This window comes from Indicator indicator, chromosome Z (genome assembly GCF_027791375.1).
Source record: "Indicator indicator isolate 239-I01 chromosome Z, UM_Iind_1.1, whole genome shotgun sequence".
Lineage (NCBI taxonomy): Eukaryota > Metazoa > Chordata > Aves > Piciformes > Indicatoridae > Indicator > Indicator indicator.
In genome coordinates this window covers 59440464-59652455 of record NC_072053.1, presented here as the reverse complement: position 1 = coordinate 59652455, position 211992 = coordinate 59440464, and the positions used below count along the sequence as shown (strand labels likewise).

Genomic DNA, 211992 nt, shown 5'->3' with positions numbered 1-211992 from the left:
TTGGATACATTTATCAGAATGTTTATAAAATAGTAACTAGTACTTTAAATGTTTATTTTCAGTAGGGTCATCTCTCTGTTGCCAAGAAAAAAGAAAAAAAAAAGTCATGATATCTTGAATTTATTTTAATTTAGCTGAATAGTTTTGTTGTATATGGAAATAAAGCTCTTTTTAATATTATTATATTTTTGGCATTCAGAGTCAGAATGATCTTGTGTATTTTGCAACAGATGTTGAGGTGAGTAAGCTAACAATATTGAACAGGTTATTACAGAATGTATTGTGAAATCAGTTAATTTGATTTAGAAACAAACTGAAGGGGATAATCTACTGTAACTTATAAACAAGAAAATTAAGATAGCTAAGTAGGGATTTTGATCATTCTTACGGACACATACTTGAATGCAAATACTAAATTAATGAAACACTGTAGAGATTTACACTGAATCACTGTTGCACTGTTTGAAGTAGTGTAGAGAAATGCAGTCGTAGAAGTTGTACCATCCTATGAGTCCACCTCTGTACTGTTTTAACATGTCACATGATTTTAAATGTTTTGAAAACAGAAGACTCATGACGCTCTATACCTTTGTGTGTCCTTCTGCAGATTTATGAATGGAAGAGTCCTTCCTCCTGCCACTTCTATAAATGAATCTTTACACATTTTCAGTTCCGTCTTGATGACTTAGAAAATAGCATTGTAATATTACTTTAGTTTTATCTTTGTTGTATGAAAAAGTCTTTATAAAAATGAAATGTTTTACAGTGTTGTGAAACATTATGAACAACTAAAATTTTCCTTATGAGAAAATATTGTACATGATTCACATGATTTTTACATTTTCAATAAAAGTAAAGCTTCTTTTGTTATTTGCATTATTTTCTCTTTTGGGCATCTCTGTGTGGTAGCCAAATCCATCGAGCCCTACATCACAGCAGGTACAGCTACAGCTACAGTCATCCTTAAAATAAATGCCTCCTGCCTGTTGTCTTAGGCATGTTTCTGCAGCTGCAGGCAGACATGGCACTCTGTGAGCCTTGATATATGGAGAGTTGGGTATAATCAAGTAATATTCAGTACAGGAGAAGCTAGTGGTGTCTGGTGACTTTTATAACTGCTGAATCTAGCAAGAGGAGAGGGATACATCCTCTTCCTCCATTTTGTGATGCATTTAGGAATGCTCTACAAATGTATAGGAGAGCAAACCATGAAGGCAAGACAGGCAGATAAATTAGTCTGAAAGGCTCCATGTTTTCTACTGAAAGCAAAAAGGTAATGCACCTTTACTTGAGTGATTTGTTACTTTTAAGTCTCTGTGAAGAGTCTACTGTATGGATGTGATGTAGGTGTCCACAAAATTTAATACGCTGAGGCCCTCAATCAGTACTGTAATTCTGTCCAGGAGGAATACTTACCCAGTCTCAACTCCCATTGAATTCATGTGCTTTCAAATAGCTGTACTGTCAAAGTCTTTGGTCTGGCATGTTACTGCTATGTGTTCAAACCTACAAATTCTAATGATATGCTGATGTATGATTTTAAATAAAGCATCTTACAGTTTTTAGGAAGGAAAGACAGAAAAGGAAAAAGAAAGAAACTGAAAGACAAGAAAAGAATGAAAGAAAAAAAAAAAAGGAAAAGAAAGATAAAAAGAAAAAAGATAACTGACAGCATGGAATGAGATACTTTGTATAACTGAAAGGTTTTGAGGCATGGAAAATTCAATTGCTCTTGGGCATAGCTTTTCGATGTTACAGACCACATTTGAAAGTCTAATGGAATTATTGCAGTTGGCAGGCAAAAGAAGCAAATCATTCTTTTAAATTTTCTTCACGTTTGCTTAGTACCTAGTCCTGTGAATACTTCTGTATATTCTTGAGTCACAAAAACTAAACATCAGGCAAAAATAAAGATGTCTCCAGACTAAGGGCCAGAAGACAGTTTTATCATACAGTGATGTCATCCACACAATTTTGAACATTTATGCTCTGCTGTTTCTGAATATTCCACTACAAGCTTTATCTTACAACAGAAAGTAAATTTTAACTCTGCCCATATCTGTTAAAAATGGGTGAGTGACTTCTGCTGAAATCATCTTCCCATCATCATTATACAACTTCAAAAAATGAAGACTTTTGTATGGGAACCAAGGAAATATGTACATTTAAATAGGATGAGTGAAAGTGGAATGTTGTGATAATTCTGGCTCTGGTTCCTTCATCATCGTGTAGTACAAAGCTATTAATTAGATGTGAGTACTTTAGAAGCAATTTTGTGTCTACAAAGCAAAAATGCCTCTTCCCTCTCTGCATGAATTTGAAAGGTAGTTAATTTTATTGCCTTGATACTCTTTTACCATCTTTCAGACCAAAATAATTCCTTTGTCAGAAAATGCTATAAACATTTTGAGAGTGTGCCCAGCCTGTGGCCCATGTCCCAGTACACTTGTATGGATACGTGTGTCTGTGCCTGCCCTGCAGAGCTCTGCCACAGCTCTGGGTGACAGCAGGCAGCCTTTTCCAGCCAGGGAAGCAGTAGCTTTCTGCGCTCATAGCCATTCACATATGAGTTTACTTGCTTTTTGGATTTGATCTTTCTTTTTCAGCATCAATCCCTCAGTGTTAATACACTTTCCTTCCACTGATAAATATGTAAAATTCCATGAGTGTAAAATTGGTCAACTTCATATGACAAATAAAGGTGAAATTCACTCTAGCTCACAAGGGCTAGAGTAATTAAATCCTAGTTAGACTCTCTTTTGTGGAAGATTTAAGTGATGCACAGGGTTTGTGCTAGGCTGTTGTGTAGTGAGCTCCTTTCCAAATACATGCTGGCTAGCTATAGCAGTGAACCAAAAGTTAGAAAAGTTACCATTTCACATATCTTTCTTAAAGAAAGGAATACCTGAATTTTAGTTGCATTGTTGTTTATTCTGGGTGGAATTCACTGCTTTGGTCTGGAGGATGTGGTTTAGGTTTTGAGTTGTTTGGAGGTGGGGTTTTTATTCAGTTTTCATTGCCACCTTCAGTGACAGAGAAAGAGCCATTTGGTTACTCAAAAAATATAGCAAAAATTGAAAGCTTGCCTGCATGAGGAGACCACTGGAGGTCCTAAAGCCTAGTAGGTCAATTGTAAACAGAAAACTAAGAGCAGCTAGAAAAATGTTAAAAGCTCTGTAGAAAAGGTGCTCAAACTAAAATTAAAAGAGACTTGAAATGCATCAAAATCTAATACAGCTAAGGAGTCAATGAGAGCATCTGGTAACAAGTATGAAGGGTGCTCAGGGATAACAAATCTAGGAAAAGGAAGTTCAGTGAATTGTTTTGGCCTTCCCAACTGAAATGTTGCAGAGGTTCTCATACCTTAGAAGTTCCTTATAGCAGGTAGGTGTCAGATGAGAATCCTGGAAGAACATAATTGGGATATTGCAGATCTGCTTGCCATGGTACAGAAGATGTTTCAAACAGACAGTCTGCCAGAGGACTTGCAGATTACAGTGTAAACCCTGCCTGTAGAAAAGGGGAGTTTTAGGGAATCATTTTAAACTACTGACTAGGGAGTCTGAGGTCTTTTTCAGGTGCCTTAATGTTCAATTAAACGAAAACAATAAAAACAACAAACACACACAAAAAACCAAACCCACCAAACCAAAACCCAAACAAACGGAAACAAAACAAAAAAACCCCAACCAACCAACCAAAAAGAGTAAGATACCTGAGCACCTGGGCATGAGCATGAGTCAGGAGAGAGTCAGCCTGGCTTTACTTGTGTCCTGGGCAAAGGAGATCTAACGGACAAAGAAGTCTTTGACAAGATTCCATACTACAGGATATTCAAGAAACTACATTTACATAGGAATACAGGAGCAATGTATATGCCTTGAAAGCTGTTTAAAGGAATGGAAGCAAAATGGTTCTGGATGATCGGGTAGTGAGGTGGATTGTGAACTGGCTGAAGGAAAGAAGTCAGAGAGTTGTGTTCAATGGGAGTCCAGTTGGAGGCCTGTGTCTAGTAGGGTCCTTCAGGGGTTGGTACTGTGAGCAGTGCTGTTCAATATATTCATCAACTACCTGGATGAGGGAAGAGAGTGCACTGTCAGCAAGTTTGCTGATGACACAAAAGTGGGTGGAGTGGCTGACACACCTGAAGGTGGTGCTGCCATTCAGCAAGACTTAGACAGTTTGGGCAGGGAGAAATTTAATGAAACACAACAAGGGCAAGTGCAGCCATTAGGACATCTGGGAAAGAACAACCCCATGTACCAGTATAGGTTGGGGACTGACCTGTTGGAGAGCAGTGTAGGGGAAAGGGACCTAAGGGATCCTGGGGAATAGAAGGATGACCATGAGCCAGCAATGTGCTCTAGTGGCCAAGAAGGCACATGGTGTCCTGGCATGTATTAGCAGGGATGTGGTTAGCAGGTCAAGAGAGGTTCTCCTCCCCTTCTACTCTGCCCTGGTGAGGCTGCATCTGGAATACTGTGTCCATTTCTGGGCCCCTCAGTTCAAGAAAGAGAGGGAACTGCCTGAAAAAGTCCAGTGCAGAGCCACAAAGATGATTAATGAACCTCCCTTATGAGGAAAGGCTGAGGGAGCTGAGTCTCTTTAACTTGGAAGAAACTGAGAGGTGACCTCATTAATGTTTATAAATATGCAAAGGGTGAGTGTCAGGAGTATGGAGTCAGGCTCTTCTCAGTGATGTCCAATGATAGGACAAGGAGAAATGGGTGCAAGCTGGAGCACAGAAGGTTCCATGTGAACATAAGGAAAACCTTTTTCACTGTGAGGGTCATAAAACACTGCAACAGGCTGCCCACAGAGGTTGTGGAGTCTCCTTTTCTGGAGACATTCAAAACCTGCCTCGATGTGTTCCTGTGTGACCTGCTCTAGGTGATTGTGCCCTAGCAGGGTGGTTGGACTGAATGATCTTTTGAGGTCCCTTCCAACCCCTAATGTTCTGTGATTTTGTGTAAATGGAGGAGTCAGCAGTATGGTTCCCCAAGGAATGATGCTGCTTCTTTTTTTTTTTTTTCCTCATCAATGGCATGAGGAAGAGAGCAAAAACTGAGATCTCCAGCTCTGCAGGTGATGTTATGCTTCTCTGGTTAACCAACTGCTGCTTCACTTGGCAAGGAACTCGCAAGACTGAGTGACTGTGCAAGATATTAGCCAATAAACTTTGGTGTGGTTAAATCTAAAGTAGCATAGCTATGGAAAATAGCCTAAACTATTCCTGTAAGACAGAATGTTCAACTGGCAGTCAGAGATGGACAAGAATCTAAGTATCATTGGTTAAGTGTAGTCTGACGTTACTAGCTCCACAAAAACAGTGGGAAATAAGGCAGAAGCATTTTAGGCAGATGATCTTGAAGGTGCAAAGCTTCTTTCTAGAGGAGGAATATCAGAAGATCTGAAAAGCAATTGGAGAAATTCATAGGCCACAAGTCCATAAGTAAAAGGCCTGGGAAGAGACGCTAGCACAAAAGATAGTGTGGCCTGATCTTGAATATTTCCAGGGACAGGGCCTCAACCACATTCCTGGGCAGCCTGTTCCAGTATTTTAACACAATCACTGTAAAGAACTTCTTCCTTATATCCAGTCTATCTCAACTCTGCTCTAGTTAAAAACTGTTGCCCCTCATCCTCTCACTGCAAGCCCTTCTAAACAGTCCGTCCCCAACATTCCTGTAAGTCTCCCTGGAGCCTTCTCTTCTCCAAACTGAACAGCCTACATTCTTTCAGCCTGTCTTTATAGGAGAGGTGGTTCTGGAGGAATAAAATGAGAATGAACTCAGAAAGTAGCCAAGTGTACACAGTCTTATGTAACAGTATCTCTGCTTGACTTTTTCAAACACAGGGATAGATCCTGGGCACTGGGGGTGTGACCTAAAGAGATGTTCTTATGTCCTGCCTAACTAAATGGTGTCGGTAAGTAAATTCACACAGATTCATACCACATTGTATGCTACAGTAGCACAGAAGAATCCCATGTTCAAAGGAGTCAGAGATGTTTAAGAAAGAAGGCATAGTTGTATATACCCAGATATTTTTGCACTATTGTCTTAGTTCTGCATAGGGAAAAAGGGGTCTACATGTCATGGTAAGTCTTAAGACAGCAGCTTCATGGTAGTCCCTTAGGGCTAAACTGCAGAGGTCTTTTGGTGCTTCAGAGCTTCATCGCATTGGAGAGAAGCAGTTCTAAATGTAGCATCTGCTTGCCCAGAAGCATGTATATCTACTCAGAAATACAGTCAATACCATCTCATTTGTGGCTGGGCACAAATACTCTGAGTATCTACTTAAAAGGCAACAAATTAATAATTTTTAACAGAAATGCTGTAAAATAATTGTCAGTAAATGCACACAAGGACAAATCGTGAGCTTTCTAATTACATAAGGGGTTTAACTTCTATGTATACCAAAGAATTTATTACACTAGGATATCACGTAAGTTCACATTTTAAAAAATAGCCTGCTAGTTTTATTTTCTTTGTTTAAATTTCAGCAATCTTCAGTAAGGAAAATACACTGATCTGATTCTATGGTCTCCATACAATGTTAAAATTCTTGTGATGCCCTAATTCTGAGCACTAATTAGATTCAAAATAGGTTTTCCTGGATTTTCAACAATGAACTTTCAAAAAACCTATCCTCTATGATAGTGCCATGAAAAAATTAAACATATTTAAGAAAAACTGAAAGACTGGGGCAGAAAAGGTTAAAATAAACATGAGGAGACTAGCTTTGGTGGTTGTAACTCAAGGCCATGATAAGAAGGAAAATTCTATTAGCAGAAAGTCAAAAGAACTTAGACTTACAAAATTATGATGAAAATACCAAATCTCAAAATAAAATAATAAAATTGAAGGGGCTGAGACTATACCATTCAAGTTAGTAAACTGAGAGTTTTTTTCCATTCACTTGAATGGGAGGAGAATAATTTCTCTGAAAACTTCTGCTATCAATTACTTGAAACAAACTAATATTTCCCAGAGTCAAGAAGAATTTACTGTGAAAGAAACCCCTGAATCTAAAGAAGTGAATGTCATAACTGATATGGAAAATGGTAATGACCCACAGAGCACAATGGAGCCTCTTAATACTGCCACAGAAAAGGATAATTTGCTTTGGAGGGGAGCTGCTTCTAATTTTCTGGGGGAAAAAAGCTTACTTTGAAGTATTGTTAAGCTTGACTTTTTTGGCAGGTCACTTGAGGAAGTGCTGGTATGCATTTAAGTGTCTCATGCACCTACTCACTGGTACTCTGTTAGCTTTAATGAACACATTATGCATCTATCAAAATAGACCTTGACTTGAAAACTTAAGCTAGGCACTTACAGAAACATGTCCTGTCTCCTCTGCCACTTCTAAACAATCTTTTATCATTGCTGGATGATATAAGTGAGCCTGACACCAAACAGGGGTCAGATACAGTTTCAGGAAACTGTCGTATCCTTCTTCACATCATTAATAATAGAAGGAGCATGCACAGCCAGGGATCAGAAGCTGCGGCTGTTTTCCTTATTACTCCACAGGACAGAAAACATGGACTTCTCTGCTTTGCCAAACAACAACCATCCCGATAAATTCCTGCAACTGGAGGTGAAGTCTTTAGTGAAAAACTCTGCATTTCTACAAGCCAGGCTGGCAAAATTCCCAGAAGGAGCTTTACCTGGAGTGCAGCGGTGGCACAACAGAATCTATTTACAGGTAAGCTCTAAAAGTGGCTGATATTTTTCCTCATTTTTCTACCTCATTTTTGGAATCAGGAGACTAAAGGCATGAGGTTGAGACTTAAGCTGTGAATTCAGTTTCCTGCATCTCTGAAGCTACATCACTACTATATGTACATTTTCCCATTGACAACAGTGAGGATCTGGCTTCAAGAGCAGAGTTACTCTCTCCAGGACAGTCCACTGACTGGTTTTCAGTACATCAGGCTTTCTGCTGCTCATTGTAGCACTTTCATAGCATTTCCCAGAAACTCTACTGATGTCAAATACCAATTAATGGTACTAAAAGGGGGAACAAAAGGCACTCTCTGAAGTAATAAGGAAAAAATTCCAGTCTTGTATCTGAAAGCCAGGTCATACTCCTCAAATTCCATGAAAAGGCACAATAGAGACAGCGTTAGAGATTCTTGCTAGTGTCTCACAAACCTTTATAGGTCTACATAGTTCACCATAGCTTCCTTTTTATTTTGACTTTTTTTTTCAATTCTAATATGACCTTCCTGTTATCTTGACAGACAGCTGTTGAAAGTGTGAAACACACTGACTGTATTAATCTAGGTTATTATATAGAGGGAGAAGCAGTTTCATATAAAAATGTAAATGTGCATTGCCCAGTAGAGGCCCTGGAGCCGGCAGAGGAGAAGTTCATGTCTGGATCAGAAGCAGTACAGCTGCATCAGCTCACACCCCTCTGGGCCCCACTTGCTGCTCCACAGTGCTCCTTTCCTGCCGCCTGGGGAGCCTCTCGCCTTTCTCCACCCCTAGCAGGAGCAAAAGCTCCAAGGTCTGGTTCTTGTCAAGGGATGGAGACACACATAAGCGGTTGGGGCCGCGGGTGGGTGTTAGAGGGGTGGGTGTGGAATGTGGAGAAGGGTCTGCATCCTGAGGATCCTAAGGGTGACAGTCCGGTCCCCCAGTGGGAACTGAGGGAGTGCAAGCCGAAAAAACATCAGCCTGGGGGAGGGGAAGAAAAATCTCCTTAAAGTTTCCCGCAACTAATTCCAGTTGCAATTCTCCCAGCAGACATTTCTCCCCATCAGCACCCCAAACGCCTTCGCTCCCTCACAGAGGCCATTCCAGTCCTCATCCACATGCAAAAGTCCTCCCTCTCCCAAAACCTGCTCCGATGACACCCCTTACATTCCCTAGCCTCTTTCTTACCTCAGACACGCTCCCTTTTGCCTACCCCAATGCCTCCAGCGACCTCTGCTCGCATTGTATTTTTTTTTTTCCTGGCAATTCCCCATGGAGAGCTGGGAAGGGGGGACACAAGGTCTCCCCTTGTCTCTCATGGAAAGAGCCCAAACCAAGGGAAGGCGCCTGCGGGTTCCCAAACAATGGGCTATGGTGCAATGCTGACCTCCCTCCCCACCCCACCTAAGCCCCTCTTTTGTGTAGAAGGGAAGCAGCCACACACAGAGCCTCCTCCACAGCAGGGATCCTTCTCCCCATTGTTGTTAAAACAGGACGCACTGTCACCAAGCCAGGGCTGCAGATCTGCAGGAGGATTAAAAATGTGTGTGGAGCCCTGTGCTTTTTCGACTTGTGATCTGCCCTTCGCCACCAGCGAGAGGGTTTTCCTGGAACTCTATTCCCAGACCTGGGATGACCATTTCAAAGGAAATGTCTGTGTTTCCCACGTCACCAGAAATGCAGTTCGCAATGCGGTATAAGTGTTAAAACTAAGGCACAACCAGTACTTTTAAGCATAGTCATTAGTGAATTCAGGCTGTTGATAAAATTCATTGTGCCTTATTCTTTCTCCCATATGAGCTTGCCTCCTTTTTTTCCCCTTTTGCTGACAATCAAATAAAGAGAAAAGAGCTGATGAGTTCCAGACATTAGAATAAACACGATGGCACAGTGGAGAGCTAATGGTGAAGGAATAAGATGTTTTTCTTTAAGATGAGAGAGCTAATGGGGCTAAGGGTTAGCTAATTCAGAAACGGAAATGGGGCGGGGGGGGGGGCGGGGAGGGGGGCAAGGGAGGAGAATTAATTTCAGAACATATGTGCATGACCTACAGACTCCCAAAGTCATTAAACCTTAAGAGCAGCCTAAATTCCCCCTTCAGAAATTAATTTTCTTCTAAGAAACTATTGCTACTCAGGGCTGCTCATGTAAAGTGACTTCTCAGTGGCATGTTCCAGACCTTTATTATGAGGTCATTTAAATTCAAGTGCACATAGGCACTTGTGTGTTTTCTCCACCTCTGAGTTTATGGATTTATTTCCATTATAAAAAGCAGCTTGATATAATGACAATTCATATTGCTGACCAAAAAGTTGCTGCTCTTTCTTCTTATTTTTATCATCTATATCAGGCAAACTGAACGGCTTCCCTGCTTAGCATATATTTTCATCATCCACTCTGAATAAAAAAAAACTATAAAGCCAACCAGGAATCTTGGCCCTTGCTTGTGAAAAGCAGCATAAAAAGCACAGACTGTTTCTCCTGCAAACAGCTAGCTACCAACTGCTTTCTGATTGTCCTCAAAGAAAGCTTCCAGTCCCACTAGCTCCTCTGCTCCACAGTATGTTTTAATGTTCAGAATAGAGTAGATTATTTATCCCCTATATCTGCTTATGATAGCCAGAGTGTCTGTGTCCTCTGCAGTCCATGTGGTCATTCTCCACAGTTCCAGGATGTCTCTTTTCTGCTCCTATTTTTCCCTTTTTCCTGTATTTCTGGAAGATGGAAGAGAGCATATGGTCTTTGAGCACTGTGCTGTTTCTTGTCATACTACTCTTGTTTAGGATGTCACAACTGCAAACAAATTTTGGCCTGCTAACTGCAGAGTTCCTCCTGCTCACTCATCTGGGCCAAAGCCTGTGTCCCATCTTTGCTTTTTTTTTTTTTTTTCTGAGTGTGCCGGGACAATATATTTTTTTTTTTTTAACGTAGAAGTTGGGTTCTGGTTTACTGTCACTTGTTTGGCCCCTGGCTCATATGTGCATTACATACTTCCACTCTTTCCCTTACTCTTCCCAGACATCAGCAACTGGCCACAGTCAGAGGCAGCTGCAAGGTTGGCAGGAGCTTTGGTCTGATGCTGTGCAAAAGCTTTTATATAATAGACTCAGAACTCTGCAGAACTCCATTACAAATGACAAATAAAACAGCCTTCTTCAAGTAAACAATTCATTATGAGGAGAGAAGTATACTCAGTGCTGCACAATTACAATAGTGCCTACTTTTCTCTAAATATTGCTATGGATTAAGCTTTAGTGTTCATAACCATCTATTGAACCTCTTCCTATCCATGTCAGCTAGCATTGCAGGTTGCTTTGTAGTACCTGCTGATGCTTAGTATCTCTGATCAGCAATTCTGATTGCCTCCTGTACCTTCAGTAAGAAGACTTGTGTTCTCTGGAATCCTTGATGTGAATTGTCTGCCCTTTTGTCTTTCAGATCTGCTTACCTACCCTTGGTTACTCCTTGCATTCCTGATTGCTTTCCCACAGCATCCCCTGAAAGATTAGATTTGTTCAGCAAAGTCTAAAATGCTACGAATTATTTGACCAAGTGCCTATCAATACCTATACAGTTGTTACAACTATTACAGCAATTTCTGGATCAGTAGTTAGCTGTGGCTACCCTTTTGTCCATCAGACATTTTGATAGTCCTAGAAATAAATTTATACAACAGAAGAATGCCCTTCCAAGTGCTGGCAGAGTCCTTCACGCTGTGTTACAAGACTTTTCATTAAGATTGAGGAGTCAGGAAATAAGAACTAACCCTCTTGAAATAAAATGAAGAAAACATTTTCTTCCAGGAAGTAAATTTTCTTAATTTTTGTTGGTTTCTCTTTGATCTCTGCTTGCAGACAGAGGAACTTGAGACCAAGGCCTAGCCTTAGCTGTTGATGTCCTGGGGTTTGTGGGTAATTAGCTTGATGTCTTACATCACAGCCAAGAAATGAATGGCTCTGAACAACAACAACAACAGCAGGAAAAAAAGGATGAAATAAAGACAAAACCTAGATTCAAAAGTTTCCTAGATGAATTTATAATTTTTAGTAAAACTTCTGCAAACTCTCTTCTACCCCTAATTCCACTCCAGATCTCATGGGAAAACCCTGTTGCCCCTCCCGTTTTCCACCCTCTGTACCTCTGCTCCAGGCTGCCACATTCTCCTATTTACCTGCCCATGAAAAGGAAGGTACTCCAGACAGAAAAGGCAAAAGGTTTTGTCACAAATCACTTTCTTTATGAGCAAATTTTGAATCATGCCATCTATTCCAAGTTTTGGAGCATTTTATTTAAAACAGCTTTAGAAATTACTGTCAAGTCATATTCTTTTCACAACATTTTAGCCTAGGGAGACTGAGCATAGTTCACGTTCTTCAATAAAATGTTCTCCGAGTTGTACTGTCTAGCAAGCCTGAGGGAAGCATCACTAAAGTCAATGACAAATTTTAAATTAGAAATAAATAAGATAAAATAAAATTAAAAAAAATAAAATAAAATACAAAGTAAAATAAAACCAAATGGTAATCAGAAAGAAACTACAGCTATAAAATGCCAGCTTAGCTGAACTTTGGTACAACACAAAAGGCTTCAGTGACAGCTGCAACTGCAATGCAAAGAGTAATATTTTTAGGGAATATGTCATGTCAAGGAATGACATATGGAAATTATGAACTAAAAGAGAGACTGGGAGAGAACTGAGGATCCACTCCCCTGCTAATAATAATTATGGATGGGAAATATGCTTAGTCACTTTTTCACACCTTAGTGATTAAAATGCCAGCATGATGCTTCCTCCTAGGGTTTCTTAAGAAAAAGACTCTCTCTTCTCCATCTTTACTTTCTGATGGAAACCAGTTCTCTAGTTTCCTTCTACTCATGCTTGTCCTAGACCAACTCATTTATGTCTATGCAGAGGACAAAGGTGCTAATGGGGAAATGCTCCTTTGCTAATGGGAAAAGCAGAATTTGCACTGTCATAGTTCTGTAGAAGCAGTACATGGGAGAAGTGTTAGCCTGAGGCAAGGCAGAAGAAGGTCTCTCAAGAAGCTGATGGAACCATTTGAACAGCAGATTGGTGATGGATGAATTCAAAGTGTCACGGACAAAAGGTTACAGTGAACCAAAAAGTTGAACAGCTTGAATTGGCATGTCTGTATCCCTCCATGCAATTACAGATCAAAAAAATAGGGTAACTACAATCTTACTGGTTCCTACAGAGGCTCTTAGTGCTGCACTAAGCAGAAGCATGTGTTTACCAGAATGTGACCCAATCAGTGTCGTTTGTCTTCCTCCCTTGCCACACCCATGTTCTACAACAGTTTAACAACTGATGTGGCAGGAAGACTGTTCACATATGTATATATTTATTTAGCTTTGAGTTCTGACACTGTCAGAATTAAGGACGCTTCCGCAGTTGAATGAAAGATCTCTGACATCCTGACACGGGTCTAGCGTTCAACAGTGCAAACAGAACTGTGAATCACAACCCTGCTGTCCAAGAAGCATCTCCAGTCAAGGCAGTCATTTAGACCACCATTAGCCCTCAGCTTCATTCTGTATTGTTCTTACAGTTCTGCTTCTGCATCGTAAGCCTGTGGCTTTCATGAGAGCTGCATCTTCCACCAGAGTGCTTGATCACACTGTTTTGCTAAAGCAGAGGCTCTCTTTCAGCAGGCATTATTAATGTCAGTTCACATTTGCAAAAGAGTTAATGTTCAGATTGTACCCTCATGCTTTCCCCTGAAGAAAGAAAACTACCCAGTGTGAAGAGTCAGGCTCCTCTACTGCACTGTAGATATTTGCCAAAATAAGAAATATTGTTGCACGTGTAATTTAATAAATTATTCTATTGTATAAATCATAATTCTGTAAGGGGGGCTGTGTCATAGATAAAACTTGTACCTTACAGAGAGAAAAGAGAAATGTCACTGAGCTACCAGGCTTAGACTCGAATGGAGTCAGTCAAGAAATGATAGACAAAGCTCTTGGGAAACACATTACACCCATCACCTTGAAATCCACAATCAAAAGCAATCCCCTATATAGTGACATACAGGTGGAGGATAACTGGGAAGAGAACAAAAGGAGCCCTTCCTGGACTGTGCAAGACTATGACAAGCACTCGCTACACTCTGACTTGGCAAGCCACATAAAGGTAATATGCTGATAGAGTAAATTTAAGTAAATTGAATTGCTGTGAGCTGTGCAGTGTGTGCATGAACCATTTGGTTCTTTTGGTGAAATTCCAGAAGCAAATATGGATATATTTTCTGGTACAGACATGATACTAACATGAGTCTGATAAGAAAACTAAATATCTGGTTAGACTGCAGAAATTCCAGTTCTGTAGAGAATGACCTCTGTGACTACTGAAAGTCTTAAATTGCAACACCTCACAACTCAACTTCCCCATTTATATTAGGAAGAACTGTATATAAGACATTTAAATACCACATGCCCACTTTAATAACTGTTCATAGCATCATTCTGTTATCAAACAAAATATATTTTTCCAGTCTCATACACCTTATAGAATAATTTTCCTTGGAAAGGACCTTTAAGATCATTGAGTCCAACTGTTGGCCTAACACCTCCATAGTTATTAATCCAGGTCCTGACATGGTTTTCGAACACCTCCAGGGATGATTCAGCCACCTCCTGGGGCAACCTATTCCAATGCCTGACCACTCTTTCAGTAAAGAAATTTTTCCTAATATCCAATCTAAACCTCTCCTGGCACAACTTTCCTTTCATTCTATTGCTTGTTATTAAGGAGAAGAGACCAACACCCACCTCAGTACAACCTTCTTTCAGGTAGTTGTAGAGAGCAGTAAGATATCCCCTCAGCTTCCTCTTCTCCAGACAAAACAATTGCAATTCTCCCAGCCACTCCTCAGAAGGCTCAGGTTCTAGACCCTTCACCATCTTTGTTACCCATCTCTGGACACGCTTCAGCACTTCAATATCCTTCTTGTAGTGAGAGGCCCAAAACTGAGCACAGTATTTGAGGTGTGGCCTCATCACTATTCCTCCTGTCTATTCCTGATCCAGGATGCTGCTGGCCTTCTTGGTCACCTGCTGCCCAAGACTCATGTTCAGCCAGATCTCAACCAGCATCCCCAGGTCTTCCTCTTCTGTCAGACAGCTTTCAAGCCACTTTTCCCCAATCCTGTAGCATTGCATGGGGTTGTTGCAACCCAAATGCAGGACCCAGCACTCATCCTTGTTGAATCTTGTACAACTGACCCCAGCTCACCAATCCAGCGTGTCCAGATCCCTTTGCAGAGCCTTCCTACCTTCAAGCAGATAAACATTCCTGGCTCAGTCTGATATCACCTGCAAACTCCCAGAGGGTGCACTCAATTCTCTTGTCCAGATAATTAATAAAGATACTAAACAATGTGCAGAATCTTATGCAGGATCCCACCTGCCTATGAGTTGGCACAAATGACTTTTAGGTTTAGTTTTGTAAGTAATGTGGGTTTTTTTTGATGTTCTGGCTTTTTGAAAGGGACTTAGATCTGTGTTTATAAATTGACATGGTTTCTTCTGGATTTCTTAATTACATTTCAATGACTGGTGTTCTACATTTGGTTCTTGGTTGAAAACAGTGGTTTTAATTTCTCCCAGTGGAATATCTGCAGCATCAGGCGAGTAGTCCAACCTATGTTCAAACTAAAGCTTTTTGCATGTGTGTTGTGATACCTCACATTCATTAATCACTATCTGATGATAGCCAGAATACTTCTGGCTATGTTCTAATGACTTTGTACACAAAACAAAGGAATTTAGTTTTTGTTTTTTAATTTTTCTTTTAGGAAAATCCTAATGATCTGCGGTTCTGGATGGGAGATATTTATACTCCTGGGTATGATACCCTGTTAAAAAAAAAAGAAAGAGAAAAAAACCATTCCAAATGTTGCCGAATCATCCTGCTCATGGTACTAGCTGTTTGCATCCTGATTACCATAGTCACGCTCAGTGTTTTACTTATTTAGTATAGCCAAATGATGTTGATAGCAAATTTTTCAATAAATATTTTTATTAAGCTATTCTCCTCCCTTGTTTTATTCCAGTTCCAATTTTTTTTTTTTTTTTTGGTCAAAAATACAATTTGTTTGACATCACTGTTTATAATGTTTAGGAACTGATCCTGAAACAAGACTAATACTCTAAGCACAGCAGAATGTCTTCTCATGAATATAATACTAATAATTTTTTTTTTTAAAGGGACTATATATATATATATATATATATGCTACTTTTCTTAGTGCCTTCTTTGGACTGATGATTTGGGTCAGTATATGTGGCATTGGTATATATATCTTAGACAACCATCTGGCCATCTGTTTTAACAGAAACCTACCACCCTGTTCATCTTTTTATGGTAGCTATTACTGGAACAGATAAAAGTGTGATAAAGCAGCATGCAAGATATCTTAAAGAATTCTAAAAAAAAAATAAAAAATGCAAGCACTACTTAGTGATTGGATGCAATGGTGCAGCACTCAGTAAAAAACTAGTCTAAATGCCTAAATGCTTTCTTATACTTTTTCAGATAAGAAAAACACAAAGTATACCACTGAGCTTTTATTTAAAGAATTCCCCAGGGACTGGATTTCTTTATCCCTGTGTCATGTTCTTTGAACATGAAGCATCTCTGCATTCCAAAAGATAGAATGTTAACATTTGTTTAATGTGACACATCAAAATCTGGAGTACGATCAAAATTGGTGGAGTACGAGAGCATTAACTGGAATTAGAATACACCTTCAAACCATTACAGTCATTACATCCATGTTGTGAAAACAGATCTTTGCAAATGACAGGACCAAAGTTTAGTATTAAGAGTATTCAGACAACTTCATACGTCTCAGAATAATTCAGGAGAATGAAAACATGAGATAAAATTACAAAATAAAAAGTGAGTAAATGGAGAGAGAACTTCTTTTTGAAAAACACTCTCACTGCTGAAAGCCCTTTATACCTTTATCTTAGGATAACAGGCTATGAATAATAGTGACATAGGAATCTTCCTCACTCACACATGAGAATCTCACAGATGCATGAAAGACGCAAAGTTTGGGTTATACCAGACCTCCCTTTCTTCACAGAGAAAAACGCTTGGGAATAGGTCAGAAACAGGAACATGCTAGAGGGTTTGTATTGCGCCTCTGAATTCTAGCATGTGCCCTACTCGCAGCAGCTCTGCAGTACTTTAAATGAAATCAGGATGGACTCATTTCCAAGTACAGCATGACAGTATGATAAATGTGCTTAATGCCTTCGCTCCTCAGCTGGTCCATGTTTGAATCTTGTTTGCGCCGTAACTACTTGGACCCTAGTCTAGCTTGTACCACAAATGGTTCGAAGACCTAGGCTAAACCAGTTTACTGCTTTTCATCTGGCACACAGCCAACAGCAAGAGTGTAGCAGTGCATTGGTGTAAAGTGAGTATCCCAAAATTGAACACTGCTGTAAATATACAAGGAAGCTGAGCCGTGTGGTTTGCTGCAGTTTCAGGGCAGAGCAGTGCTCTTGCCTGAAAGATCAGGTCTGTTCAGTTTAAGGAAGTAACAACTTAGGAGTATTTTACAAGACTAATAGCTGACATTATGAAGTTATTATTCACATTAAAACAACAATAATACTTAATTGATTTTTTTTTCCCCAGCTCAAGTACATTTGCTGTAAGTGCATTGCATGCAACGCAGATACATGTTTTTGTAAATTACTGAGGCCCGCAGGCGGGAAACCTAAAAGCAAAGGGATCTGGAGTTTCCAGGAAAAGCGCCAGTAACGCGAGGTTCTTGACTGCGCTGCTCTCTCAGGAATAAAGCAGTTTTCTCCACAAGCCCGTTCCTGGCTGTTTCAGTCCGACTGCGCTGCTGTCATCTAGCGGAGAGTCGAAAAAGAGGATAAAAAGTGTCAAGCACACAGCTGCAGGTTTGGAGTAATGTGCCCTTTTTTTTTTTTTTTTTTTTTTTTTTTTTTTTTTTTTTTCTTCCCTCCGGGCGGAGGCGGAGGGTGTAATGCCCTACTTTCCGGCCGCGCTCTTGCGGCGCGGCTTCCTTTGCTGACATCTCGCGGCGGGCGGCGCTGAGCGGGTGGGCGCAGAGACCTCGTGGCTCCCTCCTCGCCCCCCAGTGCCCCGCGCCTCCGCCGTGCCCGGGACGCTTTTTCCGCGAGGGGAGCGGGAAGGGCGTGTGCGTGTCGTGTGCGTTCCCTGCGCGGCGCCTCAGCACCTCTTGTGGGGACCGGGGAGCTTGAGAGGGCGTTCACAGAAGACCGGCCGCTGTCTGCCTACATGGGAGCTGTTTTTCTAGGGCCTGAGAAAAACAACAATCGAATGCTTGGGGCGCAGGGGGAAGGGCAGGGGAAAAAACCACCACATTGAGAGACAAAGACTTTTCTTCGAGGGGGAGCGGTGCAGCCTGAGGATCGATTTACGGAATCCAAAAGCAATTAAGGAGAAACCTCTTCTTGAACCACTTTATGCAATGTTAGGTTAAGTGTGTTGTACAAGAGCAGTATTTTTTTGGTTGGTCAGGTTCCTTTCTGTGGCCTCATTTACCATGTAATTTTTTAATGTATTTGGTTGGTTTTAGTAACTCATTAGTGACTGAAAAGTCATCACGCAGCATTTATACAGTAGGATTAGTATTAGAGTTTGCACAACAGAATGTTCAGTGCTTTAGTTGCTTTAGTTCCAAAAGTGCTTTTAAAGATGGATGAGTAAACCAACTTCATTAGGTAATGACATTAAAACAGGACATAAATCACTTTTTCTGTTGGAAGTAACCTCTCAGACGCACGTGGATGTAACTGCAATAGAATATCCCCTTTAACTGGGAAAACTGGCATGTAGAGTGACGTGTCAGGAATCTGCTCTTATAAACAATACAACTGCATTGTAGAAAAGAGCACTCACGCAGTTTCTGCCACATTAAAATTGTGCTGGAAGTTAACCATATTTCACAAGTGATTTTTGAAAAATTACTTCCTTCTCTCCAGCAAACAAGGGTTAGTTTTCAAAAGTACGTAACTGAACTTTATTTTTTACTAACTTCTAGTACAACTGCTCTCCTAAATCACTAGAACATGTTGGGAATTCACAGCTTTCCTCTTCATTTGCGATACTCTTCCCTTCCCAAAAGTATCTGTAAATATGCAACTTGCTTTTCATGTTGCTTAGTTTTAACCTGTGAATTTGCTGAGGATGGGCTTCTGCTTGGCTCTGGTGGCTCTGACAGGCACTATGTGGGGAGATTACAGCCAACACTCTGCTTCAGTAAGTACAGAGCTGGACTGCCGAAAGCATCTTGAAGAGCTTATTGCTTTAGCAGGGTACATGTTTTCACAGTTTCCAGCTTCCTCTTTTTTTTTTTTTTTTTTCCTTCTGCCAGTGTACTCATTAAATAAGACAAGGTCTAAAAGAGGAAAAGGAGGGGGAAAGAAACTTTTTTTAATTTGCCATGGGTAAAGTTACCTTGGTATAAGGGACTGTATCTATATCTATATGGCTCAGCATCGTTGGGAAAGTCATTAGGGATAATGGTTTGGTATAAGGGAGCTTGGCATTTGGCCCCCTGGGATCAAGTAAGGGGCTTTGAACCCGGGAGACTCCCTGGTGGGACTTAGGACCCTGGGGACTCCCCGGTGGTGAAGGAGGCAGAAACACCTGGAGCAGGTTTTGAAGCCCCGGTGACAGGCAGGTTTGAAAGCCTGGAGATGTTTTTTAGGCACGCACTCTGCTGACCAACCAGGACAGGTGGCAACTGCTTGGCGGCAAGGTGTGGAAGGATAAAAGAGACTGCCTAGGGACTGTAAAGCTGCTGCTTGGAAGGACTGCCGGGCTCTTCAGGAACTGGGAGAAGGAGTTGCATGTCTGCCTGCCTTTTCTGCGTGCCTGCCGTATCTGCCTGTCCGCGAAGAGCCGCCTGCGTGCCCTGCCTCCCTGCCTTGGTGTGCACCTGGGAGAGAGCCGCCGGGCCCCGCTCCCTCCCCTGTTGCATCATCACCGCTCGACCACCACGGTATCCATTTTTCAGCCTGTTAATAAACCCTTTTAGGCACTTGACTCCGGTTTGAGTCTTAATTCTGTTCCCGATAATCTAAAAGTTAGTCCCATTAAAGGTCCAATTGGGCATCAATCAGAAATTAAGCTCAGCCGCACCCAGCACCAGCTGGAACGCAGGGGGGTTTATCGGCCAAATTAGCCATCATTGGAGCGTGACACTTGGTCACGTCAGGATTTGAAAAAGGAAAATGCAAAAATACATACTGTAAATCTCTCAGAGCAAAACATAAATTACTTCTTCAGTTATGATACTCTGTTGTGTGAGTGCTGAATTAATATTTGAACGATGGACCATAACAGCTGTACCTGTATGGATGCAAAACATCTCTGCTATGTATCACTGAAGGATTAGAAAGGCCCCCACAAATTCCCCTACCCAAGGAGAATGTCCCACTGATTAGTTCAGAAATGTTTTGAACATTGTTTGAAATCATCAGTTTTTAAATGTTTTTCAGGCTCCAAAATCCACTCTAAGGACCTAGCTCAGTGTGGTTGCACTCTTGTAAATAGCATAATCTGCTGTAATACACGTTTACTGCACTACCAGTTAGATGAACTAAAAACCAGACAGCCGCTAGAGCTGCAGTTACCTGCTGTAACAAGCAACAGCTACAATGTAAGGTGTACCATCTCTTTTTGTTGCACAAGATAATATCTTTTAAATTTTCAGTGACCAGAATTAGGTGAATTACGCTTTTTTGTTTAACAACAGCACTTTCATCCTATAGAGTTTTCCTTTATAAAACATGCTTTTTGTACTTTTTTTTTTTTTTAATGATTTCCTAGAAAGCTTTACCCTATCCAAGGGCAGCGGGTGCAAATCCAGAGCACTTCTATGGATTCACAGTTCTGTTGAGATGTTACTTTGTACAGCTGTAACCTGATTATTTGCTTTGTATAGGAATGCATTAATAAATAGACGAGATAGTCTTGCATCTGTGAGCTCCTGTTTATATTGACAGGCTTTCTCAGTTACAGTTCTATCTCCTGTGACATTGTTTTGTTTCAAATTCTAGCTACAGCTGCATGCTCACTTGGTACCTGGATGCAAGGGTAAGAACATGGCTCAATTAATTGCTCAGCACCCTGGCAGCTCTGCAAACCCAGAACTGTATGTCAGGTTTGATAGTGCTGTGCCCATTTCCATTCTATTAGCTGGAAGGAGAAAACAGAACAATGGCTTAGAGAAAAATAGATCTTTTAATGAAGTCTATGAATCTAAATCCTCAAAAGACTTAACTTGAAATATTGAGGCTTTGAGGGACCTTTCCCCTTTCTCCTTTCCCTTTCTTCTCTTTTTTCCACCTTCCCCTTTTTCATTATTTCCCTTTTTCACTTTCATGTTCCTTTCTTCTTCTCTTTTGCAATGAGTTTTATTTGCAGTCTTTCATTGGGCTGGGATTTATGCTTCTGACAGGTACATGACCTATGACATTGAGCTAGGCTCAAACTATAAGCTTACTAAGCTAGATATTGAAAATGGCCAGCTGCCTAGCTTTGCAGGTGCTCAGCTTCTCTGGACATGTCCAGCTGCAAACAGCTATCATCATGGAATTGTCACAGGACTGCCACTAGATGGATGCTTCCCAAATACACAATCCAGACAAATACACAATCGAGGCAAATTTCTGCTGGATTACAGATGTAGTTCAGGAGTCAGCTGAGATGAAGTCTGTGTGCACATGCAGTTTAGGTAAAGAGCTTGTAACCAGATCCCCCAGGTGGTGTGACATTGGCTTCTCCCTTTTGCAGCTGCTGTTTAGTGGACTTCTACCTGGGAGCAGCCTGTCTGGTCAGTGGTAGTGGTGATGTATCCTGGCAGGCCACCCTCTTTCCTGATATAGGGACTGGTCAAGATTTTCTGGTAGTGGAAAATGTCTTTGTGAATCTCTGCAGCAGGACACACTTTGCAATGGTCCTGATACTACTGTAATGCTGGCCATGACACCGTGAGTCCAGGAGTCAGAATATTCAGTTATGAACGACATATTGTTAAGAGGTTTGCTTTTCCTTACCAGACCTAGTGTAAGTCATCTGGTTGTGGAACATAAACATTGGACACTCTTTACTCTGATGTGTTAACATTCTGTTAGTGGAACTCAGCAACAAAATTCCTGTACACAGTTACATTTTCAATGTATTACTGAAACAAGCTGTCAGAGAGGTTACATTGAGAGAAGAGAGCAGTGAATTCATAGCAATATGTCATGCTGTATTGTCAGGAGAACATGGAAATTCTGAGTTGGTGTGTGTTACTGTTACCACCCACGTACTTCGTTCCACAGACAACCCAGCACATGAACCGTCTTTCCCAAAGATGACTTGTTTCTCTTTCAGGGTTTTCTCTGTGCCATTTGTGTGTTCTTCTTGGAACTTCTCCAATTGGCCACTTTCAGCTCAGAAATCAGTTGCTGCAGCTGCTGTGGTAAATTAAAACTCTTATAGATTTAAGTGAGTTCATCTGATCCTTGTTGTAGGTGGTAGTGTTAGTCTTGTTGGAGGAAGTGATATGGAGGCCCGGTGGAAGGCAGAGAGTTTTATGACAGCATGCAGTTGTACCACACACAGCACAAACTTAGTGGGTATCAGGCTTATTTGCTTCAAATTTGGTGGACTTGTGTTTTTGCATATCTTTGGGTGTGTGGTATATGAAGTAAATATTCAGCCTTTAAAGTTTGTTTAGGCACAACTGAATACTGAAAACACATGTATAAGTGTGCATGCTCAAGCTCTATTTTGTGTTCAGTTGTTTGGGTTTCTCTCTTCTAAATAACACTTCCTCAGAAAGGGAAGTGATAAAGGTGATCCACAGTGAAGGTGACACAGGATGGTTTTGTTGTGGAAGATACTTGCTTTTGTTTCAAGTCTGCTTTCTCAGTTTCATACAGAATGGTAGGGGTTGGAAGGGTCCTCTGGAGATTCATCTAGTTTAACCCTCCTGCTAATGCAGGTTTGCCTAGATCAGGTCGCACAAGAACATGTCCAGGTGAGTCTTGAAAGTCTTCAGAGAAGGACACTCCACAACCTCTCTGGGCAACCTGTTCTTGTGCTCCATCACCATCAAAGAATTGTTTCTTCTTAAGTTCAAGTAAAACCTCCTGTGTTCTAGTTTGTGCCTGTTGGCCCTTTTCCTATCACTGGCCCCTGCTGAAAAGAGCCCTATCTTCATGACCTCCACACCTTAGATATTTGTAAACATCAATAATGTCTCCCCTCAGTCTTCTCTTTTCCAGACTAAACAGCTCCAGGTCTCTCAGCCTCTGCTCATAAACCAGATGTTCCAGTCCCTTAACCACCCTTATAGCTCTCCACAGGACTCCAGTATATCCCTGTCCCTCTCGAACTGGGGAGCCCAGAACTGGATACAATACCCCAGGTGCATCCTCACCAGGGCACAGTAAAGAGAGGAGAACTTCCACCAACCCGCTGACCACACTTAATGCACCTCAGGATACCACTGGCCACCTTGGCCACAAGGGCACATTGGTGGATTATGGTGAACTTGTTCACCAGCATTTCCGTGTCTTTCTCTGCAAAGCTGCTTTCCAGCAGGTCAATCCCTAACCTGTACCCATGCATTGAACTGCATGGGAGCTGTCTCTGCCCAGCTTTCCAGCTTTTTCAGGTCCTGCTGAATGGCAGCACAGTCTGGTGTGTCAGCCACTCAGTTTTGTACCATCAGCAAACTGGCTGAGAGTACACTCTGTTCCTTCATGCAGGCTATTGGTGAGTATGTTGAACAAGACTCGACCTAGTATTGACCCCTGGGGAACACTACTAGCCATGGGCCTCAAACTATACCCTGTGCCACTGATCACACAGAATCACAGAATTAACCAGGTTGGAAAAGACCTTCAAGATCATCTAGTCCAACGTATCACCCAACACCATCTAATCAGCTAAACCATGGCACTAAGTGCCTCATCCTGTCTTATTTTAAACACTTCCAGAGATGGTGACAACCCCTGTTCTCTGTCATTTAGCCAGTTCTTAATCCACCTCACTATCCACTCATCTAAGCCACACTTCCCAAGCTTACCTATGAGGATGTTATGGGAGACTATGTCAAAAGCCTTCCCAGAGTAGATGTAGGCAACCTACGGTGCTCTCCCCTCATCTACCCAGCTGGTCACACCATCATAGAAGGCTATCAAATTGGTCAAGCATGATTTCCCTTTCATGAATCTATGCTAAATTCTCCTGCTAATCTTTTCCTCCATGCACTTAAAGATGACCTCCAGAATGAGCTGTTCCATCACCTTTCCAGGGATGGAGGTGAGTCTGACTGGCCTGTAATTTTCTGGGTCTTTCTTGTCTTCTTGAAGACTGGAATGACATTGGCTTTCTTAATGCCAACTCTCACCTGATCGTTTGTTTTATGAACTGCAAGCATGGTAACCTTTTGAAAGTGCCTGAGACAATCTGGAGTTAGGGATATAGAAGCTGTAAGTGAATGATGTTCTGTGCACTGTTAGTGGCAAATTGCTAAGAAGAAGGGTGCCTTATAAAATTAGCTTTTAGGATAAAAGAAGCACAGGGCCTTTAATCTTTACATTTACATTGGTCCTCTTTTTAATGAACAAGGTCATTAATGCTATCTTAGCTCAGTGAGAAGTGAATAAATTGGCATGTGGGTAATCTAAATGGTCAGAAGGCAAAAGTTCTGTTTCTTTTTTATTTTTTTAAAAGTCTCTTTCTTAAGATTAACTGCACCAAATGTCAGAATCATTTGTGTTACATATGTGGGGAAAAATCAAATCAGGCTTCAAATCAGATCATGCTGTAAAGGTCTGACAAGTTATTTTATCTTAATTCTTGCCTCCTATCACAACTTCTGCGTTTTCAGTGCAATATAATGTGAATGAGGTTTTTAATCAGATTGTTTAAAAATAACAAGAAAGGAAAAGAGAAGCCTCCTAATTTGTTAAGATTAAGCTGAGGATAAAGAGACAGCCATGACATTAAATCAGGCTTTGTCCCTGGTTGAAACGTGACACATAAAGTTATCTATACTTAGAACAAGAATAAATCCTGAACAAAGCTTTTAGAATTGAATGAGCTAGTACAACAGCAGCTCTGGCTTTGTGCATATGAGTAAAACTATAAAACATTAGAAGTAGTTAGGTCTGAAGCATGAGTTTATGCAAAGCTCAAAGCCAGAGAAGAATGGGCTTTCCTAGCAAATGGAGTAAAGATACTGTTTGCAGCCTGGATGCTGGTGCATTAAATTGACAAGCTGTCAAATCCCCAGGCAGTAGGAAACAAATTAGTAAAAACTAGGTTTATAGTAGTAACGTGCAGAAATAAGTGTTTCAATACATAACAAAATGCCAGGGGAGAGAAGAATTTGCTAAAGAGCTAAATGCATGTCTGACCTTGAGGTGAGTGTTGTGGGTTGAAAATTCCCCCCACAACATTAAGTTTTTTCAGACCAGCTCAGCTGGAAGCAAATGGAGCTGTATTTACAAGCAAAATTACAATCTACATGAAATGCAATTAATATGTACAGAATATACAGCATTTACAATACTTACAGGTATTTACAATTAATAAACAGCACAGGAATCCCCCTGGCCAAAGACCTGGAGAGATGCAAAAGCTTCTCCCTCCCTGCCTCCTTCCCTACCCTGCTGTACACAAAGGGACAAGAGAAAAGAGAGTGGAGAGAAGTTGTTGTTAAAACCAGTCTCAACAAAGCAGTGCAGTCAAGGTCAAGCAGAAGCCAGTTAGTATCTCCCACCCCAAAGAAGCAAGAAGAGAGATAGATTGTTTTGTACAACTAGTTTAAGTCCACTATCATTCCAATGGGATTGTTTAGAATTATAATTATTTTCCTTTTTACACCCAATAGTGATTTATTTCTACAAATACATTAATGGCAAAAGAAAAGGCAAGGACACCCTCCACTCCTTATTGGATGTGGAGGGGAATATAGTAACAAAAGGTGAGAATAAGGCAGAGGTACTTAACACGTTCTTTGCCTCAGTCTTCAATAGTGGGACAGGCTGTCTGCAGGACAACTGGCCTCCTGAACTGGAAGATGGAGTCGGGGACCAGCATAGTCCCCCTGTAATCCAGGAGGAAGCGGGAAGGGACCTGCTGACCCACTTGGATCCTCACAAGTCAATGGGATCCATCCTAGGGTGCTGAGAGAGCTGGCAGATGAGCTGGCCAAGCCACTCTCCATCATTTATCAGCAGTCCTGGCTCACAGGAGAGGTCCCTGGTGACTGAAGGCTGGCCAATGTGATGCCGATCCACAAAAAGGGCCTGAAAGAGGAACCAGGAAATTACAGACCTGTCAGCCTGACCTCAGTGCCAGGCAAGGTTATGAAACAGGTCATTTTGAGTACAACCACACAGAACCTACAAGATGGTCAGGGGATCAGGCCCAGCCAGCATGGATTCAGGAGGGGCAGGTCCTGCCTGACCAACCTGATCTGCTTTTATGATCAGGTTACCTGTCTGGTGAATGCAGGGAAGGCTGTGGATGTAGTCTACCTGGACTTCAGCAAAGCCTTTGACACTGTCTGCCACAAGAAGCTCCTGGCAAAGCTGGCAGCTCGTGGTTTGGACAGATTCACTCTGAAATGGGTCAAGAACTGGCTGGAGGGCCGGGCCCAGAGAGTGGTGGTGAACGGTACCACATCCAGTTGGCGGCCAACCACTAGTGGTGTCCCCCAGGGATCAGTGCTGGGTCCCATCCTATTCAGTATCTTTATTGATGATGTAGATGGAGTCCATCATCAGTAAGTTTGCAGATGACACCAAGTTAGGAGCAGTTGTTGATCTGTTGGAGGGTAGAAGGGCCCTGCAAAGGGACCTGGACAGGCTCAATGGATGGGTAGAGGCCAATGGGATGAGATTTAACAAGACTAAGTGCAGGGTTCTACACTCTGGCCATAACAACTCCAAGCAGCACTACAGGCTGGGGACAGAGTGGCTGGAGAGCAGCCAGGTAGAGAGGGACCTGGGTGTGCTGGTTGATAGTAGGCTGAACACGAGCCAGTCGTGTGCCCAAGTGGCCAGGAGAGCCAATAGCATCCTGGCCTGTATCAGGAATAGTGTGACCAGCAGATCAACAGAATCTCAGCGTTGTATACCCGAGAGAGGGTGAGATCAAACCCAGAGGAAAGCCCCGAGAGAGGGTAAGCTAAAACCCAAAGGGGAAGGCCCAAGGCCAAGCCTGGCAGTCCAGAATCTGCTGCAAGCTAATTAAGTAGCCAGAAGCAGCCAAATAAGCAGAAACGCATCTTGCGTAGCCCCCGCTGTTTGCAGGAGAGAAAGGGAGCCGCCCGCTGTAGCTGCTCCGCAGTCCCGTACCAGGATGAAGCACCCAGGATTTCCCCGAGGGAAAGAGAGAGCAAAAGATAGCCTTTCAATTGAAGTCAAAGGCAACGACTGCAGCATTGTAATTTAAATGGAAAGCAGTCGGCGACAGAATCGGCGGCGACAGCTCACTTCGAGCCGAGCCGAGGCGGGAAGCATTGCTTCACCACACCCCCACTGAAACCCGCCTACCGGGAGCCGCCACTCGATCGCGAGGGCCGACCCCTGAAAAACTGGCCCTGCCGCATGGAGAGCCGATCCTCCGTTCCGGGAGCCGCTCCAACCCCGCAGACCGCGGGAAGACAAAGAAAGCCAGCCGCCCCTACCCGCAGAGCCGGGGGGAGAAAGAAAGCAAGCCCCCACCCGCAGAGGCGGGAGGGAGAAAGAAAGTCGCTGCCCGGATATGAGCAGCCCCAGGCAGAAAACAGACGAGCAATAGCAAGCCAGCATAAGCAAGCAACTTGCCTCGCTACACAAAGAGACAGAATGTATCTTTCATGTGTACAACATTCTGTAACATTCTATTCAAAGCACCCGTGCGTAGCCGCGTGATATTTCCAGCTTAACCTGCCTCGTGATAACATCATAAATATCTCTATACATAGTTAGCAGCCGCAAGCGTCTTGTCGAGTCTCCATCTAGTGGACAAGCGGCGGAACTGCACCCTTTCGTTCCCTATATTAGAAATTGACTGTAAATATTATAATTGGGTATAATTGTAAATACTAAATCAGTTATGGTCTATATTATTACAATCGTGCATCCGAACCAATATATATAAAGTGATTAATCAAATATTCATAATAATAATAATGAATAATAATTTTCATAATTCATATTTTCATAATTCATAGTTAATAATCACCATCCTCCATCCCTAATCCCCCTCTCCATGACACACCAAAAGAAACCTGATTCTATTCTGAGTGAGGTCTCTTCCAAAGTTATAGTGCATTTTGTAGGAGTCATGCTTCTGGCTACGCCTTTAAAACTTGACAACAGCTTTGGAGCATCTGTTGAGGATTCCTTCTAATGAATCAGAATAATGTCCTTCTGATAAAAGTCTTCAATGATTTAGGTGTTTGTTTATTTTCCTTTCATATATGACATTCAGAGAGGACATGACGGCTGTCCAGGAAGTTGTTCTTAACTTCAGCAGAACTATTGTCAAATAAACCATACAGTTACAGGATTTTTCTCAAGTTTCTTTTCTGACACAATGTAGCTTCACCCATACTGATCCATCCTGGTTACATCTGAATTTGCCAGCAGTGTGTTTTGTTATCTGCCAAAGTTCAAGATAATGGAGCCAGCTACATCCACAGTTTCTAGTGCAAGCCAGCTTGCATTCATGCTGCACATTGGAAATGTGCAAGTTTGGCAAGCACATTTAAGCTTCAAATCATTCAGTATATTTTTGCAGCTCCCTTTGATGCATCTTTTCACTGCACTGTATTCACACAAGAGATGACTCAGTATTCTCTAGAGACTTGCTTGCTACATTGAAATACCTTAGCTAGTGTCTTGCCAGCTACAGGTAAGATATACCAGAAGTTACAACAAAGAGAAAGCTGAAAGTTATCTACAGCTTTCTGTTAGGGCTAGAGACCCCAAAAAAATGCCTTTAAGTAAAGAGACTCCAAAATAAATTAATAAAGACTGATGAAAATACATAGAGTCTGAAACACTGTGTTCTTGGAGGCAGCATGCAGGTGACCAGGTGCTGTTAAGCAATGTTCCAGGACCACCTTTAGAAGTGGGTAGTTGGGACTCCTTGGGAATCACCAGCTTTGGCTGTCTATAAATCTTCATTTCCTGGGTCAGTGGATGCTGCTGAAGAGCAACTGTAGGAATGTGGCAGAAGTTGAGAGCTGTCTGGCATAGAGACAGTATATTAATTGTCACCATGCTGCTTCTGACAAGGAAGCAGTAGGTGTTTATATAGTATTTTTTCTTACACTTTGTGAAAAGGTGAATAATTATGTCTGGCCTTGCATGCACTCAGTAACACTAAAGCAAAAAATTAGTATCCATTCCAGGAAAAAAAAGATAAGAGTTCTGACTAATTCAAGATGATGCTCATAAACAAGTCTTTTGTTCTGCTTTAATTATGCTGTCAGAATATGCAAAAACCCTAGATACTCACATATTTTTTTTTTCAGCAAGTAGCAGAAGACTGTTCTGTCTTACAGCCTGGATCTGCTTCTAAGGTGTTTGGCTTTGATGTTCTAAAACAAAAAATGGGAAGGGAAAGAAAGTAATCTGAAGAATATACAAGTTGGTGGTATAAGTTAGTTGACTGTATCTGCTATGCATTGTAACTGCAGGGCTGTGTTCTAATTTACATTGTTTTTTTCCAGAAGAATATTAATACAACAAACAGGGTGATAGGCTCTATTATATTACAAAAGTACTTTTTGGATGACATAACATATGTTCACTTTCCACTTAGTATAACCTTTCTATCTACAAGTAGAATTCTCAGATGATAATTTATATTAAAATAAAAGTGAAGTCTTAAGCAAACTGCTGTTCCCTTGATAAAAATACTGGCATCAAACCAGGGAACATATGTGTGATTATTGTGTCGTGAAGGCATCACATGCCCAGAATTATGTCCCCAGATACCAGCTAACTTGTCCCAACATGTTCTGGGAAGTCCCCCTTCCACACTCCTTTCAGGAGAGGAGGAACAAAAGGTTCAGGCGCCAGCCTGTCTCCTAAGGGAATAAACAACTGTAGGCACCCATTTCAATGGCATGCCTCTACTCTTGCCATCTACGGGCATAATTCCAGCTTCACCTTTTCTATAGGTGGAAGCAGGTCGTTGGCAAGTGTGCCCATTGGCCAGCTCCAGCCTCGAGAATCTGTAAGTATTACTCCATTTGTCTACCACGTTGTAAAGTTGGTTAGGGTTTTTTAGAATCATAGAATCACAGAATTGTTAGGGTTGGAAGGGACCTCAAGGATCATCTAGTTCCAAGCCTCCTGCCATGGGCAGGGACACCTCACACTAGATCAGGTTGCCCAGAGATCAGGTTTTTGTTTCTTTGGTGGTTTTTGTTGTTGTTGTTGTTGTTATTTTTTCTTTGTTTGTTCTTGTTGTTTTGTTTCTTTTTGAATAATGGTGCAGTGTAATTAATTCATCACCTCAGCCAAAGACTGAAGTTTTGCTTAGGACGAAGCAGAATGATAAGGACCTATTTGGATTTCCTAGCCTATGGTTACTGATCATTTAAAAGTTAGGCTGACATTTCTTGTCTTAAGATAAGATGTCTCAGAAAGAGGAATTGATGCAGTGATGGTGAAGATGAGTGCACTAAGATAACTAGTTCCAGGGGAGTTTTATCAAGGATGAAAGGTTGTAGATTCCTGAAACACTGGACCTGCATCCTTGACTATTAAAATTGTTTGGTAAAGTCAGCAAATTCCTCCAGATTGGTGTATTGGTATTGAATTTACCTCATTGTAATATCATTAAAATGTGAAAAGCCACATGTATATATGTAATATCATTAAAATGTGAAAACCCTCCTAGAGAAGGCTCCTATACATATAAGCCCCTTACCCTCTGAGCATGTGCAGTGAATTTAAGGGTAGTTGTATCCTTAAAATAAAGCCAGAAAGAAACTAACCAATGACTAGTTAGTAGGCACTGACATGAGGTGTAGCTAATACATTTTACTATGTAAATGTGTTTCAACCACTGTGCTGGCTTTGGCAATGATTACCTAGCACCCTTTTCTGTGCAGAACTGGAAGAAAGTGTCTTGACTCTCTATGTCAAGTGGCTTTTGTCTAGACTGGGACAACACCTGACATGAAGAGTCAGCATGCCTACAAAAAAACACTAAAAACTATTCTCACTGCCTTACTTGTGGACCCTGAAAACCCTGTTTCACCTAAAATAGTACCACAACATTGTGGCTTGCAGCAAAGTGGTTCAAACAGACCAGTTTACTCTGAACCAAGTTAGTGTCTTGGTCAGAGCTGCACAGAGAGTGATTTAAGTACTATTAAATCCTATTTAGCTGGAGCTCTGAAGGTTTTGTCAACAAACATGGCAGAGCAAAGCCAAATGCTCTCATGGGGTGTGTGTGGTACACTGGAGAACAATGGACTTCCTTGGAAATGAAATGAAAATTCATCAGGATCAGTCTACTGTCACCAACTTGGCGTCTTCCTGTGCAGAAAGAGGGATTCCCGTGAAGGACAGGATCCTGACTCACTAGACTGCCATTGAAATCTGAAGCATTTTTGCTTTAACTCAGGTCTTGTGTAGTCACAGTTCTTGGAGACAGCAATAGTCAAAAAAATACACATAGGCTCATGTTTGTTTTGGGATCACCTGAATTTTTAAAAGTTTACTCATGTGAAGATAACTCTTTGAAATTTGTAGCATGATACCATAAACCTGTAAATTTCCTGCACTCTCACTGCAAGGCTGTAAGCTAAACTGACAAACTATTCTGAGTCCTGGATATGCTCTGCTGTTTTTGACAGTGGTGTAAGTGGCAGTTTCCCAGAAAGCAAAATTTTCCTCAAAAATTTTGCATAACATACAACTGGCTGTGTAAGCAGCAGGATTTTTCAAAGCAAATCACCAAACCTCACATTTGAGGCTCTTGCTCTGAGAACATTTGTTGCATTTGCATCACAAACTGAAAAATTCATAATTTCTTTCTTCAGTGTAGCCAGTTCCTCTTGGGTGTAAAGAGTCTTTCAATCACTATGTTTAAATGTGTTTAAGCCTAAGAAAATGTTAAACTTTTTTATTAAAACAGAAAGGTAAAATGGACATAATTTCAAACACATCCTTTCCATAATCATGACAAGCTTAACACCTTAACACTGATTAGGAATCAGTGCTTCTGAAAGTAAATCAGTACTTTTACTTTGTATTGCCTCAAAGATTTTAAAATGATAGAGCCGCTACAAAGAAAAATTTTGTGGCATCTTCTTAATTTTATGCACAAAACATACACTTTTGAGATCTCTAGACTCTAATGGCCTAGTTCCTCTTGGATTCCTTCTATGCTAAAAAAGAACATACTCTGCTAAATTTGTTCCAGTGTGTGCTGGCTAACTGAGTGGCAAAAACATGCCACAAATTACTCATTAATAAAAGGGTGGAAAGGAAATCTGTGACGATGATTTCTTTAATTGTTGGGTTCTCTTCAGCGAAACCCAGGTTTCAAACATGACTAATCCAGTCCCTTTATAGGTAAACTATGATGGCAAAAAACCATGTAGTAGTAGTTTTATATGACATGTTTTTTAAATAGAGCATAAATGTTCCCTTGTAGAAGTTTGCTGAATTGATTTAATCATTGATATATCATGGATATACTTCTGCTCACACAAACATCATGTCTTTTAAATTAAAAAAAAAATTCTTTGTAAAATTGCTTTGAATTTTTAAATTATTATTCTTTAATGGAATTATAAAGTGATAAAACACACCATTTCATTTTTCCCTTCAAAAATTCCCTAAGCCTTTAGAATATTTGGTTGATTAGCTAGTTCCCCCTGCCTCCCCTGCCCACCCCTCCCCCACCCCTTAAAATTTGATATTTTGCCAATGATCTAATTATTTTTGAAAATTTGTGCCATCAAGAGCTGTATACTCTTTGCATTGTTTAGCTGGCTACATGTGGCACAAAATCAACAGCTAAAAGGTAATGTTTTCAAAATTGTAATGGAAATTTCTGGAAATAATTCAGAAAGCAAGTAGAGAACCAGCTTCTTCTAAAGTCCTTTCTAATAAAAAAATATAAAATTAAATGATGTAATAATAACTTGGTCCTGAAGATAACACGATGGTTTGAGTCATAAAGAAATGCTTCCCGACACCAACAGACTGCAATGACACTATTGTTTCACAAGGTGGCACAGTTACTCTTAATATTGTGCACGTACATTTTTCTTTAACCACTAAGGAAGTCGTTAATTGGCCTCCAAGCTGTAGAAGATCCTACCTATATTCAAATGCAGAAAGCCTAAGTGAGTGTTCAGGCCCAATCCCAGGCACGTTGAGATCAATAAGCAGTGTACCAGTATCTATCATGTGAATTTAATAGTTTGCCCACACTGTGTTTAAACTAAACTTGCCTTCCAGGCTTTCTAATCCTATTTGCGATTTGCTACAGCAGACAACATACTAAACTTCTCAGGAAAAATTAGCTCCTAATGCCTACCTCTTGTCTGACCTTTTAGAAATTGTAGCATGATTACTCAGCTAGTAATAAGAACTTGCCGCTGCACTGAGGCATCTATAATCCTACCAAATTAAACAGCAGTGCTTCTAAGTAAACTTAAAACACATATTGCAGAAATGGGTTCTAATTAGAATTCTTGATATTTTACTCTCTTAATGTTTCGGTACAATCCTTTGAATTCTTTATTCAAACTTGAGAAATTAATCTCTAGATTTAGGAGTGAAAACTAGCATAATAAACACATTAAATTTATTTTCTATAGATATAGATAACAAATGCAAAACAATGTTGTTGCAATTTTTATGCAGAGTGAGTCTTATAATTTTTTTCCTTCCAGATGTTTTAAGCTGCAGACTAGAAGGACATTCTATTAGGTGACTTTGATGCCAGGTCTGAGGAAAAGTAATATTTGAAAAAAACTCCTATCAAATTTGGAAAACTAGTCCTGTTTGTTATCCACTGTCCTCTTCAAAAATTCTTAAAAAGGACTGCATGAAAGAAACATTGTAGGAAACTCACCAAACCAACATGCCTAAGATTGGAAGAAAGATTTTTAGAAAATTTCTAGGCTCACAGTTCTTCCCTTTTAATTTTTCCTTTTACAACGTCACATCATTCAGTGACACTAAATGTTGGAGGAAGGTGTGTATATGGGTTTATTTTCACTGTTGGCTGATTTATAGTGGAAGATGACTCTTCAATTCTTCCTCTGAGAGCAATAGCTGCTCACCTCTGTAAATATCATGCTGTTTCCTTTCCTTCCTTCTAATTTTTATTTTATTTTTTTTTAAGTTTAGCTTAAATTTTTATTTCCTCTGCCAGGTTTTTATTTTCAAGTGTATCGAAAAAACTTCAGAGTTTTTGGCATTCACTTCTCAAGCAGTGGCCTCTGCTTTCACAAAACAACACAACAAAGTGTAGGCCATGCAGCTTCCTCATGTGCATTACTTCAGCCTGCAGATTAACCAGCAAGGTATCTGTGTACAGAGGACATGGATCTAGCAATTAGAAACTATCCTTGTATTTTGCCTTGTTTGTCTTTTGTTTTGTTTGTTTGTTTTTGTTTTGTTTCCAAGAAAAAACAAACAACAAACTAAAAAAGACTTCATGTGGCCAAGCTGATCAAATTGTGATGTTACTTTTGGAATTACAGTAATAACTAAAAGCTGTTATAGCAAGAGCTTTTTTTGCCTTATGAACATGATTTTAAAATTTTGGAAGAAAGCACTATGCATTTTTTTTTCCTACTGTAGATAATGTAGGGGAAATTATGTAAAGCAAGAAGGGTTTTTACTTTTGATCATTCTCCAATCAATCAATTCTCAGATTATGTTGAGAAGTAAATGTTTCTGCTGAGACTTTTTAAAAGAGCAATTTTCTGTTGTGCTCCCTATGATTGTAGCTACCTCTTTGCCAGGATTAATGTAATATGGCTTTCTGTCTGCCCTAAGCACATATGGAGATGCAGCACATTGCTGGAAAGGGCAGAAATTATTCAGCTTAGCTCTCATATCTGCCTCTAAAGAGTAGGCAATGAGGTGTGACAAAAGTCTTAATATAAAAAACAACTCTGCATTCTCTAGTATTAGAAATGCGCAAGAACCTATGGGAAACAGACTCTTGCCAACAATTGTCCTGGGATGAACAGGTCCTCAGTTTCTCTGAAATGCTCTCCTGATTCCCCTGCTTGGGATTCTTTCAGTAACATTACTCAAGCCACCCAGGTATGGCCAAAGCACACTCCTTGGGATTACAGTTGTAGAACATTCTCTATATTTGAAAACTTTGAGGTTTTGCAGGATTTTGGAAAGTCTTTCTGACTTACCACCTCTACCATTCCATGCATACAGTGGCTCCAGAGAGGGCTTCCCTGCTTCCTTCCAGTGAGAGTGTCTCTTTTGGCAGAAGAGTTGTCCATGCAGCATACTGTTTTATCATCAAAGAATATATTTTGCCTGTGGACGAGAAAGATGCCACAGTGCTCTCCAGCCATGTGCCTGATCAGGATCAAAGCCTGTGTGGTGTGTTATAAAAACCTACCTGCATTACAGGTTAGATGGCACAAGAGTGCAATGGACCTGTGATGCTGGGAAGGGTCCTCCTTTTCTAACTCTCTTCCTATGGAGGTCAGCCACTATGGGGAGAAAAAAAATACAATCTCCCTAAAACACTAAAATGATGTGAGACTATGGCTTCCATACAAGTCCATAGCATTTTGGCATCCAAAGAAGAAGAAAGCAAATACTGCTGTCCACCAGTGCACATATCCGTCAGAGGTGGGATCTGTGTATGGATGTCTGCTATTCATGAGTCAAAGTGATGTAGTTTCATTTATTTCTGTTCTAAGAGGGAAAACTCTCATGCTATGCAAAACAATAAAAATAAACAGGTTAAAAGAGAAGCAAAATAAAACAGGTTAAATTTACATGTAAATTGCCAATGTAAAGTGTCATAATGATTTTTCATAAATGAATATCACAAAACCCTTTAAATCTGAAAGGATTTTGTAAGTATGAATTTCACAGCCTAGCCTATCATTCATATTATTTCAATGTGGCTTTAATCCAGAAGTGAATTTCAGGAGTATAGAGTTCCATGTTTATCTTTCATTAAATTGTAGATCAGGTGCATTCATTTCACAAGAAAAGATGAATTTGGTAATAGCTGATGTTGCAGACTCATTTTGAATTTAAAAGTTTCTGTCACTGCTGGATTTTCAGAACTCCATGGAATTTGGGAAGAGGTAAAGGTTTTATTCTCAGTATGCCTGTTGCACTTCACTGATCTCAGCCTGGAGCACAACTGAGTACATGGAGTTTCAGAAATGGCTCTGCGGACAGCAGTGAAGGAGCAAGATACTGCACTGAAATTCCTGCTCCAGTAGCTGTCATTGCTCTGCAAAGAAATGGCAGTAAGACAGTAAGTGTGTGGATGTGACTGAGTATACACAAGGAGCTGATCTCTCTTGAAAGGAAGGGCTATATTTATCCAAGATCTGGATAGGTCTAGTGCCTAGTAAAATCAACAGAGAAGGATTTAATCAAATGAATTTGGATGGCTGTGAGTGTTAATAGATTTGACCTATAATTACTTTGCAGAATTGATCTGTATGTAGAAATGCAAATGGCTACGGAGTCAGATGCTGCAATAACACAGGCAACCATATAACAATACCAAGTTTGACATACATACCCTGGAATTTTAGAGCACAAGTATAAAGATGATAAAATTATTTTTAGTTACTACACCATATGATTGCCTAGAGATGGATCAATGAATAACTACATGCTTATAAAAATGTTAAAGGATAGTTGGCAGATACAGCTACAACTATTGCTCTGTAAGTGATGTGTCTATGCTTCTGCAGTAATCCTGAGAACCCAAGGGGAATGTCAAGCTTAGTGTTTTAGTAAGTTTGCTCTACAGGAGAATTTAAATTTCTTTGTCTTTTGCAGATGGCTGTGCTAGCTCTGATGTGAGCTCCCCACCTTTTTTGAGGGGTGGGCACATTACAGTCTATCACTTAGAGCCAAATAATAATAATTTTCTTTAATTTCACACACCAGAATGGGAGCTATTCACTGCTTTTTGGTGATATTTTAAAGAACAAAAAAAACCAACACAAAACACAACACAAAACAACAACAACAAAAACCCACAAACCAAACCAAAACAACAGTGGAAAAAGTTTTGTTTTGGCTTCAAAGACTGAGAACTTACTGCAAAATTCTCAGACCTGATTAGTGATATGAATAGCTCCAGTCCTATCAATAATGAATATTCAGTCTTGAGTTTCCCCTTCCTTATATCAGATACATTTGCCACCATTCTTTTTAGGCTTTTTTGGTTTTGTTTTGAAAATGGCATTCATTGTCGTTACTCTTTCAACTTCCTAACAGAGCTCGAGGTGATTGTAGTGGCTGGTACAACACAAACTGAAGCTATCCTTGAAGCTGCTTTTTGAATTCACATAACAGGTTAAAGAGAATATAAAATACATATCTTAAAAAGAATACAAAATACATATCTAAAATTGTTTTCAGGTATAATTGTTTACCAGCGTAACAAGTTATTAATATGAATTATTTATGTTGATTGAAAAAGCATTCTGATTTTTGCACTACCAGAGGTACCGGACTGTTACTGTTAACCACTAGATGCCACCATTGCCCATGTAAAAGCAGTCCAGTCGGTGCCTTGGTCAGTCCATTAAAAAACTACTAACGCCACCATGTATTGAAATACTGGTACAGCACTGAACTTAAAATACAAATGCAGGTTACAGACTTGTACTATTTCGGCTCCAAATAGCCTTATACTCAATACCTTTATAAATTATCTTAATAGCACAAAGCACCATAAGGTCCATTTTCACTGTGGAACACTTTATGGTGAAGTGACTTTCAAAAGTCTGCCTGCTCTTCTTGTGACAAAAACAAGCTGTCAAACCTGAGGAGCTGGCACAACTAACATCATGTGGGGTTGTTCAGTCTGGAGAAGAGGCTGACGGGATACCTCTTTGCAACTACCTGAAGGGCACTGGAGTGAGGAGAGGGCCAGCCTCTTCTCCTTGATGACAAGCGACAAGACTAGAGGAAATGTGTTTCAAGCTGCACCAGGGAAAGTTCAGGCTGGGTGTTAGGAAATATTTCTTCACAGAGAGTGTTATCAAACATTGGAATGGTCTGTCCAGGACAGTGGTGGAGTCACTGTCCCTGGGGGTGTTCAAGCTTTGGCACTTAGGGACATGGTTTAGTGTTGACACTTCAGCGCAGGGTTGAGGGTTGGACTGGATGATCTTTGAGGTCTCTTCCAACTGGATGTGTTCTGTGATTTTGTGAATTTCAGCATATGCATAAGCAGTGGAAGTAGCTTAATATCATCGCCATACCTCTGCATCTCCATAGCAGTAAGCTGATGATGGGGTGATGTAGGTGTAATGAAGCCCTTAGTATTTGAGGTCATACTGTGCAGTATTCGCTGGGGCCGAGCAACCCCCCACTGTTGGCAGGGAGCTGGGGGAAAGGAGTGGGAGACAGTGTTTTTAAGTGGAAGACTCATATGGAAAGCTGAGACACTAATAATACTAATAATCTGTAATACCAAGGTAAAGGCTTTCTGAAGGTCTAGATTGTTTCCTCTTAGTAGTTTGATGAAGATAGACCCAGTGTCTGACAGCTTACTCCTTGCAGAACTTCTCAAGTGGTATTTATGTGCCTTGACACATTGACTGGGCTGTTTTTGGTGGTGAGAGCTGGAGTGAATCGGTGCCTGGCACCTAGCACCTTGCTTCTTGGCACTCTAAGTGCTACTGCCTGTGTGCATATAAAGAGGTAATTAATGGTGGACTGCTTTGGAAAAGATGTTCAGCACTGGAGAACTTAGAGATATTCCTAAGCCTGATGCTTGCAAATCTCAAAACCACGAAGTGCATACAGCCTGCTCACTGCATGTGGCAGAGGCACAAGGAAAAACTGAAAATTCCTTCAGTAAGTGACCTCTGCATAGTTAAAGACTATGCAGAGTTGGCTTTTTTAATTGTTAGTTGGGAGAAGTAATGTCTGTGGTTTTGGAAAAAGGCTTGAAATTTTTCTCTCAATATTCCCTTACTTTTACTGGCATAACACAATACACTCCTTCTCTTGGCTTTCATGTCTGACAATTGATAAATTTGTGTGAAGTGATAGACAATTCCATAGACTTAGCTTGAATACTGGATGGGTTTCCTGACAATTAAACATTATGTGACTGGTTATTCAGTAACTCGGGTGTATTTCAGTGAAATGACAAATGGATCAAAGGAACAATGTATGGCTTTTGCTGGAGACAAGCATTTTGCACAATTAAATCAGAGATGCATACAAATATGGAAGATATGTGGGAGATCTTAAACTTCATAGTTGAAGCTGTCCCCTGTAAGCACAACAGGAAGCTACCGGGACATTTAGTTTCGGTCATCAGTCATTCTGGGCTGTGGAGAGCATAGTCACCCTGAAGTTGGGGGGCTTGGAGCTTATGGTAACACTATACTCGGGTGTAGGAGATTGTCCAGAGTCAGGACATGGACTCAATATGAGTTAAAGTCCTGCTCAGCCAGAGTCAAGACACAAGCCCATTATGAGTTCAGAATCTTCTCATTTATTATTATAAGACACAGGCTTTTATAGTATTATGTGCTGTCCACGTGAATAACATTAGCTCGCTATTGGCTAACATACATTGTTCATGCGCCTGTTACTGTACGCTGATTGGAATATGGTATCGGCAATGTTTTTCTGCCTTGCAGTTCCAACACCTGGCTTCACCTCCTGTTTACTGCTCTGCCAAACTTTCTCTTATCAGCCTCTCAAGGACATGTCAGCCTGTTTATAGTTAATATAGCTTGGATTGTGCAGCTCATGGCCTTTTATGTTCTGTCCATTTCTCTATACTCGGGCAGTGGGAATTCATACCACAAGGTACAACATGGTCAGAAAGGTCTATAGTTCTTGGCTGGAAGTTGTTAATTATTGCGGGGTGGGGAGCGGAGGGTAGAGCAGAGGTAGGCAACTTCCCTCCTCTTGAAGCGACTGCCTTGGCCTGCCTTGACATGACCACGCTTCGGCCGAGAAACCAGGGCAGGACGGTCCTACCAGGCCTTCTGTGAGAGTCCTCGGGACATGTGAAGCTGAGGTCGCAGATGATCCGCAGCCACTCTCGGCACAGCGGGACGCGCCTGGTGCCACGCGGCGCGGCCATGGCACCGCCGGCCCCGGGCGCTCGGTCGGCGGGTGGAGGGGGGCGCCGGCGGGCGCCGAGTCCGGACCGTGAAGCCGTGGCACGGGGGATCCGCGAGAGGCACCTAAAAAAATCGCTTCCTTCCGGAGCCGTGGCGGCGGCCGCCACTTCCCCGGCGCGGCTCCGGCACTAGCAGATGAGCCCTCCGGGGTGAGGCGCTCGGAAGCCGCAGAGGAAGCCAGCTGAGCGGCAAGCGCGGAGCGTGGGCCACCGGCGTGTGGAGGAGGCTGAACGGTGGGAGGGGCGGGGAGGGACCAGCCGCCGCGGTGACAAGGTGCCAGCGGCGCGGAGGGGCCGCCGCTAGCGATCTGCCGTTCTCGCCGCCGCCGTTCTCGCTGCCGCCCTTCTACCCGGAGAAGTTTAACTCGGGAGCGGCGCAGTAGTCCGGGCCGCCGCGGCGGGGCACACAGCCGCGGCTTGAGTCGCCAAGCCCGGGGCCACCGCGGGACAGGAGGTCGTCTCCAGCGGGAGGCGGCGGTGGAGACACACCGGGGGCGGCGGCGCTCCGGGAGCAACCCCGGCCGAGCCATGGCAGCGCGGTCCCGGAGACCCTGGCTGAGCGTGGTACTGGGGCTAGTACTGGGTTTCACCGCCGCCTCCTGGCTTATCGCTCCCAAAGTGGCCGAGCTGAGCGAGAAGCGGCGCGGCGCCAGCATCTGCTCTTACTACGGCCGCTCGGCGGGGCCGGGAGCGGCCGGGGGCGCGGCGGCGCCGGGCGGGCAGCAGGCGCCGAAGGAGGCAGCGGTGGTGTTGGGCGGCACGAGTTTCAGGAGCAGCGCCGGGGAGCTGCCGCCGGCGGCGGCGGGCGGCACGGTTTCCAGCCCCTCAGCTGGCGGAGAAGGAGACCCAGAGGAAGAGGAGGAACGTAGCGAAAAGCGGAGCGGCCGACCCGGCGGTAGCCACAACGGGAGTGGGGATTGGGGGGGCGCCCCGGGCTGCTCCAAGCCTCGCAACTTCCTTTATGTGGGGGTGATGACGGCACAGAAGTACCTGGGCAGCCGGGCGGTGGCTGCACAGCGAACGTGGGCATCCTCAGTGCCGGGCCGCGTGGAATTCTTCTCCAGCCAGGGCTCAGCCGCCCCGCCCGGGCTGCCTCCTCTGCCCGTCGTCGCCCTGCCCGGCGTGGATGACTCCTATCCGCCGCAGAAGAAGTCCTTCATGATGATCAAGTATATGCACGACCACTACCTGGACAAGTACGAGTGGTTCATGCGAGCGGACGACGACGTTTACATTAAAGGTGACCGGCTTACGCACCGCCGGCGGGAGGGACGAAAGGAGGGGCAGAAGGGAGGCGGGTGGTGGCCCTTGCTTCTAGATCCGGGGTGTGGGGCTCTGTCCCGGCGCTGAGATGCCGGCGGATGCCACCCGGGGAGGGGGGGGTGTCTGGGCTGGGCCGGGCCGGGCCGGGCCGCGCCGCCCCTGGGGAGATCGAGGAGCGCTGAGAGGCAGTGGCGGCGGTTTGGGCCGTGGTGGGCATTGGTACTCCCTGTACAGGATGCTGGGGCTACAGACTTGCTGGCGGCACGTCCCTCAGGGGCGAGCTTCTGCCGTGGGACGGCGGCGAGAATCCGACCCCGGCCCGACCCAGCAAGGCGGCGGGGGTGGGCGTGGGCAGGGGAGCGGCGTGGGAGGGTGTCGGCCCCGCGTCCCGCCGCGCTCGGCTGCATAGCTCGAGGATGGCCGCCCCGCTGCGTCCCGCCGCCCGTGGGTAGGCAATGGGCGGGAGCGGCGAGGAGTGTTGCTCGCTGGCCCGGTCAGCCCTCGCCGCAGCTCAGTCCGAAGGCAGCGGTTTGGTGCTTCGCTTTCAGCGATCGTGGAAGTTCTCTGGCTCACTGACACGTCGGCTGAGCAAACGCAGGCTCTGAAGGCTGCCTGTAAAGCTGCCGTTTCCCTGTTGCAACGCGTGCTTGTGAAAAGCACTGTTTCTCTTTCCGTGCGAGTTTTACAGCGCCATTATAAAATGATGCCCTGCAATCCACTTCCTTTCTGTCCGCTGTTACTCGTGCAGTGTCCTGCTCTTTAGAAAGAAAATAGAAGATGAAGGTGCTGGCACACGCCTAGGTTGTGAGCGTGCTTGGTTACGCTGTTGAAAGTTTATGTGAAGTAACTCTGTAATTACCTGTCACTTGAACTTGTTTGAGCCATTTTATCAGCTTGTCAGCTGGCCTTCCATCTGGGAAATACACCTATATGTATGTGTAGATAGATATATTTGCCTGCAGACATAAAACTCCTCAGTGTATTCTTAATTTCAGAGTTATAATGAATCTGTTGTTAATTGATTCCAAGGTTCCAAGTTAAACTATTCAGAAAATTTTAATTTCAAGTAAATATGAAATGAGAATAATTTAGGATTTGAGAAGGAGAAATGTATAGGCATTCTCACACTAGAAGTACTATGTAATTAGCTAGAGTTTGACACTGTTTTCATGATTAGTCTGTAATCGAGTGTATTTATCTTGGCTAATTTAGATTTGCTCTGTCCTTTTCAAAACTTAATCCTATGAAAGTAACACCTGACATTTATCTTCCAGTTCCTCCATAGCCCATTAACTATATTGACAAATTGCCCTACTACGTTAGAGAGAATTTTAAACTAGCAAGTGAGTACTTTTTATTCATACTGGTTGAGCAGAACAGCATTGACTGGTAAAATTAAGTTTTGATGCTATTCTGGCTCTTTGGCTGAATGAAAATGCCACTGTAACATTAATTAAAAAAAAAAAAAGGAATCAAAGAAAACAAAGAAGTCTGTTGAAGGTAAACTTGTCCAAAGATATTTTCAGTTAGGGATAGGATACTGCTTTGGAAGTGATTTCCTGTGACAATCTCAGGGGCCTGTTACATTTCTACAAAAGCTTGAGATGCAGGGAAAGATATGGCTGCCAGACGAGGCAGAAAAATAACAACAATCTTTTATCTTCTTCAGGTGAAAAATTGGAAGAGTTTCTTCGCTCACTGAACAGCAGTAAACCTCTGTATTTGGGGCAGACTGGTCTAGGTAATATTGAAGAACTTGGAAAACTTGGACTGGAGCCAGGAGAGAATTTCTGCATGGGAGGGCCAGGAATGATCTTCAGCCGGGAGGTTCTCAGGAGGATGGTGCCACATATAGGTGAATGCCTTCGAGAAATGTACACCACGCATGAGGATGTGGAAGTGGGCAGGTGTGTCCGAAGGTTTGGAGGAACTCAGTGTGTTTGGTCATATGAGGTAAGTGACAGTGTAAATTGCAGTGTACTGTGTATTTACAGAGTTTCACATCTTGCCACACAAGTAGCCCTATTCACAGTCTCTTTACACTAGAAATTTGTTTAAATGCATGCATCAGAATATAAATTATAGACTGTAAGAAAAAAACATTCATGTTATATTGCTGTAAGTATATTTATTTTTACTAGTGCCTTTCGGTTTTCATAGGTGACAATTATTGCAGCCATGTTGTAAACATTGCTATGCTCCAAGTTGCTAAAACATTACCTTGAGAGTTTCGATGTATACTTCTTGATGGGATGCTGCTGTATTTGATGTACACTGTTCAGGTTGAATCTTTTTTAAGAATTTGGTTTTGGGTAAGCATGCAGTTTATTTGTTTGTTCTGCATCTCAAGTTCTCAAAATACATTGTGATGTTTGAAGAATTGCCTGTTATTTTCTTAATTGCTCAGATGTCTCTTAATGGAGTTAATTACTGGCAAAAGCAGAAACAGGCATTGATTGTGTTTTTTCCTCATGCAGAAATGATACTGCCTGTGTCTAAGATACATTTCTAACATTATTTTTTTCTGTTTAAAACTGTGTTAAAATGTATGTAAGAACACATGCAGTGTAGCAAATCTTCCTGTGGTGTAGTCATTTTGGGAGCAAATGTTGGTATGTTGTGATCCACAAAAAGTTTGTTTGCAACATCGTAACTAAAATTTAGGCCTGTTATTTCTTTGGAAATATTGTTGTTAGTGTCAAGACTATCTTTGTAGATAAAATAGGCTAAGCAAGCAATGCCAAAAATGGTGAAGAGTGATAGATAATGTAATGAATGTGGTTTTAGTTATTTTGACTGGTTCTTTAATATATGCTTGCCCGTGTGACACTCCTTCATTAAGTGGAAAAATTAGTTTTAAGTGGGCCACTAAAAGAGGTTATGTGCTAATAATGACAAAGAGACAGGAAATAATTAATTTTGTCAAATAATTTTTTTCTGAATGGCATGGGGGAAGAAGGTAATTTTATAAATGGGTTTGGTAGGTTACTGATCATGTGAACAGGTGAATGAAAGTAAATATTAAATAGCTAGTAATAATCAGGTAGAAATCAGAGCTGAAAATATTTACTTTCTTTGGTTTTGGAGACTCAGTTATATGACTGCTCAGAAATTCAGCTTTTCATGGTAGGACTGAGGCTTGAAAACTTTAACTTTTTTTGGAGATAAATTTTTTTAATGGGGTCTGGAATAGACTGATACTAGTTTTGACTGGCAGTTGCTTTTCAAGGCCCTAGGTCTATATAATAAAGGAAAGGAAAAAATGTGTTAAACATTGCAATAGCAGGTACTAATTTCTAAGCAGTACTTCTGTCTGTTAGAAGAATCTTTGACTCTGTTGCCAGAACAGGAGATGCTCCAAAAGATGCAGATGGTTAAGATAAAGCTGTTTAAGATGCTATCCCAGTGTTAAATATGCATGGATGGGAAGGAGTGAAAGTATGTCTGGAGAGAGAGAAGTATCTTTTGCGCTTTGGCATAGTTTGTGTTGTGTAGCTGGTTGTTTCAAGCAGTCAGATACTGCACCTGAACAGATTAATGTGTTGTGGGTTTGTAAAGCAGACAGTGACAAGGATGACTTTTTTTCCTGGGACACTGAAGCTGTTGCTGTCTACTTTTTCATTCTTGCCTTAGTAAGCAATACTCTTGAGTGCCAGAAGGGGAACGATTCCTTTGGATGTACTTGTGCAAAACCTAATATTGGGGCCAGGATTGTCTTCATAGTCAGTTGCACCTCTGTCCCGAAGTCCCCTTACTGTAATCTGAGTCCTCTTGAGCTGTAAGATTTTGACAAACTTTGTTGCTTTTGGGAAGATGCATAATTTGTATTTAGTATGTGCTGCTGAACTAGAAATAATTCCATTAAGATTCAAAGATTTTAAGATTCAAAGATTAAGATTCAAAGAAGCAGAAGAGCTGTAGAAGAGTTGAATCACTGTTGCATGATTTTGTACTAGATTTATTTTCTAAAAAGTAGGTTGGAAAGTATCTTTTCAGTGAGAATGAAAGAACTGAGGAGTTCAAGAGAAAACCTGAAATCCTTGTTCTTTGCTGGGTGGTTGAAGTGGTGTAGGTTAGCCTGGTTGCTATTCAAGGTTTGTTCTTCTGCCATTTAGAGATAGCTGGTAAGCTGTGCTGGTTTATATGCGTAGTATGCTTGCTGGGAAGGAGAGGGTCACTACTTTTGACTTTTGTTTTCCTTTTTTTTATTTTTTGTTGTAAGAAAAAATAGGAAAAAAAGATGTGTACAAACTTTCAGTGAGCTGCTCTCATTCTTGGGGCTTTCTGTAGTTTAATTCTCATTCTGCCAGATTTGAAGCCAGGGTTGAAGGCCATATCTCTACATAACAAATGACTTAGGTGATGAGTTCCTCTTGTCTCTGCTGATGCAACTCCTCCATTTTAAATAAGGAATTAGTCATCAGATTGCTGAGAGAGGGAATTTAATAACAGGGTTTTTAGGGCAGTTTGCAGAATGAAGAAGAACAAAACCTGCCCTCAGATTGCAATTTGACAGTTACTTTAAGCTGACTTTCATTGAAGGGTGGTTACTGCTTTTGGTTGCTGTCCTGTTCTGCAGGACTTGTGCAGCCCTGTGGTGATCAGGATCAGAGGTGGAATCTACTTGAAACCAGAACCTGACCAAAAGTGTTTGCTTCAGCTGAATCAGTACTTGCAGCAAAAGCTTTGCTGAGCATGATTGCCAGAAGAAAGAAGAGGTAATCACATTCAGCCAGGAATAAAGGGGCAGGAGAGTAACAAACTACCTTTTGTGGCAGTAGGTTATATTCAAATTGTCTGGAAGTAATAGTCGAACTGCAGCCTAAATCTACATTTTCTTGCTACGTGAGGACGTATCTGATAGAAGAGTTGTAGTTTTGATGGGTAACTTTCTCTTTACCGAAGATCCATCCTCATTCTGATATATTTTTCAACTGTATCTTAAGTTACCCTTCACTTTTGGTGATGCTGTAATGGTTTAAGGGGTAATAAACTTGACAAAAATGTCTAAACTATGTCTGTATACAAAGACTTTTTGTTTTTTGTTAGGAGGTGTTGGAAACTTCTACTTCCCCAAATCAGCAAGAATAGAGATTACGGTCTTTTGCTTTTGTGCTTTCAGGATTCATGTTTCAGGCCATCACTGTCACTCCCACTTATTTTAAAACATAGAAATGTTGATTTTAGTGTCTCATACTTGTTTTATTCTTTGAAAACAAAAGTGTAGTGAAAAACCTGAGATGCTGTATTGTTCCTTGCTTTGCTGTTCAGGAGGAGCTTGACTGTAGGACCATTAGATATAAACGTGTGATTGCTCTATCATCCCTTTTGTTCTTTGTTTTTAATTATTATTCTGGTTTCAGAACACCATCTTGTAATTTGTAACTTAGGTTTATGAAAGGTTAACGAGTGCTGTTCCACAAAAGCACAAAACCACAAAAATAAAATGCAACACATGAATTGAGTAGCTATAACAATTCAAGCAGAAATCAGACTTCATCAGGGTACAAAGACTGACTGTCAGAGAGGGTTTTTATTAAAAAATGAAATTACAAATACAGCATAAAACGTTTTAAAGACTATTATTTAGCTTTTTGGGGACATCTAATGTTAAGTTTTTGTTTTGACTTTTTTTTTTTCTATTTGTAGCCCTTTTTTTTCCCTTTCTGCCAGAAAAAATAGCATAGAATCATTGAATATCTCAAGTTAGAAGAGACTAACCTGCTACACTGATGTTAAGATTAAAAACTACATTTATATGAATTACATTTATATGAAATTACATTTATACAAAACACCTTATATACTTTCAATCTTTTGGTAATGTGTACGTTGATATTGAAAGAAAATACTGTATTTTGTACACACAAGTAGTCCACATTAATAATTCCATATGTTTTCCTATTGTTTTTCTCCTTTTGCAAAGTTGTATGACAATCATAGAAACAAGCTAATTGCTATAATGTTTTTTTCATAATACAGCTCTCTAACACTCTACTTGTTGTTGATTTCCAGTAGTTGCAGTAAGTATTACAGTAAATATCCTGGGAAAATTTCCTATTTGCATAAACTGCAAACAACAAGGTTCTCTTTGCAATGCACTGGTATTGAGACTGTATATGAAGGTGCTAGAATCTTTGTAAGCCATCTTCTGGCTTCCTCTAAAAATACTTTATCTTTCCCTTTTAACATGAGTTTTTCTTCTTGATGTATTTTAATTTTTTTATTTGAGGCTTTATGTCTTTTGGTAGTGAAGAGATGTTGGTGGATCACAACTGAGCTTTGGGTTGAACACTACACCAAAGAAATGTGTTTGCTTTGATGATGATAAAATGGTATTTTGCTTGTTTGGGTACAGGAAGGATCAGTCTTGAAGCAGTGGTACCAACCCCAACTTAAACTGTTGGCTTTGTTCAGGTTTATTGCATAGTTACATAAATTCAGCCATCATTTAAAAAAAAAACATCATGTAATGAGCTGTTAGTGATGCTAGAATAGAAGTGTATGGAAGAGTGGGTAATTAAGATTGTAGCAATGGTCTCTGGAGGTATATGTAGAAGAGTGGGATGTTCACAGAGGCCTCAGAAATATTTGCATAAAGAACTAGTTACTATACATGATTATGTATGTACTGTCTTAACTGTAATTAATAGTTCTCTGGCTACAGCAACGTTGAAGGTAGCTGTCAAACTTTGATGTGATTCTCACCTGGTTAGAGAAGTGAATTATATTTCCATTGTAGTGTGGTGTTTCTGTGTGTGCACAATACCAAATAAAATGCAGATCATTAACTGCATAACCTGTTGCAGTAACCATGGTGCTAAGATCTCTTATCCTGTGTGTCTCTCTCTGGTCCTCTGAGCTACCTGATCCTATTGTGCTGTGCAGACTCCCTATTCTTTCCCTGACTTTGTAAGCAACCTCCTGTCATTCATTTGCTCTTTTACCTGGGGAATTTGGGGAGACTGGTGGATGGTGCTGCCTCCAGTGGGTTCATATATCCTAGGGGCTCCCTGTTGCCTTGTCTTTTCTTGATCCTGCAAGATCAGCTTGGCTGGGAATTTAGGAAGGTCATGATAAGAAAACAGTCGTCCCGGGTATTTGCATGTTGTTAAGGCTCTTAAGCATTTACCCACGTGGCTCAGCAGGACTGCAAGAATTGGAGAATCTTTTTTGGGGGGTGTTTATTGTGAAGGATTCGTGTCATATTCCCACAACTAACATGAAGGTCTGCAACAGCGCACACAGACCCGTGGCTGTCGTTTGGTACATGATAGCATCTTAATTATGGAACCAAGAGCTAAAGGGGCTGTTTCTCAGCCTTGCTGAGAGTTGGCTTTCTTGGGTTTCTGGCTTGCTTGCACTTCGAGTGTCCCGTCTTTCCTGTTGTGCTCCAAAAGGAAATACTTCTCATACCTTTTTGGAATTTGGCGGCTGTGTAATTCTGAAGGCTGATGCTGAGTTATCAAGGTGCTAGAGGACTCTAGGGATGTTTTTATGTCCATGATGTGAAGAAAGCCTGGATACACCTTCCTCTTAAAGTGTTCTAAGATGCCATCAGCTATTTATGTGCAGGAATGTGTGGGCTAGCTAACAGCTTTCTAGTCTGTTTTGAATGTTTGTGTGTTCACAAAGCAAATATTTCAAATGTTTTCCTCTTTAAGAATAAGATATTGTGTGACTTACTGAAGTATCCTGCAGACAGGCAAAAGAAAAACATGACTTAAAAATTTGTCTTCAGTTCTGCATATAGGTATCCTGAACTGTTGTCGTTGAGGGAACGGTCTCTCAACCTACATGGAAATTGAAACTTACACACGTTCAACATTTTTCTTATGTTTTCTCTTGTTTTATTAGAAACATTTTCTCAAGATGTCTATGCAGTTTGTATATTGGAGGTGGTATTTCCATAGACATTTAGTGCAGAAGTTCAAGTGCATTTAAAAACAGTTGTCAATGTGAGATGATGCAATTGTTGGACAAGTATTGTAGGTCATCTCATTTAAACCCATCACGTCATCACTCGTGTTATACAAGGAATAAGCTTGATCTTTTGAAAAAGAGACTTACAGATGAAGAATTCGTCTGCTTTAGGGTCAACAGTGAATCCAGCGCTTTAAGTTCATCCATGAAACAAAGCACAATGCAATTCTGATGTTTTCACTCTAAAATAGTTTTGTCTACTTTACTTTAAAATCATGTAAACCAAGCCACATGGATTCTAGAAATATTCCCAGGATTATATTTTCAAAATTTTGTCTTGCTGAGGTGTTCTGAAATAAATTTCCCCTTCATGCTACAGATTGTATTGTGGTCATACTTCTACAAGGAGTTTTGTTAAACTGTCCTACTTGGTCCTTTTTGAGGATGAAGTGTTTGTTGTGGATTACCAGGTAAATAAAATACTACAGAGTTGTTCAAAGTATATATAGTCTTTCTCAAATGCATTGTCATTCCACAGATTGTTTCCTCCTACTCCCTCCCAGTGTTGTTGGTGTTTGTTATCTTTTCTGGACTTTTTTTTTTTTTTAAAATCTCTTCCTGTCCCAAAACAGAAAATGTCTAGAGATAACGTTTTCCTGAATTTCACTTTCCAACTTCACATCTTTCAAAGATATCAAAATATGTACTTCTACTGAAATAGAAAATGTCCAGAAAGAGAGAAGCTGGAAGGTATAAACAAAGAGTTACAGAAATTGTTTGAAATAAGTGATAATTTAATGTACTTTATTTACCAAATTATTTCATTAAGCAGACCATTTTAGGTCTGTATCTATTTTGCAATTCTCATTACCAAACTAATTTCCACCTCTTTTCAGTTCTATGTGAGAAGGTATATATTAAGTCATTGTCAGTATATGCTACTGTAACATACTCTCTAAAATATGATATTATTTATTATTTTATTATATAACATGAATATTCAAAGAATACATATGTTACATGTGTTCATATAGCATACATAGTAAAACTGCTAGGCTTTGAGGAGCGTATCCCATCTGACCAGTGCTTGTTACTCCTCAGTATGTATTTGAAAATGAGCAGCAAGTGAATATGTAGTTCCATCCCAGCTGCAACATTTTTGGTGTCCTGGGTATCACAAAAAGATTTTTGGCCTGCTTTTAAGAATTTTTTTAAAGCATACATATTCTTTAGCAAACGATATCTTTAACTAGAGGCACAGTTGTCTTAATCTGCTTATCTGGAGATTAAGAAGCCTGCAAACTGATACTGGATTCTTGAATGTTCTTCTGTGTACAATTTAGTCTTGAAACAAAGCTGGGAAAGAGAAGATTATGTTTTAATTTATTTTTAATTTAGTGCTTTTGAGACATATTTTCCACATTTATTTTCTACACTGGCTCAAGTTTTACTGTTAGCAAGCTAGCCTTTGTGAACACTGAAAAATAAAATGCCTAAGTCTGTTCTGGAATGTGCTGGTTTAACCAGGCAGTTAGAATACTGAAGTTAAAAACCTGAGGTACTGACTGGACAGATTGTTTGTCTGATTTTGGAGTTTTTTAGTTCATGATGAGATACTGGACTTAGAAACTTGAAAGTATTCCTTTTAATAATTTTCAGATAGGATTGTCATTTTGTGCCCTTTTTTTTGGTGCGATTGATACTTAGATTCTGTATATTCAAGGTTGCTTTAAAGTGCATTTGAATCACTAAACTTTTTTTTTACTTTTTGTTATTATTTTTACAACCACTTAAGGGCAAATAAACATCTGAAGAATGATGATTTGGTCAGTAGGGACAAAGCTTCTCACTTGGCATTTGCCCGTATCAGAGAGGTGTTTGTTCATAGAGCCCCTTTCTGAGTGTGGTACACTCCTCATGGTGTGCAAGCATATGTGCTGAAGAAATGCATTTCTTTAGTTATATACATGGCTGCAATGCAGTGGAAGTATATGTAGCCTTAACTACCATATGAGATGTTCTGTAAATCTGTGTGCATGGAAACATGCATTTGTACTTACATAGGCTTGTGCCTTGTTAACTCCCAGGCTCCCAGAGGCTCAACCGAAGGTCTTTTGGAGCTTTTAATCAGTGCTACTAGGTATTTATTGTAGTGTCTCTATTGTGAAGCTTAAAAATCTACCTTTCAGCTTGTTTTTCTTTTCATAGTTATATCTGTGTCCTTCTGTTCTGTATGTACATGTATTTTGGCTTCCAGCTTCAATTTAATGTAGCTTTTCAGCTTTCCATTCTCCTTGAAAGCATTTTCTTTTCAGCTACAAGCTTGTAGCACACCTAGTGTCATAATAACTTTTCATCACCAAAAGGGACTGTCTTATGGCCCAGCTTTTATCCTGCATAGCTTCCTGTTGTTGATCATGATAAAACACAGTGCATTTTTTTGTCTCTTCTACTCAGTTTTGCACAAAATATTCTGCAGTGTGTGAGTTTCAGGGAATTTAACTGGAACAGATGTAGCTGATGGAAGGTACAGCTTTTGGGATGTAGCTTTCAGGAAGGTGCTTAGCTTGGCAAATTAAACAGCTTTGTTCTGTGCTATTGGTATTTTTAATGGTTGTTTTAAAATAATTTGTTAAGTGTAAATCTGTCCTACTAGAGTGACTAAAAGCAGGTGCTATTATTACATATTCTTATTCTATTCTAAATTTCTATGACTGAAGATGCTTTTCTTTACATGACAGGGGGAAATAGCTATGCCTAACTGGGGATAGTTGACTGGAATAGAAAATATAGTCAAACAGTAAGAATTTTTTCTTAATATTTATCTATAGGAATTTTGGAAAATGTTAGTGTATTGAAGAGAGTCATGTAAGTATATATATATATATATATATATTTATTTTGTGGTATTTGATCCATGAGGTTTGCTTAGAGTTGTAGAGTGTGTCTTTGCAAAAACCGGTTGTTGTTTGTGCCTTCAAGAAAAAATAATGTACTGAAGCTGTGCATTAAGTATCCTCCATTCTGGCCATGGTAAGTTGGTGTTTACTTCCCTCTTCCGAATCTGTAAGCCTTAGTTTTTACTGTACTAAATCCAAGAATAAACCTTCCTTCAGCCTCTCTTCTGAAGTTCCCATCCATGTTGTGCTGTTGGCATGCATGCTTGAAGCTGACAGCTATTGTGGGAGAGAGATGTGAAAGATGTATGATTTTTATGAGGCAGAGAGCCTTGAATGAGTCTTTCTTTCCTTGAATGGTCTTCCTTCAGTATGCTTATCAGCTATCACAGCCTAGCCTAGCTTCATGTTAGAAAACAATTACCGTGAATCAGCAGCTCCTGACTGGGAGCTGCATACTTGCAAGTAAGAATTCTCTCCTGGGTTTTTGCCTAGGATGTGGTGCTGATGTTCTCTGTGTGTATGTTTGTGTAGGTGTGTATGTATATGTAGGAGAGTATGCATATTGTAAAGAATAATGCAGGGTGTTGCCCTTTGTCTTTTTGCACCACTTTGAGCACTGGATAAGCGAAAAGACTGTTAAATTTATGTAATTTGGCTTGTTAACAAGCTGTTTCTGGAAGCTGATTATTATTATAACAGTTGTTGTGCCTAGATCTGTCTAGGAACCTCACTCCCATGTGCAAATCCAGTGTTTAAAAAGTTTTGTTTCTATTAAATATGCCAGTTTTCTTCTGTAGTATTCACCTATTTTGCTAGCGCATTGAGGGTTGTGAAAGCACTTCCACATTGATCTGACTAGGATTTCCATTAGCTGTGTATGCTGTTCATAAGACACTGATATAAGCTCAGTAGTTTGGAATGGGAAAAATCTAACTTAGGCCCTTGGAACAACTGTGTTCAAAACTAACATGCGTGTAGGTTAGTTGATTAAATGGGAGCTCTCAAATTTCTCCTCTTTCTGAATATTGATGATACCTACTTTGGTATCTGAAAATATATTTCAGTAATAACATTGCTGCAGGTAAGTCAAGAAATGCAGGACCTTCCTGCTCCTCTCAGTTTAAACTGCTGTTGCTAATTGTTATGTTTAGTTTAGTAGTACTAAATTAAAGATTCAGTAAGTAACTTCATTATTAAATTTCCTTCGCTTAACATCAGTTGGAAACCTACTGTTTTCCAAGGAAAAGGCCTTTAAAAGTATTTATTTGGAGATTCTGTGTAGTGGCCAATGAAAACAAACTAGCTAATGGTTTTACCAGTTTTAATATGTGGGTTACTTTCAATGTACTTTCAATGCACTTTGTGTTCTTTTGGACTTGAAAGAAAATAAACTGTGATGCCCTGGGTTGGAGGAGGAAAGGATTTGTACCATTTTAATTCTTTTTAATTTAGTTTTTTCTGTTTACCCACAATGATATTACTCAGCTTGGTCAAAATAAGTCTTTCTCTGCAGACTAGATAGTACCTTGTACAAATAAAGTAATCTTTTGTCCTTATCACATCCATTATAATCATGTAAGTAGGTAATAAGAATAGTTGCTGGATTAAATTTCAGCTGTATGGGAAGAGAGACTTTAATGTCATGCAGTGTTGCTCTGTTATTTTTTAAAATTTTTAAAAATTTGAAGAAAATGTTAATATATTTTGTAGTTAATTATTATTAATTGTTCACTGGGGATAAATACATAGTAATGAGAGATATCTAGTAGATTTTTTGGTGTCTGTTCATCAGTACAGATAATAAACCAGCAATACTTTTGTATTTTAAGAATGTACTACTTTCTTTCATTCACACATTCTAAAGAGGTGTTTAAGATACCTTCCATACTTTTCATCATTCCTTTTTATAAAGATATTGAACTCAATTGGGGGGGGGGGGGGGGGTAGGGGGGGGGGGGGGGGGGGGGGGGGGGGGGAGGGGGGTATATATATATATATATAATATATAAATATATATATATAATTGGGTTTTTATTATATTATATATATTATATGTGTTTTTTTATTTGGTTTGGATTTTTTTTTATATTTGGTGGTTTTTTTGTGGGGGGGGGGGGGGGGGGGGGGGGTTGTGGAGTTTTTTTTTGTGTGTGTGTTTTTGGAGTTTTGTGGGTGTTGAATGGGTAGGGAGGAATAGGTTGTAGGGTGTTTTTGTTGGGGATGTGGTTGTGAGGGGGAGGGGGGGGGTTAGGTGGATTTGGGATAATGGTTAGAGGAAGATTTGTGGAAGTGGTGAGAGGAAAGGTGGTGTAGGGTGTTTAATCGGGGGGGTAAGGTATCGGAAATGACTTTGATTGTTGGTATTTAGGGGGTGGGGGAATTGGTTATTTTGAATGGCGGGAGGGAAAGGATGAGATGTTGATAAAAGACGGGGATGGGAAGTGAGAAGGGGGGGGGGGGGGGGTTGGGTTTGGTATGGGTGGTGGGGAGTGGGTGGGATTTAGAAGCGGTTCGAGTATGGGGGTGCATGGGGGATAACGGCACGGGGATGAGCACTGTGGTTATGGTTCATTGTTTTTGGAATGTTCTTTTATGTTGGATGCTATGGGGGGCTTGGGGGGGGGGGGTAGCTGGTTGGGAAGGGGGATGAGCACTAATGGGGCAGGGCGGGATCTTCTGACTGGTGTGATGTTTCACTTGGTTGCATCAAGAGAAGTGTGCCCATCAGGTCAAGAGAGGTGATTCTGCCCCTCTACATTGCTCTTGTGAGACCCTGCTGGAGTACTGTGTTCAGTTCTGGAGCCCCTTTTACAAGAAAGAGATGGATGTACTGGAACGTGTCCAGAGAAGGGCCACAAGGATGATCAGAGGGCTGAAGCACCTCTTCTATGGGGACAGGCTGAGAGAGTTGGGGTTGTTCAGTTTGGAGAAGAGAAGGCTCTGAGGAGACCTTATTGTGGCCTTCCAGTATCTTAAGGGGCCTACAAGAAAACCGTTGAGGAACTTTTTAGGGTGTTGGGTAGTGATATGACTAGAGGGAATGGATCCAAGCTAGAGGAGAGTAGGTTTAGATTAGATGTTAGGAAGTTCTTCACCGTAAGGGTCGTGAGACAGATTGCTGGGAACAGGTTGCCCAGGAAGGTGGTGAAAGCCTCATCCCTGGGTATTTTTAAAGCCAAGCTGGATGTGGCTCTGGGCAGCCTGATCTAGTGGAAGGTGTCCCTGCTCATGGCAGAGGGGTTGGAAGTAGATGATCCTTGAGGTCCCTTCCAACCCTGACAATTCTGTGATTCTGTGTATTAAAATGAACTAGCATACTATTTGCATGTTTAATCCTGTTGCTATTGGCAAATCCTGTGCTGTGCTAAATATGTTGTTGCAGTATCACATAAAAATTGCCTTTTCCTCTACAAATGAAATGTTTCTCGTTAGTACAATTACATCCACAGCAAGGGCAGTTGCTGTGGTAGTAGGAGAGGGAATGTGCTGTATTGCATGATCACATCCCATGTAGGAAATGCTGGCTGTTGTTCCAAATCTGCATGTACCTCTTAGCAGGCAAATGATTAGTGAATTGGAAAGATGTAATCTCTTAAAGAGCTTAATCATACATTCAGAAAACATGAAGACATGGCACTTCCAGACATGGTTTAGATCTTAAAGGTCTTTTCCAACAGACTCAATTCTATGTTCCTGTGATTCTAAGATGTTATTTGTTAAGGGCTTTCATTTCATCTAAAGGAGTAAATTCACTGCATCTTAGAGAAAAGTTGGTTATGGTCTTTTGTACTGTGGTTTGCCATTTCCTTTTTTGATGTTCATTGTAAAGTTACTGTGCAATAAATATGTGAATTAATCAGAAACTCCTAAAAGAGCTCAAAGGACTCTCTCTGAACACTGAACTTTCTTTTACTTGAATCCAAAGCTGAACAGCTGCGAAAGATAAAATTACAGCAGTTTCCAGTTTTGCCTTGCAACCGTTTTAGCCAGGACAAATACTGAATGAATGCTGGAATGTATTGGTAGAGTTAATATTTCTGTTTGAAGTATGTTGGCTGTGTAGTGCAGATCATTTCATCCTATGACTTCATACCTAATTTGGAAAAAAAAATCTTGTGTGTGCTGGTCATGAATGCTTTAATTCATGAAGAGCTGAAGTGGAAGACTTGCTTGTTTAAGGAACTAAAACTTGAAGACGTGTGTATGTGCGCACACACACATACGTGTTTATCTATGTTTCTATGTATGTGTGTATATATATAAAAAAATAAATAAAATGCTAGAAGACCATGCCAGTACTTTTTGATGTGAGAGACTGAGGCAATTTCCTTGAAAAAGCTACAACAAAATACAAACTTTCAAAAGTAGTTATTGAATGGGTTGGAAAATCATGCTTAAATGTAAGGATTATTTCCAGCATTAGTTCTGTATAGCTTTTCAACTTGAGCATGAAGTAGTATATATATGTTTATTAAATCTCATGTGTACCTATACGCCTTAGGCAGTTTACATCACACCTATGTCTTGAGGTTAGCACCAATTCTGCAACTAATATGAAATAAACAGCTCAGTCTTTACAGTGTACAAGCAATCTGCTCCTACCGACTCTGGGGGCTTTATAGGAAGAAAAATACCAACTTTTGCAGAACTCAACTTTTCCTAAGTAATCAATCGATGCAAATTGTAGACATGTAACTGCCTTTGGAGCCTCCCTGCAGTGACTTGTGTTGCATGCTACTATATTCTCAGGTATGAGACAGTCTGGTTGTGGTGCCCTTTTGGCATTCAAATGATGAGAAGAGCCATAAAACTCTCAAGGAAGCTCTGTGGAGCCATAGTACACACAAGCATTAAAGCTACTGTCCATGACAAGGTGGTGTGAGCTGAGGTGGGAGTCAGTCCACCTTCTGTCTTTGCTCTGATCAAAATATTGATCATTATATCCTTGTTTTGTAACTGTAGTGGGAAGCCTGTGGCTTGTAGGAGAGATGCAGTGCTTGAGTTTGGCATAGGTTGTAGTGGCTTTTACACCTTTTGCTTTTGGCTAAAACAAAAACATGGTAGCATGAAACTTCACCAAAGCGTTAAGTGTAGTTCTCAGTCAGGGAAGGTTTCTTGCCTCTTCCATCTTACTGTATGGAGAGAACATCATTTGTTCCTACATCTGATTTTTGTAGCCTAGTTACTGGGAAGTCTCTTCAGTTTAAAGTTCAATGAAATATGTCACATACTGAATATAGTGACTTATTGCATGAAATTGCCGCCTTGCTTATATAAGCTTATGGTCCCTTTATCCTCTGTCCCTTTCCATGACTTTACCCTTCAAGTTCTGTTGCCCCTAGTCTATTTGCAGTAAAGTTTTTGCCCTGGCTATTATGTTTGCTTTTGAAGTGACATGAAAGTCTGTAGAACCATAAAGAATTGCTCAGTGTTAGTCGGGAATGACAATGTTTCAATAAAAGCTACAATCTGCCTATGAAAAGATGTGCAGGGCAAACATACTAAAGGACTGATGCGAGCTACTAAGGTTTCATTCAGTCATTTGAACATACTCATAAAGGGAAGATGTAATTTTCAGTGCATGAAACATCAATACAAGTTGGAGGTTATTGTGAAGGAAGTGCACTTTTTTCTAATAATTATTAACTATTTTTTTTCTGCAGTCCAAGAAAGTCTGCTTAAATTAGGAAGTAAGTACAAAGGCACTTTTCAGGTGACAACTTGGACATGATTCTCTGAGACTGGGTGGGAAATAGCCCACTGTTGTGTTGATCTGCAGTTCAGTCCATCCTGCAGTGGAAGAGTGTGAGTCACCAGATTTGTGTTTCTCAGTGACGAAGGCATTAAAGAGAGTGTTCTTGCTTCTTCATGTGTTAGCCTGTAGTACAGAACATCTGAGTGCTGTTGCCTGAAGTGCTGCTTTGATAGAAGACGTATTTTAAGATAAACTCTGGCCTTCCAGTACACCTCTGTGTTTTGAATAATTCTTATTATTAGTTTATCTTCAATACAATTGTTCTGTTGCATGGTCATACAAACTGCTGCTAAAATCATGAGGCCACATTGTTTATGAACACTCTCTGTTCACTCATTATCAAAAGTTCTTAAGCTATTAAATAGTCCTGATACATACAGCATTCTTTTCTGAAAACTTAAGGTTCTGGTCATCATGGGATTCAAGATTTTGCCTAAATTGAGGGAAAAATAGCTTTTAGAAAGTGTTTTTAATGTTTGATGATTTCATACACACTAATACTATAATATTCTGTAGATGGTGAAATCACCCAGCAATAAAATGCTTTCAACATGGTAATGTTTTCTTAGAGTTTCTCCTTTAATGCCTGAACCCATGTTCTGTGTTCTAAATCTTTCAGATTAGATCAGTTAAATGTGGTTAGTTCTTGACATTATTTGGATGGGAGACTTATGGGATATCTTAGGTGTTTGAAAGAAATCATCTTGATAATACTTGGTGCAGTTCTCACTTTCCTGAATTCACACTCACTGAATAACTCCACACTGTACTGAAGAGTGGAGCTCTTGGGGTAGTGCTTATTGAGATCACAGGATCACAGGATGTTAGGGGTCGGAAGGAACCTCTGGACATCATTGAGTCCAACCCCCCTCCCCCGCCAGAGCAGGACCATAGAATCTAGCACAGGTTGCACAGAAATGCATCCAGACATGTCTTGAAAGTCTCCAGAGAAGGAGACTCCACAACCTCTTTGGGGAGCCTGTTCCAGTGCTCTGTGACCCTTACGTTAAAGAAGTTCTTTCTCATGTTGAACTGGAACTTCCTGTGCTGTAGTTAACATCCATTGCCCCTTGTCCTATCACAGGGCACAAGTGAGAAGAAGCTGTCCCTTCCTCCTTGACATCCAGCCCTCATGTATTTATAAACTTTTATTAAATCCCCTCTCAGTCTTCTCCAGACTAAAAAGCCCAGGTCTCCCAGCCTTTCCTTGTAGGGCACATGCACCAGTCCTTTAATCATCCTTGTAGCTCTGCATTGGTTTTTCTCAAGTTCGATCCCTGTCCCTCTTGAACTGGAGAGCCCAGAACTGGGTTCAAGATTCCAGGTGAGGTCTCACTAGGGCAGGGTAGAGGGGGAGCAGAATCTCCCTTGATCTGCTGAAGATGCTATCTCTATAAAAGATACCGCTTTGTAGTGCTAGCAGCTAATGACCCAAAGGGATCACATATTAATCTATTCAACAGCCTTTGTCCAAGTTTTGTTGTCTTATGTGTAGCTAACATTAATCTCTTGCAGATTGTTACAGTATTGCCATGTGTAATTAGGCAGCTCATTAGTGTTCATTTTTAAACAGACGAATTCTTGCCTTCAGGAGGCACTGAACCTCTCGGACTTCAATACAAGTAATTATAAAATGTTCCAGTGGTTTTCAACCTTCATGCAGGTGGCTTTTCTTCATTAGGTGTGAGCTCAGTGAGCAGTTTAAGTAATCAATGGTGCACAAAGGTGAGCAGGTTGTTTGGCTTGTGAACTGCTAGTGCATGCCATTGGGTTGGTTGCAGACTTTCTGTAACTCTGTAAACTCTTAACTTTCTGTAAACTCTTAATTTTCTGTAACTTTCAATAAACTTTCAAACTTTCATTGAAAGTTTAAGAAGATTTTCACTCAAAGGATGAACAAACCCAATGAATTGCCTTTGAATAAAAATCATATAAGTTAGTATATACCTGTGCATATGTATATTTATATGCATACACAAACCTGTGTATACATACATGAATAAACTCTTCTTGAGAAAAATAATATTTAAAGTAAACTTGAAATAAGTTTTGCAATATGTAGTTCGATACTAATCTATTTTACCAAACTGACAGGTGTAGTAGTCATTAAACTGAGAGGCACTGTCATTTGGATGCTTTAGAGGCTTGTACAGGAATTATAGTCTTCAAACAAAACCCTATTTTTCAATGTCTGTTTACTCCTGCTGATGAAAATTTTTATTGTAGCTAAGGAATGCTGTCATTTCTAAAGAGTTGAGAAGATAAGTCCCTGACCCAGAGGATGAGTCAGTGCTAGCAAAGCCCTACAGCAGCAAAGAGCTGGGAGGGTTGGGAGCATCACATGTGCAGTTTGTACAACTGCACCATCAGCACTGAAAACAGAAGGCAGGAATGTAGAAGGCAAGATTGTGAGATGTTGTCAGTAGGCAGAATCAGGATGCCTGCGCAGATGCTCACTTGAGAAGTTTTCAGTGAGCTCTGGGGAGATGAAATGGGTAAATCCATGCAATAGTCACCTTCCATACAAGGAGAGAAGGATGTGACAAAGTGAAGTCTTGAAAGAGGAAAGCAGTGTAAGGAAAAAAACATGGTCATCTAGGAAGGGATAAAAGTGTATGTCTAGTCTAGTGTGACCTGTGTAGCTTTGGGGCAGGATCTCCAGCCTGAGGAGTTTTAACCAAATGCTGTTAGAGCTAGAAACAGGGAGAGGCTTTCTGTGATAGCGAATCAGTCTTTTTTTCCAGCAAAGGAGAGTCTTTTGGGGCTTTTGTAAGTTGGTAAAAAAAGGATAAATTGGAAGACCTACTAAATGATGTCAGAAGGCAGTTTAAAATGTAATGGTGATGGGATGTTCTGAGCAAAAGTTTCTCTAGTTAAGACATGACATATGTTTGGCCCAAGCAGCTAAGGTGCAGTTTCTTATTCTTTGAAAGAGCCAGTTTGTTAAGAGTTTACACCTTAAAATGAAGTTGAATGAAAGTTTAGTCAATTGTAATTTTACAAACAAAACCCCCTCTCCCTGAGCAGCTCTAAGAAATTGGAAGTTTTCCTACAGCTCTCCAGGTTAGTTTAGCTTCCTTTTTTGTATTTATTTAAAAAAAAAATTTACAGCGGAGGTGGTAGGCTCCCAGATCAACACAAAATGAATAAATCTGTACAAAAAAGTAATGATCTGTGTATGAAGGTAAAGTACAAGAGTAAGTTTAAAGGTATAAAGTGTGTTTTATAGTATGTTTTATAGTCGTTTACTGCTGTTGCTGTTTTCCTTTTAGGTGGGTTTTTTTTTTTTTACTTTTTTTTTTTCAATTTATGAATTAGTGGTGTCACTCAGGCATTTTGGGTCTGTAATTCCTTGGGACTGCAAACCCCCAGCCTTTCACTGTTAACAAGAAAACCCATCAGAATCTGTGTGGTAGATGATGGTATGGTTCATCTTCTTCACTATAAGTGCATGTAGATTTTTTATACTTGTTGAATGGTGGATTGAAACACCCATATGTAGCACCTTGTTGCTTCACCGGTTAGGTCAGACAGGACTGAGGGTATCTGTCTTACTAGGTCACAGAATCACTGTCTTGAAGAGACAAAGCCTCTAAAATGCCCTGAACCAGATAATGGAGCAGAAGCCAAGAGGTCTGGTTTTTCAGGAGATTGCCCACGTTGCCCTGACTTGTCTGAACATGCCCTGGGATCCAAGTGGGCCAGGTGTGTGTGCCTTTGGCCACGTTTGGAGAAAACTGATTCTATAGGTTAAAGTATCAGGTTTCTATCTCTTAACCTTTGTTGTCATTGGCCATCCTTGTCTTGGAAATATCTATGAATACTAGCCCAAAGAGTGAGTGCCTTGCCTTGCCTTGTCCAAGATCTGGGAGAAGCCGCAAGCCTTAACACTGCAAAGTATGAGAAGCCAAGCCTCACTTGCCTTGCAATTTGGAATCTGTGCTGTGCCTCAGTTTACCCAGAAAGATGCAAGTACACCTTGCAGTAACACGTTGTAAAGCCCAGGAGCAGACAGACATGTCTTGCTGGGCTGAGAGACGAGCCCTGGAGGAGCCAAGACCCCGGGACAATTTTGTTTTACTGGAAGAAGCAACAAGAATTGCTGCGAAGATTGCAGGTGAAGAACCTCTCCAAAACAGGCAAAGCTACAGAGCTGACAAGCCCTGCAAACCTTGGCAGCAACCACTTTTCTACAAAGCTTTCAGCTATTTGGAGATAAATCCTGCATATGCTACAGCAACAAGCTGCAGAAGCCAACAGAAAGTGAAACTATTCCTTCAGCTTTCACTTGTTTAATGCCTTTTTGGTTTTGTTTAAATCCTCGTGCGTGCTACATGGTACCAGGATCTGTGGATTGTAAATGTTGCGACTGAATGTACTAGACTACAGTGATTGGCAGGGAGTAGTCAATGAAATTCGATTTTTGTAAGCATCTCTTAAAAGGTCGATTGCCATAGAGAATTCTAGAGCCGCCCCACCCCTGTGGGCAAAGACAGCATGTTGCCGATGTTCTTTTTACAATTTAAATGGTTACATTTTTTTTTTTCTAATATTGTTTAAATTGTTACATGTTCCTGCTGGTGAGATACCTGTTCCACAACCAAATATTATGAACCAGTAAGTAGGTATTATTAATATTTTTCCACAGGATATTTGTAAAAATTATTTTAAAAGTTATTAATATTTTTATTAATTGTTCCACCTGTTAAATATTAATAAATCCATAATCGTAACAGTCACAGAATCAGAGAAACATTCAGGTTGGAAAAGACCCTTGGGATCACCAAGTCCAGCCGATAACCCTACTCTGCAAGGTTCACCCCTAAATCATATTCCCAGGCACCACATCCAGACAACCTTTAAACACATCCAGGGTCTGTGACTCAACCATCTCCCAGGGCAGCCCATTCCAATGCCTGACCACTCTTTCTGTGAATTTTTTTTCCTAATGTTCAGTTGCAGATTGAGACTGTTCCTTCCTGTTCTGTCTCTAATTACCTGTGAGAATAGACCAGCACCAACTTCTCCACAATGTCCTTTTAGGTAGTTGTAGAAGGTGGTGAGATCTCCCCTCAGCCTCTTCTTTTTCAAACTAAACAGCCCCAGCTCCTTCAGTCACTCTTCATGAGATTTATTCTCCAGGCCCTTCACCGGCTTTGTTGCTCTCCTCTGCACTTGCTTCAGCACGTCGACATCTGTCTTGTATTGAGGTGCCCAAAACTGGACACAGCACTCAAGGTGTGGCCTCACCAGCACCGGGTACAAGGGGACAGTCCCCTCCCTACTGCTGTGGGACACAGCATTTCTGATAGAAGCCAGGATGCCGTTGGGTTTCTTGGCCACCTGGGTGCACTCCTTGTTGATTAGAATCCCCAGATCCCTTTCTGCCAGACAGCTTTCCAGCCACACTTCCCCAAGCCTGTAGCATTGCTTGGGGTTGTTATTACCTAAGTGCAGGACCTGGCATTTGACCTCGTTGAAGGTCATCCCATTAATGTTGGCCTATTGATCTATCTATCCAAGTGTGTCTGCAGAGCTTCCCTACCCTCGTATGGATCAACACTCCCACCTCTCTTGGTGCCGTCTGCACACTTACTGATGACACACTCTATGTCTTCATCAAAGTCATCCATAAAGATGTTAAACAGAAGTGGTCCCAACACTAAGCCTTGAGGAACACGACTTGTGACCAGCCACCAGCTGGATTTACCTCCATTGACCACCAGTCTCTGGGCCTGTTTGCCCAGTCAGTGCTTCATCCAGCAGAGTGTGTGCTCATCCAAGCCATGAGCAGCCAGTTTGTCCACAAGGATTCTGTGGGGAACAGTGTCGAAAGTCTAGGCAGACAACATCCACAGCCTTTCCCTCATCCAATAGTCAGGTCATCCTGTCATAGGAGATCAGGTTTGCCAGGCAGGACTTGCCCCTCATAAGCCCATGCTGACTGGGCCTGATCCCCTGGTTCTGTATATGCTGTGCCTCTGGTTAGGAACCAGATTTTTTCTTCTGTCAAGATTCATGGTGTGGATCCAGTCTAAATGGTCAGCAGGGTGAAAAAATAAGTATAAAATGGCAGCTTTAGTGACTCTTAATCAATTTGTGACAAAAATTTCTAATTAGACTTTGTACTGTGTGACCCCTGTTTAATACCTGGTTGGTTCATGTTTTCCTTCAGTTGTTGCTTTTAGGCATTTTATAAAAGCAAACCTCTTTTTTTCCATAGTCCAAATGCAGAATCCAAATCAAGAGCATCTCCCTGTCCAGAGACTCTTGTTCCTGCCATTTCAAACAGGCTTCCCAGACTGTAACATGGGGTTTGATCCCAGGATTTTCAAGTTAATGGCATTTTTTTTTTCGCTCTCCACTCATTGGATGTTTCCCATCTTGCATGAAATAATTGTGTGTTTTCATCTGGTTTATTCTCTTCCAGTGGAAAATTATGACAGAAAAAAATAAAAGAGCTGCTAAAAGTGTGTGTTTATTCTGTCTTTTGACTCAGAGATAATCTTGTTGTCAAACTTCATTCAATTTTTTACTCTGTGATTCATTCAAATTTATACTTTGTGATTTTTTTTTGATGCTGCCTCATTTTCAACTGAGTTTATGTCTTGTGCTGCATAGTGTCCTTTTACACATATCTTCAGCTGAAATACATGATTGTACTTCACTTTTATTAACAGTTTTCATCAGCCAGCCTAATGAAAAGCAGCTCAGATTTTAGTATGTAAAGCAACCTCTGAAAGTGTAAGCAAAAGGTAAAATTCTGTCTTGACAAGTTGTCAGTTTTTGTAGACTTGTCCTGTGTGGTGCAGAAGTACAAAAGCAAACTAACTTCAGAACAGCTATTGTGCAGAAATATATTAATAACAACATTGTTAATCCCTATTACATCACAGTTTAGAGACTTGCAAGGATTTTAGTGGCTCATCTAAAGACAGTAGCTTTAAATTGTGTGAGCTGTGTAGTGATTTATCCTGATAATTTTGACAATTCTTTGCTTACAGGTGAAATAAAAAGTGATTTCATTGAAATGTTTGCTAGACAGCTGGCATTAGTTGTCCATTTTCCCTTCCAATACATTTCAGGAGAGTTAGGCTGAAGGTAAGAATCCAATGTGAAAGCAAATGACCATCTCATAAAATAAAAGCCTGTAAGTCAACAGGAGGTTGAAGGATTCTGAATGTTCTGATTTTTGTCCTTTGCCATGGTCTGCAATGTTACCACTATGGCTGTCATCTGTCAAAAAATGGATATAAGGAAACACTGTGAGAAAGTGCTCTAAAAGTGCATTTTTATGTGTGAGGAACTGGTGGGAGATGCAGAGAGGGAATAGTGAAATACCTTTATCAGCTGGATAAGGAATGAAAAACAAAAACCACGAGCCTTTCTTTTGGCAGCTAGAGAGGTCAGGAATGTGTTTTGCCTTTCTAGGTGCAGTAAGCCAGGATCTAGTACATAGCTCAGATGGTCTTTACTCCCTTCAGCCTGCTTATCAGCATCCTCTGAGACCTGTGTGCATGGGAGGGTTCTCGGATTCTGAGTAGTCCTTTGCTTGCTTCAACAAAGGGGGAAAATAATGTGTCCCTGTGTGAAGGGAGTGGTGAGGATCATAGTATTGGGGCTTTTCTGAAAACATTTTTCTTTGTTCTCTTACCTTTACTGCTTGGAAGATTGACCTAATAATGAAGAGTCAAGTTTGAGATGTGAGTTTGCTGTGTGAATTGCCAGCTCTGTATGAATTAGTTGCACTTTTTTTTGTATTGTAAATTTTATCTCTAAAAAGCATCTGGGATGGGTATGATACAGCATGGCATATACTGAAGAATTTTTTACTAAAATTGATTTCAGCAAGATTTTTTGCTGATTTTTTTGTTGGCAGACTAAACTTTAATATGTGGTTATCTGCTACTTCTAGAAATTGCTAAACCTGTTATTAAAAACTAAACGAGTATGCTGTGTGGAGGACAAGCAGCATGTGTTAATTGCTCTAGCTCACAGCTATAAAGTTCATGAGTTACACTACAGTGGAATGGTGACATTGCTCCTGCCTCACACCTTTATTTTTATTGCTTCTGTTGATCCTTGGAATAAAGTGTTGTAACCTCTTCCTTGTGCTGGTGTAAGTGTTCCTTTAGCTTCTGAAATTCTAAATGTTCACCTCCTGTGGTTTATGGCTTTGATAGTTTCCTAAGTGTTTGGCTTAGAATCCGCTATTATGACAGTTTAAGCAAGAATGAATACCACGTAAGAGTCATCAGTTTTCACTTTTTACTAAGTATTCTGAGGATTTATCAATATCAATTTTCCAGATGGTGATTTTTTTTTAACTTATTTATTATTAAAACAAAAGTAGGGATTGGTTGACTGAAAGCAATATTTAGCTAATACAGTAATCACAGGATGCATTGGTTCACTTTTGGCTTTGCTGGAGAGACAACACGTAGTTTTAAGTATTCATCTTATTCATTAATAAACCTAGTCTTTTAGCTAGTATAAGAAGGTTGAAGTGGCAGTAAACTTTGTTGAACACTTAGCAGAGATGGATAGGTTTTTTCTGTGATGAAACAGCTTTTGGGTAAATGAAGAGTAGCAGTGATTTAGCTGTTGTAATTAAATTGGTTTGTTTCTGATGCGCTCAGTTCACAGTAAGTACCGAGTGCCTTTTTTCATACTCTGCTTTCTCTGCAACAGTTGATGTTGTGATGATGTTCCCTAAACAAGGTTGGTTAACAGAACTATTTTCTTACTAATTTGACTCATACAATAAAATAGTTGAATAAAATAGTTGAATGAAAGCCACTGATTAAAAGTAAAAACCTATATAAGAAACTTGTGTATGATTCTATACACTCTCAGCTTCTCACCTTGATATCTCACTAAACTCGTGTATTTTGAGGCATGCTGTTCTGTGTAGATCATTTCATTACTCTGTTTGCAAGCCCATGCAACATAAGTGTTGTATGGCTCTGCCTTCTCCTTGTGTTATGGCTGTGCAAAGAAACCTGCTTTTTGATGGCTATTTAAATAAATGCATGCACTTCTGATACGTTTTTAGTTTGTTTACATTATATCTGGAGAAGATGGAAGTACTGTATGACAATTTCAGAAGTGTTAAAAAAAAGGAAGATATGAAAGTGTCCTTTTTGTCAATATTCTGTGTTCCGAAAGTAATTACGAGGTCAAAGATATTGCTTTCTCTATGTCAGGGGGAAAAAAAAAGTTGTGGAGAAGCCCTCTTTCTTCCCAGAAGGCAGTTAATATTTAAATTGGTTTCAAAGCATGTTATTTATAATGTCTAAGCTCTTGGCTAGAAACATCTTTGTTGCACTCATTTTCATATACAAAAGTGAGTTTTATTTCAGTTCATTAGTATGGCACAACAGCAGGATATATCAGGAAAAAAACTTTAAATACTTGATTTCAAGTCATGCAATTCTTACTTGTAGGAAATGGAGTAAAACCACGTGACAAGAACAATAGCTATGACCTGTGTATTATATGGTTTTTTTCCCAGTAGTGAAATAGTTTCAGGCAATCCTGCAAAAAAGGCCTTTTCCATTTTGAGTTCTGAAAACAGGCATTTTAAACAAAAAAAATTTTCTTTAGTTCTATTAATTTATCTCTTTTGCACATCCATTTTTGTTAATATTTTCCTTATCTTGAGTTCTTTTTAACTGGTCAAGCCTCATGTAAATGGCATCAATAGCATGAGTATTTGCTAATGAAAATGCCATTGCAATGAGCACACACTTGTAAAGGTGTCACCACCATTCCCCTAATGATCTCTTATTTTTCTACTCTATGTCTTAACATACAAATAATTAGCTTTTCTGAAAGTGAGCCTGAAATGTTTTCCCTGGAGGAGTTGGGTTTTTTTTCTTTCCTTGGGTTCTAAGGAGGCTTTTATGGCTTTGAGCAGTCTCTTTGCTTAGGTACTAGGTTTATAATATATAATGCCAAGTATTAAAGGTACAAAAAAAGGGAAATGACTGAACTTACCAAGGCGTGCACAGCAGGAAGGAGTTCTCCAGTTGTACTGAGGATAATCAGATACTGCAAACTACTCTGATAGCTCATATCCTTGGGGACTGCAGTACTTTCCTGCAACATGCAAATACAAGGAAAATTTGGAAAGAAAAAGAAGTAATCAAGATGAGTTTGTGTTACTATGGCTAGTAATGCTTTACGATCTTTACTGCCTCTATGATGCAATGACAGGCTTTGCAGATGAGGATAGAGTAGTGGGTTGAGAATACTTCCACTGAGAAGACTTTGATGCTCCAGTGTTATTCTCATTGGTAAGCAAAAGAAGTATAAATTGTATGAAAAGAGCACGAGGCAGGCTCTAGACCTAAAGTATACATGTCCAGTATAAGTGTCGAGTAGTGTTTGGTGAAACGTGGTGTACCCTCAGGGTCGAGTTCTGTGTGCTGTGTTGTTTAGTATTTCTGTCAAGAGCCTGGTCGGTGAGATGGAAAGGAAGGCTAACTACCCTTAGCAAGTCTACAGAAAAATTAAATGGGGGAATGGCACAGACAGTACAGAGGGAGTTTGAGACACCTGAGGAGTGGGCCTTCAGAAACAAGAAATATTGTGAAGTTCTGCAGGTGGGGTGAAATAGCTCTATGCTTTATGCTCAGTAGTCTGGGAGGGTACTGACTGAGGAGCAGATGCACTGAAAAGAACTTGAGGTTTTCAGTGGACACCAAGTTGAGATAAAAGTATGCTCATGTTGTAAGAAAAGCAAGTCTCATGTTGGTGTGTGTTAGGAAGATTACGGTCAGCAGAGTCAGGGAAGATTTATTACTCTATTCCCACTTGAAAGATTATGCTCAATCCTAAGCAAAATGTATTAGTGAGCTTTTAAAAATCCTGGGGTAGTTACAAAGGTGATAGAGCTGAGCTCTTCTCCATAGATCTAGACAGTATAAGATGGGAACAGCTGTTGCAGGATGTGGCTTGAGAGGTCCATGTTGTACATGAGGAACTTTTCCGTGAGGAGTGCAGGGCAGTGGTGGGATAGGTTACCCAGGGGGTTGTGTAGTCTCCGTGAAAGAAGGCTTGAAAGGTGCATTTCAAGCCTAAGGCTGGACTGGATGATCCACTAGACCTCTGCAAATCAATGTATCTGTGAAGAGAGAATGTTCTGAACAAGCAGGAAGAAGCAGGGCGTGATGGATGATAATGAGATCTCAGAAGAGCTTACTTGGGGTTCAGGTCTGTAGTGCAGCACACTCTCAAGGTAGCTCTGAAATGGACCATAGTGGTTTTTGAACCAATTCTGCTTGTATAGTATCTAAAGTGTCAATGGGTAGGATTGGGCCAGCCACTAAACAAGGGCAGATGCTCCTTCTGTGTCTACTTCTCCTCCTCTTTCCTCTTCTGCTGCCTCTCTCTCTTCCCTGGAATATATAAAAAACTTTTTAACAGTTTTATAAAGTGTAAAAAAAAACCCCATGGTAATTGTCTGGGTGGTAGCTGTTGTCCATGTCCCTTCCCCCATCCTCCATGGCTACATTCTTAAATCCTGTTGGCATGATCCCAAGGGCATGATTTCTTTATGGATATTTCCTTGGTTTCTGTCACAAGGGAAGTGTATATGCCGTGTACCTTTATTAAGGCTTTGAACCTTACTACTCGGAGGGAAATAGCAACATCACTTATACAAATGAAAGATTCATGAATGATGACTGCACACATATATAATTCTATCTAGTGCATAATATGAATAAAAGTGTGAATCGGACAGTTCAATTGAAAAATATTTTTCTTGTCACAGGAGCAATATCTCCAAACATTAAATAACAAGCATAGTTTGTTTTATGATGTATGAAGGAAACCCTCACTTGCCTCTTCTGGTTATCCAAAGGTAGTAATTTTTTTCTCTGTGAAGGGAAGGGGAAAAGAAACCCTAAACCAATTTTCAGGCATAATTTATAGCAGTGGTTTATTGTATAAGATGAAATCTGTTACAGCTTTATTGCAGACACTTAACAAACCTTGTGAGAGACGAGTGAACAAGAAAGCTGACTCTATAGATGAGTCAGATTGCCTCTTTATGGAAATTTCTGTGTTATTTAAATTTATTTATGTGTTTTACAGATTAGTCTGAAGAGGCAAACAAAGTAGGGCTTTAAATATAGGAAACAGCGATTTTGATGAAAATATGAGTTGTATGTGTTTAGCATGTTGCTGGAAAATACTAATTAGTTGGAATCAGATTACTGCAGGAGTGTTTTCTTAGAGCTCTTCAAAATCAAATCAGGTTTATCGTCTTCAGAGCTAACACCTCTTAAATTGATGCTGCTTATCTGTTACAGACATCTATATACGCCCCCAACAGCTCCAGCTGTTGCTTTTTTTCAGTACAGATGGGTGATCTAACTGCTTCATAGGAAATTTTTTTAAAGTTACTTAATACTTTAAGTAATACATTCTCTTTTGTAATTTCTCTAGTTTTTAAATAAATCTTCACATTCTTTGGTGATTGGTCAGCTATCTTGGACTTCTACGGACAAAATTGCTCCCCTTTTAGGCCACTCTGCTTATGAGATGTTGACCATTATCACCAGCTGCCAAAGTCCTTACGCTGCTTGGGTTGGGCCTGATGCAGTTGTCAGACTGGTTTTTGGACAGCATGAGCATGCCATCTCTGCCTTACACCTTCGTAGAAATTTAAGTCTGCAAAAGTACAAAAAAACGATTGCCCTCAGCACTAGGGAAAACAAAACAAATAAAAAAGTGGCAATAGTGGACTGTATTTTTAAAATTAAATAAATGTAAAAGTATATATTACTGATTATATTACTGTCTATAAAACTTAGAATAAGGAATCTTTCATAAGTGTAAACACATACAGAAGCAGAGATGAGATTTTCCTACTAAGTAGTGCTGCTATACATGCCAAACTTATAAAAGTTCTAACACTCAAATGTTTTAAGAGCTAATTCTACAAACGTAACTACTTGTTTTTTAAGCTTCTTGCAATTTAGAAGTTACTGGGAAATTAGGGAAAGTTGTTCTATCCATTCAGATTACTATCTGATTAGAAATGGAAAATTTGTTGAAGTAAAATAATATTTTGAAGTGTTTCAGAAAGAGTGTGGTGGTCTACTACAACCCCCCACTGACTAAATATAGTCTAGATACTGAGGATTGCTCTGGCTAATTCTGTTTTTGTCAGATTGACTACAGACAAGGATATATGTAATATCTTGAAATAAAGTAGGCAATACAATAGCTGCACAAACTACTGTAAATGCAGCAGAAAATTCTCTGTAGAGTGTGGTAAGACAGAATGAAATGGACATTATGCTTTGAAACATTACAGTTCTGAGGACATTTAAAAAATTCAGAGGTATCTCTCCCTTGTTATGGATTGTCTCTCCTGTATCCAGACCAATTAAAGTAATCCTTCAGCATAAGTTTATTAAAAATATAATTTAAAAAATGTCAAATAATGTTTGTAATAAAAGTGGCATGATGTCAAAACATAAAATGAATGTAAAAATGTGTCAAAACTTCATGTAGGTATTTTTGCAATTTTGCATTATATAATAAAATTTGGAATATTTTGAGGAGAGATATATCCAAAACTATCCTGTTTAAAAAAACTGCCATTTGCCCCTAAGTAAGCCAATTATACACCATTTTATGAGTCTAGGAGAGTGATAGGTTGATGTGACTTGGCATGCCTTGAAGAGACTGTGTAGTGTAGGAATTTGTAATTAATTTTGTGATCATAATCCTGCTCAGGGCAGGTTCTGTCATCTGCTGACAAAAGTCTAGAAATAGCTTCCACAATGTGTTTAGCTCCCTGGTTGCAATGTTGAGTCTCTAACAACTCTTGGGACAAACCTGTGTAGCAAGGCTTGTGTTATGTTTTCGGTTGTGGCTTGGATTCGGTTACAAAGGATATGTTTTAAATTACTGTCTGTACAGTGAAAGGAAACAACTGAGTGTACTTAATTGGACATAATTCCAAAATTGTTCCATGAAACTTGATTCTGGAAGCTGCTTTTCTTACCAAAATTATTTTGCATTTGGCAATAAATTAAAAGCATGTATACAAAGCAAATAAACCCCATCTGTTTAAAAGCATTAGGTTGCTTTGTCAAGCACTTAAAACTTGAAGTACCAGGATAAAATTTAAATCCATCTTCTGTGTGTTAAAATAGTACTCCTAACTATAGACTTGTATGTAGGTGTTCTTTCAGTGGATAAGTGTAAAATTTTGCATTACAGGATTTTCCCCAAATCACAAATGGGTGGTGCATTCATTGTAGTGACCTTGAGGTGACAAATCATGACCTCTCCTGTCTCTAAACACATCATCACAAATTCTGACAATCCTAGAAATGGGGTAGTATGATAAATAATGGGTTCTGCTTTACAAGACATATTCCTAATCCTTATAAAAATGTGTTTTGTAGCCTGTAAAAACAGGCTGTAGTGGCATAAATACATACTGTGGTTTACTTTTTGTACACAAGAGGGCAACTAGTGGAAAAGGTAATGTTACACTGAGTATGTGTGTGATGTCAGAGATACAACCTGATCTGACAGCATACTTGATAGTTTCATAGTTTTTCAGTTAAAAGTTTGGGTGCATTTCTTCCCACTCCCCTGCCATACTGTGACATAAACTTTCCTGTATGATTTATGTTGAAAGACCTTAAATTATTATTTGCTGAAACATTAATAAAAGGAATAAAGGAATAGAAAGAGAGGCAAAATGTGGAACAGGGCATTTAGTGAGACTGTTTGCAATAATGAAGTTTGATACTGTACTAATTCAAAATTTAGCACTGATGCAGTTACAATATACTAATACTGCAGCGTGCAGAGGTGTTATTTTAGAAAGTGGTGTGGCACTGGAAGAGAACTTTATCATGATAAAGCAAAATACTCTAAATGTAGTTTTTACAGAAGTAATATATCTTAAGTGGACATTCACTTACTAAGTGAATTTTAGAGTAAAACATAATTCATGGGATTAGAAACCTTTGAAATTAAAGTTATAAGTGCAGCATGTGGGTGTGTGTTAGTGCTGGAGTGACCTGGTTCCATCTGTAGCTACTGTAGCTCAGCAAGCTTGCAGATGATACCAAGCTAAGTGGTGTGGTTGATAAGACTGAAGAATAGGATGCCATCCAGAAGACAGGCAGGAGAGGTGGGCTGTGGAGAATCTCATGAGGTTCAATAAGGCAAAGTGCAAGGTCTTGCACCTGGGTCAGGGCAACCATGGATATCAATACAGGTTGGGGGATGATGAGGCTGAGAGCAGCCCTGCAGAAGAGGACTTGGGGGTACTGGTGGATGAGGAGCTGGTCATGAGCCAACAATGTGCACATGCAGCCCAGAAGGCAAATTGCATCCTGAGCTGCATCAAAAGAAGTGTGGTCAGCAGGTTGAGAGAGGTGATTCTGGTACTTTGCTCTGGTAAGACCTCACCTGGAGTACTGTGTCCAGCTCTGGGGCCCCCAACACAAGAGAGACATGGACCTGATGAAGCAGGTCCAAAGTAGGGCCACAGAGATGATTAGAGGGCTGTAACACCTCTCCTGTGAAGACAGACTGAAAGAATTGGGCATGTTCAGCCTGAAGAAGAAAAGGCTCTGGGGATATCTACATTTCAATATCTGAAGGCAACCCACAGGAAGGCTGGGGAAGGACTGTTTAGAACGGCTTGTAGAAACAGGACAAGGGGCAGTGTTTTTAAACTGGACCAGCGTAGATTTAGGTTGGACATAAGGAGGAAGTTCTTTACAATGAGAATGGTAAAATACTGAAACAGGCTGCCCAGAGGTGTGGTTGAGGCCCCATCCCTGGAAACATTCAAGACCAGAATTGATGTGGCCCTGGGCAGCCTGATCTACTTGGATGTGTTCCTGCTAACTGCAGGGGATTTGGACAAGATGACCTTTCAGGGTCCCTTCCAGCCCAACGCGATCTGTGCATCTGTTTAGCCCGGAGGAGACTGAGAGGTTATCACGTGAATGCTTTTAAGTATCTAAAGGGTGAATGTTGGGAGGATGGAGTCAGACTCTTCTTAGTGGTGTCCAGTGACAGGACAAAGGGCAATGGACACAAACTGGAACACAGGAGGTTTCAAATACACATAAGGAAAAAATCTTTCCTTCAAGAGCAGCAGAGCACAGGAACAGGCTACCCAGAGATTTTGTGAAGTCTCTGTCTCTGGTGGCATTCACAACCCACCTGGTCATGTTCCTGTGTCATTTAGTCTAGGTGATCCTGCTCTCACAGGGATGTTGGACTAGATGATCTTCAGAGGTCCTCTCCAACGCCTACCATTCTATAATTCTGTGATTATTCAGAAGAGTTCAACAAGATGAAAATACATTTCTTGCGTGTGAAGGAAGATAGTTGGCACAATCTGAATTTTACTTTTGTCCTACTTTAAAGAGATACCGTCAGCAACCTTTAAAAACATACAATACAAAATGAGAAAATTGTTTTTACTAACACTCTTCTCTAGAGGGCTGTACAGTGATTTTCCCATGTGGCTGATGTGATGTGTTTAGTGTTAAAACAAGTTGCATCAGGTAGCCATCATAGCATGAGGAGTTAACAATTTCTGCATTACTGGATGATAGCCTAAGCATGGATCTTTAGGTAGGTGTTATTTTCAGTATAGCTCAATTACTTATTTTGGTTGTCTTTGCACTGCATTAGTGTTGTAATGAAGATCCAGCCAGCAGCCAAACCCCATGCAGCTGTTCACACAACTGCCCCCACCCTCCCCTGGTGGGTTAGGAAGGAAACTTGGGAGAAAAAAGGACAAAAACCGCTGCAGGTTGAGATAAGGAGAGTTTAATAGAACAATACAAAGAATGAAGAAAAGAACAGAAATAAAAATAACGCTAATGAAGTAATACATAGAAAGAGTGATATGAAAGCTGAATAGCTCACCTGACACTGCATGATACATGAAGGGGCACAGCTTGACCCCAGTCTGTTATCAAACACCCCACTGGCTGCTTCAGCTGACTATCCTAGGTGTGGCCCCTTCCAGCTTGTGAAGAAAGATAACTCAATCCTAGCTGAACCTGAGACTATTCATAAAATTTTGACTGTGCTCAAAAACTTTGAACTGCGTAAGTAAAGTAAGACAGTATTACAGGCTAATGCTACTGCTTAACGGTGCAAAGGTCTGTGTATCTTTTCAGCTGTTATTGTTTTAGGTAATCTTGAATATATAATTTATACTTTAAAAAAAAAAGTATCTTCACAATGTATTGGAATCAATTTCTTCCTTACATGTAGCCTAAAATCTACCATCTTTTAGTTTAAAGTCATTACCCTTTGTCCTGTCACAGCAAGCCTTGCTGAAATGATCATCCCCTTCTTTCTTATAGGCCACTTTTAAGTCTGCAGTAAGGTCTCCTCAGAGGCTTCTTTTCTCCAGGCAGAACAACCTGAAGCCTCTTGGATGTTTTTTGTGGGAGGTGTTCCATCCCTCTGATCATTTTTAGGCCCTTTTCTGGACCTGCTCCAATGATTCTGTGTCTTTCCTGAGCTGAGAAATCAAAAGATGGACAAAATACTCGAGTGCTTGACACAACAAAGTGGAGTAGAGGGGAAGAATTGCATTCCTCAAACTGCTGGCAACACCTCTTCCGATGCAGCCCAGGATATGTTTGGCTTTCTGGGCTATAAGTGAATATTGCTGGCTCATACCAGCTTTTCATCTGCAGTATCCCCAAGTCCTTCTCTGCAGGATGGCTCTTGATCTCTTCATTCCCTAGCCTGTACTGATTCCAGGGATTGTCCTGATCCAGGTGCAGGAACTTAAACTTGGCCTTGTTGAATTTCATGAGGGTCATGTGGACCCCCTTCTCATGCTTGTCCTGTGCCTCAGACATGTCAACTGCACCATTAAACTTGGTGTTGTCTGCAGACTTGCTGAGAATGCAGTCAATCCTACTGTCTTTGTCACTGATGAAGACATTAAACAGCACTTGTACCACTATGGACCCCTGAAGGGTACCAGTCTCCATCTGGTCATTGAGCCATTGAACACTACCCTTTGAATGCAACCACCAAAACGAACAGTTCACTCATCAAATCCGTATCTCTCCAGTTTAGAGAGAAGGATGCTGTTGGCAATTGTGTCAAAGGCTTTACAGAAGTCCAGATAGATTATATCCACAGCTCTTGTCCACTGACGTAGTCACTCCATCACAGAAGGCCACTAGGTTGGTTATGCTGGACTTGGTGCTTGGTGAAGCCATGCTGGCTGTCTTGTATCACCAACTTGTCCTCCATGTGCCTTAGATCTTACCAGGCACAGAGGTGAGGCTGACAGGTTGGTAGTTTACAGGGTCCTTCTCTCTACCCTCTTTAAAAATTGGCACAATATTTCCCTTCTTTCAATCACCAGGGACTTCCTGACTGCTGTGAATTTTCAAATACCATGGAGAGTGGCTTGGCAAGTACTCTAAGTCAATTCCATCAGGTCTCTGGCATGCATCTCATCAGGTCCGATAGACTTATATTTGTTCACTTTCACAAACCATATATTTTTATTACAGTGAAGGGACCTTGCTCCCTGGGTGCCCATCATGTGGTCCATCCACTCAAGATGTGTGGGAAAAGGGGTTGCTTTCTTTAATCTCCTTTTCTGTCTAACATAGCTGTAGAAGCCTTTCTTACTATCTTTTGCATCCCATGCCAAGTTCACGTTCATATGTGCATTCACCTTACAATAAGGCAGCTTTGCTATACTCTTCTTAGAATACCTATCCCTACTTCTACTGCTAGTGCATTTTGATCTTGTCCTTCAGTTTGACCAGCAGGCCTCCACTCCTCTGTGCTGGGCACTTGCCTTCCTTTCCTGATTTCTTACACCTGGGTATCAAGAGCTCTTGCAATATATAGAAAGCATACTTGAAGATCTGCCAGCTCAGTGCTGCTCACTTGTTCCTGAGAGCAGTTTCCCAAGCAGTCCTAATGACTAATAATTTGAGCAGCTGGAATTTTGCCTTCCAGAAGTTCAGTGTCCTGACTTTACTCTTTGCCAGACCCATATCCTTCGAAACTGCCAACACCAACAGAGTCCAGTCTTGATGTAACCTATTAGATCACATTTGTTGAGTGACCAACAGATCAAATATTACATCCCCTCTGATAAAGCTGTCAATTACCTGGCTTAAGAAATTACCCCCCATGCATTCCAGGAATCTCCTGAATTACCTACAGCTTGCCCTGCTACTTTGACAACAGATGTTGGGGTGGTTGAAGTCCCCCTGCAGGACAACACTGTGCAAGCCTTAGATTTTGAGGTGTTTTTTTCCCAAGTGATTATTGACTTATTTATGTTTAAAAATGTAATCAAAATGTAGAAGCAATGTGCTGACTCACTACTAACATAATGTTACTAATTGAGATACCTGAAACCTAGATTCTTTGACCTGTGAAGTAACTGATGTGTTGTACTCAGCTGTACTTTTTGATCGTTCTCTCTTGTCTGATGTCTCTTCTGGGTGTTCAAATGAAACTTTTTTTTTTTTTAATTAAAAAAAAAAGGGAAACTTGTAAAGTTCAGTCTCTCTTATCTCCTGATAAAAGCATGGTTAAAATAAGTTTGTACATTCTTGAGTAAAAGAACATGTGCACTGCCCATGCTTCTTCTAGACTAGGCCTTATGTCATTGCCTTTTATGGTCATGGCCTGTTAAAATGCCATTTTATCGGTTAACTCTCTTGCTTGCTTCAGTTGCCCTATTGGCCCAAACTGAATCTTGAGCAAGTGATAAATACAGCGCCTTGCCTTGCCTTGCCTTGCTTTGCCTAAGACCTGGGAGAGAAGCCGCAAGCCTTACTGCAAGCCTCAGAAGCCAAGCCTTGCTTGCCTTGCAATTTGGAATCCGTGCCGTGCCTCAGTTTATCCAGAAAGATGCAAGTGCCCTTTGCAGTAACGAGTCGTAAAAGCCCAGGAGCAGACAGATATGTCTTGCCGGGCAGAGAGACAAGGCTATCTATTTATGAGCCTGAAACCCCAGGACAATCTGCAGATCCTGGGGAAGAAGCTTCAAGAGCCGCCTGCCGTTGAGCTGAAGCCAGCCCAGCCATTGAGACAGCGTGGCATCGCTGCCAGGAGCACACGAGAGCGCCTCAAAAGCCTTACCAGCTAGCATACAGCAGCAGCACCCCTGTACTTGGGTGGAATTCATTGTAACTAGCTTATTGCTTCCTTTGTTTAATGGTTCTTCTCGAGTCTCCCCCAGTGGTTGAGCACCATATTGCACTGGGGATTCTTTTTCTCAGTTTGCTTAAAGTTGTTAAATATTGCCTAAATACTGTACATTCCCATTGTAAATATATATTCCAGCTGTACACTGAATCTATTAGTGAGTTTTGGGCAATTTTTCATATTAATAAAATAATTATTTTCATATTCATCTTTTTAAATATTCATCTTCTTAAAAAATAATATTCATCTTTTTAAAAAATAATCACAACTAAACCATGAAAACCTTTGCTGCTAGTGAATGTCTTCCAAATTCCCAACATGAGAACCATAAAAATGTACGTGGTTTTGAGAATACAGCATATCATGATAATGTCTCCACATAATTAATAAAAACTATGATGGCAATTATGTAAATTAATGTTCAAACCATTGGCAATGCATGTACCAAGAAGAATTTGCATGCCAGAAAAGTACTAGGACTATGCTGAGGTTGTATAAACTAGGTACTATAGACATTGTGTCAAGCTGCTCCCTCTCATCAATGCTGCAGGAGCGAGTATCATGCGAGAAATGGAAGAGAGTCCGGGGGTCATTGGTTGGCCTGGGATGGGTGAAAAAAATGCTTCCTTAATGCCTGACACTGTCTGGCAGAGTGAGCTCTAGGAGCCAGAACACCAAGAAAGTGCCTGAAGCCTCTGGGAGTCGGAAAGTGAGGACCTTACTCAACAATGCAGTCACTCCATTGTAGAGATCCACCAGATTAATCAGGCATGGTTTTCCATTGGCGAAGCTAAGCTGGCTGTCTCTAATTGCCTCCCTGTCTTCCATGTGCCTTGACATAGCTTCCAGGAGGGTATGTTCATGATCTTTTTAGGCATAGTAAGTTCCCTGGCTTCTCCTTCTTATCCTTACTAAAAATGGGCAGAATGCTTTCTTTTTTTCTCTCACCAGAGACTTCATTTGACAGAGCTTTTCAGTTATGCAAGTAGCTTGGCAACTACATCAGCCAGTTGTCCTCAAGACCCTAGGGAGCATGCTGTTGGGGCCCATGGACTTGTCTATGTTCAGGTTCCTGAGATGGCTTCAAACCTTACCTTATCTTACATGATGGCAGGGAGATCACTCCCTGAGTCTCTGCCTTAAGATTCAGGAACTCAAGAATGTGGGAAGAGAACTCATCAGAGAAAACTGAGGGCTTTGCTCTGTATTTATGGAATCCTGCTTTTTCTTTCCTCTTCTTCCTCCTCCTTACCCTCCTGACCCCTATTAAATTTAATGAGCCATCCTTATTCTGTAACTTCTACCAAATCTGATTGAATATAAACTCCTTTTATTCCTGTATTTGGGATGAGTAAAACATGGATCTAACTGTATGCTGCTTGAACACCTGATTTTGTCTTTGTCTGCAGCTGTGGTACTGGTTGCTCATAGGAAGCCTGGTCTTATGGTATGTTGCAAATATGTTACTAATCTTATTGGCAGACACTTCCCGCCCCAGTGAACGATGTTAAACTGTCTGCTGGTCATTTCTGTGGTCCCCAGTGGAGCATTTTCTGGAATATACCAGAATTATTAACATTAGCACATTCCTGTGTATCTTCAGAGTGCAAGTTGTTCTATTATAAAAGTAGTCATAATTTCTTGAATGCTGCTGATAATAAATAACTGAATTAGATACAAAATGTCTGTAGAAAGACATCTTCTTGAATTTATTAACTGATGACGTTTCATGATTCTTACTTTCTGCCAGTCATTACTAGTCTTCAGTTGGTGTAAAATCCTTCTATTTATAAGGACAAGCCAAATGTATTTGGATTTCCTTAGCAAAAGGAGGTTGACTGTCATTAAGACAGAATTACAGCAGAGATGTTTAAGACTTTTATCTGCATCTCATTAACTGGGTTACTATTTTCAAGAGTGACTATTAATTATACACAAGACACTGGGTGAAGATAAAGGATAATTCAAAGACAGGCTGTCTTCACAGCTGGTTTTATTCTTAGGCATTGCATTTTTTTACAGACAAGTTTTAACTAAATTGAATGCTTATATTTTGCTCTGATCTAAAGGGTCAAACCCAAACTTGTTAGTTTTATTTGGAATCCTTTTAATTTAGTCTGTTGTCAAATAATGTATCCTAAAATTTTTGTGGGAGGCTTCTGATAGCTGGAAAGCAGCAATCAGAGTTGAGGATTAATAAAATCAGAACTGAAAGAGAGATCTCTTTTAATGTGAAATCCTATCCAAGCTGTGAATGATGCTGACAGGCTGTTAAAATGAGCCACTGTTACTGTGTTGTAAAGGCATGCAGTGCAGGGTGTAGTGACACGTTCTACGAGAACATGTCAATTAGTGTGCGGTGCCTTGTTAACCACCTTGTTTAAGGAAAGGTTTCTATTTTGTACTTTCTGTGGTTTTATAGTTAGATGTGGTTATGACTGCATGCTTTAATAAAGAAACAGTGTATTTTCAGTCACCTGGTAATAAAATCAGTGAAAAATCAAATGGTATTCAACTGAAATTTAGAGGAACCATGTTCACTGAATCACAGAATCACAGAATCAGCCAGGTTGGAAAAGACCTCAGACCTAACGCCTAACACCTCCTGACAATTAAACCATAGCTCCAGGTGCCACATCCAATCTTTTTTTGAACACCTCCAGGGACGGTGACTCCACCACCTTCCTGGGCAGCACATTCCACTGGCCAATTACTCTTTCTGTGAAGAACTTTTTCTTCATCTCAAGCATAAAATTCCCCTGGTGCAGCTTGAGACTGTGTCCTCTTGTTCTGTTGCTGGTAGCCTGGGAGAAGAGACCAACCCCCACCTGCCTACAACCTCCTTGCAGGTAACTGTAGACAGCAATAAGGTCTCCCCTGAGCCTTCTCTTCTCCAGGCTAAACAACCCCAGCTCCCTCAGCCTCTCCTCACAGGGCTTGTGCTCCAGACCTCTCACCAGCCTCGTTGCCCTGCTGCGGTCATGTTCAAGTATCTCAATGTCCTTCTTAAATTGAAGAGCCCAGAACTGGACACAGTACTCAAGGTGTGGCCTAACCAAAGCTGGGTACAGGGGCAGAATGACCTCCCTGCTCCTGCTGGCCACACTATGCCTGATGCAGGTCAGGAAGCCATTGTCCTTCTTGGCCCCCTGGGCACACTGCTGGCTCATGTTCAGGCGCCTGTCAATCAGTACCCCCAGGTCCCTTTTCACCTGGCTGCTCTCCAGCCACTTCGACCCCAGCCTGTAGCTCTGCATGGGGTTGTTGTGGCCAAAGTGCAGCACCCGGCACTTGGACGTGTCAAATGCTATCCCATTGTGGCTTTTTTATTTCTCTTTGTGAAAATGAATTAATGATGAGAATAACATCTGACCTTTGAAAGTATATTGCTTTTTGTGATTCAATTAACTTTGAAAATTTAATATCGCTAAGTAGACTGAGATGTATTTGTGTATGAGAGAAACTGAAATTATTGCTTTCATGCTATAGTAGTGTATTAGTTTGGGGTTAAGTTAACAAGGCGGGAATTATAAAAATACAGTTATTTTTATTTTCCCAAAAACCCCACCCCAAAATTATGTACAAAACTGTTAAAAATTATTTACATCTTCTATTTGGTCATGAATTCTTCCAGGATGCTTACAGCGATTTTTAATACAATTTAGAGAGTTCAGGGACTGGAAAAGGCTAAGCCACAAATAGCGGTCACCCAATAACCCTTAGGGAGATACGAGAAGGCCAGTTTTACTCATGAAAATTGGAGTAGGAATTTGGAGACAGTCCCTAGCTCTCTCTCTCTCTGCTGACAGGCTCCAGAAACTGTCAATTTGTAATCCAATTCGAGGCTCACAGCTTTACAGGATCAGTTCCAGGGAGAAGCGAAACGGCAGTCAGGTCCCAGGCAGTCAGGGTCACGGCTTTGCTGGCAGGCTCCTGGGCAGGATCGGTCCCAGGCTAGCAGTGGCAGATAGGTCCCGGGCTGGCGGGCCAGTCCAGCCAGAAGTCAAGAAGAGCGGCAAGAGATGAGTGCCCAAAATGGCAGAGCCAAAATGAGCGGGCCCCGAAACACGGGTGAGCCGTGTGAAATTGAGAGCGGCAGAAAGCGAGAGCCCTGACTGCTCTCTGCTCACCCTTTTATATATTACTAGATAATCTGTCCAGGCCAAAATGTGAAATATCCCCCTTACCACGTTTCCAAATCCCAGTAGGCTTCTCCCCACACAGGTAAATACCTGTGGGGCCTCCCCAGGCAGGGACAATAGGTGGTTATTACTGTCATCAGGGCAGGGGAAGAGCCTTTCACACCTTTGTCTCCCCTATTCAGACCTCTGCTGATAGATGAGGGAAGGTGGGGGAATTTGGAGCACCCTGCAACAAGTAGGTCTCCAATATTTCCATTTCTATACATTACACAGCCCAAGTATATGCAGTGTAAGCATATGTGCATGCAGCCACACATATATTTGTTTTTTACATGCTTTGTCTGCATTATCCCATATTCCAGTGAGTAGTATGTAATGCCTTCAAGACGTGCTTTCCAAGAATTTTAACTGCAGTAACACGGAAATGTTGTTACCTAAGTAAGTAGGAGATAGTAATTTTCTGTATCAAAAATATTACATTGTTTACTATTTGTGGATGAATACTCAAACTATGGCTGTTGTTAAACAAACTTTCTATTGTAATTGACCAGAGAATTGTACAATATAATTTTGATATTGACCAAAGTAGTTACTTATCTTTCTCCGAAGGACAAGAGTTGGAACAGCCATTGACAGCAGATGTGTCATCTCTCTTGTTGCTCTCTGTGCTGAACTTTTCCTGGTGAGTTGCTTGGTGTGCTCAGGCTTTCATGTCCTGAACAAATACCAAACCTAAGGCCCTGCTTTTTGAAGGATACATGCTGCCACAGAACTGGCTTCTGATCTTCTGCTTCAGTGAAGTTGTTTGAAACTGTGTTAGAACTGTAAATGTAAATTCTGAATTTTGTTCCTTCCTTGCATTTTCCGTTTTAAGTTATTAGATGTACAATAAGACATTTTAATGAAAATTCTTCAGAAAAAAAGTGCAAGTACTCTTTAAAGCCCCCAAAAGCTGTTCCCTCAAGTAAGAACTCATGCTTGTTTTCCTTTTGTGGTCCTTTTGTTATTTTCTCAGGCTTCCTGTATGAATGCTTTGTGCTTTGCTTAGGTTCTAATAAGTGGAAGTTTTTAATCTGTTATGTGACATGATATTCATGTTAACTTGCTAAAGTTAGCAGCATGTGAAAACAGGACTCTGTCAAACCTCTGCAAACTGACAAAAAGTTTTATAAACCTATATTCTATAAAGGAAGTTAATTTAAAGCTGTGAAGGATGAGAAATTAAAACACAACCCAGATAAAAAACCAGAGTCAACCACTATGAAATATGTGTTTGCTATCTAAAATTAAGGCATGAAGTAAACAGAGTATACCTGCAGTTGAGTTCATAGAGAAAAGCACTGAAGTGCTGGTATATATATCTATCCTGTTGTGTTTCTCAAGATTCAGCTGTACATGAAGTCCACTGAGATATAAAATTCCTTATTGATAGTAATGGTCATATTCTCCATTGCCTGTGGGAAAAACCACTTCTAGTCTCTGAACCTACTGTAACTTACCGAAATACAGGGCTAGAGGTGGTATGTCTTCCATGGTATGTGTATAACATGTTTAACTTATGGTAGTCTGCACAACTGTTCACAGAAATGTTCCAAGGTTTGGCTTGTTGACAGAGAGGTGGGTTAAGAGGTTTCAGGCTTGTGAAATAAATCCAGACATTCCCATGGCAAAGAGCAGAGTACATTTTATCCTTGGTAGGATTTGGAGAATCTAGTGGTTTCTTTCAGCAATATCAAAGTGAAAAACAGAGATAAGATTCTCAAAATACATGTAAAATATGCAGAAGTTAATTGGTGGTGTGTTCATCATAGTGAAACAAAGGAGTATTTTAAAGCTTTCCTGGTACTGATCTGGACAATTAAAGTGTATTCTAAAGGAAGCTGTTAATGATTTTTTTTTCTAATTTTGCAAGAACATAAAGAACTTCTACAAAGTTGCTTTCGATTTTCCAGTCTTATTTTGCTATTGTAACTGGGTGACTGGAATGGTTTGGGGAATATAAGAATGTATTCTGTTTAAGATGGAAGAACCTTTTACTGGTTTGACTTGTCTCACTCCTGGTAGCTAAACTAGGCCACAGACAACTCAGATCTTAGAGTTTATTTTAATCCCCCTGAGCTCTGAAAGGCTTTTGCTTCAGATTTGCTTTGCTTCATTTCCTTAACAGTGAAGTTAGTATTGTAATTTAGAATGCCATGTGTTTTATCCCATGGTAATAGTTGTTCCTTATCCAAAAACTGACAAAGCAGTAGACACTACCTTTCTTTCGGTGCCAACATCACCAGGCTGAGCATAACTTGACATTACTTTTTCTTTTTTTTAATTGCTGAGTTTTAAGGCATAGTCTCAGTGCTTTGTCACTTGCAGAAGAAACTGGTAACAATTGCCCAATTTTTAAAGCTAATTACAAGAGAAAGGTTCCTGGAGAAACACATCCAGGCAGGTTTTGAAAGTCTCCAGAGAAGGAGACTTCACAAACTCTCTGGGCAGTGTGTTCCAGTGCTCTGTCACTCTCTCTGAAAAGAAGTGCCTGTTTCTGTTGAGGTGGAACCTCCTGTGTTGTAGCTTGTACCTGTTGTTCCTTGTCCTATCACCACCCAAAAGAAACTCCCTCCTTCATCTTGACACCTACCCCTCAGATACTTATAGATGGTGATAAGCTCCCCTCTCAGCCTTTTCCTCTTAGATCTAAACAACCTCAGGTCTCTCAGTCTCTCTTCATAGGAAAGATGTTCCAGTCCTGCAGTCATCCTCATAGCTCTCCATTGGATTCTCTCCAGCAGATCCCTGTCTTTCCTGATTTGGGGAGCCCAAAACTGGTGTGGTCTCAACCAAAGCAGAGTAGAGAGACAGGAGAATGTCCCTAAACTTGCTGGACACACTTTTCTTGATGCTGTTGGCCCTCTTGGCAACAAGGGCACATTGCTGTCCCATGGATACCTTGGCTGTCCACCAGGACTCTAAGGTCTTTCTCCATGGCCAAAAATCATTTAATGTAGTAATTTATATGTAAAGTTTTGTAAACTGTATTCGATCTCTAACCTACTCACTTTAATGAGTAGACATACAATATGGAAGTAATAATACCCAGATACTAAAAAAATGGCTACTGTAACATGCTTCAAAAGTGTTTGTGACACTAGAGTTCTGTTCTGACAATCTTGAAGTAGCAACTGCACTGTCAAGTAATTACTGGAAAACTGAGTAACTGCTTTTTCTCTCAAGCAGCACTTAACTTTACTCCCACTGATTTATCTTGCTTTTGAGCTTTTAGAAAACCACTTCTAAACTTACTACTGTTGCTTCTATGAAGCACCTCCAGCTTCTTGTGAGTTTCTGTTTGGTTTGACAGGGAAAGAGCGAGCACTTGTCAGAGATAGGAGTCATAAAACCTCAGGACTATATAGAAAGAATTAGAAACAGGTATGTTGTTGAAGTTTGATTCTAGTATAAGTTTCAAGCTTACATTCTGCTCTTAAAAACTTGGAGGCTTTCCTCCACAAATGCCAATCAAATACAACCACTCTTGTTCTCAGCTGGAATAATCTATGCTTACTGGTCTGTAAATCAGTTGTAAATCCATTGTAATCTGGGAATTAGAATTATCTAATCCCTTACATAATTTGGGTATATTCAAGAAAGGCATCAATGAAAGGTCTTTAACATTTATGCATCACTGAGCATAACACAGTATTAATTGTGTGTTTCATCCATATGCCACTTGTTATTGTTTGAGTGTAGATATACTGTGACAGCTGGCCACTTATGCTATCAAAAACAGCTTTGTGAAGTAGTGCTTCTCCATCAGTCTTCTGGGAACCACGTCATATATTGGTTTTCTTTAGGCTTTTATGAAATTACCCTTTAGCTTCAAGATAACATGCACCTTAAAACACAGGGTTAGTCAGGTCATATGAAAAAAATCCAAAGTCACTGTACCTTAATCAAAAAGTTTCAGTTAACATGTGCTGTTCTTGTTGTTCAAATTGGGTCGGAAGTCATTTTATCGAACAGAGTATTTGGGATGTAGTAATCAGAACCCATCCTGAATTTTTTCATCTGCAACATTTAAATTTGATACCATGATATGGAATAATGAAAGGTCAGTATTTTGAAACATTTAGTCTTGAGTTCAGCAAATGTGTGAACCAAGGTAGGAAGAAAGTACATAGTCAACTACTATATGATTCTTGGTATCTTGTGAAACCATAGTTGTTCATCCAGAATGTTTATATTCATCTATTTACTTCTTAGCTGGAAATTTTATGCTTGTCTTCTGTATATGCAGTATGAAACTCATGTATTTTTTCATTTGTTACAACACAGCTTTTTATGGAAACAAATAGAATCTCTACATGTTCTAGAGATTTTGTTCTGTTAACTCTTCCCAGGACAGACAAAACAATGTCCTTCTCCAGTTCTGCAAGGCATGTTTGACAACAGATATTTCACAACTGTTGATTTCTTTCTTGGAGACCTCAAAACACTAATTATTTACTCTGTTGACTTTCAGCAAATAAAACTAAGGTTGAAATTCTATGTGGGATGAACTTAGATGCTGAAGACTGAGATGTGCATTCTCACTTATCCTCCTAGAACATCATAACCACCTCATATCCATAGCTTTGTTGTGATGCATATTTGGAAGCATTTATTTTGGCAGAATTTAGAAGGTGGTGTTCATAGTTGAGGCACACAATGGTGTGTTCAAACACTGCAAATTTTAACATTAGTGTTAATGCCAAACACATTGCAGAAGAACAGTTAGAGCTAACGTCACTGTCTAGTCTAGTAGGTGTCTCCATCACAGCATGGAGCTGTGATCTCCTTAATCTGGCAGTGCCAGGTCCTAGGATACAGTAAGATTTCAGAGATATCCCACTCTCAGGTATTTTAATTTGGCTGGCTTAAGCAGGAAGGGAGGCAGGGAGAGGGCAGGGATATTTGAAGTGTAGCCTTTTTTTTTTTTCCCCCTTAAGCTCTGTGCCCTTTTGATGAATGGAGGAGGAATGTTAACAGGGCAGTTTCGGAAAACTACTACTTTATGATGGTAGAAGCGCAAAAGTTGGGCTCAATATCATTGTGTGTTAATATTCTTTTTTTTTTTGTGTCTGAATCTGAAAATATATTTCTGGAAACTTGGTAACTAAAGCCTGATGTGAGAAAATTTCCCCAGATACATCCCTTGTACTTGTTGTATATGTCATTAGTTGGTACAAACTTCTGTACAGCTATGTTGCCCAAAGCTAAGTGATCACCAAGATCAAAGGTGACAGCTTCTGGCATTGGAAAGCAACTTCTAAAGCCCATAAATGAGAAAAAAAACCAAGGTAAGAAACAGTGTAACAAGGTATGAGACAGATCTCCTAGGTAGATTTTTCCAGTAGTGTAAGGTAAGTAAGGAGCTATTTGAAGTGACAAGGTGACTGGCCAAGTTCAGCCTGCATGGATTTTTAAACCTGATCCTTGAAGGTGCTCATCAAATCTTGCAGAAATCACGTTTGTCTATAACATACTTATGTTTCTTCCAAAACTTTATTTTGTTGCTCTTCCAGCAGTGTGTTTCAGATTGTTCGCTGCTATCTAGGGTGTATTATTTTAAACACTTTTTAAGTTTGAAACTTTCCTGAAGATTGTGAAACATATACTTTTGGTTTTTTACATTTACAGATACTCTTGTCCTTGCCTTCACAGATGCTCTTCTGGTTTATTATATTTCTCATTTAAACCTCTTCCAAGATGCATTCTGTGAAGTTGTTAATACCTGTATGCATCAACTAAATGTGGTCTTTTAAATAAATTAGCTCTAAGGCAACGACTTTTCAAGTTGCAGTTTGACTGTTTGTGTGACATTAAAAAAGATATGTGTATCAGAACTGCAGAAAGACCTGGCAAAAAAACCCCAAAAACCACACAAACCAACCCTGAGAGAACCTTAAAGTTTGTTCATGATGCTTGAAGGCAACTATTGAGTAATAGAGAGTGAAAAGTGTAAAATTTTAGTTTTTCTGAATTGTAAGAGTAGAAACACTAGCACAGGGGAAAGGAAGATACGAATTTTTGATGTTTCCCTAATGTGTTAAGATTATTTTTTTTAATTAAATGAGAAAACAAAACTTCTATACATTGAGTTTTGAACTCCTGTGTGGGTTTGTTTCCCTTGAAGCCTTGTCCTTGTGCAGGACGAATTTCATGTAACGTGAAATATCTTGTGTTCTCATTATCAAGATGATATTGGATACCCCTAAGCACTGTAAGGCTTCTGTAAAGAGAGTACTGTAAAGTTTGGCCAGACAACACAAATCCAGAGTGGACTGTTTTCTAGAAGACTGTGACATCCTTGGGTAGAGGAAGTTCACATAGGCCAAAATTATTTTTGTCTTGAGAACTGAGACCATTTTAATGAGAGGAGATACTCTGAATTGGCAAAATATTTTGTCTTTTACTAAGCAGCATTTGCCTGGATGTTAAAATGGAAATATTTCCAGTGTGATTTTGTAATCATTATGGTGCAACACAGTGTATAACTACTACTAGATAATTACATAACAAAAACTACTTCTAAATAATTAGATTTTAAAAAATAATAATTTGTCATGGAAGAGGATTTAGAAATATGGATATTTCAATCACCTTTAATTTTAGTGCACAGTATTACAACAAATTTTAAGTATAGTTGAAGACTTTGACAAATTAGATTACAATACAGTAATGACAAAAAAGAAAATTTTTTTTGTTCAGCTCAAGAACATAAAATTCAAGCCTTAAATTGGGCTTTGGGTGTACTAGCATAGTATTATTTTTTAAATAAGAGTATTAAATTAATTTCTATTTTAATTAAAGATAAATGTATTTAATGGAGATCAAAGATCTCTCTTGAGTTTTATGTAGGAGTAGAATAATGTATTTTAACAGGAGTAACATAACTCTTCTGCATGGTCAGAAGATAACTTCTTCATCTTGTATAGCTATTGACATAAAGGGAGCACAAGTATTGTCCTGCATTTTCACAACATATGATGTCATTTTAATTCAACATGTTTTCTAATACCCTTTTTGGTAAATAGAATTTTGTTTAGGTATTAAGAGTGATAATGTCTATCGCAGGAATTGCTGTTTGGTCTGTTTCAAAATTTTATTGTTAGCTTTCACTTGAACTTTATTTTCCCATTATAATCTTGCCTGCTTTTGCTTTATGCTAAGCTACACTTGGGCCATCTTTCTGAGCATTGTATCAGTGTCATCTATCCCAAGACAAATTGCTCTTGCTTTACTGTTAGAAATACTTACATATAAATAAAGATATTAATTGTTATTAGGTATTTCCTTGCTTGAAATAATTTCCCTTTTATTGTATTTAGTCATTACATTCATCAAGGGAATGCTTTCAATTTTAACGAGCATTAGCAGTATTTGTAGCATATTTTATTATTAAAAGTTGTGTGAATGACTGCAGCATGTTATAAACATCAAAAATAGTATCCTTTTCAAAAGCATAAATTGTGTTAGTAATGGGTTCCTTTATTTGACATAATTGATTTAGAAGAATAACACCTTTGCAGTGCTGATTTTTTTTAGCATTTCTGCATTTGGGAAGAGAGAATGGGCATCGATAGGACTGAAAACTAACCAGAATTAATTCTACTACATTCTCTTTTATGTATGAGTATAGTAGTAAAAAAACAGTGGTGTTTCAGTTTTCTTCACTATATATTTATTTCCCCTTTCAGTGTGTCATGCTAAAGAATGGATGGAGGGTTTTTTTCCTGTGTTGTTATAACCATTGGAATGAGGTTAGATTGGGTTATAGGGAAGTATTTTCTCTTTCTTGTGCACTATTCCCTGTTAATTGGAAGGGAGTTTTGAGTGACTGTAATGACTACTCTACAGTGGGAGCTTCATATATATCAGTAATTTGTGTGTTTGGAAGGTAATGACAAGGTTATTATTCTGCAAGGTACCTAGGCAATGCTTGAAATCAGGTATTTAAGAGGTGAATTCCTGTTTTACTCTTGACTTTGCTTTTGGAAGGCAACCTGAGTAAAGATGTCGTTGCCTACACCTCATAGACTTAACTTTCTGGTCTCGTACTCCCTTTCAGCTTGGCTGACTCTGTTCCTTTCTCTCTTGCATTGTGTTTCTTGAGAGAATCAGGTAAAAAGATGTCCACTGCTTTATTCAGCCTGCTGTGACTTAAATGGTAATTTTAAATGGGAAACTTCATCTCTCTTCTGGCCTGTGTTTAGCTATGGTAGGTGCTACGTTCTGACAGTGATTATGTGTGTTCAAGAGAATGCAATACGTCTTTCAGTCTGCAGAATAGCTTAATTTCTTCTGTTCTCTGCAAATATGTAGAAATGAATCAGTTGCTTTTATCTCATGAGCCTATTGTTGTGGTGTGGGAAGCTGGAATCCCCCTGTCATATTAACAATAACGAGGCTAACTCAGTTTGGAAGCAAATGAAGCTGTATTTACAGGCAAAACTACAATCTATGATTAAATGCAATGCATATGTACAAATATACACTATTCACAACATTTACAAATATGTACAATTAACAGAAAAACACAACAAAGCTCTCTGGCCCCAGAGGGCCCCCGCCTCTTCCCCACCCCCTCCCCCACTGGCTCCCGCCTTCCCCAGACCCCTCTGGCAGAAGGAAGGAACAGAAGAAGCAGAGAGGTTTGTTAAACTTATCTTGTCAAGGTCATTATGCCAGTATGTCAAGTCATTATGCCAGAAGAGAAAGGCAGAACAGCCAGACTGAGACTGCCCCGAACCTTGTTTTGAGTACTGATACTTAAACATTTCTATTTCTCCAATGGAAGTGTTTAGAATAATTATTATTTTGCTTTCTTACACCCAATTGTGATTTATTTACATTCTTTCACCTTTCTGCTCAAACTTTGTGAGAAGAAATTAAAGGTATAGCCTTAAAACCATCACAACTATGTATTTCAATAATGTCTTATGCTTTGGAGAACAAGTGAATATTCCCATAGTAACTATGTATTTATTTTTAAGTAGCTACTGCAGGTTCTTGAAAGGAGCTAGACCTTTCCAGTAACTTGACGTTACCAACTGGTCACTGGGTTTCCATTTTCAGTTTTCTCGTGGATTAAACAATTCCATACATGAGTCTTTTCTTAAAGAGCAACAAGAGACATTCTGAAGTGCTTTTTTTCCCCATTCCTTTTAAAATTTCTCTCTTTTGGCTGCTTTTCCTTCCTCTTTTGTCCCAGTGATAGACCCAGCACCTGAAATGGCATACTTGACTCTCTAAATTTAGTAGATGCTTTTTGAGACTGAGGGTGTATGGGGATGTTACATGAACTGTCTTCACATTTATGTATTAGATGCATATATGAAGTTTCTTTAGCAACCGTTGCGTGTATGTGATGCAGACACCTTGATTTTGCAAACTGTCAGTTTCATTTTCAGTAATCTTTAAACACATCTGAGCTGTTTTCAGACATCTGGGATGTGAGGATGCTTTTCTGGTGCAAGAGAGGTATTCTCTTTCCCCTTTAACGGTCTTATACAAATTCCCCTGGATTGTAATGTGCACTCTGTATCATCAGAGTTTTACGATTTTAAGTTGTATCAGTGGAACCTGGTGCCTTTATTGATTTTCCAAATTAATAAGTATAATTAATAGATAGATAACAGTATAGTAATTATTGCATGTTATTCCTCCCTTGTTTGTGTTTTTTTTTTTTTTTTTGTCTGGTTGGTTGGTTCTTCCCCTTTCCCCCTCACCCCCCCCGCCTTTCATTTTTATGTGCTTTGAATGTCTCCTAGTTGGGTTAAGGAATCTGATTATTTTAGCCCATGAGAAAATAATTTTATCTATGTTTCTTAATTTTGAAATACTGTTTCTTAAATATTAGTAGCTTAATTTCTATTTGGGTAACTGATCACTGAGACAAAAATTAAACAGAAAAAATATATGAAAACATGATTAAGTATAACTAAGTCATCCTCTTACTTAAATTTACTGCAGGTTAAATATGAGATAGGCTTACCTCCTGACATAACTGTACAATCACTATTTTTTGGGCATTTAAGGATTTAGATCAGTGGAAACTTGTAGTTCTTGCAGACCAATATAGCACATGTTGCAAAATTATGATAATGACATTCGTATTGCATTCAGATATGTTGGCATAGTTTTTTTTTTTTCTGTTACTGCAGAGTTCCAATATAATAAAGGAACCACATGAAGTACCCTCCATAACTGAAGTGCAGAATGCCTGGCACTATGGACTTTACATGCAGTAATGTAGCCTGCATCACTTAGAATTCATTAAATTATTGGAGGGTAGCAAGCAGCATACTGTAACTGTGGAGGCTGAAGCCATAGAAAGCCTATTATATTTGCAGATAGTGTAGCATAAAAGTAGATATATAGTAAATATGAAAGAAACCGAGCCAAACTATTTTTTATTTTTTATTTCTCTGATGTTTAGTATTTAAGTCCTATCACCTCCTTTGACAGACAGTAATGTGTAAGGAGGGAGAAGCCTTTCCCCTTTGTTGCAAGTAGTAGTGAAAGGTGTAGTAAACTACAATTTACAAGCAATTGCGTCTGTAATGATAGTGGTCCATCTATAAAGAAGGTATGATACTCATTGTGTTCATGTCTGATTTAAAAACAGTCCTGGTAGTTCTAATGGATGAATCACTGACAAGGGATACCCTCAAATCTTTGTTCTGCTGCATGGCATATGGTTGCAGTTGCACAGAAGTGTATAATGATGATTTTTCTCCAAAATTATGTTAGATCCAGGGCAAGATTAGACTTTATTAACTTACTACAATTAGCAAGAAGTTTTAATCTTGGTAACAAGTTCTTGAGGTGTAGTGTTACTGTTCATAATACAAGGATAATGGTTGGACAGTTTTTTTAAGTTCAACTTTAAGAATGGAAGACACCATCACTGAATTCCATTTGTCCTCAGGAAGCTGCTGATTCTGGTACCTTCCAAATGCTGTCAAGTTTGTCACCAGTAAGATCATGTTGGAAATGGAGTATCACAACTTGCAAGCATTTCCTGTGCTATCAATTGGCCAAAGTGAAGGATGTTTTAGTGGTACTTTGCATGTTTCTTTTTCTTGAGTAAGTTTTGAAGTTTTTTGCTCCTGAACTCATCTGTCAGTTTCTAAAGCAGCAGTTTCTAACATTTTCGGAAACACAAGACTTAAGAGAAGCCTTAGTGCTTAGTGTATGAATTGACAGTCTGTTCTATTTCTGCTTCCTCTAAAAATTGCTTATCATGGAGGGGAGCTTCTGCATCTGAAACCAATGCTCTTATCCGTCACTTCTGGAGCTGCTTCCAGAAGGCGAAGTTTAAAACTGTAAGCTGTCAAGGTCTTCGTCACTGCCTTTTAAGTGACTGCCTAAGTGTAATCCTTTTAAATATGTGTCATCAGCACAGCCCAACAGTATTTTCTGCTTATAATTACCTCTTGGAGGCTTATTCATTATACTGTAGACAATATGCCATTAAAAATGACTAACTCAAAGTTTTGATCTCTCCTTTGTGTGGTCTTCAATAAATTTAAAAATAATTTTTCTGAAGTACATTTCTCTGGTGATCATCTAAGTTGCCTGTATCCATTCCAAATGTCTTGCACTCAGAAGGGAACACGTAATATGAGTGATAAAACCAGAGAATATTTTTTGCAAAGCATTGAATTGTGAGCAATATTATTCAACCTTTTCAACCAAATTCCTTAATATATTTCTTGTTCGTATAAGCTGATACGGAGTTTGGAAGTTAAATATACTTTGGACTTTGGAGGTTTAATATTTTTCAAAGGAAAATAGGTAGTTTCTTGATTTGTAATTTTGTGTTTCTCCAATACCTTGTGTGAAAAAAATATCTGTGTATGCTTTTATATGACAGGGAAAATGTGAAGTGTATGATGGTGCTTTGTGTGGGAAAGTATTACTGACAGAATTAGGTTACATACCTTTTATATACTTTGGGAAATGTAATTTAGTCTGTAATACATTGATCTACTATTTGAGAGCAGAGACAGAGTCATGCTTTCTCCTCTTGAGCCAGAATAATTCCTTTTTTTTTTCCCCTAACATAACAAATACAGGAAATTTTGTTCTGTTCAGTGTATTATAACAGTTTTTCCATAACCATACGGCAGAAACATTTGAAGAGGACCACATTACCATTACAAATGTGCAGTACTTTGGAGTGTACTTCTATTGAACTGGATGATTAGCACTTCAGACCTTGTTCTGTTTTATAGTGTGTAACTTTGTGGCACAGGCGTTGTTATGTGTAAAAATAATGGAAGGTAAATATAGTTTTAAAGATGCTGTTCTTCACTGATATTACTAAAGAACAGTAAATCTAATGATTATTTTCTTAGTAATGTGTGGTACTAAAAAGAATCAAGAATTCACTCTACAGAGAATTTTGGCAAAGTATAGGAGAATCTCAGAGTAGTATTGCTGTGGCACCCAGTCATCTAATACTCATATTTGTCTAAATTATTGACCAGACTGCAGGTGTCAGAGACGGGATTGCGTGACCCTGTGATGTAAACCAGAAAAGCTTCTGCAAGGAGTGAATCAAAGGCTGTACTCTACTGCCATGAAAGTAAATTCCTCTGAAGACAGACAAGCAAATAAAGGCCTCATCTACTAAGGTCTGAGATAGTAGTCAGATATTCTAAAGAGAACGTTTTGAGAAGCTTAGCTGGTTTTGATTGTTAACAGTCGAACAATGATTTTAAAAACTAGAATGATGGAAACTGTAGTTGGAAGAAAGGCTAAATTTGTCATTGTTGATGTGGTAAGGCAGTTGATGTGATAAGGCAGAAGGCCGTACAAGATTTCCATCAAACTAGTAACTAGCCCTCTGCTCTAATTCCTTATTTGTGTCCAAAACAAGATCAGATAAAGTGGAACCGTTTTGGTGTCTCAGCATTGACTAAACCCCACATCCTGATGTAATTGGTTGCTGTAAGATTTATGCTCTGATAGAGTTATTTTTACTGCTAATGTAATTTCTGGCAAATTGTATGCCTGTATTGCAATGGTATATTTTGTTCTCTATGAGCTCATAACTGATTTGAAATACTTATTGGTATAAATCTTTTTAATTTTTGCACCTTAATTTCCTGAAAACACTGATGCAGTCTTTGTACTGTTTTCATCAAAGCCTGAGAACAGCTTGTAATTATTTGACCATTTGGAAGCAGAGGAATACTGAAGAATGTGGCTTATTTCTGAGTTGAAAAGCCTATGGTCTTATACCAAGAAGGCAGACACTCCAAAGGCAGAAAGCCTGCTCCACCTGATGCTCATCATCTGCTGAGTCCTCTGACAAGAGGCCAGTGCCCCAGCTCAGAGACCAAACAATGATCTTTGGTGCTAGCAGAGAACCTCAACTGAGCTTCTGCAACGGTCATCTGGGGAGAAGAACCCTTTTGTGATGGGTTGAAAATTCCCCCCTAACAGTGACTTTGCCAGACTAGCTCAGTTTGGAAGCAAATGGAACTGTATTTACAAGCAAAACTGCAATCTACAATGGAATGCAATGAATATATACAAATATACAGTATTTACCGATATTTACAGGTATTTACAATTAACAAACAGCACAAGGACCCCCCTGGCCAAAAGAGCAGGGTAGCTGTGACAGCTTCTCCCTCTCTGCCTCCCCCTTACAACCCTGTACAAAGGGAAGAGAAAGAAGCAAGGAAAGTTAATAGCAGACAAAACAGTGCAGCCAAGGTCAAGTAGAAGCAAGTTAGCATCTCCCAGGGCGAAGCGAGAAGAGGGAAGGGAAGGTTTGGGAAGGGAAGGGAAGGTTTGGGAAGGGAAGGTTTGGGAAGGTTTGGGAAGGGAAGGGAAGATTTGGGAAGGGAAGGGAAGGTTTGGGAAGGGAAGGGAAGGTTTGGGAAGGGAAGGTTTGGGAAGGTTTGGGAAGGGAAGGTTTGGGAAGGGAAGGTTTGGGAAGGTTTGGGAAGGGAAGGGAAGATTTGGGAAGGTTTGGGAAGGGAAGGTTTGGGAAGGGAAGGTTTGGGAAGGGAAGGGAAGGTTTGGGAAGGGAAGGGAAAGTTTGGGAAGAGAAGAGAAAGAAAAAGAGAAGAGAAGAGAAGAGAGAAGAGAAAGAAAAAGAAGAGAAGAGAGAAGAGAGAAGAGAAAAGAGAAGAGAAGAGAAGAGAAGAGAAGAGAAGAGAAGAGAAGAGAAGAGAAGAGAAGAGAAGAGAAGAGAAGAGAAGAGAAGAGAAGAGGAGAGAAGAGAAAAGAGAAGAGAAGAGAAAAGAGAAGAGAAGAGAAGAGAAGAGAAGAGAAGAGAAGAGAAGAGAAGAGGAGAGAAGAGAAAAGAGAAGAGAAGAGAAAAGAGAAGAGAAGAGAAAAGAGAAGAGAAGAGAAGAGAAGAGAAGAGAGAAGAGAAGAGAAGAGAAAAGAGAAGAGAAGAGAAGAGAAGAGAAGAGAAGAGAAGAGAAGAGAGAAGAGAAGAGAAGAGAAGAGAAGAGAAGAGAAGAAGAAAGAAGAAGAGAAGAGAAGAAAGAGAAGAGAGAAAGAAGAGAAGAGAAGAGAAGAAGAGAAGAGAAGAGAAGAGAGAAAGAGAAGAAAGAGAAGGAAGAGAAAGAAGAGAAGAGAAGAGAAGAGAAGAGAAAGAGAAGAGAAGAGAAGAGAAGAGAAGAGGAAGAGAAGAGAAGAGAAGAGAAAGAGAAGAAAGAGAAGAGAAAGAGAAGGAGAAGAGAAGAGGAGAAGGAGTGAAGGGAAGGGACACGGCCTGTCGGTCCGGTACTTGCTCCCGGCCGTCCCTGCCCTTCCTGCCTCCGTGTCCGTCGCCTTTCCTGCGTTCCTGTCCCTTGCTCCTTCCCTCCTGTCCTTTCCGTTCCTTCCTTCTCCCTACTTGCCTCTCCTCTCCCTCCCCCCCCCCTCCTCTCGCCTCTCCCGTTCCTCTCCCTCCTCCTCTCCTCCCTCCCTCTCCGCTCCTCCCTCTCCCCTCCGCCCTCCTCTCCCTCCCTCCTCTCCTCTCCTCCTCCCTCTCCTCTCCCCTCCTCCCTCCCTCTCCTCTCCTCTCCCTCCTCCCTCTCCTCTCCTCTCCTCCCTCCTCCTCTCCCTCCTCCTCCCTCCTCCCTCTCCTCTCCCTCCCTCCTCTCCCTCTCCTCTCCTCCCTCCTCCTCTCCCTCCTCTCCTCCTCCCTCTCCCTCCTCCTCTCCTCCCCTCCCTCCTCCTCCCTCTCCTCTCCCTCCCTCCTCTCCTCTCCCTCCTCCCTCTCCTCTCCCTCCTCCTCCTCCCTCCTCCTCCTCTCCCCTCCTCTCCTCCCTCCTCCCTCTCCTCCTCCCCTCCTCTCCTCTCCTCCCTCCTCCCTCTCCCTCTCCTCCTCCCTCCCCTCCTCCCTCCTCCTCCTCTCCCTCCCTCTCCTCTCCCTCCTCCTCCTCTCCCTCCCCTCCTCTCCTCTCCTCCTCCTCTCCCTCCCTCCTCTCCTCTCCTCCCTCCTCTCTCCTCTCCTCTCCCTCCTCCTCCTCTCCTCTCCTCTCCCTCTCCTCTCCTCTCCCTCTCCTCTCCTCTCCTCCTCCCTCCCTCCTCCTCTCCCCTCTCCTCTCCTCCTCTCCTCCCTCCTCCTCTCCCCTCCTCTCCTCTCCTCCCTCTCCTCCCTCCTCCTCTCTCCTCTCCTCTCCTCTCCTCCTCTCCTCTCCTCTCCTCTCCTCCCTCCTCCTCTCCTCTCCTCTCCTCTCCTCTCCTCCCTTCCTCTCCTCTCCTCCTCCTCTCCTCTCCCTCCTCTCCTCTCCTCCCTCTCCTCCTCCCCTCCTCCCTCTCCTCTCCTCTCCCTCCTCTCCTCCCCTCCTCCTCTCTCCCTCCCCTCTCCCTCCTCTCCTCCCTCTCCTCTCCCTCTCCTCTCCTCTCCTCTCCTCTCCCTCCTCCTCTCCTCTCCTCTCCCTCTCCTCCCTCTCCTCCTCTCCCTCCTCCTCTCCCTCCTCTCCTCTCCTCCCTCCCTCTCCTCTCCTCTCCTCTCGCTCCTCTCCTCTCCTCTCCTCCCTCTCCTCTCCTCTCCTCTCCGCTCCTCTCCTCTCCTCTCCTCTCCTCTCCTCTCCTCTCCGCTCCCTCTCCCTCGCCCTCTCCCCTCTCCTCTCCCACTAAAATTTCACAACATTCTCACACCCACCCCAGTCCAATGAAACCCTACCACCAACTAAAAACCCCCCCTACTATCAAACCAAACCCAAAAAACCCACCAACATATCAATCCCACATATCCCCCAAAACCCTCCACTGCCACACACCAACCCCACCCCATACATGCCCTCGGCCACGGCCACCCCCCCCACCCGTGGTAAGCGATAACCACGCGTACCATCTGCACCCATAAGCCATGTATATCCAGCTCACACGCAGAGCATGTGGCCTGGAACCATGTTCAGGCAGCTTTGAGCCTCAAGAATGGAGGCTCTACCAGCTCTCTAGGCAGCCTGTGCCAGTGATCAGGCACACTCACATTAAACAAGTCCTTTCTGATGCTGAGGAGGAACCTTCCTCCTGTGTTTCAGTTTGTACATGTTAGACCTGTCCTTGGGCATCACTGGAAATAGCCTGTCTCAGTCATCTTCATACCTTCCTTTCAGATATCATTACAGCTTGATGAGATCTGCCCTGAGCCTTCTCCAGGCTAGACAACGTGAGCTCTCACCATCTTTCCTCCTATGGGAGATGCTCCAATCCCTTCTTCATCATAGTCCATGTCTTGGATAGACTCCTGAAGCAGTGAAGTAATGACCCCAGAAACATTAATATTTGAAATTGCTTTGTGGGGTTGAGCTGGTTTATCTTTTTCTCGAAATAACATTAGGATTAGGCCTAGATATGCTGTGGGTACACACAGTCAAGAGGTGAGACTGAGTCATGAAGAGGAAGGGGAGAGAAAGAGCTTTTATTCAATGGCCCAAGCATTTTTATTCAGTTGAGTAGTGCATGGAAATGTCATGGTGGGGCCAAAACAGGCCCAGCACAAACCCAGACAGGCCCTAAGATGTCTAGATATGGTCCCACTCTCCACCCTCATTCCTGCAGAAATTCAGGGCAATGCAGGAAAAGGAACAAAGGTGACAGGACCCTTCCATGTCTGGTAAACAAGTTGCTTACCTGGGGTGAGAGCGTTGTGTACTGGCCACTGCTCCCCCAGAAACAAAGCCTTTGTTTCTGCCTTTTATGGCAAGAACCTGGCAGAACCATTTTCACTGGGCAGCTATATACTGGCTTCAGTTGGCCCTGTGGCCCCAAATGGATCTCGGGCAAGATATATATACAGGCTGACTTGCAGTCACCTTCACCTTGCCCTTAAACCTTGCATTCAAGCCTTGCCTTGCTGAAGCATTGCTTGAATTGCCTTCCTGGACCTGTCTTGCATGAAGCTGCCTCAAGTTGCCTGACCCTGCTTTGAGTGCCCGGTCCAAAGCCTGGGATAAAGCCACAAGCCCACAACACAGCAAGCCAGAGAAGCCACGAGCTTAGGAGCCAAGCCTGCTTCCTCTTGCCACTGGAATTGTGCTGTGCCTCAGTTTACCCAGCACAAAGCAAGTGCCTGTGGCAAAGAAGCGTCGTAAACAGCCTGCTGTCTGCTGAAGCCAGATCAGCCCTGGGACAATGTGGCATCCTTCTTGCCGGCAACTTGGCGTGCCAGCGCCGCATGAGAGTGCCCCAAAGCCTCAACAGCTAACACAGCAGCAGCAGTTCCCCGTGTGGGTAGAATCAGCTGTGAGTAATTAATTCATTGCCTCTTGGGCTTAAGGATTCTTACCGAGTCTCCCCCTGGGTGAGCGCTATTTTTGCTCTTGGGTTACTCTCTTTCCATGTTACTTCCTCCCAGTTCACATAGAATTATTGTTGTATTTTGCCTAAAGACTGTACATCCCTATTGTAAATATGTATTCCAACTTTACAACGATCCTATATAACGAGTTTTGGCAATTTTTCATATTAATAAAGGGTTGCTAGTATTTTATTAATACCTGTTTGCCATATCGTTTATTAGTTAAGTGCAATTTCCTAAACAAGAAACTGCTCTCTAATAAATGAGACTGAACACTGTCAGCATAAAACACAAACATAAAGTTTAAAATCAGTAAGTTAATTACAGTGACAGTTCATTATCTTGTAAGTGATCTGTGTCTTAATATATATAAGGCATATATATATATGAGCATTTGAGTAGAGTAACATAATAGTTTCAGGTACATTTCATCTCTGCTAGTAAGTCTATATTTAATTGTATTTTGACAATATTTGAACATTTCCGAGATATGTTACAACAGTATAAATTAATATTTAATTAATATTAAATAACAAAGGTGTTTTGGTTAATGCTAAGCCAATTATCAGTAACAGTGCTTTAAAAGCAGCTTGTTGTTCACCATATATGCAGTGCAATGTAAATTGTTGACACATTTTGGATATTCAGGTCTTCATGTCTGGCCTTGGATTTGCATCAGGATTTGAAGTAGCAGCTCTCCAAGAATTCTAGTTTTGTAATAAAGTATTGATTCACTTTGGTATACACTTGCTCTGTACAGTTTTACAGAGCATTGCTTTGTTCATTCAGCATTCATTCAGTCTTTTTCCTGCCAAGAAGAGTTCCAGTTTTCTTTTTGAAGAACAGGAGTACTCAAACACTGCAAACCAAACATGCTTTCAAAATGATTACCACTTACTGCTGTCTGGGTGGTCTGCCTTTGTCCATTTCACTACAAAATAGAGAAAGCTTTCTATGTTAAGTTTGTTTATACCTAAGATATGTTTAATAAACGCCTTTTCCCTTTTACCACACAGTGTGAACCTCTGTTTTGAAGAGGGGAGTGGTTGTTTCTGTAAGAGCACTGTCACCTCAGTATTTCAGGCATATTCTGCAGCTCGCAGACCATGCATGTAGTACTGAAGGTTCTCAGTTCTAACAATCCAAGATCGCTGTATTGATTGCTGCCCACAAAGATGCCACACTTTTTGTGTTGTGGTGTGGCTGGAGAGGAGGACTTTGTGAAAAAAAGAGCATATGTAACGTGATAAATCCACTAAACTTGAGACTGGCAATTGTAAGACAATGTAGCATTTGTAACATTGCTTTGCTACCTTGTGAGGTTTTCTGTGAATGAGCAGTAAACGCAGAATTTGTTATTACAGGTGACTGAGTCAGTACAATCATTGTGTAAAGGACAGTGTAACATTAATTTAAAGGAACTTTATTTTCCAGTCCTGTAGCTTATCTGAGCAAGAGCACTTAACTTCTTCAGTTGTGTGTTACTCAACAGCATATGATTTACAAAGGATTTTAAGGTTTTGATTATATTAGGCCCATTAAGATTTTTTTTGTGTGTGTGTTTATAGTGTCAAAAAGGAACTGGCACTAGGCATGAAAACAGACAAAACTAAAATTAGAAAAACAATGCTGGAGATTTTTTTCCAAGTTAAAACTAGGGAGTTTTCAGTGTTATATTATGGTGACTTTCTTGACCAGTGCATCCAAATGCTGCTTGATTGCATGAACCACTTCAGTCTCACAGTACATTAATCACCAACACAGGGAGTTTACTGTCCATATCACAAGCAGAATTACAGCTTTACTTCCTGTGGCAACACAGTGTTTTGAAAACAAGATATTTGGGCATTCCCTTGGAGAAAAATGTAGTTGTGTGTGAAATAATTATGGCAATTACATTGCAATTCACTTTCAACATAGAGTTTTAAGTTAATGCTGTTTCCCATATTCTCTGTAGAAGCATGTATTAAGCTTTTAGTTTCATCATCATGGGATGTCACATGCCACAGGAAAAAAAAACCTTCTAATTTTATCTACGTAATTTCAATTGTTTTTAAAATTTGCATTTAAACCAACCATATTCTTATACACAGAATTGTGGTGGTTTTATAGTTCTGAGATTAGAGGTGCCTGTTATTTATTTGAAATTATGGGTGATCTGGTTTAATTGGTATCAGTTTTTGCTAAAACCTTGTCTGTATTCAGGGTCTTCTGATTTATTTTCTTCCTTTTTGTGTTAAAATTTTCACTGTTTTATATTACAGTACTGCCTGCATCAGGCGTACATGATGATGTTCGGTTCACATTCGAGAAGCACACAAAAACACAGAATGACAGAGGTTGGCAAGGACCTCTGGAGATCATATAGTCTAACCAGCCCCCTGCCAGAACAAGTTCTCCTAGAGCAGGTTGCAAAGGTCTTCTCTGATGATGGCTGTATATACAGCTCCAATACTGAACCAGAGAGCCAACATAAAAGAAAGATTTGTTCCCTCTATGATTTTTTTTCTTCTGTGTACTGAGGGAAACTATGTATATTTTTAGGATACTTTTTCTTCCATGTTTTTTTTAAATCCTGTGTACTCAACAGTCTTTTTCTCAGTTAAATTTGTGCTGTTTGCAAAGGTGTGGTCTGTGATTTTTTTATCCTTCTACTAATGTCCTTATTTCTACCTATAATTCCTCTCATTGGTGAAGTCATTAAAGTCCTTTTTAGAGACAGGGGTTATTATGTCTTCCATCTGTTATGCATTTCAAAGTGCATTTTTTTGACATCTGTCTTTTAGTATGTGCATTTTGACTTACTGTCTGTAGGAAGACATTTTTCTTTTCTTTCTTTTTTTTCAGTTTAACCTTTCAGCTAAGTCTGTTTCTAGGTTTTGTCCATTCTACTAATATTCCTTACATAAAGTTAATGGGATCAGGAAGTGATTGTAGATTTTTTGCACCCCATCTAAATCTCTAATGTTTTATGTGTTGTCTAACACTGATGGAGATTTGATAACCTATTTCAAGCTAACTTTTAATAGCTTTTTTGTTCACATGCCTGTTCCAACAGGAATTGGGATTTCAGGCTCTGTAGTAGTTTGTTGCAGGGCTGCTTTTTGGGTTTTGTTTTTATTTTGGGGGATGTTTTAGCTGTGCTTTAAGCATAACAGTAATTCAAGTGCTGAATGCTTTTTTTTCTGCCTCTGTTGTGATGATTTGTTGGACACAAACACTGTATGACCATCTCTAAAATGCTTGTTTGCTTGGAAGTATTAAATTACAACAAAATGGTGTTTTAACGCAAAATAGATTCAAAAGTGAAAAAAAGTCTAGCATTAACACTGTAGCTATTTAAGTGCTTTGATTTAGTATAAGTTTGCGTTTGGCTTTTTTTACGTTAGACCTGACTTACCAGAAAGTATAATCTGTCTGTCTGTTTTTTTAAAAATGTACCTATAAGCCTGTGCTTAGCACTGTGCACATGTGAGAGACACAGAGAGAGATTTCACTTTCAGGCTGCCTCATTAAGGATTCCATTCCACCCCTTCCTCTGAGTTGTCACTTTAATCATCTCCAACAAACTGTTACTTATGGGAACTGCATCAGAAAAATGTTGTCAGTTTTTCTTCCAGTGGCTTAATCAGGGTCATGTTCTCAACTAGCTGATGTCAGAGCAACCAGTCAAGAAATTCAATAAAGATTAGGCTTGAAGTTTGTTGCCCAAATGGTTGTCAAACAGGACTGTTCCTGGGGATTTTAAAGGATCTTGTCAGCCTGGGCAGCAGACAACAGGAAAGCCATGTTTTTTTAGAGTAGTTTCTAAATATTCAAGTTGTTGACAAGATTCTACAGATTTTTAACACGCTGTTCTACCATACATGATCAAGTTTTATTACCTTGTGCAAGATAGTGTAATTATGCAAAAATTCCATGATGAGTAATAGGGAAAATATAGATATGAAAGTATAAAAATACAATGCATTGCTAATGACATGTATTTACTGAGATCTGTAGGAAATTAGAACTGTTTAAAACCTTTTGCATGTGAGCAAAAAGCACAAGTTTAGCAGTGCTTCTGCCCCTATTCTCTCCAGGAAGTTTAGATTGCTGAAATATTTTGCTACCTACTGCAGTGCCCACTGTAGTACTATATTGGCCAGGTATTAAGTAGGAAAAAAAAGAATCAAACTTCTGCAGATATACTTGAAATCTTTTTAATTAGCAATGTGTTAAAAACTTGCATGTTCCACTGAACTGTTTTGAATGATTAAACAGAGTGTAGTGAAAGGTATATTATAAAAGGTTTTTTAAAAAGTTGGGTTTTGTGTGTGTGTGTGTGTGTTTTTTAACAGGTTTTGGTGTTTTTAAAAACTGCTGTAGTGGTGTTTTTTGTTTTTTTTGGGGGGGGGGTTTGGTTTTTTTGTTGTTTGTTTGCTTTTTGTTTTTTCATTTGCCAGTAGCCACTAGTGTTAGCAGCTAAGAAGTGCTTTTAATAGAGCATTACTGGATGTAAAGAAACCTCAGAAAACATATTTCCAGGAATAACGTTTTTTAAGCTTATTTTCTACATGTGTTTTGCATAAATATAATTTTGATTGCTGCATGCTTAATTTTCATTGCTGAATATTAAGTTATAACTAGATGAATTTCTTTCTTTCCACTATATTTGGTTGTTTGGTCATTTTATATGGCTATTATAGAGTCGCTTAGATGGCAGCTGTGAGGTGTGAGAAGGCAGGCATGTGGGTCATTGCTGAAACAAACACCATGTTGTTCAGGTAGGCAAACGTCACCAAGTGAGTTGCTTGCTTAGAATTTTGCTTAAACAGTGTGTAATTCACTTTATAGAGGTCTGCCTCTAAGCTCTGTTAAGGGGCTGCTGAATAGCAGTGGTTAGTTATCTAATACAGTTCTAAATCTTAATAAAGGTTATGCTGAAGAGTTTTCCGAAAAATATATTATGACATTTGTATTTATACTTTAAAATTTGCAGTGCTTGAAGATTCCATGCTTGCTTTTTCAGCTCTAAGAGCAGAGGGGAAACAGCAGTTACAGTTAGATTAGGGCAAACCCCCTAATTTTTTTGGCTTGAATTTTAAGATATGGTTAAAGAAACAAATTACTCTTGCTACCTTTAGTACTTTTCTTGTCTTTGTGCTTTTTAATTTGCATGGTTATCTTTTAAGTCATGAGGCAGGAAGTGGAGACAGAGGATTAAAGAATATTTTAGAACAAATGAAGTATCTCTTTGAATCCAGAAGAAATAGTTTCGAATGTCTTGAATACCTGACATTGGGAAATTCCAGAAAAAAATAGTTTTTTACTAAAGTAGTCTGTTGTAAACATTGAAACAGTTTAATTTTTTGTCATGTAATTTGACAAAATCCAGAAGAATGGAGAAATTGATTTGCCATAAGTTTTCTTATTTTTAATTCCTGAAATAGTTTTAGTTGGAAATTTCATGCAATTCTGCTGAAGAGTAAAGTCTTCCTTGGTTTATGTTTCTTGACTGAGAGCTTTGTTGGAAGCACATCCACATTTTTTTAAGTGTATCAAAATATCCTCCAATACTTGTCTTGCTTATGTGGATTCCTTTATTACTTTGGAAATAGTTCTATTTTCTGATTAATTTTCTCACATTATTTTTGATAAATATGAGGGGTTTAAGTGTTGGGTTTTTTTTAAAGTACTTTTTATTTGTTTCTAAAAATGAGCTGAATCTTCCCATTTAGCCTGTTACAGTCTGAGACCCAACTTGGTTCTTTATATGGCTTACAGCATTCTGCAGTTGAGGTCTGGGCTCTGTCCTATGACTCCTTTTGTCTAGTGTCTTGCATTAGTCAGATCAACTAATTTCTTCTAGTTAAAGTATTGCCCCTATGTAGAATTATATTTTATTATAAAGGGCTTAAGATTTTCTCTCTATATAAAATATTTGAAGTATGACTATTTTTATCATTTAGTTTTTCTGCTGTCTCTGCTTGGTGTGTCTATATTCAGAGAGAAGATTAATTTTTTCTTCACTACCAGTTTTGCTACAAAATACAACAACTTATTTTTGCAGCTCTCTCTTCTGCATTCTTCAAGTGTTTTCAGTTTTGAACCTGGAACTAAATAGGAGTGGGATTTCATCCATTATTTATTTATTCTGAAGGACAGTCTATAGACTGAGGAATTTCTTAAATACCTATCAATGTACAGGAAGGTTTCCTGTGGCTTAGTTTGGCATTGGGTGAGTATCTTAAAAAAACCTAATAAAACACTTCAGATTTTTATGTCTTGCTTACAACTGTATTAGCACACAGAATGCACACCTGAGGTTTTTATGGCAGTGATAGGCAAAATTACTGTAACACTCACCTGATGTGCAAGCAGCAGAGTAAAATGAACTGTCTGGAGAAGAAGAAGACTGTTGGATTGAGTTTTGCATCTAAGTGAAGAATTTAGTGTTTTCAATTTGAGATTTTTTCAATCTAACTTTAGGTTTTCTAAATGTATATACTTACAAGCCTTTTTTGTCTTCATCCCTCCGTTTTCTGTTTCATGGGCTAGGCTTTTTCCATTTTATGAAACAACCCCCAAACTTTTAAATATTGTCTCTAAAAGGGTGAAAAAAGTGTTCTCATTTCATAGTTGAATTGGAACATTTTTTCTGCTTTGCTTCCTAATTTTTTCTAGGTGTAATGGTTGAAGACTTTCAAGAGCATTATGTTGTATTGCTTTTCAGTGGAATTACTGATTAGAAAGAGTGCTATTTCCAGTGGTGTTGCCCTTCATGTCAGGCAAGACAGAACTATCACATATTAAACTTGCATAACTTTTCTCTTTACCTGTCATGAGAAGCAAAGGAAAGAAGAAAAAAAAAATCTTGCATAGTATTGCTCTTTGAAGTGCAGGATCAGGGAAGTTACTGTCTCCCTGTGCTCAACATTGGTCAGGCCACACCTTGAGTTCAGTTTTGGGCCCCTCTGCATGCTGGAGCATGTTCAGAGAAGAGCAACAAAGCTGGTAAAGGTTCTGGAGAAGAAGTTTTAAGCAGAGCAGCTGAGGGAACAGAAGTTGTTTAGTCTGGAGAAAAGGGGGCTAGCTGAGGGCAGACGTCATTGGTCTCTACAACTCCTTGAAAGGAGGTTGTAGTGAGGTGGGGGTCGGTCTCTTCTCCCTAGTAACAAATGATAGTAGGAGAGGAAATGGCCTCAGGTTGCACCAGGGAAGGTTTAGATTGGATGTAAGAAGAAACTTCTTCTCCAAAAGGGTTGTCAAACACTGGAGTGGGCTTCCCGGGGGTATGGTTGAATCGTCATCCCTGAAGATGTTTAAAAGATGCATTAATGGGAGATGGCTTAGTGACACACTTGGTGGAGTTAGATAAGGGTTGGACTCAATTACCTTAAAAGTATTTTCTGGTTGAAATGGTTTTGTGATTCTTTGATAAAATAATTTATAAATTTTAGTCCTTTTGAGAAACACAGATTCATTTACATGGCACACAAACACACACATACGCAGCATTTGTCCCATACACAAATAACATGGAAAAGTTAAATTACGTCTCCCATAGGCCAAGTAACAGAAAAAGAAAATAAAAGTTCTCTATGTTAAATACTTTCTCGGTGCCCTTTTAGATGCATAGGGGCATACAGGTGTATTGATTCACAGTTCTTGCAGTGTGTTCATTGTGTACAGTTTGAGGCATGAGCTGGTTTCTACACACTGTCTATTTTCAGCATTGAAAGTTTCATCCTGTTGCTGACAGGAACAAAACATTTCCATTCATATTTGTATTTTAATGAAGAGTGTTATAATATTATTGTCAGTAATTTTTATTCAAACAGTATTTTTATTTTAAGCATAGAGTGCATTTGCCATAATCTGGTCTGGTCATGCTTTTCTTTCCCACAGATTACCTGAACATGAAATCTCCTTTAAAAATACTCATAGCTCTGTGGAAATGAATTTAAGATCAAAGAGGAAGTTTGTAGAAGGAAAAAGGAAAGGGACTGATCCATTAGTAGGGAAGGAAGTCAGTATATTTTTGATAATTACAAATACATCAACTACAGATACTGGTGTCAGGTAGTCACTTGTTCATAATAGCTTTGATAGTAACTAATGTATTGGACATTTCGAGGAAGTTCTTCATACTTAGTGAAATACTAACCTCATGTACTGAGAACAGGTTGCCCAGAGATGTGGTGGAGGCCCCATTGCTGGAGATGCTGACAGTCAAAGTTGGTGGGGCCCTGAGCAACTTCATCTAGTTAAGGATATCCCTGCTCACTGCAGGGTGTAGACAAGATGAGCTTAGAGGGTTCCTTCCAGCCCATTCTATTACTCTATCTTATAATTCTATTTATCTTTGTCCATAGTTTATTTTAGGGGGGAAAAAGGCTTTGATGCTGTCAAGCAATCTGAAGGGTGCTGCTAAGGAATACTTTGGGGAGGGGCTTGGGATCCAGCATTTGACAGGATAAAGATAAAAACCTTGACAGCAACACTTCAAATGTTACTCCTACAGAGGAAACATTTTTTTATTTTGGATCTTGAACTTTGAACATTTTCAGGAAGTACGCTTTGCATTTTCTGCCTTAAGTTATTGGCCATCATACATGGAATCAAATAGTATGTCAGGTTCTCTCTGTCACTGCATCTGTCACAAAGTTCTAATTTCTACAGAACTGTAAGGGGTTTAAAATAATGATGTAGTAGTATGTTTAAATAGGATGCTTAAATAGTTTTTATGAATGTAATGGGAAAAGTTCATTAAAAAAAAAAAATTAAATTTCCTGAGTCTTAGCATCATCTTCATGTAGAGAGGCTCAACTAAACGTAACTAAAGGTGTGAAAAAAGGGATTACAAATCTCCATCTTCAGTCAGAAAAATCATGTTGGAAAGCTTTCCTTTTCTTAACCTCTCAAGTACTGATGGTTTACCAGATGCTGTGAGGCATGCTAGAAAAATGGAATTTTATTTCCAAATGTACACATCATTAATTATGTTTTGTTCTGCAGTTTTAAATTGGAAGAACCTTTAAATACTCAGAGGAGTTTCTTATAAATTGTGTTTTTAGGCGCTATTCCTGGTTTTAACACTGGAATAAAAAAATCAGGTTTTGTGTTTTCTTATTGCCAATGACTATCTTGCATGAAAGATGTTATAAAGCAAATTCACAACAACAATTAGAAAAACAGTAATGCAGTAAAAGTGTATGCAGATTTCTCTGATCAGTAACATCTAGAAATTTTAGACTACGTTGATCAGATCCCCTCTCAGTCTTCTCTTCTCAAGACTAAGCAGCCCCAGGTCTCTCAATCTCTCTTCATAGGGGACATGCTCAAGTCCCCTAATCATCCTTGTGGCTCTCCATTGGAGTCTTTCTAGCAGATCCCTGTCTGTCTTGAACTGCTCAAAATTGGACGCAGTATTCCAGGTGTGGTATCACTAGGGCAGAGGTGGAAGAAGCGCAGGGAATGACATTATCAAAGCAAGAACCCATGTTAAATGCTAAACCTCAAGATTCAATGTTTTAAAAAACAAACTCAAAGTAGTCCTACTTGATATGTCTAAAATATCTTCTGGGAATGTGTGAAGAAGACACATTCAGATTCTTCTCAGCGGTGTGGACAGTGAAAGAACAGAAAACAGTAGACACAAATTAATATACCATAAACTCTATTTAAACATAAGGAATTTTTTTTTTTATTTTACTGTCAGGATGATGAAATATTGGAAAAAATTGCCTAGCGAGGTTGTGGAGTCTCCATTCTGGTTTTAGGTCATCCTGCTTGAGCAGAGAGGTTTGGACTAGATGACCTCTAGAGGTCACTTCCAGTCCATTCTGTGATTCTATCACACATAAACTCAGTGTATGTCAATGAGAAAGGATCATTAGCACGAAAAACTCAACAGATCATTATCTGTAATGATATATTGAAGAGTCTTCCAAGAGCTGACTGTGAAATTGGCCTTAAAAGTCAGGTGAACCTGACCATGTGAAGCTCAAATGCATCAATAGTAACATTCTTTTCTGTAGAATCAGTTGAGCCAATCCTGCAAATTATACATAGTTTTAGTAAATCTGATGGGTGTTTGCAAAACTATGTGGAAATGTTGCAGTTCCTATTAGACTGAATATGAACATTCTGTAAGGAAAAGAAATTGCAAAAAATACAGGCTGGAGGTAATACTGCATCTTAGAGAATAGTCTGCCAAATCTTTCTTCTGAGTCAGTGCACAGGGCTGTGAGAATGTCAAATCAGCACTGGCTATACTTTAGCTTGTGACAAAAACACCTGGCAGTCTGTGGTAAAATACTAAAGCTTTTTCTACTTTTCTGGCCTTCTGAAGAACTCTGGTTGGTTTCTGAGGGGTTTTCAGAAGAGCAAGTGGCCTGCCTGTGCTCTCCACTGTATTGCATCTATATTGCATCAAGTAAGTAGTGACTCTTTTGCTGCCCAATACCTTTTTCCTAGTCTCTGTAAGTGTCTGTGGAGGCAGGCCTGATTAAACTTTTGTATGAAGGTATCCCCACCCATGGGAGTGTATGAAACAGAGTAGAAGAGGAGGAGTACGAGATATCTGTTAACCGTGGCTATTGATTTGATCTAGGCACCATATGAATTTGTGGTGTAAATTCTGTCTTTAGATTCTTTGCTTAGTCATCTGTCCAATTGCATTGTTACATAACAGTATCATTATGTATTAGCTATATGTGGTAATTACATTGTATGAAATTTGATTGTAGACCAGCAGATTTTCAGTATCACACATGTTGGAGTTCTGGTACAATTATGGAATTGTCGAATAGTTTTGGTTAGAATGGACTTGTAAAGGTCATCTAGTCCAGACCCCCTTTGGTGAGGAGGTACGTCTTCAACTAGATCATGTTGCTCAGAGCCTTGTCCAGCCTGACATTGAATGTTTCTAGGGGACCTCTGTCACTTCACTGGATAATCTCTTCCAGTGCCTCACCATGCTCATTGTAATTTTTTTTTTCTTTTTATCTAGTCTAAATCTACCCTTTCTTTTAGTTTAAATCTGTTTCCCATCATCATTTTGCTGAAAAGCTGCAATCCTGGATTCTTCTGGATCCAATCCTGGATCCTTCTCTTCACTAGGCTGAACAGCCCCAACTGTCTCATCCTTTCCTCACACAAGAGGTGTATCTTTCATGTTAGTTGCTTTCTACCTAGTACTTTGTGTGCTTCAGATCAGGGCAGGACTGTCTGCTCTTTATTAGATTTAGCACCTGGGCTAAACTTTATTTGCAAAAATGTAATTAATGTCTGCTACAGTAGTCTTGAGGATTTTTGATTTTTTTTTTTTTTGTGGTGTGTTTTATTTTGTATCTGTATGAACATTACATGTTATTTTGTGAAAATTGTGAAAAGAATTCTGAAAATGCCTCCTCTACCTGACTTGGTCTCCTCCATGCAGAATCCTACCTAAGGCAGGAAATTGTTTGGGCAATGAGATTACTAGCAAGTATCTAGTGGAGAGGTGCATCTTTATATTTGAAAATACTTGTCTTAAAGAGAAATTAAGCAGGGGGGTTTTCCTTCTTATTATTTCCCACTTACCATTATGTTAACAAGACACACTTTTGGCTGCATCTGAAAAACATAATCCGGTTATGACAGAATTAAATCTGGATGACTAGAGACATAAGGACTGGGGTGGGGTAAAAAAGAAATATTGAACTGAGATTGAGAATAGCCTTGCAGACTGAAGCATTGTTGTTCTGAGAAATTGTTTTTTAAAATTTTGTGTACCTTTTGATTGTTGCTTAATGTAACTGGCACAAAACATGTTGTCTGTATGCTGGCCAGAGGCTGGGCCACATGCCAGTTGTATTTATTATAGCATTAAAAAACATACCTGATTTTTACAAACTTGCACTGTTTTGTGAAAATTGAAATATCACTTTTTCCATATATACAGGAAAAATAAACACTATGCAAGTATATTTTCAGGGAGAAAATTAAGGGTATATGTTTGTTTAGCAAATTGGCTACTCTCAGAGAAATTAAAAGTTGTCTCTTATGTAATTGAAATTACCTAATTTGCAAGTTAAAAATCAACGGAGTACTACTACTAGCATTTAAATTAACCACAGAGATCGAATGTGCACCCTGGTTCAACAGCAAATATCTACCATCTGCTTGAAGTAGGTCTGGGTTGTTTATCAGGTATGCGAAGATCAGTCAATACACAGAGTCAAAAAGCTTATGTTTTTCTCTTCTGCACAGAAAAGAGTGATAGGTGTTAACTCCACAAAGCTAGCATACTGGTTGAAATTCACAGCAGGTATTTATACAGTAATGCATACTAGATGAACCTCATGCTGACCTACTAACTAGCCATTGGCTAAGGGGCTTCTCTTGCTAGGAAGTGTGTTTTTTTCATGTTATAATGACATTGTAATCAGCTTAAGGGAACTAAAGGTTACATTTGATTTTATCCTATGTCAGTACATCTGTAACTACTCTTGCATCCCGTTATTGTAGGTACCCAAACCTTGTAAGAACAGTGCCCACAATTGATGCCAACAATCTTTTTAATTTAGAGACTAATTAGATATCTCTGTTCTCAGGAAATCTGCACCCTGGGTGTGCTTGGTTGCCTGAATATGTAATTTTGTGATTGCCTGATTTTGATAATTTTTCTCAACGTCACTAAGGAAAACTTCTGACACTGTAGCAGCCAGAGCAGGAGTAACTTCCACAGCTGCTGATGGAAGTGGGATTGGACACTTTACAGGCCGGCTAAAATAGCTTGGACTTCAGTCAGCCTGAAATGCAGAGGCACTACCACGTGCAGTGTGTTGCAACCAGCAGGAAAGGCATTTACATGGCCTTCTTGACTGTTGCACCAATTGTGTCACTGTCACTTCACGCTTTTCAATCTTCAGCTATCATATACTTTTATCACTGTAGCATATTAGCTGTGAATAGTTCAAAGGGCTTTTTTTTTTCACTTTTGATATAGATGACACAGATTCTATTTATTTATATCAGTCCTGTCTATTCAGCTAAACTAACTTAGTGGGTATAATTGCTCGAGCATTTGAAATGGAATTTTAAATTCCCACATGAACTGTAGTTATCTAATGTGCATAAGCTGTACTCTGATTAATTGAATAGTAGCTGCCTTTAACAGGTCTTAATGGACTGTCAGTTTTTTGAATAATTTAAATGCACTTTCTTATTCATGATAGGATACTTCTAATCCTTGACACTGATTTCAGTTGTAAGGAACATAAATATTGTGTGAACCTGTAGGTCACTTATGAACTGTGATGCCTGTTCACATAGTGAATTCTGAAAGTATTGTAGAATTTCATCTCCCTCAAACTAATGCACAAGCCTGCTATAGCATGGAGATTTGAGGTGGAATTAATCAAATGTCTTGTAGGATACCATAAAGAGACTGAAAGTAAATCAACTGAAGTTCCAAGTGAAGTCAATTTAAAATAAAAGAAGAAAGTATCCAGGTTTTTGCTGAATGCTTATAGTTCTCTAGTTGTCTAAAAATATTTTTAAAGGAAACTGAAAATGCTATCTTGCATGAAGTCATGACCAGTACTTATAAAATTATAAATGCGCTGGTTCGTATTCTATTCATTTATTTGGGCTTCCACAATTCTGAAAGGCACAGGCAGACTGAAATAAAAATTATACTTTTCTTCCCCTTTTATTTCTGCTTTTTCAATCTGCATATGCTTTAGAGATTTGTGGTCCACTCAGTTAAAAAGCTTCTCTCTAGAAATAATTTTGGTGATGCATGAGTAGCAGGAGCGTTTTGATAGTAAACTAAGATGAGTTTTTCTTGAAGTATGTTTGAAATTCTTACAGAAGGTTTACTACATTTTAATTTCATTCTCTATTAGAATGATCTCTGAGCTTCATGTTTATGCACTTGCTACATTAAAATCGTATTGTGAAATCTGTAGTTGCAGAACTGTCTTAATCTTCTTGGATATTCCATGAATAAGTGTCTTACTTTAGCACATTTCTGTATGCTGTTGTAGAACAGATTTCAAAAAATAATCGTGAATGCACACTAAAATTTGTTTTGAGTTTATTACAAAGACTTGCAATAAATTGAATATATTTCAGGTTGATTGCTTATGCAGTTTTCCTTAAGTTGGATAGGCTTTTGCTTTCTACGTTTATAAATACCTAAACTGAGTCTCACAGATTGTGTTCAGCTTGATTTTTTTAAGAATCATAGAATCATAGAATCAGTCAGGGTTGGAAGGGACCACAAGGATCATCTAGTTCCAACCCCCCTGCCATGGGCAGGGACACCTCACACTGCATCAGGCTGGCCAGAGCCTCATCCAGCCTGGCCTTAAACACCTCCAGGGATGGGGCCTCAATCACCTCCCTGGACAACCCATTCCAGGCTCTCACCACTCATGGTGAAGAACTTCTTCCTCACGTCCAGTCTGAATCTCCCCACTTCCAGCTTTATTCCATTCCCCCTAGTCCTATCACTACCTGATATCCCAAAAAGTCCCTCCCCAGCTTTCTTGTAGGCCCCCTTCAGATACTGGAAGGCCACAATAAGGTCACCTCGGAGCCTTCTCTTCTCCAGACTGAACAGCCCCAACTCTTTCAGTCTGTCCTCATAGGAGAGGTGCTCCAGCCCTCTGATCATCCTCATGGCCCTTCTCTGGACACATTCCAGCACCTCCAAATTCCTCTTGTAATAGGATCTCCAGAACTGGACACAGTACTCCAGGTGGGGTCTCACCAGAGCTGAGCAGAGGGGGAGAATCACCTCCCTTGACCTGCTGGCCACACTTCTCTTGATGCAGCCCAGGATCTGGTTGGCTTTCTGGGCTGCAAATGCACACTGACAGCTCATGTTGAGCTTCTCGTCCACCAGCACCCCCAAGTCCCTCTCCTCAGGGCTGCTTTCCATCCAGTCACTGCCCAGCCTGTATTTGTGCTTGGGATTGCCTTGACCCAGATGCAGGACCCTGCACTTTGTCTTGTTGAACCTCATGAGGCTGGCTTGTGCCCACCTCTCCAGCCTGTCAAGGTGCCTCTGGATAGCAAATATATAAAATATGAGAATAAAATATGAGAAGATGTTTTCCATAAGAATTCTGATTTTCAAAGTTACATTTTCACAATTCTAGGAAAGGTTTTAGAGTATTCACATTTTATACTATATACTTTTTTCCCCTCTGTGATTCACTGATTTTTTTAAAAAGTGAAAGAAAGCTCTTTTCTTTCCCTTTTTTTTTTTCCTTTAAAAGACCTGCAAGCCAATTCTTTGTTTCCCAAAAGTATTCTTTCTACATCTGTAAAACAACCAAAAAAACCTTTCAGAAGTAGTTAAGATAAGATAGAGTTCATTGTGATTAGACGAAATTGAAAAATTACTTTTGAGACATTCATTTACAAAGCCATTAACTGCACCTACTCAGTATATTGGTGAGTAATATATGCTTTCATTCTCGATCTAAATCTGTTATCAGACTTCTGTTTTAAATGGTGCTCCTTCTAATGGAGATTTCAAGGTGCAGTAGTACAAGAACAGAAGCTGCTGACAAGATCCTTGCTACACTATATGTAATATACTGAATGCGTTTAATGAAATATTGTGTAGTTTTTCAGCTATTGTGTGGTACTTGTTTATTTTTGACGGAATGTTGTTTTTTTAAAGTAGTTCTCTTCATCTGCATTCAGTTATGGGTCGAAACTAATCAACTGGTGTTTCTGTGTTTTTCCTTATGGTGTCTAGATGGTTGCAAATACTCCTCTGGTATTTTCTTGGGAGTTTATGGGTGGGGTTTATTTTTGTTTGTTTGGTGAGGTTTGTTTGTATTAGATATTGTCCATAAGAAAATTCTATGTTAAGAGGAAGTGGCTATAGAGGAAGAAAGTATGCAACATTGCAATGAGGTTTTGAGACTTTATAACACTTTCCCTGTTCCTATATAGAATCACAGAATTATAGAATGGTCCAGGCCGGAAAGGACCTCCAGAGGTCATCTAGTCCAAGCTCCCCGCAGTCAGCAGGGACATCGCCAACTAGATCAGGCTGACCAGGGCCTTGTCAAGTCTTAACTTGAATATTTCCAGGGAAGGGACCTCAACCACCTCCCTGGGCAACCTGTTCCAGTGTTCCACCACCCTCATAGTAAAGAACTTCTTCCTGATATCCAGTCTAAATCTGCCCTTCTCTAGTTTGAAGCCATTGCCCCTTGTTCTGTCACTGCAGGCCTTTATAAACAGTCTCTCCCCATCGTTCCTGTAGGCCTCCCTACAGTACTGGAAGACTGCTATTAGGTTTCTCCAGAGCCTCCTTTTCTCCAGGCTGAACAACTCCAGCTCCCTCAGCCTGTCCTCGTATCAAAGGTGCTCCAGCCCCCTGATAATTTTCATGGCCCTCCTCTGGACCTTCTCTGTTCCTCTGTTGATCACACACCTTGTCTTCAGTTACAGTGGGAGGAACCATGTCACACTGGTCTCCAACTTGTGGTCCATCAACATGAGAGCAATGAGAAGAGGGGTTGCCAGTGTTGACTGAGGAAAAAAAGTTATTGAGAATCTCAGCCTTCTCCTTGTCTGTTGACATAAGTTCCCTACTGTTGCTCATCGAGGAGGATGCTTTCTTTAACCCTCCTTTTCTGGTTAATGTACCTGTAGAAGCCTTTCTTGTTTTTCTTTACATTCCTTGACAAGTTCAGTTCCAGCTGTGCCTTGGCCTTCCTGACCTCATCCCTACACAGCTGGGATGCCTGTCACTTTGTCCATTTCCTGTGGAGCCCCAGCTTGTCCTTTAGTTTGACTAGCAGTTCATGGCTCAACCATGGTGGTCTCTTGCCCTCCTTGCCCAATTTCTTACATGTGGGGATTGAAGTCTTTTGTGCTCTGTAGAAAGCATCCTGAAAGATCTACCAGCTCTGTTCCACTCCCTTGTCCCTGAGGGCTATTTCCCACAGAGTTCTATTTACTAATTCCTTGAAAAACTGGAAGTTTGCTTTCCTAACTGCGCTTCTTACAGGTTTCATACTCCTTAAGACAGTAAACTTCACTAGTGCATGATCACTGCAACCCAGGCTGCCTTTGACTTTGATATCCCTGAATAGTTCACTTGCATTTGTGACCAACAGGTCCAATAACACGTCTCCTCGAGTAGGGCTATTAATTTCTTGTCTTAAGAAATTGTCACCTATGCACTCCAGAAGCTTCTTGGATTGCCTGCAGCTAGCCATGCTGCTTTTCCAACAGATGCCGGGGTGGTTAAAATCTCCCAGAAGGATGAGAGCCTGTGATTGTGATGCCTCCTCAAGCTGAAGTAAGAAGGCTTCACCAGTAGGCTCCACTTGATCAGGCAGTCTGTAGTAGACTCCTACCACAGGGCTCCCTTTGTTGTCCTGATCCCTAATGCCTATCCATAAGCTTTCAGTCTGCTCATGGCTATTCTTTAGTGACAACTCTTCACACACTATCCACTTCTTTACATAGAGGGCAACACCTGCACCCCTTTTTCCTCTCCTGTCCCTTTTGAACAGTTTGTAGCCATCAATAGCTACACTCCAGTTGTAGGATTCATCCCACCAAGTTTCTGTAGTTGCCACCTTGTCACAGCTTTCCTATAGCAAGATAGCATCCATCTCCTCCCATTTGTTGCCCATGCTGCATGCATTGATGCGCCACTGTCACGCCATCTTTATATACATGTTATCTATATAATATTTATCACAACTCTCTGCACGACATGGACGAAAGAGAAAGGGAAGATGAATTGGAAAACTTTCTGAAAGTAATATGCTCACAAGCATTCAGTATTTACATAAGAATATTTGCTATTTGAAGCTTTTCTTTTATAGGTAAATAATAGGGCTCATTGTCCTGTATTCCACAGCTAATGTCTTGTGTTGCTGTATTCCACTAAGAGTTTGAATAATTAGCTTGATGTCCTGGTTAAAAATATATTGTTTTAAAGTACAGTGTATGTTTTTTTAAAATGTAATCAGAGCACATGCCTAAAATCTTAACCTGGTATTGTAGGAGTGGAGTGCAGCTGTGGAGACAAACTTATGCTCACTCCAAGGCAGAATTTAATTCTAAAAGTCAATGACCCACACTCAGCAGGCTTTTTAAACACTCTAAGGCATGACTGTGTTAACACTGCTTGCAGGTGTGTTCACGTGCTTGAAGGTGAAGACTTTGATCACTTTTAGAATGGCAGAAAGAACATTATGGAAAGTTAACATTTTAAATGTATTGTGGTGTTAACTGCTATTGAGTGTCCAACAATCAGTGATACTAAGTATAGTAATAGAAGTTGCAAGTTTTTTAATTATTTTTTTCTGTATTAAAACATTTTCTTCATTGAAATAGGCCACATTATTTAACAGCTTCTTCCAAACTTAACCAGTCACGTGCTTGTGAGATACCATCCCTGTGGTCAGACTAGTGAAAAAGGAAGAAAAATTGGTCCTTTGGCAAGACTCACTCTAAAGCTAGTCTTAACATATTGCTCTCTTTCCCATCTCTTATGTAAGAACCAGTAATATTGGTAAATTAAGCTAAAAATTCTCATTAATATTGATCTTTACTATTTGTCCTGGGCTAACATAGCCAACTCTCACAAGCCCCTCTTCCCCCACACAGATGGGAGGAAAAGTAACAAAAGCCTCTCATGTTACAATCTGAACTTTTAAGTTCCATAATGTTTCACTCGAGCCAGCACTTCAGTTTTGAAGCTGGCATGATGGCAGCATGGTATTGAGTGCATATAAGCTGATTCAACTCAACCCATGACACTATTTTACCCAGAAATTGTAAGCCATATGGAAATGCACAAGGCAATGAAATAAGATCAATGATGAAATAGTAACCTACCCTACACCATGAATTTGACTGATGCTGTATAAAAATTTCCATTCCATTTATTCAGGTGTTCCTTTTCAGCCTAATTAATCAATCTCTGAGTAACAGATGGCATGTGAGATTTCAGTGTTCTTCAGTATGCTGTCAGTTAAATGATTTCTTTATGTATTAATTGACATGTGAAAGGGATTTTGTACAAATGGCTTGGCAATTTTGAAATCCGGAGTATTAGCACCACCAGTTATCCAAATAAAAACACACTTTGTTTTTTGAGGTTAAGATAAGAACAAGTGACACTCAGAAAAGGTGAGGAGGCTACGCTATTTAGGTAAGTGGACCAGGGAGCTCTTGGCTTCTTTGTGAGCTATCAGAAAGCGAGTGAACAGCATATGTCAGCACTGCATTGGAAACAAAGTTACTTTGTTCTACCCAATGTCTAGAGCCAAATGCTAGTTTAGCTCATGGCTACCTTGCATGAGGTCAAGAGCTGCTATTTGATAGCTTTTCTTCAGGCTTTTCAAGACCTTACTGGGCAGTTATCCTTGTACTGAGATGTGTTATTGTCTTGAAAATCCTGTGCTTTTGGTTCACTTCTGTGCACATTCTTGCTTTATGCAGTGAATACAGTTCACTGACCCAGAAAGCTTCTGAGTGCAGTTACTGGGCACTCGAAGCAAACTGTGTGACTCCACTGGTTAAAGCTGTGCCCCATCATAGATGAGAGAGCAAAGCCTGTCAGTATGGTGTTCATGCAAAGATAAAGGATACAAGATAGAACTGTGTTGCTTTCTGTATTAAAGGCTGCTTTTGTGCCTCTATTTTTTTTTTTGTTGTTGTTGGACACAGCTGTTTTAACTAATGTGTTTGCCTTACGCTATTAACATAAGGAAAGCAAGTGTCTTTAATATAAGGAACTACTTGATGCATGTGAATGTTTCAGTAGTAGTAAACACTGGTGGTTTTAAAGCCACGTAAATTGGTAGCTATCTGTGCTTAATAACTTATTAGATGATGTAAATCTCTACATAGCAAAAAAAATGATAGCATTAATCATCACAGAAAAGCATATCTGTTGCTTTTTGCTTGTAGAAATTAATACTAAAGACCTGAACTCCCCTTTCTTGGAAATTGTATCTCTCAGACACCTGGATTCATATGTTTATAATTATTATATTCCATCCTAATTCTTAACTGATAAGTGCTTGATTCCACCACTGTAAGTAGCCTGTGGAAAAACATACTATGCAATAACTTCAGCTACATTAAGGACATTCATGGAGTGTACTTCCACTTTCCACTTGTATTTCAGCTTCTACTTACCTTATTTACAGTACTTTTTTTTTTTTATAGGTAGCTCTCAGAAGGTGGCATTTTCTGTTACTGCTTTCCACTGTTCATTTGCAAATGGTAAACAAATCCTTCTCATATATGCTTTACTTTTATATTTTATGTTTTATTAGCAGTCTAATTCAGTGAAAATCCATGGCTACTACAGAGCTGTAGTTACTCTGGCAGACAGGGCTCCAATAAGGTGGTTCACTTTTAGGAATTATCTTCACAACTGAGTTATCTTTGTAAATATTTTCATAGTCACTATCAATTGTAAGAGAAATTAAAGGAGCAGAAAAAATACTGTTTATGTTTAGTCACAATATTATAAAGACTCTAGAGAAAAGAAAGTACATAATTAATTATATTAAAGTAACAAAACATTTAAAGATATATCAGAAAAAAAATTTTAAAAATCACAACCAATGTCTTCACAAACCACTCCATTACTTTTTACTTTGTAAGTGTGATGTCCATGCTGTTTTTTGCATTTGAAATGTGACATAATTAACCAGAATGCTGACAAACATTGGTGTAATCATCTGTGCTGTAGCAACTGGTTTATTCTCTTGATGTGTAAACTGTACATTTGGAATGTAAAGAGCAAAAGCTGAGCAGAATGACCTCTTTGAGTGAATGAAGAGAATTGATATTAAAATGTGTTTAGAACTTCCTAATATAATTAATTTATATTTTTGGTGCATAGTTCATCAGTATGGCCCCAATAATCTTGCAGTATTAAATTAAAGGTTGAGAAGAGTCACTGTAATCGAATTCCTCTCCCATGATGATAGACACAGAAATTTGGATTATTTTTTTGTACCAAGGGCTTCTTTCTCAAAGACATATTTAATAGTTAACTGCAAATAAAATAAGAATTCAGTTTTAATGATGAAATCTGTAGCCTTTTATGTTCATTTTTTGTTAGGTTTTAAAAGTAGCTCCAAAATGACCTGTCAGTTTTTGCCTCTGCCTTTTTGAAAATATTAATGATAACGAGTAGCTTCTGTAGAGATAGTACTTCTCATTCTTCCAGTGTCATGAATAGTTCTGAGTTGTTTTTATAACAAAGAAAAAACAACAGTGAAAAAGATGACAAGTCAGACACACCACAGCTTTATTATTTATTTTTCTTCTGTAATATTAATGTGCAAGAGACAGTAAGAGCAGTAGGGCTGCAGTTGTTCACCTCTTTGTTTTAAGATTCTTATAAGTCAAATTTAAAAGCGTCAGTTAAAGTTTTAGAAAAAATTTTGATTGCCATTCAGAAGGTTTTGATTTTAATTTCATGGTGGCTCTTGTATAATGGAAATATGCTGGAAGTCCATTCTCTGTGAGGTATCCCTGCCCATGGCAGGGGCATTGGAACTAGATGATCCTTGTGGTCCCTTCCAACCCTGACTGATTCTATGATTCTATGATTCTATAAAATGAATGTAATGCCTGTGCTCTTACTATGCAGAATGGTAAATGATTTTCAACAATAATGGGTCTTTTTCAAGGTTTGCTTATTGGTAGACCTGACAGTCTGAGCAATTGTAGGCAATAAAAGATACTTAATTAACTGATTGTATAAACAGGGATGCATGTACATTTCTTTTCTCATAAACAAAGGAGCACTGGATAGACATGCTATGCAAAGTTTTTCTTTCTTGATTTTCTAACTATATGTTGCAAATATAACTTGATTTGTATAACTTTTTCTGGTTAGCACAGATTCCATATTTGGCAGAAAGACATATATATCCATTCTTCTGAATAAAAGTGTTCTTATATTTTTTCCATTAAGTATATTGAAATTAATATTTGTGAACCACAAGCTGTTCTGTTGTTAATTAAACAGCCCATGACAATATTTAGATAGTATCTACTGTGTTCAAGATAAGTTACTAATAGTAAATGACGAACAATTTTTTTTTTTTAGAACACTTAACATTGAGCACTGAAAAACGCTGCATGCATCCTTTCTTTTCTCTCACCTTTGTATGTAGTTGAGGTTAGTAGAACAATATTTGAATGGATTAAATGTTCCAACTGTTTTATGTGCTGTTACATATAACACCTGTGTGTGTATATATAGAGAGATTCACTGTTGCAGATCCATTCATTCCAGTAACTATTTCCTGAACCATTTTGACCTCAGACTTAAAACCTAGTAAGTGTTACTTACACTTTACATCTCAGCTATGCCACATTCCCACACATGGAATAATTTTGATTCAGATGTCCAGGTTACGACTTTGTATTTACCCTTTGCATCATGGTTCTTTCTCACTTAGCCACTTTTCTTTTTGTTTCAGTTAATTATTGTATGTTATCTTTACCAATATTCCTTATAATGTTACTAGCAAATCATCGTTTAACAAGGGATGTTGACATTGCTGATTTGACTGTGATTTCCATTGTATTGATGCTCCATAAAAGAACTGACTGTGTTTTGAATTCTGGAAGTGCATGTTGTAGAGTTTGACTATTGAGAAATTTGAAGGTTTTGACCAAAATGTCTGTGTTAGTATTATATCACCTTTGTTTACATGCATTCTACCCAGGTTTAGATCAGTGATATTTAGGTAAGTATAGTGTTAAATAAAACACCTGAAGCTAGGGAAGGGGGTTCAAAAGCTAAGGAACAGCACATAACAGAATTAAAGATAAGATGCTGGAATTGTACTCTGAATTGGATAATGTACTCTCTCTACAGGATTCTCATGGCCAAGAAGGCTGGCAGAATTCAGGAGTGCATTACAAAGAACGCATCCAGCAGGTTGAGCGAGGTTCTCCTCCCCCTATATCCTGCCCTGGAGAAGCCTCACCAAGTTCTGTGCTCTCCAGTTCAGGAAGGACAGGGAATTATTAGAGTCCAGTGGGGGGACACTAGGATGATTAGGGGACTGGAGCATCTATCATATGAGGAAAGGCTGAGAAACCTGGGTCTCTTTAGCCTGGAAAAGAGAAGACTTGAGAGGGGATCTTATCAATGCTTTTAAATATCTTAAGTATAAAGGTCATGAGGATGGGGGTGGGCTCTTTTCAGTGATGGTCAGTGATAGGACAGAAGTCAATGGGTACAAACCAGAAGAAAGAAGGTTTCATTTGAATTTAAGGAGAAACTTCTTTCTTTGAGGGTGATCAAGCACAGGAATGGGCTGCCCAGAGAGGCTGTGGAGTTTCCTCTGAAAGCTTTTGAAACTTGATGTGTTCCTGTGTAACCTGGTGTAGGCAAACCTGCTTTGGCAGCTGAGCCTGATCTTCTCACTCTATATTTAGAGCAGTCCAGTTAATATGAGCCATTAATAAAATGTCATCAAACTTTAATTTGGGAAGGGAAACAGCTAATTTAAAATTAAACAAAGGAAAAGACTAAGTTAATATTCCTGTAAGATTCATTGATTTGAGCTAGTTGTTCCTCAGCTATCATGTGCATCTAGGTTCTCTAAATTTCTCATTACATAAAGCTATATAGAGCAGTTTGGTGCTGTATTAAAAGTATCACTATGTCTTCTGATATATTTTTGCCTGGTCCTTTGTTGCATTTATTCAGGGGTAAATTTGGTAAGGGATAAATCCCCTTGCATTCTAGTTGGTCCTCAGAGATTAGAAGGGCTGGGGGTGGCTGGGTTTACCTCTTAATAGGTATGTCAGTTATTGACATGAGTATAGGCCTGACACCAGACACATGAACCGCCTGTCTGCTGTAGGACTGGTCACATTCAGGAAAAGCAGTTGGGTGCACCAGTAGTATGGTTTATTCGTATGCAATATATACAGATTCTTCAAGACTGCCAGTGATAAATACACCAAACTGCGGACGAGCTAAAAATGTGATTGCAGTCACAAACTCTATCTTCCAAGGAAGCACTCAGTGTCGCCAAGATTGCAGATCTTACCTAAAGGCATCCTTTGTAGGGAAGGTGTGAGAAGGACAAACCAGTTCATCTGCCCCTGCCATTTGGCACCAAACTTCTCCCTCCAGTTAAGTACTAAATCAAGGTAATACTTGCACCTCTGCTATTGTGCAGTGTGTGGGTGGGACTGTGGTCAAACCATTGTTCTATTATCAGTTACACAGGCACTTCCTAATCTGGGCATCCTGTCAGCAGTCTTGTTGGTGCAAATGTGACCTTCACCTTCACCCCTCATTCCTCCCTGGCGTCCTGGGGACACAGACCACTGGATCTAAATTCAGTCTCTAGGTCTTCTCTGGTGACCATGTGTTTATCAGCAGTATTGTTGTATGCTTTCCTACAGTTTTGTGCTTTCCCACAGTTCTGTGCTTCTGACGCCTATCAGGTAGAGGTTATTGTTATTTTTGTCCATTATCAAGTGCACAGGTGTATTCGGGATCATTTATTACTTCTAGTTTTCTTGTTTGTGATTGAGTTACCATGTGGATATTGCGCTGTACTGTATATATGACACCAGATATGGCTATTAACTGCAGACACTGAGGTGCAGAGGATGCATAAGACATGGAAGCTGTGCTTGTCAGTGATGAGCACCTTCTGCCAAAAGAGTAGTGATGAGTTCACATATTCGTAAGGTATATGAATTTGATAATGGGGTCAGAGGAATAAAAATTGCTTTGTAATCTTTGGGCTTCTGCAACAATATTTATTTTTGCCAGTAGAGCAGGGGCTTGGCAAGGTAGGTGTGAGGGGGGTGCTGGGCCAAGACGAGTTGCAATTTGTGTGTGTATGTATAAACATCATTGCTGCTAATGCAGTATTACATTGTGAAGTAATTTTCTAAGATGCTGGAGAACATGCTCTTTGGGTTGTGCAAGAAAAAAGTACATCCTGTGTTATGGAGGCTGTTAATCTTCCAGGTAATTTATGGCTATCTTGATGAACATTGTGCATCACAGTACACACATATACATTGTGGTGGGCTGACCTTGGCTGGCTGCCAGATGCCCTCGCAGATGCTCTTTCACTGAACCTCATCAACAGGACCTAAGGAGAATAAAAAACAAACATTAAAGCTCAAGTGTTGAAATAGACAGGGACATCACTTACCAGTTAGACTCACAGGCAAAACTAAAAACACAATAGGATGAAGAGAAGCAAAAACAAAAGGTAACCTTTCTCTCAGTACTGTTTCTGTCCAGTCTCAACTTCTCTCCTTTGTTCCCAACTCTCCTGACTCCTCCTTCCCCAAAACCTTGACCATTAGCAAAAAATATATGTATTACTGACACTGTGTATAGAATAAATTATACATACTTTCTTTCCAGTTGTTGTGCTTTGGGTTTTTTTTTACCTTAGCTATTTCTCACACTGGGAGGTTTTCCATGGACTGCTAAGTGAATGATTTATTAAACTTTTCAGGTGTGTTACTGATGGGCAAATTTTCACCCAACTTTATTAATTAATTGTACAGCCAAGTTTTCAACACTGTAGTGTGGAATAATCATCTAAAAATCCATCATGTTCCATTTACTGCCCAAAGTAGCAACATAAGATTGAAATAATTCTGTCTGTAACAGAGTTAGTTACATGAGGCCTAAATTTCTTCTGAGCGGTGACAGAACTTCTATATAAATCATATAAGAACAAGAGGAAATGGCATCAAATTACTCCAGGGGGGGTTTAGATTGCATATTAAGAAAATTTTCTTTGTTGAAAGATTGGTCAGGCATTGGAGTAGGCTGCGCAGGGAGTTGGTGAAGTCACCATCCCTTGAGCTGTTGAAAAATGTTAGATGTGGCACTTTGGGACATGGTTTCATGGCCACGGTGTTGTTAGGTCAACAGTTGGACTTCTTGATTTTAGAGGCCTTTTCCAGCTGAAATATTCTATGATCCTAATTCTGTGATATCTGGCTTCTTTCCAAATGTGTTGTTAGTCTAAAAGGTAGTATTTTTAAAGTGGAAGTAGTGGGTTACAAGGAAATAGTTTTAAAAGTGGTATAATATTTAGTTCTAGTAATATTAATCTAGTAAGATTGTTAATCATTGCCGGTTTGGGGTGTCAGTAATGGTCGGTGTCCTGCTAATGTAGTGTGATACTTCTCATCAGCATACAATGGGAATACCCAAGTGCAGATATTCTGAATAACCTGCATATTTTGTACTTTTGGATGCGTATTCTTTTCATAATTGGAACCAGGTCATGGAGATTGTGAAGAGAACTATGTTTTATTAATTGAAGAAAACTGAGATTCTCAGTCTAGGAATTACAGAAATATGTTCTTAATTCTTTTAACAAGACAAAGCATTATTTGCTATTTTTACACTCCAGGTGCCACCACCTTTAAAGGAGTAAGAGTTCATCCTAAATAGAGAACAGTTAGAGTTCACAGAAGAGACTCTTAAGATTAATCAGTCCAACCTTCAATCTAAAACCATCATGGCCATTAAACCATGTCCCAGAGTGCCATGTCCACCTATTTCTTAAACATTTCCAGGGACTCCAGGGACAGTGTCTCCACCACTTCCCTGGGCAACTTATTCCAATGCCTGACTACCCTTTCCATAAATAAATCTTTCCTAATATCCAATCTAAACCTGTCATGGCATGATTTCAGGCCATTTCCTCTCATTCTGTTCATGCCAATCCCTACCTTGGATTGTAGGTAATTTATGAAAGTAAACCTCCCTGCAGTGCAGTTGTTTTTACATACTTGGGTTTTCATTGGCAAGTTTTTTAGGGGTTGGATTTTTTTTACTTTACTCTAGATACTTCTTGGCATTTTGAAAGTTCTTAGTTAGTTAGGTTTAAATGGTTTTAAGCACTGTTAAATAAAGCCTGTAGATAATCTATGGAAAATAGCCTTTTGTAACGTAGAGGTAAAATCTGATGTAGTGTAATAAAAATGGTATGGTATTTTCTGTAACTTGGAAATGACGCCATCCTATAAGGTGCAGACTGCTGTTTGAGTGTGTATATTATAGTATTCATCATGACTATGTATTTGCTGACAATAGTTAATTTTTTTGCATGATGACGAATCAAGTTGCTTTACAATTTTATTTTAAGACATTTGTGTAATTACAAAGCAAGATGAACTAGAACAATCATAAGTGAAATTAGAATTTCACATGGATTAACAGTTACAGCCAAAGCAAATTCATGTCATAGCCAGATAATAAACAAATATCTTATGATATTTAGCTAATTCTGCCATATAATGCTAGTGGAACAGGCAATCTTCACAATTCTTTCTTATCTTTTGTAGGATTTATTGTCACTTTCAGTCTACAGCAGTAAAACTTCGAACTCCATCTTCTTTCTGTTTTTATTTTTTCTCTCCTCATACATGTTTCTGCTCCATTTGTTTCCTTTTTTACTTCATTTGCTTTTTTCTCTCTGCCATGTCAAGCTTTGATAAATACACTCTTCCTAAGAGCAGATGCTGTTCTTGACCAGCTAATATTTTTTTTTACATTTATCTAATTTATTAATTTGTAAACTTCTTTTCCTAGCATTCCAGAAACTCAGATTAGCTTCATTTTCCTTGTGCTTTCTGTTGTTATTGTGGAATTAATCAGAGAGCCTGTTTTATATGGTATTCTGTGTTTCTTAATTACCATAATCTGTCATCTTTCTTCAGTTACTTCCCTGTGGATTCATTCCTTTGTTTTCTCACCTTCCAATACTGGAGTTAATCTCACATTTTACTACTTACTTTAATATATCCATAATGTTATTATTTCTGCCCTATGTTGTCATGAACATTACATCAGTAAGCATCAATCAGAGACAGGGAATAGTTACAACTAGGGCTGAAAATTAAGTATTCTTTAGTACTCGATCTCTTAATCTGCTTTCTTGACAAGTAAGAACTTTCCCATAAAAGTTTCAAAACTTGCAATATATTTTCAAATTACATATTAATAAATGTAAACCTATATATTAAAATAATTAATAATATAGTGCTATTGCTATATATCCTTCAAATTACATAATAATTTAATCTTAGTTTAAATGTCTTCAGCCAGGAAACTCTTTCTGTTGGAGGAAAGGTAGATGGTACTATGCTGTGCAGATCCTTGCTGCTAACTATGAAGGACGAAACTTTTCTATGACTAGTCAGATCCTTTTATGTTGACTTTATAAAACTTAGAATCTAGATTTCATACAATATTTGCACTTTTCTGTTCCAGTTTTAGTGCATAAATTTCATGGTGTATTTCCTGCAAAATCTTTAGGCATTGTATTTTTGTGGGCTGTTTCCCATTATTACTGTCTAGTTTTTTTAACGTTGTGAGGAAATGATATTTTCCTTTGTGTGCCTTCTATTAATTATTTCAGTGCTAAACTTCATCTTTACACCCTTCTTTATAAGAGAAACTTTGAAAAAAACCAACACAGAATACACCTGCCTATATACTGTTGGCAACAATTATGAATATCTAGATGAGAAAGGAATACACAGACAGAGAAAGTTGGATGCAAAAGGTTAAGTTCAAGACAGATGAACTTTGGAAAACTTCTAAAGTCAGATATGAAAGACAATGGGTTTACAGAGTCAGGCTGTCTTCCTATAGGTTTGTAATACAGTACTATGGGATAAATGGATGAGGAGGGAAGGGGGTCGTGGGCTTTCAATAAAATAGACTTCTTTCATTGTATTTAAGTCTACACTGTTGAGTCTATGCGTGCGAGAGGCATGTCATGTTGTTGAGAGCTCTGACTCCTTTTGGGAGGACCAGGACTCAAATGCTGGAAGAAAAGTTGTTCCAGAAATTCTTACATACACGTCTTTAGATAAAATAAATGACTTTTTGACTTGAACAGTATGAATGCCATTAATAACATAACCTCCTCTAGGAGATAACTAATGTGTTTTGTTTTAAGAGCACTAATAGAATTAACTGATAACTTCAGATCAGCAAAGGTCCAGTTTTCATCCTGTGTAATTTCTTTATGGTATCTGCTAAAATCCATTACTTTAGGTCTTTTTTTCTCAGACAGATTTGGAACCAATTATCTTCGCTGCTCTGTGCTATGAGTTTGAAGTGGTATTGTGTTTTGCTTTCTAAATTTATCTTTGGATTACAATTGCTTGGTTTAACTATTCCTTTACTGAAGAAAGGAAAAAAAGTTTATTAAATGTAGGAGCAGGAATTCAGCTCTAGCAAAAAGGGAAAGGAAAAAGAATGTTTTCCTTAGTTTCACAATAAAGAAAACAGATTTCATGCATTAAAGGGCTGTAAATGCCTTTATGTTATGCTCAGACTACAAGATTTGCACTGATGAATAATAACTTCTAACACATGGGCTTTTTAAAAATTATTTTCTTAGTCTGTGGGAATAGTGTTTTCCACAGGATATAGTTCATCACATTTATTTTTGTTCAGCAAATCAGTCTTTTCACAGAGGATAAGAAGAAGTAGTTCATATATGACATTTTAAGTAAGGTACCAATTTGCAATACAGATTTAAAAAAAGAGTAGCATTATAATACCAAATCGCAAACCCAGACTGCTTTGGTTTTAATCAAATACTCCATTTGCTGTAAATTAACCACTACGAAAATATTTATGTAAATAAATCAAAGGAAGTTTTGGGGCTTGGGTTTTGTGGTTCTGTGGTTGTTGTTTATTTTTGTGGGTTTCTTTATGGGTTTGTGGTGTTTGGTTTTTTTTTCCTTTGCATAAACAATTTGCCCATCAGAATTTATAATTAAAATTATTTTCAAAATGTAGCAAAACAGAGATTAAATATCAGTGCTATCTATCTGATAAAAACGTCTTGCATCAATTATTTTCTTCTGACAAAGATTTATTGCCATCTGTTTATTGCCCCTCCTGAAGGAAGTTCGGTTGCTATCAAAGCAACGTAGCTTTATGTTTAAACATATCTACGCTGAGGGGCTTTGATTCTTCTCTTTCTCGTATCAGCTAATTTAATGGCAAAAAATTCTGCTCTTTTTAATATATCAATTGAATTTACCACTTTTGAAGAAAGATGCTAACAATTCTCACTCTTGATACAGAACTTTGTGAAAGGCATTTATTCTCAGGTGTAGTTGCGCATGTAGAATTCTGGTGCAATATGAGGCTTCTACCATTATCATGTAAACCAGTTGCACCTTTTTTCCAAACTCTATTAGTGTTAGTGATACCACATCATACTTTTCTGGTGCAGCATACATACACATTTACAGATTTTTGAAGACATCTAGAAAAGTAAGCATCTTTTTTACAGAAATTTGGCTTGTTTCATCTATGTATTTTTAAAGGTATTTTTGGGGAACAAGTGTCCCCAAATAGATACTTTAAACTAAAAAAAAAAAAAAAAGTGACATTTTCTCTGTATGAAGATACTTTTGTTTCCTGTTTGTCTTTCTTTTTTTTTCCTGTGACTGCTTTAAAAGAACAAGGATTGTGAAAAAAAGATAAGTGCTTTAAAAAAAGAAGCAAAGATTGAAATAAATAGAAGCATGTTCTTCCATCAGCAGGTATTTCAAGTTAACTTCATCTGGATAACTGGAAAAGTGAAATAAATATGATCATATGTAAAGCTACTATTTCTATTTCAAATTACAAGTAAAATATGGCATGTTTTACTGCAAGCAAATGACGTGTTTTAATTCAGTTGCAGGAATAGTGATGAGTACTACTTCTACAACCCAAAACTGCATCTGCAGATAAGCTTTGCACAACTATATGCATGTTTAAATTTCTCCAGCTGTAGTTCCATAATACTGAACTTGTAAATTTTATTTTTATTATGGAATAATGTGTTCAGTAGTTAATAAATACTTGAAAAGCACTCATACTAGCTGAAACAAAATGGTAGAAATCAGTGAATTCAAAACACAGTGCTGTAAGTTCTTTAAACTTTGGTGTATCTATGCAAAGCTGCCACATGGATATAATGTAATAGTGTAATGTAATGTAACAAAAAGTAGTGTAACTAGGAACTTGTCCTGCAAGAATTGAACTTAATTGTGTGACTGTGGAAATTAGAGATTTACATTGTTATGAGCACAGAAATACTTTGTCAGAGTTTTATACTAAGCCTTATTTGTGTTACATTGGAAATCACTTATCATAAATTCAGAGTTGCTTTACTTTTCATTATAACTGAATGTTTAGTTTCTCCCTACATAATGCCTTACCTCGCCAGCTGATTGATTTAAATGCTTGTTTGATTTACAGCCATGATTATGGTATTATAGATGCTTGGAATTATAACTGTAGAGCAATGTTGTCTTGCAGTAGGTATATATTACTGGAGTAGTCTCTGGAGAACTTGCCTTAATATAATTCAGCATACTAAAGTCATTGAAGAAGACTGAAATATCTTTTTATTATGAATTTTTAAGGTTCTAGCCTCGGCGTGGCTAGCATAGAGTTACAACAAGCTTGGAGGGGCCACAGCCAGGATAGCTGAATTGAGTCAGTCAGTGGGATATTTGATACCATACTGACATAATTCCCAGTGTGTGGGGGCAAAAAGGAGAGCTGGCCAGGGGTAGCAGGCTTGGGCAGGGGGCCAGGCCAGGCTGGGTGGTGTTGGCAGGTTCCAGGTGGTGAGCAGTTGCCTTGTACAAAAGTTGTGTTACTTTTTATTAGTATTATTGGTAGTAATGTTGTTTCTTCTGTCTTTTTGTTGTTGTATTAAACTCTCCTTATCTAAGTCCAAAAGGTTTTACCTTTTTCTCCCAATTTTCCTTCCCAAGGGTGAATGGCTGGTGATGCTTAGTTGCTGGCTGGGCATAAACCATGACAGGTTTCCAAAACCTCTTCAGAGAATACATTTTGAGGAGTATTTTACATACTAAAAATACCGTGTATATGACAAGTTGGAACAAAATAGATTGTTCTATTACTATATAATAAATACAGCCTTTGACAGAGTAAGAGGAATAATAATAATACCACCATCCAGTATCTGTATATATAGGCAGACAGTACACTGAAGTTTTGCTTATGACAGCTCTTACATCACAGGACGTACTGCTCTCTTCCCTGTCTTACATTTAACTAATTTTGGCCAGTTACTAAGATTTATGTTTACAGTGATTCCATGCTAGAACAATAGGTTTAAGCTCCAGATCTACCAGAGATAATGTACTCTTCTAGTAATAAAGTACATGAGAATTTGACTTTTAACAATTGATAGTGTTAGTGTTGGAAATAAATTCTCTTTTTTTTCTTTCTCTTTCTTTCCTGCGTTGTTTGATAATTATTCTTTATTTGGTAAAGTATTGCAGAAAAAGTACTGGCAAAATGTATAGTTGGAACCATCATTTGGGAAACTCAGATAAAAGGTTGCTGTATTACATGAGAAGACACATGTGACTGACTTTGACTTGACTGATTACTAAAATGTGATGGCTAGTTAGAAATGCACTATGTATTTTGGTTATTTTAGAGCTTCAGATGAAACCCAACTCAATCAACAAATAGCCAATCCTGAATCTAAGCATTAGACTTTCCTGGCTGCTTTGGAACTGACTATGCCTTTTTTTACTGGTCTAGGACAGTCAAAAATGTGTTGATTTCTTCAAGCGCTGTTGCAATGTTTCTGTGGGTGGAATTTGAACGGATTATTATCAGTATAGAGAATCAAGGATTTTGTTATTATTGTTTCTATTTTGATATGGAGTAATACTAGGGGAAAATGGTATTTGATATCAGCATTGTGCTTATTCTCTTTATGCACATTTGGACAATGATGACTGGAGTGCATGAAAGCTTGGGTGAGGCATTTGGTTAAAAGTATTTATGCACATTTCAACAGTGACAACTGTAGTGCATAAAAATGAGGGTAAGAGCCTTCTTTTTGGGTAGTAACATGTGAAGAGGATCAATGGAAGTTTTTCTGTGTTCACCATTAGGATGCTTATTAAAGCATTGGGGTAAATCTGGGGGAGCCCCTTGAATAAAGAGGAAGTTAAAGGAATGTTATATTCAGTGTGGCTAAAAATACAAGATGGAGGAAAAGCAGCCAATTTATGTTCCTTTCTCAAAGACTGGAAAAGTTGGATGAAATCCCATATGTGGATTTGTTCTTTAAGAAGTGATCAGGAAACAAGAAAAATGTGCAAACTGTTAATCTCGTACTCGAATGTGTTAGTGATGGTAAGTGAGCTTGGAGTTGATAATTCCTGAGTAACACCTGACAGGGCCGGGAATGTAAATCTTTGCAGTGATGCTGACAAGTGTTAGTAATAGTAATGCTGGCCCTGGTTATGCCATGTCTCAAATATGCACTTCCTGCTGAGGAGGGTGTCCTCGCCTTGGGAGGAGCGGTGGGGGCACAGCCCCTTGAGCATCCTCATCTCTGCTGCATTCAGTCTGTTGGTTTTGTTCGCTTGTTTGTTTGGTGTGTGTGTGGCTGGTTTTTGCTGTTACTTGGGGTTTTTTGGTTTGGTTTGGTTTTTGTATATTCTAGGAGAATTGAGCTTTATCATGCTTAAGGGTGCTAACATTAGCATTCATTTTGCAGTTAATTAGGCAAAAGTCTTCACTTAGGCACTATAATCCTCAAAATGTGTTTTGGAGCTGGATGGGTTTGGCATTTTCTCCTTGCTTCGGTAGATTTAGTTGTAATGGGGTTGTCATTGACTGCTGGCAGCTCCTCTCAGACAAACAATAGAATCCTTTAGTAAGGAGAAGCTGCCTCTCTGGTGTCTAGAAGAACTTGAGGATAAAGACGTGTCATTCAGGCCCCTCTTAGGCTGCAGGACCTGTGGGAAAACTAGTGTATATGCATATATAGTACCCTTAAAACTGTAATGATGACTCTCAATCCTAACTGGGAAGATACAGAGACTCTGCTAGAGTTTGTTTACTACTGGGGAAAGACAGACAGTCTGGGATGAGGCAGCAGAGAAAGTGGCTCAGAAACATGTACCCAGAATTAAGTTTCATCTCCCCAGGGAGGATCCAAAATGGAATCCTGGTAAACCTGATGAATTGGAGAGTCTAAAGGAATATAAAGACTTGATTCTATATGGAATTCAAAATGGATTGGAAAAAAACCCCAAATTTATCTAAGTTGTATGAAGTAAGGCAAGGAGATAGTGTGAGGTAGCTCAAAAATGAACAGATTTAAGTCAGGAGGATGCTAACAATATGAAACTGTTTAATATATTTATTAGTCAAACAGCATCAGGCAATTAAAAGAAACTGCTAAAGGTAGATGGAGCAAACCAGGTGACAACTTCTCATTTAATGTCAGTTGCACATAAGGGATATAATAATACAAAAAGATGAAGGAAAAAGAAAAGGTAGGACAGTGAAGTTGCAGGAAGAAGCAGAGAATGTATGAGGAAGATTCAGAGTCACAGGTAGAGGCTGTGGAGGCAATGTCAGTTGTGAAGTTCCTTAAGGAATTGATCAATATGCCAGAAGATATGTAGTAAGAGTTGGGATAATGCTGATCGCTGAAAGTGTTATGCAGAGATGTGAAATCTGTGCTAGGAATAATGCAAAAATTCAGAGGAAACTTCTTCCCAGAGCAATAAAGACAGGCTTCGGAATTACCTAATCGTAATGGATGCAAATACTTATTGATAATCGTTAATACCTTTTCTTCAGGATGGCCTGAAACTTTCCCATGTCACACTAACAAAGCTAGAGAAGTGATACAATTCTACTGAAAGAAATTATACCAAGATTTAGAGGTACCAGAAGAATTTTGATCAAATAAGAGACCTCATTTTCTTGACAGATTAAATAGGCTTTACATACCCTCTGGAAACCCCAGTCTGGTGGTAAAGTAGAAAGAGTGAATCAGACAATAAAATGAGAAATTGAAAAACTCTGTCAGGAAATCCAGATGAAATGGATAGAAATTTTGCCTTTGGCATTATTAAGAATTAGAGTAACTCCTAGAATTAGGGAAGGAGTTAGTCCATTTGAAATACCAAATGGGAAAGCCTATCCTGTTAAATTGATGGGAAAAGTAAATCAAATGCACCTTTAAGGTAACCAAATTCTAGGTGTCTGTAGCAAGATAGGATCACAGAATCATAGAATTACCCAGGCTGGAAAAGACCTTTGAGATCATCAAGTCCAACGTATCACCCAACACCACCTAATCAACTAAACCATGGCACATGTTCAGCCTACTGTCAACCAGTACCCCCAGATCCCTTTCTGCCTGGCTGCTCTCCAGCCACTCTGTCCCCAGCCTGTAGCGCTGCCTGGGGTTGTTGTGGCTGACGTGTAGAACCTGGCACTTAGATTGTGCTAGATCTCATTCCTTTGGACTCTGCCTGTCTGTCCAGCCTGTCAAGGTCCCTCTGCAGAGTCTTCCTACCCTCTGACAGATCAACACCTGCCCCCAGCTTTGTGTCATCTGCAAACTTACTGATGATGGACTCAATCCCTTTGTCCAGATCATACAAAAAGATATCAAACAGGATAGGGCCCAATACTGATCCCTGGGGGGACACCACTAGTGAATGGCTGCCAGCTGGAATTGGCACCATTCACCACCACTCTCTGGGTCCAGCCCTCCAGCCAGTTCTTAAGCCAGTGCAGAGCGCTCTTGTCCATGCCATGAGCTGCCAGCCTTGGCAGGAGTTTGCTATGGGGGATGGTGTCAAAGGCCTTGCTGAAGTCCAGGTAGACTACATCCACAGCCTGCCCCACGTCCACCAGGCATGTCACCTGGTCATAGAAGACTCCTAAGACTTTTCACTTCTCTCTATAAGTACTTTCATCTAAGAGCAAACCAGAAGGTAAGGTGTATCTGTGAACTTGGGAGGAGAAGCCGTTGATAGAAAAATGGAAAGGACCCTCCGTGGTGTTACTGATAACAAACATAACTGTGAAACTGCAGGAAATACATAACAGGATTTTTTATACAAGAGTGAAGGCTGCACTTCCAGAATCATGGAAGACTGAACAAATGCTGCCTCATCATGATACTTTGAAACAAATAAATTGTACATGGATTAATACTGAGTCATATTTGTATGAAAGTTCAAAGATGGCCTTAGATGTATTACTAACATCCCAGGGAGGAGTGTGTGTACCATTAAAGGGCATTTGTATATAGACCAAAGTGTAAAAATCAGTACAGATCTCAATGAAATCTGGAGACAAACTAAAATACTACATGAAATCAAAAAAGTATGACACCTCTTTGGGATGTGCAGAAACTTGGAAGTGGCTGACCTCATAGATTCCTAATCTAAGCATATAGACTAAGAGGATACTAATACTAACCATAATAATTTTGTTAGTCTTTGTGTGATTATACAACGTGTGTATTAAATCCTGTGGAATTTTTTGTGACATGAGGCTTAGCTAAAACACCTCATTGTGTATGCATCCACCATGAATTTCAGCAGGTGTGTTAGCTTTGTGGGAATGCCCCCTATCAGCCAGGATTGCATGACTGAAATAAGTAGTGTCTCTCCTCTGCATGCGTGATTTTTGGCTTATTGTGCACCACACAATGAATCCAGCTCTTTTGGACAACACTTGAAGCCATTGGCCCACACACCACACAAGTTGAGAACCACATAAACAATGAAGAATTCTGTAGTTTAGGAGAGACTGATGACATTGCTGCATGCAATGGCTGTATCTACAGATTTTCAGATTTGTGCAGGGAATTGCTGTGATATATTCGGTCTAAAATATCATTTCTATGGTATTTAGCACTGTTAATATATTCTTTCACAGTTTCGTGTCTACAGTTCATTCCACTGCAATATTCTGGCCTCAAATTGGTGGTGAGTGGGTGGGGACATGACTGCTATTTCCAGTAATATTTTCATATTGAAGCACTGTTTCCTTTTTTATCTTTTTTTTTTTCCTCTTGATAGTTCCTTTTTAATTATATCTGTGCTGTTAACAGGAAAGGAAAATAGAGAGATACGTATGTAAAGAATCAAAAAGATAAATGAATAGAAATGGAAGGAAAAAATAGTTTGTCTAGTACTTGTCGCAGTAGAGTAAAATCTGGTAAAATAAATATCACTGATAGAATCAGTTCAGGTAGAAGTAGCAGTGAAAGTAATGAAGGGTGAATGGAGCAAACAGTAGTCTGAAAGGAGAAATTTGAAACAGAAAGAGTAGGCTCAGGATAAGAAAGGCAACTGGGAGGATAGAATCCAATTAAATGAGAGCACATCTAATGAATATAACAGAAACTAGTGCAGGATGAAGATGCAATTATGTAGTGAAGCAAATATCTTCAGATGGATTTAAATAGAACTCATTATGGAGAAAGATAATTTCACTCCTGTATGTAAACCTTTACTAATACATATGTTTAATGCTCACAGGTATGTTTTCCATCAACATTAAGCATGCCAGTCCAGCAAGTTCACATTTATTATCAAGTACACACGTTCCTATTTATACCTTTCAATGTCATGTGAGAGGATTTTACAGCTGTTGTAAACTGAATATTGCAATATTTTACTGTTATACCTCAAACAGTACTCAAAATCTCCAGCTTAAGGTGTGAGTTTTGTTGCTTGGGTTTTGTTTGTTTGTTTGGTTGGCTTTTTAATCATACAATCTGTACTTTCTGAAGACAATTATTTTTCTTTTAAATTATATTAGTTACACCTAGAACTGCTAGTGTTTGATACCTAAGTGTTTGTTTTCACTCTGTTGACATTCTGGTAGTGAAGGATATCAACCTTATGGTAGTGTTAAGCCCAACAGATCACCCAACATACTCTTACAAACTCTTCAGTACTTTACATGGAAGATTTATCTGACAAATTATAAACTAGGGCTTTCAAACTACATCAGCTCGAATGACCTCATAAAGCTGAAGCATGTCTATGGGTGATTTTGAGGTGGAGACATGGGCAAGAGATCATTGGTGGGAAGATTGTTCTGGATTTCTTTTTTTAGGTTTTACATGGTAACTTCAGCAATTGATTTTATTTGATTTAAAAAGATGGATAGTGTATGTTTGTTGAAGCTTCACAGGGCACTGGAAGTGCATTTCAACTGTAACAGTGCAATACCATAGGTATAGGGGAATCCATCCACAGCAGAACTTCACACAGCTTGGTAGTTACTCATTTTTATTCTGTTCTGTTGGTGACATCCATTAGAGACAATGACAGCGTGGTGCAGTGGGAACTTAACAGAGTACTGCTATACAAAACAAGAACGGTGTAAGTTATTCAGCATCAAAACAATACTTAGCAAGATGGAAATAGATGTTAATGTGTTAGCAGAAAAATGGATTGATTCCATGTAAAGCACATTGTGGCTGTCTCCTGCATGTCTCTTTTCGGGTTCAGCCTAAGCTGTCAGAACCCATCTCTGCAATCTTGAGTATGGCAACGTTCTCGCTGAGAACTGCCTGCCTTGCAGGTGCAGTGTTGTTTGCTGTGTAAACATGTCCTAGCCTATGGAAAGGCCAACCAAGGCAGTCTGCTGGAATTGAGTTATGTAGATTTTTAAAGTTTATTTATCTAGGCACCACACAACACAGAAGTCTTGATAATCACTAACTTTTACTGTTTTTTCTAGACAATAATATTCTCTTTCACTGTCAATTTATTCCTGTGCACATGGATGGACATCCATGCATGTACCAGCTACAAAACTCTCAGCTGAACTCTCCACTCATAACAGTTCCCACAGGGATCAAATCAACTTTCTTTGCCTTGAACTAAGTCCTGGTTTTCTGCTCACTATGCCTTGTGATTGTTGCAATCACTATTTCAGGATATCCCTGTGGTTTACATTTTCTTGAGGGATTTCTTCTGTCTCATGTGGACATTGAGTTAGGCACATGAGAAACTTGATGTTTTTAATGCCTCATTTTAGAACACTTCCTGATGAGTATTTCCCAATCATTTCATATTTTAGTTGCACAACTTCAATAATAGAATGGTAGTGGTATATTTAGCTATGAACAATGCATTACATCAATATATTATTAATTACAACAATAAAAAGACAAAATTCAGTAATTTGGATTTAGATCCAATTCCTTTGTGGTCCATCCACTGTTCCAGTAAAGAAAAGCAGGCTGATAGGAATTTCCTGGAATGCATCAGTCTGTATTTGATGACATGAAAACAAAAAAGTTGAGATGTTACAAAACTGAAAAGGTTGATAAGGTACCAATACATACATCTTTTACCGTGAGTTAAAGATAATGAGGAGATTACAGTTTTAGTATTGGTATAGAGATAAGAAGTAAAATTTAAAAAATTAAATGGTTACTGTGAGAGTCTAATGTAGTTTCCATTGAAAACAATGGACTTTAAAAGTGGAATACCTAGTCCATAATCCTTTTCAGCTATTAACTGTGTGGAAAGCAGTGATCATAATTTAATGATTATATGAGAACTGCAAGAAAATATGCAAAAATAGCTGATTACATCATAAATATTTACTAGTATAGTATTATTTTTTCCCACTTTGAGTCAATCCTTTTTGTTATTGCATTTAGAAGTAATTCCTCCACACTGTCAAAATCACACACAATTTACTCAGTTATCCTTATCATATTTTTATTTAGTACTACCAGACTACTATAGTACGAAAGTTATAGTTAAATAGATCTTGATTGTTTTAATATCTGCAATAGTTAGAGAAGTCACTGCAGTTGGCTTTCTGGGCTGCAGGCACACCTTGCTGGCTCATACTGAGCTTCTTGTCAACCAACAACCCTAACTCCTTCTGCACTTGGCTCTGTTGAACCTCATGAGGTCGACATTGGTCCACCTCTCAGGCATGTTAAGGTTCCTCTGGATGGCATCATTTCCCCCTATCATGTTGACTGCACTGCACACCTTGGTGTCATCATTAAACTTGCTGAGTGTTCCTCAATTCCACTATCCATTACTGACCCCAGAGGAACACCACTCGGCACTTGTGTCTCCACTTAGACATCGAGACATTGACAGTCACTCTTTGAGTGTGATCATTAAGCCAATTCCTTGTACACTGAGTGGTCTATTCATCAAGTCCCATCTCTTTCCAATTTAGAGACCAGGTTGTCATGAGGGTCAGTGTCAAATGCTTTGCACAAGTCCAAGGAGATGACATCAGTTGCTCTTCCCTTGTCTTTCTGTTACCATCAGCTGTTACGTTGTCATAGAAGTCCACCAGGTTTGTCAGGCACATTTTGCTCTTGGTGAAGTTGTCTTTGCTGCCACCAGTCACCTCCTTATTTTTAATGTGCCTTATTAAGAGTTTCCAGGAGGATCCGCTCCATGATCTAGAAAAGCGGAGCAGGTACATGGTATCTTGACACTCTGGCCTTTAAAATGTGTTTATGGCTTGTGTTTCATAAAGTATATCATTTTATATGAATATTTAGTTTCTAAATATCTAACACATGTAACATAGTTTTGCCCCACTAATTTTCTCATTAGTCATCTTTACAAAAGTTGTGGGTACAAACCTCTGAATGCTGTCACCCCGAGGGGTCGGCGTGAACTGTTGAGGTAGCTTAGCATGAACAACTTTTCTTTTTCATTTTCTGAAGGCATTTTAATGAATAGGCCAAATCACAGCATATTATTTTTTAGATTTGAGAAACGTGTAAGTCTAATATAATATATTGTCCTGTAGCACATAGCCAATACAGAGATTTATGCTGAGTAATTTTCATATTGATAGCTCTGTGCCATTGCCATTAGGTTTCTTATTGACTGGAAGCTTGACAAAAAAGGAGAATAAATTTATGCTTGATGGTCCGATAGTGTGAGTTTCCTGCTAAGACACCTGTCTGGATCTTAGATAATGTATTGCTTCAGCCAGAAGCAAAGCACAGAGGCAGCAGCAGGCAGGTGTAGCTTTGGTGCAGAACTACAGATCTGGCAGCAAAGTATCTTCAGTGGCTTAAGCACAGCACCTAGCCCGCTCTTAGACATTCCCAGTTGTGTGAAAGCCAAGCAGAGCAGACCAGAGAAGTGTGACCATTCTCCATGCGTACCTCAATATCCATACACACAAGAGTGCAGCTCTTTTAGAATATTGTCCACAGATTAGAAGCAGAAACTTGTTAATGGGAGCACAGTGTGAGATCCTTCTGAATAAGGCCTGTTGATGTGTGCAACAAACAGTGCAGTTTTTCAGATCTGCAGATTCAGAATACTGAAAGTTAATTTTTACTGTGGGGGAAAAAGTGTGTAACTAATTTGTCTGCTTAAAATACCATCATCAAACATTAAACTGCAACATTGTATTTTCCTATGACTTCATCCACAAAACAATACTTGTGGTTTTCCAAAAATGCTGATGGTAATTTAGGAGGTGATCATCCACAGAATGATTGTATTCTTGACCTAGAAGAATGTATTTATTTAGGTAAACTAGTTAATTACTTTTCTTTCTCTCTTTTTTTTTCCCCCCATCTGTAATCTTGTGATACCAAACTGCTGAATTCTGCTGATGTATCGACCAGAAATTATAGTAGGCACTGTTTTAAAGAAGTAAGTTAGACTTTGTTTCATAAAAAGAAAAAAACCTAAACCCTCTTTGTCCTCCGTAAGGAAGATATGAATTGTCAAAGTCTTGGAAGCACTTCACTGCAACACACCCAGCAGGGATTTGGGAAAAAAAAAAAAAAAAAGGCAATTTCTCAGCAGGAGAGTAGGACACAAGTTGTTTGTCTCCATCTGCCTGTTTTCTCAGTGAAGTGAGGCTTCTTTGCAGTGCAGTCCTCAAAACGTCACAAAGCACAAAGTAGGTTATGTTGTGTATGCTCACCGTGTTGGTCTTTGGTTAAGTTCTTGCAGATACATGTTTCTGGCTGGATTAGGGAGATTTCAATTCTGAACCAATTGAAAAACATGGAACAGTCTCCTCAGTCTTCACTGCCAGTGCACACAGAGGAACAGTGTTCTCTGAGGAGCAAGCAATTCTATTGCAGATTACAAAAAAGCTAGGAACAGGTTCCTGTAATCAAATGGCGTATCCAGAGTTTGGCCAGCTCTTTACCTTACCTAAGTTGAACACCTTTCCTAAAATTTTTTGCTGAAGGAGAGCTTTTATCCATTAGTCCTAATGGGATCTGTTGGTGCTTAAAATGAATTCTCATCCCTGTGTGAAGTTGGATTGTACAGAATCATAGAATTGTTAGGGTTGGAAGGGACCTCAAGGATCGTCTAGTTCCAACCCTCCTGCCATGGGCAGGGACACCTCACACTAGATCAGGTTGCTCAGAGCCACATCCAGCCTGGCCCTAAAAACCTCCAGGGCTGGGGCTTCCACCACCTCCCTGGGCAACCTGTTCCAATGTCTCACCACCCTCATGGTGTAAAGCTTCTCCCTAACATCCAATCTGAATCTACCCACTTCTATTGTTGGTCCATTCCCCCTAGTCGTATTGCTACCCTAAAAAGTCCCTCCCCAGCTTTCTTGCAGGCCCCCTTCAGATACTGGAAGGCTACAAGAAGGTCTCCTTGGAGTCTTCTCCAAACTGAACAATCCCAACTCTCTAAACCTGTCCTCATAGGAGAGGTGCTCCAGCCCTCTGATCATCCTCATGGCCCTTCTCTGGACATGTTCCAGCATGTCCATATCCTTCTTGTAATAGGGGCTCCAGAACTAGACACAGTACTCCAGTGGGGTCTCACCAGAGCTGAGTAGAGGGGGAGAAACACTTCGCTTCACCTGCTGGCTATGCTTCTTTTGATGCAGCCCAGGATGTGATTGGCTTTCCAGGCCACAAGTGCACACTGGTGGCTCATGTTGAGCTTTTCATCCACCAGCACCCCCACGTCCTTTTCTTCAGGGCTGCTCTCAAGCCACTCACTGCCCAGCCTATATCAGTGCTTGGGATTGGGCTGACCCAGATGCAGGACTTGGTATTTGATCTTGTTGAACCTCGTGAGATTGTCATGGGCTCAGCTCTCCAGCCTGTCAAGGTCCCTCTGGATGCCATCCCTTCCCTCCAGAGTGTCTGCTGCACCACACAGCTTGGTGTCATCAGCAAACTTGCTGAGGGTGCACTCAATGCCACTGTCCATGTCGCCAACAAAGATGTTGAACAAGATTGGTCCCAGGACTGATCCCTGAGGGACTCCACTTGTCACTGGCCTCCACTGGGACATGGAGCCATTGACAGCCACTCTTTGGGTGTGGCTGTCAAGCCAGTTCTTTGTCCACTGAATGGTCCGTCCATCAAACCCAGACTTGACCAGCTTGGAGACCAGGATGTGGTGTGGGACAGTGTCGAAGGCTTTGCTCAGGTCCAGGTAAATGATGTCAGTTGCTCAGCTTTCATCTATTAATGTTGTGACCTTGTCATAGAAGGCCACCAGGTTTGTCAGGTAGGATTTGCCCTTGGTGAGCCATGCTGATTGTACCAAATCACCTCTTCATTATTCTTCTGTCTCAGCAGTGCCTCTAGGAGGATCTACTCCATGATCTTACTGGGCACAGAGGTGAGACCGGCTGCCCTGTAGTTCTGTGGTTCTTCCTTCTTTCCCTTTTTGAAAATGGGAGTTATGTTTCCCCTTTTGCAGTCAGTGGGGACCTCCCCGGACTGCCATGACTTTTGGAATACAATAGAGAGGGGTTTAGCAACCTCATCTGCCAGTTCTCTTAGCACCCAGGGGTGTATCTCATCGGGTCCCATGGACTTGAACACTTTCAGGTTCTTCAGATGGTCATAAACCTGATCTTCACTCACAATGGGCAGTTCCTTCTCCCAGTCCCTGCCATTACCTTCCGTGATCCTGGGAGTGTGGCTGGAGCTCTTGCCAGTGAACACTGAGGTGAAGAAGTCATTGAGAGCCTCAGCCTTCTCCATTTCACTTGTTAACAGCAACCCTGTTTCCTTTCTGAGGGGCCCCACACCCTCCCCAGTCTTCTTTTTACCATTAATATACCTACAGAAATTTTTACTGTTCCTGTTGATCTCCCTGGCTAGATTTAATTCTAACTGAGCTTTAGCTTTCCTAACCAGGTCTCTTGCTGCTTGGGCAGCTTCCTTATATGCTCCCATTCTAGCTGTCCTTTCTTCCACTCCTCATAGAGTTTCTTTCTGTGTGACAGCATGTCCAGGAGCTCCTTGCTCATCCAGGCAGGTCTCCTGGCATTTTTTCCTGCCTTCCTCTTTATGGAGACACTTTGCTCCTGGGCATGGAGAAGGTGATCCTTGAACACTGACCAGCTGTCCTGGGTCCCCTCTTCCCTCTAAGACTTTGTCCCATGGTACTTTGGCCACCAGATCCCTGAAGCAATCAAAGTCTGCATGCCTAAAGTCCAGGGTGGTAAGCTTGGGATATGTCCTCCTAGTTGCCCTGAGGATCTTAAATTCTATTGTGTCATGTTCACTGCAGCCAAGGTTATCCCTGAGCCTCACATTGGTCACCAGCCCTTCCCTGTTGGTGAGAACAAGATCCAGCATAGCACCTTTTCTTGTTGGTTCCTCTACCATTTGGAGGAGGAAGTTGTCATCTATGCATTCCAGGAACGTCTTGGAATGCTGGTCTCTAGCCGTGTTGTCTCTCCAGCAGATGTCAGGGTGGTTGAAATCCCCCACAAGGACCAGGACTTGTGAACATGAAGCCACTTCTATTTGCCTGTGGAGCACCTCATCTGCTTGGTTCCGCTGATCAGGTGGCCTGTAGCAGACCCCTACAGTAACATCTCCTTCCCCTGTCTTGCCTTTAATCTCTACCCATATGCTCTCAACCAGCTCATCATCCTTCCCCAGGTGGAGCTCCACTGATTCCAGCTGCTCACTGACATAGAGGGCAATGCCTTCTCCTCTCCCTCCCTGCCTATCCTTCCTAAAGAGCTTGTGCCCATCTATCCCTACATTCCAGTCATGGGAATCATCCCACCAAGTTTCAGTAATAGCCACTATGTCATGGCATCCCAGCAGCACAGTGGCCCTTAATTCATCCTGTTTGTTGCCCAAGCTGTGTGCATTTGCATAGAGGCACTTCAGCTGGGCTGGCCCTGTCCTCCTCTTGTGCCAATTCCCCTTGATTTCCACAGAGTGTCCTGGTGCATCATCCCTGGCTTGCCTCAGGGCAGCAAGTTGAGAGCCCTCACTAGCTCTCCATCCCTCTGCCACTGTTGAGCTGCCTCTCTGTTTGTAACTGGCCAGCAGAAGACTATTAACCCCTTCCCCCTTCAAATCTAGTTTAAAGTCCAGTTGTTAAATCTAGTTTAAAGTCAGTGAGCCCTGCCAACTCCTGCCCTAGAATCCTTTTCCTCCTCTGGGACAGGTGCATCCCATTGCTTGCAGTTCTGGTGCCCTGTAAGCTGTGCTGCAATCATAAAATCCAAACCGCAGGTGATTGCACCAGTCCCGGAGCCATGAATTGACCTGCTGGTTCTTCCTGAATGTTCCCTGATGTCAGAGGGATGGAGGAGAACATGACTTGAGCACCTGGGCCCTTTAGCAGTTGCCCCAGGTTCCTAAAGTCTCTTTTAATTGATTGTGAGCCTGTCACTGCTGCATCATCACTACCCACTTGAAAAACAGAAGTGGGTAATAGTCTGAAGGACTCACAAGGGTGGACATCCTTTACCCAGGCAGCAGGGAGACAGCAGACCTCTCTATGAAGTGGATTTGGTCTGCATATCAGGCCCTCTGCTCCCCTCAGCAGGGAGTCACCTATAACAATGACCCTTTGGTTTTTCTTTTCAGGGTCAGTTTTTATGGCTGGCCTGAGGCGAGTCAGCCTTGGTGGTGCCTCTGGCCTTTGTGGCATTTTTGGCTTTTGTGAGCCATCATCCTTGCTCACAACCAGTTCCTCCTGCATAGCCTCATACCTGTTCTGCAAGGGCACTGTCGGTGGTGTGCTTTTGCTCCATTTGTGATGTTTGTTTCCTACCTGTTCCCACTGACCCTGCACATGTGAGTTACTACAGTTACTGACACCAGAGTGATGATCATTGTTTTCATTTTAGCTTTATCTTAAATGTGGAAAGCAGGACCTCCTATTTTTGTACTCAGGTCAAGCAAGTCCACTCTCTGCAGCTCAGAGTTACGTATGAAGGAAGACAGAGCTTCTAAGTGAAGGTCAGGGGGTTTTACTATCACTTTGAATTTTTTTAATTATTTCCTCTAAATGTTGAGGCAGCAATTCTCTGCAAAATGATTGTAAGACAACACAGTCATAACTGCCTTACCTGAATTGCCACAGGTAAAAGCTACATTTCAGGCTTAATGTGTTTAAGTGGAACTATGAAACAATCAGTCCTGATTTATCAACAGAATCATTAAAGTGTTTTGCTATAGTGGCTGGTGGGGTGGCAGGGAAACATGAAATATATGCTGGGAAAAGTTTCAAATGGTTTTAGGAAATACAAATTATTACAATATATGGTCCGTAGTCTCATTCAGCTGGAGTCAGATTGGTTTTCAACACTCTTTTCTTGAGAAAACATCTTGCATAGTAAAATACAAATTTTCATAAAGAATCCTAAAACACTCAGTTTTTGATGCTGCAAATTACATGTTGACATCCCCAGAGAAGAGTAAAAAATCTTCTATTAATGATGCAAAGTGGAAGACAGCAAAAATCATTCTTTTAAAATTGTTTATTTTATCCCGTTGTTTCTCAATTTTATCTTATCTACTGACTTGTTTAATTTTCTGTTTTCTGTACACCAAAATCCTATCCTAAGATACACAAAACCAAGTGTCTGTAAACTGCTTGTTACAATATTTTTGCCTTTACCATATTCCTAATCTATCTCACTAAAGCAGTACGTCTGTTCTTTTTTATATCTTTTCATATGATTTGCTTTTTCTGGGACACTACTTACAACTGTTCAGTTAGTAGAATATACTGATATCCTCAAAGGCCTTGAAAGAATTATTATTACTATTATGTATGTGTTATTATTTATTGATTAATTACTTTTAATGAAGGAAAGAGTGTCCTTCAAAGCCAGAAGGGCAATAACAGGAATGGCAGTGAAGGAGAGTGAAGAATTTATTTTATTTGGCATTAAATGTGTATAACTAGAGATACATATTTTGGTAACACTTTAAAATTTTGCTACAGTCAGACAACGGTATTTAATTTAAACTGTTCCAGAATAATTTTTAGTGTGTTCATTATGTGATCTTCATTATGTGAATCTACTTTTCATTAATTGCTTTCCATTCCTACTAATTTTTATATCAATATTTAATTGCTTTCAATATTTGAGGTAGCTTATTTCATGTCCAGATACAATATTTAAATACAGTATCTTTAATTATTACATTCAATACCTGTGAGTATCTAACGAGTCTGTTGCTTTATTTTTTAGATGTATCTTACTTAGCTAGGAAGTATAAAAGTGAGTTGATACTGGAGGCCAAGTAAGTCAGGATAATTGATGGTGCAATGCAAATTTTAAGTTGTGTGTTCATTTAGGTGCGCACTTTAAAACAATGCCTGGAATTCCTTTTGTTCTTTATGTTCTTTAAAAAGTGCAGAAGGATGGGTTTCATAAGCAAAGTATAATGTCTTTGAAGATGGAAAGGTACAGTTGGGGACTTTGTGGTTGCTTATTCGTGAGTATTTATTAGCTTATCTTGGACTTTTTTTACACCGTGTAGAAAAAGATGCTTCCCCCTCCTTCCTGTTCTACCCACTCTGTAAGTTATAAACTACTCTGGTATCTGTCTGGTCAAGGATGACAAGGATGATAAGGATAACAAGGAATTAGATGGCGGTGGCATGTCACTGACTGTGAGACCCAAACTCTCCCTTCCAATTGCCTTCCGGTCTTCCACCTCCTGTTCAAACCTAGAGACTTGCCAGAGGAACAGCTTCACACTGGCAGGCTTTGCTGTACCAACATCCCACGTCAGGGTTACCTCTTAAGACTCTTGCATTGTCTTGTTGTGTAGACAACATTATAACAGATTCTTGAAGTACCATCTCATTAAGAGAAATAATGGCAGAGAAGTCATGACTTTAGAAAATACTTGGAGAATGCTTATGTAAGGTGCATAAAACCCCATAAATGGGAACTATACAGCTTTAAGGTAACTTGATCCACAAACTCACAATACAAAGATGGCAAAATGCCATTTAACTGGTTTCCAAACCATAGTGCATGAAACAGATATGGCAATTCTGGCAAAATCCATTAATGCTGTTTCACAAAGCTTCTCTAGACCTAAAGAAAGGGAAGGCCTGTCATCTCTGTGAAATGTGGCCATTTCCTGTAGCTGTCACCCTTAGTTGCATGTTGCAGAGCTGAATTGCTGACAAAGTGCAGTGTTTGTACACATCCAGAATACAATGAAGTCATGAGCGTAAGAAATCTGAGGCCTATTGGTGTTGTATTTAAAGTCATTTAAGGACTTGATGGTCCTAATGGTTTTTCAGCTGAAACCATTCTGTGATTCCATAATTAATTCTCATTTGCATTTTGTCAGTTCATTAGACCAATTTAGGTTAAGTTCATGGAAATTCCTTTACAATTGTTTAATTCTGTCGTACTGCAGTTCAGTTTCATTTAACCTCTGTTAATAAGGAATTTTTTTCAGGTAGACTGAATTCCTGTTAGTATTTTTAGCACTTAACATTCTACTTTTAGCCAAAATGTTGCAGTTTACTTCTACAGAAAACATCTGCTTTTTTAAAAAGTGGAGTGTGTATAGTGCAGTCTGAATCTATTCCTATGTTAGATGAATTAGCCAAGGACAGTAACTATAACAGTGAAAAAGAAACTTATTAGTTAGGTATAAATCCACATTGCTCCTACAGGGCTGTAGGTCACATTAGCCGTGTATATGGTTAAAAATTAACAAAACAAAGACATGTCTGAGGACCTTTCATAACCCTCTAAACTGCAAATTTCTGTTTCAGAACTGAAAAATAAGCTCGTAGAGTTTTCAACCTGTATGTGAAGTTCTACATTCAATATATAAATATTAGTTAAAATTCATAGTCAAGAATTTATAGTCAAAACCAACTCTGCGAGCACATGTGATGCATGGTCTTCTGTCAGACTCTCTCTGCAGCTCATCTGCTGGGCTAGTGTGCTATATTAGCATAGGTGCTAGTTGGGTGCCTGCCCTGTGTTTAGATCTAGACAGCAGAGAATTTAGATATGAAGCTCTGCACATGAGTAATCAACACCAGCGCTGGTTTTCTTCAGACCTCCAGTTGCTGATGTGATTGGAACTTAATGGCCAAGCCCAGACTTGAGGAACATGAAGAGAACTCTACATAATTTTTTATATAAGGTTGAGGATCTTACTACTTGATTTATTATCTGACAGATAATCCAGTGGATGATACTCAATATTTCAACTTCAACATTGTATTTCTTTCCTGCCTGATTGTTTTGCACCTCTGTATTGTGAGCAGGGAATGATAGTTTGGGTCTGGGGAAAAAAAAAGTAGCAAGGTAGCAAATACAGTTCTGAGCTGGAACAAAGGTAGAAAATACGAGAGTAGCGAAAAGAGTTTGCAGCGAGAAACAGGACAATGGCCAGATGTACGTATCAACAAGAGAGCACATGATTAAGTTACGGCTTTCCACCTATTCCAACACTGTTGACACAGTTTTATATGATATTAGAGTGAGTAAAAAGTTATCATAAAGCTTACACAAATACGAGGATTGATGAGTAATTAACAGCTGTTCTATTTCTATTGCAAAAGATTTAATCTTCAGTAAATATTCTAGTCATTATGTGAGAGTAATACCACTGAGTATTTTTTCATGCGTTTTAATCAGTATTTAAATCCTACATTCTTACTTACAGTCACAGATTTTTTCATTTCACTTTTCTCATTGTCATGGAAGGTTTGGCTTTGCCTATCTGAGGTTTCAGTAAAGGTACTATAATACCTTTGACTTTGTGAAACTTTTATTAAAATACCTATTGCAATAACAAGATCTCGTTTCGTGATTGCTGGTAATTGATTTGGAACATACCAAAGTACATGAAGGCTCTTTATGATATGAGCATTTCATGTTCCATGGTCAGAGACAGTCACATTAGGACATTTTCTCATTACCTCGTAAATATGGATAAAATGGCTGAAATTCACTGACAACCTGTTTATAGAATAACTGAGTGGAAGAAACTCAGAACAGTGTGTTATGAACCTGAATTAGAGTGACTTTGGCACTATAAACAAGTGGAAATATTAGTGAAATATTACAGGGCTGACTTCACAGGTTGGATTTCCAGGTAGGCCTGTTCAAGTGGACATGGTTTTCCTCACCCAAGTTAAACTTAACAGTACCTCTCTGAACATAAGATACCAAGAGCTCTGATGGGGTGTAATCTCACTCTCTGGAAGGTTGCTGCTTGTCCTTGGTAATGTCTTGGTTCTACTGAAACTCTGATGTCTTCCTGGCAGAAATGTGTTGGAACATATGGCCGCTGCCTGTGTGCTGGCGAGTTTGAGCTTTTCTGTGCAAGTAGTGTTATAGACTTTTTGCCATTTCATTATAAAAGAGTTGCCACAGGTCATCTGTCCTTGGATTTCTCCTCTTCACAAAGCAGCCAGTAAACAAGACCAAAAAAAAGCAAGAAAATAAACTTTAGTGCCTCTGAGCGAGAGTTTTGTAGTGGTCTCCAGAAGGACAAATTTAAGGGAGACAGACTGTTCTGCCTCACATGTATAAAAGCTTTGATAATTTCAAGAGCAGATACAGCACTCCTCAGTTAGTATATGAAGGACATTCCTCTGAGGAAACTATGAGTGTTTTCACCTGTCTTTGTATTGTAGAGTCGAAGTACAGTCTTTGATTAGAATAAACTTTTTATTGCTGAGTATTAGGCTTGAGCATTTTAGAAGACTCCAAGGTTACTGGAAGTTTTCCAAAGAATATGATAGTCTTACTCGGATTTTATACCAATCCTTCACAGGTTTTTGTTTGTGTGTTTGTTTGCTTGTTTTAAATTGTTGGTGGTACTATTTAAAATTCAGAAGTTTTATAAAACTAGCTGTATAAATGTAGAAGGTTCTGTATATAAAAAATTTAATGAATCCTAAGACATTTTTGCAGAGGATTTTTTAAACAAATTCACTGATAAAATATATTTAATCTCTCATTTTTAGTGTCTGTGTTTAATATTTGTGTCTAACTTCTCCAGAGGTATTTAGACACGTACAAATATAACTGTGTGAAAGTCATCCTACCTCAACTGATTCAGTGAACTGAGTCCTGCTTAAGTCTGCTTAGAGCACCCACTTAAATAAATAGAAGAACATAGAAACACGTTGTTCGAAGTTTCCAAGGTAGGACACTCTAACATACCCTGTTCAGTGAAGTCATAGGTTTCCCACTGTATATATAAAGGCCTGTTTCTAATGTGTGACTGAAATAACCTTCCTGCAAATCAAATCCCATTCCTCATATCCTTTTCCTAGAGGCCAAACAGATATGAGAAGAAACAGAAACACATTCTTGATAATGATTTTTTAAATACTGGAAGGTTACTGCCATATTTTCACTCATTCCAGTACCTGGACAAGGGACAATGGGTACAAACTAGAGCACAGGAGATTTCACTTGAACTTAAGCAGAAACTTCTTCACCTTGAGGGTGACGAATTACTGGAGCAGGCTGCCTGGAGAAGCTGGGGAGTCTCCTTTTCTGGACACCTGCCTGGACACATTCCTGTGCAGCCTGATCTGCGTGTAACTGTGTTAGCAAGGGGCTTGGACCTGTTCAGAGGTCCCTTCCAACTCCCACCATTCTGTGATTCTGTGATTCTTTGTAGTTCTTTCTCTTTTCTCAAGCTAGATCATGTTTACAGCATGAGCTATTCTTGTTCTTCCCCCAACCTTTGTAAATTGTTGATATCTTCATTTAAAATTAGGCTCAAACCTGAAGATAATGTTCAAGGTAAGGTGTCACGGAATATGTTTCAAAACTTTCTTTTATAATTGTTTAGTTTCATTTAAGCATGGTGGTCAGCATACCGTATGTGATCTGTCTTCTGAAATCTGTATTTGTAAAAGCAATAGCATCATAGGGTATGAACTGGCTAAATTAATGAAATATTTTTCTTTTTTCCTTTTCTTCAATAATCAACAAGAATTCTATCTATATATTACTAATTCTTCCACAAGACAGTTACCACATATATTCAATGCCATTGGCCTCAATAGAGGTAGCTTTTGACACTAACTCATAGAAAAGTCAGGTTTGCGCAGATCTCACAAGGTCAACTTAATTCATGCTTGCAGGATCAATTCCTGTGTTATTCCAGATAAATTTTTGTTTAAGTTCTTTTTAGGAACCTTCTCTGAGGGACATCTTATAATCTCATTAGGAAGTTTATTTCAGTTTTAACCAAAGTTCCTTTTGCTACCCTTTTTCTCTCTTCCTCTTTCATGCTACGGTTTAGTATTAGTACTTCACCAATCCACTGTAGAGACAAGGAACATATCTTTACATCAGGCATGTTTCACTTTGGCGTTTTCTAAAGGAAAAGGGCTTAAATTTTAGGATTGTATCTCAAATAGGATTTGTGATAATGTATGCTGTAGAGATTATTTTCTACACTTTCTTATTTAGACTTCTGAATCGTTTGAAAGCAGTATTACTAGTATTATTGGAAGTTGGTGATTGCACCTGGATTTCCAAATTGCTTGTTGCTTTTTTTTTTTCCCTTTTGAGCCTGTGAAGTGATGAGGCCATGGGTTTAGTAATGAAAAAGAGGAATGATGATGCACAGAACTCATGTTACATATTGGTATTTCTTGTCTTTTTGATGCCATGTTTCTGTAACCTGTTCTCTGGATGTCCACTACTCTTGTCATTTGCATGCTTTGTCATGACTTTCAGTGTTTGAGAAACACAAAGGACTGTTCTCACTGGCCTAAGTGGCTTTGCAGATTGATTATAGCATCTTGAGAAGAAAGAGTTTTGCACCTGGATGTTCTCTGCCTTAAGGAAAAATGAAAAAAAGGTGCTAAATATGAAGAAATCGTGTACCTCTCAATGCTCCCAAACTTTGCATTTTGTCTTGATACACCCGCATACTCTATATACTATATACCATAATCTATATAATCTTGATAACATTCACATACTCAATAATGCTACCTTCAGCTATCGTGTTGGAAAGGAAAGAGTAGAGGATGTCTCTAGGATGGTTTATTGTTGATCTTGTTGTTCTTTGGGTTTTTTTCATGTCTTTTGATGGCCATTATGCCACAGTTGTTTTATTAGGTTTAGAGCATTAAATGCATGTAGCTATTTGAGGATTTTTCTTTTCTAATGTTTTTGAGGTGTTAAAATATCAATGCTGCTGAAGCTTGGCTGACTGAAAAGCTATTTCTAGAAGAATTAAGGAACAAATGTTAGGTTTTTATCTGTCTCTTTGTGTCACTGAATTCTGTCTCTGAAGAATGTTCTGCAGGTTTGCATATTTTCATGATGAAAAGATCAGCCATCACTCAAAGGCTTACTGAAAAAGATGTAAACTGAACTTTTACTACATTTTTTACTAACTTGAATTCAATTTATACTTTCATCCTAAAATAAAATTAGTTGGGGAAATTTAAATCTTTGGTCAGCTGCAGGTATTGGTCATGGTCATGTAGCTAAATAAACCTAGGGCTTATTCAGAATGACATTTGTGCTGATACAGTCTGGAATTCTCAGTTCAAGTTTTATTTCAGCTTACTGGCTTTGTGTTCTTGGCAGTTGGTTTCCTGGCAGCTCTCTGCAGACAAAATTAGAAAATTAGGTCAAAAAAGGCCTTGTGATGAAATATGTTGTTGTGTCTGGAATGTAGAAGGTTTTCATGCCAAAATAGTGTTCGGGCACTATTACAGTGGTAGTTGCCCTTGAAAAACTGGAAGCTGCTTGTTAAGCATTAGACACAATGTGGTGGGTTAGCCTTGGCTAAGGACCAAACTCCAACCTAGCTGCTTGTTCACTCTCCTGCCTCAGTAGAAGAGAAAAGATTGAGACAGGGAGCCATCACAGGCAAAGCAGATGTAGCTTGGAGAAAATTAATTCAATTTATTTCCAAATAAAATGACACGTCCACCTTATCTGACCTTTGTTTTTTGCTGCTTTTTCACTCCTTTTGTTCCCTCTTCGTCTCTCTAGCCAGCATTTTTTGCCTCTTCTTATATATGCTTTTACAGAGGCAGGATTTCCTATATTAATATTGTTGCTAATAATCCTGCTGGGGCTCATTATTATCTATAAAGCATTTTTAAAATATTCTTTTGGAGTGTTTTTTAATGGCTTAAGCTAATTTTTACTAAGTTCAACCTGGTTTATCAAGGTCTCTGTTCTCAATGAGTTGGAGTTCTGCTTTGCACTGAAGGATGTTGACTCTCCTGGAGGGCAGAGCAAGATGTCATTGTGTCTCTTGTTTGTTATTTTAGTTCCTGTAAATAACTGAAACTTCTATACCCTAACTGTTGTGTTGTTTTGTTTTTTTTTCTATCTGAGAAACCTGTGGAGAGTACAACAAAATAGGCAGTGTTTAAATCTCCAGCATGTATTGTTAGAACATGTTGTCATATACTTCCTGGTCATTCCTGGAGACCTGCCTGCCTAGATGAATTAAATGATGAAGGAAAAGAGCTGTGAGTGGCAGATGCTTGAAAAAGCAGAGTAACAGCAGGATTATTGGAGCTTAACTGAGCAGGTTCTATTCTGTGACATGGAGTTGACAGATGTATTTAATGTCATAGATGTACGGTGCATAGAGTGGGAGCATTTTACGTGCTCTTTAAGCCACTTCAGTGATCAATGTGAATTGCTGCTCCTTGCTCTGAAACTGACTGCTTTGTGCCTGAGCAGGGGAAAATGAAGAACATCTGGGATAAGCTGCTACTTGTTTGTTGCATAAGGAATTACCTAGGGGAACCGTTTATGTCACCAATGTTGTGTGGTTTCTGTGTCTTGAAAATTCTGTTTACTTGGATCATCTACCTGTAAAATAATTTATTTTCCAGTAAGTGGTGGGTGTCATGCTTATCATCAGTTTTTGGCAGCAAAGCAGATGTGATTATCCATTTGAGATTGAGTGGAAAAAAAACCCACAGCACATGTAATCAATCTGATTCCTCTTACAATAATGCTATATATAGTGTATTGCAATTTTATGGCTAAAGGTCTGTACTTACAAAGTTCCTATATGTAGGAGAGTTCTACAAGCTCTTCTTTCTGGAAAAGGAACAGTGCAAAAGAGGTTGTTTTTTTTTTTTTTTTTCACTTTGAGATTTGAATCTCTGGTGCCTAATGATAACACAATAAAATAGCAGCCCTTTCTCTGAGTTTTCTTTACCACATTAGCTATATTGTTATAGTCGAACCCTTTTGTAGTCTCAGATTGTGTAGCAAGGTGAAAATGTTAGGAAGGTGGAAAGGTTAGGATATAAACTCCTCTTTTTAGAATCTGAAATCTAACCAACACAGAAAAACATCTGATAATATAAAGATTAGATTCCCTTGAAACAAATCTGGATGAAACGGTCAGGCTAATGACTCTTTTTCATGGGACTGAAAAGTAATCAGTGCAGAGAAGTAAAATAAGCCTTGGGGTGATAAATGTAATTTATTTATTTGTCGCCACAGTCTCCAGATAAGAATTAAAGTGCTTCAAAATGTGTGTTAGAGTACATTTATGCTTTTGTCCTTGTTGGACACTGACATTATTGGAAGTTAGAGTCAGAGGAGTTCAGTTATCTTAGTTTTTAAACCAAAGGAGATTTATTTACAAATTGTGGCTTTAGAGAACATTTGGTGGTAAATTCAGGCAGATGTTTTCCTAAATACTCTTGTTCTGTTTATGAATAGGGTAAACCAAGAAAGATACATTAGTGTTCAATCTTGAAAACTGCTTTGGAAATAAAAATAGGCTGAAGAATATGACAGGTTTTTTACCTCTTTCCAGAATATATTGTTAGTGAACCTGTTTATTTTCCTGTCTTTTGTGTGTGTGTGAATCCTTAGGACCTTCAGATCTTCTTTACTGTAGCATGTAGGGATTCATATTATTCAGAGGTGTAATGATAGCACAAGGGCTAACCTGCCTGCTACCCCAACGGAAAAGTGAGGGGAAAAGTAACACACAAATCTCAGGACTCAGATAAAGAGATAAGAGTTTAATATGATGTGAGGTATCATAATCACAATGCATAATTACCTTTGCTAATAATCTAATTAATCTAATTATACAATGCATTATTACCTTAGCTTAGCCTATTTGCAGAAGAAACACAGTGAAATACAGGAAAAAAAAAAAAAAAACAGCATAAAACAGAAAGCCAAAACCAGCAGGTACCCGACTCCCACACACCTCACTGTCATCCCTGGGGAAAAATAGTTAGCGCCCAGGAACCCAAAACACAGAAACAGTAACAGTAACAGGAAGTCTCCCATGTTGCAATTTGAACTTCAAGCCCCCATAATCATAGAATCGTAGAATCAGTCAGGGTTGGAAGGGACCACAAGGATCATCTAGTTCCAACCCCCCTGTTGTGGGCAGGGACACCTCACACTAGATCAGGCTGGCCAGAGCCTCATCCAGCCTGGCCTTAAACACCTCCAGGGATGGGGCCCCAACCACCTCCCTGGACAACCCATTCCAGGGTCTCACCACTCTCGTGGTGAAGAACTTCTTCCTCATGTCCAGTCTGAATCTCCCCACTTCCAGCTTTATTCCATTCCCCCTAGTCCTATCACTACCTGATATCCAGCTTTCTTGTAGGCCCCCTTCAGATACTGGAAAGCCACAATAAGGTCACCTCGGAGCCTTCTCTTCTCCAGACTGAGAAGACATAATGCTTTGCTGCAGTTAGCACTTTTCTTTTTTGAAGCTGGCGTGACCACAGCATGGTATGAATAACAGCAGCAGGTTCGACTCAATCCATGACAAGAGGTGTTTATGTAATGAACATTAAATGTCAGTCTGGCTAAGCAGTATTGTACCATCTTGTTGCCCTTTTCTTAATGCTATATTCCTTTCTCCTTGAGTCTCTTTTCTTTAACATCCTTACATATCCAGTTCCTCCATTTTGTTCTCATTTTAAATTCTAAGTGTTCTCCTCCTAAAGATCAAGTTGAAGCCAAAAGTAGAAAGTATACTTTGCACATAAATCAATTGTAAGTTCTTTAATGTGTAGACACAGCAAAACCCTGTATTAGGCTCAGTTTCCTGAATTCAATCAACTGTGATCCCTATGTTACAATCATTGATGACAATCTATAGTATGTTTAATTTTTGTGACTGCCAGTGAATGCCGTATGTAGTGTACTTATCAACAGAAATTATTCCTCTGATAAAACATGAGTTGTGCAAACACTTACTGAAAATTCATTTTAGAGGGAGTGGCTGCTATATTAGAGTCTCTTCTTGTGATTGCTTTATGTGACCTCTTGTGGACTGCCATGCTTTCCTGATTAGATATTCTCTGATTAATATATTCTGTACGTTTCTTTAATATATGGCTCTTTTGGTGTAACTGGAGTACAATTTGTTTTTTAAAAGCAGTTGTCTTTTCTGTCTTCTCAGCCAACATATGCAACAAGTTCTAACTGGATTTAAACTATTTATCGTGATTTGTTTATTTATATTTTCTGTATAGCATGTATCATGGAATCATACACTGGCTTAGTTTGGAATGGACCTTACAGAGCATCTTCTCCAAACTCCAGGGATGCTTCTCAACTAGACTTGGCTGCCCTGGGCAACCTATTCCAGAGTCCCACCACCGTTGTACTGAAGAACTTCCAGTCTTAAGATCCAGTTTAAACCCACTCTCCCTCAGCTTCAAGACATTCCCTCTTGTCCTATCACATTATGAAAAGTCCCTCTCCAGCTTTCCTGTAGGATCCCTTCAGGTACTGGTAGACAGCTATCAGGTCCCCCTGGTACTTCATTTTCTAAGTAAAAATGAGCTTTTATGTTACTATATTTCACTAATTTATAGTAGTCTGTGCATTTAATGATGAACTATAAAATGTGGGATAAGATTTCAGAACATACCTTTGCTACAGACTTGTTGACAGTATGCTCATAATAGTAGATTTTCAGCCAGGAGTTTGAAGCATTAGCTCAAAAGTATGATGTCATCTGGTAATGGGATCTACAGCTGTGAAATTACATGGTTTACTGTAAAAGCACTGTTAGACTGTTTGGTTATTTTGGCTTCTGGCCTCAGCCAGTTTATATTCAAACAGAAGAAACTTTGTTCACTTTGGAGGTTTCACTGTTGCAGTTTGCAAAATACATACTATATTCTCTCAGGTCCTGACCATTCTGGTTTTGTCCTTATGGTTCTTTGACTCTGATATTTTGTGGTAGTTCTTCAGCAAAAAAGCAAAAGATTAATATGCTTGAGACCAGCTTAATGTTCTCAGTATTTCCTGTAATCTTGTAGGTGGATTTTGTACTTAAGGGGGATAAGGAGAGGGACAAGCTGTAGCTGAGACATTAAAAAAAAAAAAAAACAAACAGAGTGGTTTTAATTTTTTTTAAATCAGGACTCATTTTAAAAAACAAACCAAAAAGCTAAAAAAAAAAAAAAAAAGGCCATTATGCATACTGTTGAAATAGTGGTGTGATATGACTTTATATTTTTTAATTTACAACTTAATGAAATGCTTTATTGTATTAGGCCATGGAACTTGTAGACTGGGACAGCTGTTTTGCAGTTGGTAGATAACTTTCTTCTGTGTTGCTGGTGATTTCTTCTGTGTACATCCAGATTGTCTTGCTTTGTCCTTGTATTGTGGGATGTTACAAGGTAACCATCTACCCTGCAGCCTTTTCAGATCAAACTAATTTCAGAGCTGGGTATCATGAAGTAAACAGCTTCAGTGTAGCTTGCTTCAAGCTCTGTTTTAGAGTGATTCTGCAAGCTCTCACACTGGCAGGTCTAAGTCACAGTTTACTTCTCGATCAAGAATTGTATTTGTTCTGTAAATTCATTCTGAAACTAGATTAACATCTTTAAGTTCAATAGTCCACTATCTGTTTTAAGCTCAACAAGGCTAAGTGCTACGTCCTCCACCTGGGCCACAACAATCCCATGGTACAGACTTGGGGATGCGTGATTGGAAAGCTGCAGCTCAGAGAGGGACCTCGGCGTACTGGTTGACAGTTGACTAAATATGAGTCAGCAGAGTGCTCAGGTGGCCAAGAAAGCCAATGGCATCCTAGTGGCCATGGTAGAAACATGGTGGCCAGCAGAAACAGGGAGGTGATCATCCCCCCTGTACTGGTGACGCTGCATCTTGAGTACTGAGTTAGTTCTGGGCCTCTCACTACAAGAGGGACATTGAGGTGCTGGAGTGTATTCAGAGGACAAGGAGGCTTGTGAAGGGCCTGGAGCACATGGCTTATGAGGAGCATCCAAGGGAGCTGGGGTTGTTCAGTCTGGAGAAGAGGAGACTGAGGGGAGACCTGAAGGGAGACTGGAGTTAGGAGGGGCCCAGCCTCCTCTTCTTGGTGTCAAGCCTGTCAGACTAGAGGAAATGGTTACAAGCTGTGCCAGGGGAGGTTCATGCTGGATATTAAGAAATATTTCTTCACAGAGGGAGTTATTAAACATTGGAATAGTCTGCCCAGGGCAGTGGTGGAGTCACCATCCCTGAAGATGTTTAAGCAGTGTGTGGACCTGGCACTTAGGGACATGGTTTAGTGTCAGCCTTTGAGTGCTGGGTTGGACTGGATAATCTTGGAGCTCTCTTCCAATCAGATGTTTTCAGTGATTCTGTAGCTTTTGGAAGAAAAATTAGTTAGAGCTAGAAGTGAGGAATGTAGTTAATATTAATCAGAACTGTTACATTGAAAATAAAAACTGTGAGCCAGATTCAACTGTATCCCATGATGAGCTTCAGGTTTGTGTAGTAAGGGTAGATTGTGTAGAACTAATGGTTTTCATTAGCTGTTCAATACTGCTTGGCATAATTTTTCATAACAGTATTGTATACTATGAAGGGAGTACATGTTAAAGCCATTAAGATACAGTTAGCAACATGTCAGAGCTTTAAAAATATTTGTCAATTGGGAGAGGTCATCAGCCCTTGTTTCTAGGAATTGCGTTTGCTGCTTGACCTGACAGGTATGGTGAAAGGCACAATTAGAAAGATAGGTTAAAAGAGAGGAAAGTGATGGTAAATTTGGTCAGCATGTGCTTTTAATGAAGGCAAGTGAGCAGTGAATGCTTCAGAAAGATGGCAAGGAAACTCTTTCTATAAAATGTGATGGGAGGCCTTTTGTGCCTGATAAGAGCTCCATACAGAAGCCAGAGTTCAGAGCAGAGAACACTGAATCTGAGTTCACAGTGTGGCCACCACAGTTAGTGAAATCCTTGAAAATGAGTAAGAAGTAAACAGAAAGGAACTGGGTTAAGTAAACCTTGGTGGAAGTACTAGCAAGAAAACCTGCAAATGTCACCTGAGGGTGTATAGCATTTACATTGTAAAAAATACGAGTAAATCAAAAGAGAACCAGAAAAATCTTTGGGAGTTAAGGTAAAATGTCAGTGGGGATGCACATAAGAGTACAGTGATTTAGCTTACAGAAAGACACAACTGATTACCTGAACATACAAATGACAAACTAACTGGTACTAACTGGTTCTTTTTCTTACTGAAATAACAAAAACAAAGGACTGATTGAAAACAAACAAACACCAACAACAACTCCCCCCCCAAAAAAAAACCAAAATAAAAACAAAACCCACAAAAACCAACAAATAAAACCGAAAGCAAAGTGTGAAAGGTGTGAGCAGACCAATTCCAATTTAAAATTGTACAGTGTTAAAGGGAACTTGAAGTTAGACTGTATACCCTAGTGCATGTTCTGATCTATTAGTCTGTCTGGTAGTCAATGAAAATGGATGACTCTTCGGCTTACTGCTGCCAGGTTGCTCTTGGATTTTTCACTTGGTTAAATGGCATTTGTGGTTTCTTTCTGCAGTGAAATGAAGAAAATGGCAAGGTCACAAAACCTCAAGAAGTGAAGGCAAAGGAAACAGAAAGAAAGCATTCATGATACTATAGAAAATGAGAATACAATGCTGGCATCAAGTTGGAGTGAATTGGTAGGGAAGTTGGGTACTATGGCCGGGAGTGTGGTCACCCTATAAAAGAAAACTTTAAGAACTAGGCTTTTTAAGGAATGGTGGTAGTTAAAAGATTATGGAGATAGTGACAGATATTTTTGGTAACAGAAATAAGCAGGGTAATAATTTTAATAACTGAAGGAGCATATTGTCCAACTCCAATGTGTTACTGTAACTACCCAGTGGGCTAAACTAGTACAATAAGATAATTAAAATCAAGCTAAAGTTGAAAACTGTCAACAGAAAGGGGGAGGGAGAGGGGGGGAAAGACTGGCACTTGAAACACAAAGTAACTGTTATTTGATCAGAATGGAGCAAATACAGCACAAAGAGTTTGGAGACTTTGGGAATGAGACCCAAACAGATGAGGTGGCATATGTAATAGAAAGCTTAGGGTAAGATCTGTCCTTGGAGACCTTTTTGTGGCTGTGATCACCCAAATAGGCAGTAGCAACACAGTGGGTCATTCTTCAGTGGCAGCAGTAAATTTGAATTTGTATTCATACTTTCTTCAAATGTGTTGCCCTGGGTTTATAGACAGTGGCTGACATGCTTTCAGTGTTCACTGTTCACTGTGGCATGCTGTTGTTCACTGTTCCCACTCTGAGCTGCAAAGTGCTCAAAAGAGGAAATTTGAAGATGCAGTGACCAACAAGGTTAAAAGGCAGTATAAACCAAAAAACCCCATGGAGTTCAGTCTTTGTATTTTAGGTATAGTCAAGAACTACTCAAAGCTAGTACACTCACAGCAGTTTGAGAGGCATCCAGTAAGACCTGGAGTAGCAATGATGTTTTCAGTTGCAAAAAAAAAAAAAAAAAAGAAAAAAAGAAGGTAAACCACCAAACCTTATAAAAATTAAATCTTTAATTTGTTAAGAATACATAGTTCCAAACCAGAATAAAGGCATTTCTAACTCAGGTGACTATTTGAATTAATGAGATTTCCACATTTCTCACAGCATCTTTTTTTGGATGAAAAACATTTTACCAGACTGACAGTCTGGTACAATACAGAAAACACACAAATACACAATAGGTGGTGCCAGACTAAGAAGCAGTTAGTATATTCATTAAGCCACATCATTCCTTCCTCAAAACTGGTGCAGAAAATAGGGAAGTCATCCTTCCCGAAGTGCAATTTTCTGACTCCTGCTGACTTCGTTTCATCTTGGTTCTTCATTTGTTTCCTTAACACATGAAGAGAGAAACATACCAGTTTAAATACATCTGAAAGTGAGAATCTCTGATGTTTGCTTGCCTGTGAAGGTAGCAGATCTACAAGGAAATTGCTGTTCACTGTGGTATGTGCATTCTACTTAGACAGTATTACAGTATTACGTTTGCTGTTATTTTATGTGATGCTTTGGAGTATTAAGTCACAGTGGTTGGGTTTTTAGGGAAATGCAAATTCCTGTAGGAATGCTAAGAACTTTTATATATTACATATAAACTGTTTACATATTATATAGAAAATTTTGTATAAGGCAGTAGATCTTTATAAAATACGCAAAATACTTAACGTGTATGAATTCTTTTATTTGCTTGTATCCACCCTGCAATATACAAAACCTCTCTGTTTTTGCCATTATGCACATTAAAAAATTATGTCTTTTCTGTAGCTTTTCCTTTAAGGACAGGCTGTGTAATTTGTTTGAACTAAGGAACAAAAACTTGATAGTCTCTTGTAAATGCTGTGAATTGTATACTCACAAGAAAAAGAGAATTAGAAATACATAAGCCACAAGTATGAACAGTGAAATATAAATTTGAACACTGCTGGAATAGAGCAGAAATTTTCTTCTCCCTTCCCTTACTTACACACTTTCCACTCTCAGACTGTCCAGCATTATTCAATTGTTTTAAGTATGTATAAATTATTTGCTAAAAGATGGAAATGTTTAAGTTGCTTTAGGTGGAAACACTGGATTCCACAGAACTACAGTTTTCGATGGGTGCTTGCTTTGTCCTGGGTAAACTGAGGCACAGAAAAATTCTAGTTGCAAGGGGAAGCAGGCTTGGCTCCAGCTTCTAAGCTCATGGCTTCTGTAGCTTGCAGTGAGTAGGCTCGTGCCTTTATCCCGAGCTCTGGACCAGGCAATCTGAAGCAGGGCAGGGCAACTTGAGGCAGCTTCAAGCAATTCAAGCAAGGCTTAAGCAAGGTTCAAGCAAGGCAAAGGTCACTAGAAATCAGCCTGTGTAATTATCTTGCCCAAGATTCAATTGGGCCAATAGGGCAACTGAAGCCAGCACATAGTCACCCAATGAAAAGGGATTCTGCTAGGCTGCAGCCCTAAAAGGCAGAAACATAGGCCTGGTCAGGGAGGAGCAGTGGCCAGTACACCTGCTCTTATCCCAGAAGAAGAGTTGTTTACCAGACACGCATGGTCCTGTCCCCTTTGTTCCTTTTCCTGCGTTACCCCAACTTTCTGCAAGAAGGAGTGGGTAGAGGGGGACCATGTCTAGACACATCAGGTCTGGGTTTTGTGCTGGGCTCATTTGGCCCTACCGTGGCAGTCTGTATTTACAGTCAGTGCCCGTTATTCATCAGAATATTTATTATTTATTCAATATTTATTTGTCATTCAGTTCATTGAATGCTGTTTTTGCAGTCAGCACTGCTCCATGCAAGCACAACAAGGCTGAGATGAGTATATAGCTTGGGTATATAGCTTATGCTAATATTTAAGATTTAAAGCTACCTTCAGTGTGATTTTGGTTTCTTACTGCCCTGGTCTCTGCTTAGTGTCTTCTTGCTTGTGTCCTTTAGTTCTGTGATCATGAATCAAAGTGCCTTGTCTCAAGTGTCACCAGTAGATTTGTGGTGGCATAAGGAACTCAACAGGAATTCCTCAAACTGCCATTTCTTTCATTTTTATTTAACTACTCTTACTGTTTTTACTTGATGAATATTTGAGGCACAGTGAAGAAGATTACTATTTTTGCAAGTATTATGTCAATCAAATTGATGAAGACAGTGCCTTTTTTTTTCCCCTGTTTTTGTTTGTTTGTTTGCTTGCTTGAATCTGTAACAAGAGGTCTTGCAGTAATACATTTTTTGGACCCAGAAACATTTTGCCATCAGGTCTCCTGTCTAAGACAAATGAAAGACATGACTGACTCTGTGAAAGAAGCAGGATAGCACTAAGGACTATGATAAAATATGTGAACATAGCAGCATTGTTTCATATTTTGGCAAGCATTCTGTAGCTGCAAGATACTCCCTAGTGGGAATATGAGTTTAGTAATTCTTAATCACGTTTGGCACACAAGTCAAGTGTGCTGGGTAGAAGATGCAGAAAAAGCTAACTTTAAGTAGATGGCTTCTGTTAGAAAATCAGCAGAGAACAGCCAAAGTGTTCTTTCTAGTGGAAAACTTCTTACTTGTACAGTCGTTGAAGCCCTTTCTCTGTACACACTCAGTTATTTTTGAGAATTTCTTTTGTGACACCCAGTTTTAGGGTCCTGTGGGTTTAAAAAGTAGAAGATAGATGACTGAAAACATTTTGGAGAGTACAGATTGTCGATATGTCATTTCCTGCTGGAAATATTACTGGAAAGAAAGGTTCTTTTTTACAGTACTGAAATAGTAAAACTGTGTGGTTATATATAATAGAAATAAATTCTAAAGGATGCTTGAGAAACTCTGTGCACAAACACTTTTTATTGTACTTAGTCTTGAACGTGGGGTCATTTGTGAGAATCATGAAAATATATTGGGCCGGATCCAGCTGGTCCCACCACGGTGAGCTGAAACACCAACTAACAGACCAGTTTGTGAGGAGGTGGTCACTGCCACAAGTGGGCCAGAATGGCCTCGATCTACTGAACCAGTAGCTATTTATTGAGGGGTTCATACATGCTTTACTTCACTTTTCCACAGCCTACTAGCCCTCAAACCCACTGTTTCATCTTACTCTAACAGACTTTTTTCCCCCCAATTGCTTTCCCCACCTGCTTCAACGATACAGCATTTTGTTATCTCTAACTCCCATCCTTTCTCACAAGGTTCCAAGGTACAACATCACTTATCACACTCCAGGCTCCCACATAGATGTGAAGGCCAACTAAACATTCTGTTAAGTACTCACATTCTGTTAAGTACTCCTTTGAGTAGCTAACCCACACTTGAAAAGCATTTGTGAGCTGCAATAGAATATGATGGCTAAAATAGATATCCTCATGGTGGGTTTGGTTTTATGTACACTATATTTTTAATTCTAATAAAGCCATCTTCAGTCCAGCAACTAGAATGGACAGGAGTCACCCCCTTCTTTTACCTAAGGCTGGGAGTCCATTAATTTATACCAACAGCTGGGAAGAGCTGTTACATTGAAAATATTATTTAACACATTTGGATGGAAAAAAAAATGACAGTAATTGTCATAAACAGTATTTCTGCTGTTTGAACACAGGAAATAGATTTTGAATTATACTGAAAAGTGTATTATCCCATCATTAGGTTACTTTAGTGCCTCATCTTGACATGATGTATGCAGTTTGTCAGTAACATGCAGTGGTTGTATTTATAACAAGGGAATCAAGTGAAACACAGCACAGTGTTTTAACCATAATACCTGAAGATATGTGAAGATGGCATAGCTTATGTTGTTTTGGTTGAGATTTTAATAGATTAATCAGTTATTTTTGTGCTGGTTTTGGTGTGTGGGTGTATGTTTCTGTACAAATTAATATAACCTGTGCTTATGTTAAGCCTATCTGCTTTAAAGTGCAGGAGTGCTTAGATTTCTAAGTTTATCCATCCAACTTGATAACAAAAGTGATCTGTAACTTACGTTCCCTGTAGTGTTTATTTTGAGGTGTTCCCTTCAAGGATTCAGCAGTTTAGATAGAGATTTCTAAAGACCAGTGTGTGTGACCCTGGGTTTAACTTCATGTTACAGAATTGTTAGTTGTTTATTCTGTATGTTGAATATACCACTCCAGCAGATTACCTTCCGTTATCGATTGATGTTACCAGAGTGTATCTAATAAATTAAAATAATTATGTTGTTGCACCAAACAATGCCCCCTCTTCAGTTTAATGGCATTTTAAACTGCAATTTTCTTTTCAAGGTGTTTGACCTATGAAGAAAGAGAAGGTTATTGAAAGGCACGTCAGTTACAGTAGCAATCCCAAGTCAGGGCTAAAGGAGCCTGTAGTAGTGAAGGGAGGTGATGACCTGTGACAGGATCCATAACTAGCTAGTAGTATTTCCAGTTGAGACAATAAAGTAGATATTATCATATGTCTTCTCCTCTGACTGGAATATTTTCAGATACTTCAAATTATTTTATTTTCTGGCACAAAATACTAATCTTGGGGAAAAAATGGCCCACCAAGACTTGGTTGCTGTTGATTTCCTGTTTGGGGTTGAACTTCGTCATTTAGCAGCAGACTTCATACTGTTAAATTGATGGTTGGATTTGATAATCTTAAAGGTTTTTTTCCAGCCTAAACAGTTCTATGATTCTAAGATTTTGTCTCTCACAAGTTTTCCATTTGATCATACCACAATAATTGCAGAATACTCAAGAAATAATATAAGGTTCTGTCATGAGGAATGTAGGGGGCGGGGGGCGTGGAAGAGCAAAATGCATGGTTCTATGTAATAGTCTGTGAAGCTGTCAGAGGAGTTACAGGCTACTGGACATGAGCTTAAAAAATTTCAGCTTCATCTGTATTATTTGGAAATCTATTCCACATTTAACTAAAAGTCCAGACAAGTTTCAGATTATTCTCTGTGTGAGCTATATAGTGCATATTTGTTTATTTCTTTGTGGGGCTAAAAGTTGTTGAAAAGGTTTACCACAATATCATCATAGAAGCAGTGGGTTTTTTGTGGCAAGTTATTGAAACAGAATCAACAAAATCTATAGTAATTGTCTTCAATCACCATCTGAGACTTTTTTTTTCTCCAGAACTTGCTCTTGAATACATTGTCCTGTCCCTGCAGTGCTGTGTGTCAAGGATTTACACTGGCACTCTGCAGCAATGATTATAGATGATGTTGTTTATCTTTGAATGTTTCATAAGTCTAAGGGTTTGAGAATAGGGTGATAGACTATTTCAGTTTATTATTCTGAGACTTAATAAATTCTTCAGTTACAAATTCTGGAGTTACAAATTACCTCCTTTATTCATGCTAGAATGTGCTACCTTTCCTCTTGTCCGTTTTCAATTAATTCTATCTTACTGAATGTGTTTATAGATGGTTATTTTATGCAAGTACTAGAATTGGTCTGTTATATATTTGCCTTGTTATCATCCAGCTTTCTTTTGTTTTGACTTCAATGTAGAGTTTTTAAAGAGTATTACAGAAAAGGAATCTGATTCTCCTCTAAATAAGGAGGGCTATAATATCTTTGTCTAGCATATCCTTTTACACTAGCTAATACATGAAACCCACCCATATAGCTTTAAACAGATAAAATTCCTTGGTTAAAAAAAAAAAAAAAAAGGAGAAACCATACAGCTTTAAACAACCAAAATAAATGGAATATGAAGGAGAACCTTTTGGGAAGCTGTTATTAAAGCAGTTATGCCTGATGCAAAAATCCAATTCAGCATTATAATATCCATCTTTTTCTACTGCATTTTCAAAATTTACATTGTTTTCTTGATGTTTTCAAATGCTGCTTACATCCTTCTTGGAGCAGGAGGATGGCACAAGAGTGATTCTCCTGCCTTCTTTGAAAGTAATACCTGGTTTTCTCAAAGATTCAGTGAATTTAAAATTCCTTACAGGCTAAGAGAAATCTTTATTTCTCTGTAAAAAGTGTCATGTGCAAGACACTGACCTCAGCTGATGTACACATAGAGAGAAGGGGTTTGTACACATAGGAATTGTTTTGTTTTGTGAGGTTGCCCTTCTGGATTGTAGTATGTTGATGCTGTGAGTATGCTGTCATGAAAAATTAATTTGCTTTTGGCAAGGACATGAGATCATGAAACTAATTGAAAAGTTTGCCTGTGTGAGATATCGTGGGACCATAGTGCTTGTTGTCACTTTCTATACATACATACACTCCTTTCAAAGTAAAGTAAGAACTGTTTAAAAGCCATTTGCAAACTCTTTAGAAATTAAAGTAGACACAGCTTCATGTAAGAATGTCAGTAATTATCTCTCCAGTTGTCATACCAGAAAGATCAGAGAATTCACTTGTACTTTGCAGCTGGTGTGTTTTGTCATTTTCATCACTCAGGCAGCAATTAACAGAGAATATACCTGCAAGTTTTAATACACACGTAACAACGTATTTAGACTTGGGCTAGGGCTCTACAGTCTTTCAGAAATCAGGTTTAAAGTCATCACTGCAATAAATGATGCTTCTGCAATCAACAGGAATCTCCATTGCTGCAGTTCATAGTCTTGTGTGATAGGATGTGCAGCTGCCATAGAGGTCATCTGTCTGCTCCCATCTCTCTTGCAAGATTCTCACCTGAATTATTCAAGGTTGGATTATTTGATCTCTAGATGAAGTGGGGCACAGACAGGTGCACAGAGCTGGTCCCATGCCAGCTGGCTCAGGGAAGCAGGGTGTATTTACTCCAGTGCTGCCTTCACAGATACAGCCTTGTGATACCCAGGTGAAGAAGTAGTACAGTATCTGCAGGTACTTTTGCTGATAAACCCACATCAGGCAGCATACAGGCCCATGCAGAAGCATAGCAATTCAGTACCATTGGCAGTCCATTCCCATTGCTGTCTAATACTGTGATCTCTTTTATCCCACCCTCACAGGAATTGTCTTTCTTCTTTCTCTTCATTACTCAAGGTAATGAAGGTCTATTGATAGGACTATTAATAGTCTTGCCTTTTGACTATTTTATTAAGTGGTGATTTAAACTGATGTCAGGCAGTGCAGGTCACAGTGTGAAGAGGGGCCCTAATCCCGGCATGATCCTGACAACTGACCACTAATTTAAGAGAGCTGTGGAAGCTGGAGTTACAGAAGTGCTCAAGAGTGCAATCAATCATGCTGGCTTTAGTACTGATCATAGGATGACTGCTTTCACTTGGGCTAAAGTAAGGAGAGTAATTGAAGTATAACAACTTGAGCAAACTGCTCAATAAAGCCCTCACCCTGACTTAGCAGGAGTGAATGAGGTACATTTGCCTGATAGATGGTTTTTGGAAGATTTCCTAATGCTATAGGATAACTGTTATGAAAGTGTGATCTTAATCTAAAATTAAGATCAAGAACAACAAACTACATTTTTTCCTTGGTGATGATTACAAAGGAAGGGATAACAATTCATTTATCATAAACCTAGTGTTCTTGGTCAGTGGTGCCCTTAAACGTGTGTCTTCTCCACTTCCTGGGTAAGGATCTTCCCAGTTGTTTCTTTCTAATAAAACATTTCAGCTGTTATTAAGTGGTTAGCAAGTTTTTGTATTTCACAGCAGCTCTAATATAAATTACATGCAGTTGCTGTTTGCAAAGAATCATATCACAGAGTTTGTACTTTCTTTCATCATATTAGTGTAACTGTTCCTAGGTCAAATGTAAAGGATGCCTTGTTTTGGGTACAGTTTGACCTGGCCTTATCAACCTGTTGAAAAGTTGCACTCATTCTTAAAAGACTTTCAGAACTGGGATTGATTCACATGTTAGCCTGTGGCAATACTACTGGTTTTTTGCAGGCTTTGTATGTAATTTTGCTTATACAAGAATGTCGCCTTTAAAATGTTATTTCTCTGGAGTTGCTGTTGGAGAGGAAACGATTTATTTGCTGTAGTGATACATGCTTATGATTATTACACTCCATTTGTTTGGAAGCATCTCACATACATAGAAAATCCAGGATTTAAAAAAAAAAAAAAGTACCAGAAAATATTTCTTCTGTTAAAGCAGCCATGCTAGTTTTTCTAATCTCAATGATCAATTCTAAGGAGTTAACCATAACATCTTCCTAAATTTTACATATTCACATGTGCAACCCCTGAACTGTGAAGTGAATCAATTGTCCAATTTATTTACTGTTACTCTTTCCTTATAGCTCTTTAAGCATCTGTGCCATTTGTGTTTGAAATCTTGAGAATGCTTGTAACAGAACCCACATCATGTTTTATAGCTTTACAAAAACCAGACATGTTCTCAAGGGGAAGTGCTGCCAGTTTCTCTATATGTGCACTATTACATCAATATCAGAATTTGAACAGAGTCTGTCCAAGTTTGAGCTGACAATGATACTGGTTGTGTCTTAGTGTTTTCATTAATAGCAATGGCCTTTTTCAGGTACCCTGACATAGAGTTTGTGGATTTGCAGAGACAGTTTGTAATGCAGTTCTGGACAAGCTTTATGCCAAATGACATGGAATCAGATATTGAATTAGTATATATATTATTTTGCCTCATAAACAAAACTGTTTTTTTACAATTAGGTAATAGATTATAGGGTGATAGTAAAGGGAACTGCAGTTACAGTTCTTACTCTCTGCAGTTTGTTTAGTTGTGATGTTTATTTGTGATCACATCCTCTCTGCTGTCTCTAAAAGATGCATCATCATTTTCATAAGGAAGTTACAAAAAATGAAGTTATTTGCATTCCTTACTATAGATAGTAATTAAATATAGGGAGATGGATATCTTGCTAAAAAGGGAAATAAATCAGTAATTAAACTGCACAGATTGAATAGGGACAATTAAAATAGATATAAAAATGGGCTTCAAATGCCATAAAAAGAAACCCATCTGTTCTGAAGGAAAATATAACCAAGTATAAAATCATCTTGACTTACAGATTTTTTTCATACCTCTTGAACATCTGTTCAAAGCACTTCACTAGTGCAAGTCATGGTGTTTTGCTTTTATTAGCAAAGATTTCATTCATACAAGTAGAAGATTATATATACAATACGCACAGTGCTGAGCCTGCAAAGATAAGTTGGACTGCTTCCAACAAAGGTTTGTCACAGGGGTGCTTCAGTTATGAATGTATTCACAGTTCTGAAGTACCCAGTGGACCTTTGGCTGGTTAGGTACTCAGCTGGAACTCAAAATAGCTTCTCTCAAAAAACTGAGATCTAAATGTTGTGATTAGCTATTATCTGAAATACGTTCAGTGAAAATAGTTATTTTGGGATAGAAATATACTGTACAGCCTTGGGTAAAATACAGCGTTTCCCATAACTGGAAATTTGATGGAGCAGTTGCAGATATAAAACTTCAAACTTTTTTGCTAGTCATAAATATAGGAAGTATTGGCTAATCTCATCCAAATATAAATATAAATATATAAAATTGCAAATATAAAACTTCAAACTTTTTTATTAGTCATAAATATGGAAAGTATTGGCTAATCTCATCCAAACATACAGCGACAGTTTCCTTCAGAAGTAATTAACTTTTCTAACAGAGGAAAATAAGTGATGTCTTTTCCTATCAAAACTTCAGAAATCTCTGATATGAAATGAACATTAGATTTATCTAAATCTTGGTAAATTCAAGGGCATATTGCTTATTTCAAGGGTGAAAATAATCTGCTAATGACTGTGGATATAGATAGTAAATTCTTTAATGAGTTAATTGCCAAGCTAGACATGCTTTGCAATTTGTAAGAGAATTGCTAGACTTTATTACTGAAGAGGCAATGAACACACAAGTCTTACTACTAGTTTGAATTCTGTGACTTGAATTGTCATTAGGAGGTAGTACCACTTTTTTCATAATGTAAATCTTCAAATGTGCATTAAACCAGTAACACTTTAAGCCATAAAGACATATGAGGAAGTCTAAAATGAGGTTTAAATTACCAATTTGTAGCTGGAAGATTTTTACTAATCAGCAACATTTACAAATTAAGAAATCCAACAGTGTTAAAGATATTTCATGATACTGGGGGGATGAAGAGTCAGTGTTCAGTGCAACATCACTAGTCCCTATGAAACACACAATTCAATAGGCTTGGATTTTAGTTTTTCTTTTAGTGTAAGACTAATTCTCAGAGATGATGTAAGAATACATTCCTGTTAATTAATGCTGTATTTTCATCCCACCCAGTCAGAATACACAGCTATGCCTGTGCAAAAATAAAGTGTAATGGCAATATAACTAGGATTTCTATGAGAAAAACATTGTAATAAGCATCCTGCCATAGGTGTGTTATTTTAATTGGTTGTTTAGCTCAAGGGTGGTTCTTAATTTGTCATAAAATTTAAATTCAACTCAAAGGAAGCTATGCTTAAACTCCTTGATTACACCACAAGACATAAAATCTTATTTTGAACATACTTCTTTCTTTTACTGACAAAACAAGAAGGAAAAAATAGGTTGACAAGGTGGTCATGCTATGAACTTCCTCAGCTGAGTAATAACTAAGTGTAGTACAAGTTAGGAAAACAAAATAAAAAATATATTAAGTCTAGCCTATAATGAAGGCTATCAATATGCAGACTGAAGCACAGCTTTTACACATCAAAGGAGTGGAGAAATGTAACAGAAAGTCTTACCATCCTGATCATGCCTGTTGTTCCTTTGGGAGAGTCCTGGGTTTTTATGTGTTCTAATTGAGTATGTAATTTTCTGGTTGGCTTCTGCAAAGCTGCTTTTAGATCTACCATCTAGCAGAAAGAGGTTTCAGTTATTCCCAAATTTGGTAGAGCTTACTATGACTTTCATAGTTTACTTTATTGTAAAAAGAGATTATTGTAGCAGCAGTGATATATAATAGAGACCCTTGATCTGGCTTAACATGAGATTTGAAAATGGGACTTTGCAATATACTTAAATGTTCCCAAGATATTTTTTCACCAGTCCACGTTTATTTTTTGCTATTGTAAATCCTTGTTTCAGTATGCTAATATAATGAGATTTTTGTGAAAGTGGTCAAATTCTCTCTCTCTCTTTTTTTTTTTAATAAATGCATTCCTGTGGGAGGAGTTATTCATATTTCATTCTGTAGGCTTGATCTTTGCAGTGAGCTCATGTTGAGACCTTGCAGTGTGTCATTCCTGAGCTACCAAATTGCCTTTGCCCTGGAGCAGCAAGAGTTCTCACTGCATTTTTCCTTTATAATGCACTCTTGCTCTGCTCCCAGCACCAAACTTACTCACTTGCCCTGCCTAGGAATCGTAGAGCCTGCACCCAGGCAAGCAAGACCTCAGCTCAATGGGAACACAAAGCCCCACCACTAGCTGAGTAAGCAAAGAAGGGAATCTAGATTCACCTCTGCAGGAAATGGCTCTGTAAATCTTCTTTCTTTTGGCAATAAGGCATCACATCACATTTAAACTGTATTCACATCTGCATCTCCAAGGGTTAGCCTAAAAATATAAAAATGTCTGGAGAGAGCAGGCAAACCCTGTAGGATGGCCAAAGACAAGTGGAAAAAGAAAGATTTCCTCCTCATAACCCAGTGCAGATAGAAAGACACGATACCCTGAGTAGGGCATTGCTCAGTGGCTTGATATAATGATAAAATGTCTGGCCTGTTTTTTAAATCATATAAGAAAGGTCAAGGATACTACTCATTAATATTTCTTGCTGTGGGCAGCCCGGTGTCATAGCTCTACATCTCCCACTTCCATATAAATGTATGGAAATAAGTCATGGCTGAGTGCTTAAACAGACTTCAGTGCTTGTGTCATCTATCATTGGCCTGTCAAGCCTGTATATACTGAGATCACTTGAAATTCAATGACATTCATGGTTGCATATCCAGACAAATGTGTGCAGAAGGAGTTGTACCTTCTGCCAGAACTGAACTTTTTTAGGGTTTTTTGTTTGGTTGTGGGGTTTGTTGTTTTTTTGTTGTTGTTGGTTTGATTTGGTCTAGGTTTTTGGTGGTGGTGGTGCTTTTGGTTTTATTTTGTTGTTGATTTGTTTTGCGTTTTTTTGGAGGGCTGGATGGGATTTTCTCGTTCCTTGTTTGGCTTTGGTATTTGGGTTTTTTCCCTCCTCTGGATGCTCTTTCAGGATTTGTCTACTCCAGCATGTGCATGACTGAACACCTACTCAACCCAACAGCTCTTGCAAGATGCCAGATTTTGAGGGCAATTTGAATAAACATGCGGATTTCAAGAAAATAAAATAAATTTAATCCCCTTAAAGTTTTAAACAAAAAGTTGCTAGAAGTGCTGTTTTCTATGAGATGGCCTGGTTTTAGATTAACACTTTGTTCTTTCTTGTAAATCTTGGGTACTTGCCAACCCTGATCCATTTATCTTTTTAGTCAATTTCACTCATCCCTTGTGATACCTCAGATTTCTTAGTATGTTGCATTTATTACTGGAAAACAGAAATCCAACCATAGCCAGAGCTTGAAGCAAGACAAAGAAGCAAGACAAAAAACCTTAGTCAGCTAAGAGGTCCACAAGGCTTCCAGGCAGTTTATTAAGTCTCTTAAAATTTTCTTCCCCTAGCAACATGTTTATGTTGTCATTTAAATCTAGTTAATATTAAAAAGACGTATTACCTCTATCTCATATTCTTGGCTCTGCACTTAGATCGGCACTGCATAAAAGATCTCAGTTTTTACCTGACACTGCCTGGCTGCGAGTAGTTTAAAATGGATGCTGCAGATTGAATTCTTATCCTACCTCTTCAAAGATACAAGAAAGTATCACTCATGCTAAGTTCCTAACTTTTCAGTTATGTATGTCTCTATTGTTTGTTCATTCTTTATTTTGAGTGGAAAATCTTTTCGAATGAGGCTAATGTACTGGAACATTAAAGTAATTCTTTGTGAAATTTGGCTTACTATGATAAAGACATTCAAGCCCAAGAGTCATAGGTGTTTAAGCGTTAATATGAATAGATGTGTAATATATTCACACAATTGATCTATTTGATTGATGATGTATTTTAACACGTGGAAGTTATGATGGTGTTCTTCATATGTCGTTTCAACCTTATTTGATAGTGGTGAAACATATCTCTTACATAATTGTTTATCCAAGCACTTGTTGAATTTTCTTCTAAGAATTAAAGGCTTCAAAGGCCTCTTTTAAAGGGTAAACCCAGTGTCTCTCTGAAGTATATTTGTACTAGAATGATAACTTAAGACTTAAAAAAAATAAATTGTAGTTGGTGAAGAGTAGGGAAGAAAATAAGCTGTGTGCCTGTGCCTTAAGAGAAAAAAAAATCCTCAATGCTTTGTGTTGAAATACAGTTGCAGACAGTTGCAGGATATTTTTCCAACAAATCTATTTTTTTTCTGGAGGACCTCAATGGTCTCCTATGCAATTTTTCTCATTGACTTCATTTTTTTATTAATAATCTGATTTGCTATTATGAGCTATGAATATTTACAGATAAGAAACGCTTCATCTGTGTCTACATTGAGGACAAAATATCTCTAGAAATTATCAAACAAGCAAAAACAAAGGCAGATTCAGCATTCTGTTGTACTTCTTCTCTCATAGATCTCTGATCTGAACAAACACTGTATGGAGAAACTCACTTAACACCTTTACGTTTCATTTCAGTCCACATGGAACAGCAAACTTCCTGTCATTCCAGCCAGGGACCAGCACTGCTCTGACTAGCAGTCCCAAGCCCCTTTGGGGCTGATGTTCTGTCTTTCAGCCCTTCAGTATTAGAAAAGCTGCCTTTCCCATTAACCTAGTGCTTATTTTCCATGGTCTCCTGTAGCTAAATCTCCTAACTCCGGTTGTGTGAGCATTCCTGGAACAGCTTAATTTCCCAGTGGATATGGGTCTGGACAAGATTACATTGCAGGGGTGTTAGGAGCACAATATTAGTATTCACTTGTTGACACAAAGAATACATGATTTCTGACAAAGGAAGCCCTGTGTGTGCTTCCCTGCCTTCTGGTATTCACCATTCTGAAGCATTTTGTTATCAGAGAAGAGATCTGCTGGTACGCTGTGTTCTTACATATGGCACACAATATGTTGTCTGATCAAGAAGTTCCTTCCAGTATATGTGACCTTCCCATTACATAAGAGAATTGCTCCTCAGTACTCCCCAAGATAGGTTGATGTTCCATCCTGGTGTCCTCTTATGATTCACTTTCTTTTTTGGCTTTTTGAAAATGTCTCTACTAGTCTTTATTCTTCTCAAGCGGCGTTTCCACAGCTGTACTTTGACCAAGTATTAAGCATCTAGTATTCAGTATCAAGCTGAGTATTCTTAGTTGCCATTTATCTGGTAGATGTGCATGCAGCCTAGTTAGCAAAAAAAGAAATACCATATTATTCACAGTATATTAGACAGCATGTTCCATGGCATCATCTGTGTGTACTGAAATATCAGTCAGCTTTTTTAAGTTGGAGAGAAATCCAGCTAATGATATTGCTGTTGGTGTCATTTTGTTTAACTGTCCCCATAACTGTGTGATGCTTTTTAAGACTATGATTCTATGTTTCTGTATGTTTCATCTCTGTGCAAGCATGCTGGTGTTCAGGCTTCTAGCTGCAGTGAGTGTTTGAGCCAGGCACTTGGTGTGGAGGGTGAAGGAGACACCTGTGTCAGGTGTGACCAGGTGAATTTTCTCTTAAATTTAGTAGCTGAGCTGAAGGATGAAGTGGCTGAGCTGAAAGCGGAAGTATCAAGGCTCAGGACCATATGAGAATGTGAAAGGGAGTTGGATATGTGGGAACAGGCTTTGCAGCCCTCTCCAGTTGAGGGGAGCAGCGGAGGATGGATACAGGTCCCTGTCAGGGGAAGCAAAGGGAATGCACCCCGACCCTCTTCCCCTCCCCCCTTGAGCAATAAGTATGAGACTCTGCAGGCTCAGGGCAATGTGGACGAGAGGATTGTAGAGGAACCCAACAAGGAGATGCCAAAGACGAAGCAGCCCCCCCCAAACCTTAAGGACCAGTGCCACAAAGAAAAAGAGAAAGGCTATAGTTATTGGAGACTCTCTCTTGAGGGGAACAGAGGGACCCATATGGCGTCCCGACCCATCCCATAGGGAGGTGTGCTGCCTACCTGGAGCTCGGGTGAGGGACATCACCCAAAGGTTACCTAAACTAATCCAGCCCTCTGACTATTACCCATTGCTGGTAATCCAGGCTGAAAGTGAAGAAATTGAAAAGAGCAGCACCAGGACTATTAAAAAGGAATTTAAGGCCCTTGGGAAATTGATTTGAGCTCAAGTGATGTTCTGCTCAGTTCCCTCAGCAGCAGTGGTGTACACTGAGAGGAACAGGAAAACCCACACCATCAACAGTTGGCTTAAGAGATGGTGCCAGCAGTGGAATTTTGGCTTCTTTGATCACAGGGCAACTCTTACTGCACCTGACCTGCTGGACCAAGATGGGTTGAATTTATCTAGAAAGGGTAAGAGGGTTCTGGCACTGGGGTTGGCAGGACTCATTGGGAGGGCTGAAGGGGGTGGGTGAGGAAACCAGTCTCCCTGGAGAGGAGGGAGGACCACACAAACTGGTGAAATCAGCAGCCCAGCTGAAGTGCATGTACACCACTGCACGCAGTATGGGCAACAAACAAGATGAACTGGAACTCTTGGTTCACCAGGAGAGCTATGATGTAGTTGCCATCACAGAAACATGGTGGGACGATTCTCTCAATTGGAGTACTGCACTGGGGGGTTATAAGCTCTTTAGGAGAGACAGGCAAGGGAGAAGAGGAGAAGGGGTGGTCCTGTATATTAGGGAATCCTTTGATGCCTCAGAACTTGAGGTTGCAGATGAAAGGGTTGAATGCTTGTGGGTTAAAATCAGAGGGAGGCCGTACAAAACTGACATCCTGGTTGGAGTCTGTTATAGACCACCCAACCAGGATGAGGAGGCCGATGAGATATTCTATAAGCAGCTGGAAGCTGTCTCAAGATCATCAGACCTTGTCCTTGTGGGGGACTTTAACCTACCAGACATCTGCTGGGAACTTAATTCAGCAGAGAGGAGACAGTCCAGAAGGTTCCTAGAGCGCATGGATGACAACTTCCTGATGCAGCTCTTAGGTGAACCTACCAGGGGTAAGGCTCTGCTTGATCTGCTGTTCTCAAATAGAGAAGGGCTGGTGGGAGATGTGATGGTCGGAGGCTGTCTAGGGTGCAGTGACCATGAGATAGTGGAGTTTTCAATATGCAGGGAGATAGGGAGGAGCAGTAACAGAACCCTCACTTTGGACTTCCGGAGGGCAAACTTCAGGTTGTTCAGGCAACTTATTCGGAAAGTTCCCTGGGTAACAGCCCTTAAGAACAAAGGGGTCCAGGATGGTTGGACCTACTTCAAACAGGAGCTCTTAAAGGCACAGGAACTGGCAGTTCCCACATGCCGTAAGACGAGCCGGCGGGGAAGAAGACCGGCCTGGATGAGCAAGCAGCTCCTGAAGGATTTAAGGGAAAAAAAGAGGGTTTATCGCCTTTGGAAAGGGGGGGAGGCAACTAGTGACATGTTTAAGGATGTTGTTAGATCATGTAGAAGAAAAATTAGAGAGGCAAAAGCACAGTTAGAAATTAAACTGGCCGCTTCCGTGAAGGACAACAAAAAGCATTTTTATAAATATATTAATGCTAAAAAGAGGGGCATGAGGAGCCTCCACTCTTTATTGGACGTGGAGGGTAACATTGTAACTAAGGATGAGGAGAAGGCTGAGATTCTAAATACCTTCTTTGCCTCCATTTTCAACAGTAAGGCAGGAGGACTTCAGGATAACTGGCCTCCTGAGCTGGTCGATGGGGTCAAGGAGCAGTGTTGTACTCCTGAAATCCATGTGGAATTAGTTCGAAACTTGTTGAGTCACTTGGATATTCACAAGTCCATGGGACCTGATAGGATTCATCCTAGGGTGCTGAAAGAGCTGGCAGATGAGCTGGCCAAGCCTCTCTCCATCATTTTCCACCAGTCCTGGCTCACTGGAAAGGTCCCAGAAGACTGGAAACTGGCCAATGTGACGCCCATCCACAAGAAGGGACGGACAGAAGAACCTGGGAACTACAGGCCTGTCAGCCTGACCTCAGTGCCAGGGAAAATCATGGAGCAGATTGTCTTGGGGGCAATCACTGCGCACCTGAAGGGTGGCCAAGGAATCAGGCCCAGCCAACATGGATTTAGGAAGGGCAGGTCCTGCCTCACCAACCTGATCTCCTTCTATGAGCAGGTGACCAGCCTGGTGGACGTAGGAAAGGCTGTGGATGTAGTCTACCTGGACTTCAGCAAGGCCTTTGACACCGTCCCCCACAGCAAACTCCTGGCCAAGCTGGCAGCCTGTGGCTTGGACAGGAGCACTCTGTGCTGGGTTAGGAACTGGCTGGAGGGCCGAGCCCAGAGAGTGGTGGTGAATGGTGCCACTGCCAGCTGGCAGCCAGTCACTAGTGGTGTCCCCAAGGGATCAGTGCTGGGCCCCATCCTGTTCAATATCTTTCTTGATGATCTGGACAGGGACATACAGTCCACCATTAGTAAGTTTGCATACAACACCAAGTTGGGAGCAGGTGTTGACCTGTTGGAGGGTAGGAGGGCTCTGCAGAGGGACCTTGACAGGCTGGACAGATGGGCAGAGTCCAACAGGATGGCATTTAGCAAGTCCAAGTGCCGGGTTCTCCACTTTGGCCACAACAACCCCATGCAGAGCTACAGGCTGGGGTTGGAGTGGCTGGAGAGCAGCCAGGCAGAAAGGGATCTGGGGGTACTGGTCGACAGCCAGCTGAGCATGAGGCAGCAGCATGCCCAGGTGGCCAAGAAGGGCAATGCCATCCTGGCCTGCATCAGACATAGTGTGGCCAGCAGGAGCAGGGAGGTCATTGTAGCCCTGTACACAGCACTGGTTAGGCCACACCTTGAGTACTGTGTCCAGTTCTGGGCCCCTCAGTTTAGGAAAGATGTTGAATTGCTGGAGCATGTCCAGAGAAGGGCAACGAGGCTGGTGAGAGGTCTTGAGCACAAGCCCTACAAGGAGAGGCTGAGGGAGCTGGGACTGTTTAGCCTGGAGAAGAGGAGGCTCAGGGGAGACCTCATTGCTGTCTACAACTACCTGAAGGGAGGTTGTAGCCAGGAGGGGTTTGGTCTCTTCTCCCAGGCAACCAGCACCAGAACAAGAGGACACAGTCTCAAGCTGCGCCAGGGGAGGTTTAGGCTGGAGGTGAGGAGAAAGTTCTTCACAGAGAGAGTGGCGGGCCATTGGAATGGGCTGCCCAGGGAGGTGGTGGAGTCCCCATCCCTGGAGGTGTTCAAGAGGGGATTGGACGTGGCACTTGGTGCCATGGTTTAGATAGTCATGAGGTGTAGGGTGACAGGTTGAACTCGATGATCTTTGAGGTCTCTTCCAACATTCTTGATTCTATGATTCTATGATCTTCAGGAATGTTGTAGTACTCTTCTCATGGGGCTCCTGATACGTAATTGCAGCCCTGTATAAAGTATTTAGTTTGAGATTTACTGGGAAAGACCAAAAAAAATTAAACAAGGGTACAATAAAAAACAAGGGGGAAAAAAGCTTAGATAACTGATTAAATGACAGTGGGTCAACTAAGCACAAAAGAATGATTTTTTTTTTTTTGTATGTCCAAATACTTTCCAGAAGTCTTTAAAGGAGAAAGACATTTCCAAGAAAAGAGGTTCATGAAAAAAATAAACTGTGACTAAGATAAAGGGGAAAAAATGATAAATGAATAGAGGAAGTAATGCCTCTTAAGTCTGAGTTTCTCTAAAAAATTTTGAATTGGGCTATGTGTGCTGTAAAACATAGGCATGTCTTAACAAGATAAAAATACTCTGAATCATAGTGTTTCCAGTATCCCAAAGCTTTTATTTTTGTGAAAAAAACTTTTGGTGGATGCCAGGTGTAGATTTTCTAATACTGACAATACAGTAGAAATTTCTGCCATCATGATCCTCTTCAAATTATGTTTAATAATATAGGAATAATCACTAATATAGAACTGTAGGTTCATAGAATAAATTAAAGAGGTCTTGAAGATCATCTGGTCCAATCCCTTGCTCTTCAAGCAAAATCACCTTCAAGACTGAAGATCAAAGTTGCACCAGAGTGCACTGGATTAACATTATTTAACAAGTTGCCAAAACATGCATTTTTTGCAGAAAAGTAGTGTTTGGATGTGACAAATTGATGGGGCAGAAGATGTATTACTGAGCAAAGACAGTTCATGTCAGTTAGCTATTAATAAATAATTGTGCTGCTAGACTTAAAATTTAAGAACTTTTTTTGATACATGACTTGCATTGATAAGTCCTAGTTACAGTAAAGATTTTCCTGTTGTTTCTTGTAACATTTGTTGAAAGGTTTAATACTGTTTCCAAATATGTGTGGACCTTGGGGAGTATAGGGCATTTGGGGTTTCTGTCTTTTGTCTCAAAGTGGATTGTACAAAATGTTACATAAAACTGAGGGTAAAAAGCAACAAAAAGAGCTTAGAAATATTTTTTTTCTTTCATTTTAGCATTAAATTTTAGCTTTAAACAATAAATATTCTTAAACCTCAATCAAACAAGATAGAAAAAACCCTTTTGAGTCCCAAACTGACTGTACTGATAAGTAATACCTCAAAGCACTTCCTTTTTCCAGGCTATAACGATAAATATACTGTGAGTACTAAACACAAATTGTTTGCACTTAGAACTTTTAATTTGTCAGAAACATGACTTAGCGAGGGAGAGAAGCATTTCTGCTTTGAAGCAATTTACCTCAGCATTTATAGCCCAAGGTTTATAGCCCTGAATCTTGATTTTGTTTTTTTTTTTAGATGAATCAGAAATTATGTGGCTTTTTTACAATGTTTTCTTCAACATTTGAATTGCTGAGTTACTCAAAAATTAAGGATGCTTATGATTAAATCAGTTAAGGAAGACTGTGAGCTCCTTCAGGGCAGTGCAAGACATACTTTTTCTGTAGTGAGTAACAGGTAAAGTAAGGTACAGGCATGCAAAGTCCTCAGTTAGATTTATTTTTTAAGGGAAGTCATAAATACCAGGGAACTCTTTGTGTCAGACTGTTGTAGTTTGCAAAGACATTCATCTTCAAGAAAGGAGAATCCTGTCTTGTCAAATATAACTGCTGTGTAAAGGTTTTTCATGAGAAAGGAGCCTCACTGAGTTTATAGATGGTGTTGTTCCTGGGGTAAACGTGCTTTTTCTTGCTATAGAAAACTTTTTCCCACAGTGTTAAGATTACCCACTTAGAGTACTTGAATGATAAAGGCTACAGAAATACTGAATTTTTATACTTCACTGTCAAATTGAGACACAGAAGAAATCTTCACATTCTTCATTCAGTGGTAGAGATTTCATACATTGTATGTGGCAGGACTGAGGTTGGAGGAAGGTGCTTTCCTTCCTCAGGAGATGTGACAGGAGTGCAGATCACGTGCTGAACCTCTGTCCTTGTGTGAGCTTGTATGATAGGAGTGAAGTCATGGCATGAAGCACAGCCAGGCAGCACGGCCTCGGGCCAGTTTACGAGTTGGTAATCACTGGCCCCAGCCATAACTGGTTAACATGAAACAGGATGAATGAAGGCTTTCAAATACATGTTATGAAAAGATTGGTCTGTACAAGTGAAGAACAGAAAAGATGCATTACAGCTGTGTTTTTAAAAAGTGCATTACAGCTCTGGCGAAGTATCTATGAAATACTTTCCTGTACACCATCATGCAATCATAGAACAAAGTACTGTCTGGGGTAGCACTGTTGAGAGCTTCAGCCTTCTTACTGTGCTAAGTACATCCATGGAAAAAGTAAAAATTGTTGAGTGTGCTAAGTGCTGAGATTTGGATGGTTTCTTTGGAAGTCCATGTTGATTTTTTTTTTTTTTTTTGTCAGAGGGATGAACTGAATATAAATACATGAACCCTGCTGGAAACATGAGAATGAAAAGGATAATATACATTCCTTGTAGATTATGGACAATGATGATAGGCAAATGTGCTAGTTTCTTGCTGTGCAGGGGTCCAGAGGACATCCACACCATATATCACAAGCCACAAAATATTTCCTAGTTCTCTGCAATAAGACAGAGGACCATGAAAAAACAAACTTCTTGTGAAAATGATGGACTTGCTCCTTACCTTATTCTGTGTACCAAAAAGGACAATGTTCAGCAAAACTTCTTTCTGCAGTAAATCTGTGAAGTTGCAAGTCCAAATGTCATACAACACACATAGTAAAAAAAAAAAACAAACAAAAAAAAACCCCAAACAAATGAAAAATTGTTTCTAGTTTCTGTATGATTTGTATATGGGGAATCAGCTTTAGTGGTACTTATACACTTACAAGAATAATTACATTCTTCAGATCTTTGTCACACAGAGATGTACAATTCCATGTTTTAGTAGTTTATTCTGAAACATACTAGCTCATTTCATAAGACACACTGAAATGAAAAGACAATCAGCCATCAGATCACAATTTCATCCTTTTTTTCCATAATCTAAAGTATAAATATATTTCTTACTGAAAATGTGAATGTTAAAGATTTTTTTTTCTGATGCAAGTGTTGTAGGCTAATAATTCAACATATTTTAATATTTTTGCTTATGGATGGCCAAATCTTTCACTCGGTGAGAAAGGGACAGTTAGAGATTAAGAAGTAAAAATACCTGCACACTTCTATGTAATAAAGTTAATTATAACTTCTATTTATTTTAATAATTCCATTGTGGCAATAAAACATCAATTATTCTTAATTTTTCTAACAGAAAAATTCGGGGGTTAATTTTATGTTTCTGTTGTGCTTGTAAAATACCTTCTGAAATGGTCTATGCTTAAGGGTAAGATGGTAGCAAAGTATTGAAGTTAACAGGCATTTTTCTCAACTGCATATTAAAAAGTGTTTGTTTTTTTTAAATGCTCATGAGTGTTTTTTGTCAGCCTTTAGGAACTTTTAGTGATTCACACTGAAGATTTATTTTTCTTTTCCTGTAAGTGATTATGGATCACTTTTGTGAATAAATTTTGCAGTGTGTTTTTTAAAAATATAGAATACTGTAAATAATAATACAAGTGCAGAAAAAACCCTTTTGTTTCTTACAGAGTGTAGTTAATACTGATTATAGCTAACTTGTAGACAATCATAATGCAAGTGAGCACACTATTTTAATGATGAGGGAGCTTAATGACTTAAAAAATATCTGAAAGGATTGATTTTTACTGTTTCTAAAACAGTAAATGTAACTTAGGAAAAATATTTTTAAATTGTGAATTATCAGTTATTAATCACCTCACACCCATCTCATGCTGTATATCTAAATAAGAAAACACTGAAATCCATAGTTCTGCTTTTTAAAGAATCTTTTTTAAAAAAGTAGCTTTTTTTATTTCAATCACTACATATTATCGTACTTAGCTAATTTGCAAATAGGAAGTTACATCCCTTTCTGTTGAGTGAGGAAACACTGGATATTAATTGGAACACTGGATTAATTGAATTTATGGTGTGCACTTTGTTTTGCTTACTCACCCCTACATACCATAGTCAATACACCAAGTTTTGTTCATCCTGGGGACAATGTCAGCAGGAAGACTTGTTTCTAGGGCTTAAGTTATTTCATGTGTCTGTTAATGATGTGTGACTCAATAGTATTCAGTGATTTCTTCTGTGGCTTGTTGGCTAAAGCTTATTTTTTTAGGAAGAATTAGTATATGCTTTTCAATGTTTTACTATCAGTAATGGATTATAATTACATTCAAGTTTTCCTCGTTGTTTCTAGGTGCATCATATGCTAAAGTGGTGGACATAATATAAAGATAGTAGCAAGTTTTAATCTCTTAAGGTGATTTGAGTGGTGGAATGTGAATCCTTCTGGTTTTGTGGCAAAAATGGTTCTCAATATTGTTACTCCTATGCGTTATAAACTATGAACAAATGGTTGTGTTACAAAGCTACTACATTACCAGTCATCATTTTTATAAGTACAAAGCTGTTTTGTTAGGTGCTGTGCTAAGTGGAAACATAAGGAGCTACTAGTGGCTAGGACTGTGAATAGAAAGAGCATTAGGTGTTTTCAATATAATGTCTATTTGTAAGAAGGTTGACTACTGCCAATTAATAGCATGTGATTAATCCTCACTAAAATCCAAATACCGTATCAGTAAGAAAAAAATCAATGGATTTCACAATTCATTGTTTCCACTACTCACAAGCTTTCTATATTGATTTTATAATCTGAAAATTGAAAATCTAATCTGAACCCTACTTCAAGACAGTTAGAAATTCTCCTGTAATTTCCTGACCAAGTAAACCTAAGGCTAGTTTGCTTTCATTCTCTGTCTGTTATTTACTTACTTAAAGACAGTATGATTCTATTCCTTCATGTGGCAAGGTTAAACAAGCCAGATAGCGTTAACCTCTTCCCACAGGGAGTGCTTTTGGTCTTGGCAAATCTCTTTTGCATTGATTCTGTCCCATGCATTTGATAAAGAGGCACATTCAGAACCATGTAAAATTGTCTGCTGTATTTTTCAGAAAGATTCTGAGTGATGCAACACAAAATTTTGCTTTTCTTTTCTGAGGAGGATTCACACCAATGTTTCATAATCTTTCCATGTCATGTTGCTGTCTACTAATATTCTTACATTCTTCTTACTTGTCAGTTATTTCCAGTTTTAAAAGTCAACTTCTATTCATCTGCTTCTTAAAACCACTGGTGTAGAAATATGTGTGTGGTATTCTTGTAACAACTCTGTTTCTGCAGTGCTGCTTTTCCAATCTTTCTGACTCTTCTTCTGGTGTGTCTTCTCTCATCCTGATGCCCTGAAGTTGGCATCATGAGCAGGGTACCACATTTTGTGCCACTGTCACTATGTATGATGTTCGTCCTCAGAAACTGTGTAATGTCTTTCCTTCAAGGTAACTAGTGTATTGATAAACTGTTATCCTGCTTATATGCATTTCAGATTTCTAGTCTTAATTTTTATCTTCTCCAGGCTGATGGTTTTTCTCATAGCACCATACCAAATGATTTGCTGAAATCTGTTCTCCTGTCCAGAAACTTAAGATCACCCGTAGCTTGGTACTACATTTTGTTATAATACACATAATTGAGAACATCCTAATGTGCCTTTAGTTACTTGAATTTTATTTTTCTTTTTATTCATCTTTCAATTAAAATACTCAACTTACTGATGTTCATCTCAAATACAGTAGATTTTACATGCGTTCCTCATTTGGATGAAATGCTCCTTGAAGTCACTGGAAATAGTGGATAAATCTTTATGTTGAGAAGAGCTAAACTCTAAAGGTCAGAGTGAAAAAAAAAATCAGGAATGGTCCCTTGTTGCAGCCACTGTTCTGAGGGCAGCTGCTGGATGCATGCAGAGTGCATAGTTCCTTAGCTGACCAGTTCCTTAGCGTGCTGCAACAGAGCAAAGCAATAGCATTCCATGTGTGCTAAGAGCAGCATCCTCACCCTTTGGCACCCTTTGATTGGAATATGCTGCAGAAGCCACCTCCTTGACATACTGGCACCTCTTATTGGGAAAAGATTTTAGCTTATATATGTGGTTGGATTTTACTGGTTAAGGGATTGATAACAAAGAGTATATAAAAAAGAAGCCACTCTGAGCAGTAGTCACTTCAGTTAGAGCTTCAGTAAGGGACTTACGTTGGGAATGGCTGTTACAACAGCAAACGAAAAATGGCTGTTAGGGTCTTCTCCTTCTGTTAGCCACTTCTTGTGGCTAGGGCTTTGGTGTAGGGATGCTGCTAGGGATATGCTTGAGACTTCTGTTATCTGCTTTGTCTGTTAAGGGCTTCTGGGACTTCTGCTGTTCAGGACACTCTAAGGCTCTGTCATGCTATGGATTCTACAATGCAGCAATAAAGGACTTCTGAGAGGACTCCTGAGATTCTCTGCTCTTTGCATTTCTGGACTCTCTTTGCTATACAGCAACAGGGTTTGTGCCTTCATTCATCACCAAATGGCCCCCAAATAGGGAAGAACAACAAATGGCACCCAGTGTGGTCGGGAAGAATAACAGTTCCTGTTCTTATTTCTAAATGTACTACAAGCTAGTTTTAGATGAAATGGGCAAGAGATTACTACTACTGTAGACTTACAAAGTACTACAGTGGATGGGAGATTAGGTTCTATGTCTCCCATAGTAAAAATGGAAAACTTGTACTTAATGCTCTGAGTATGTTAATTTAAGAAGCACCATTTGCAATTAATCTTTTAATATGTCTTGCAGTAATAAAATAGGTTGGTTTGGGCTTTTGTGTATATGTAATAGGAACTTTCCTTTTTTATTACATCAGTGAATCACAGAGATTACAATGATTTCAGAGCTTGCAATGCAGATTACGTTGTGCTTATGTATTGTATTTCTCTGCCACAATAATAAAGTATTGCCTTTGTTCTAATTTGTTTATTCTCTTTTTAAATTTTATTATTATTATTATTATTATTTGTGCTTGCAGTTCGGAGTTCCTCAAAGCATGATTAGATAATTCACATTTCTTGCCAGCTTCTAGTTAGAGTTGGCATGAAAAGAGGCAAGCATGAATCCTGGCCAGCTCTTGTGTTGTGCTGTAAGAAATGTTCAGAAGACAGCTGCTAGAATTGCTTTTTTCACACTGCTTTGCATTTGTCTATACAAAATTTAGTCTGCCACTTTACTACCTAGCCATTAAAAGTCAGGAGAACTGCTGCAGGCAGGTTTATGTTTACCATGCTGAGTAGTTGTAATTTATCTTCAGTAATTCTTGTCACCTCCCAGATCACCTTCTTTTCCAGATCACTTAGGACTTCATGGACAAATTCAGGCCCTTGCACAGGTCCACTCTCAAGGAAACATAATCATTTTTCCCTTTGCCTCCTAGGCTTGACCACCCTCCTAGGATATTTCAAGCAATGTTAGGATTACACTGAATTGCTTTCATCTATGTTAACAATTTGAGTGGTAAAATGACATTTTTGTCTGTCAGTATTGAAAACAAATTTCTGCATAGCACCAAGATTAAAAACCACTATCTTCAGGAAGAGTTTATGGCTTCAGTGTCATATTCATTCAGAACTGTTTTCTCTGTATTGAGATCTATTAAAAGCATTCAGTAACATAATTTAAAATTGATTAGTACAGTTTGGTATATGTTTAATAATACTGTATTACTGAGTTGTTTGTTTTATTGCTGCTGTTAATCTGTTGCTTATCAAAAGCAAAATCATTAGTATAATGGAGTGCATCCTCTTGCTCTGATTTCACTGGAGCATATCTAATAAAGCAAGGCATCTGAAATTGGAATGTAATAAAAATGCAGTATTTATGTTAATAGAATAGTCCTGTTAAATGAGTGCTGCTAATGAATCTACTGTGAAGCTGATCTTATAGTAAGTCAGGGGTTACAGAAAAATTTGCACAATAGGAGGACAGCATTTGGTTTCTTAGTTTGTCATTTGTTTGAAATCTTTTGGATTATATATATTATACTACTTTAAATAAAACTTACCATGAAAATTCAGGTACCATGAGCTGAATTTGTAACAGCACTTAATGGTTGTTTCAATTATACTCAAATGTCATTCTTCATTGTGTAAGAAGAAAATTTCAAGTGATTCTTTTTAATTAGAGGACTTAGGAAAGATTAGAGTGTTAGAGTGAGGAAGGAAGGACACCAGTACCATTCAGCAGACAAATAGCTTCCCCTTCTTTCATTTTTAATGTAACACATTTTCTTTGTTTTCCTGTAAGGGGATTTTAATGTGAAATTCTAAACAGGAAAATCATGCATTCGACTTCTTCCAGAGAAGTGGAGAATATAAAGCTGTGATCCCTTTACAGAGCACTCAGTGGACAAGTTTAAATAACAGTAACAGGAAGGGAGTGGGATTTAGAATTGGAGAGATGGAAATCTCATTGATCAGCTAATCTTTTTTCATTATTCAAAATGTGAATTGTAGAAAAAGAAGGGGAAATCATTCTTCCCCAAAGCAAATATCCAGGCAATTCAGTCCTTAATCTCTTTTCCACCTGTCCTGCCAGTGTCCATCTCTTGTCCTCAAGGAACCTGTATTCTAGTATTGCTAGCACTGCTGGTTAAATGCTGACTCTGAACTGATTGTGTTGGTTCCTGTACCCTGTGACAGTCCCAACCCTCATGTCCCTGTTCATCCGATCTTACATAACAAGCAAAATAACCACCTCCAGAGATAGAACAAATGTGCTCTGACAGCCTTAGGTAGAAGTTCTGTGAATAAGAAGTATTTGAATAATTTTTAGCTATATATGGGTTTTTTTTCATGCTCTCTCTCTCATATATCTGTTTTATTAAACAGGTATTTGAGACAGCTCAAGGTATTTCTCAAAACTTGTTGCTTTTCTCTACATTACATAATTACAGCCTCAAAAATGCTAACCTGACTAATAGTAGCTATGTTTGTTCAAACAGTTATTTGGGGTCTGAATGGGGTGGGATGGAGTTTCTGGAAATTTTGTATTAAAATTCTGTGTTTCTAAATGCAACAATGTTTAAGCATTAGACAATGACAAGGGCATGCTGATGGATTTAAAGTAATTTTCATTGCTAGCTTTTTTAGGAGTTACTCTAAATGTATTGGCCTATGCTTAGAGTTACTTCTAGTAGCAAAACCTCTCTCTTTCTAGAAAGAGTCGAAGTGAGCTAAATGTTTTGAGTCTAAGACATTGTGTCATCAGATCTCACCTCTCTTTATTCCTCTGTATAAAAGACAAACATCAGTACTCATCTCAATATCTGATTATAGCTCAACCTTACAACACCTCCTTGAACAACATTTTCTATCTAATTAACACATTTTCCTTATGTATTAATTACAGACCAGTCTGTTTGCAGATAAAAAGAGCAGCCTCTATTTTATGTGCTACTCATGGGAAATAATGTTTCTCTGGTGTTAGCTTAGCAAAGGCTGGTGGGTCTTAAATGTATTTATGATGTTAGTATTTTGCTTCTCCATATCTCTGTCTATTCAAGAATATTCATTACATTAAACTAATAATGAGCTAAGTATTCTTTTAGGGAGGAAACTGAGTCAGGGAAGGTTTTGTGATTTGCTCATGCTTGCTGGAAAGCAGTCCAATGGAAACAGTTTTGGGACTGGTGGGGGATAGCTAGCTGAACATGAGCCAACAGTGTGCCCAGGTAGCCAAGAAGGCCAACAGCATACAGGGCCTATATCAAAAACAGCGTGTCCAGCAGGAGTAGAGAAGTGATTGTGCCCTCTGCTCCTGTAGTTGGCTCTGCTGAGGCCACAGCTTAAGTACTGTGTTCAGTTCTGGGCACCACAGTATAAGACATTGAGAGCCTGGATCATGTCCAGACAAGAAAAACAGGGCTGGTGAGGGGTTTGGAGAGCACATCAAATGGGAAGCGGCTGAAGGTACTGGGATTGTTTAGTCTACACAAGAGAAGGCTAAGGGGAGTTCTTATTGCTCTCTACAGCTACCTGAAAGGAGATTGTAGAAAGGAGGTTGTAGTGAGACTGGTGTTGGTCTCTTCTCCCAAGTAACTAGTGATTGGACAAGAGGACTAGTGAATGGACTTAGGTTGGGCTAGGGAGTGGGAGAGCAGGGTTAGACTGGATATTAGAAAAATCTTCTTTACTGAGAAAGTGGTGAGATGTTGGAACAGTCTGCCCAGGGAGGTGGTATAATCACCTTCCCTGGAGGTGTTCAAGAAGTATGTAGATGTGGTGCTTCAGGACATAGTTCAGTGGTCTGGGTGGTGGGGTTATAGTTGGACTTGATGATCTTAAAGATCCTTTCCAATCATGGTGATTCTATGAGTCTATCACTTAGCTGTAAACACAGTAATGCATAAGGACCAGATACTTTCAATCCTAGGCCTGTTCTTCAGCCATAAAATCTCTCTCTTCACTATCTAGAAGACATTACAATTACAAATTTGATGGAAGCAGAATGTATTTTAATGGCTGTGGAGGGTTGAAAATTCCCCCCCCCAACATTAAATTTGCCAGACCAGCTCAGTTGGAAGCAAATGAAAGCTGTATTTACGAGGAAAACTACAATCTACAATGAAATGCAATGAATATGTATAAAATATGCAGTATTTACAATATTTACATGAATTTACAATTAATGAACAGCACAAGGACCCCCCTGCCCAAAGACCAGGGGCTTCTCCTTCCCTGCCTCCCCCTTATCTCCCCTGTACAAAAGGGACAAGTGAAAGAGCAGAGAGACATTAGACTTCACAGAATCACAGAATTTCAGGGGCTGGAAGGAAGCGCGAAAGATCGTCTAGTCCAGCCCTCCCTAGTCCAGCCCCCCTGCCAGAGCAGGATCACCTACACTAGATTACACAGAAATGCATTCAGGTGAGTTTTGAATATGTCCAGAGACAGAGACTCCACAACCTCCCTGGGCAGTCTGTTCCAATGCTCCATCACCTTCCCAGAGAAAAAAATTTTCCTCATATTTATGTGAAACGTCCTATGCCTCAACTTCCAGCCATTGCCCCTTGTCCTGTCATTTGGCACCACTGAGAGAAGCCTGACTCCATCCTCGTGGGACTCACCCTTTACATATTTATAAACATTGATGAGGTCATCTCTCAGTTTCCAAGATAAAGAGCCCCAGCAACTCCCTTAATCACCCTTGTGGCTCTGTGCTGGACTCTTTCAAGTAGCTCCCTGTCTTTCGTGAACTGAGGGGCCCAGAACTGGACTCAGTCTTAGTCAAAACAATGCAGCCAAGATCAAGCAGAAGCCAGCCGAAGCACAAAGTTAGTATCTCCCAGCCCAACGAAGCAAGAAGAGAGAAAGATTGTTTTGGGAACTAAATCTTATGATAGATATCTCTCCATTGGGATTGTTTAGAATTATTATTATTTTCCTTTTTACACCCAATAGTGATTTATTGACATTCTACTACTTTCTGTTCAAGATCTGTGAAAAATTTTTAAAGACATAGCCTAATAATACCACAATGGCACAGAAATACATTAGAAATTTTTCAGAGTGAGTCATACTAGCAGGATCTATAGCTTAATTGATATCCTTTGTCATTCCCAGGGATCAGTGTTGGGCCCAATCCTGTTTAATATCTTCATTGGTGATCTAGATGAGGAGATAGAGTCCACCATTAGTAAGTTTGCAGACAACACCAAGTTGGGGACAGGTATCAATCTGTTGGAGGGTAGGAGGGCTCTGCGGAGGGACCTTGACAGGCTGGACAGATGGACAGAGTCCAAGTGCTGGATTCTGCACTTTGGCCACAACAACCCCATGCAGCTCTACAGGCTGGGGTCAGAGTGGATGGAGAGCAGCCAGGTGGAAAGGGACCTGAGGGTAGTGATTGACAGCCATCTGAACATGAGCCAGCAGTGTGCCCAGAAGGTGCAATGGCATCCTGGCCTGCATCAGACATAGTGTGGCCAGCAGGAGCAGGGAAGTCATTGTGCCCCTGTACTCAACACTGGTTAGACCACACCTTGACTATTGTGTCCAGTTCTGGGCTCCTCAATTTAAGAAGGACATTGAGATACTTGAACATGTCCAGAGAAGGGCAAGGAAGCTGGTGAGAGGTCTTGAGCACAAGCCCTATAAGGAGAGGTTGAGGGAGCTGGGGTTGTTTAGCCTGGAGAAGAGGAGGCTCAGAGGAGACCTTATTGCTCTACAACTACCTGAAAGGAGGTTGTAGACAGGTGGGGGTTGGGGTTGGTTTCTTCTCCCAGGCCAGTGCCAGAACAAGAGGACACAGTCTCAAGGGGAAGTGCCAGGGGAAGTTTAGGCTCGAGGTGAGGAGAAAGTTCTTCACAGAAAGTAGTTGGCCATGGAATACACTGCCAAGGGAGGTGGTGGAGTCACCGTCCCTGGAGGTGCTGAAAAAAAGATTGGATGTGGCACTTGGAGCCATGGTTTAGTTGTCATGAGGTGTTAGGTATTAGGTAATAGGTTGGACTTGATGATCTCTGAGGTATTTTCCAACCTGGTTGATTCTGTCATCTGTGTCCCTGCCAACATACATATTCCAGTGGCTACATTTCAATCATGGAATTCTTTGTCTTCATGGAAAAAAAATGAGCCCATCCAGTTTTTGAATTTAAAGTAGCACTATCCATTTTTATATGTCTGTAGGAAATACAACCAGGTTTGTGCTCCACAGACATAAATCCAAGGTCCTCTTAAAAACCATGTTGTGTTGGTTAACCTTTCAGTAAGGATCTGTCCTAAGAAGGATTTAGATCTAGGTGAATACTTCTTGTTTTGTGCATAGTAGCATTCAGACTGCCCCTAGGAACTCAGAAATGTTACCTAGAGAACTTTGGTTAAATATTTCTTTTAGTTTTGCAGTTAGACAAAGTAAAGTTAAACCTAAGATGTCTGCCCTTCTGTTTAGTTAGAGGACAATATTTGCTTACAGTGAACAGTACTGAAACTGAGATCAGAGTAGTGTAAATAATTCCTACTGCATACTTTATAGTTCTGTACCCAGAAATACCCATCAGCTATAAGAATTTGTAATGTTCAACAGTCCCAGTGTGAATCCTTTTGTGGATAGAAGCACTTTCACTTAATGTCTTTTTTCTTTTCTTTCTCTGTAGATGCAGCAACTCTTCCATGAAAACTATGAACACAATCGCAAGGGTTACATTCAAGATCTTCACAACAGTAAAATTCACGCAGCCATAACACTTCATCCAAACAAAAGACCAGCCTACCAATACCGGCTCCACAATTACATACTGAGTCGCAAAATTTCTGAACTGCGCTATCGGACCATCCAGCTTCACAGAGAAAGTGCCCTGATGAGCAAGCTGAGTAACAGTGAAATCAATAAGGAAGATCAGCAACTGGGAGTGCTGCCGTCTTTCAATCATTTCCAGCCTCGTGAAAGGGATGAAGTCATTGAGTGGGAGTTCCTGACAGGAAAATTTCTTTACTCAATAGTGGAGAACCAACCACCCCGGCAGAGCCTGAGCAGTGTCCTACGAGCTGCACTGGATGACACTGTGATGCAGGTCATGGAAATGATAAACGAGAACTCTAGATCCAGAGGAAGGCTGATTGATTTCAAAGAAATACAGTATGGCTATCGCAGGGTGGACCCTCTGCATGGAGTGGAGTACATCCTGGATTTACTGCTTTTGTACAAAAGGCATAAAGGAAGGAAGGTTACAGTTCCAGTGAGACGCCATGCTTACCTTCAGCAACTATTTAGCAAACCTTTTTTCAAAGAGACAGAGGAGCTGGATGTAAGAAGCCTGCTGGAGGACACCAAAACTGACACCAAATCTTTCCCTTTTCTTTCAAATTCTTTAAAGATTTTCCCCTCATTGTTCCAAGGTACCAAAGACACTGGGGGACACAATGACAAGAAAATACATATTCTTGTCCCTCTCACAGGCAGATTTGACGTTTTCTCAAGATTTATGGACAACTTTGAGAAGACTTGTCTGATTCCCAGGCAGAATGTAAAGCTGGCAATAATTCTCTTCAATGCTGTATCAGGCCAAGACTCCAACAAACACATAGAGCTAATGAAAGAATACAGCATTAGGTATCCTAAGGCAGATATGACACTGATTCCTATGGCAGGACAGTTTTCTAGAGGTTTAGGTCTTGAAATGGCCTCATCTCGGTTTGACAATGGCACTCTGCTGCTGTTCTGTGATGTTGATCTAGTATTCACACCAGACTTTCTCCAGCGATGCAGAGATAACACCATTCAGGGAGAACAGGCTTACTACCCTATCATCTTTAGCCAGTATGATCCAAAACTAATATATGGAGGCAACCCTCCAGCTGACAGTAGTTTTGTTTTCACAAAAAGAACTGGATTTTGGAGGGAGTATGGATTTGGAATTACATGTATATACAAAAGTGATCTACTTGCTGCTGGTGGATTTGATACCTCAATTCAAGGCTGGGGACTTGAGGATGTAGACCTCTTTACTAAAGTGGTAACATCTGGCTTGAAGGCTTTCAGAAGTCAAGAAGTAGGAGTTGTCCATATTTTTCATCCAGTTCAGTGTGACCCCAATTTAGATCCAAAACAATATAAAATGTGCTTAGGGTCCAAAGCAAGTACATTTGCCTCTACCATGCAGCTTGCTGAACTCTGGTTACAGAAACATTTGGGTGTCAGGTACAATCAAACTCTTTCCTGACATCTCAGCCTATTTGGCCTTTTTAAGGGAGTTTACCTCATTATTGTTACTATTATTTTATTTTGCTGTCGTAATTTTAAACTCCCTCCTCCTTGTCTTCCAAAGACTGTTGATCTCAAATGGGTTGAGAAATGGGTTGAGTCTGCTGTTCACTGATGTTTCTTATACCTACTGAACTGATGAGGTGTATTTCTTTGTATTTCCTTCATTTCAAATTCAGTCAAGTCACAGCAGTCACATGATCTCATGAAGCACATCCATCAGAAGAGACTGCATCAGAACGTTCTCTTTCAGCTTTGGGATGCAATATCATCTTTGTTGCATTTTTCAGAGATTTAATGTGATACAAATATTTACTGGTGAAGGTACCACAAAAGTGCTTTATGCTTCTTCTGGGGATGGAACTCTGTAATATGAACTTGAGTTTTATAATTTATATGAGAATTTATATGTATAAATGCTACTTTTCTTTAGAATTTTTAAAGTAAATGAATAGCTATGATTGTAGCTTTTTTTTTTTTTTTTTTAAGAAAAACTAAAAGCTGAGGGGCTACTTGCAAATACAATTGGTACTGGCTACCAAGGTCCTTATATGTCTTATTATAAAACCAGCCACCTCATTGTTCACTCTTAAGTGTAAATTAACTTTACTTTCACAAGGGACAGGATTTAATCAAATGCTGATGTGTACTTCAGAAGGTATGTGAATAAATGTCCTTCATTTGAAATCAAGAAGAAACTGTGACTTAACATGGCCATTTATGATAAAGTCTAGGCATACAGTATTCTTCTTTTAAAACACAGTATAAGTTGATGTTTCTCTTTTTACAATGAGTCTAGTGCATAATTTTCTTTTACATTCCTTTCATAAAGCTGCACTTGTTACAGAATATTGGAAGTTAAAGCTGTATTTATGTTAAGGTTTTTTTTTTTGTTTGGGGGTTTGGTTTGGTTGGGTGTTTTTTTTGTTTGTTTTGTTTTTTTACATTTTACATGAATATTGGTACTCAGTAGCATTTAATTGTTAAAATAATTGTAGAATAATTATTTAAGTTTAAAAGTTCACTATTGCTGGTCAAAATTCATTGCCAATATATTTATATTAGTGGAGGTTATAAAACTGCTTCAAGATTTATCTCCCTGGACAGCCTGAAGTTATTGAATTGTAGATTCACAGAGTAAAGCATTTAAAATGATACCAACATAAGTAACAATAAAATAAATTTCTGTATTTTAGAGAAATGTTTATATAGGGATATACCTACGTACATGTGTCTCCGTGTGTGTGCATAGATCCCTGTATATGGATACATAGAGAGAGTCATTTCAAAATATGTTCCTCTTTTCAGTTCAGTTCAGGCAGTGATTTCTTCACAACCATTGTCATTTTTGCCACATGCTTGAAAGGTTTCATGTTATACTGTGATAAAAGCTCAAAGACATTGAAAAGACCATCAAAATTCATCTAAACTGAAATTAATATTGTGAGTACATCTAATAACATCAATCCCCTTGGTTTCAACATGTTCCAAATAGAGCTGGGCCAGAAAAAGTAAGCAATTACTGAATTTAAGTTTGTACATTTATCAGCCATAACTGCCTCCTTCTGTGTTTCCTTTCAAATGACAGCTAAGATAATTGGAATTCACAGACACATCTATTTGTGTGAAGATGTGTGAAGATATCCTGATAAATTTCATAAGGCACAAGGAGGGCGTGGAGTAGTTCCGTTAATGTCTCTTATCTATGATTGTGTGTTCTGGATTTACCATGCAAGGTAATAAGCAACCCTAAAAAGGAGTGAGTAACTCAATGAAAGGAGTGGTCATAGCTTTTCCTATGCTTTAAGAAAAAGCCTTGGAGAAGGTAATAACTGTAGTAATGAGAACAGGTAGAAGGTAATTCTTCCTTGTCTGCTGTCCCCAAGGAGCACTCCTGGCTTGTAACTCTCCTAGGGGCTCTTGCCTTCCTAGCCCAGTATTGTTAGCTCAGATATCTGGACAAAGTAAAATTCAGTATTACTTGTGAAATAATTATTTGAGACCACTCTTTGAATTGTGTGCAGAGGTTGCACTGTGTTCAGTAAGAGAGCCAAGAACAAAGAACATAAAATTAATTTGATCAGTTTCAGCTAACTTGTGAAACTCAGATTGTAAATATCAAAAACTGAATGCTTGATGATGAATGTCTATTGTGGTTTCATAAACATGAAAAAAGAAATAGTGATTAACAAAGACGTTGTCAGCTGGGATGTATTGCAGTTACTTAATTTAGTGGCCAGAAAGTATTTGCTCAGCTCACAATAAAGTAGTAGATTTAAACGAGAAAAAAAAGACCAATCACTCAGTGGGGATAAAGATGTATACAGAGGGCTTGCAGGATCAGGTCCTACATGATATAAGCAAAATGCTAGTATTTACCAGTACAAATATTTATTTAGTGTCTGACTGATTCATTTGTTTATATGATTAATTACTTTGTTAAAAAAATTATTATAAATGTTTATTATGTAATATTGCATTGTCTTTTGAAATAACTATCCTGAGGTAACTTGAGAATTTGTGTTAGTTTGTTTAAGGAATAATATGCCTTCTAAGGAGATCATATTAAAAGAAAAAAAAAGACACAAAAGTGTTAGAGTAATGTTATGGATGCATAGATTAAGGTGGGAATGTCTGTGCTAATCAGCTGTTCGCTTTTGTCTAATCTGAATCATAACCTTGATGGGAAAATGAAATTTCTGTGTATGATGGCCCTCTGTAAGTACATAACTAATGAATTCAAAATAGAACGTAATGACCAATTTTTCCCCACACATTCTGACACTGGGAATAGTTTCCCTGGTTTCATTACTGGGAAGTGGACCACAAACTGCTTGCACTTTGACTTTTCAGACATAACCTTTCTCTAAAAAAAAAAAAATCTCAGCAGTCCCCACACAGAAACCTCAGTCTCTCCGGTCTTCAAAAAGGGCAAGAAAGAGGTTCCAGGAAACTACAGACCAGTAAGCCTCACCTCCATCCTTGGAAAAATGATGGAGTGGCTCCTTATGGACGTCATATGTAGGCACTTGGAAGAGAAGAAGATGATCAGGAGTAGTCAGCATGGATTTACCAAGGGGAAATCATGCTTGATTAATCTAATAGCCTTCTATGATGGGGTAACTGAGTACGTAGATGCATGGAGACCAATGAATGTTGTCTACCATGACCTTTGTAAGGCTTTTGGCACTGTCTCCCATAACATCCTTGTGAGCAAGCTCAGGAGGTGTGGGATAGAAGAACAGTGAGATGGATTAGGAACTGGTTACACAATAGAGTCCAAAGAGTGGTGGTCAAGAGTGCCAAGTACAGCTGGAGAGCTGTAAATAGTGCAGTCTCCCAGGGATCAGTGCTGGGTCTAGTCCTGTTCAACATCTTTATCAATGACATTGATGAGGGGACAGAGAGTCTGCTCAGCAAGTTTGCTGATGATACCAAACTGGGAGACTTGGCTGATACAGCTGAAGGCTGTGTGGCCACTCAGCGAGACCTGGACAGACTGGAGAGCTGGGCAGAGAGGAATCTAATGAGGTTCAACAAGGATAAGTGCAGAGTCCTGCATCTGGGAAGGAATAATAAACTGCACAAGTATAGGTTAGGAGGTTATCTGCTGGAGAGCAGCCCTGTGGAAAAGGACCTGAGAGTCTTGGTGGACAACAAGTTATTCTTGGCCAAGAGGGCCAGTGGGATCATGGGTCCAGCATATCAAGGGAAGTTCTCCCCCTCTACTTTACCCTGGTGAGACCACACCTGGAATTTTGCATGCAGTTATGGGTTCCCCAGTTCAAGAAGGACAGGGATCTGCTGGAGAGAGTCCAATGGACAGCTACCAGGATGACTAAGGCACTGGAGCATGTGCCCTATGAGGAGAGGCTGAGAGCCCTGGGGCTTTTTAGTCTGGAGAAGAGAAAACTGAGAGGGAATTTAATAAACGTTCATAAATATCTGAGGACTGAATGTCAAAAGGGAGGGGACAGGCTCTTCTCCATTGCACCCTGTGATAGGGCAAGGGGTAATGGATATAAACTAAAACACAGGAAGTTCCACCTCAACATGAGGAGGAACTTCTTCACTGTGAGGGTCACAGAGCACTGGAACAGGCTCCCCAGAGAGACTGTGGAGACTTTCAAGACCTATCTGGATGCATTCCTGTGCTGTCTGTGCTGGATTCTATGGTCCTGCTCTGGCAGGGGGGTTGGACTTGATGATCTTTGAAGGACCTTTCCAACCCCTAACATCCTGTGATCCTGTGATCTATATCCCCACCTGATCCTTTGAGCACAGTACATTGAGCACAGTACTTCGAGCACAGTACTTCGAACATTTATGTCTTCTGGATGAAGTAAAAACATCAGGTTAAGACTTTGTGAGTATACTCTGCTTCAGGGTACTGGTTCTTAAGCTGGAGAAAGGCAGAGGGCCAAAAGGAGGTGTGAGGAGTGGGAGTCAGTGCCTTCTGCCTGAGTCATTTCCTTGCTGCTACCAATGCTGCCAGATGCATCTCCTTGGAGCTATGAACTAGAAGTGCAGGAGAACTGTGCTTGCTGCCACAGCAGCTTTTGCAAAGTAAAAGGACCATTTTAATCAGGGCTTGGGAGGAGTGAAAGGAGGGTATGGAACTGAGGGGTTTTTTTGGGTTGGGGCAGCAGAATCTTGAGCAGATCCTGTGTCTCCCTGTCCCCAAGTGGAAAGGCAGTGTGGTCCCACACCTCTTTCCTGTTTCCTGCCAAGGGCATTGTGAAGAGAAGCAGCAGTCCTTCCTGCTAAGTTGAGCTAGTGGGCTTGGACCACACACTTGAGTCATACCATAATATGGGATGCAGGAAAAAGGTGCCAAACGGTCTTCCTAAAAAACAGTTCAGTGAGGCACCTTCAGCACTCAGCACTTTCATGCACTTTTATGCACAAAACTACCTTTTGAAGAGTTTGTAACAGTGTGTCCTTGACAATGCCTCAAGACTCTTGCAAAAATAACGATGCTGGTGAAATCATAGAATCATAGCATAGTCCAGGCCAGAAGGGACCTCCAGAGGTCATCTAGTCCAACCTTCTCACAGTCATCAGGGACATCGCCAACTAGACCAGGCTGGCCAGGGCCTCATCAAGTCTTACCTTGAATATCTCCAGGGAAGGGACCTCAACCACCTCCCTGGGCAACCTGTTCCAGTGTTCCACTACCCTCATAGGAAAGAACTTCCTAATATCCAGTCTAAATCTGCCCTTCTCTAGTTTGAAGCCATTGCCCCTTGTCCTGTCACCACAAGCCTTTGTAAACAGTCTCTCCCCATCCTGAAACCAGCACACTGTAGGCCCTCTTCAGGTTCTGGAAGGCTGCTATTAGGTCTCCCCGGATCCTCCTCTTCTCCACTCTGAACAACCCCAGCTCCTTCAGCCTGTCCTTGTAGCAGCTTCGTGGCCCTCCTCTGGACCCTCTCCATCAGGTCCATATCCGTCCTATATTGCGGGCTCCAGACCTGCACACATTACTCCAGGTGAGGTCTCACCAGAGCAAAGTGTCAGAATCACCTCTCTGGATGTGCTGGCAAGGCATCTTTTGATGCAGCCCAGGATGTGATTTGCCTTCTGGGCTGCAAGCTCACACTGCCTACTCATGTTCACCTCTCGTCCATCAGCACCCCCAAGTCTTTTTCCACAGGGCTGCTTTCTGGCACTTCATCCCCCAGTCTGTATTGATAGTGAGGATTGTCCTGGCCCAGGTGCAGAATCCTGCACTTGCTCCTGTTGAACCTCATGAAGTTCATCTAGGCCCATCTCTCCAGCTTGTCCAGGTCTCTCTGGATGACATCCTGTCTCTCTGGCATATCAACATCACACAGCTTGGTGTCATCTGCAAACCTGCTGATGGTGTGCTCGATCCCACTGTCTCTATATAAAAATGTTAAACAGTACAGGTCCCATTCCTGACCTGAGGAACACCACTTGTCACTGCTTGTTGCCCATGCTGTGCACACCGGTGTAGACACTTCAGCCGGTCTGCCAGCCATGTCACCTTATTGGAGGAGCACTCCACTGTCCCCCAAGGTACTTTGTGGCAGCTACCCTCCTGTCTCCTATTACCTTGGAGGCCCTTGGTTCAGCTCTGTAAGACTTTGCTGCAGCGTTCACATCATGCTTCAGTGCAAGTTTGGAGGCCCTTACTATCACCCCATCCTTCCAACCCTGATGTGTCATCCTGCCATTTGCTGCAGACAATTTTGATATTGTCACCATCTCCCACCTCAAGTGAAATGGCCAACTGAAGGTTATCCTTAGGCTTCTCTCTAGTGCACATGTTTTTAACCCCCTCCTGCTTCGAGCCTAGTTTAAAGCCCTTTCAATGAGCCCTGCCAATTCATGTGCCAGGATCTTTCTCCCCCTCTGAGACAGAAGTACTCCATCTGTTGCTAGCAGTCCCAGTGCCATATAAAGTTCCCCAAGATCAAAACCCCCAAAATTCTGTTGGGGCACCAGCCTCTGAGCCACTTGTTGATCATACCTGATTTTCAGTTCCTTTCAGTATTCTTCCCTAAGGGTATTGATGAAAAAAATTACCTGTGCCCCCTATCCCTTGACCAGTTTCCCCAGTGCCTTGAAGTCCCTTTTGACTGCTTTTGGACTTCTGTTCTCTACCTCATCACTTCCCACCTGCATAACTAGCAAGGGATAGCAATCAGAGGACTGTACCAGACTAGGCAACCTTCTGGTAACATCTCTGACCTGGGCCCCAGGGAAGCAGCAGACTTCCCTGTGGGAAGGATCTGGCCAACATATGGGGCCCTCTGTTTCCCTCAGGAGGGAATCACCGATAAAAATTACCCTGGCTCATAGTAGTGTACAGTGGGTGCTGCGGAACTGTGGAGACTTCCCAAGTGCATGCATTAACAACCACCTTTGTTAAATAAAGTGAATAAGCAATTTAAACTTCCTTTTGTCTTCTTAAGAAGTAATTCAAGTGACTGATTAAGACAGTTTGCCACAGAAGATTTTGCTGCAAAGAACAATGCTAGCTTTAAGATAAAAAAAAAGCACATGTACATCTGGTTTTCCTGCAAATTGAAATCTGTCAAAATTTTTGAAAAAAAAATATGAATTGATGAGCCACTGACTAGATGACAGTTTTGTGTTTCTGCTCTATTTTTAAAGCAAATCAGATAAAAGAAGACAAAAACCACATGTATTAGGTGCACACAACAATCAGCCATGATTTGAGGGTAGTAGTGATAATTATGGTCCTAGACTACCATACAATGAGATGTTTCACAAAATTCTAACTTTATGGTAACTGAATATTAAAGTTACACTCTGTCATAAGTCCGTAAGTAACATATAGAGTTAATCAGTCAGTTTTTAATTCTTTCACTCCTTGTAAAGATTTTCTTTACATTTCCTTCTGTCAGCACTGATTAATGAGCTGCCTTTTTGTGACTCCCTATTTTTCTTTTCCTTGGGTCTTCTCATTTGCAGTATATATTGCTACAGTATATGAAACATTTTTGAGCTAACGTGCAATTTCTGTTATGGTGCCATGATGTCACTACCATATCAAAAATGCTGAACTAGGGTGGTGTGCTGAACAAGTTCCCAATTCTGCATCAAATTGGTTCCATTTGCCTGCCACTGTAAGTTGAAAGTGTTCTGAGTGTTATTACTTTCTTCTTCTCTCTGGTGCTTTTCAGACTGGAATCCCACCAAGGCAAGGAAATGTAAAACTTTCCAATCCTTATTCTAAGAGTATAAACAGAATCTGGCAATTTCCTTGGCCTCTTTTGTTTGTTTGTAGTCCTTTTGCCTTCAAATATTTTATTCCAGAAGCATATTTATCAGTTCCCAAATTTTAATAAAATACATAATGGCTATTAAAATGTGAGATAGTGCATATGTGGACTATATGATACTATATAATACAAACTGTAATTTTATATCCTTATTTTCTAGTTACCTAATTATTCAACAAATTTTTGCCATTTACAGGAACTTTGAAATGAATTTAAAGCATCCTTGCTGATTTAGTGTTTATTTAGCATTAGTGGAAACTGTAGCCATATAGATCAAAGAGATATTAATATACTGTAAGCTGCTGAATTTTATTTCTTTTGTAGTGCTGGTGTGAAGATCTCAGCTCTGCAGTTTGGAAATATTCACAAATCAATGTCTAGCAATGATTATAAGGGGCTGCAAAGCTACAGGTATAGCATCCAGCTTCCTGGACTTACCTAAGGTGAGATCCTCAGATTCACAGAGTCACAGAATAATAGGGGTAGGAAGGGACCTCCAGAGATCATCTAGTCAACACCTCTGCCAGAGCAGTTTCACCTAGAGCAGGTTGCACAGGACAGTGTTCAGGCAGGTTTTGAATGACTCCAGAGGTGGAGACACCACAGCCTCTTTGGTCAGCCCCTTCTAGTGCGCTGTCACACTCAAAGTAAAGAAGTTCCTCATTATGTTTAGATGGAACTTCCTATGTTCAAATTTATGCCCATTGCTTCCTTTCCTGCCACAAGGGCACACTGCTGGCTTATGGTAAAATTTTTGTCCACCGGGACTCCACAGAGCTGCTTTTCAGTGGATCAGCCCCTAACCTATACTGATGCATGGGGTTATTTCTTCCTGGGTGCCTCCCTATGCTTGCACTTAGTGAATTTCAGAAGGTTACTCTCTGCCCAACTCTTCAGGCTGTCCAGGCCTCCCTGAATTGCAGCACAACCTTTTGGTGTGTCAGCCGCTTCTCCCAGTTTTGTGTCATCAGCGAACTTGCTCAGAGTACACTCTGTCCCTTCAGCCATTCAAAGAGACTCTGATGTGGCATAATATTAGATGGTAGGTACATAGATCAAACACATCCACTGCCACAACTTCTGGGCCCACCAACTAGGCATCCCTTTAAAAAGGAGGCCCAAGTAGTGCCATGGGCTCTATGAAGATATTCCTAAAAGAGATGTATGCTAGCTAATGTAGGTGCCAAATACTTCTATTTACAGCAGGTAAAATGCCTTTAGAAAATTTCATCAAGAAAACTGGAAAGAATTAAATGAAGCTTGGGGAAAAAAAAGAAAAGGAAAGGAAAAGAGCTTTTGCTTGAGATCATGAATGTTTTTATTGATGATTATTTGGGAAGCCTTCATAATTTACTCTCACCCATGTTTAGGTTAATATAGAGCAGTAAAATATGCTCATTTTAAACATCCATATGTTGCTGTCTAAGGAAAAGATAAGCTGCCTAAATGCTTTGAAGATGGTGTTTGAATTGTGAGTGACCAGAGAGAAAACTGTTGAATGTAGTTCAGCCTCAAAATCGAAACTCAGATCTGCTTCCAGGTAAGGACAATTCTAGCTGGCTGTCTTGGACAAACATAAGAGGTAGAAGCTTGAGTTTTTGTACAAAGCATTGTGGGGTACCATCTTCATGCTTCTAGTGTGCGATGGCTGGTAGTGGGCACAGAGTCCAAACATAGTGCTAGTATCAGTTGAGGAAAAACATGAGGAATGCAATTAATTGAGGAACACAGTAAAAAGTGTTTCATGGATAACAGGACGGATAGGATTGATGTAAATACAGAGAGGTGTGTCTTTGCTATGTTAAAAGAGTGGAACACAACCCTTTTTTTAAAGTAGAAATCACCTTTCTATTCTTCCTGAAAGCTTTTCACTTTGCCTTATGTTCCACTGTACATGCAGCGAGAAATGTTGTAACTATCTGGAGCAATACCAAAACAAACACAGGGCTTTCATACCTGGTTGGCACTGACCAACAGGCCCAAGTTCACAAAAGTAGTAATTTCACTGGCAGTTACGGATTTTTCACCTTTTTTTTTTTTTTTTTTTAAGATGTGACACACTTTATTGTTACTTAACTGTGAGTGAGATCTTTGTCAACTTTGTTCTGTTTGTACCTAGGATGCTCTAGCCTTTCTATTTATATGTTGCACTACTGTGTGGCACATCAGAGCTTTAACGGAGAAAGAGTTAGTATACAGCTGGTGTAATCCAGCAAACACAGCTGCATGGAAATAAAGTGTGTCCACCTATGGTCTTTGAATTTCTGTAATGACACAATGGTTTTGCTTGATGAGAAATCCAGAATGAGTTTGAGTTATGACTGAATATTTTCTGCAACAAGCTGATCAAATTTATTTAATAACTAGGGCCAAGTAATGAGCCATGCTCTCAGAATGTGCTGGTACTGGAGCATATATAGAGGGTATAGGCACTTTAAAAACAGTAAAAATTTGTAGCAAGATTCTTTCATAAAAATGAATGAGAAATGCTGTGTATCCACTTCAGAACTGCTGGTAGCAGAAGATTTGCATTGCTTGTTATAACCAAATTATATCGGTCGTGACTCTGCCATGAAGTATTTAAGGATCCTTGAATCTTGCCCTCAAGTATAGAAGAGACCAGAGAGATCAAGACTGAGCCAAGAACAACGTTGGAAAAGAGCCACCTCTAAGACAACATGGGGCTGGACAAAGAAGGAAGCATGCAAGGAACTGAAGAGAAGACTTACCTTCTTCTTTCTCTGTATGCTTGACATGTTGCTGTGCTCCACAGGAAGATACCAGGTCTGCCTGGATTCAACTCAGCAGCAGATGGAAAAGCCCATTCATTAAGCCTTATGGAAAGAAAGCACAAATGCAGTATATGTGACAGCAGCAGGTACTGGTAGGCAATGGGAAGAAAAGTACATGAAAAATCATATATGGAGCCAAGTAAACTGAGACTTTTTTTTCACTTTTGAAGTAGAAATTCAGTCTTTGGGTAAGCAAATTTACTAGCCTTCATATATAAGGGCAAAAGCCAGTAATAAGGAGAGGGAGAAATAAGGGAATATGAGTCTGAAAGATGATTCAGACACAGTGCAGAAAACAAGAGTACCTGTGCAAACACAAAATTTACTTAAAATAGACATTAGAGTAGATGGGAAAAAATAGGACAAGAAATAGAAGGAAAGAAACTGCAGGAAGAAAGAGGAAATTAGAAAGGTTTAATAACAACTGAAGAACTAGCATAAACTTAATGATTACAAAATGTTTTGCAGTATTGTTTGAGAAACATGGGAGGCGTGTTATAAGAAACGTTTCTGCATCACTGAGTGACTTAAGGAGCAAATGTCAAGCTAATATTGAAATATTTCTTCCTTACTTTGCTTTTTATTAGAGCCTAAAATACCTGCATTTGTTTCCATGTTTGTTTTCATGTTAGTCTGCCCCCATGCTATGTGGTAAATACCTATGCTGATGCTATGCTACTGGGATTTTGTTTTTCTGGGACATCTGGTTTTAGTACTAACAGCTGAAGTTCAGTGGAGATCTGATGTCACCAATGCTACATCTTCTGAAAAACATTCAGTACAGTTTCTGGTATACTTATGTAATGATGACAAACTTAGAAGACTAAGGAAATCTGTATCTTTTTTAGTATTGCTATGGCAAGGAATTAAATTTTGGGCATAAATTTTCACAGAATCACACAGAATCAATAAGGTTGCAAAAGACCTCAAGGATCATCAAAGTCACCAAAGACCTCATGACTACTAAACCGTGTCACCAAGTGCCATGTCCAATCCCCTCTTGAACACCTCCCGGGATGGAGGTGCGAGCAGGGATTTTGTTGCAAGCTTATGCATTTATCCCAAAATTATACAGTCCAGTGTAGGAGATTGTCCAGAGTCAGGACACGGACTCAATATGAGTTAAAGTCCTGCTCAGCCAGAGTCAAGACACAAGCCCAATATGAGTTCAGAATCTTGCTCATTTATTATTATAAGACACAGGCTTTTATAGCATTATGTGCTGTCCACGCGGGTAACATTAGCCTGCAATTGGCTAACATACATCGTTCACGTGCCTGTACTGTACGCTGATTGGAATATGGTATTGGCAATGTTTTTCTGCCTTGCAGTTCCAACACCTGGCTTCACCTCCTGTTTACTGCTCTGCCAAGCTTTCTCTTATCAGCCTCTCAAGGACATGTCAGCCTGTTTAACTATAAACAGCCTGTTTAGCTTGGATTGTGCAGCTTATGGCCTTTTATGTTCTGACCATTTCTCTACAGTCCAGGTAAAATTATTTTTCAGCATCTTGGTAGTTCATTCATACATATGTGATTAAGTTAGACACTGTAATGATGACAGTGCTGTTTAAAAGTGCTGAAGTACAGCACTTCATTGTATTAGTCCCCAGCCTTGTTGCAAGCCATTTCAATGTGCTTGTCACTTCTCTTTAAACTACCCTGGATTTTATTACCACTTCCCTCAGTTCTTCTTCTGACGTCTCGAGTTTCTTGCCAGGAACAGGAATATAAAACCTTTTAAGACTTTAAAATGCATCTCCAAAATTAGGGCTGATGGATGCAAGACTTTCTGATTCAGCAGATGTTAAAGGGCTCAGTGACACAACGAAAATCCTTGAAAATGGAGAGAGAACATATTGGAGAAGTGGGAGGTGCTTAGATCCTAAGATATATCAGATTTTTTTGAGGTTGCACTTTTATAATGCTCTTTTCTGCTAATACTCGTGACAACTATATTACATGCAATCACAAAATGGCTGAGACTGGAAGTGACCTCTGGAGATTGTCTTGTCCAAGCCCCTGTTCAAAGCAGAATAACCCAGTACAAGTTGTACATAAGTATGTCCAGTTGGGTTTTGAATATCTTCACAAGTGGAGGGTCCACAAGCTCAAAGGGCAGCTTGTATCTGTTCAACCAGAACCACTGGGCACAGCTGTCAAGAGTCTGTCTCTGTTTTCTTTATTCCCCCTGCCCGCCCCTGCCTCAAATATTTATATGCATGGATAAGATCTCCATGACCATTCTCCTGTCTAGGCTCCAAAGTCTCTCAGCATGTCCTTGCATGACTTATTCTGGTACCTTAATTAGCTTTTTTGGCCCTTTTTTTGACTCATTCCAATCTGTTCATGTGTCACTGTTCTAGGGAACCCAAGAACTGGACGCAGAGGTTTCTCTTCAGTGTTGAGTAGAGGGGAAGATCACCTGGCTATTCCTTCTGGTCTTCCTACTGGCCTTTTTAATACAGAGCAAAAGGTTGTTAACTTTTGCTGCATGAGCACATTTCCCACATTTTCCTATTGTATTTTCCTTTTTCGAACGTAATGAGCTGCTTACTAGTCTCTTTCTCTAGCCTGTACCTCTGAATGTTAGCAGTCACCTGCTATATTAATGATCCCTACCAAATTTGTATGACCTGCAAATTTGCTGGAGGTGCACACAGTCCCATCATCCAGGTTATTAATGAAGATGTTGTTATGAATAAAGGGAAAAAAGGCCAGAAATTTATTTTTTAAAATATATTTATTTATAAATTGGCTCTGTCCCCTTTGTAATGTAATACAAAGGTTATAAAGGTTTCGTAGTTTGGTTGTGGGTTATGTTCACAATAGTAATGGTTACACATAATTTGAGAATAGTATTTGGAAAAGATAAATCCAAAAGTAGCAGGAATATATCAGATCCAATGGTGTTTAGTGATTGTGGAAATTCCTCTTTTTCTCCCTTTTAATCAGAGAATTCTTCTGAGCTGCTGCAGCTGCTATTCCACACACATAGGGAGGAAAAACCCAAGTCAAAGAGCTCACTCTTACTGCAATTGTCCTGTTTTAATGAAAACCAAGTCTGATTTTGTCACACATCACCAGGATAGCATTTTCAAAGACAGACAATAGAAGTGAGCTCCAGGAATAGATAAACATCTGTTCTTTGCCCAGACTCATTCCCAGCATGGGATCTGTACCTTACCATGCCTGGCAGGGCACAGTGCTTGGTGGAAAGGTTCATGTGAGCCTCCTGACCAGCAGCCCTGGGTCAGGGGGAGGTGTCTCCCCACTGTCTCCCTCCATCCCAGCTTCTCTTCTTCCCCTCAGCCCAGGGTTGTGGGGCAGGAAGGGGCTTTGGATGTACTGCCACAGATGTGAACCCATGTTGATCCAAATATTGACTAGTATCTAGGTACACCACTAGTGACCGACCTGAATCTGGACTTGGGCTGGGCCATTCAGGTAGTTTACATTTCACCTCAGTGTCCTTTTATCTGTAGATCTTCAGTTTGCCTGTGGGGATATTATGGAACTGTAGAAAGCCAAATGAAGTCCAAATAAACAACCTTTGCTGTCCTCCCCTTAGTCACCAGGTTGGTCATTTCATTTTAGAAGGCTAACAGGTTGGTCAGGAATGATTGATAATCCATGCTGACTCCTCCCAGTCATTTGCTTGCCCTTCATATGTTTAGAAATTATTTCCGGCTTTATTTGCTTCGTCTCCCACACAAGATCAAGAAGAAACCATCCAGCCTGTAGTTACACAGAATCACAGAATGTTAGGCGTTGGAAGCTGTAATTTGAAAGATCATCAAGTCCAACCCCCCTGCCAGAATAGGATCACCTAGAGTAGGTCACATATGATTGTGTTCAGGCGGGTTTTGAATGACTTCACAGAAGGAGACTCCACAACTGTGCTGGTTTAGGGCCAGACAGATCCTCTCTTGCCCCAAGAGGGACAAAAGAATGACACTCACACAAACGGGTTGAAGAGTGATGGAAAGTTTAAATGGAAAAGCAATTGGTGAAACTACAAAACTACACAGTGGCAAAGATATCCCAAAGCGTACAGAGCCCCTTACACAACACCCAATGACCTCCCAACTCTTCACTTCTCCCCATCGGAAGGTACACCCAAACCCCCAGGGCTCTTTCTTCCCCTGCCCCTTCTAGGCTAGTCTCAGGCTGGCCAGGTCTGAGACTGCCCCCCCACTCCTTTCTCCTCCTGGCATTAGGCCTACACAGGCCTAAGAGGCTTTGAGATGCTCCCCCACTGTTACCTGATAGAGAGCATCTCCCACAGGAGCAGAGAGGGAAAAAAGAGGAAGAGAATGACTTTGCAGATGGATTTATAGGGCACAGGATTTATGGGTAGAAATACACCATTTCCTGTGTCCACCTTATTGGGTTGGACACTCGGGACACCGGAGGTGTAGCTTATGTGGCGGTAGCATTAGGCACCCAGCCTAAACTTCCAGAACAACCTATCTGGGCAGCCTGTTTCAGTGCTCTGTCACCTTCACAGAGAAAAAGTTTTTCCTTACGTTTAAGCAGAACCACCTATGTGCTCCAGCTTGCACTCACTGCCCCTTGTCCTATCATCCTTGCTCCCTCCTCCTGACACTTGCTTTTCAAATATTTATAAACATTAATGAGGTCACCCCTCAGCCTCTTCCAAGCTAAAGAAACCCCACTCCCTCAGCCTTTCCTCATGAGGGAGATGTTCTGCTCCCTTAATCATCCTCATGGCTCTGTGCTGGACTCTTTCAAACAGTTCCCATCCTTGAACTCAGTGGCCCAGAACTGGATGAAATTTTCAGGACTGGCTGACACACCAGAGAATTGTGCTGCCATTCAGCTGAACCTAGACAGGCTGAAGAGTTGGTTGGGGCAAAATTCAATGAAAGAGAGCAGGGGCAAGTGTAAAGTCTTGCATCTGGGAAAGAACAACCTCGTGTACCAATGTAGGTTGGGGTTGACCTGTTGCAGAAGTTGCTAGATCAACCCTCTTACTAGGTGGGGTGGCAGCATTTGCTTTCTTCTAGTTCTAAAGAACAAAGAACCTTCTTGATTGTCATCATCTTTCAAAAGTGATCGAGAATGGCCTTGTTCTGATACCAGACAGCTCCCCAAGCATTCAGAATTGTATCCTATCTGGTCCCATGGTCTTTTGTAAAGACACCTTATTAAAAAATTCCTTAATCCGGTCCTTCTCTAACTAGGATAGTTTTTCTTGCTCCAGACTTTCCCACTGGTGTCAGAGGCCTGGTATTCACAAAGTCACAGTATTAGTTGAAGTTGAAAGGGACCTCTGAAGGTTGTTTAGTCCAAAACAGTGCTCAACTCAAGCAGAGACACATGCAGCTGATTGCCAGAACTATAACCAGACAGCTTCTGAATATCTCCAAGGATGGAGACTCCATCACCTCCCTGAGCAACCTGTGCCAGTGCTCAGTAATCTTCACAATAAAAAGTGATTTCCTGATGTTTATGTGGAATGTCCTGTGTTTCAGTTTGTGCCCACTGCCTCTTATCCTGTTGTTATAGTTATGATTATTAATAAACATCAGAGATATTAATTAAAATATTAATTATTATTTTCACCAAAATTTGTTTACAGTGTATTTACAGATACAGGTGTACATTTGTGATTAGTGATCCCCACAAAAAGGTACAGGCAACAATTTAAACAGTATTAACAAAACCAGAAGATGCAAACAGTAATTCAAACTAGGAAAGAGGCTGCAGCACATGGCCAGGTTGCCCACTAAGGAAGTCAATGCCACTAACCAAGGCAGCTGGCAAGAGAACCTTTTACAAAGAGACTTATGGAAATAAACCAATTACTCACGATATTATGTCTCCAGCATTTACGGGGACTGCTGCATTTATAATCCAGAGATTATGATACATGTGGTATGCATGGGCTTTTAAACAAAACAAAATGGCATCAAACACGTGGATACTGCTGGAGGAGGCAGTTTCACTTTCGGTTGGCTTTTGCAGCTTGCTTCTGTAGCATGGTCTCGGAGGGGGAAGCTTTGCCTCCAAGGGCTTTATAGAACATGGTAGCTGTCCCAGTCCAATCAGTGGGCTCATGAGGTTCATTACTGTGATCTCAAAGTGCAAAGAACTCAGGTGACTTGTGACAGGGGGTTCACTTCAATCAGCAGCAAAAACACCTTTATTGTTTACTCATATGAGGTAAAGTGAGGGGTGAAAACGGGAAAAGTAGAGTAAAGTGGAGAGA

The 211992-nt window shown here is 39.7% G+C and overlaps 2 protein-coding genes across 2 annotated transcripts; both read left to right on the top strand.

Annotated features, from left to right (window-relative positions):
- The first annotated feature begins 7545 nt into the window (after positions 1-7545).
- Positions 7546-27520, top strand: MINAR2 (membrane integral NOTCH2 associated receptor 2). Its single transcript, XM_054397598.1, has 4 exons — positions 7546-7710; positions 13615-13860; positions 15524-15686; positions 27216-27520. Exons 1-4 carry the CDS (start codon positions 7546-7548, stop codon positions 27518-27520), a joined length of 879 nt encoding a protein of 292 aa, XP_054253573.1.
- A 13115-nt stretch (positions 27521-40635) lies between these two features.
- Positions 40636-195150, top strand: CHSY3 (chondroitin sulfate synthase 3). The gene is made up of 3 exons (XM_054398056.1): positions 40636-41347; positions 43040-43323; positions 193585-195150. Exons 1-3 carry the CDS (start codon positions 40636-40638, stop codon positions 195148-195150), a joined length of 2562 nt encoding a protein of 853 aa, XP_054254031.1.
- Positions 195151-211992: the final 16842 nt, after the last annotated feature.

What these genes read in the sequence shown, in the direction of transcription:
- MINAR2 (XM_054397598.1), top strand. Translation starts at nt 7,546, where the DNA reads ATGGACTTCTCTGCTTTGCCAAACAACAACCATCCCGATAAATTCCTG. An exon ending in ACAACAGAATCTATTTACAG is followed by an intron (nt 7,711 to 13,614) that starts GTAAGCTCTAAA and finishes TGTACCTTACAG; the next exon opens with AGAGAAAAGAGAAATGTCAC. An exon ending in ACTTGGCAAGCCACATAAAG is followed by an intron (nt 13,861 to 15,523) that starts GTAATATGCTGA and finishes TTTTTCTTTTAG; the next exon opens with GAAAATCCTAATGATCTGCG.
- CHSY3 (XM_054398056.1), top strand. Translation starts at nt 40,636, where the DNA reads ATGGCAGCGCGGTCCCGGAGACCCTGGCTGAGCGTGGTACTGGGGCTA. An exon ending in CGACGACGTTTACATTAAAG is followed by an intron (nt 41,348 to 43,039) that starts GTGACCGGCTTA and finishes TATCTTCTTCAG; the next exon opens with GTGAAAAATTGGAAGAGTTT. An exon ending in AGTGTGTTTGGTCATATGAG is followed by an intron (nt 43,324 to 193,584) that starts GTAAGTGACAGT and finishes CTTTCTCTGTAG; the next exon opens with ATGCAGCAACTCTTCCATGA.